Source organism: Plectropomus leopardus, chromosome 12 (genome assembly GCF_026936395.1).
Source record: "Plectropomus leopardus strain MGB_pleo_1.0 chromosome 12, ASM2693639v1, whole genome shotgun sequence".
In the NCBI taxonomy this organism is placed as follows: domain Eukaryota; kingdom Metazoa; phylum Chordata; class Actinopteri; order Perciformes; family Serranidae; genus Plectropomus; species Plectropomus leopardus.
In genome coordinates, this window is record NC_142187.1 from 15,046,091 (window position 1) to 15,265,895 (window position 219,805).

General features: G+C 39.7%; 14 protein-coding genes and 1 non-coding gene across 35 annotated transcripts; 10 read left to right on the plus strand and 5 right to left on the minus strand.

Annotated features, from left to right (window-relative positions):
* The first annotated feature begins 2,662 nt into the window (after positions 1–2,662).
* On the plus strand, positions 2,663–23,464 carry LOC121951662 (claudin-18). Of its 2 annotated transcripts, none has more exons than XM_088085224.1 (8): positions 2,663–2,800; positions 4,574–4,683; positions 17,731–18,058; positions 18,241–18,473; positions 19,569–19,733; positions 20,829–20,994; positions 21,075–21,188; positions 21,421–23,464. In XM_088085224.1, exons 3-8 carry the CDS (start codon positions 17,979–17,981, stop codon positions 21,509–21,511), a joined length of 849 nt encoding a protein of 282 aa, XP_087941350.1. In that variant the 5' UTR covers positions 2,663–2,800; positions 4,574–4,683; positions 17,731–17,978; the 3' UTR covers positions 21,512–23,464. The 2 variants fall into 2 exon arrangements, with proteins under 2 accessions (XP_087941350.1, XP_087941351.1); XM_088085225.1 differs by having other exon boundaries at positions 17,935–18,058.
* Positions 3,268–3,339, plus strand: trnap-ugg (transfer RNA proline (anticodon UGG)). Its single transcript has one exon. It is a non-coding gene; the product is annotated as a tRNA-Pro (tRNA).
* LOC121951663 (transcription factor Sox-14) lies at positions 12,359–15,754 on the plus strand. Its single transcript, XM_088085223.1, has one exon. It carries the CDS (start codon positions 14,050–14,052, stop codon positions 14,779–14,781), a length of 732 nt encoding a protein of 243 aa, XP_087941349.1. The 5' UTR covers positions 12,359–14,049; the 3' UTR covers positions 14,782–15,754.
* selenof (selenoprotein F) lies at positions 22,877–30,757 on the minus strand. The gene is made up of 5 exons (XM_042498226.2): positions 30,598–30,757; positions 28,994–29,161; positions 26,178–26,241; positions 25,028–25,077; positions 22,877–24,817 (listed from the first exon to the last, which is right to left on the minus strand). Exons 1-5 carry the CDS (start codon positions 30,643–30,645, stop codon positions 24,686–24,688), a joined length of 462 nt encoding a protein of 153 aa, XP_042354160.1. The 5' UTR covers positions 30,646–30,757; the 3' UTR covers positions 22,877–24,685.
* A 280-nt stretch (positions 30,758–31,037) lies between these two features.
* On the plus strand, positions 31,038–63,749 carry hs2st1a (heparan sulfate 2-O-sulfotransferase 1a). The gene is made up of 8 exons (XM_042498082.2): positions 31,038–31,258; positions 31,380–31,553; positions 55,811–56,064; positions 56,209–56,294; positions 56,594–56,732; positions 57,083–57,180; positions 59,360–59,517; positions 61,419–63,749. Exons 2-8 carry the CDS (start codon positions 31,430–31,432, stop codon positions 61,640–61,642), a joined length of 1,083 nt encoding a protein of 360 aa, XP_042354016.1. The 5' UTR covers positions 31,038–31,258; positions 31,380–31,429; the 3' UTR covers positions 61,643–63,749.
* Positions 63,750–68,520: 4,771 nt separating this feature from the next.
* On the plus strand, positions 68,521–102,444 carry pkn2a (protein kinase N2a). 2 transcript variants are annotated; one of them, XM_042497407.2, is made up of 23 exons: positions 68,521–68,901; positions 77,118–77,282; positions 77,810–77,945; positions 84,896–85,050; positions 89,291–89,420; positions 89,532–89,677; positions 90,735–90,948; positions 91,348–91,533; positions 91,707–91,816; positions 92,072–92,215; positions 92,872–92,947; positions 93,220–93,376; positions 93,481–93,607; positions 95,046–95,182; positions 95,663–95,738; positions 96,557–96,648; positions 96,768–96,944; positions 98,006–98,068; positions 98,156–98,232; positions 98,428–98,570; positions 98,688–98,795; positions 99,608–99,688; positions 99,776–102,444. In XM_042497407.2, exons 1-23 carry the CDS (start codon positions 68,881–68,883, stop codon positions 99,977–99,979), a joined length of 2,925 nt encoding a protein of 974 aa, XP_042353341.1. In that variant the 5' UTR covers positions 68,521–68,880; the 3' UTR covers positions 99,980–102,444. The 2 variants fall into 2 exon arrangements, with proteins under 2 accessions (XP_042353341.1, XP_087941354.1); XM_088085228.1 differs by lacking the exon at positions 68,521–68,901 and adding an exon at positions 74,556–74,777.
* A 1,827-nt stretch (positions 102,445–104,271) lies between these two features.
* On the minus strand, positions 104,272–112,397 carry gtf2b (general transcription factor IIB). Its single transcript, XM_042498372.2, has 7 exons — positions 112,270–112,397; positions 110,413–110,525; positions 108,128–108,261; positions 107,409–107,555; positions 106,653–106,782; positions 106,023–106,304; positions 104,272–104,811 (listed from the first exon to the last, which is right to left on the minus strand). The coding sequence occupies exons 1-7, from the start codon at positions 112,284–112,286 to the stop codon at positions 104,678–104,680; spliced, it is 957 nt and encodes a 318-aa protein (XP_042354306.1). The 5' UTR covers positions 112,287–112,397; the 3' UTR covers positions 104,272–104,677.
* Positions 112,398–121,763: 9,366 nt separating this feature from the next.
* On the plus strand, positions 121,764–132,781 carry lrrc8da (leucine rich repeat containing 8 VRAC subunit Da). The gene is made up of 2 exons (XM_042497684.2): positions 121,764–122,138; positions 128,027–132,781. Coding segments are annotated over exons 1-2 (2,553 nt in total). The 5' UTR covers positions 121,764–122,137; the 3' UTR covers positions 130,579–132,781.
* A 3,561-nt stretch (positions 132,782–136,342) lies between these two features.
* On the plus strand, positions 136,343–146,648 carry LOC121951050 (uncharacterized). Of its 3 annotated transcripts, none has more exons than XM_088085242.1 (12): positions 136,343–136,482; positions 137,702–137,815; positions 138,660–138,775; positions 140,037–140,127; positions 141,225–141,660; positions 141,842–141,911; positions 142,330–142,396; positions 143,354–143,501; positions 143,689–143,749; positions 144,281–144,411; positions 144,540–144,629; positions 146,003–146,648. In XM_088085242.1, exons 2-12 carry the CDS (start codon positions 137,709–137,711, stop codon positions 146,021–146,023), a joined length of 1,338 nt encoding a protein of 445 aa, XP_087941368.1. In that variant the 5' UTR covers positions 136,343–136,482; positions 137,702–137,708; the 3' UTR covers positions 146,024–146,648. The 3 variants fall into 3 exon arrangements, with proteins under 3 accessions (XP_087941368.1, XP_087941367.1, XP_042353170.2); XM_088085241.1 differs by having other exon boundaries at positions 136,356–136,482; positions 137,597–137,815; XM_042497236.2 differs by lacking the exon at positions 136,343–136,482 and having other exon boundaries at positions 137,354–137,815.
* On the plus strand, positions 136,349–179,725 carry hfm1 (helicase for meiosis 1). 10 transcript variants are annotated; one of them, XM_088085234.1, is made up of 40 exons: positions 136,349–136,482; positions 160,193–160,316; positions 160,407–160,522; positions 160,870–161,182; positions 161,760–162,097; positions 162,559–162,600; positions 162,721–162,791; positions 162,929–163,061; positions 163,991–164,142; positions 164,279–164,356; positions 165,175–165,330; positions 165,921–166,121; positions 166,277–166,365; positions 166,487–166,530; positions 166,662–166,763; positions 167,751–167,896; positions 168,173–168,267; positions 168,376–168,509; positions 168,623–168,670; positions 169,869–169,949; positions 170,075–170,166; positions 171,274–171,380; positions 171,502–171,549; positions 172,272–172,369; positions 172,457–172,591; positions 172,787–172,872; positions 173,618–173,701; positions 173,872–174,029; positions 174,224–174,327; positions 174,820–175,005; positions 175,141–175,206; positions 175,302–175,426; positions 175,743–175,834; positions 176,013–176,125; positions 176,223–176,306; positions 177,535–177,834; positions 178,347–178,428; positions 178,584–178,695; positions 179,158–179,309; positions 179,449–179,725. In XM_088085234.1, the coding sequence occupies exons 2-40, from the start codon at positions 160,246–160,248 to the stop codon at positions 179,501–179,503; spliced, it is 4,689 nt and encodes a 1,562-aa protein (XP_087941360.1). In that variant the 5' UTR covers positions 136,349–136,482; positions 160,193–160,245; the 3' UTR covers positions 179,504–179,725. The 10 variants fall into 10 exon arrangements, with proteins under 10 accessions (XP_087941360.1, XP_087941362.1, XP_087941365.1 ...); XM_088085236.1 differs by having other exon boundaries at positions 178,584–178,683; XM_088085239.1 differs by having other exon boundaries at positions 175,743–175,825; positions 178,584–178,683.
* On the minus strand, positions 146,390–158,478 carry znf644a (zinc finger protein 644a). Of its 3 annotated transcripts, none has more exons than XM_088085240.1 (6): positions 158,250–158,478; positions 153,227–155,696; positions 151,348–151,935; positions 150,029–150,154; positions 148,503–148,608; positions 146,390–147,417 (listed from the first exon to the last, which is right to left on the minus strand). In XM_088085240.1, exons 2-6 carry the CDS (start codon positions 155,691–155,693, stop codon positions 147,222–147,224), a joined length of 3,483 nt encoding a protein of 1,160 aa, XP_087941366.1. In that variant the 5' UTR covers positions 155,694–155,696; positions 158,250–158,478; the 3' UTR covers positions 146,390–147,221. The 3 variants fall into 3 exon arrangements, with proteins under 3 accessions (XP_087941366.1, XP_042353168.2, XP_042353167.2); XM_042497234.2 differs by having other exon boundaries at positions 158,189–158,478; XM_042497233.2 differs by having other exon boundaries at positions 158,184–158,478.
* A 684-nt stretch (positions 179,726–180,409) lies between the features above and the next one.
* On the plus strand, positions 180,410–189,275 carry cdc7 (cell division cycle 7 homolog (S. cerevisiae)). 3 transcript variants are annotated; one of them, XM_042497878.2, is made up of 12 exons: positions 180,410–180,630; positions 180,943–181,039; positions 182,005–182,091; positions 182,296–182,431; positions 183,235–183,328; positions 183,512–183,654; positions 183,829–184,168; positions 184,404–184,511; positions 185,153–185,328; positions 185,515–185,597; positions 185,749–185,898; positions 187,000–189,275. In XM_042497878.2, exons 2-12 carry the CDS (start codon positions 180,943–180,945, stop codon positions 187,449–187,451), a joined length of 1,866 nt encoding a protein of 621 aa, XP_042353812.2. In that variant the 5' UTR covers positions 180,410–180,630; the 3' UTR covers positions 187,452–189,275. The 3 variants fall into 3 exon arrangements, with proteins under 3 accessions (XP_042353812.2, XP_087941777.1, XP_042353813.2); XM_088085651.1 differs by having other exon boundaries at positions 183,829–183,895; positions 187,000–189,274; XM_042497879.2 differs by having other exon boundaries at positions 183,829–183,892; positions 187,000–189,258.
* Positions 189,276–189,959: 684 nt separating this feature from the next.
* glmna (glomulin, FKBP associated protein a) lies at positions 189,960–197,720 on the minus strand. The gene is made up of 19 exons (XM_042497909.2): positions 197,608–197,720; positions 197,028–197,108; positions 196,194–196,319; positions 195,981–196,094; positions 195,718–195,826; positions 195,346–195,634; positions 195,152–195,251; positions 194,233–194,414; positions 194,004–194,057; positions 193,426–193,456; positions 193,138–193,227; positions 192,989–193,030; positions 192,526–192,599; positions 192,361–192,445; positions 192,094–192,203; positions 191,216–191,279; positions 190,990–191,125; positions 190,755–190,825; positions 189,960–190,665 (listed from the first exon to the last, which is right to left on the minus strand). The coding sequence occupies exons 2-19, from the start codon at positions 197,064–197,066 to the stop codon at positions 190,576–190,578; spliced, it is 1,806 nt and encodes a 601-aa protein (XP_042353843.2). The 5' UTR covers positions 197,067–197,108; positions 197,608–197,720; the 3' UTR covers positions 189,960–190,575.
* On the plus strand, positions 197,686–210,801 carry rpap2 (RNA polymerase II associated protein 2). Of its 3 annotated transcripts, none has more exons than XM_042497908.2 (12): positions 197,686–197,814; positions 199,041–199,086; positions 199,288–199,402; positions 200,478–200,576; positions 200,685–200,750; positions 200,843–200,931; positions 201,034–201,069; positions 202,023–203,163; positions 203,317–203,423; positions 204,432–204,512; positions 206,754–206,822; positions 210,535–210,801. In XM_042497908.2, exons 1-12 carry the CDS (start codon positions 197,760–197,762, stop codon positions 210,695–210,697), a joined length of 2,067 nt encoding a protein of 688 aa, XP_042353842.2. In that variant the 5' UTR covers positions 197,686–197,759; the 3' UTR covers positions 210,698–210,801. The 3 variants fall into 3 exon arrangements, with proteins under 3 accessions (XP_042353842.2, XP_087941370.1, XP_042353840.2); XM_088085244.1 differs by lacking the exon at positions 210,535–210,801 and adding an exon at positions 209,233–209,351 and having other exon boundaries at positions 203,314–203,423; XM_042497906.2 differs by having other exon boundaries at positions 197,687–197,814; positions 203,314–203,423.
* A 1,891-nt stretch (positions 210,802–212,692) lies between these two features.
* On the minus strand, positions 212,693–216,566 carry gfi1aa (growth factor independent 1A transcription repressor a). Of its 2 annotated transcripts, XM_088085245.1 has the most exons (7): positions 216,450–216,566; positions 215,156–215,349; positions 214,823–215,014; positions 213,851–214,254; positions 213,448–213,585; positions 213,150–213,315; positions 212,693–213,024 (listed from the first exon to the last, which is right to left on the minus strand). In XM_088085245.1, exons 2-7 carry the CDS (start codon positions 215,265–215,267, stop codon positions 212,846–212,848), a joined length of 1,191 nt encoding a protein of 396 aa, XP_087941371.1. In that variant the 5' UTR covers positions 215,268–215,349; positions 216,450–216,566; the 3' UTR covers positions 212,693–212,845. The 2 variants fall into 2 exon arrangements, with proteins under 2 accessions (XP_087941371.1, XP_042354159.2); XM_042498225.2 differs by lacking the exon at positions 216,450–216,566 and having other exon boundaries at positions 215,156–215,419.
* Positions 216,567–219,805: the final 3,239 nt, after the last annotated feature.

The following is a 219,805-nucleotide window of genomic DNA, read 5'->3' on the forward strand; positions in this document are numbered from 1 at the left end:
TACTGGAATTTGTAATTATTGTCAAGTTCAATAAAGTTGGGGGAAAAAAAACCAAAAAAAACATCTCCATACACTGACACTCAGCATGCTTACACTCCGTATTTACAACAAACTGCAGCGATTATAAGCTCTTTATATATATATTTTATATATTTATTATTAGTATATATATAATCCTTAATATCATCATCAAGCACTGTGTCTGTGTCTGGGTGATAAAAATAAGAAACATTAGGGTGCGACTGATAGTGGGTTTTTTTTTTTTGGAATTTGAAGTTTTATTGATTTTGTCAGAAATAATCATTATACAAACAGGAGAAACAAAAACAACCTAAAATAAATAAAAACAGGCAGGTAGCCAAACAGACATTGACACAGTAGTGCTCATTATTTCATTATAACTTGGTGGGCATTAGCACATGACAATAATGGCATAATATTGTATTACACCCTCATGTTCTTGCCAAGGTCAAGTCCCATATATATCGACTAAGGCTGTCCCATTGTTCCTTCACCATGTCATTTTTGCAGCTCAGTCTTCCCAGCATCTTTTCACATGCAACTATTTCCATCATTTGTTCCTTCCACATTTTCAGTGTGGGAGTTTGAGGTTCTTTCCAGCATCTAAGAATCATCCGGGTACAGGTAGTTAAGCCAGTTATTAATACTCTAAATGCAGATTTACTTAACTGTGACACCACTGTTCTGTCCCCAAGAAGACACAACCTTGGTGATGTGGGCAGATCAAATTTTAACCAGTTACTCATAAATTCCAGAACATTTCTCCATAAGGGAAACACCATGGGGCATTCCCAAAATGCATGTATGTATGTACCATGTTCTGCTTTACATTTCCAACATAAACTGTCTTTAATTAGACCCATTTTATTGAGTCTTGTTGGGGTGTAATAATATCTATGAAGTATTTTGTATTGGATAAATTTGCCTCTGGCTTCTCTGATGTTTTCTCCGCTGCTGGAAAGAATTCCATCCCATGTTTCTGATAGTGGTTTTTAGGGCCAAAACCTATACTGATTAAATGTTGTTAATGAGACCGATAATCGATATTTGGATATGCATTTACACACAAAAACATTTTCTGTCAATGTTTAGAACCAAATTCAACACAAAACTTTGTTTAAATGCAAATGTTTAATCGAAGCTGAAACTTTCATCATCAAATACAGAAAGTTCCCAGCAATCTTTTTTAGAGTCAAGTGAAAATTTAAATAAATAATGAGAAAATAAGCATAGCTCCCTGAGGGTTTACAAAGTAAAAGTTCCTCCCATGCTGACACTTGCTTTGCACTTTTTGAATTTGGAATTTTTTATTAATGCATTTTATCTGCAATCATTAAAATAATATGCCGATACAGATCATCAGCAAAATGCCCAATATTGGCCCCAATAATCAGTCAGGCCAATATTCTGTCAAACCCTAGAATACATGTAATGGTATCAAACTGTAGATGGTGAGAATTGCCAGAGCCCAGAAAATATTATTATGGGTATCCTGAAATATTCATGTAGCCAACATTATCTATACAGCCCTATAAATGTGAGAAATGCCAGAAATCTAGGCATCTCTTTATCTTTTTTTTTTGTTATTAATGTTTAATTGTTGTTTTTTACTTTGGTTTATATTGTATTGTTATTATTACTGTTTTGTCATACTTGTATATTTTTTGTGCTCATTGTCTCAGACTGTGAACGGCAAGATGGGAGTTAAATGCAGAGCTAGTGAATGCCTCGTGAGAAATGGGAGCATCTTGAAGGATTGTTATCCTTTTGAAAAAAAACAACAACAACAGTCTCTGAAACTAGATCGCCAGCTTTAGCAACTGAACTACTGGGCACCCCTGATTAACTTTTTAGTATTGCAGACATGTTAACTAATTTCCGAGTTTTGGGACTGGGGCGCACTATTCTCATGATTGTTGTTGATGCTTAGTCCACATTTGTTTGCTTGTGTGTTTGAAAAATTGAGTTACCTGGAATAGAAAGGTAAATAAGACTGTGTCCTCCTAAATTTCTATCACAAAGTCATTAACACTATTCACAAGTTTCAGTACAGGTCCTGTGCATGGTTGGCAAGATACCAAAAACATATTGTGTCACTTTAAGAAAAGCACAGGTGATAATGATTAAATTAACCATGGCAGAATTCCATTTAACTGTTTCAATTTCAGGCCCCTCAAATTGTGAATGCTGTCTGTTTTACTGTCAGGGACACAGCAGAGCCATCATTAATATTATTTATGGCACCTGTGCTTTTTCTACTATGAGAAGTTAAAATGACCTTTAATTGCCTGATGACAATTATGCAGTTAACACTGTAGTCTTTAATTAAACAAAAAAACATAGCCCATATTTCACTAATAACCCAGAGGGTTTAGTTTGGTACATACAGTCCTGAAGTTGTTAGCATGTTCATATGTTGCTGTCTTAAAATGGGTGATGATGATGATGATGATGATGATGATGATAAAAAATAAAAAAATAAAATAAATTAATCAATTGACAATAATAATAATATTGACGAATATTGCAGTCCCATCCATTTATTTATTCATTTATTTTTTTAAATCAATTGTTACCTCAGTAGGTTACGAATTTGCAGTGGAAATAGTTGGCCAAAGGAGGGCGCCACCGCTCCCTTCTGAATCGGGATAGTAACTAGCAAGTGTAATGTCTTTCACCACTGCTTTTAATATAATAACTATTTTAAAAATTATCATTGTGGGGCTGAACAAAGATAGAATAACCTGCTGACAGCCGAAAGAGTTTGTGTTAACTTCAAGTAAGTACAACTCCTTTGTGTTTTTATCATTAATTCTAAACATGTTAAATTGTGTTAGCTACTGATTTGAACGTGCTATGGTATTCAACGTACGATACGATAAAATAGCTGCCGTATATGTACAAAAACAACAGGTATGCTTGTTTACTTAAGTTGATATAGCAAGCTGTTATTTAAAAAAATGTATGTTTGCCAGTTTAAGCTCATTTGAAAGCTGTCAGTAACTTTTTTTTTCCTGTGCAGAGTAACCGTTAGCTAGCTAACATCTCACTATGCTCACTTGTTACCAGGCAGGATAGCTTGCTATGTAGCTACTGTTGATGCCTAGCTAGCAGTAATGCCTTTCCTTGCGGGTAATGGCGGCAAATGCCGTACAGTTTTAAAGAAAACTTTTAGAAGCAGCGGCAATGTTTCGAGCACTTAGATGTGCAAATTATATAAATTGTGCTTTTCCCGCTTAGTAGCGTGGCTCGTTGGTCTAGGGGTATGATTCTCGCTTTGGGTGCGAGAGGTCCCGGGTTCAAATCCCGGACGAGCCCATTGTTTTCCCCCTTACTTCTGACATAGTTTTTTCCCACATTTTTTGCGTACGTTTACACGTGTTTTGTTGGACAAATAGAGTTACTTAGAGTGACCGCTAAACTGAGCATAGTTATACTGGTTTCTTATGGACCTTGGCAGTACAATTTATTGATGGATGGACTTAATTGTCCCAGTAGGACATTTACCTTGGACACACCGGGACAAGCACCATCTCTTCTATTTCTTCCTTTTTGTGTGTTGAGGATAAGATGGTGTTTGTCGCACCACTGTACAAAGTTATGAAAGGCAGACTTATATCTCACCAGTACTACACTTAATGTTTTTTGTGCACAATTTGCATTTTTTTGTTTTTTTTTTCTAGTTAGATCTCCCACCTTTTCATACAAAACATATTTTACTGGGTGGATTTCTTTTTAAAACATATGGAAATGGGACGACAATCAACTTGACAAGAGATGGCCCAGTGATTATCAAGAAATTAGTAAAAAGTTGCAAGACATTTACCTGAAAATAAGCAGGTAAATGTAAAGTAAAAAAAAAACAAAAAAAAACCAAGAAAAACGTCTACAAGAAAATGACCTCAAAAAGTTAAAAAAAAAAAAAAAAATTTCCTGTAACATATTTTTTTTTACTATAAAATGAAGAGAATTATAGACATAGTTTTCTGGGCATTTTCCCTTGTTTTTGATCATATCAACCCCCCACCCCCTCACCCCTCCCACACACACACACACACACACACACATTTACTAATTTCATTTACCTTTTGCAGTTTTCAAGACATTTCTTCTTCGTGTTTTGTCCTGTTTTTTGGAAATAATCAACCCAATTTTCCCAAGTTTCAGAGGTACAAATGCCAGTTCAGCAAAAGAAAACTAATGTTGAACCAGGTTAATTATAGATTACTGCATAGACTGTGCATATACAGTAGTCCTATGTGGTTTATCCAAATACATAATGTTAGCAGTTAAGATACAGGATGGATAAAGAAAAGTAGCGTATGCAACAAAGTTTTGTGGCATCTTTCAGTTCCTCTCAAACCCCCCCCCCCCCAAAAAAAAAAAAAACATGCTTACAAATGAACACAGTCATATGATATGGGTCGACATCACCTGATATGGGTCGACATCACCTGCCTTTACTTATTCTGTGCACAGTCTTACTCCAGTGGTGCAGGAGGAGCATCAGACTGCAGATATGCTCACTTAATGCCTTTCTGTCTTCACCCAGTTGGGGCTTATCTGAGCTTGCTGTTGTGACAGCATCTCTGCTCCCCTCCCTCCAGTCGGGCTCAGGACAGCAGCTGCTCTGCGCTTAACACGAGTCCAGGAGATATCTCGGTAAATACCAGTCTCTTTCCCTTTCTGTTACAGCAAGCATATCATCGCCACAGGGGCTACACTATTTCCATTATTTCCATAAGCCTCTTAGTGGCGCCATGCTCTGTCATTTGCAGAGAGGCCTCGTACTATGAAGTGTGTGAGTTTATATATAAGTGCCTCTTTCCTGTACCCGCCCTGTTATATGGCAAAGGGTTTCTGTTCTGCTCTGAATGAGAATGGGAGTTGCTGATAATTCAGTTTTTAAATGGATACTGTAATCCCATTCCTTAGGGAAAAAAGCAATAGATAAAGGTAAAGGACCATACCAGTGTTTAGCATGTTTTTTCACATGTTGTGTTATTTCCACTTTTTCTGCAGCCACATGTTTCATTTCCTAAGCTTCATTATAAAATCAAATGCAAAATGCAAACAAAATACTCTTCTTTGATTTTTATTATTTTTTGTATATTTTATTTTTGTTCGATTTACGTTATCATTTTGGGCTTATGCAGTCCACCACAGTTCTGCACAGCAAATATGTAAACCCCCGTGCGTATAAATGGACTGTAGCTAATAGTTTAATAAAAAGGAAAAAAAGGAAAGAAAAAGAAAAATGGCAGAAAATGAATTCATTCGAAAATCTTTTACGTGAAAATACGCTGCTTTGATGTGCTCCACCTCGACCAAATACAACAGTAAAGAGTTGCACATTTTTAGTTACAAGAAAATGATGTAAAATTTATGAAAAAAGGGACAAGAATGAAAGGTAATTAAAAACAAACAAGGCAAAAAAAAAGTTTTAAAAAAGTGAATATAGAATAGTTAACAATAATTACAATAATAATATGTGGATTTCTGGTCATTTTATTATTGTGATTTAATTATTACCAACATAATTATCTTTCTTTCTCTCCCTCTCGGGCTCTCCCTTTAGCTCTTAAAACTTATTTTCAGATCATTTTTCTGTCATCTTTTCCTAATTTCTTGAAATTTGTGGAACATCTTTTGCCAAGTTGCTCATTGCCTTTTTAGCCGTGTTTTCAAAAGAAATCAAACCAATTTGCTTAGATTTCCAAGGTTTAGGTGTATGTGAAAGGTATCTGAATGCAGCACAAGGAAACTGATGTTGCTCCAGGTTTCAAAGGGTTAAAGAACATTGTCTTGACACTTGCATACTTTTACTGGACTACCTTTTTCAATGCACTTTAACATGTAATGTGTAATGTAATGTATTTTTTACAGTGTGGTATTTGTACTTTTACCTAAAGTAAAGTATTGGAACATTTCTTCCCTAAGTGATCAGTGATGAGAGTAATACTACTTTTCATATTGTTAACTCATGTTTAAATAAGACTTGCTTAAGAAGATTTGGGCTGAAAAAATCATTAAAACTAAAATATATAACAAGCCAGTGAGATATCGTTCCAATAATTTATTATTATACGGTTGCATTGTTTAAAAGGCAAAACAGAGGATTTACACCAAACAAATTGATTCCCCACTTTAATTACTCTAATGTTAAAATTGTCCTCTTTATACCTGAAGGTATTATTGGATTTTTTTTACCCAGTATCTCACTGAATCACATCAAATCACTTCCCCACAGTGATCAGACAAAGAGCTGAGTATCCCTGCCTCCTAATTATTAGCTTCAGGTTGCGTCCTTTAATTAGATAATTAATCTGAATCTTTAACTACAACCTTTGTGGTGGTTTTGTGTATCTATGTAGTCATTTTGTGTCTTTTTGAGATCATTTTGTGTTATATTGAGGTAACGTTGTGTCTCTTTGAGGTAAGTTTGTGTCTTTTTTTAGTCGTTCTGTCTCCCTTAGTAGTCATTCTATGTCTCCTTGCAGTTGGTTTCTGTCTCTTTGTAGTAATTTTGTATTCATTTTTAGTTGCTTTGTGTCTCCTTGGAATTGTTTTGTGTCTTCTTGTGGTTGTTGTGTTTCTCTTTGTGGTTGTTTGCCCATTTTTGTGTCTCTTTGAGTTCATTTTGAGTCTCTTCCAAGTCAATATGTGTTCATTTGATTGACATTTTGCAGTTGAAGGCAGTCTCTCAAATACCTACTTACAAGTGTATTGTCTCCTGAGGTCGGTACAGTAATATGCTCATGTGTATAGATCACTTTCAGTCCAAATGTTAGTCATGACTCCAAAGACATTTCAGTCTCTTCGCACAAACATTTTTACATTTTTTAAAATACGTTATAGCCATAATCAGAAAAAAACCCTCTAGCTCCTGGTTGAGGTCCCCCCCCTTCCTCCATCACCACACCATCATCACCCCCGTAACCAGTCTGTCATTTAAAGTAAGCAGCCGCCTGCTTAGCCGGCACCTTTCACTTTCCTAGCAGGACTTAATTTACTGCAGGACATTTTAAATCTCCTCCCTCTGTGGCTCTGAGTCGCTGACAAATGCCTGGTTGCAAATGTATCTCATTGACTGCTGACTCGGTTGTATTACAAGCCGGCTGATAGGGGCTGCCACAGTAATGTGGCCCTCAGGTTTATCCTCAGATGTTGGAGGAAGTGTATTAATTTAGTTTAGATGGGGCCTTATGAAAAGTGTACTGGCAGGCAGAGACGCGTAGATCTCTCTCCCTCTCTCAACCTCTTGGGATTGAAGCTATCTACCACAGAGCCAAAGCATATTCCACCATCAATGTGTCAGGGGGAAAGCTATTAAAACCGCTTTACTTTTCCTAAGTGTCATGAGAATAAGCACAAGATTTAGTGAAATCCCCCCCAGAGCACTGAAAATCTGGGGGATTTTCCCCCTGAAATATTTCCTAATGGGCTGCTCAGAAGTGTCAAAAACTCTTGTTAGACTTCAATGTAGTTTTTGGATTTCAGTGTATTTATTTGAAGCTGAAATGACAAAATTCAAAGTACATATGAGTGTGTCTGAACTTTCTCTAATAAAAGGAAAACCCATTCACCAGTTCACTAGTATATAATAATAATAGTACAAAATGATAATTCCAATTTACACTCCATTTAGGTTTTTATCTAGGTTTTTTTTAAAAGAATCATTTCCTTCAAATGACACCTTTTTATAAAATAAGTGTGTATTTAAAAAATCATGCTGGGGTAAAGCTTAACGAACTGATAAGGTGAACCAAACAGGATTTAGACCTGGGCAGTGAAAAAACACAAAACAAACAAATACTTACAATGATATAGCACTGAAACTTACAATCATTTCAAAGTACATTAATCTGTCGGTTATTTTTTCAATTAATCTATTAATTGTTTGGTAAATAAAATGTCAGAAAACAGTAAAATCCTGTGGTGGAAAATACTTTCAGGTATAAAATACAAAATGTAATAGGTTAATTTTCACTTGATGGACTAATGACCAGGACAGAGTAAAAAATGTCCAGCCGACACAGTTGCCAGAATAATATTTGCATTATACTTTTCTGCAAACCACGGATATGTAACATTTATACAGTATTATGTAATGTATATGTTGAAATGTTATGTTTATTGATGTTTCAGCAGCATTGTGGTCTCTGTGGTTATGTTTAGGTGCAAAACCACTTGGCTATGGTAAGGAAAAGATCGTGTTTTGTCTTAAAATACTTGGTGACACAATCTTAAAAACAACAGTTTTTGTTGTTTGTTTTATCTTCAACAGTGGTCTGCAGCTTGGCAGCCATGCCGTCTGTCACGCTACTCATAGCCCCCTCCACTTCCTAATGACAAAGTCAGCTCTTATACATGAAATCAGAGCTATGTTACCTTATAAACACTGATTTAATGTGTAGGACAAATGCAACATATCTGTGGTTTGCTGAAATGTACAATGCCAACATTTTAACCTGGCGACTGAGCTGGTTCTTTTTTTATACTTTTGGAGGCCAATGTGAAGCAGAGCCTTTTATTCAGGTCTTTTTTAACAACAAAAGATGTTATGCATATATTATATATCAAGAATGTAATCTACTCTAAAAGTATGGACTCTTATGAGGAGCTGCCATTAAACCCAGTATTCCCTGAGTCAGATAATGCAGCAGCATCAGGGCACGACTCACGCGCACTTCAGCTATTCAAACAAAGAAAGGAAATAAATTTCACAAGATAAAAGACATGCAAACAGCTCGGCCAGTATTTATTCAGTTAATCAATACAGTAAATTATTAAGAAACCTCAGCACTTTTTCTCTCCAGCGTGGCGTCGACTCGATAGAATCTTTTCTTGTCAGACGCTGGCACACTCCCCTGGCCAGAGCGCCCGGCCTGCCTCTCTGTGTCCTCTTTCATTTCCTTTTCACCCTCAGGTCTTTCTGTACCTGTCAATTTCTTTCTACAGTGTGACTCTTTAATCCACCTGAGTGCATGGAGGACAGTTTTGACATAAGAAGAAAAGATAGACTCCTAAGGAGAGGACCAGTATCTTTAGAGCCCGGGGGATAACCGGATTACGACAGCCATTTTGTGCTGCTGGCAGTTTTACTTATTACCCTTTTTTTTTCTCCCTCTCATCTCTCCAGAGTTGAAATGCTGCCCTTTCTTAGAAGTCACACCAAACACTGACTAGTACACAAAAACACATACTCTCTGTGGTTTTTTTTTCCCCAAACTGAAGCGACTGAAAGCTTTGAGCTGAATAAAAGTGAATCTTTACAGATGATAGTAACAGTTCTACACAAACATATTTATCCATACTGCCCTTCAGGTGCTCTCATTTGCTGTTCTCGGACTTTTTCTCTCACTGGTAAAAACTCTCTACAGCGTGGACTCTCTACACTGTGGAAGTAATCATTGTCTCTGTGTGGCGGTGGGTGCCTCCTGTGTGTAAAGGCCTGAACCTACAGCACAGTAGATAACAGCACAGCCATGAGGAGACAGATCAGCTGTCTGACCCCTGCTGCCAATCACTTTATCCCTCCAGCCCGGCTGCTCCGAGGAAACCCGGAGAAAAACCCTCTCTGAAAACGTCTTATCATCTCCACCACTGATGCGGTGTGCACCACTGGATCTTTTATGTCCATTTATTTTGCCTTTGAAGAGGCCCGCGGAGCCTTTGATTGTGGGAGGTAAATGAAATAAAGGCCTCCTCCTCGCTGGTACCCTGATATCTAAGTTTATCGTCACTACCAAGACCTAAACCCAGAGCTTCAACTAACTGCCGCAGGTCTGTCTACGGAAAAACACATCATGCTTCTGTCATGGTAATAATCCTTTTTGCAGAAGCCATTTTGGGTGCCTTTGAGACGGCCTGGAAGCTTCCACTTAGACACCCAGAAAGACGTATTGAATTCATCCTTGTAAAATGAGCTTCCTGGGTATGTTCTCCATACAGTAATCCCCCTGTTGTTACCTATAAGCTCCTGCATCTATTTCTGAACAGCAGTGTACACATACTGTACAGAATTCACAGTTCAAGTGATAGCTCACCCCAAAATCAAAAATACCCATTTTTCCTTTTACCTGTAGCGTTATTTATCAGTCTCGTTCGTTTCGGTGTTACTTCCCGAGTGTTGAGATATCGGCTGTAGAGATGTCTGCCTTCTCTCAAGTATAATGAAACTAGATAGCACTCACCCACAAAATGCGTTTAAATTTAACGTCTCTTTCCAGGAATCATGACCCGGTTACTCGAGATAATCCACAGACCTTGTTGTGAGCAGATTCACGGCAACTATTTTCTCTCTAGCAAACTACATCCTTTGTGGTGGTTTTGTGTCTCTTTGTTCTCACTGTGTGTCTTTTTGAAGCCATTTTGTGTCATATTGAGATAACTTTGTGTCTCTTTGAGGTGAGTTTGAGTCTTTTTGTCATTCTGTTTCCCTTAGTGGTCCTTTTGTTTTGCCCATTTTTGTTTTTATTTTGTCTTTTGCAATTCCTTTGCAACTTTTTGTGGTGTTTTTTTGTCTCCTTGTGCTTATTTTGAGTCTCTTCCAGGTCCGTATGTGCTGATTTGAGTGACATTTAGCAGGTGAAGGCCAGTGGGCCCCTGATAATTTAGGCCCCTTGGCCTGTGCCCGGTAGGCCTGTTCAGTATTATATCGATGGAAATAGACATTGCTGTTGATATTTTCGAATAAATATATTTGGCACTTTGAGCACCAAAGTGCCATCTAGTTCTCCATTATATTGGAGAAAAGGCAGACATCTCTACAGCCGACATCTCCCACACTCTGCACCACGCACCAAAACAATCTAGACTGATAAATAACACAACAGGCAAAAGGAAAAATATGGATTTTAAAATTGGAGGTGAACTGTCTCTGTAAGTTAAAGCTCAGACTTTTCTCTATCAATGTCATTTCAATAACAGAGGAGATGGCTGTGTATATTTGGTCAGATAAGGTATAGTAATTATGAGAACTGTAACAACCAGTGAAGTCACTCAGGGCCAGTGAATCATGGTTGTGATTAATATTGATTTTGTAGCGTATGGAGGAGGAGAGGTGAGCCACTTGTACACATATTGATATATAAAAAACCTGCATGGCATCATTGGAAAGAATTTAAATGAGTGGTTGTGTAATTTTTGTGGCCAGTTTTAAGGAAAAATAAGAGTATGAATAGGGAGTGATTTTCAACAAAGATCGAGGCAAATTTGGAGTAAAGGTTACATTAACTAATTTCATTTAATTTTGTATATTGTAGGGCCATATGTGGGGTTGTCACGCTTGAGACTGAGGACCCAAAAACAGACAGACAAATGGATGCTAGGGAAAAAAGTTATCTATTACAATAGTAAAAATATACAGGAGAATGATGGACAGGATGACTGGCTGAGGGGTGGGGTGATCGATGTTTTTGTAAATTTTCTTCAGCTGGAGGTGTGGACAGGCTGGGTGGCAGGGAATCCTGGCAGAGATCACAAAATAGGTCTTAGCAAAAAAAAAAGGAAGCGGCAAAAAATGTAAAAGGATCTGAAACAGAGTGACTGTGGAGCTGGCTCTCTTGTAGGTTGCAGGCTTGATTGCAGTCAGGTGTGCAGATTGATGAGTGCCACCAGGTCAGTCAAGTGAAGGAGTGCAGACAAGTGGTGAGGGGAGAACACACACCAAACACACACAAAGTGACGGGAAAAATTCAACAAAAATCACACTCGCACAGACACACAGGAGTCACATATAGGGCTGGTTGTGTGCTCATATTTTGAGTGGAATCTGGCAAGTCTGGTGGGGTTACATTGTGTCATTAACAGAAAAGTTCTTAGTCTGATTTTGCAACTGTTGTACCAATTTTTGACCAGGAATGAGCTTTTTCAGGTAGCTTGCAGTCGTAGAGTGCCTTGAAGCAACTTTTAGCTTTGACTTTACTGTTTGAATATGAATCAGTTACACTAAAAATTTCCTTGGAAGTGTCCCGCAAAGAACTACCTGCTAATAATTGTGAAATAGTTATTTTATTTTAGTGTTGTTTTCAGAACTTTCGTCTTGAAATAACTGCTCCATCCCAATGACAAAATTCAACATGAAAAATCAAAGTAATAAAGTTTATAGACTTTCTTTTAGCTAGTGTTAGAGGTGTTTGGGGAACGATGACTTATGACCTTCAGCCCAGTTAACAGAAAGAAAATGTTGGCATTATATGTTTCTGCAAACCAAGAATATGTTACATTCGCACGTTTCATGCATTTCATATAAATGTTTCTAAAGTGATGTAATACATGAGCTGACTTTGTCATCAGGAGGTGGAGGGGATGGTGGATGGAGTGTCATCTGCAAAGCTGCAGACCGCTGTTCGAAACCAACAAACAACAAAACCAGTAGGGTTTGGAACATTCTCATTATCTTTTCAGCAGCTTGTTTTGCAGAAATATGCAATGCCACAATTTTCCTGGTAATTAAGTTGTTTGACACCACAATCTCGGCAGGAAAAGCAGCGATGTGTTGGTGAAAAAACAACCACTTTTTTGTGGCAATGCAAACTGCAACAGGTTGCTACAAAACACCCATGTTTTAAAAAAACTGCTGGAAACACTTCAATGTCTCACTAAACCACATCTGGTTTTGTTGTTTTGTCTTGAACAGTAGTGGTCTAAAAAGTCAGCTTATATGTTATGTCACCTTAGAAACTTTGATATGATTCGTGAAAATCTAACATGTTAGTGGTTTTCAGAAACCATACAATGCCAACATTTTCCTCTGGCAACCGGGCTGCCCTGTTTGTATTTAAGCCAAAACATGACATATTCTTAACCATGACCAAGCATTTCTTACGCCTAAACCTAACCACAGGGTAATCACAGCGCTGTTGAAATGTAACAGCTTTGTAATAACATGCAAATGTGTCGTATCCATGGTTTGGAGAAAGGTGCAATGCCAACATTTTTCCTGGTGATTGTGTTGACTTTAGTCATTATAAAATTCTGGCTGAACCCCTGAACACCTTTTAAAACCTGGATCGACATCTGCTGTCTTGTGCTGCGGTTAGACGACTTTCGAAAGCATTTAAATCTAACCTTAAACCTTAAAAGAGAGAGAGAGAATTATTAGAAAATGATCAAGTAACTAGTGAAAAATATCAAGAAAATAAAATTCCCAATTATCATAATTTTATATTTCAAATTAGGTTACAGGAAAAAAACTATTTAGAATTTCCTGTTTTTGTTCTTTTATCTTTTTTGATCATTTCAGTTAATTTTCTTATAACTTTTTACTAATTTCTTGAAAATTCTTGGGTCCTTTCTTTTCAAGTTGCTCGTTGACTTTTTTAGTGTTTTTGAAAGACATTAAGCCAATTTGCTCAAGTTTTTAAGGGGTTAATGAGATGGTTTGAAACAATTTTGTAAAGTATACAACATTTTCATCTGAGATCTTCTGGAAAAGATATTCGACACAGCAAATGAGCCACCGGCAAAATAACGTCAGTATTTATATACACAGCTTTTACAAAAGCATATTATGTGTAGTTTTCTGCATGTGTTACTGTATGCAGCAGACTGGTCTCCTGCCTGCTTTGCCACTTGGCTCTGTAGACATTTGGAGAGACTTCAGTGTTGGAGAGGGAGGATGAGGGAGTCCCTCAGAAATGTTGTACAGTCACTTTTTGTGAAGGGATTACAGTGCTCTCTCTCATTCCCATTGGCTTGGTCCGCCGTGACAGTAGTGTGGTGATGAGCGGTTGACATGCCCAGCATCATCCATAACAAGCGTCCAACTTGGTCCTGTGTGACTCCCATTCATGCGCCCAGGCTTTGCGCTTTATGTACTTTTCCGTTCCACTTTGTGCAAATGCTTCAGTCAATTTGGAGTTACAGTTTCTAGTGTTTTTTTTTCTTTTTATCAAAGAGACAGATTTTGTTTTCTTAGCTAACCACTTTTCCTTTTACGCACGAGATGCGCTTCATGGAGAGGTGACTTCATTTAAAGTAGGATCGGCGTGTTTTTGATTAATTAATGTGCCAGTTTCTGAGATGGCAAAACCTTTAGATCACATCAAAAGACCCATGAATGCGTTCATGGTGTGGTCCAGAGGCCAGAGGAGAAAAATGGCCCAGGAAAACCCAAAGATGCACAACTCTGAAATCAGCAAGAGACTCGGCGCGGAGTGGAAGCTGCTCTCCGACGCCGAGAAACGTCCGTACATCGACGAGGCCAAGAGGCTGCGGGCTCAGCACATGAAGGAGCACCCGGACTACAAGTACAGACCCCGGCGCAAGCCCAAGAGTCTCCTGAAGAGGGACCGGTTCGTTTTCCCGCTGCCGTCTTTACTCGGGGAGGCAGCGGAGCATTTGAAGGGATTTTCCATGGACTCCTTTCTGGTCCCTGGCGATAAAGCCAGAGCTCTCCTTGCTCCCGTCTCCTCCTCCTCCTCCTCGTCCTTTTCGCTGCTGGAGCCGGTGGCGCAGTTCAGCACCGGAGCTGTCCAGCGCATGGCTGAGATCCCGCACGGTCTGGCCGCCGGCGCTCTGCCCTACAGCGCGCACACGTTTGGGTACCAGACTGGAGGGATGGGGGGTCTGGCTTGCCACGGACAGCACACCCACACCCACCCGTCACCCTCCGGCCCGGGGTACGTGGTGCCGTGTAACTGTAGCGCCTGGTCTGCTGCCAGTTTACAGCCTCAGGTAGCCTATATCCTGTTCCCGGGAGGGATGACAAAGAGCAGCGTGGACTCGTACTCTTCAGCCAGCTCCAGTGTGTGACACACCGGAGACACATCGCGCGGTCATAACGGGAAAAAGTTTGCGCACAGGACCTCCCCGTGAAATATGATACAAGAAAAGAAAAAACTGGGCAACAATTCATGTTTTCATCCTATAAATACCACAACACAACGGCACAGTATAGGATATATTTCCGCAGGTTTTAAATACATTTAAAAATGCAATACATTTGTGTTTATCTGCCACTGAGCATCAAAAACACAAGTCCATTTATCTCTCGTTACTCCATGTATGCAGTGTGAATAAGGGTGTAATCTGAAGATGCTACCTGGCTACTCTTTTGACTAAAACGTAAGCTTGAAATAAAATGCACGAGGCTCCCACGTGACTTCTCCAAATAATTGATCAAAATCAACAGACTTGACTTCTGTGTTCACATTACTGCCCTTTTAAAAATCTGACAAGTTGATTTTACTTCAAAAAAGTGAGTATAATGTTAAGTAAGTGAATATAACTATTTGTCTTAATATGTTTACTTTATATCTAATTGTTAAATGTACTTGTTTTTTGTTGTATTTACTTAATTTTGTGAAGTTGTGCAACTTAAAAATGACAAGTTTAATCTTTCTAAGTTTTATCAACTTTAGTAAACCAGGTATATTGTGCTATATAGCTGTATTCAGCTGGTTGCAAATTAGTGAATCATATTTGTATTTTCTTAAACATGTTTACAAAACAGAACTTGCAGATTTCCTAACTTCATTATTGGCAAAATCCTCAGCTTAAATCAGACTAATTTGGTTTACCGAAGTTGCTAAAACTTACAAATAACAAGGTAATTTCACTTGTATTTTTTTAAGTTGCAACAGCTTCACAAAATTAAGTTAATACAGATACATTTTGAGTAAACTGAACTATTAGATATAAAGTAAACATAAATTGAGATCAATAGTTATATTTACTTTCCTGTTTCAAGGAAATTGGTTTCCAAGATCTGTTTTAAGTAAGATTAGCTTGTGCAGTGCAGTCAGGTAATCATAAAGCTCCTGTGGATAAAGGAAGGCACAGAAACTCTACAAGAGTGTGTGTTTTGGGGTTTGTTTTTTTCACATGTTTATTTACAAAGGACCAAAATGCTTTTAGTCAAATTTCTAACTTTTAATTCATAATTCTTACATGTGGACATTTTGTCCCCTAGTGTATCTGTCTAATTATGTAGGCATGTTTTTGTTTTTTTTTTTCATTTTTAAGTGAAAATAATAAATGTTTCTATTAAGTATTTTCTAATAATTGGATTTTTATTTTTATTCTTTTCATTATTTTGGAGTCTGTTGTTTTCAGAGAAAAAAGTGTACAGAATGTATTAACTATTCTCTAAACAGCTACATCAGATCTGAATAATAAGTCAGTTGCTACCCAGTGAACAAAGCTGGTATGAAGCTGAATCATTTTATTGATATTGTAGTTCGGTGTGATCCACATCACTACCATATGTCCTGCAATTTTTTAAACATCTACTGAAAGTTGGTTTTAGATGTTCTTTTATGCCACACTTAATAATAATAACCAGGGTAAGTATGTTTCATGTTCCTGACCACCTGAGCACTCTTATTTAAACAAGGCGACTGATAAGGTGTACAGCAAATGCTGAGAGAAAAACCCGACTGATATTAATAGAATGGAAAACCAGAAGTCCATCAAACTGACACGCATAACAAAATCAAAAAGTCCCACCATGCTCGGTGACTACTGCATGAGTTTCGTTGTGTGTCGTGTGTTTGTGAGAGCTAGGCTCGCGATAAGAGAAGAATAGAAACTTCTCTCCTCCCCAGTTGTTATCAAAGTGATAAGGTGATAAGTTGAATCATGGAAATCGTATGAGGTACTGTTTGTTTCAAAGTAAGAGGGAATGAGTCCTCACACTGAAACCACTGAATGTCCAGTATGACGACTCATTATAATGGTCCTGTATCTGTGATGTAGAATTATTAAGTAGGAAAGAACCTCAGAGGTATATTTGGGTTATGGTCAGAGGGTACTTTGGTTATTTTGCCTTATTAAATAATGGAAATTCAACAAATGTCATTGGCTGGATATGAATCCATGATCTGGTTACGTGGTCGGCATCTTAAAATCTTGGTCACCAGGATGCCCCAGTCAGAGGGTTTTCACTGAGCTGCCCAGGAAAGGTAAAGGTTATGAAGATGAAATGCCACATCGAAAGTTTTCATCGTGCTGAAGCATTTTCGAACATGGTTTCTCTTGTCATTTTAAAGGAACATTTTTCCCACAAAATGACCATTTCTAGATAAACTACACACTGCGTGTTACATTTTGTTTATAATTTGTTTAGAAAACTTTATTTTTCTTGGCATGCCTCTGCTGAACAGGATCCTAAAAAGCAAACATTCTTCATGAATTGAAGTAATCAGGGTCCACATTTAACAAACAGTGAAACAACAGTAAAACATTTGTTCACAAATTCTCACTCAGTCTGTCCAGTCGAATGCTCAGTGCTTCCCAAAAACATGCATTTTTGCTAAAAACCTGGGTATTAAAAACACTGCATGTGAGTGGTGCACCCTCAGTGTGCTCCAGGCGCGCTGCTTGTCTGTGGATGAAACTGTTTGTACTGATATGTTTTGAATGGTCACTCAACATTTTAGTGAAGATAGATGTGTCTGGGAAGTACTGAGTATATGACTGGACAAATGAGACTTGGATTGTACTGCACGTTTTGTAAATGGATGTTTTGATATGGTTTTAGTGTTGTTAAAAACAGACAGGGTTTACTCCAATTCATGATGAAGGTCAATGTCATGTTGGGTGAGTAAGAGGCAAACAAGTGTTCATTTTGCGGGTGAAGTATTCCTTTGAAGACACACCTGAGCCCTGATGTCACCTTAAAATCTGTGGATATCAGAATTGAGATTTCGTACGTGTTAAGTGTGTTATTTTCTTCTGTGTGTCTTAATTCCTCTCTAACAGTCCATTGTGGTGATTCTGACTGAGTGGCGCTCTCAGCTCTGCCTCATCTCTGTGTATTCAAATGTTTGTCTTTCTGCAAGGCTGCATCATGATTTAGAGTGTGAGGCTGTTGGCATGGCAAATTACTGCATAATTTACTCACTGTCTGCGGAGTCACTGATTCATTTTCCCGTATTTACATTGAAACAATTCGTTCTTATTTAGGTGCCAGGTGCGCCTATCACCTCTGTGTCCACACCTCTCTGCACATGGCAGCCCAACCCATGCTGCTGTATCACCTACTGGGCGAAACCCAACCGCCTCCGCCCAACGCTACTATCACTACAAGGTGCCACTTTGCCCATTTTCATTCTCTGCCAGCGCACCACAAACACAGCTGCTCACCTTTGGCACCTTTACTTAAATATTTCACATATGCAGCTTAACTTCAAGTATTAGGCTCTTTACCAATTTATGCTGGGCACAAACCATCCCGCGCAAACCTCCCAGTATATTTCCTAACTTCTGAAGGAGAAAAAAAACGATGGCGCCTTCAGTTCTGCAGAATGGTGGATTCATTTTGGGGGTGATCGGTGCAGCAGCCCTCATCGCAGCGACTGCCATGAACAAATGGAGTGTCAAGGACAGGCAGGGGGACGTGGTGACATCTGTTTACACCTACAAGGGTCTGTGGCAGGACTGTGAGACCACTTCATCAGGATTCACAGAGTGTCGTCCGCTCTATGGCCTCCTCGGCTTCTCAGGTTGGACAAAACTTTCCATTGATGTTTTAATAATTAAACAAAAACTGTGTGTAGAGTCCGTCGTTTTCACTAGCGAAGTCACAGGTTTATGAGTTTTTCTTTTAAGCAGTAATTAGAACAGTATGGGCCTCTCCCATTTCTGCTCTCAAAGGTAACAAAACAGTCCAGTACCGGGTTGAGGAGGAAGTTCACTCACTACCTGTCAGGATCCAAGAGGCCTGCTTAGTTCTTCTCAAATGACAAGGCAGGAGGTTTTTATAGGATGATTCGGTTGCATGGGGTGAATGATGAAGTAGTGTGTAGGGAACATAGAAAGCCAACTATTCTCTCTCTGTGTCTATTTTGCACCTCATAAATAATAATGTTAAACAAAAAAGGATGATGAGAAAAGCAGCCAGTGCCTGTTTTTCACATCTGACAGAATTGTAAATTCTCAAATTAAGATACAAGAATATTTTAAAAGTAAAGAAACAGTAGATAAGATTATGGGTTCCTGCACATAGAAATATATAGTTTATTAAATTATTATTGTTACTTTAAAGCCACTTTAAGGCTATCTGAAGTTAAAATAATTCTAAAGGGAAAACAAAAGAGATTGAAAAACTGATTAGATGCACAAGAAAGAAATCTATTATATTTGGTGAAATATTTATTATTTAGTGTGAAATATTTCCCTCAGTTTTTGCTGTGCTCATATTAACTCATGTTCCAGTGGCGAGTCCACTCTTATCAGTATTTGTATTAGCACCAGTGCATTCTGGTCACCATAATGGACAGCCAGGCAGAGAGTCAACACCGTTATCAGAAGCAGAACAAACAGCATGCAAAGGGCAAGTTCCTGCAGCACACCTACTGTAGGGGAATACAGGTGGCATTATCCGACTAAATACATTTGTTAACATCATTTTCTCTGGAGGATTATGACGATTTAGGTCCCGGAGCATCAGGTCTAAAGGCAAAAGATAATAACAAATACATGATTTAAGTCATTTGTGATGCAGATTGTTATGTACTGTAGAGCATCTTGGTAGAATAAGACACATAAAACATGACACTCAAAGGAATATATCTGAGCGTGTCTTTTCTGTCCACTAGGCACCTTCCAAGCAGTGCGAGCCCTGATGATAGTGGGTGTGGTGCTGGCTGTTCTTGGGGCGTTCATATCAATTTTCTCCCTGACCTGCCTCACCATGAACAGTATGGCAGAAACCACCAAGGCCAAGATGAGCCTCGCTGCTGGCATCATGTTCATCATCTCTGGTATGGTAAAAGACAACAGAAACATGAGTTTTTTGGTTGTTTATTTCTAACTTTCAAATCTTGACTGGATTTGGACTTAGACTGAGGTGCTGGGGCTGAGTTGGGGAAAAAAAAGCACATCCGCACACTCAAATCCATGCGAAAATCATGTTTACTTTGCAAGCTTTCGGTCAGAGGCCTTCTTCAAGGCATAACAGGTAACAAGAGCAGCAGTAAAAGGAGCTGAGGAAACATCACTTGATAAGTCTTAATGCAGAACAGCTGTGCCAATCACTGAGTCTCGAGTAGTAAGACATCAAGGGGATTGTAGTCTTTGGAAAAGTGACTACAAAATGAACACTGTCAATACAGAGACAGTCAAACGCCAAGTGCAGCATATATACAAAATGTAATGCAAATAGATGCCATGTAGACAACAGGCATTAGCCATTATATAACATGAAACACGTAAAATCAATTAGACTTTATCTTTTACTTTGACATCACTGATTCTTAAAACGACAGTTCACCCGAAATAAAAATACATTTTTTTCTCTTACCTGTTGTGCTATTTCAATCTAAATTGTTTTGGTGTGAGTTATTTAGTGTTGGAGATATCAGCCATCGAGATGTCTGCCTTCTCTACAGTATAATGGAACTACATGGCTCTTTGATTGTGGAGCTCAAAGCATCAAAAAAATACATTTGAAATCTCAGCAGCGATGTGTCTTTCCAGAAATCATGACCCGGTTACTCAAGATAATCCACAGGCCTTGTTGCAAATAGTTTTATGTAGGAACTATTTTCTTTCTACTGAACCCTAACCGGCATTCGTATCACCACGCAGAGCACGCATCCTTCTTCCACCCAGGTGGCAGTTGTAGTTCCGTAGAAAGAAAGTAGTCCCTATATGAAACTGCTCACACAAGGTCTGTGGATTATCTTGAGTAACCGCGTCATGATTTCTGGAAAGAGACATTGCTGTTGAGTTTTTCAAATGTGTTTTTTTTAATTCAAGATTTTGGGGTGACCTGTCCCTTTAAGGAGTGGCATAAATTAATAGATTCTCTATGAAGTAAATAAATCACGGAGATCCTGTCTATATCTTTCTCTCAGGTGTGTGCGGCATTGCAGGAGCTTCTATCTACGCCAACCAGATTGTGGCCAGTTTCAGGATGTCCATCTACCCAAACTATGGAGGAGGATTTGGAGACAACATGCAGGGAGGGATGGGTGGAGGGATGGGTGGAGGGATGGGAGGAGGGATGGGAGGAATTCCTAGGTAAGACATAAAGATGATATTTTTGTGTTTTTATATTATTTGTGTGCTGGACCTACTTTATGTGTTGTTTGTCTCCACAGATACACATTTGGCCCTGCACTGTTTGTGGCCTGGATAGGAGGGGGCGTCCTGCTCATCGGTGGCATCCTGAAGTCACTGGCTTTCAAAGAAATGGTGAAAGATGAAAAACCACAGTGAGTCCCCTTACAGTTTTATAGTGATAGCAAATGATCTATCAGTCTGAATAACTGACATTTTAACTGACATTCAGCTCATCCACTGATGTGTGAATTTGTTTTGGACTTAAATATTGTGCTATTTTTTACCACCAACAATTTACAACAAAACTTTTTCACATGATTTGACAGAACATACACCATCACAGTAGAAATACCTTTAAGCCTTATGTCTCTTCTTGCTTTTCAGATACCCGGGGGTTGCCTACAAACCTCAGGGCCGCACTAAATCCGACCTAAGTGAGCACCATTCAGATGGTGGCAAAAGAGGTTATGTGTAACTTCATCACACAGCACACACTGACAAGTCCTGTGCTTTTAGCTATTCACATGCAGCATGCTTTTTGGGTTGTTTTTTTCTTTATTATTCAGTTGCATCGTATACGCATCAAATACTACGTCTTCACTATCTGATAATGGGAGTCAATAGTTGTGGTTTTTAGTTTTCATACACACATCTCCGTGGCTACAAGATATTTGTAAATGCTGTATTTCATTGAAGCCTTTTTTACTTGAGTTTTGTTGAATCATTTTGTTTTTATGTTAATAAAACACTGATTTGTGAAATATTTGGATTAAAGGATTTGGATTATGATTATTAATCCTCTTAAAGTACAAAGTCTGTATTAGATTATATGCATAGCTGATTATTGACATCTACTGTACATACCCTTTATGTAACCAGGTTAATCCCCATTGAGAACTTGTTTTCAAGAGAAACCGACGTATATAAATCAATTTAGCATCATTTAAAATGTACAGTATCCATCATGGTATATACAATAATATGATTAAAAAGAGATGAATGAAATGCAGCCTCAGTCTCTCCCAAGTGGCTTTGAAGCCATCATGTAAAGCGATGTCAATTAAATATGAGGTGACACACGGCTGCATCATCAGCTGTAAGGTCTCGTCACCAAAGACGTCTGCAGAGGATACACTGGTACATCCGCTCGTAGTCCCTCTGAAAAACCTCTTCTCAAGATGCATTTTAGGAAAGAAGACATCCTTGAAGATGGTGCACTGAGACTGATTTCTAAGGGTGCATTTCATCATGCTGCTCTGTCGTCTTGATTCCTTCACACATTTCCTTTCCTCATGTCTTCGTCCAAAGTGTTTGGGTTCCCAAAGTCTTAGACTAAGTGAGAAATCCAAAGTTCAAAAGTGTCTGTTTAAAATGAAGTCAGCTACTCATGACACAGCTGTGTCACCTGTCGAACTGAATGGTACAAATGTCCACCGAGCCCCTAATTTAAGAAAAACTTTTAAGTAGTCAGATGCTTTTTTTCCATTGACATTTTTTTATGTGTTGCATCTCACTATGTAACTGTGCTGTGTTATATTATCTGTGGATCCATAGTAAGCACTGTGAGAAGAAACTATGTATATGAAGAATATCATGATGAAAAGCTCACAGGCAGGAGAAAGGAGGACACAAGGAGGAATAAAATAGAGAAATAAGAGGAGCACAGGGTGTCCACCTGTTGCAGCACTGAGCTGCAATGCTGTTTCAGACCAGTAGATGTCAACGTACTGATGCATGTAGTTTTAAATCCATCTGAGATCATATACTACAGTGACAAAGATGATTGTGTCATTAGACACTTCTATTTTACATTAGACAAAAAAAATGCTATTGACAGAAATACCATCAGAGAATTTGTTTATTGTTGCATATTTAAACCATCATCTCAGTCGCTCAAAAACAAGCATCCAACATAAATCCAGTTTCTCTTCAAAACAGAAGAAGCCAAAGAACACAAATTTACATCAGACGTCACATCCTAGCACTGGTTTACTGTGAAGTCTTCACTAGTGTGTCCTCCCGCAAAGACATCTGCATCTGGAGAGAAACTGGGATTCACTCTTACTACAAATCCCCGTCAGTCACAATGTTGAGTGTTATAAAAAAATAATCATACAAGAATATCAGACAGACAAAAGGGGAATGTAAACTCCCACAGGTAGACAACAAAACAGTTCATGATGTGCATTATTGTTTTTCAAACTTAATGGATCCACTTTGAGCCACGATTAATCTGTAATGTTGATCATTATCATTATGTCTTTTCATACTCTCAGATACATTATTTGGTAAAATCCAGAAGAAATTGGTTTTCAGATACAAAAACAGTCATATAGTGATTTAACAACCATGTATCAAGGCCAAGTTGGGTACAAATTAGTAAATAACTAAAAGAATCTATTCACCCAAATGATTAAAAAAAAGAAAATCCTTAGTAGCTGCTAGTAGTCTGTAGCCATGCAGACAGTTCTTGTTTAATTTGCTCATGTTTAAAAGATCTTCAAGCTGTATCTTTAGATTTCTGCAGCAGCCTAAATACAAAGGAGGTATTTTTGCTTGAGGTGCTGAAAACACTGTTTTTTTTATTTACTGCTTCAAATATTCCCACAAAAAGCATCAAAATTTTCATTGGGACTATTTCTTCAGTAGAAGGTATTAGCAATGAAAACTATTGACACTGACTAGGTTTACATGCATACTGATATTCCACTATTATTCTGAATATGGCAATAATCACAGACGCTGTTTGGATTTTTTAAATAAGGCCTTAAGACAAGTGGGACATGCCGGTATTATTCGAATTTAAGAGCATTCTTTGGACATGTATTCAGTGCATTCAGAATATACATCTAAACTGGGGTTTTTAATCCCATTTTGTGACACATTGCCTCTTGCATGTTTGCACTCAGCTCTGTGCATTGTACACAAACAAACAGTGTGCAGGGTTGTGGGATACAGACGCATAGCTTAAAGGAAAGCTTAAATTTCTGGTCGGAAGCAGAAAAATACCTACTTTTAAACATAAATATTTGGCTTTCAACAGTTTTTGGATATGCACAAATATCACAACCCTGACTTTTTCAAGTAGGTGGTTGAAGGAATAAAAGAGGGAGGTTGTTTTCACATTGAAGGAAAACTTTGAAACGTTTGCATCATGATAATGTACTGATCTTTGCATCAAAAAAGCTGAATTGTGCAAGCAGCACAGCCGTTCCACTTTTCTTTATTTTTGATGTGATAAACATCAAGTTGGCTAACGTAAACTGTAGTATGCAGGGCAGCATGTAAACGATATCAGTGGAATATTCATTTTCATTAGTCAAATAAACAGCTTAGTGGGAATACTGTCTTTTTTTGGAATAAGGGCAAAAAAAATGAATATTTTGTGCAATTTATGTAAACATAATCATTGTGTTAATCTATAGTGGCCTGGCCATTTCTAGAAAGCAAAGTTTCTGTTGAATGTTTTAAATTTAGTAATGTAAGTGCTGTGAGTGCCACAAACAAAACTCCATTTACCTGAAGGTGGACGCAGAAATCTCAGGCGCATAAAACAGAAAATATCTGCAAGCCTGCAAACGACCAGAGGTATCGGAATTTGGGTGAACAAACCCTTCAACTAAGGACTAAGACAAAAACATACACGAGTCTATATCCGATCTAATTTCTCGCTCAGGAACTCCTCCACGCTGTCTGTGTTCCACTTGAGGATGCTGAGTTCTTCAGCAATGTTCCCGTTATCGTCCAAAAGCTTTAGTACAGGATCTGAGCCTCTCACGTACTGCAGTGTGGGAGGGGGTGAGTGGGAACGAGAGAAAAAGAGGAGGGGTGTTAGAGAGACAGGTTTGCCCTCAAAGATATTCAGAGAAATGTTTTTGAGTCATCTGATTGACATAATCTGATTTCTCTTTGAAATTCTTTTTGAAGCTTATTGCGTCTAATTATGCGATTACACCAGTCACCGTGATGGCGCTCAGTTCATCATCCTTACCTTGATCTGAAGACCCTTGAACATCTTCGGCTTTTCGCTCCTGACAAAAGCTGAGGAGATAAAACACCAGTGAGACAAATGTCGGGTAATGAATCAGTCAATTAGCCTTTCTATTTTAGTACCGAGGTCTGTAATTAGTGACAACTGCAAAGCCTCCCGGGAATGCAGCGTTAACAGCAGCGGAGACAGTTGCAAACACAGGATGACTACAGCTGAAGTAAACAGACGACAGCCATATGGTGCAGACAGGGCTCCAGACGTCTACCCCCACGCTGAGGCGAGCCGCGGTACCTCCATCAGCGTAACCTGACACTGAATTAACCAAATGTTACTGTGAGCGGAGATGGGAGGTCGACTCCCAAAACACATAGGATAAAAAAAAAACTTCAAACGTTTGTTTGAAAATCTGCCCTAAGGCATTTCAGACCACCTACTGCAAAAAGTGATTTCAAGAGGATACATTTCACACATTGATTGGGACACAAAGTCACACAAAGCACAAGCTCAGCTGCGGGAAGGAGCCGTTACTGTCAAAAAACAAGGTAATAATAAATATCTGAGTATGGCTGGGCGATATGGCCTATAAATAATATCACGACAATTTAGGCTAGACCACAATACACATCTTAATGTTTTGAAATCTCCTCAAAAATACTGCAGTAGTTCACTACTAAATACACCGATGTTACAATTAAGAATTGTTACAATCAAATGAAAATAAGTATAATAATTAAATTAAAGCATTATTACAATAAAGTTTAAGAACTGCTATAAAAAAACGTAACTAACGTACTATTTCGATAAAGTCAAAGTAAAGTTATGATAAAGTTAAATAAGGTATTGTTATAATGAAATAAATCAAAGAAGAACCACTAGTGCTTTTATTTTGAAGCCCCTGGCTTGTCTCAGATGTTTTTTGGGGGGAATTTGACACTTACAGTCAACAGTTGGCGGTTAGCAATTAACAAAAAGTTACAGCTGCTCTGTTACACAGGAGGAGTTATTCGCTGTGAGTTCATATATGAATAATAATTGCAAGTCTCACTTGTGCTTCATGATCAACTAAACGGTCCTGCAGATACAAAAACGCACACCTACATCTGGTTTCATCGATATATCGCCGACCACTACATCAGTGTATAAAACTCACCTTGGACTTGAGGGAACCGCCCCAGTTTTCATCCACACACCTCGAGGATGGCCCCGGCATAGAGCTGTGTGCAGAGAGACACGATGTCAGGCAGTTCATCCATGACGAGTTTCTCCCCCCACACATCAATGCCCGCACACAGAGACAGAGCGAGCCGCGGCCCTGCTGGTGGTGCGACGCCTGGCCTGGAGGAGTAATTTGATTCAGGCAGACCGATTCATAAACGTGTCCAGGCGACTCCTTGGGGGTCATTAAACTGTGAGGCTGTGCATATGGAGCAGGGCTGATGGATGACGGTTTGTGCAGGGCTCACTTGTAATCAAACCTCCAGCACCAATATACAATAAGTTAGAGAAAATTGGAGTGTCACAGCAGTATTTCAGGACCGTGCTCTGTTCGCCGTCTCAGGAAGGAGAGTGGTAAATGGCCTGGTTGGCTGGTTCACGCAGCAAATTCGATTACGCATGCAAAGCTAAGATGCGCTCCTCATCCTCCCTTCGCCTTTCTTTCTGTAAACAATCCAGCACTGCTGAAATTAAATTTCTGTGCTTTTCATTTTACCACACATGGCAGATCACAGACAAGTCACGACTCTGTTGAGAGCAGGGAAGCAGGAGACAAATGATAAGCAGCTCTAACCGGACTCATTAGGGCATTTTTGGATGCTGCCACCCTCTATCAGTGACTTCATAACCAAAAGCAAACATGAAATGTGTTATTTCTAAAATTCTCCATCCACATATTCTCTTCATCTTACCTCTACTTACTCAAACAACCTTGAAGGCAGAGTGAAACTATATTCACTACAGCCTGAAAAAATTAAAACATGGTGATATTTATAAAAGAATTGGATATGACTTAAGATTGAGAAAAGAAAAAAAACAGATCCTGGTCAAAATCAATCATGTTTGGCCCTCTCTGTGGGTTCCTGTTATCATCGAAAAGCTTGTGATATCCTACAAAGGATATTTAAAACCAAAGTGAAGACGTTCAGTGCCAAAACATGATGATTTTCTCTCTTTCTTAATTGGGGATTATTCTGGATCATTCAACCCAAATTCTTCAAAAAGACCACATAATTATTCTGTAAGCCTCCTAACTCATAAAAAACAATTTTGCTGTGAGTCAAGATTAAAGGATAAAGCTGGTGATGTTATTTATTTTCTTATTGACAACATGAAAACACCCAAACTAACAATGTGTTAGGCTGTCCCTTAATACTTTCTGAATTTGGCATGTTGACAGCCCTTAGCTGCAGTCACACTGGTTCCTTCTAAAAACACAAACCTTTAGATCACAGATGGAGAGCTCCATTTCTTAAGCAGGGCTGAATAAGCCCGGCACTGTGGCCTTCAGCAAACGTTGCTCAAACAGAAAGAAACAGCACTTTTGTTGGGGACTATTTTCATCCACGGAGTTGTTGTGCTAGGCTCCACAGGCAAAACTTGTAAGTACGACCAGTTCACAGCTTGTTCCGTTCACAGGATTTACTCACTATTATAAATATAGAGAATTGCCAAATTTATCACGCAAGGCCTAAAAGGGCCTGAAATTAGGTCTCTTCACGTTTTTGTCATCTGTGCTGGCCTGACAGACTCTCAGGGAGGTTTTCCTGCTCTACAGAGACATACTGTATGGCACCCGGGGGAGCTGAGGTGTGCGATGCAGGAGGTGCTCTGCAGAGAAGCACACATTTGAAAATGAGTAACTGAAATGCCCTCCGTGCGCAGTGAATCTTACTAATCGACAAGGCAGCGCTATAAGCCATTTCTCAGAGGGTTTAATGACACAGCACTGATGTCAATTGCGAGACTGAAAGAATTCTTAAGGCAGATAATTGTTGCCGTCTGAGGAGAAAATGTGCTTAGTGACACTGTCGTTTCTACTGGTACCCTCGCTGCGGCTGGAGACAGCCGATTGCTCTTCTAAGTGACATTTTCACTCAAATCGTGAGGAAGCAGAGGACTAATCTTTCCTTTAAGTGTCTGTCTGAGAGAGAGTTATCATCAAGAGGTGTAATGAGGTGTGCACTACACTTTCCCAAGGTGCTGTTGCTAGGATACCACGCACGCTCTGGGGCTTTGCTTAATCAAAGAAGAATTACATTGTTTTTCCACCATCACTTGACTCAGTGTTTATCCGTCAGAGCCCAGCAGGGACTCCTTTTGAATTTGCTGTAATCGCCAGAGCAATGAGCGCACAGTAACACCTCCTCGCTGTTACTGCGAAACTTGATATATCGACCCCGTGGGGAGTGTCAGGCTGAGGTTAAGGAGCCTCGTCTCCAAACATCAGAGCGAAGGACCGAGACAGACAGCCACTGACAGGGTTTGTGTGTGGCAGCTCAGATCTGATGCACAGCTGCAAACAGTGTCAACAGAGCCAGTGACAGGGAGGCTAAAACTAGGTTGTTCAAATGCTGGAGGTTGTGATCCTGCCAATAAACGTGACACGTGCTGACACAGACGTCCTCTGAGTGCTACTACTATACACTCTGAGGTCTGTCGTCTGTGAAGCTCAATAAACGACTAGAGACTGCAAACAGATCAGCTCAAGACCCCATAATCAATACGCTATCACGCGTCATCACATTTGTCAAGTCTCAGTCATGCTGCACAAAATAACAACAAGCGCTTTTCATTTGATCATTTTACTGCATGCACATTTGTTAACCTGGTTTCTGGTTTACACTCTCTCCATCCTCTATGAAACTGCTTGTATAGGGTCTTTGTAACGCCCTCCTCTCTGTGACTGAATCTAGACAGGCAATTACTTTCTGTTTGACCGCTCCCTGGAGCTCTGTTGTTCCCCTTTACCTTGCGCCCTTCCATCTGGGCCTCCTGCTGGCAGCACTGCCGGCAATCGGGCTGGAGCTTGGTGAGGCTGAACTCCCCGAGCAGGTCACAGGAGCTGCACAGCAGGTTGCTGGAGAAGCCCAGCTCCCTGCACGCCTCAGACGACAGATCGGCACCGTATGCCGACAGCTGGAGAGAGGAAGGAGGAGATGAGAGTCACACCGAGAGGAAAAAATAAAAGGCAAAGTTTTAATAAAGCGCTTGCTTCTCATATGCAGATGTGTCAGAATTTAAGAAAAACATTGTGTTACTGATAAGAAAGCCTGAAATTATGGATATTTGTGATCAAAAATTGCAATCAAATCCTGAAACAAACACAGATGACATCTAAGTGTCTTGCATGTGGTGGCGTGAATAATTATCTTAAGAGGTGCCAGCTCATGTTGCGTCCTGGACACTACCGAGGTGCCCTTGAGGATGGCACTGTCAAATAATAACAGAAAAAAAGTGAATTTCCTTTTTGAGAGGCTAATAATGTGATGTTTGGTTCTTTCATGAATAAACTCAGCAAGTCTTTGACCTTTTCCCTTAATGATAACTGAAGCGATTCATCAAATACGGACATAGGACTCAATTAACTTTCGTTAATTTATTTGTTCTCTGTTCATTTCAGCACAGTTCCTGGTTACAGGAGATTTAATAATCTGGTAGGAATGTGGGTAAACAAGCAGGCTTATTAACAGGATATTTCAGTCAAAAAGGTGTGTTCATCTTTGCTGCTTGGGAAGTAAAAGTGCAGTTAAAATGTACAGGTGACACAGTCAATAACAGAGCTGATGTTGCTCTGTACTATGTTTCATGATTTTCTCCCTGACAGCCAATTATGGTGACTCAAAATGTGGATTTTTAATGTGAAATGTTGCGTTTTCATAAATGTTTTTATCATACACGTTTTCCAAAATGCTGTTTTGTTTTTGTGTCTCCAAAGATGTTGTTTGTGAAATGTTGTGTTTTGTGAGGTGGTGTTGTGTTTTAACCCTCGGTGCCACCGCAGGTCAAAGACTGTCAGGTGGATTTTACTGAATCTGCTTCGGCTTTCGGGAATCAGGAAATCAGCGTCGTTTCATTACCTCATACATCCTCATATTTAGCTGTGACTGCGCAGGAATCATTTTAGCACCCTGAGGTATAAACCCTTTCCTTACAAATACGGTTTTCCAGTAACTTGAGCTCCAAATAAACCAGCTTCAGGCGTTTAGGACCCAATTTTCTGAGCAGGGAACAGATTCTCAGGGGGACAAATGCGTTCACAACACCGGATATCCTGGTTTACCGTAACCTTTCTCTTCTAAAAACGCCATCGGCCTTTTCTTCTAAGACACACGCTGTGCTTTCTGAACATTTAAATCAGTCGGCTATTAAACAGACTTAGAGGATAATTCACTTCCCATCAGGGCTCACGGGATTTGGGGATAAGCCACGTCATTTTGAGGCTCCGGGTTTAGCAGGATGCGGCTCACAAAACCGATCGTGACACCTCACAGCTTCGCCGACCGTTTATTTTCACCGTAAAGCACTACTGCAACCTGCGACATCAACATATTTTCAGTGTTAATAAAACTCACCGTCTGTAAAAGCGAAAGAAGCCACAGGAGATACACCTCTCCCGACATTTTGGAGGCTGCTTTGTTAGCGAGAACTACTCTCAGGACCCCTTTAGTAACGGAGGGGGTGTCCTGTCGCGCCTGACCGTTAAAGCGAATAACTGATCATTTCTCTTTTTAAAATCTTTCGACGGACACTGATACAACGTGCATTTTGTAAGTTATCTAAAAACGTTAACGAATATTTAAACAATTCATCGTGATTTTAATGTATGTTTAGTTTCTTGAGTTGTGGCATATTACAAAGTCGACTCAAAATGTCTTCTTCGCCTCCGCTGCTCTAACGGTTGAAAAATAACTGCGCCATCTTCCGTCCAAGTTTAGAGACGTTTGTGAAAATGGTCCAATCCGGTGTGAACAGACAGTGATTTTCGACGAATAGAAAGCCGCAGACGGCTGGTGGACTGTTCATACATCCAATGACCTGAGTGGTAGTAACAGTGTGTCCGTGGTGCGACGGTGGACACACAGTGGATGGGACAGGACAGCGCTACATGGGGGACAGCGGCTGGTACCACCGCTCCTACACCCCGGAGAGACCTATAGGGCTTTACGACGCTCAGCCGCTGGAGACTGACTTAATGAAATAAACCGAGCCGAGCATGAACACACCGCATTTGAGGTAACCAGAGGATTTGAACAGTGGGACACACACACACACACACACAGACAGACAGAGGGAGAGAGGGCCACGCTGAGACACTCTTTGTAATCACCGTCGTCGCTGTGTGTTGTGTTTTCAGCGTCTCCTCCTCTGAGCATGGACTGACCAAATCCCTCTCTGGATGATTTGATGGGGCTGCTCAGAGTCATGATGCCGCCCAAGTTGCAGCTTCTGGCGCTGCTGGCGTTCGCAGTGGCCATGTTCTTCCTGGAGAACCAGATCCAGAAGCTGGAGGAGTCCCGGGGGAAGCTCGGTAAGTTTAACGGGCTGCAGCCCGATCACATCCGGTCACAACACTCCAGGGGCTGGGTGTGAGGTCTCTTTCTCTCTGTCTTGGGTCACTGTAGATCTGTGCATTGTGCATTTGGGCCAGTGTGCTGAGAGAGCAGCCCTTCATCGCGTTCAGATGATGGCACACAGTCATGAAATCCTAAATGATCTGCTGATCTTTGCATGCACATTTCGAGTATTTTTCTGAATTTACTGCCTACAGATAGTGTCTACCTCTGATCCTTATCTGTGCAATGCAGTGTGATTTTGAGGAGGTGCTGCTAATTTCAGCCTGTTGCCCTGTGGCAGTGAGTGAGAGTGTGTTTGGATACTCTAGACAGTTATTTTTTTGGATGCAATGCAATGTCAGAAAACACTTGTAATCGGCCATCAGGGTTTCATAATGCCCAAGATGATATCTTTGTCTTGGTTTTGTGTAACCAGCAGCAGATTCTTACATTTGAGAAGCTGGAACTGAAGCATTTTTGTCATTTCTGCTTGAAAATAATGCAGTCGATTAACTGATTTGCAGAATAGTTGACTACGTGGTCCTTTTTTGACATTAGAACTTCACATGCATTCAAGGGTTTGTGTGAATTATTTGTGAGTGTTTGTATGAATCTATTGCCCACAGATAGTGTCTAACTCTGATATTCATCTGTGGAGTGCAGTGTGAGATTGAGGAGGTGCTGTTAATTTCAGCCTGTTGCCCCGTGACAGTGAGGGAGAGCGTGTTTCGATACTTCAGAGCCGGAGCTAAATTGATTTCATGATTAGTTAATCTGAAAATTATTTTTCTGGATGCAATGAAATGTAAGAAAACACTTGTAATTGCCCATCACGGTTTCCTAAAGCCAAAAATGATGTTTGTTTTGTGCACAGTCGTATGTTTGAGAAGCTGGATCTGAAGCATTTTTGTCATTTCTGACCCGTAAAGGAATGAAAACAGAAAAGTTAGTTTTGGTTGAACAAGTTTTTATTCTATTATTAAAGACTTTAAGTCATTTTGAAATTAAAATATATATAATGAGTAACCCCTTTTGAAAACAACTAAAATAAGGGTGAAATTCTCCATTCAGTTACTTTTTTTTTCAATATCTTAGATAAGCAAATGTACACAGTATGATAATAGTCAACTTTCATATCACAGTATACCTTAAAACTGGTATATCGCTGCAACCCTATAAGTAACCAACAGCTCATTTGGAAATACAGGATGTGTAACATTGGAGCTGTGGGTTGTGGAGTCATACTGAAATCTGAGGTGGTCAGTGATGAATACACAGCACATTGCAGGGCTCTCAGAACTAACAGGAATCCTCTTTTAGCTCAGAGCAAGTTTAAGTGATATTCTGCATGCATGGGGACGCCGCCACCCTGCTGCAAATCCTCTCCTGCCCCTTTCCCAAACTCTTTCCTCTGATTGAAACGTGGCCGGCGCTGCGTTCAAAATCTCATTGCGAGCTCCCATCAGGGGCTCACTCCCAATAAAGATCTGGGACATTGCAGGATTATCTCTCTGGTGCCTCCACTGTGGGGATTTTTTTTAAGGAACAGCAGAGCGGTGCAGACAATCTTAGGGTGCAGCCTGCGTACCTCAGGGGTTCAAACACCACCCTCTTGTATTTATTTGGTGAGAGTAGGAGCCTGGCACCAAAGAGAGGCAGTTTTCACGGCAGACATTTTAACACAGGAAAAGCACAGGTGTGATCAATAATGTTAAAAATGGCTGCAGTGAATTCCTTTTAGGTGAGGCACTTCCAGAGTCCTTGTGTTGTGCGTGCTGGCTCATTCAAACGGCTTACAGGGACGCTTAATGGAACAGAGACATAGTCAGTTTTATTAGTACCACCTGTGCTATGACAAGTGCCTGCTGTGAAAGGCTTATTACATTTTAACTATAGCTTATTTTCAATGCCCCCCTCAGACACACACACACACACACACACACACACACACACACACACACACACACACACACAGGTGTTAATCTGGATGACGAGACCTCTGCTCAGGGTGACGTTGGGTTATTCTACGCTGGGAGATACAAAGTCAGCAAAGTTTATGTATTTATAAAAGTGATAAAGGTGCAACAAAGCTAACAGGAGAGTCGGGGAGCTGTCAGCCAAGCACAGTCTGTACAGACTCACACTTTTATAAGAAGAGGTCTAATTAGCCAAAATAAGTGAAAACGCCTGTCGTGTGAATCATGACTGTAGAGGCTTCAGGGCTGCCTGCAACTGATGATTGTTGTCATTATTGATTAATACGGTCGGCTTTTTTTAAGTCAGAGCTGTCGTGGGCGAAGCTAATCATTTAGAGTTGTTGCAATCATTAGTTGATTAATTGAAAAAGCAATCGACCGAGAATTAACCCGCAATTATTTTGATCATTGATAAAATTGTTTAACTTTATTTTCAAGCAATTTGTCCACTGTTTCATTTTTTTTACCATAGCAAATGTGATTAAAAAACAAAATACAGGTAACTGTTGAACAGGAAGCTGGATGACTTCACCATGGCCTCTTGGAAATGACACCTATCGTTTGACTATTTCCTGATGTTTTGTTGACCCGATGATTCATCGAGAAAATAATCGGCAGTTTATTCATGGCATGGCATGAATCATCTCTTCTCTTTTGAGATTGTTTATTATGCATGGCGCTTGTTTAAATAAAGACATGAAAAAAAGATAGATGATGCTGCTGATGATCAGAATTGTTAAGTAAATTTTCTGTCAGTCGAATGGACTGATATTTTCAGCCCTAAATACTTTTACTGGATAAAAGATTTAACAGAGTGATCTGCTATCAGGTTAGTTGGTGATTCATTGTATGCTGATTGACTACTAGTGTTTTAACTATTACTTTTATTTTTTATTTTCTAAATTGATCGTTAAGTCAGTAAAATGTCAGAAAATGGTGAAAAATGCCATGTGTAATTTACCAGAGCCCTCTTTTAATGGTATATTTTATTCAACCAGCAGTCCAAAAAAACAGTTATTCAGTCAACTAATCGTTGCAGCTCTAGACTAATCGAGTAATAACTAACAACATTTTCAGGCCTGAGATAAGTGATGTCCTGTTACTTTTACTGGGATTACATCTGACATCATTATTCAGTTCATTAGTGAGTCAGCTGGGAGAAAATTAATCTGCAACAATTTTGATAATCAAATAATGGTTTTAGTCATTTTTCAAGCAAAAATGTAAACAAGTCACACGTCTAGCTTTCAAATGTGAATATTTGCTGCTTTTCTTTGTTTGGCATGTTTGTCCCGCAGGTTAGTGTGTAAACAGACTCGGTCAGATGACTCAAAGATGAGGCTGTGTTGGGAAGTTTTCCTTTCCAAGTTATGTATAAAATAGTCAAAGGAATATTTAACCTCTAAATGATCATTTGTATATCAGTACCTCACCCCATGTTATGTTAATTCAGGAAGACAACTTTTGTTTTTCTTGCACACCTCCATGGTGAATAAAGAATCCAAAAATGGTGTACTATATAAAAATAAAGTGTTTTCAGTATTAATGAGTGTTTTCGCAGAAATGCATGTGTTTAGGAAGCTCTGAGCATACATCTGGATAAAGGAGACTTGGATTTTATGGCACAAGTTATGTGAGTTTGTAAACTAATACTGTGTTCTAGTTTTTCTGTTGTCACATTCAATCCCCAATCACTGAAAGTCTTCAAGAATTTTCTTTGTTTTTGGACTCTTCGTGAGAGAAAAACCCACATTTAAATTCAGTATAATACAGGGTGAGTAATTGATATGCAAATAGCCATTTAGGGGTGTGAGGTATTCCTCAAACAGTCTTCTTAATCGAGTAAAGTATCCCTCTGAGTTTTCACATGTTAGCGCAATCAGGTGTCCTGGTGGTATAGATGGCTATATTGGCCTGTGACATGGCTTACTGCTGCTGTTAAGGGCTATATGTTACACCCAGCAAAAACGCAAACTCTCCTGGGCTGCACAGACACACACACACACACACAGAGAACTACACGCACTCCCCCGATGCTGAAACAGAACCTGAGAGGCCTTTCCCCCGACTGGCCACCGCCACGAGAATCTGTTGACTCGGCAAAAAGCGCTGTGATGGATGACTGGACTGAGCAGACGTCTGTATACTGGAGCTCTGAATTATGTGCTGCATAGCCAAATAGTTGTGACTGAGACTTTCACAGGCACGATGCTGACAGACAGCCACAGGGCCAGTCACATTACCAGGTACGCCTGCTGCAGGTCCATCTGTGTAACAATAAGGACAGGTGGTGTCCAAAACCAAATCACATCTCACTGAATGACTCTTGTGTTCTAAAAACAGAAGAGGCTTGATGTGTCACCTTCTTGCATTGCGTTTTTACATGTTCGCAGTTAACTTTATGCGGGTTGAAATGACCGGCGCCCTCTCTTCACAGCGTGGGATCCTATTGCCTGACATGCAGGTTGAATCATTTCCCCCATTAGACACTCCCCGCAGGGTAGACAAGCTGTGATTTGCTTCCAAGCTAATCGTCGTCCCAAGGTTTCCCCGAGAAGTCTCCTGCATTACAATCATGCCGCGATGCAGCTGTGTGTCCTGCTGTGGGCCCAATCCATTATCCTGCCGGTGTTTCTCTCCGGCTGCTCACCAGCACTGCTGCTGGCTGGGTCGACAGAAACGCACACTAACTGTGCTGGGACGGATGGATGGGAATAATAAAGTTTCTTTAATAGAGAGCCACGAGCAGGGATTCAGGGCCACTTTGCCTGTCAGGGTTGCCATTCAGCGCCGCACAGTTCAGGCGGTTTCAGACGCTCACTCCAAAGAATTTCATGTTATTATTCTGAAGCCTGAGACTGACATTCCTCTATAATGTTTCATTGACGTCAAACAGGAGACAAATGCCAGAGTTTGGTTCTACTGTGATTAGATCTTATCAGTCGGTGGAAAATTAGATTAATCAGTCCGTACTTTTTTTACCGCAACTACAAGGTCAGAGGGATGTTGTGGCTTTTTTAAAATAACAGAAAAGTATTATCACGTCAAGGTAAAAGTAAAAATGTCTTGTTGAATAATTACTACCTGCCAAAAAGTTGAGTGCTTTTATGCAGGGGATCATGTGACAGGTCGGTTGCCTCAATAAAATGTTGGCTGTGTTCATTTCTGCAAACCACGGATAGCTACATCATATTTCTATGTTTCATACGCATCATATCAACATTTATAAAGTGACGCCGATCACATGTATATGAGCTGAGTGTTTTGTCTCGACGATGAGGGGATGGTGAATGGTGTGAGACCAGGGCAAGATGGCTGCCAAGCAGTATATCAATGTTCAAGACCAGCCTCGTCATTGTGGCAAAACTGGGCATCTTTAAAGAGATGTTTGGATATTTCCACGTGTTCTTGGCACCCAAACGGGGTGTTTTTAATAAGATGCCTGGACATATCCAGCTGTGTTTTTGGCACGAAAAGCAGGTAATATTAGTGAGAAATCGGGGCATTTCCAGCCAGGATTTTTGTTGCCCAAACAGGCTACTTTTTTAACAAAAGTTTTGGGACATTTCCAACCATGTTTTCTTTGACAAAACAGGTATTTTTAATGATGCGTTGGGACATTTCCATTCATGTTTGTGGTGACAAAAGCAGGATTTTTTAACATGAGTTTGGAACATTTGAAGACATGTTTGATGCGACAAACCAGGTATTTTTAACGAAACTTTGGGGCATTTTTAGTTGTGTTTGTGATGTCACAACCGTATATTTTAAGCCAAAGCATGATGTTTTCATAAGCCTTACCAAGTGTTTTTTGTGCCTAAACCTAACCACGTGTTAACCAGTGTTATCGTAACATAAAATTGAAAAGTGGAACATGAACTTTCAACATATCCAAGAGCGACATATTAATCATACAAACTTAATAAACAGTATTTGTGGTTTCGCAGAAACATCCAATGCCAACTTTTATTCTGGCGGTTGTGTTGCATGTGGACATCTGCATGACTGTTCTTGTGAATGTAGTCAAATAATGTGATATCCTCTCTCAGTTGTTTGTATTTTCAGATTAATTTAGCTGTGTTGTTTCTTAAGTACAAAGCTGGCACGTCTTATCAATTAAAATTCAAGACTTGAGGACACAATAAGCTCAGTAAAACCAAGAACAGAAAACCAGTGGGGTGTATTGTGGGTAATATTTTGATAACAGCGCCATCAATTTCAGTAGGGGTCCCGAAACAACATTTTGTTTTTTTATTATTCCCGCATTTTCTGGCTGAAAGCATGTTCATCATGCAGTTGAGTGCATCATTATTTGTGTAACATCTGTCTCTGCTACCTGCTTTTATAGATTCAAGCCATGCTCAACTTATTTCCTCAGGGAGATTATTCATAAACACAGAGAAAACCTTAGTTTTCATTCTAGGAATCCCAGCTTTTGAGCAGGTTTTCTGCTCTTTTTTGATGCTTCAAAAATCAGTTGAGAACAAAGCTTGTAGCCATAGGTGGCAGGTTAATTGTAGAGGGCATGTATGGTATGTTAGGAGCTGCGTAAATAGAAATGTTGCTTATAAAACCGTCACCTCATGGCCTGTGTAACAGTAGCAAACAACCTCTTCACCTCTGTGCCCTGCGTGCCGTGTGAGGGCCGTGTGTCAGCCAGCGGGAGAGATATTCAGAGACTTTCCCCCCCTTAGCATCATCGCCTTTTATCTGCTGGCCGTTACTCAGCCTGATTAAAGGAATTCAATTTCCATCTGTTGCGTGGTGATATTTAGTTCCAGACACAAGCGGCTCTGTGATGAGCTCTGAGAGAGAAGAGAGATGCTGTTGAATGCAGAAGAAGGAAGGAGATGCATGCCTTCATTGTCAAAGTGTTTGCAAAGCTGACGCAAGACTTTTAAGCATTCATTTGTCGCCGCAGCCCGTTGCTCCCGGGCTCGGGTTTGAATTTGACTTTGATTGTCATGCCAGGCACTCGTAGCCTCGAGCCCACCCTCGTGCTCTGCCGCCGAGGGACCCGGGGATCTGGTAAGGAATTTGTTCTTGAAAGGACATTGGTCAGGCATTGCTGATTTGTCCTCATGGGCATGGACTTTGATTGGACAACTTTTTACCTCCGAGCTGCTCTGCTGCTGCCCGGACGCACATCAGTCATCCTGTCGCCGATAAGACTTCGAGCTGCTGTTTGAAATCTGACTTTATTGATGATCCAAGCATCTACCTGCCTCCTTTCACTCCCACACATTTGTCAAGTGTGTGTCAACTGACTCTCTCAAAGATCTGCGACACCAAACGGTGGCTTCCTTTTTGAAGCTAATTGGTGTCACGTTAGTAGCACTCAGCTAGAGCCTCATGTCTTCTCTGCAGCTGCAAACCTCCTAAATGTGTAACCTTCTTCATTTCTTCCTCTAGTTGTTCCGTTATTCTTCCCGTGGACATGGCACTCAGATTCGCTTTGAACTCTCCCTGACACCCCACATCTCTGTTTTTAGCTTCCCTGAGGGTTATAAAGGGTGTATGAGTCATTTGCGTTCACTCTGCACGTTGGCATCTGCTACCATAAGCAGCCGGTAGCGTCTATCACCTGGACCTGCCTGCTCAGTCACTCTCTGAAACATGCCATTTGAGCGGCTAATGGAGGGGAGCCCACAGCGGAGATGGGCGTAGGTGTCGGGGATGGATCTGTTGTGGGAGTAAGGGAGGCTGAGTGCTAATGGTCATACTGGGCTCTCGCTGTATTGTTAGAAGCAGGCTTTGATTGGGGCAGAAAATTTATGGCCCCTGGCACGCACATTGTCTGACAGGGGATGTGTTCCCCTGCAAAGTGGCGCGCACAGCAGCAACCGGAGCCAGCACGGCGATCGCTAGCAGGATGACAGACAGGCTAAACGGGGCGTTATGGACGGTTTCACACCCTGGATGTAATTGGAGGCCGGTCTAGAAGAACACCCCGCTCCAACACCCACCCATCACTCCCCTCAGCTGGCCTCTCACCAATACCCCCCCCCCACACACACACACACACACACACTTCTTCGCACAGACACACTTTCTCCCCCTCGCTGTCCTGTCTGTCTTCATTTCTTCCTGTGTCACTGTGGGGCTGAGGTGTCAGCTCACTCAACTCGAAGAAATGACCTTCAAATATCATGCAGCACCAAAACCCTTCGTGCCAGAGTAGATCGACTGAACTCGAGGGAGCAAGTGGAGCTCTGACCGATGGCTGATGAGCAGTGGTGGACGAAGTACACAACTCTATTACTTGTGTCAACGATACTCTTACATATATGTGATACAAATACAAGGGAACGTTGCTGAGTCAAATTATTACAAGAGTTAAAGTACTTGCTTTTAAAAATACTATAGTCAAAGTACTTTTTCTTTTAATTTTTGTATATTGTCACAGTACAGTTACAAAACATAATGGCTTTAAAACAACCCTCTGAATGCACCAACTTGCTTGTGGAACCAAGTGAACAAATCATAATATGTAGCCTATAGGTTAATTCAACTTCTTTTTTCGCTCATCATTTTGTTGTATTTAATCTCAATAGATTTGAAATTTCAAGTTGAAACAATCATTAACAACAACAGGACTCACTGCAGAATCTAAACAACTATCTGCTCTAATTGAACCAAAACATGTTGACTGTTTTCTCGACAGTACATTCATCATTTCAGCTTCTCCACAGTATTGCCAGAAATGTGAAACAGCTTGACCTCTGCTATTCACCGGTTTTACCAATAAGCTGCCTAATCAGAGTAGCACATGCACAAGGTAGAGGTACAGGACTGCCACTTTGACATTCAGACCACACACAGAACTGCATGGTCATAATTTATGGACTTTTGCATTTTAGAAAAAAAAATTATCCACTGACTTCAAAGCAAACAAGTCAAAGTAATGTTGTCAAAAAAGAAATTTGAATTAAGTACAGATACGCAAAAACCGTACCCAAGCTTAGTACTTAAATAAATGTACTTCATTACTGTCCACCACCGCTGATGAGTTATTATTTAGTTGATGTTATAAATCAGACACAGGTCAGCAAACAGTCCTGCAGAGATGCTCAGAGTGAACATTGATCCTAAGTGTTGTGCTGGTGTTCCTTCAGAAATAATCTGTTTTTCATTCACCGCACTCTATTTTAATGATGATAAAAGCTACAAGATCAAATTTAGACCCAATGTGGCTCACGCCTGCCATACCTAGTAAAACCTCGTCGGTTTAGGATGGATAATGGACCCTGTGGTTGTGAACACGTGACGGCAGGTGTCAGTTTCCTCTCACTGCAGACTGTTTCTTTTTCTCTCTTCAGCTCCTCTCCTGACAGGAGAAACGGCGAGCGGCTAATAAACCTCTCTCGTGATAATAACTTATAATGACAGTACTCTCATCCAGCTCCTTTTGGATCAATGCTTGTAAACAACTTCTTTATTTGCGTGCTGAGTCGCCTTTGTGATATTCAAATCCCCACTGTGTTTTACTAACCCCATTGGATGAACGCCTGAAAGGAGAATATCCGCTGCTGGCCTCGGAAATAAGGTGCTATCAAAGGAGGAGGAAGCGAGGAGGGTGGAGAGAGGAGGGGGGAGAAATGAAAGAGATGATTTAATTTTCATTGCAACACAGAAATATTTAAAGCCTTGGCTTGTGAAAATCATAAGCCCCGTACAAAAAAAAAAGAAAAAAAAGAGGAACGAAGAAAGCACGCCTGCAGCATTTTTACAACCAATTTCGTCAGAGCACGGAGGGATAAGGAGGAAGGAAGGTGGTCGAGCAGTGCTGCCCTTCTTCTTCCTCAGCCCCTGGTTCAACTTTGCACCTATTAGTTTTACAGTTGGTTTTAAGCTGCCTTTATCTTGTTTTCCTGATTCACCAGGAGTCCTGAGGGACCATTGTAGTGCTACTACACCGTTTCCCCGCCTCGCCAGACTTCTCCTGCTCTCCTCTACCTGTTTGTTCCTCCTGTTCTGTCTTTCTTTCTGTGTCTTTTCTCTCGTCTCTTTGCATGTGTCTCTCCTCACTGTGTCTGAATAGTGTGAGCAGCGTTGCCAAACAGCCTGAAATCCAACTTGAAGTTCATTAGACAGAATACAAATAAGAACACAGCAAACATCTCTGTTATGTGTGTGTGAGCAAGACCTTATTAATGAAATATCTGGGTCGCTGAATATTCAGCTCGTTCACTCCGTCCGTCCCCTGCTGAGCGAGGATCAGTAGATTTATGTGCGTCTACATCTCTGTCTCGTTCTCTGTGGTGTTCATATTTTTTCTTTCAGTAACGCTGCAGACAAGGTTTGATTGATTAACTGTTTTTTTATTAGACTGGTGTCTGTATCTATCCTGCCCTGCCTCTCACTAATATAAACGGAGCACCAATCCAATACACTGGATTAGTATTGCTGCTGATTCTGACCTTATTAAACAGATTGGGTATCAGTCAGACATGATTTATTGAACTATAAATACTGCCTCTTTGTCACTGTTGTTCTAAAATGTAAATAGAGTTTTATAAACCTTCCAGAACAACATAATTAAAATTTGCGCATGCATCAAAATAATGTTCCTGTTCTAATGTCTTTTCTCATTAAGGTTGCAACTAACAATTATTTTCATCATTGATTATTCCCCCAATTACTTTGGGGATGAATCCATTCATCTTTTAGCCCATTAGGTGTTAGAAAATAGTGAAAATACCTTCCACAGCTTTCAAGAGCTCACGGTAATGTCTTCTCATTGATTGTTTATTCAATTTACAGGGACTGAGTGATTTATATTTACATACATTCATATTAACCTAATGAGACTGTTCTCTATGTGGCTAAGACTACAACATATTTTAATAAAGTTTAATATAATTCAAATTGACCCCACATCCCCACCCCCTCACTAGCATTTCCAATTTATATTACTTACAACCAGATTGCTTTCCATTTTCCTCAGAGCCTAGCAACTACCAACAACACAGGACGTATGTTACTTCAGTTGTTTCATCATAACTGCAAAGAACTTGCACTGTTACTCTTAGGTAACTGGGGATAGCTACTGATAGCTTCAAAAGCACTTCCCGCTCCCTGGTTACGCAATGGCTGACATATTTCCTTTGTGCCATAGATCGAATCTTTGTTTTCCCATGGGATCATTCCCACTGGCAGACATGATTGCATAGTGGAAGTGGGGCTTATAGGGAACCAATCAAAATGCTGGTGGTGTCATTATCCTGTAGCCATTACTTTATCCAATCAACATTTGCTTCATAATGATAAGTTGAAAGCAAAAAAAATGTCTAACTCCAGTTTAATAGTGATGCAATCACTTTGCTTTGATTAATGTTGTAGCATTTTATTAGAACAATAAAGGTGGGCATTCTCACCTGTAAATCAGATTTATTTTTTACTAAAGACAAAAAAATTTTTAAAAAAACCTTCACCATTCACAGGTAAGTCATCCTCCAGGTGGCCTTTATTACCAAAACCTGCCACCTACATTATCCAGAATGCAACTAGACAAGTAACAGTTATTTTTTGTGTTACGCTAGTAGTGGCTAAAAATGTGGGCTTGAACTCTTTGCCACAAGCAGAGATGAGGAGTGGGCTACAGAGTTATGATAGCTTGCTTCTTTCTTATTCCATAGCCCCAGATTTGATTCATTTTCAGACTTGTAGGGCCCTCTTTAAACGATCTATAGGGCATGGTCTAAAGTGCAAGGTGCAAGTGCATTTAAGGTGTGTCCAACTTCACTTTTGCTAATTAAATGGTGCAAGGGGCAGAGGGGTTGTATTTAAGTTCATTAATTGCAGCAAAACTAAAAACTGTTATTATAAATTTGACAGAGGAAACAGAATTTTAGGTTCTGGGAAAAAAAACATGTATTTAAGCACCTCTTTGTAAAAGCTCACAGTGTCTCGCTTAGTGGGGACTGGAATCGGACAGCAACTCTGCAGCTCTGCTCTGCTCTCTGCTATGTTCACTTTTTACAGATTTTCCTTTATATTTTCCTCATTAATGAAGTATTATGTCACCCATCTGCACTTCCCTGTGTGTTTAACAGAGTGTATGTTCCTTTTGAACCTGTGCATGTAGGAGCGTCTTTCTATCTGAATAATACGCCCTTTGAAAAGCAGGAAAATACTGCTCCATTCTGACATTAGACCAGGTTTTTGTTGGGTTATGGTGCAGTCGCTTTTGCTGTCTCAAAATACAAAGATGCCATCAATGCCCCTGACCACACCTCATTTTAAGATCTCCACACCCATCGGTGCACAGATGGGCTCAAGTACATTTTTTCTACACACACAACGTGGGCGCTGGCCGTGAAAATGACAACTGTGTCATTCTGAAACTGGCAGTGACAGTTGCGCTGTTCTGCGTGCACCGCTTTGAGCCGGGTGTAAGATAGGACCTTTAGTCTTCAGCCCCAACTGACACTGACTCAAGTTTCTTCCCCCAGGAGCTGCAAGGATTTATACAACTGTTTATATATGCAGTAGTACTCCGTAAGTCCTTCAAACAGACTTTAATATGAGAAAATTTGTGGAGTCCCCTTTTAAAATTGCTTTGAGTATGACCTCAGTAAATTTTACAGTATCAAAGGTTTTTTTTTTTTTTTTTTAGAGCTTGTCTCATCATCATAGTGGTTGGACGTTAAATGGATTGTAGTGCGTACATCGAACTAAAACTTAAAGACAGAAATACGATTATTTTGGGTTAGGGGGATCATTTAAGCACCACCTTTCAGAAGTGACATGTATTTACAGCCTCATAGTCACATCAGAATCGTATCAGTGTCTAAAGAGTAAGAGCGGTGCCTGCTCATCCTGCCAGAGAGATCCTCTGATGGCGAACATGGTCCAACATCCTCACTGGTTGGATGTCCTGCAGACGCTAAATATAATGAGATAAAATAAGAGAAGCAGCAAACTAAGAGATGAAAGGCGCAAAGATAAGCCTGCAGAGATGCAGTGATAACAAGTTGAACTGGTGTTGTCGCAGAGATGTTCTGTGTAACGCTGTAGCACGTTTCTGTGTGGGACGGATTCTCTGCGGTGTTCACCTGTCCCTCCCACTCATCATTAAAACTATGAATAGCTGTCGTCTGCTCTGTCTTAATAGAGTGTGGAGTTCTCCCCGGACTCCCATACATGCATTATTAATTATCTGTTGCAGGGCCGAAAGAGGGAGAGGGAAAGGGAACATCAGATATCTGGGTTGTAGCTTGCAACCAGATCTGCGCTGTTATGCAAACATTGTTTGTTGTTATATTAGGATATAAGGGCTTACAGCAAAACTGTGTTTCACTGTGGATCTATATGCATTCAGCTGCTAATTTGTGCAAGTTTCTCGCACTTAACGCTCTCACGGATTTGATGTGGTGTTTGTGAGGCTGTGAACATTTAGTGGTGACAGAGACATTCCTGCGGTGGTTTCTTTACCTCTAACAAATGCGTTTGATGGCTCTTCTCTTGACAAGAGTTGCCCAGATATTTTCTCCTTCCTTTGAAGCGCAAATGTCTCTGAAAATGTTGGCTAATTCCCACTGCTTAGTCATTGACAATCTGTGCCAAGATGAGATCTGTTCCAATCAATCGCCCCCCCCCCTCTTCCCTTCACAACCTGTCAGACCCGCCTTTACTTAACAAGGCAGGGGAATGATGGGATCTGCCATCTGTGTAAATTGCTCCATAATCTCATCTGACTGGCTGTTTCTGATGAAGCAGACAGAACGCGGCCCCCTTTACTCTTTCTGTTTTCCCAGACATTATTGGCTCACCTGTCAGACAGCACTACCGGCTTCGATCGCACAAAAGACATATTAGGGTGAAAAAGTGGCAGGTTGAACCATGACGATTATGATCTCCATTTATTCTGAATTGTTATCATTAGTGTAGGGACATGGCTTGCATTTAGAATAGAAATTGTAAGAGAGCCACATCTGGCTGGATCTTATTTAGTGTACCCTTGAGTTTAGTCAGAGCAGCTTGTTTGTCATCTGTAGTTCATGAACTCAACAGAGCAAAAAACACCCTATGCTCAGCTGCTACACTTTAAGCAGTGTTGTAGTTAAGACCACCAAAACTGAGACCAAGTCATGACTAAGACCAGAGTGTGTCAAAACCAAGTCTAGCAGGCTGCTCTCATGCTCTGCTCATACGTATACCAACAAAAAGTAATGTACCGCAATTTGTAAATAGCGTACGTAGTCAAGAGCCAGTAATTCATCAATACCCTACATAATCAGGACAGAAGTAAAGAGGGAAGTAATATAAAGACTGAAAGTTTGTAAGGAGGAGAGCTGAGTGTGGTTGAGGGGTCAAACAAGCGCAGGACTTTCCCCAGGTAATCCGATGATCATTTTCGCTACGAAGCCAGGTGAGCTTTGAGTTATTTAAAGGTACGTTGTCACTCTGTTTCTTACTAAACCTAACCTACCTAACTTTACATACGTTTTTAAGCATGTAACATAATGACACCCAACAGTGTTTCTTTTCCTGAACCTAAATTATGTAACTGTACTTGCTTAAGCCTAACCGACATAACTTAACTTGCCTAAACCTAAATAAGGTAACTTTGCTTGCCTAAACCTAACCTAGGCTCAGTATGTAACTTAACATCAAGCACATGACGTGATGACCCCCAACCATGTTTCTTCTCCTGAACCTTACCTATATAACGTCACTTGCCCACATAACTTTACATTAAGTATGCAATGTGATGACGTCTTCTCCTAAACATAACTTTACTTGCCTAAACCTAACCTACAGAGCTTTACTTGCTGAGAAATACATTACTTAACTTCACACTAAGAATGTAACTTAACATCAAGTATGTGATGTGATGACACTATATGTTGGGCGCTTATTCATTGCATATTATGCGAACCAATATATGAAGATATGTCAAGTCAAAACCAAAACCAGACCAGTGCGATTGTCACACACACTTACACACATCCACATTCCCAATAATCGCCCTGAGAAAACAAATAAAGTTTCATCTTTATTTAGTTCTTTTATTGTGACTTTACAGTAAATTTGTTTATGTAATTGTACTTATATTGTACCATGAGAAATTTCTTGATAAAATAATCAAAAAGGCATTAAAGAGGTGCTTACTGTTAGGAAACAAATACAAACCAAAAGGAGCTGAAATCACCTTAACTATACGGGGTTCCCACAGTCATGGAAAACCTGGAAAAGTCATGAAATTTTACAGTCACATGTTCCAGGCCTGGAAAAGTCGTGGAATTGGTGAAAATCACTGAAACTTTTGGAAAAGTCATGAAATTTATGATGAAATTGTTACAGTAGTTTTTAGTTTTTTTATTCTTTTTGTCTGTGAAAATTAGTGGGAACCCCGACCATCTTTAATCAACGCTTATTTCTTGCACAGGCAATTTAGTGATATCCTCACAATTGTGGTCATGACTGGTCTTGAATCAAAATCCCGATTTCCTGAAACTGAGACAAGACAGAGTAAAAATGAAACTTTTGGAGTCTGTAGAGTCCAAAAAAGGTCATATATGAACATCTTCCCCTTCAATGACACTCAATGGAGTGATTATGGTCTCAAGACCCATACCCCAAACCACTTAACCACTTTAAACTGTCTGAACAGTGTTGTCAGTGAGAGCCGACAAGGCCGAGGTTTGTCTCTTCGCTCTGCATGAGGAATGCCTTGTCGACTTTCTCGAACAAAAACGCTCTTGTTTTCAACATACTACTTAATCAGTTCGGAAAAAAGCCATTTCCAGGCTTTATGAGGAGTGTTTGCACTAAGTCGAACTCCAGGGCCCGGCAGCAGCACTTCTCTGGAGGATGGAGAGGCGCCATCGTGCACCTGCTGTTGTTGGTGGAAATCCGGCTCACGACCTTAACAGCACGCTGCCCGCCCACACCTCCCACTGTATTTTCCTCACCTCTCCTGCTCTCCTCTGTGCCCTCTAGTAAAGGCACAACTACCGTGAAAGTCATAACAATGAAAAACTCCTCAGCCTGTATTTATGGAGCCTCACAAGGCATCCGTGCCAAGTCCAGGGCAGGAAATATCACGTCACTGTGAAACTTGTTATTTACGAGAATCTGCAATGTAGCCAGACATTTTATTTCACTACTTCACCTCAGCGGGTGCATCTGTTGATTTGAATTTCAAAAGTGGAACCTTTCTGTCACTTATATTGCAGTCTGACTTTAATACATTGTTCAGCGCCGTTTCTAGCATTCACAATGAGACTTTCCTCCGTTTATGATAAACTGAGAGGACAGCAATTCCCCAGATCCTCCCATTGACAAACTGGTTTTATATGTTTCTGTGATTTGCTGTTTGTCTTGGAGTGCCTTCATTTAGTGACTTCAGGGGCCAGAGACGTCCCAGTTTTGCTGGGACGTCTCTTTGATCAATTGAAAATTTTGTCAGAAAATTTTCTGAAGCTGCAACTAATGAGTATTTTCATTACTGATGAATATATTACTTTTTTTAAAAGATGAATTAATACATACATTTAAAAAACAGAAAAGAAAATAGGTATTACTATTCTGGGAAACCTAAGGTGACATCTACAAACATCTTGTTTTGTGCAACCATCAGTCCAAAACTCAAACTTTGTTTTAGTTTAACATAGCGCCAGACAATCAAGTGATGAAAATCATTACCTTGATATAATTTTCCTTGATAGAAATGTAACAAATGTTCAATATAATTACATTATCTTTACCATTCAGTCATGGGAGGACAATTACTGCCACAAGAAGTTGATGTTGCAGTCTTAAATTTTGAGGAAAATACATTTCTGAATAGGAATCTATATCAGTAGATACTTCAAGTTAAGTATTTGAATCTGTTTCAAGAGAGAAAAATTAGAATTGGTGCAACTTTTGTTTATGTAGGTCTTTCATGATGCATTTTAAAGAATAAAGTTTACATAAAGAGATCAGAAGGTGCTATTCCATCATCAGGGCGCTGACTCTAATAAAGATTGACGACATATTTAGCGCTCCGCTAACTTGAATGGGGACAAAATTATTTATTCTTGAAGCTCTTCTCGACTTTCCCAATTTTATCGGACTGAATGGATCAAATCCAGATTGTGAAACACTTCATTGGAGTTGTGACACTCAAAAAATATATTCCCTGACTCATAGAGGGCTCTTTCTCAATGTAAGTTTTTGTGGAAAAGTATTTCTGGGCTTGTGACGGACTCATAAGTTGTAGTTACATGGTTTGGCCACTCTGTAAAATTGTCTTGATTATGACTATTTGATGCTTCAAAAAGCGGGTTTGACATCATGAGTGCCGTGTGTCCCAGTACGTTTGCTTGTAATCAGTGGGGCTGTTTATGATTGGTCCAAAAGCAGGAATTTGACATCGCAGAAATCGCTACAGTGCAGATTGATGAAGATGACAGCGGCTGCCTCCCGGATATTTTTACCCCATTTTTGTTGAGCATTCTCCATTTTTATATACAGGCATCAGTTTCTATGTTCAAATAATGACCTGCTGTGCACAGTCTGCCGTGTGCATGCTATTTAAAGTAAACTTGGAGGTGACAGGATAAATACATGATGCACAGAGGTGTCAATGGGGTCCAAACAGCGAACTTTTACCCTGGGCCTTCTAAAGAGTTAATCCTGCTCTGCCACTGTGTTACAGAGATCAAATTGTTTAAGCACATTTTTGTCAGTCTCCATGTTACTCAGACCTGGTCCTTGTTTCCCTTGTGTCTGCGTCTTCTTTCTTCTCCCTCCTACCCCCCCACATCTCCCCTCTTCCCCAGCTGTATTTCAGAGGACAGAGCAGACTCAATGAGACCTTTCATGGAGTGTCAATGTCATACTTGTATGTCAAAGCCAGTGGGGAAAAAATGCCTCAGCTTAGCAATTTACTTGTTTTTTGTTTTTTTTTTAAGCCGCAACTAAACAATTGCATTCAAATGTGTCTCAGTCTCATTTATCTCTAAAGAAATCCGTGAAATACTGCATGTAGCATATAAGCATTGGTGTTTAGTTTAAAGGAAGTTTATGCTTCCTCATGCGTGGTTGTGTCTCTGTTCCTGCTCTCATACTGAGCTTGTTTTAAATATCCGAAGGCGTTTTGAACGTACCGAACACCTTCACAATCACTTAATGAAAGCACTCGTTTATCCGTCTCCTTTTTCCCCATCCTCTGTAGCTGCCAGCAGCGCTGAAAAAGCTGCACAACAGATTCCTCTCACAGCATGTTTCATATTCCTTGTCATCACTTAACAATGGTTATGCAGGTTCTGCTCTGTTAAGTCAGGCCTGAATCTCTTCATCAGTCTGATTTTTATTTCCTCTGATAATCCACTCTCTGCTAAATGGATCCCAAGACTGAATTAGAATAATTAGAAAATTCCTAAGTGCACGGTTTAGACAAATGTTCCCGAGTGCTGCAGTGGTGACATAACAGTCCCCCCTAAACCTGGCACCGCAAAAACAGCAGCGTGCATCCAAGTCTATATAGAGAGAAGAGGGAGAAACAGCAGCAGCAGACTAACTCGATTTTTATACAGCAGCAACCTAGATCTCCTCCCTGTCATCCTTCATTGATTTTGCAATCCAGCGGCATCCGAGCAGAACCATACAAGCCGTACACCTCAGTCTGCTGCTGATAGCCAATCTCTATTACCCACCTAGCCCAAGGCTTCGGTTCGAAGGGCTAACCCTCTCAGGGGAAGCAGACGGAAGGAGAGAGCTCCGACTGGCGGATCGGAGCGATGATAGATTTATGTGGCGCTTGGAGAAAGGATCATCTTCTCTCCCCCACTTTTATTATCCCATCAGATCTGACGTGATAGCAATAATACATGAAGAGCTGTCACATTTTGCAGATCTGGTGGCGAGTATGAATGATGATTTCAAATGCTTGCGTCTAATCAGCCGCGAAATTGCTTCAGTAAATATGTTCGACTAGCAGCGCTCTGTCTTCCTCCTGTCTCTTACTTTGAATGAAACTCAGAGTAATAGGCTTGTAGTTGTCACAATGTTTAAGACCCGTGTTGGCTTCACGGTTCATAATTAGCTTTTAATGCACAGAGAGGGCTTGAGGGGAGGAAACTGACGGAAATGTGGAATGAAAGGAGGCCTGCTGTGTGGCCATAGTAATTCAAGCTTTTGTTCTCTAATTAAATGACCTCAGAAGGGAGTGCTAAGCTTAAGTTTGTGTGTGTGTGGCGCCCTCTGATATGGAGGTCTGTGCCAAGTGTATTCAGCCTCGCAATGAATAGGGCGTCGACTACAAAGCCCAAGAAGCCCTCTCTGTGCCCGCTTTGCCTCCTTGTTGGTTGTTGGAAATTTGCCACAAAACACCATGTCTTTAACAAGTGGTTTCTGGGCCCCTTTGCATAGTTCAGGACGTTGTAGTTGGGGGACACAGTAGCCCTCGGCTTTTCTCATTCCCCCCTACCTCATCTGAAAAACTCTGAGACGCTGCCAGCCTTCCTTGCTAGCTTGAGCTAAATTTGTGTGTTTACGCCACAGTAAAGCACAAAAAAAAAAAAAAGCTTTGGCCCTGAAGAAATCGACAGTTCAAAATATGGACAGAAACAGAAACGTTTCTTTTTCATTTATGTACCCTGCACAGTTTGTCACTAGAGATTCAAAAGTACAGCAGGAAAGCTAGATTAACTATGTCACTAATACAGAAGCCAATCATTGTCTTAGTTTTTGCGGTGTGTCCCGCACTGCCTGCGCTTGTCGCACTTGTCGGCCCTCATCAGCGTTTTTTTGGGTTTTTTTTTGCCAATTCAGCATATTGAATCAATGTCTGAGACAAGAAGCACATGTGAGGGAAGCAAACAAATGTCTAAAGTAAAGAGAGTGTGAGATCAAAACAAACTTGTTTTTTTAAGATAGAATATGTTTATAGCCATTGAGCTCTTTGGCAGAGACGCTTCATAATTGTGTTTTTTTTGTTTGCTTGTGCACTGTAGAAATCATTTGTCAGTTCAACATCAGGTTGTGTTGCTATTGTGCAAACTGGCTAACAGCATCTTGAATCTGGCCTGTTCGACCTCTGTTTTCCCCTTTTTGAATGGTGATTACAGACGACTGCTGCTTTTTTTTTTTTTTTTGATAGTTCAGTGTGGAAACAAACCTTAACACATCTCCAGCAAAGAAGCCTAAAACCTCCAGTGCAAAGTTTTTGGATGTAAACTGCCTGATGCCAAGACACTATCACATTGTACCAGATATTGTTGTATGTTTCACAACCACTAACGTGTCAGTCACTGCATTTTACAAGCTAACAAACAACACAGAAAATAGAAGATGCTAACTCTTTTACATAATTTCACATAATTGCTTCTAAAGCTAAAGAGTTTAAAGTGTCAAGTAACTTAATTTAAACATTTTCTCTGTCTTGTAATGGAACTTTAGCCATGTACTTAGCTTTTGTCTCATATGTTTATCTTCCTGTGAGATATCTTGCTCTGAGTTTACAGCCGGCACAATGTAGATGGATAGAATCAGATTTGTGGTGCTCACAGCTTTAAAACAACACATTTCAAAATACTCAACTGCAAGATCTCTTTTAGACACAATGTCCCTCTTAGTTCTGATAATCCACAGACCTCACTGTCAACAGATTTCACTGAGTATTTCTACAATAGAAAGTAGTTCCAGTGAAAACTGTTGACAGTGAGGTCTGTGGATTATCCAGAGTAACAGGGACAATGTCTCTAAAGAAACACACTGCTGTTGGTTTATTTTTTTTATGTTTTATGTGTTGCTCAGAGCAGTGGAAAAATGTCAAATCAAAGTCTTCTCAACTCCCATATCTCAAAACCTGAGCAAACCATTAGAGCCAAGTAAGAAAGTACCGTATCATGTTTGTTTTTTACCATTTAAAGCCCCTGAAATTTCTGTTTCAAATCTAGAGTCTTAGAAAACATAACCCATGAATAATAGTAAATAAGCACCAATAAAAAATATTAAACCTGCATTAACAGATTTTAACAGGGCACCACTTAGCGCTCTACATCAAAACTCTAACACATTTAAAGTTGATAAGGCTCAGGTATTAGCAAATAGATTCCTGTTTACTCATTCAGCCGATACAGAGACATATTAACTTTAATTCTGAAGTTTTTTTTTCCGACCACCTGCTGAGTGTGAGTCCACAGTCACTTTCTTTTAGCTCTGTTTTTGGTCTCTACCAAATAGGGCTCAAATGTAACTGTGTTCTCGGTGTGTTTTTGCTTTTAGACTTGTCAACTAGTCTAACATTACAGGAAAATTAGGTCGTTAGGTACATCCCTAATAGGTATCACGTGGGAGTGGTTTGATAAAATTTTATTGACAGTGGTCTGGCAACACAAGCAACCCTACAACTGGTCATCACATGTAGATTTAAATGTTGCTCAGCCTGACTGGTGCATGGAGGTAAATCACATCAACCTTTTCCAACTGTAACCAGTGAGAACAGCACGCTTAAAAACGTACACATAACGTGAACTTATCACAGCTGTTCAAATTTTGGTTCAGTAAGACCTTATCACTCATAAGAAGAAGCTATTTGAGAAAATATGTTTTCAGGGCCTTTAAGACTGTGAAGCAGACACCTGGTGCTCCACGTCAGACCAAAGGAACCCAATATTTATGACTTGCATTGTCACAGGTTGCGCTCCATTTCTATTTTTTGTCAGTGCCTCCCTTTACTGTACACCACCACAAAAATAATCCTAAAAAGACATTTGAGCCCAAGCGATAAAGTTCCAACATAGCAACTGTTATTGCTGTTGTTGTTGGCTAATGCATGCTTTGGAAGGACGCGTGAATGAATGTCTCTATTACAGTTGTCCTGCATACTGACAGCTTTCGGCCATTACGGCCACCTGGCACGTCTCCACACCATCGGCCCCAGAGCAGCAGTTGTGAGCGTGCGGAAGCAGCGCGGCTCCGTGCGTAACCAGATCCAGCTTTGATGAGTGGAACATTAACAGCTGCTCAGGAGGAGGGTGTAAGAGAGGGGGCAGTGAGAGTATTTCTGTGTGTGTGTGTGTGTGTGTGTGTGTGTGTGTGTGTGTGTGTGTGTGTGTGTGTGTGTGTGTGTGTGTGTGTGTGTGTGTGTGTGTTATTGTGTGCATGCCCACGTGTGTTTGCACAGATGAAGGAGAGGGCGGTGAAATCACAGTTGACATCTTAATTGGCCACCGGTGCCAGATGCCAGCCTCTTAAGATGGCCAGGCGGGTCCAGGCTGTAACAGTGTCTCAGCAGCCAGGCAGGGCTTTAGGCAGGGCTTTAGGATCCCGCTGGCTCCACTCAGTGCTCCCACGGGTATTAGGTGCTTCAGTGTTGTGTTGCCTCCCCTCCTCACACACACTCACATAAACACCCTTCTTCTTCTCGTTCCACCCGTCCTGCGGAGCACTCTGAGGCATTGTCAACGCCAGTCAATCTGAGGCGAATTCAGACGAAGAAAAGCCCAAGAGCAACAAAAGCCTTGGGCTTCTTTGTGTTGAACCCATTCACACCGAGGCACTGAGGTCTGGCTTTTCTGCCGCTTCATGCAGTGTTCGGATTGAGATCCCTCCGCCCTCCTCATTTATAGTGTATTGATGTCCTGTAAACGTCCAGTTAGCTATCAAATAACTGTAGCCTTAGCATCTAATGAGTGACATCTAACCCCTCAGCCTGGCACCTCTGGCTCTTTACCCTTTCACCCTTTCACGATGCTTTCCCCAGAAGAAGAGAAAAGTAGGTTGGAGAAATCAATTCACTCCAACTTGAGTCTGTCTGAAGCACATAGAGATGTACTTGGCCCTAAGACGGTACATTTATTTTATCTAAAACAGGAGCACACAGACACTTCACTCTGCGGTTAAATCAGGAGAGTGAAAGTAAAGGTAGGGGACTGATATTAAAGCGGAATCTGATTAGCGAACAAGAGAGGTGGTAGTGCAGCGTGAAATAGGCCGCTCACAGAATGATTAACTAATATTCCTGTTTGACATTAGTCTTGATCCTCGGTGTGAAGCAGAAGGAGTTTTTAGTTATCTGCTCTTCAAAAGATGTTCGAATGAAATCCATTTTTAATGAAGTTACAGTTCCTCTGACAAGCACGGTGTAATATTTTTAAGGTGTAGCTCATGTTAAGCAGGTTTACATTTAATTCTGGATTTGTAGCAGAGATGCCAAATATGGATCAGCTGGGTGCTATCGAGCATAGTTATGAGAGATGTCAAACATTGACCCATGTATAAACAAAGATCCAGAGGTGTGTGGGAGTTAGAGATGGTGGTGGTTTTGTGTGTGACACCCACGAGTTGAAGTCCTTGTATTTTCCTTCTTGCTGCCTGTCTGCACTGTGCTGTATTTACAAGTATGTGATATTTTCTGGCGCTTGTTAAAGAGAGGTTTTTTATTAATTTATTCTGCTCCACAAAGAGGTCAGAGGTTAGGTTCAGCTTTGGAGCAGAATTACAGGATGTGGTTGGAGTTTGTGCAACCCAATTGCCAGAATAAATGTTGGCATTGTATCTTTCTGCAAATCACAGATATGTTGCATTTGTACATTAATATATAGGAAAAACAGCAACAGTTCTTTAAAAACACCTATGTTTGGTTCCAGCTGGAAACACAGCAACAGTGCACCAAAACCTAACAGTGTTTGGCGGCACTAACACCTAACTGGAAAATGCAGCGACCACTAGACTAGCTGAAAAACGCCTATGTTTAGTTTCACCATCGTAGCAGAAACACAGCAACATGCAGCTGGAAATGTAATGATGACTCACTAAAACAGCACCCTGTTCATTGGTACACAAACTGCTGGAAACGCAGCAACGACTTGCTTAATAACACCCATGTTCAGTTTCACAAACACAGCTTGAAACACAGCAACAGCACGCTAAAAAACACCAATGTTCGGCTGCACAATCGTAGCTGGAAATGTAACAATGACTCCCTAATAAACACCCTGTCCAGTGACACAAACACAGCTGGATGAGTCGCTTAAAAACAAAAAGTGTTGACACATGTTGGTCTCAAACAATAGTCTGCAGCCTGGCAGACGTTTCGTATAGGTGTCATGCCATCCGGCGTCCACTCCGCCTCAAGATGACTAAGACAGCTCATATACATGTAATCAGAACTACATTACCTCAGAAACAGAAAAGAACAATCCCGACAGTATCTTTTGGCGAATAGGCTGTGTTTGTGACAATTTATGCACATTTTTCCTATTCTGCAGTATTAAAGTCGAACTCACCTTTATCCACTTCCTGTCGTCCCTCTAAAGAACGAGCCATCGCCAGACACGAGGTACGAGAAATCGAGCAGCGGCACACCCAAGACGGCCTGCGGGAGCGGGACTCATCGTCATTATCGCCATCTGAGAGCGAAGACGACATTGTCATCATCTACAACCGCGTGCCCAAGACAGCCAGCACTTCCTTCACCAATATCGCCTACGACCTGTGTGGGAAGAACCACTACCACGTCCTGCACATCAACACCACCAAGAACAACCCGGTCATGTCCATACAGGACCAGGTCAGCGCTGCGCAGGCTGCTTTAAATTTCCCTTTCATTTGTAACGTGGAGGCCTGTTTTATTGATAATCTCACATTAATGTGATAAAGTGTGTGTTAAAAAGAGCACTTCATCCACTGTAATAATAATCACGATTTGGTTCAGGTGCGGTTTGTAAAGAATGTGACTGAGTGGAGGGAAATGAAGCCAGCTTTCTACCACGGACACGTCTCCTTCCTGGATTTCACCAAGTAAATGCATTTTCTTGCAATACAATGATAACACTACATAAAAACAGTTAATTCCCCTTGCTGTGGCTTTGTGCAGGTGACTCCACCTTGTGGTCATTCACAGCTTTTCACTCACACAGTGTAGTCTAAAGATCTGAATGGAGCACAAAGTAACATTACTGATCCCCTGCATGTTTCAACAAAAAAAGCACATTATTGAAGTTTTAAATCAGCAAACTGTCTCTGTTTTAAAAAAATATTGTACATAGTTAAAGGGCCCCATTGAGAGCCTCAACCCAACTCACTGTCTTGTCTCTCAGGTTTGGGGTGAAGAGGAAGCCCATCTACATAAACGTGATCCGGGACCCCATCGAAAGGCTGGTGTCCTATTATTACTTTCTGCGTTTCGGTGATGACTACCGGCCCGGCTTGAGACGCAGGAAACAAGGAGACAAGAAGGTTAAAATCCATTAACACTCTCATTTTTTGTTTAAAGGATAGGTTCCATTTCTTTCAGGCCTGTCTTCAAAGAACAGTCAGGTACCAATATGAACACTGAAACAGGTTTTACTTGCTATAATCATTCAATAATAATCAAGTGATGGAGAGAAAAGTCTACAGTTCCAGTTTTGTGCATGTGTTTAAAAGTTAATCTGAAGTTAATATGAGACTTTTACAGTTTCAGTTTGTGAAACTGCAGTGGGAATCTTCCCAGCATTATATATATTTAGACAGACAGTCTAAAATCCAAGGTTATTTGACCAATTTGATGCGTGCTTTCTTTTCTTCATGTGTTGTTTGTGTTTCAGACGTTTGATGAATGTGTATCAGCTGGCGGCTCAGACTGTGCCCCTGAGAAGCTCTGGCTCCAGATTCCCTTTTTCTGTGGTCACTACTCTGAATGCTGGTAAGTGTTGAAACAATGAGTCAGAATTTAAATCTTAAGGTATGCTTGTATTTTTTGATGCTATTTTGAAATGACTGGAAGAAATCTTTATAGAGCTCATTTTTAGCTTTGTTTTCACTCTCCTGTTTGTTATTAAGGCTGGTTATGATCTCTATTTTTTTACGATCAACAAAGAGAGCAAAGACCAAATCCCACATTGAATTGATCCCTAACAAGTATTGCCTGTGTAGCCACAGCTTGGTTAACATTTTCCTCTTTGCCACAGAGCTACATTGTGATCCAAAAACTGAAAATACATCAGGGAACCACATGGGCGCTGGAGTTTACTGTAGTCAGTCCTGCATACAGCATTCTGGTGCTTTTTTACTCACAAGAGCACCAAATGTGTTTTAATCCACAGCTGAAAACATTCCCCATCAAATGTACTGTTTACCTCTGTTTTAGTTATGTCTTAAAAGACCACAGTGTCCAGGTGTTTACGGAAAATATTTAGCCTTTTTTAAATTGAAACATATGATATTTTTGTAAGTTCAACATCTTAAAGGGATATTTTAACTCAAGATCAAAAGGAAAACACACTGTCCCTCTTACCTGTAGTGCTATTTATCAGTTTGAATTGTTTTGGTGTGAGTTGCAGAGTGTTGCAGATATCGGCTGTAGAGACGTTATATTCTCTTAGATATGATGTAACTAGGTGGCACTAGCGCCAAAATAATCGTTTGAAAAACTCAGCAGCAACGTCTATTTCCAGAAATCATGACCCCATTACTCAAGATAATTCAAGACATTGTTGTGAGCAGTTTCATGTGGGAACTATTTTCTTCCTACCATGCTACACCTGTCAACACTGCACAGACTGGAGCGTGCATCTACTGCTAGCTCACCTAGCACCACTGAGCTAGCTGACGTTACCGCTCAGCTCATGCACAATTAACGTTTACATCTCACGCTGTCACAAGCACCAACATCTCATCCATGATCAGATGAACTTTACCTTCTGTGCAGTGATGCAGATTTCAGACGTAGTTTGGTAGAAAAAAAACGTTCCTACAAGAATCTAAATTATCTTGAGTAACCAGGTCATGATTTCTGAAAAGAGACATTGCTATTGTATTTTTTTAGCGCTTTGAGCACAAAAAGCCGAGTGCCATCTAGTTCCATTATACTGGAGAGAAAGCAGACATCTCTACGACTAGTATCTCCAACACTCGACTTCTCACACCAAAACAATCTCGACTAAAAGTAGCACTACAGGTAAGAGGAAAAATATGCATTTTTAATTTAGGGGTGAAGTGTCCCTTCAAGAATGAGTGCTAAAACGGTTTAGTATAACAGAGAGAATGTGGAGAGAAAGACTAACAGGTTGTTAGTTTTGGTCTCTCCAAATGGAGTTATTAAAAATAACAGATGCATTGAACATCCCCATCCTCATCCTTGTGTCACCTGAGGCAGCTCAGAGAGTTCAGGGAGGACACTGTCCTTCAGAACATCAGTTTTGTTTCATAATGCACCACATTAAACCTCATAGTCCTTTTCTATCTCTTCTGCTCCACTCAGCTTCTCAAGGTCTCTGATAGCTCTCTCAGCCTTGATCTGTTCTCTCTACATGATGATCTGTATCAATCTCTCTCTCTGCCCTCACTTATCCCTCTTACCCTCCTTAATCTCTCCTTTACTCTGCCCTCCATCTTTTAACCACCTATCCTCCTGAAGCAGGGCACCGACTGAAGGTCTAAGATTGAGCTCGCTATGGTGCACTAGCAGCATGTTAAAGTAGTGGAAAGCACCTTGGAAACATTTAATAAATACTGAAGACAAAAAGGTGAATTGCTGCCAGTCCTCTAATGTTCTGTTTAAAGAGGCTTTGCCAAAAGATATTTTATAGGTTTAAACAATCTACTTCCTCCTTTATTATTTAATTTCCTGAACATGACAACGCCTGCCACTGGCTTTCTTTTTTTTATCCTTCCCTTCCTGCCTTTCTCACCCTCTCTGGACTCTGTTCACGGCTCACTCAATCTATTTTCCCGTCTCTTGTCTTTGTACCTTTCGGCTCATTCTCCTCCTCCCACGCATTTCTGTCCTTTGCAGATGTTGTGATCGTTTTGCATCCAGCAGAACCGCCACTATTTCATCAGAATACAAAGAAATGTAACCGCTTACAATGATCTCTGTGCAGGAACGTGGGCAGCCAGTGGGCTCTGGAGCAGGCCAAATACAACCTGGTGAATGAATACATGCTGGTCGGAGTAACAGAGGAGCTGGAGGACTTTGTCATGATGCTGGAGGCGGCGTTGCCACGTTTCTTCAAAGGAGCCACTGAGCTGTACAAAACAGGTGCCTTGTCTGCTAAATAGTCAGAAACCATTTGCTTTTCATTTGCATATTTTCATTTCGCTCACCAGTATGGCAATATACTAAAAAACGGCTTAATGGCTCGCAGACATTGCAATGCTAAAGTGTGCTGCGGCTGCATATTAGCAGACTGAATTGCTCCTCTGAGGATTGAATTGTGATCAATATACAGTCCTGCCTCTCACTGATGTAGTTACAGATTAGTTACAACGAGTGCAGCCAGAATGAATAATGGAGAGAGTGGAAGAATTAAATCTGACAGTGATATAGATCTGCTATGACTCAAGTATGACGTTCATCAGTTTTAGCAGCAGATACGCCCAAGTACTCAAGTTAATCAGGTATCTGTTTAATGAATTAAAATTCAGAGTCTCTGTGCCAGAAGACACGCAGTCTCTTTCCCAAACAAAACCTACACAAAAAATAGACTTTTACATTCTGTCCCATGTTTTCCTGAAGCGTGGCTAACTTGAATTTTGCTAAATTAATTATAGATATATAATACATCAGACATGACTGAAAGCTGTGCCATCTTTCCACAATAATCATTCAGGCATGTTGGGAAATACACTTCCTCGCTTTCTTGTGGAGAGTTAGATAAAAAGGTTGATACCAATCTGAGGTCATTATGCTTCATACAAAGCTACAGCAAATTAGCTTAGCTTAGCACAAGACTGGAAATGGGGGATGTTTTTACTCTTACTGTAAGGATCGAACAAATGTTTAAGTTATACTATGTAGTATTGTCAATTACTGTTTGTAAACACACTCACCGGCAGATGTGAAATTAAAAGCCACCTCAGATTTATTCTTGTATTTTGTATATTTTTATATTTTTATATATTTTTTTTTTTGTCGGTGCTGTGTCTCTTGGATGCCTGCTGCTAATGGTCTCGCTCCTGGTCACTACCTTTTTATAAACCTGAGCGCTGTGCCCACAAAAATCTCCAACACACGATACTTTGCTGATTGTTGGGAAGACGGGGTGAAGAATATGAAAGTGGGTCAGGAGGAGTGGGTTAGGCGGGTATTAGTGCAGGTGGTTACATGGTTGCCGTGTGGTCCTGCTCCTGAAATTCTGAAACCTTCAGTTAGTATCAGATAAACATCATTATTAGAATGATTTAATGTTCAGGGCTCCAGTCAGGAGAGGTGCACAAGTGTGCATGCATGGACCATGCATGCCACCTGTTGCAGCTGTGCCTCCTGTTTTCTTTACTGTCATAAATGTACATTAATATGTGTAGTAATTCAAATGCTGCAATACTAATTATCAGACTTTCCGCGGATCCTTAAAAAGTCTTAAAAAGCATTGAATTAATTAACCTTAAAGTAAGGCGTGGTATTAAAATGTCTTGTATCTATCTTTCACTGGACCAAAAATGAATGTTTTATTATACATTAAACATTTGGGCAAAATTGTTCTTACTTTATGTAAACAATGTCGGTTCTTTTATTTTCCTTCTTTTTTCAGTTTAAGTTACTGTAAAATTGGACTTAAAAATCATCCTGAGTGGCATTAAAAACAATTTTTAAAGCGTATTAAATTTAATTTGCCTTAAGCTGTAGGAACCCGAATTATATAATCATTACTAATACTAGTCATGCTTATATATATAACACATGTAGTATGATGCACATGTTTGTACATATTTCTTATCCATCCATCCATCTTGTACTGATAATTGTGCTAATGAAGTTTCGAAATCCAGTAACAAAGACAAAAACATACTTTAACCCCTTCACCAAATAATCCCACTATAAAATAAAATAGTAGTATTTCCTACATTAACATTGAACATCATAGATCATGTGTATATTTATGTTGAATCACTTAGCTCATGTACCCGCACCTCTTTAATCCTCCACTCCTTTTATCACAGGGAAGAAATCCCACCTGAGGAAGACCAGCGAGAAGAAGCCGCCCACAAAGGAGTCGATCGCCAAGCTGCAGCAGTCAGCCATCTGGAAGATGGAGAACGAGTTCTACGAGTTTGCACTGGAGCAGTTCCAGTTTGTCAGGGCACATGCTGTCAGAGAAAAGGACGGAGAGCTCTACCTGCTGGCACAGAACTTCTTCTATGAGAAAATCTACCCCAAAAACTAAAGAGGCTCATGTCTGTGGAAGAGGACACTCGGCACAGGCTCAGACGTGCAGTGTGAGATGAGGAGGAGGAGGAGGAGGGGGAGGAGGAGGAGGAGGAGGGGGAGGAGGAGGGGGAGAGTGAGACTAACAGACCACAGGTGACTGTGCGGCTGCTTTGTACGTGTGATTGAGAACATAACATTGAGCTGCAGAACAATCTGGTGACAGCTCTGTACAACACGTCTGTGCTGGCCAACTGGACAAGAAGCTCATGTTTCGTCAGTAGCTTGTGTTCCCAGCGGCCTCCGCTCCCCTTCACTTCCATGTCAAAGGTCGTCTGTGCACAGGACCTCTGCAGAAACGTGTCCTTGAGACAGCTTGTCCAACAAGCAGTAACAACATGACTCCTGATTGGCTTCGCTGATCTCCGATCCAGGAAAAAAAACAAAAACATTTTCATCGGCTCTGTACTGTTTGGTTGTGTTTGATTGTATTTTAAACTCTTTACTATGGTTTTTCTTTTGTATGTAAAGACAGTGGCATTCTCCATGGTGACATGACATCCCCATGCCTCACCACTATTACTAACTTAAAGACATTTTAAGTGTAAGAAACTGACTACTGTGCTGTATTATTGGACTCAAAGGAGAGCTTTTGAGGTTTTTATGAAATAAAAATCCTGTGACCATGGACTATTAACTGGGACAAGTGCGTACATTTTATACTGTACTTGATGTGTTTTGTTGGATGTAAATGTGCAGCTTTGCCCAGAGGCTTTTCCTCTGTGATGAAGGAGCACATATTACTAAAGTGTGTAAAAGCACCTAGGTGGGGATGCTGCTGCTGCTGCTGTAAATATTTACTACTTTTTCAGTGCAACTCATTCACAGATAGATTTGCTAAAGTATACAATTAACCCATTTATACTGTTAACCTTTCAAAGTCACAGTCTGTGCATTTTATCCGTTTGTACATTTCTTCCAGCTCTTTCATTTCACTTTTTAGTCTGCATTTTATTTTTTGTCTTTTTTCATGTAAGTTAAACATAACTGATCACTAATATTTTAGTCTGGAATATGCTGACATTTTTGGGAATTGTGTTCACTTGCTCGTTCCCCAGGAGTTAAATCAGGAGATCAATAATTCTCTAATATCATTCTCTTAGAAATAAGGCTGCAGCCAGCCGCAGGTTAGCTTAGTTTAGCATAAAGATTGTCACTGTCCCATACCCCCCCCCACACCTTAAAGGACTGTTCATCACCAAATCAAAAATGCATATTTCCCGTCTTACCTGTAGTGTTTTTATCAATCTAGATTGTTTTGGTGTTAGTTGCAGAGTGTTGGAGATATCCGACTTCTCTCCAGTATAATGGAACCAAATGGCACTCAGATGGCTTCTTCTAGATGGCAAACCCCCTCCAGAAATCATGACCCAGTTACTCAATTAATCCACAGACCTTGTTATGAGCAGTTAGATGTAGGAACTATTTTGTTTCTCCCAAATTGCACCCACCAGCTGTATTACAGTGCAGAAGGAAACATGCATCTATGGAGGAAGGCACTAATGTTTACATCTCGTGCTGTCACAATATGAGCCCTCTCGTCCATGAGTAGATGCACGCTTCCTACTGCGAGGTGTGGGTGGGTGTAGTTCGGTAGAAAGAAAATAGTTCCTTCATGAAACTGCTCATAACAGGGTCTGTGGATTATCTTCAGTAACTGGGTCATGATCTCTGTAAAGAGACATTACTGTTGAGTTTTTTGAATGTATTTTTTTGGCGCTTTGAGCACCACAAGCCAAGCGAAGTTCCATTATATTGGAGAGAAGGAAGACATCTCAACGGCCGATATCTCCAACCCTCTGCAACTCACACCAAAACATGCCTTTATTTTGTGGTGAACTGTCCCTTTAATACCACATATTTGTTTTTTTCACATTAGTTTTTGTACAGATTACAAGGTATTTAACCTATTAATTAGAGACTATTGTCTTAACCTGCAGCATTATGTGTAATAAACTGATGACGGAGTGGCAAGAAAAATTCCCCAAAATGTTGAACTATTCCCTTAACTCTCTGCTGTTTTCTTTTCAGTTCTCCACATAAAAGCTGGTAATAACTTTGCTAAACTGCTTGTGTAGTTGTCATCTCTTGTTTCATTGAAGGTTGCATTTATTGCGGTCTTAATGGCTTTTTATTGGCCGATTAAAGTTCTTGTTTCCCCTTCATAAATTGCTAACTAACAGTTGGAAAAGTTTAAAGCGACATAATGTCACTCCCCCTCAAACTAATTCATCTGGATGAGCTGCACAGACTTTTTGTACTGGTTGTACTGCCACATCACAGTTCTTGAGGTACTCTGATACACAGATAAATAGGTACTCATTCTGTTCTGAGGACGTGCTGTAGTTTGCCACTCAGTTTTTGTGTGCCTTCTCTGCACCCGGCTCTCCTTGTATCGCAGCTTTTGTCAGATGGAACATAAAGACAACATGGCTGTTTTCATCTTTTGATTGCCAAAAGAAATACACAGAACATTTTTTTAAAAACTGCCAGAGATGCATGCGTGTTCCTTTCTATAATATAAATGTTTGTTCGTTCATCATCGTCAGGTACAACAGAGCAGGGAGTGGTAAAGACAGATAAAGCTGCTGCTGTGAGAATTAAAGCGGGATTATTTCAGAGCTGGAATCCTGCAGAGGGAGATAAAGAGCTGCCAGGTCTGCTGCTGCCTCCACTGAGTGAGTGCTTATCCATTTTAACATCCTTTCCATCTCCTCTAAGAGTTTTTTTTTTTTTCAACATTTGATATGGTGATTGCAGTGAGTTAAAAATATGTTGGCTCTTTTACAATTTATTATAAAAGCACAGAAGGTTGTCATGCCAATCTGAATGTATATATTCAACATTTTCTCTCGCTGTGGAGGTCATTATCTCGCTGCTGAAATCAGTAAATCGAGAGCATTGAAGTAGGAGCATGATTATGTGAGGTGAGAGGAGTCACCAGGAGCCAGAGAAAGTTTATATGACCCAGTGCTGCCACTCAGTGTTACTCATCCCTGCTCTCAGATAATCCCTGGACAGTCATCAACTATTGGACTCATCCCCATTAATCTCAGATCATTTTCCAGTTACAGCTTCCTGGTTTTGGCCCTCTGACCCAGATAAACATGAAGGGTGTTTCCCCCTTTTACTTTGGCGCCTCAGCTAACACTGACAAGAAACATTTAACATTAAGACTATGCATTAAAGGGATAGTTCACCCCAAAATTGAAAATGTATATTTTTCCTCTTACTTGTATTGCTGTTCATTAATCTGGATTGTTTTGGTGTGAGTTGCTGAGTGCTGGAGATATCAGCCGAAGAGATGTCTGCCTTCTCTTCAATATAACTGAGCTAGGTGGCACACGGCTTGTGACGCTAAAAGCACCAAAAATACATTTGAAAAACTCAGCAGCATTTCTGCTTTTCAGAAATCATGACACGATCGCTCAAGATAATCCATAGACCTTGTTGTGAGCAGTTTCATGTAGGAACTATTTTCTTTGTACCAAACCGTATCACTGCACGGAAGGAAGTGTGCATCTACTCATGGTCGAGAGGCTCATGCTCATGGCAAGGTGAGATGTAAACATTAATGGCGTCCTCCTCTGCTGAGCTGTAACATTAAGGCCCAACTAGTGGCGAGGAAGGCTAACAGCACATTAACAACACAACTGGATGTTAAAAAACCAAAATTATATTTACTGCCTGCCAGAAAACAATAACACAAATAGTGACAAACCATTTCTGCTGAAGAGCTCAATGGCTAAAAAATACTCTGATATAAATATAGTTATATTTTATAACACTCTCTTTGGGTAATTTTCTTTTTTTAGGTTAATTTTTCTGTAACTTTTTAATCATTTCTTGTTAGTTTGGGGCTTTTTCTTGTTGAGTTGCTCATTGCCTTCTTCCCAGGTTTTTGAAAGAGATCCATCCAATTTGCTTAGGTTTCAATGGGTTAACTGAAGTAAAATTTTGAATGCAGAACTTTTATTTTTAAGAGTATTTTTTTACACTGTGGTATTGTTTTCTTTACGTGCACAAAAGATCTGAATACTTCTTCCAACTCTCTTGAAATCACATCTTACAAAGTTTGTGACCCTATTTAAAATACTAATAATATTACTTAATTATAAAAAAAATATTTAAATACTGCAGAAGCAGAACCATTTTTTGATAACACCTATCATAATATATTATGTAATAAAGTATGATCAAAACATGTGAGACTTATGGCTGAAATTCCTCAACAGCTCACAGAATTTGTTCAAACATTATATTTTTAAAACAGTTCTTAGGATTTCTCAATTGTTTTACAACCTTGTGCGGCAATGCCTAACATCAGACTGCTCAATAAAACTTAGTCATCATCCCATTAATCAGAGCACAAATCACTGTGTTTATAACGGGTAATAATAACACACCCACAGATCAGTATGTTCATTCAGCTGTGAAAACAGAGCTGGAGTAACAGCTGGAGAAAGATGAAACAACACAGTATGTTTCTGACAAAGGCAGATATTATTTAACTCACAAACAACACATCATCCCCAATCTTCCCTCACACACCAACACTGCAGCCATTAACTTTACATATTGCTGATGCTGATCAATTACAAGAAAGACAAAACCATCAAGTCCCATCCCCAGTCAACCTCTGGAGAGTGTCACCGTGGAGGGACTCTGACCGGAGAACATAATTCATACGTCTACCCGACAAGGCCTCTGCGGCGTTTTTATTATGTGGACAATACTCAGTTTATGAGTGAGGATGCAGCGTTGTTGTCCACACCAATAAATATTTGAGACACCACGCCGTAAGCACAGACAGAGCCCAGTCTCTGAGACATATGGCTTGTGATGACTGTGTCCCTGAAGGTTATGTAATGCAGCAGTACGTCTTCTCACTGAGGTGTGACATGTCATGCACCGGCCCCAGTGGAGAAGAGTTTAGTGTTTGTCCTCCTGTGGTTTCTTCACAGCAGCTCCTCCTCATCTATCTGGCTCGGCAACTCAAAAGTAAACTGTCACTGTGACAGTACTTTGTTTGTACCGCAGCTCTGGTTGTCAGCAGGTTTACACAGCATCTGCATGATCCTTTGATGATCAATGTTAAACAGGTGACTGTCGTCCTGAGGTGCAGCCTTCTACAAAGCAACTATGCGCACTTACAATTACGCACATACAGTATACGATATTGGAGTCAGTACTTCTATTTTATGCTTTTTTCTACTGTTTACCCTATTCCAGTTTCTTGACATTTGGTTAATCGTTATTTTGCAAATTAAGATTGTTGTTATAGAATAAATTTACCAGCAATGTAGTTAAAGTTATATCAACCCTCACCAGCTACATGCTGCCTTTGTGTTAATGCATTAAAAACAGTGATAAAATAATGTAATAATCATTAACATATGGCATTTTGGGAGGAACCGTTCTGAGCATTTTATGCCGGAGAGACCTAAATCAAGTAAATTATGCCAATAATATATACTTATACAAGAGCAGTAGCAGAAAAAAAAGAAAAAAATATGAGTTCTTCCTCCATCACTGCTGGAGCAATTCAACAAATACTTTGATACTGTCTTTGAATTTTGCTGCTATAATATTTAAAATATGTTATATTGAGTCAAAGAAGATTATACAAGCAGTATATTTTGTGTCAATGCTCATTTCCTTCTACATAAAAAAAGTATAATAAGATGATATTCATGTAAATTCACTAATATAAAACAGGTTGTACTTCTAGTGTTGTAGTTTGAGGTTGAAACATTATCAAAAAACAAGAAAATTATATATATCATTTTAGATCAATAATACATTTAAAATTAAGCAGGGATAAAGGACCACATGGACTATAAGAGGCCAATAATGACTGATTTATAATTAAAATATTATATGTTCATTCGGAGCTGAAATGCTTTCTATGTACTCTATGTTCATCTAATTTTTGTTGTTGTCGTTTTTAAACTGTATTTAAATGACCTTTTATACTGAACTGTTTTATGTCCATCCTTTCTATCTTCAGGGGGAGCTTGCAAAATAAAAAAAAACATAAAATAAATCTAAAAATAGGGGCATGACACAGATTAGATAGTCTAAGAACAGTGATTCACCACCTTTAAATCTGCCACATACCTCTGTACCTACCACCTTAGTAAAATTCAGGGGTCAACTGATTTTCGGTCTGTCCGAATATTAGGGCTGAAATTTGGCATTTTGTATGGGCGTTTTATTTTACAATTTCTGATCAAATTAATCAATGCAAAGAAAGTGTCAGCATGGGAGGAACTTTCACTTTGTAAAACCTCAGGGAGCCATTTTTATTTATTCATTTTTATTCAAATTTTCACTTGACTTTATAAAAAAGGTTGCTGGGAACTTGCTGTATATGAAAGTTTTACTTAAACATTTGCTAAAGGAATTTAAACAAAGCTTTGTGTTGGAGTTTATTTATTCAAGTGTTGACAGAAAGATTTTCATTTTTTTGTAAATACATATCGGTTCCAAATATTGGTTATGGGTGTCATGAACTACTAATAATCTGTATCAGCCCTAAAAAAAAACTCAATATCGGTCGACTCCTCGCAAAATTTTAGCAGGACTTTCACTTTTCACAGGTTTTACTACTTTCACTAAAAAAAAGGCTCTCAATACTCCTTCCTCTACTGAAAAAACTTCTCCATCTACAACAAAGGGTTTCCTTCATCTGCACATTAATTTGAACATACTTTAACCTCTATTTGACTTGAGAGTCGTGTTTTTCCGCGTTTGTGTTTACTGGGGGATGATTTTAGGCTATTAGCATGAGGTAAGGGCCAGTCTGTATGAAGTTTTTGGGTCACGTGTGTGCTAACTGTCCGGGCGGAGAGCAGCAGCCCCTGTGCAGCAGCGGCAGCAGTGCAGCAGCTCCTCTGGGCGGACGCTTCCACTCTAACCACCGCCTCTTTCTCCAACTGCACTGGGACAGATTTATGCTCCAGCTTTTTTCATTTATGAGCTCCAGTCCACCCTCCTGGACCCCTCTAGGACACTGTGACCGCGTCAATGAAGCGTAAAGACGGCATGGGAAGCCCCGTGTACCCGAGATGACCGAGGATTTGGTCCCAATAATCGCTTCTTTTCGTCGCCAGAGAGGGAAACTTAAAACAAGGCTTGTTTTTGGAGCTGCCCTCCTCTCTCCCCGTAGGATTTGATTCAAAGGCGAAAACCAAGATGGCCGCCGATTCCGTGCAGGTAGGAAAAGTTGACAACTGTTGCGAAAAGTGCGCAAACTTTCTCTACGCGTTGAATTATGAGTTAGCGAACACTTTTATTTTGTTAAAAACCGAGTCGCTGTGAGTCGGTGGTGTTGTATCTAAAGTTAAAGGCCTTTGTTAGATCCCAAAGGGTTGTCTGGGAATTATCCATGGATTGAGGCCTGGGAAACAATTATCCAAAGTTACTTTTCCTGAAGTTTTAAACTGTTGGTTTCCTGTTGTGCAAATTAATGTTACGGCTGTTTTTTTTTTTTGTAGAAAGTGTTGCTAGTGTTGCTGTAGTTTAAGTCAACTAAAGGTAGTTAAAGTAACAGCTTTGGAGCCTGACGTTAGCCTGCGTTACTTTGGAGAAATAAACAGTGTGCGCCGTGTATTCATATGTTACCGGTAACGCCATATTTTTCAGCTCTAAAATGCTTTTCCATGATATAAATACAGTTAAAAAAGTCCCATCTTTTGCGTTTGTCCACGGTTTGACTTGAAGTTTTTTTCAAACACAAACCGGATGAGCTTAAAACACCAGCCGCGTAAAATAAGTGAGAAAATGTCTATTCTAACACGCAAATGCGCATATTTGTATGTTAAAAAAAGACATGTAAGTATTGCAGTCATGCCTCATTATTGCCTATGAACAGTCATGACTCACTGATTAATGTGGTTTCAGTTGAGTGACGTCAGACCTGAAATAAGTCTTTCTGTCAAAAACATTGTCCAACAACCCGTCCACAGCTTTATCTGATCACCTTTAAAGTGCAGCCAAGTATTTAGCTTTTTAGCAACATCCTCCAAAAACTGTTCATGTCAAAGCTAGGACTAGTCTGATTACTCACACACTGTTATTAATCTTTATCGGGAGTACTGGAGGGACAATGGTTACAACAGATAACAAAGTTGTGTGGGAGAAATATTAGTTTGAATGTCTCGTATTAATTTGATTCGCCAGGGCTGATGCAGACTGAGGCAACAGGTGGTGACCTGCTGTCATATTAGTGATGCCTTTGCTGAACCAGTTTTATCATAAAATGACCTGTTAACATAGGGCTGGGCAATATATTAATATTATTTAGATATCGCGATATGAGACTAGATATCAGGGGTGGGTGAAAAATTGAGACAGCTGAGTATTACAATACTTTTGCTTGTATTGCTACATGGATTGATTTTTTTAAATTATATACATTTTTAATATTACAAATACAAATTAATCTTTTTGTAGCGTAGTCCACTTAATACAGTTTTCCGGAATTAAATTATTGAAGTGAGATGAACAGAATGAAAATTTCATATTAGATAAAACAGATTTTGAGAAATGCTTCTTTGGGGGTACAATTTTCAGTTTAAAAAAGGTAATAAGTCGTAATTTATTGCAATGCATGATAAGATAAGATCATCCTTTATTCGTTCCACAGTCGGGAAATTCACTTTGTTACAGCAGCTATGAGGTACAGTATAAGCAGCAAAAGAACAATACAATAGGAAAAAATAAATTCAAATATTAAAATGTTGGACAATAAAAAAAATGGTCAGCATATCGTAACGTTCACATTAATATTGTATCATGATAATATCGTATTGTTGGGCCCTAAGTGATTCCTTCCCCTGCTTGGTATCATCTTAGATGTTGGATATTGTAACTTTTGTCTTCTCCTAATTTACATTAAATTTAAGTCATTTTCTGATCTTACCAGACAAGGGGTGCAGCAGTATACTGTGGTTTGGAAATTGACTTTTTTGTACCATGTTCATTTGCCTATACAGGGCATTTAAAAAAAAAGACTTTTTACACACACTTACATAAAAAACAGTTTCAACCTTAAGTTGAAATTTATTGAACTTTTTTTAAAAATTCCTTTAAGAGTCATTGTAACTAATGATGATGATAGTAATTGTGTAATACCGCGTACAGTGAACCATGAGATTTTTGGAGACGATTATCATATTTTGGACATATTTTGCAACCCTATAACAAACTGTTCTAGCCTTTCTATTATTTGCCTTTACCTACTTAGGCATTATATCCACATTACTAATGATAATTTATTTAAAAAATCTCATTGTACCAATATTTTGTGAAAGCACCAATAGTAAACTCTACAATACTGTTACAATATTGATATCAAGGTATTTGGTCAATATTAATATTCTATAGTGATACTCTATTTCCTCCATATCCTCCAGCTCTATGTTGATATTTATTTTAATCACTTAGCACAGGTTTTTGCCCAGATGCTCTATCGATGACATGCATGGATGACCCAGTAGAACAGTATTTTCCACCATGAGGTTATAAAATTTAAATTGTCAGACCAGCCAACATTAAATTGAGTCTGAAAACACCAAAATGGTGGCAAAACAGCTGTAGACTAGACCACCGGAGTATGAGGGCATAAATGGATAAAGATGTCTTTTATTTGGACTCTCATTACAGTGTTGGTAAAGTTTATAAGTAAACCAATTATTAAACCAGGCTGGGTGATGTGAAGTTAAACCAATTTACCATCAAAGCAATTAAATAAAAGTTGACATCACACTACGCATTGCAAAGCTCTCGACACATGTAACCTGTAATATATGATTAAAAGTCAATGGATAATGATAAAAATATATTGCTCAGCCCTAATTACAGTAATCCTCCAACAACGTTATACTTTATATATCTTAATATCCAGTAAACCAAAAGGAAATCAAAGTTCCAGGCACACCAGGACACTCAGGCTGACAGTTATTTTATTCCTAGTTTAAATCTAATAAAGGAGCAAAACACACATCTCAAATGTTGCTACATTAGATTCTCTCTGTGCTTGATTGCCATCAAGTGTGTCTTTTAAATAATCACGTGCTGATTAGAAAATAAGTAAACAGGTGCACTACAGTACATCAACAATAAATGTAAACAACAACAACAACTATAATTCTACTGTGCAAAATGTGTTTCAACATAAATTATGTTTCATAAGATGATGAGGTACAGTGTGTTAGATTACAACAAGAGATGAGTAGATGCAGACCACATCTCTGTAAGTTATAAATACAAAATACAGATAGAGATTAGATTAGGTAAATTAAAATATGTCAGTCTTAATAAGGGAAGGGATGGAAAGGTGTCCTTTTTTAATATCCGTTTAGGTGCAAAAAGGCAAATGTATTTTCTAAATCTCTTTTAAAGGACAGATACAAACGGAAAGACAATTCACTGAATAGACTAATATTACACTTAGCATTTATGGTATGAACTAATGTGCAACATTTGTCCTCAGATGGGCTTCTTTAAAGTGAAAAACAAGATATATGTGCCGTTAACGCCCATCCATTTGGACTCGGTGGAAGTGGAAAGTTAAACTGACCGGGCAAAATAATTGAAGACAAACCTGGCTCTGTGGTCGGACTGTTAGGATTAAGTTTGTTGTCAATGACGAATAATAAATAACAATAACACATGCCCAGCCCTATGTTATATACTGTAGTGTATTTTGCACATTATGACTTAAGAAATACCATCTGGAAGTCATGTATTTATATTTAGCTCAGAGCCAGCTAAACTTTAACATATATCTCCATGGTTTATACGAGTGGACCCAGATCAGCTCTGCAGAGCAACAGGTGCTTCAGTGCAGCGTATCGCTCGTTCTCCTGTGTGACATTGCAGCGTCAGTCTTGTGGACACACAATAAATCCGCTGTCTCCCCAGCTTAGAAATGGCCGTTAACATTGACCTGTAGTGCGTGACATTAGCTACATTTTGACTTGACATGGGATATGTGTAAGGCTCGTGCGAAGGCTGCGTTTGTAGGATCTGCATTTATTAGCCTGCGTTGCTATTTCTGGTTGCAGCAGAGCACCAGGCTGTGGCCAACGCTCTGCAGCCAGCTGTGGGGGTAAGACGGCCCGGTGTCAGGTTGTAGGTTGAGATAGGCCTCTTGTACAAATGGCAAGGGCTTGGCTTTTTAAGCATGGGGCTGGATAGTGGCCTCAACTTTTCCATTGTCCTATTGTGTGAATGGAGCGCTTGTTTTTGGACTTGGAGCTTTCAGGCTTTAAGAGCAAGTTAACCTGCTTACACTTGAGGCTCAGACCTAATGTTTGCTTTTACCTCACAGTTTCCTTTCATGTCTTTGGAGCTCATTGGGCTCTTTAACAAGTTCAGCATGTGTATGTAACAGTTACCTTACCTTTATAAAGATAATATCAACAAAAATCCCTATTTAATCTAATACATTTATCAGCTAATAATTTTTGTAGTATTAAACAAAATGTAGCTAAAATGTTTTGGATACAGTCTTTTCATCTGTTGTGAGCCTTAAACATTTCACAGAGCAGCGAGCAGAGCCACACTGACAAGAACAAGTTCCCTCCATCCATCACAGACTGTATGCATTGTGCTATGAGTGGAAACATTTGCTTACAATTCCTGCTTCACTCGTCTTTGAACCTAATAGGTCTCGAGTTCTCGGCGTGGCGTCACTCCCCTGACAAGGCAATACGTTTGAGCAGCAAAGAATGATAAGGGCCATACAGGTAAAAGAGCAACTCGAGGAAGTGTCGCAGAGAAACAAGACGTGAAAGTAATCCTGCAAATGAACTCCTGCCCTCTTTCTTTGGATGTAGCTTCTCCGTTTGATCTCAAATTAAAATGCAGACCTTGTGGGTCTGTGAGCTGATTTATATCCACCTTATCTGATCGGCCTTTCATGGATTTCCTTGCATTGTTGCGCGGTAAATAGGCCCTTTAGGGTGTCCTCACGCTGTCCTCATACCGCATTGGGCAAACACAGCTACAGTGCAAACAAGTTTTGCTGAGCAGTGAGCTGAAGAAGAGTGCTGCTTTTTTCCCCCCGCACACGATTCTTCCACTTCCAGGAGTTGTGACCTCCATTTTACCTATGAGTCATCAAGAAGCCTCTGGACCAGGATATGTGCAAACTATAGTTTCCTCTGGAGTGAGCACCTATAGAGGAGGGTGGGTGGTTTCACAAGAGCCCGGCGAGAGTACATTTGAGCACATGGAAATCCCTTATTGTTCCGAACATGATTCTTTTCCCAACATAAATCTATAAGTCAGAAGCAGAGCAGCATTTAGCCCAGGTAACTCTTTAGCTGAGGCTGCCAGATCTGACATAGCTTGTCTTGCAATGATCAATTATTTTAGTCTAGGGCCCGACCGATTTCGTAAGCCTGCTGACAAACAAACAAAGAAACTGAATCGAAAGCATAACCTCCTCGGTGAAAGTAAAGGTAATACAGCCTCTGTGGTGTTTTACTGGCTCGTGTCTTTCAGTGATCACCTCTCAGTATTAACTGATGAGTTTTTGTGATTTAAATAAAACTTTGTTTTCCTCATAGATAAAATCAGACTTGGACACCACTCTTGTTCTGAACCCTCTCCAGTTGTCGGGGTGTCCTTTCACAACTTTCTCCTCCACCAAACAAGTTGCTTTCCAGAGGGGAGGCCACAATGGACAGCCAGTGTTGTGTTTTTAACTTGGGTTAATTTTAGACACAGTCCTCTCCGTGGAGTGAGATTAGGTCCCATTCTGGGCTGCTCTGACCTCACAGAGTTAGAAGCTAAGAGGGATTTGGCTGTCGCTGCTCAGACGGTTTATCTTCCCTGTTGATGTCAATGGTCTGTGTGAGAAAGAGAGAGCTGCAGAAAATCGGATACGAGTGGAGTGAATGAGTTGGCTTTGGACGGAGCATCTGCCGGCTATTGTGAAGCCTAACCTCTGTGGCGGAGGATATCGTCTCTGCTGACAGAACTTCAGTGGAATGATAGTTAGTGCGTGTCGGCAGAACATGCGAGGACGGGTTGGTTCAACTGATCTAGAGATGGAGCTGGCTGAAAGCGATGAAGTTCAGGTGAAGCTGTTTTGTTGACTTGATGCAACTTTTTTTGCAACCACATCTCAGGCAGTTGTGATTTTAACAGCAGCCCACTAAACTGAAGCTAATCGCATTACGCCTAAATGTGATTGTTTGGTTTGGCTGCTTTATTTTTATAATGAAGTTGTTATGAGTGCAACAGGACGCAGATTTCGTGGTATTTACAGATTATTGCTGAATGGTATAAGTTAATATCCACACACTTAAATTCTGGCATGGTTTCAGACGGCAGCAGCTCACCTTTACATTTCACATCTTGAGTTGTTATTTTGAGTTGCACACAAAGATTGATGTGAGTGAGTGCACTTTTACACCGATGATTCTTCCAAAGCTTCAAATGTCACAGATATTGAGTAGCAGTGATCGTGTTTAACTAATTGAGCAATTATTAGTGCCAAAGTGATGAAAGGTTTTATATTTCAGTATGTAGTTTGGCCTGTTTGAGCTACGAGAGGCTGAATTGTCGTGGTTTCATAGTTGTAGTCACGTAACACAGTTAAAAGTTTATATTGTGCAACAGCAAATTTAAAATTAGAAGACATTTTTGAACCATAGAATTGTTGAGCTGCGTAATTAAATAGAAAACAATCCGATAAGAGCAGCAACTGGTGATTATTTTCACTGATGAATAATCTGTCTATTATTTTCGCTGAATTGATTAGTTGTTTGGTTTATAAAATGGTTAATAAATGTCAGTTGGTGTTTCCCAAAGTTCAAGATGATGTCCTCAAATGTCTTGTTCCAGAAAATATTCACATTTACAACAAAACCTCACATCAATTAATCGCTTATCAAATTAGTCGGTGATTATTTTGATAGTTGACAATAATTCAGTTAATCACAGCAGCTGTAAAACTGATTATACTCAGTCCCTAGATAATCACAGATGTATTCTGTGATCAACTAGTGTAACGTAACCAGTGCACCACTGTGTTCATGATGAACTTAAAAGCTGAAGCCATTCAGGAAGTGACCGCTAATCCCTCTTTAGTTAAGGTAACAGCTTTAAGGATGCAGATAAATGGTGCCTGACGGCAGCGGTGAAAACACCACGTACAGACAGACTGCAGCTCAAGTTCAAAACACACCAGGACACTGGGATGACTTCAGAGTTCTCAGGTTAGGCTTCCTGTGTTGAAGCTCATGTTTGTCCAAAGATATTGACAGTGCGTTTAAATCAATATTACGTCATTCATTTGAAATATGTTCACTGTAGAACTTGTAAATAGGAAATTACTATTGACCATGATCTGATATTCTTGATCGGATAACAGTTTCATTTAAATTTTGGTGGTAATTATGAAAAACTAAGTGACTGCTGGGATGAAACTATATCTGAAGCTCCTCCTCCTCTTTTCTGCTGAGGCCTCCCAATATGATATTATCATGATGCTTAGGTCGTGATATAAAATTATTGCAATTTTAAATGTTTTGCAAAATATTGTGAGTATTCTGAAAACTTTAGCAACATCCATTTGTATTTAATAAGATAAAGTTTTCAGTCTGTTCATAGTTTGATCATTTTATTGCAGCAAAATGTATGTAGTGGACTGAAAATTTATTGGGTCACCCAAAATGTAAGTGTTATTTGCAGTATTATTGATGTTTATAATTAAAGAAAATACTTGGCTGTTTTTATTTGATTGCCTCCATTGAATGAAAATGAAACTGTAATAATCGGGCCTGTTTTCTATAGATTTACATTCCTTAATAATACTATTTTTAGTGAGTTGTTGTCATGTTTTATAGAATAGTGCATAATGTTCTTAATGCATGGTGCTAAGTGCCACACATTTCAGGGACATTTATAAAAGGATCGGTTATTTGAAAATGTCATTAATGATTCAAATGACTCACAATATATGCAATATTTTTTCAGACAATACTGAATTTTGTAGATTAAATTGTACTCAATTTTGACTATTTGTAAAGGTATCGTTACTTTTAGAGAGTCAGACTAGTCTAATTTTAAACTTCATGTAAGCATTAGGGAAATTAGCGCTATTCATGACAGTGATAAATAATATATGTACATATAATGTTTTATGGCGCAGTAACTTCAGCTGTTTTAAACCAAGGCAAGTCAGTGCTGCTTTCTGTGTATATGGACAAGTTCACTTGGTTAAAAGCTGCTCAGATAAGGCCGATCTACTTGTTGACTGAGTCACTGACCTCTGTATCCTTTCCTCCTCTTTCTCTGTTATTCTGTTTTCCTCCTCCTCCTTCTCCTCCCTTGCTGACCTCCTCTAAATTACATTCCACATCATGCTCTTTTCTCCTCTTTCCTCCTCCTCCTCCTCTGCTGTCCTCCTTCAGGGGGATGCCAGGAGCCAGCAGGTGGCGGAACGACTGGGTCTGGGACACAACCTGGACCTGTCCGACACCATGGTTCAACAGAAGCTGGACGAGATCAAGGAGCAGATACGCCGCGAGATCCGCAAGGAGCTGAAAATCAAAGCCGGTGCCGAGAACCTGCGAAAGGTAAAATCACAGAATATGTTGTTGCCTCTCTCTCAAGGGCTTACTCTGCCGATTTAAAAGGGGCAGTTTATTCATCCCAAAATCAAAAATAAATATTTTGTTCATGAGCAGATGTGAACATTAATGGTGTCCTTCTCAGCTGACCAGTAACGTTAGCAAGCTCAGTGGTGCGAGGTGGGTCAGCAGTCATTGCGCGCTTCCTTCGGTGTGGTGATATGGTTGGCAGGTTTCGTTTACAAAGAAAATAGTTGTTTTATGAAACTGTTCCCAACAAGGGCAGTGGATTGTCTCAAGTGACCACGTAATGATTCACAAGCATAACAGATAAGAGGAAAAATATGTATTTTTGATTTGGGGTGAACGGTCCCTTTAAATGTATGTCCATAAAAGGACAACTGAAGGCATTTTACAATTGTTTTTGATGTGTTCCCCATAATTGGTAAACTGACATTCATGATTAAAATTGAATAAGTTTTCCCTGTTTTGCTATTAGATAAATTAAGTCCCCTCCACTCTCCTCTCCTCAGGTCACCACTGACAAGAAGAGCCTGGCTTTTGTTGACAACATGCTTAAAAAATCTAATAAGAAGGTTGAGGAGCTTCACCAGGAGCTACAGGAGCTCAACGCCCACATCGTGGTCAAAGACCCCGAGGAACTGCTAGGTAACAACAGACACACTGCAGACGCACCACAGACACACCACAGACACAGACACACCACAGACACACCACAGACACACCACAGACACACCACAGACACACCACAGACACACCACAGATACACCACAGACACACCACAGACACACCACAGATACACCACAGACACACCACAGACACACCACAGACACACCACAGACACAGACACACCACAGACACACCACAGACACAGACACACCACAGACACAGACACACTACAGACACGCCACAGACACAGACACACCACAGACACAGACACACCACAGACACACCACAGACACAGACACACCACAGACACAGACACACCACAGACACAGACACACCACAGACACAGACACACCACAGACACACCACAGACACACCACAGACACACCACAGACACAGACACACCACAGACACACCACAGACACAGACACACCACAGACACAGACACACCACAGACACACCACAGACACACCACAGACACACTACAGACACAGACACACCACAGACACACCACAGATACAGACACACCACAGACACACCACAGACACACCACAGACACAGACACACCACAGACACACCACAGACACACCACAGACACACCACAGACACAGACGCACCACAGACGCACCACAGACACACCACAGACACACCACAGACACACCACAGACACACCACAGACACAGACGCACCACAGACGCACCACAGACGCACCACAGACGCACCACAGACACACCACAGACACACCACAGACACACCACAGACACACCACAGACACACACCACAGACACACCACAGTCAAAGTAGCGCCACAGGATTAAGTAAACATTAACCAAGTAGTAAAGACTGTTGGCAAAAGCTAACGCTCTGTACTAATATATCATCATTGTTGTTGTTGTTGTTGTTGTTGTGTTCTTTTACATCAACTCCAGATTCTTTTTACATAACCATTAAATCATGGTATTAGTTTCATATTGCTCAATTAAAGCTTAAATACAGATTTCTTTCTTTTCTAACTCTTAATAGTTATATACCTATACCATAAATGCAAACACTATTCACAAATTCACATATACACATTCATTAAATCATTAAGTTGAAATCAATAATTGTCTTTCTAACTCAGCAGCCGGTCATTTCACTATTATCTGTTTAGGATTGGCTGAGGTCGTTAGCAACTGCCTTTTTTAAGATGCATAAAAGCTTCAAAGTTAACATGTGGGGTATTTACTGAAAAATTTTATGTTGTAGACCAAAACATGAAAGTATTCTAAGCATGTGTATACCACAGACCTTATTTCAGGCCCCTAACCAATAGCTCATTCAAATAAGCCGCCACCTTGGAGACGAGGGAACCAGGAGTGCTGAAGTGCTCACTAATTTCCTGGTTTTAGGACTCGGTCCTCGAACACTCTGTTGGCGCTGGGGTGAGGGACGATGCTTTTGTTGAGGTCTGGTTAGAGTTAGGCATAAAAAGCACTTGGTTTGGGGTAGATAATTATTTGGGTTGAAATAAAGAACATGAGTTTGTGGGAGTTTTCATTATTCTGAATTCCCCATCTAGACATGGCCGTTACTGTGTCACAGCTGTCTTCTTTTTGTAAGGAGAGATTCCCTCTGAGCTTTAAGTTTATCTGGGATTTCGCTCAGGTATAAAGTCACAAAGCAGCAACTTCTCTCCCAAATATTATCATTATCTTTTTATCATCCTGTCCAAGATACTGGTTTACTGCAAATGCAACGTACCGCTGAGCTGTGTCAGAGTTGTGTCAGAACAACAGCTATATGAACACACAGAGCACATTGAGTGTTTGGAGGTGACTCACTCTCCAGAGGCTGACATTGTTACATTCCACATTCCACCGACAGTTACAATGAGCCGTCGATTGTTCCCCTCCGAGGCTGTTGAAAGCCCGCTCCTGTGCATTTGTCGACAACAATGGAATTTGGAGAGTTATCCACAGCAGCAGTGTTCAGTATAGTTTTTTTTTTTTTTTTTTACAGTTGTTGCCTAATACAGCAATCGTTGGTGGCAAGGGTCAATTCAGGAAGAGAAGAAATCGTATTTGTCTGAATGTTAACATCACCTCCCCCTCGGTTCAGTTGACATTAGGGTGTAGATGAGGAGGGGGAGGGAGGAGAGGTTGTCTTGGTAAATCATTATCTTAAATGGGAGCAAATTTTAGCCTAACTCGGTGACTCTCAGTCTGATGAACGAGGGCTTTCTTTTTAAGTGACGCGATGCAAGGGGAATGTAGCTGGCTATCGCAAAATGATGGAGAGGGACGGAGGTCAGCTCAGCTGCACGGTTGTGAGACAACTTGTTGAAATACATTTAGCACTCAAATCCGCAAGAGACAGCACTTGTTGCCTGAATTCGCAGGAAGGAGTTGCTCTGCCTCTGCGAGCAGCCAGAATGTGTTTTTGTTCCAGGAGAAAGTTTAGGGGGCTCTGGTTATTCTCCGCCACTCAGCTGAGGCCAGAAATGGGCCGACTCGCTCTCAGGCGGTGTCTGCGAGCAGCAGCACTGACGCTGGGTCACCAGTCAGGTCCCCGTGTCACATATGATCTCATTCATAAAGAGACTTGCCCCACGATCAGCACTTTGCTCCCTGAATACAAGACCAGAATGTTTCCCTTCCAGTCATCATATCACGTCTCAAGTGACAAACGAGCCACGCCAGCTCTATGTCCAGCCCTCCAAGTCATGACGCAATTGTTTACAGAGCATTGTTAGCGTGTCCCTCGTTGCCTCCTCATTAGATACAGATGGGGTTAATCTGAGGGAGGGTTCCCCTTGTCAGCTGTCCAGCAGTGACTTCAGCCCTGCAGCTATTCAGTAGCTCGGTATCTTGTCTTCCGGCCCAGCGTGGGCTGAACCGCACCGAGGAGGGGGTGGGGGGGTCGTTGAATTCTTGGCTCGATGTGACCTTGACCAAACCACATCCCCCCACGCAGAGGAAAGCCCCAAACGGAGACTGGATGACACACGAACGCAGTAGTTTTGCACGTGTGTTTCTCAGCGTGTCTTTGTCATTTTCAACTTCTTGTGACTACGACACAACACGCTCTTATTATGCAATGAGGATTTTATGAATGCTAAAGTCAGTTTTGCCCCAAGCCCCTGTTAATTTCTCACCCTGCTTCACAGGCTTTTCCAGGATCAGGTCTGTGGATCTGATGAGAATCTACTCATCAGATCCACAGACCTGATCCTCCACAGATCCTCTCACGCTGACGTTTACTAGGCCTGTCACGATGATCATTTTTTTGTGCTATATTATCTCCGAATTAATTGCAATAAACTATATTATTGTCATTTTAAAACCATTTTCTGCCAGTTATCTAATGCTAATATATCTTAGTTTTGCAAATACATAATAGACTTGACGTTTCATGCATAAAATATTCAGTTTTTCTGCCCTTGTTCTGAAAAAGAAATATTCCTACTCAGCTGTTTACTTGGTTAATGAAAATGACTATTTCACTAATATTCCAGTTTACATGCAGCCATACACACTCTGATTAACATGCCCCAGCATGTTGTTTATTACCTCAAAACGATAAGTGCGATAAGTGGAACAGCTGGAGCAGCTTGTGCCATTTTCCTTCTTTGCGCCAAAATAGAATTGCAAGCTGCAAGTTTTCCACTGGTGGACTTGTTAGACCATGCAAACACAGCCCCCCTCTTTCATTTCTTCAGCCCCTCATGAGAAGGTCAGCATTGCCATATGCATCTCTACCCCTGCCTCTCAAACTGTTGGTTTGTGCACAGTGCATCCATGACATCACGCAGAGCTGAAAGTGAACGTGAAAGAGGCTGTGTGTCTCAGACTACGGTAGAATCACCAACTGAGACGCATAATCTGAATGCACTGTATACATGTCTGAAGAATGCTCCTAAACAGAAGATGCTACATTTGGAATAGGGCCTAAATCAGGAATATTTACATTACCCGTATCAAATTCAGAATATTGTGATATTCAGAAAAATACTGGATATCAGTGTGCATTTAGAAGTAGTCTGTGTCTGTGTCTGTGTCTGTGTCTGTGTGTGTGTGTGTGTGTGTGCATGTGTGTGTGCGCGCATGCGTGCCTGTCTGTATAAAGAGGGCTGCCCTGTATAGACTAACATCCTCCCCTCCTGCACAGAAACCTCTGCAGTGATGCTCTCTCAGCTCATTAAGGGTCATTAGATGAATCATTTAGACTTTCAGCTCAAAGAGTCACATGCTTCCTTTTTCGCCCATGTCCTGCAGGTGTTCAAAAGAATCTTTAGACAGTGTTTTTATGAAACATTCAGAGTGAATGAATCACGGACCCGCCTGCTGGTTATTGTTATCTGTCTTTGGCAACGTCTTCCAGAATAACTGATTTTCCTCACCGCTGTTATTTCAGGTAACACCAGCCAGGCTCACTCAGATGAACTCAAGAGACCTTTAGGAAAATCAGTTTTTTGGATGTTTGTCTTTGAGTATTTATGTCATGGGAATTTCAAAATCTAAAAGACAAGATTTAGCTAAAAAGTTAATCAATTAAGTTAGTTGTTTTGGGGACAACAAATCACGACAAAATCAAGTGCCCAAAAGCAACAAGTAAACATACCAGCCAGAGGACAAGTTAGCAAGTACACAAGCATAAACACACAGGATAGATAACATTAACAGGTATAAACTTAACAAATTAAATAATTAATTTGAAGAAAAAGAAGGAGAACAAGAAGTAGTTGAAGGGGGGAAGAAGGGAAGGGTAGAAAAAAAACATTGTGGTTCAAGTCCACTTCCACTAGATTTCCAGTCAAGACAGCCATCTCTATTATGTGAAGGGCATCCTGAATCAAAGTCAGATTCCCACTCTGATCAGTTAGGTGTCAACCAAAGAGAGAATAAATCAGTTAAACACAATAACAAAGAAAAAATGAACACAAACACATAGATTAAAAAAAGAAATTAAAGAGATGCACATTAACTTGTGATGCAATTTGCTTGCACAGAAAGACATTAAGATTTCATTGTAGTGCTTCACAGGCACCAACTGCTGGGTACCAAACAAAACTATATACAGTACATGAAAAAACAACTGGGAGGAATGTCAATATTTACATTCTGCACAGGTTTGTGGCTCCTCGTTTCTTAGTGTACTCTTTGGGTCCTTTCTAAGAGGAGTTTCTTTATGACACCACAGACACTGAAACTGAACTTGCATTTCAAGTCAGGAGAAGTCAGGCAGGTTTTTTGCCCACCTCACCTGTGTGTGAGAATGTCTGTCTCTGTGCTGCAGCGATCAGCCTGAGGAGGGGTTTTCTCAACGCCTTTCAAGTTCAGACATGACCAAAAAAACACCGCAAAACGGTGAGCTCATCGGCCAGAACTGTGGTCCTAATCTGGGGGAAGAGAAGACGCTTGTTTTCACTTTGTGTGTTTGCGGGATGTAAGTGTGAGAAACTCAAAAGATTAAATGGACATCGGCTCAGTAGCTCTGTGTTTTCGAGCTGCTTTGAAGGTCTGGACACAAAAATATCTATGTTTAACAAAAGAAAGGTTTGGTGTGTACATTGTTGGGGGTATATCATTGTTATAACTGTTACACCAAATTTGCATATGCAGCAATGTCACTATAGTATTGGTAGCTGTCTGCAAGTTCACACTTGTTTTTGTTTTTCTCTGTGTCTGTGTGCGTGTGTGTGAGTGTGTGCACGCGCCTTTCAGTTTCTCAGAATAGAGACGGCCGCAGGGTTTCCCTCTGCTTTTAAACTTTGAACAGGCTTTAGCAGAGAGCCAATGAGATAACAGCAAATCCATTTGAATTAGTTGTAATTATCTCTGTGTTGTAGTTCCTGAATACTAAAATTATGATAAGGTTGTCAGTGTGGCCAAAACTGTCATTCAGTTGTTCCTTCTAAAAAAGAAAAAACACAGAGGTTTGAACCTTTTCAGTATTAATTTTTGCGCATTATATCCATGAGAGGGCAAGGCTTTGTATAGGTATTTTTATTTTAACATCAACATGTATTTGGAAAGGCCTACATTCCAACACATTACAAAATAAACTATAATATCTTACACCCTAAAACTTTGGTTGGCACTGGAGTGAGAGCTGAGAACATGTGGTCTCTCAGAGTGAGAACAATGACTGAGTTGTAAATGATATGGTATTTAATACTCCCATTTTTATACAGTTAGCTCAACATTCATGCTGGTTTACATTTATAATTTACATTCAGTGCAGTAGCCCAGGCCCACACAGCAACTGGTGAGGAAGCAACGGTCTGGTTATTGTTTGATACTGGTACCAATTGTGCACCTGCAACATACTAAAACAAATCTTCAAAACTTTGGTGAACTGTGGTGAATTGGAGCTTTTAAATGCACCAAAAAAAATGGTCGAAACATAATCTGGAATCAAAAATGCCAGTATAAAACAAGACAACTGCATAAAATAAGGTCAAAATGGGGTCCACTGCCACGTTGCTGATGCATGTCATAGTACACATATGTGCAACATAGAACTGAATATAATAGATGGCTCCATTTTTCTTGATAATCCGACCCAGCTATTTGAGTCAGTGTTAAATCTGTGCGTCCCCTAATTCTAATGTTGTTGTCTTGTGTTGTTCTTTGTGAGTCAGTTTGAGTCTTACATACCTCATCATATGATAAACAGCAGACCTTTCTGGATACATTATATGACATCTGAAGTTTCTACCTGATGAGTTTTTGTAAGCAAAGTTAAAGGTCATTCTACTGTGCTTCAGGACTGTTGAGCTAACTTCAAAATGGCTGGCAGCCAAACATAGCACATGCACGCTGAGTTACTATTTACAGCCAGTGTATATTTATGACAAACTTAAGTAATGCATGCAGAGTCATATATCTGCAGTTGTTTCCAAGCTGCGATGAGGTGCTAACATGTACTTTTTTTTTGTCTTTACCCAGAATACCCTATGACCCCAGACACCCCCAACAGTGAGGCAAGGACCTGCACCAGCAGCAGCCGCCTGGCCGCCCTGAAAAGACAGAATGACATTGAGCTCAAGGTCAAACAGGGCGCCGAGAACATGATCCTGATGTACTCCAACGGGCCCTCCAAGGTGAGAATCAGCAGGAGAAGGGGAGGGTTCACCAGACATTCAGGTTCGAGCTGGTTCTTGTCTGGCTGTCAAATCTGTTAAAGCAGACACTTAAAATGTGCTTTATGTTAAAAGATCTATATGCGACATTCAGTGTGTTAATATAGCAGCAGATTTGTCTGTAAAGATGAAGGGGTGTAATGGCGTCCTGAGCACAGACTGAAGTCGTGCTCACTCTGTGTGCTGTATGTTTCTCTGTTTGCTGCTGTGGTAAACATTTCAGTGGCATGTGCATGTTAGTCAGAGTCCCTGCTCGTGTGTCCCACTGGCTAGCTAATGCTTGCCATTGTGCACTGCCCTCATATGATGGTTACCGCTGTGTTTCCCAAACTGGGGGTCCAGACCTCCAGGTTGGAAACCAGAGTTTTGGATTATCTGGTTGGAGTGTTGTCTGGTTTGCAAACTGTCTCAGGCCCTGTTTAAACCTGGTATTAACGTGCGTCTTGGTCGTGGACAGCGTTAATATAAGAGTAAACAGCCACCAAGACGCATTGTGATACAGTTACTCAAACTGCTTGTTGAGGTGGTCTGAGATGGATTTGACCCTGTTTTTCTGGTAATGTAAACCCCAATGCATCCAGATGTGTCCCAGACAAGGACTACTTCATCAGTGTAGGACAATGTTTGGAGACAGCATGCTAACTTATATCATATAGCTATATAATATATATAATTTACCCATTTTACATCGAGTAGGAAACATAACACAACACACACAACCGTTAACATGACTTGCAAGTGTCCTTACAGAGCAGCTAGCAAAAGTGTGGACATGATGAGTGTGCGTAGGGCAATTACGAAATCTGAACACAAGTGGTCAGCTGGAGAGGCATGGTGGACACAGGTGTGAACGGCGATATGTCTCAGCTGTCCACTTGTGTGCGGATCACTGAAACACATGTCAGGTCTAAATAGGATCTAAGTGTCTCTGTTTTGTGTTCCTGGATCTGAGCTATTACTTACAATGTAATCCTTACTGATTGTGGCCCAAATTAGTACTGGGCAATATGTAGAAAATCAAACATTTGAATATTTTTGACCACATACCTCCATTGATATTGTGACAATACTGTAGGGTTGACGATTTGGCGCTTTTACTAAAAGATTTGCTACTCCTTAAATCTTTGATAAATAATTACCTGTAAGGTGGATATACTGACTAAGGGCTCGTTAAGGCCCGACGTTATATACGGAGACAGACAGAGCCTTCTTTCTGCTCTTCATTTTGTCTTGAAACGTGCATGTTGTCTGAAAGCTTACACATAAGGATGAAACAGGGCAGTACCACAGCTGTCCACATCATTGCCTCCATTGAGAGGCCCATTATTATGACTTCCTTCACTGTCACCTTGTTTGTTGTTGTGTGTAATGTTTGGCTCTACCCTCACATGCCATCTGTTGGCTTTATTTATTGCATCATTATGGACACAAACAGTTATGAGAGCAGTGACTTTACATCGGACATATCTATTTTCATACGTAAAGGGAATCTAAATGAGCCACAAGTGAGTAAAGGCAAATGATGGAACTGTTTGGTAAGTTAAAAAAAAATTACATCACTTTATTGTATTGCAGCATTTAAAACTAAGAAAAGTCGCTTATCTATTGTCATTTCACTGTGTCAATCTATATTGCCCAGCCCAAGCCAAAACTACAAAAATAGGATTCAAGTGCTATGATACCATTATGATATTTCAAATGGTCTTTTAGGAGTTCAAGAGGAGTAACAGAATCAGCCGCACACTCATCGTTTTTAGTTGCCATCATCAAGTTGTAAAAGGTTTTCAGACTCATTATCACCATTTATTTTTGAAAGGTAACACAAGAGTCTTTTTACAAAAACACCATGTTCATAATCACATGGAAACTGGAGTTAACAGGTTCATTCCCAGTTTTGAAACCAGTCTGCAGGTGGTAGAATGACGAGACCTGTTGGGTTTGCTTTTACAGCTTCACAGTAGGGGAGGAGGAAACATGAGAAGGCGCTGACACACACTGTGTATCATCTGCACCGCTGTTTGTTCACAAAGCTCTTTGTGGCTCAGAGTGAGGAAAACTATAATTTAGATGGGAGGTGTGTGCAAGTTAGCACACCTGATAACAGAAGGAGCACTGAGACCCACTCGTGCTCACCTCGGCTCTTGTGTCCCTTAGTAGTAATTGAAGCCACTTTGTAGTAGACGGTTTAATGTAGTGTAGGGTTTCGGTTGTGAGGCTCTACTTTGTTAGTGATGTAATTCTGCTCCTCATCATAATAGTCGTCTGTGGGTATATCAGGTGTTATTTAACGTGGCATGGATTGATTACATTTCTCATGCTTGAGAATCCTTTTACAAAAATAGTTTCATATTTTTGGAGATACACTTGTTTGATTTCTTTGTGAGATGAGAAGCTTGATATGTTTGTGCAGTAAATATGAGGCTAAAGATTGCAGCTGGTTTGTTGAGCTCAGCATAAATATTGTTAACAGAGGGTAACAGCTAGCCCGGCCTTGTCCAAATTTAACAAAATCTGAATCATGCTTTGAAAAACTGGGCAAGGGATTTTCTGTTAAGTTTATTTGCACATGCATTTGTATAAAAAAAAAAGGGATTTAATATTTAGAATATTTATATTAATAATTTATTTTTATATATTTAATTTAAAGATTTATAAAATTTTGAACGTTGTGCAGGAGAGATTTGGAAGCCAAATGTGACTTATTAGGATACTGCCTCTATCAAATAACAATATTAATACAGTTTTTTTAAAGATTGAAAAATTCATCCTAGTTTAAAACTAAGCAGCAATGCAAAATTAATAGAAATTGTAGAATTAAAAAAAAACAACTTTGTAATGTTACAATGAATTCTACAAAGTATTATAAATCTTTGCAAGTCAGTAATTTCTTTGAATTTGTGTTGATATGAGACAGGTTTAGAAAGATTGCAAGACAATATCAATATTACATTTTGAGAAATTTTATGTCTAACTTTGTTTAAAGTGGTAACCTTCTAATTCCAGTCATTTCCAGGTGGTATTATTGTTAGCTCCACTGTTGCAAAAACAGCTGGATCGCTTTCCATTTTCCTCAGAGGAGAAAGTAACTGCAATGAACTTACACTGAATCTATTTGGTAACTGGGAATAGCTACAGAAAGCTACTGGGAAAACATAAGCGCTATCCTCTTCCTGTTTTGTTTGCAAAATAGTTGATGCAGTTCCTCTGTGCTTTAAATCGAGCCCTCACTTTCCCGCGGAGATAGTACCTGGTGGCAGACAGAATTTCATAATGAAAGTGATGCCACGAGGGAACAAATCTAAACACTGATGCCATTATTTAACAGCCATTACGTTGTGCAGTCAACATTTCCTTTATAATCATAAGCTGAAACAAAAACTTGTCCACCTGAATATCATTTCAAATTTTTGCACAATATGTGTCCTTGAGTTTTACTCAATGACATGAAAGTTCATTGAATTTTGAGTTTGGTTTGAAAAAGAGAGACATCGGCAGAGTGTTGGTGTGTAACTGTAGTACAGTAAAGGACTGAAAACTGCCACATGCTCCGTCCTGTCTGACCACGGGAAGTTGCTTACAAAACACAGTGACCTGCCTCGGTCAGACAGACGGACAGACAGACGGAGGCACCTTCCAGTTGGAAATAGTCCTGTCCTGATGTAAGAGAGGAAATGCCTGCTGGACAGAGGTCTTTCCTGCGTGCGGCGCCATCAACAACCAGGATTTAAACTTCTGAGGAATTCCGGGTGGAGTCTGCTTACTCCACTCTGTGTGTGTGTGTGTGTGTGTGTGTGTGTGTGTGTGAGTGTGAGTGTGTGTGTGTGTGTGTGTGTGTGTGTGTGTGTGTGTGTGTGTGTGTGTGTGTGTGTGTGTGTGAGTGAGGAGGTCAGCAACTACAACACACAATGAGATTCCACTTCTTTTTTGATGAATAAGATTTTCCATGTGGTCACTCGTTCTTTGGCTCCAATTAAGGGCATGAACTGAAGTGTTTGTGTTACACGCTCACAACAACCAAACACAATGAGTGACGAAGGGATGTTGTGCCATTAGGGTCATCTGTGAAGTCCAGTTATTTTACAAAGAACACAAAACATTATTCAAAGCTTTGGATTTAAACAGGAGTGTCTATCAAAGTGTGTTAATGAATGGCGATATTTCCCATCAACAGGGATTGTTTCATTTCTAATTTTGTTCACAGGATCGTAAGTTGCTAGCGACTGCCCAACAGATGCTTCAGGACAGCAAGACGAAGATAGAGTTCATCAGGATGCAGATCCTCAAGGCCAGCCAGGCCAGCGAGCTGAGCTTCGAGAGCAACGATGTGATGGGTGAGCCTTCGCTGTGAGAATTAGCCTTGGATAATGCCTCTATGAGTGCACACAAGGTCTTATGGACAATTACTGCTAAATTAAAGAAATGTGTCCTTCCTCTTCCTCTAGACAAGCCCATCATCAGTCCGTTGGACCTTCGGGTTGAGGAGCTGTGTCACCACGCCAAGATCGAGTCCGCTGTGGCAGAGGGAGCCAAGAATGTCATGAAACTGCTGGGCTCGGGAAAAGTCACAGAAAAGAGAGCACATTCAGAGGTAGGTGTTTGTGTTTGCCTGTGTGTTTCAGTTAATGTCCATGTAAAATTCACATCCTCTGCCCAGGGTTCCCACGGTCATGGAAAACCTGGAAAAGTCATGGAATGTGCAAAAATCATTGAACATTTCGGAAAAGTCATGGGATTTCACAATCTCATTCTCCAAGCCTGAAAATGTCATTGAATTACTTAAGATCATCGAAAGTTTTGTAAAAAGTTATGGAATTTCAGGGCGTCCACATGCTCACCTGGTAGAGCGGGCTCCCCATGTACAGTGGCTACGTCCTCACTGCAGCGGCCACAGGTTCAACTCCAACCTGCGGCCCTTTGCTGCATGTCATCCCCCCTCTCTCCCCTTTTTAATGCTCAACCTGTCTTATAATTAGGGTAAAAAAAGACAAGAAAAAAAGTTATGAATTTTCACAATCACATTTTCCAAACCTGGAGTAGTCATGGAATTAGTAAAAAAACACTAAAAGTTTTGGAAAATCCATGACATTTCACAATCACATTTTCCAGGCCTGAAAAAGTCATGTAACTTTGTTGTATGTAATGAAATTGTTACAGTTATCTTCCATGGATAACCTTCAATGTAACATAACTGCAGATTTATTTTCTGAAGCTGTTGACATAACGCAGCTCTAAGATGCATCCACGTGTGACGTTTTGTTCACTGTCACGTATGTTTCTTTATTTTCTTCCTGCCTTTCGACTCCCCCTTCATTTATGCCAGCTAGCTGAAATTATGTTTAAATTGAGTTTAAAGCAGATAGGTTGGAAAAGGGCTTGGTAAGTAGGATAAGACAGGGTGTTGAAAAGTCATGGAAAAGTTTTGAAGTTTTGTCCACAATGTACCCAATGGTGATTTTAAACCAGCAGGAAAAGGACTGTCGTCACGAGAAACAGTATCGCAGGCTTTTAAAGTAAAACAGATCATGTAAATCTCTTTTCCATCCTTCTCATTTCCACCTCCGCTTTTTTCCTTTCCTTCCTTCCTTTCCTTTCTTCCCAACCTCCTTTGCTTCTCCTGTACTTCCTTCCCTCCTTCCTCTCTCCAGGCCCAAGCACGTTTTAACGAGTCCAGTCAAAAGCTTGACCTCCTGCGATATTCCTTGGAGCAACGCCTCAGTGAGTTGCCCAAAAACCACCCCCGCAGCAGCAGCATCGTGGAAGAGCTGTCCCTGCTGTCCTCACCGGTCCTCAGTCCCAGATCCAGCATCATCTCCACACAGACCCAGTACAGCACCGTGACTAAGCCCGCTGCACTCACAGGTAACAAAAAACACACCGACTACATCTACATGCACAATAATATTCCACGATGACAGTATTCTGAATTTGATTTGGGTCATGTAAACAGCATTGTGTTTGGGTGTTCTGGATTAGGCCTTTTTCCAAATGTAGCATTTTCTGATTAAGCTGTGGAATATGCTTATATTATTCAGGTTTTGGAGCATTCTTTGGGTTTTTACTGCAGTTTTCGAGACTTTGCCTCTTGCCTGTTTACAGTTGGCTGTACACAAACCAGCTGGTCAATAGTTTGTAAGGCAGAGGTAGACATGCATGCCCAAAAGAAAAGCTCACACGCCTACTCCTAAACACTTTGGAAAATTTGAATATAAAGACGGATTGTGTGATAAATGGATGTGTATAATCCCGCCTCACTTCCAGGCACGTTAGACGTCAGGCTCATGGGCTGTCAGGACCTTCTGGAAAATGTCCCGGGTCGTTCCAAAGCTGCATCTGTCCCACTGCCCGGCTGGAGCCCCAGCGAGACGCGCTCATCCTTCATCAGCCGAGCGAACCGAAACCGCAGTGTGAGCTCGCGGAACCTGACGAAGAGCGATGAGCTTTCCAGTGAGTAGATCTGACTTAGTACACTGTCTGCGAATCAGTAAATACTAAACAGTAGTGCATGATAAATGAATCACAACTGGACCAAAGGAAAGACCTCGTCTGTAATTGCAGTCACAGTTGTTGCGTCAGTAAAAAATCAGACGCTAATAAAAAAAACTTGCGTGTTTCCTCAGATGAAATCAGTGCGGTGTTGAAGCTGGACAACACAGTAGTTGGCCAAACAAGCTGGAAGCCGGTCAGCAACCAGGCCTGGGACCAGAAGTTTACATTGGAGCTCGACAGGGTAACACACACACACACACACACACACACACACACACACACACACACACACACACACACACACACACACACACGAAAAACATGTCTGCCCTTGACCTACATCTGTGCTGTTGACTCAGTGTTGTGTTTGGGCAACACAGTCAGTGTATTTCACATCTGTTTGGTGTGTGTGTGTGTGTGTGTGTGTGTGTGTGTGTGTTTGTGTGTGTGTGTGTGTGTGTGTGTGTGTGTGTGTGTGTTTGGTTCTGTCATGTAGTCCCGTGAGCTGGAGATCTCGGTGTACTGGCGTGACTGGCGATCGCTCTGTGCTGTCAAGTTCTTGCGGCTGGAGGACTTCCTGGACAACCAGCGTCATGGGATGTGTCTTTACCTCGAGCCACAGGGGATGCTGTTTGCTGAGGTGCACACACGCATGCACACAAACAGACACACACACACACATACACCCAGTGTTACTGACCTCCAGTGGTGACAGTTGAGCGGTAACATTGAAGCAGCTCCTGGTAACGGCAATGGACAGAAAAAATACAAAAGCGAGTTTGAATACCAACAGAAATGTCTTTTGATAGTTTTGTTTGAACACATCTGTCGAGAGAATTTCTAAGCAGAGGGCTACAATGCAATTATAACACAACTAATAATGTATCTTGATGCATCAAAATTCTTGACTTCTATACATGAGTTATTTTTGCTCACTACCAGTGTTTACATGCACCAGCTTTTAAGCCCGGGAGTGCCGGTCAGATTTTATTCATCTGCGGTTGCTCGTGCTTAGCCATTCTCACCAAAACTAAAGAAGTAGCCTTTTTTGTGTCCATAATGTGTCACCAGTCTTCCAAAATTGTGACAGCCGATCATAACGTCAAGAATTGGGTTTAAATTATGGACTACTGACTTTTCTGCATCAAGACATGACGTTTTGAGACGATAATGATGAATCTAAGACAGATTTGTATTCAAACCCTTACTTTTAATGTTTTGGACGCGTCTTCTGCCTTGCATACAGTTTTATCAGCTGTTTTCTTTGTTGTCTAAATGTTCATTTCTCTTGTTCAGGTAACATTTTTCAATCCTGTCATTGAGAGACGACCAAAGCTTCAAAGACAAAAGAAGATTTTCTCAAAGCAGCAAGGTGAGTCAGCATTCAGACTGGCATCATAGAATTGTACATTTGCTGAAACAGGCTTGTATCAAATTATGTTAATTTTCTGGTTCTTGGATTCATTAAATACATCAATAATCTTTCCTGAAGGTGGAAGAAAAAAGAGAGGGATTATCTCATAAAATTCACGTGTTCCTTGTTTTTGTCCTCTTTCTGTTCCTCATTTTCCTCTCCAAACGTCGTTACCTCTTTGCCCTTCTTCTTCTCCTCTTCTTGTGTCTCGCTCTCCTCTTTGTTATCAGGTAAAACCTTCCTGCGAGCCCCTCAGATGAACATCAACATCGCCACCTGGGGCCGCTTGGTGAGAAGAGCCATACCGACCGTCAGCACCAACTCCTTCAGCCCGCAGGCGGCTGAGACGGGGCCCAGCAGCCTGCCTGGTTCACCCACACCCTGCAGGTACTCACACACTCATACAGAGATGGACTGAGGATATTCAAGAGTAAACTAAATCTAAAACTTCATTGGACGTGGTGTTAAAAACAGCCTCTGCTCATACACAGTGACCCACTGGTGACCAAGCTTGACTTTGACAAAGAGCCCACTCCAGGACCCAAACACTACCCAGTACCTGACGACAGCCGGGAGCCGCTGGTGCAGGATAAGATGCCTGACAAGGAGGAAGTACAGGTACAGTGATCTGATCTATGAATTACTGGTATTGTTGACTTATATGAGAGTCATTCAGAAAGTCAGTTCAATGTGAGCGGAAGCTAAACAACACAAACATTTTCTGTCCCCCACATGGCTCAAAAACTTCGAATAAGTCACATCAGTTTATTTGTATAGCACAGTTTTAAAAACAACCAGTGGCTTACCAAAATGCTTTACACGGTAAAAGAAACTGACAAGTGGGCTTTTAGCATGATTTTCAAAACATTTGATGATGGCGGCTGATCGAACATGTAGAGATGCAGTTCCAAGAGTTGGGCCTGGTCACAGAAAAAGCACGGCCGCCTTCACACCTTGAACGACTATCATGGGTGGAAATCAGCAGCTTATCAGATGTCCTTTTCTAGGAGGACAGCAAGGATGTAAAAAGTCACTGAGATACACTGCAGCTAGCTAATCACAGCTTTAAAAACAGATGTGGCCACATTTTGCACCAGCTGAAGAAGTTCTCTGATGCCACAATAAAGTGGATTAAATTATATAAGGCGAGAAGAAATAAAAACAGTATTGTCTCAGTAACTTGTAGATGTCAAGACTAAATGTCAGCATTCATTTATTCCTGAAATTTAAAAATCAGGGTCATGTGTAGCGCAGGGTTAAATAAGACCTTTCCCATGTATTGACATATGTTCACCTCAATGTGTTTGTCAGCGGTGATTATCTGTAGGGTTAACAGTAACCAAAGATGGACTGGGACACACTGCATGCATGAGCAGCACATGACGGCTTCCTCACTGAGCTGCTCACTCTGTGTTTACACTGACGTTGTTGCAGCGCTGCTGCAGAGCTGCCTGCTGTTACCACTACTATTTTTTCACAAATAAAAGTCAATCCTTTATTTATTTATGGAGCCTTGTAGACACTATATTGCCAGCAACAGTAAAATAAAAGTTGTAAGTAAGGTTAAATACTATAGATATTTATGTATTTCTTCAGGTCTGTGGTAGTTATAGAGATTGAAACTATAGTGAAAGGAGGCTTAATGTAAATATGGATATCAAAAGACCATTTTTGCTTTTTGCTAAAAACGTGGGCGTCACGCAATAAAAATCGGTGAGCCTTCTATTCTCTGGATGTGCTGCGGCAGCGCTGTGCTGCTCATGCGGGCAGTGTGGCCCTGGTGTTAATCCAGTGGTAGTCACAGAAGCTAGAAAACTGAATTGATTAAAAACAGTCTCTCCGTTATTGTGTCCTGCAGATCAGTCAAGCAGATCTTAACAAAGCACGTTTGTGAAATTTATGAAGACACAACAAATAAACTGTAATTATCCAGAAACAAATAATTGCCGAAAGCTCAATCCTGATCATTTCTAGTTGGATAAATATCAACAATTTCCCTATTTTACTTATGGTCTTCACTTTTCTTATCCTCCTCCTCTTTGTTGCCTCTCTGCAGGACGCTCTCGCCTCCTTTGACTTCCTGAACAAGAGGAACAGCATGGTGGTGAAGCCCGACCTGGACCGAGTGGTGGAGCAGGAGATGCAGCATCCAGACCTGGAGCTCATTGCCCTCCAGAAAGACACAGAGATAAGGTAACAGAGCCAGGCGCCTGTTCTTTTTTTCCCTTGTTTTTTTTTGTTACTTAGTTACTGGCTGCTGTTATGCTGCTCCAAGTAGAGTCCTTATTTGAGGAGAGAAGAAAGCATTTATTTCTGTTCAGTGTTGTTCTGTTAATTATTCCCAAACTGTGAGGATGAGCAACCTACAACAATACAGCAAAGAAAGATTTTAAAAACCCGTATTTGGCTGGCAGCTGGCCAAAGTTATTGTTGTTAAATATCTTGACATCTTTTCAAGGTCTGTTCAGTCTTATTTTTTCTGACATGTGAGTGTTCAGTGGAGCTGAAGTATATCTTGGGTGTAAACACTGCCCCCTGGCTTTGAATCTTTAGTTCTGCAACATTAGAGTTACGACCCGCAAGCATTTGTGATGCATACGAACCACCAGCTTTATGCCGGTCTCTCAGTATTTCACTCAGTGGATACTCATGGAGACACAATTATTTTTCTAGGGAAGAAGAGCAGTTCCACTTCAGCCTCCAAGACTTCAAATGTGTGGCAGTCCTCGGACGTGGTCACTTTGGAAAGGTATGTTTAATTTGATCATCCAGCTTATGATTATTTAAAATTTTCAGTGAATCAGTATGTTTATTTCCTTGATTTTTTTGTTTTTTTAGGTCAGAAAGTAATAAAAAAAATGCTCATTATATTTTTCCCAGTAATTTTCCCACAAAAAGTTTGACCCTCACATGTGATGAATGGCATCAGGTCCTCACATTTCAGAATTTGGATTTGATAAATGTTTGTCTTTTTCACCTTAAATATTACATATTCATTCTTTGTAAGTTGATTTATTGATTAATCGACTAAACGTTTCAGGTTAATTTCAACAGACCAAATCAGGCAGAAAGCTGAGTTTTAGTTCCTTTAAAGGCCAGATGACACAGTTTTTCAAGAATCTAGCTTCAATTTTTGTTATGCATAAAACAGGATAGTCAGGGGGAAATAATCAGGGTGTCTGCTTGTCCTCAAAAGTCTCAAAATGTCTTGGATTTAATTTTTTTATTTGAATTTTTGAGGTCTTAATTGTCACATTTTTTTTTCTCTTTGCATCTATATTTCAGTTTTTCTCGTTGTCAAAATGAGTTCAGCTCTTCTGTGTTAAAGTCCACATTTATAATGTTACAAATGTTAAAACACTGAAACTAATACTCTGTTTAACTTTAGACTTGCACAAACCTGTTGGCAAAACTTAGATTAACTTAACTCACTCTAATTAGCGTACTACTACATTGTTAAGTAGGTGCACAATATGAGCGTGTATGTGATAAAAAGGGGTAAAAAGCCATTTTTTTTCATTTGATCTCAACTTGTAAGTGTCCCTCTCCTCTGCTTCCCCTCTTCAGGTGTTGTTAGCAGAATATAAAAGCACGGGGGAAATGTTTGCTATCAAAGCACTGAAGAAGGGAGACATTGTGGCTCGTGACGAGGTGGACAGGTAAACACCCAAAGTTTATGCTCAGACTGGTGACTCTGCCAAAAAATACCGCAAGACTGCTGATGGAAATGGATCGAACATTTAGTTTGTTATAAAAGTGGTCCTCCTCTCTTTGACAGTCTGATGTGTGAGAAGAGGATTTTCGAAACGGTGAACAGCGTCCGCCACCCGTTCCTGGTCAACCTGTTTGCGTGTTTCCAGACGCAGGAGCATGTTTGTTTTGTCATGGAGTACGCAGCAGGAGGCGACCTGATGATGCACATCCACGCCGACGTTTTCTCCGAGCCCCGGGCCGTGTGAGTGTCTAAATGTCAAAACCTGACCATACGTTCTCAGCCAGTGAACTGTAGTCGATCAGGGTCATGTGTCTTGTTTGATTCACGCCTTCATCATCGGTGGGCTGTGGCGTTCATTTATGCTGTAAACTCCATCAAAGGAAAACGTCACCTGCAGAATGATCATTTGTATGTCACTCACCACTGAGCAGACTGAATTCAGAAAGAAAATGTTTTTTAAAACATGCCTCCTCGGTGAACAAAGAATACAACAAATAAAACTTGTCATAGGGTACCCCTCTATCGAAACATCCATTTACAAACTCTCACAGCTCATGCAGTATAAACCAAGTCCCATTTATCCAAACTTATGCTCAGTACTTCCCAAACAGTCTTTTTTGACCGGGAACTGAACTAAAGTGAAACTCATCTGTGATCTCATCAAAGCCAGACCCCGCTGACAAAAACTGTGATCTGTACCTCGCTGAACACAGGAGCTGCTGCTCTAACGCTGCCTCAATCAGTTAGTTCATTTGTGTTATTGTGTGACTTTGGTAAATCCAAACTAAGCCTTTAAAACACCAAAGTCACACAATAAAACTAACTAACTGATCGAGGTAGCGTTAGAGCAGCAGCTCCTGTGTTCAGCGAGGTAAAAATCAGGTTTTTTTTAAGGTAGTCTGGCTCTGAAGAGAGCAGTGGGTTCTCCTCCCTGTCAGAAAAGGCCTATTTGGGAAGTACTGAGCGTACGACTGAATTAATGACACTTGGATTATACTGCATGAGTTGTGTGAGAGTTTTGAACGGATGTTTTGATATAGTATTGCTGTTTTTAAATGTTTTAAATTCATCAGGAATTTTCTGCAGATTTGGATTTTTATTTCATCGTGGACAAGGAAAAACAACTTCTTCACAGATAATATAACGGGGTCAGATAGGTATTCTTTGAAAGCTTTATTTTCTGCTTGCATTTAGCAGCACAGAGATAATTTCCATGTCAGAATAAATTACTTTCAATCCTCTCTACCCCCTTCAGTGAGACTCAAGTTGTGTAATAAAATGGGTGTTTTGTTCCCTTGCAGATTTTATGCAGCCTGTGTCGTGTTGGGTTTGCAGTTCTTACATGACCATAAGATTGTGTACAGGTAAGCATTTTGATTCATATGAAGTCATTTGACTCCAACCTTCATCTCTCAGGAACACGGCGTCTTATAAACTCTTTTAATTCACAGAGATTTGAAGCTGGATAACCTGCTCCTGGACACAGAGGGCTATGTGAAGATTGCCGACTTTGGGCTTTGCAAAGAAGGTAAATTTGAGAACCACACGATTCTAAAGGCTTTACACATCGAGATTAAACAAAAAAACTGCAAGAGATCAATATAATGCAGCTTGAAAATTAAAATGGAATATTTTCAACATTATCAGTGATGGATTAAAAGGGACATAATAATAGTTTTCGGAGGATTGGTCCTTTATTAAACATTATCTGCTTTGCCTTCAGGAATGGGTTTCAGGGATCGCACCAGCACGTTTTGCGGCACGCCAGAGTTTCTAGCCCCTGAGGTTTTGACTGAAACGTCGTACACTCGTGCTGTGGACTGGTGGGGGCTCGGCGTCCTCATCTTTGAGATGCTGGTTGGGGAGGTGAGTGCGTGTTGTTCAGTAAAGATTCAGTAGCGTTGGGTACATTTTGTCAGTGATTCACATTCAGATGCCGCTGTCACGTCTCCAACTTTTTCATCTTGGCACGTCTCTTTTCAGTCACCCTTCCCCGGCGACGATGAGGAGGAGGTGTTTGACAGCATCGTCAACGACGAAGTCCGCTACCCACGGTTCCTCTCGACAGAGGCCATCTCCATCATGAGGAGGGTGCGTAAAGATAGACTGAGAAGGAAGGGATCAGTCTTAATGTGAACAGATTTAGAACAGCTGAATAATCACCACAGTGCAAAGTGTGCTTGTGTTTCTCTCCCGACAAATCCTCACTTTGACGAGGATGAGACGATTTCATTCAGTAAATGACCAGAGTGTGTCCTCATGGTGCATCAGCTTCATATTTCAGGGTTTCTCGTGTGCAGAGAATTATGAGACGGCAACGTCCAGCCCTCAACAAAACCCACGTCCTCATGAAAACCTCACGTTTTCTGCCATCTGTAACAACAACTCCAGCATTACGCAGACGTGTTGGTGCTGTGCTGTGTGACGCTCACTAAACTGCCTAAGAGAAAGAAATGTTTTGGGGGTTTTTTTAGTAAAAATGAATGTGTTTGGAAAGTACTGAGCATTCATCTTGAGAAACGCGACTTGGATTATACTGTACAAGTTGTGTAAGAGTTTTTTAACTGTTTTGTACAGTTTTGTTGTTGTGAAACGTGGACCCCAATCAATACATCAATAAATTCGCCTTTTTCCATGGAGACATGCGAGAAATTTCCAATGACATATGCCATGTAACACGGATTTTGTTGATGAAGTACTTCTTTAACCTAGTCATGTAATATTTAGTACTTAAGAGTACTTAAAGAACAAATATTACCGGGACAGATGAACATTTAATATCCATTATTTTAATCATATCTTTGTTTTCTTGTAAAAAGTGTTACCATGAGCCAGTTGAGGGCATGAAACATGCCAGTAAAAACCCTGTAATTTCTATATTTTCTGCTTCTCTTTGTGTTTAGCTTTTGAGGAGGAGTCCAGAACGGCGACTGGGAGCGGGAGAAAGGGACGCAGAGGAGGTCAAGAAACATCTATTCTTCAGGGTGAGAAACAAAAACAGAATTTGCACAACTGTTTTGTAATGAATAACTAAAAACCCCACTAATGCGACCCTCTCTGTTTGTCGGCAGAACATGGATTGGAACGGACTGTTGGCTAAGAAGGTGAAGCCGCCGTTCGTGCCGACGATTCAGGGTGCCAACGACGTCAGCAATTTCGACGATGAATTTACCTCAGAGGCTCCGATCTTAACCCCGCCCAGGGAACCCCGAGCGCTGAACTCCGACGAGCAGAACATGTTCTCTGACTTTGATTACATCGCTGACTGGTGTTAGCTTCACCTGACGCCCCGTCTACACACACACACACACACACACACACACACACACACACACACAGACACACACACACACACACACACTGTGAACCAACACAGCAATGACTGTAGCTCACATCATTTTAAAACTTTCCTCTTCCTTGCCCAAAACATTGAGGAGCAACGAATGCGGCTCCCTGAGCCTTCGGGCAAAACTCTGTGCCATTGAGAAGAAAAAAGTCCGAAAGCCTCCTGAGGATCCCCAGTTATTTTTTAATCCACATGAAGAACTTTTTTTTTTTTTTTAAGATAAAGAAAACAAACAAAACTCTGTTGTTGGAGAGTGAAGAGGAGGGATGCTTCATCCTCCCGCTCACGTTGTCGTCGTGTCCATTGTCTGACCACTGAGAATGTTTTCATATGAACTCTGAGAAGAGGGCAACATCACAATCATGTTATCCAGTGTCACTGTCTTCAGTTTATTGATCTGTACAGATTATATTCAGTCGTATATTTTATTGTTGTGCTTTTTCTTTCTTTATTTGCGAAGCCCCTGCCACAGCCTAAGGACATTTTATCTCACTGTTAACGTTGACATTTCTGCCGGCTGTCCAGTGAGTTTGAAGTGCTCAAAGTGTCCTCACTGAGCTGTCCACTACAACAAACATCTTGACTACTAACTGCTGCTTCTTGACTTGAAGTCAAAGTCTTCACACTACAGTTCTGTTTGTCTTAGGGGTCTGGTCTTTGTCCGCAACCTGTTTTCATGGGATAATTTATCCTAAAGTCAGAAACATATTTTTCCTCATTCCACCATGTTTTGGTGCAGAGTGTTGAGGATATCAGCCGTAGAGATGTTCGCCTTCTCTCCAAAATAATGGAACTAGATGTCACTCGGCTTGTGGCGCTCAAAGCACAAAAAAATACATTTGAAAAACTCAACAGGAATGTCTCTTTCCAGAATTCGTGACTAGCTCATTTAGCACCACTGAGCTAGCTGACGTTTCTGCTCAGCTGCAAAAGACACAATAAATGTTTACATCTCACGCCGTCAGGAGCAGTCATGAGTAGAAGCTGCTTCTTTCTGCGCATTGTTACGGTTGGCGGGTGTAGGGTCAGTAGAAAGAAAATAGTTCCTACATGAAACTGCTCACAACAAGGTCTGTGGATTATCTCAAGTTACCAGGTCCTGATTTCTGGAAAAGAGACATTGTATTTTTTTGGCGCTTTGAGCAGCACAAGCTGAGTGCCATCTAGTGTCTCCAGATGATATCTTCAGCTCTCTGCACCTCACACCAAAACAATCGAAATTGATAAATTGCCCTTCAGGTAAGAGGAAAAATGTGTATTTTTGATTTTGGTGTGAATTGTCACCTCAAGTTTTTTCGGTCTTTGCTTCCATGTCTGCAAACAAAAACCCTCATAATAATAATAATAATAGCAATACTCTTTAGTATAAAACAGCAGTCCATCCAGTGTTAAATTAACCACCATAACTAGTTTTATATGAACATGAGCTGATGATTAAAAATACATTTTGGCCACAAGAAGTAATTTTTTTTTTTTTTCTGATGCCTTCTAGTGGCTCTGTAGCTTGAGGTTGACATTCAGCTGAACTCAGTCCTAAAAATCAAAGTGCTGCTTGGTATTGCAGTATCTTTTGGAGCAATAAAATCTGATTTTTTTTAATGAAAAATTGCTGAGTTCAATTGGATTCCAGTTGTTTGTTTTTTTCCTCATTGAGTGGCTACTTGAGAACCTGATAGCATTTCCTTGTTACCTCAGTCAAAGTGAAAACACTAAAGTGAGTCGCACAGTCAAAAGCTACTAAAACCAAATTCATCCTGTCCCTCTTGAAGCAGCAGAGAAACAAATTCCTCAATGGTTAAAAAAAAAAAAAAAAAAAAGATATAATAAAAGATAATCTGATTGATGGGCTGACAGCTAAAGTGAAGATGTGTTGTGCAGCGATCCTTCAAAAGTGCTGAGCGTTTTTTTGGGGTGGGTGGGTGGAGAACATGCGAAACTCAGTAACTCTAGATTGTTGTCAAAATGTTTCCCACGCTGCTCTGCGATCAGTCCGGCACAGTGGAACCAGCTGATGACTTTCTGTCAGTTTGCATGTCACACACGGACTCAAATGTTGGAGACTTGTTGATATGAATCACTACAGGGGAGGGCAGGGTATATTATATATACATACTGTATGTACACAATTAAGCTGAAAGCACTAATTTTATCAATAGTTTTTAATTATCTACATTTCTTAATGATGGAAATAGATTGTACAAAGTTTTTTTTTGTTGGTTTTTTTTATTCTTTGCTTGTGCATGTTGTCGCCAGAACAGATGGAAACTTTATGGATGGTACACCAATGCTCAAGTCTCACAGCTGTTAACTGTTCACCCCGGTGTAAAAAGAAAAGGCATTTCTGCAGCTGTTTGTCGCCCATCATGATGCACAAATTAAACATTTGTAATAGTGGCTGTGCTTTTATTTGTACCTTTTCTTCACTGTGGAATCTTTTAAGGAGGTCTTGTATTCAAAGGTCCAGTGTGGAGGATTTGAGGGCATCTTTTGACAGAAATGTTATATAATATTCATAACTAACTTGCTGAAAAAACAACTTAACATAGTCAAGCTGGTGTGGAATTAGTGAAAATCATGGAAAGTTCTGGAAAGGTCATGGAGTTTTGTGTGTAATATTATTTTTACAGTAATCTTCTGTGGCTAACCTTCCCCAAAATGTAACAAAACTGCAAATTTAATTTCTGTAGCCATGGACATGAGGTAATATGCGTCAGTGTGTAGTTTTTTTTTTTTACCATCACATATGAAGGAGACATTTTTGTTTATCAAAACAAAAGATAACTGAGCCCAACACGTTTTGAACTATGCCTTAGTTTCTGTACATGGTTAGGTGAGAAGTATATATTTTTTATCTTTGTGCTCTTATTTTGAAGCCCTCCGGACGGGGGATAATTAGGACAGTGTCCCAGGTGTCTTCAGTCAGTCCACTCGGGAAAACGCCAGCACACGGGTTTTAAACCGCTTTTGTTTGTTTAAAGTATTTTTTGTTGTTACTCGTAATATTTTTGGACCGCCATCACAAGTATCATCGGACTGGACCGTGAAAATCAACCTGCAACGATCAACGTTTAAACGCGGTAAATGACGCAGCGACACTCACCTGTTCACTGTTTCACGTGGGAGCACGAGGGAATCCCTGTATATTAGGGCTCCCACACATTTTCATGGACACCATTTCAAAACTTTTCCATGACTTTTCAATGACCTTTTTTTTCTTGCGGCACTTGCGTAAGATTCAAACTCACCGTCGGAAGTTAGAAAATCCAACGATAATTTCTGGTTATAATAAATTGCGTCATTTTGTGCTTTCCAAAATAAATAGTAATAATAATAATACCACCCCCACGTTCTTAGTCTTCTATAAAATTCGCCTAAAAATAAAGAAAAATAAATCACCAAAAATAAAGAAGAAAAAAATACTTAAAAAAAAACAAAACAAAAAAAAAAACATGCCATTCCAATTAGTTTTCTTTATGGAAAAAAAAGTTGGGTTTTTTTTTTTAAAGTTTTGTAAAGAAATATTAATCACCCGCGGGTTTAGAAGTCATGTTTTCTTCAAAAAACGGTGGCAAAATAACTACAAAATACAGACATTTAAAGCTGTATGCTCCTCCCATGAAGTCAAAAGTGCTTAAAAAATGATTTGACATGACTAGTGCGCAGACAAGGTACAAGGTACATTTATTGACATTTTTCTTAAACGTGGTTTAAGAAGAAATGAAATTAAAGTTGACCCTAAATCGTGCTGCATCTTTTGCAGTCGGAGTTGAGTCTCACAGCCTGGACAGGAAAGCTGCTCTGTAGTTTGGTGCTTCTGCAGCAGATACTTCTGCATCTTTTTTTTTATCCTTTTTGCTCTGTGCAGACGCCTCACTTCACCAAGGTCACTGATGCTCTGCAGATGGGAACCAGTGATGTTATGGGCAGTTTTAATCACCCGCTGTAGGGCCTTCCTGTCCGGGCCGTGCACGGACCATGCCAGTTTGTGATGTTTCCAGTCAGTATGTGTTTCCAAATGATGTAGCAGGATCAAAGGACAAATCTTAATTTAATTTTGAAACTATGTTTTAAAAAATGACTCATGAATCTACCTTGTACCTTAAGTGCTCACAAAGAGGCTGTGGAGTTTCCGTTCTTTTAAAGTACACGAGCAGAATAGTAAAACAGCTTTTATATCAACAAACGTTTACTGTTATTCAGACCATGAGCCGATTACCATGCTTTAGTGAAAATCTTTTATTTTCTTGTTTAAATTACTTAGAACAGTTCAAACAAACTAACAAAATAGAACCAGGTCATTTTTCTACAAAAACAAAGTTTTATGTATACAGTATGAAACCGGCCTAAAATTGCAAGCATCAATTACATTTTCCCACTTGGACATATATACATGATACAGTATATACAAGCAAATGAAATACTGTAAGTACAGTCTGCAAGCCGTTTATTTAAGCACTGGAATGTGTCCGTTATATTCCTGTGAGGGCGCCTCGACGACGGCTCCGAGTCTTAGGAGGGACAAGAGAAATCTTCCAAATCCAACACAAATATGATTTTTTTTAAAAAAAGGAGAACACAGTCCTGTAAGTACAGCAGAAAACATCGTCACTGTGTTGGGATTGCGTCCTCACAGTTGGGGCAGTTTGTCGACCGGTGTGTCGAATTTGAAGTCTGGAGGGAAGAGTTCTGCAGCACGTGGGTAGATGAGTCGGTACGACTGTCTGATCGTAACGTCTGCGACGCCGGCGATATCCCCGATTTCTGTGGAGGCATCGGTGACATGTTTCAACTCATGAATCTGAAAGCTACTGCATCCTCAAAACTTCTCTGTCGTTTAAAAGTGCAAACAAAGTGTGAAATAAAATGACAGATTTTTTAAATCAATTTAGAGAAAGTTTGAGCTGAAAATCATTATATCTGAAGCTAGAGGGACACAACCATCCTGGTCATTAGTATTGCCGTCTGTCAGCTTTAAGCATTTCTCTTAAATAGTGGCGTAAAAAAGTCCACAGTTCGGTTCAGACCTCCATTTTTTCTGTTTTTTTAATCTATTTATTTATTTATTTTTTAATTAGTTGAATGAGAAAAAATGAGGATAAAGTTTTCTGGGTTTTAACAAATCAGCTACAATAACACTAAAGAACACTGAGGGAGATGAAGTTTATAATTAAATGAACTAAATCAAGAGGTCTGAACGTTGGTAAACACTGTTAGAAATCAACAATCTCAAACATTTCATAAACTTACTACACAGGCTAACTTCGTACCCCTCTTTTGCTTTATCCTGGACCTGCGCGCTGCTCTACTCTGCTGTCTGTACGTTGTGCCTCTCAGCCCTGACCATCAGACCCCCCCCCGCACACACACAGAGAGAGAGACACACACACACACACACACAATAAAACTGACAAATTAAAGCTTCAATAGCTTAACATTGGTTTAACCGTCTATATACTGGACATGTTCTCAGTGAATACACGGCGAGTTTGTTGTTCAGTCAAGTTTAACTGTCCACGGTCTGCGTTCCAATCTGGTTTTGTGTAGATTTTTTAACAGGTCAGAAAGTCCAGAATGACGACCTCTGAAGTACATGAGGATCTATACTGTGGTCTGAGTAAAAGCAGGATTCTGTAGACTGTGCCCCTTTATAGACTGAGACCTTTACAGCGGCCCAGGTTCAAGTCCGACCTGCAGCCCTTTGCTGTTTGTCACCCCCCCTCCCCCCTTTTCTGTCTCTCTTAAACTATACTATCCGTAAGGAGATAATTCGGACTCCTATCTTTGCAAAAGGGTTCTGTGAGCTCGGCCGACAACAAATATCTCCCATTGCTAAGTCGTTACTAAGGTTCGTCCTATTTCCTGGAGTAGTGAAGGTGTCCATTGCATGAGAACTTTTTTGGTTCTCAAGAAATGCACTGTGATCTTATAACTGTGGAAAATAACTGTCATTGAGATACAGCCTCATCACTCACCTTTTTGGGTCTTCTTCTCGGCCGAGGCCTGGGAGGCCATGTAGATGGCTGCAGCAGCCACTGAGATGGGGCTCCTGCCGGGCACCAGGTCGAGCTCCACGGCCTTCCTGGCGATGAAGGTGGCCGCCATCTGCACCTGTTTGGGTAAACCGAGGTTTGAGCAGAAGCGGGACATGAAGTCTCCGGTGGTGATGAGGTCCACGCTGGTCTCCAGCGCCTTCAGGATCAGCTTGAAGCACCTGCCGATCTCCTTCTTGGAGATCCGCGAGACAGCGCAAATCTCTGTGGAGGGAGGGAGAGGGCGAAACTCGTTTAGACGTCGAAGAAATTCTCCGCTTTTTTTCTTTCTTTGGTGAATCTCTTTTGTGACTTTGAGGACTCGGTCTATATGTTGAGCCAGAGGTCGCCCTGTCGTGAAATGTTTTTACCGGCCAGACAAAACAGCATCGGGGAGGCAAGAGGATAAATAATCCGCAAACTATAACTTCCTCTCCTAACACGAGATGGTGAAAACATTTTAGCCACCGTAGGTGATTTTGTACCAACAATTATTCCTAAAGAGCAGTCGCAACTTCAATAATACGGCAGATAGCTCAAAATTTTACAATAAAATAAACCGTTTCCTCTGACCTTTAAATGTTCGTGGCACGCCTTCCTGTCTGCAGGCGATGTAGAGACAGGCCGAAGCGATGGCATCGTTGGCTCGCCCCTTCAGGCTCTTCTGTTCATAAACCTGCTTGAATAAATTGTTTGTTCTGTCCTGCAGAGCAAAAACATTAATTTACAGAAAACAATTAATTTGCATCCTCTCAATAAAGGTCTTAACATCAATCTTCCCAAGACGTAAGACCTAAGATATAAGACACTTTATTACTGCAGATGTACAACGAAACTGTTCCGAAATTCAACCAAGTTTCAGGGTTTTGTTCCGAGAGTAGGGATTAAATGGTTTTTGTCTTTATAAATCCAAAATAAACGTTTTTTGTAAAAGTTTGACATCTATAAAAAATAGATTAAATAAATAGTAAGAGAACAAAACTGCAGTTTTTAGACGCCTTTTACACAAAAACACGCGTATGAAGGCGTCCTCAGCCCACACGTGTGTAAACTTCAGCAGAACTGCAGCCTGCACTTTAGTTTCCTCCTCAATGATAAACCACAGAATTACATCAAGTTCACTTCCAGTTTCTTTTGCTCCCTTTCTAACTGTGTTTTTGCCTTCAAATGCATGATTTTCTTTTCTCTCTGTGTGTGAGAGCGTTTAGTATGATGCAGGTATTACAGCTTGTTTTGGCTTTTTTTGTTTCACTGCTTGTTTCACACCTAATAGGATAATATTTCGAAAAAGTACATTACACAATCATATTTAAAAAAAAACAAACTTACTATGATGTTCCTTGGCAGGTTGATGCGATCTGCCATGGTGCTGATTTCTTTAAAGGCGTTGAGCATGGCCCGGTCAGAGCTGCTCATGGTTCGCCGGTTCTGATACTTCGAGTTACCAAACTCATCAAAACTAGCAGCGCCAGTTCCCTGTGGAGGAAACGGTGGGCGTTAACCAGGAAATCTCACTGTAGTCTTAGTCCAAGACATACCATAGTCATTTTTCAGGACTTGGTTTACTGTGATTGCGGCAGACGTTCACAGACAGCGTCACTGATGTCTCTTACATCGCCACTTTGGTGACTAGAGAAAGCTACAAGGGCACTTCCATTTGCCGTAAATGGAGCCTTCGTTTTCCAGGGAGATTGCAACCATCGGCCTTAACAACTGCACAGTAAAAGCCAAATTTATGGGGAACCAGTCTGAACGCCAAATGTGTCATTATTCCATAGTTTTTACACTGTGCAATCAACGTTTATTTCATAATGATTAGTTAAAGCAAAAACTTCTATTTCGTCTATCTCCACTTTAATCTCAATGATTAAAATGCTGAAATAATTATCAAAACTGTAAATGCCATTAATGTTTCAGCATACCATCCGAACATGAAATAATCAAAAAATATTCAAACTTTCCAACAATTATCATTAACATTTGAAAACAACTGTGATTTTAACAGAACGCAGGAAACAAGGTTCATTTTTAACACGACCGTCTCTCACCTTGCCGATCATGGTGGTTAGGTCGCCGCCGTTCAGCAGCGGGTTCTGGGCGTCTCCCACTCTGGAAGGATCTTTGAGGGCTTTCTCGTTGGAAAACGTTCTCCACTCTGAGCCCACATCAATTACACGGTCACCTGAGGAGAGGAAAATGCATGAGATGCGTACGAAATTAAACCTAGAAATAGCTCAAGATCTTTTTCTTTGACGTCATTCCAAAAAGCCCGACTTGGTATATTTGCTGTAGGAATTTAAAATATATCGTACTTCAGTGTAGAGTTAAAGTGTTTCTGATGGAGCGCCGCCTGTTTTAATCTTTGACATTGATGAGATGGTTTTTAGCCGCGGCAGCAACAAAAGAAATCATGTTTCAAATGCAAAATGCATCCAGATTTAGGCCTAGCCCACATATATCCGCATGTTCCCGGAAAAAAACAAAAATAAATAAGTGTCCACATGGGGCACCCCGTGTACAGAGGCCACATCCTCGCCACCGCGGGTTTGAGTCCGGCCTCAGCCCTTTGCTGCATGTCGTCCCCTCTCCCTCCCTGTTTCACACTTAAGCTGTCCTGTCATAAAATCATCTTTAAAAAAAAAAACAAAGAAAAACGTCCACACAAGAAATTTAAAAAACATCTGAGTCCAAATAAAAACACAAAAACACAACTGAAGCGCTATCATAGCACGCCAAACCAACAGATGACTATGTAACCCAATCACACAAAGAGGAATAAGAGGAAGGGTCGACCAATCAGAGGCCTAACAATAACCCCTCATTATTACATTATGTACATTTTAAAAAATACCCATATATGTGGGGACTACTCATTAATACAATCTTGCGCATCGACGGCTGCACCTTTTTTTCAGAAACAGGTTTTTTTCTTCCCTCCCTGACAGAAACAAGATTGGTGAACTGTAGTGAGTCAAACAGTGAGTCAGTCTCAGAAATGGGACACAGCACTTTGATACATGTGACAGATTTTATTCAGCATTGTGTGAGTCACCTAAAAATACAAACAACTTGTGCACACAAATTATGTGTCTCCACTTTGTTCTCCTCCCTCTGGAATAATTAACCTGAAGATGGTTCCATATCAGCACAACTCCCTCATGCAAACATGTCTTCCGGCGTCTAAAACTCAAATATTGTAAATAATATCGTCTCATTATCTCCGCGCGCTTTCTTCAGCTCGTCCACAGCCCACTTTAAGTTTTACTACGATAATATAATCTGAATCTTGCACAAACGTCTTTCCTTCCCTCTCTTGTTTTTCATTACTTATCATTGTGTGCTGTGAGTCAGAAACAAGACATGATCTGAACAAATGTTCAGTCATTCACGTACATCAAATCTGAGATGTACAAAAGATAAACGGTGTGACAAAGGAAGGGTATATAGTTAGTTATCATGACTGTCTGTTCTTGGAGCTGCACAGCGGGGTGGAGGATTAGATTTCTGATATTTTAATCCTGTTAGACTTTTTTATACCATCCATTCATTCATCTCCTCAGAGGGCAGCCACAGCTATGGGAGCAGGAACAGAGGGCACTTTAGCTCGCAGCAGACAGCGGCTGGCGTCTCTCGTCTCTCACCTGACCTGGTCTCCGCTCAGCGGGCTCGTTAGAGGAGAACTGTGTGTTCCCTGCGGCTTTGTCCTACAGTCTGCATCACATGTTGAAAGATTTTTTTTCCTCGTACGCTTTGCCTGTGCTTTTCATGACTGTATGCACCTTGGTGATAAATGAAAACACCAGACCAGGCTGAGATATAACTGTTAAACATTTATTCTAATACTTCACTGATGTTATTCTTTTCCAGAATTTTAACCACATCACCACTGAGATGTGAAATCTAATCAAAAAAAGCAAAGTGCACTTTTTTTTGACCTGGCAGAGTACAACATAAACTAAGGAGGCGTGGCAATGCTGCTAGATCCTGAAGATGAATATCTGTTGGCAGGTTAGATGGCATTACTGATAAATTAAATAATTGCAGGTAGCTTTCCCACATTGGAGACTGTGTCCTTGTGTAGCCTGTCAACTCAGCTGATGTTCACATGAAAATTTTAAACGCGCTGCCCTCAAACCAAAGCAAACAGGTTCAGGAAGACACGTGCTGAGAGAGTTTAGCATCTGCTGAATATCTGACTGTGACAGAGGTCTACTGAGTGGAGTAAATAAAAAGAAAAAAAAACAGGAAAGTAAAATGCAACAGAAGCATGTGTTGTTACACTAAAAGCTCTATTATTCACAAGTGCACATGATGTTGTAGTGCGTATACTGACCTACTACAAGGCCGCATTCAGGGCAAATCATGTCCCCTGCTCTGTAGTCCTCCACCAGGATGGCATCAGGGTGGTTGGGACACTGAACTCTGGGAAGGGTCAGACCATCTCCACTAAAAAAGCAGAATAGCAGTTAAGAGATCAAACAGCTCTAAAGGCAAGAAAAAGGCAGTAAAGGGAGGAAATGGAAGACAGACGCAAACAAAGGGTGGGGTAGAGAGAGAGAGAGGTCACGACACAAAACACACTTTACAGTCTCATCTACAAGAGCTGGAAAACAAATTGAATATTCAAACTGCAAGTGTGTGGCTTGTTAAAGATCACTCACGAGAGGAAACAGCAAATGAAAACCAAAAGAGCTCAGATCATTTCAATACCTAATACAGCAGTTATATATAAATATTTCACTTTCACTTTTACTTTCCCCCTTTTGTTGCTGAGAAGAAATAATTTGTCCGAGAAGGCTGAAGGCACAAAAATGGCTGCTGCTGGATCGGGGAAATTTAAAAATGTGCATCAAGTGATTAAGAAAAACAAAATCAGAGGCCAGTAGGGGTCATCATATCAATCCATGATTAACTGCCAACAGCTAATAGACAACATCAAACAACCTGAAGGCAAAGCACAAAAAGTAGATGAAAAGATAACTGCCATAGTTAGGACTGCAACTAACAATCATAATCACTATTGATCAAACCAAAATACAAGAAAATACGTTTAAAAAGGGATAGAAAGAGAGAAAGAAAGGTTTAAACTTTACTTGTGACAGCGTCTGAAAGCAGCATAAGGAAAGTTATGTATTTCCAGATTTCAAAGGGTTAATCTTTCCATTATCTTCTCCATCTATTGTTTAGCATTTTAAAAGTAAAAAACCGTGGGGAAAAGGGTTCTCCGATATTAAAGTCACATGTTCACAATACCCAAGATATTAAATTGTATAGATCAACATCACATGAAACTCAGAGACTATTTGAGGGTTTTTTTTTTCACACACAAAAGAAAAAAAGTGATCAAAAATAGTTGATGATTAATGATCTGCCGATGGATCTACGGATGGACTAACTGATCGTTTCAGATATATATATATAATATGATAATAACAACATGTACACGTTGACTCCTGAATTACATCCAACAACCGAAACGTCACGATGATGTGGCGAAAGCAAAACAGATGATCTAATGTACATTAAATCAGGGTCACGCGATCATTAATATGCATTTCCACTTTTCCCTTTCTTCAAATTTACACACTGAAAAAACGGAGCACTTCCCCTGATTGTGGTTGTGAGAGAAAAAAACACCGAAGAGGAACGAGAAGCAATGTTTTTGGCGCAGATCATCATTTCGTCCTGACACAGTATACAAAGCTTGTCTCGGGTTTGCTCGCTGAGGCTGTCCACGATGGCTTTATTTGGGCGCAATAACGGACCGTAATGTGTTTACAAACGACACGAACCCAACGCTGCTCACTCCGCGGAGACTCTACGTTTCTAGCACAAGTTTCAGCTTCAAACTACGCTAGCCCTGGATAATTTCGTTAACCACAGAAGACCCCAAGGGGCGACAAAACAAGTCTGCAACGCGAATAACACGATAACCGACCGAGGCTATTGAGTACGAGCACAATGTAACGGTGAACAGTGACTTCTGGCAACATCTAACCAGCAAGCTAGCTAAGTAGCAGTTACCGAGCACAATACATCCGTACAAAGGTACGAGGCAGGGCGTGATGTTATTTTGAGGATCACAGGCGTCTCTCATCATGTCCAACTCGACATGTTTTACAGAGGGACAATCTGAGAGCCACATATGAAGAAGAAAGAGGTGCTATATTTAGTTAAAGTTGCTACGCACCGGCTCGTCGACGCCATGTCGCTCCTCACTCCGCCCGTTTGTCAAAGAAATAATTGCCCGCAGTACCTCTATTTATAACTTTTTGCGATCACGTGCTCCGTGGTGTACGGTGAGCCACAAGGCTCAAACCAACCGGAATATTTTACCGCTTTTACAACATTTTGTTAATAAAGTAACACTGACAAATTAATGCAGACGTCTGTGGATATACCATCAAGTGTACAATCTGGTCATGTTCGAAATTAGACTCTTTCAACCTTGACAACAGGATCTGTTGTTGGAATGTTTTTGTTTTTTTTCATTAGCTGAATTTTTTGTTGATGCAATAATTAATTTTTTTTGCTAATGCTGTAGCTGATTTTTTTTTAAATTTTTTTTTGTAAATGCAATAGCAGATTATTTGTTGATGCTGGAGTTGAAGTTCCATCAGTGCTGTGGCTGATTTTTTGTTAATGCTAAAAATGAATTCCTGTTAATGTCGTAGCTGATTTCTTGTTTATGTTGCAGCTGAATTTGTGTTAATGCTGTAGCTGACTTATGCAGTAGCCTCCTTTTATAGTTTCCTTGGTAACCGATAGGAAGTAAACAGGGACCAAGGGAACAGAACAGCAATGAAAGGCTCTAAAATTAATAGATTATTTTAAAATCCTTTCTATGCAATGTGCCTACAAATCACCAAAATCAGGCTACATCCCAAAACTGCAAAAGACAAACAATCAAAGCAACAGCAGGCTACAATACAAATTTACATACAGTACCAATGAGATGACATAAAATACCTCACAAGCTGATCTGACTGAAACTCTCTGGGTTGCTAACGATTAATTAGGACTGATTAATAGGAGGTGAATTAACAGGACATTGTTTATTCTTTCCCTATATTTAGCACTAAATCACACTGTTATTTACGGGAGAGTTCCTTGAAAATGATTCAAGGAATTAATCAGCAATCAAACAGGTACAAACTTTATATTTCCCCTGAATGTAAGATTAACTGTTGGTGTGGCTGCCCCACATGGAAACAAGGAAACCCGTAATTAACATAACAATAAAACTGAGATAAATAATATCAGTTTTTATGACAAAGTTATATAAATGACTAGTTAAAACTTCAGTACAGCAATGATGAATCTCTTAACTGTACTGATTTATCCTAAGATGCCCAGTGAAAAAAAGGTCTGTCTTCTTGTTATTTAACAGTGCCAGCCTGTGTCTCTGACTCTGTACCAATCTGTGACCGCTCCTCTGCATCATACTTCGCAGGCCTCTGAGGGAAACAACACAGTGCCACAAAGACTCACTTGATTTGGTGAGATTTTCTTTTAACAGAATAAGAAATCTACATCTGTCTACAAATGAAATATCTGTTGTATAAATGCAAAATACTTACTAGTTGTTTGAAGTAGTCAACATAGATTTATTTATAGCACTTAAGTTATCACAAAACTTATTTCGAGTTGACTATAAATTATTGTAATGTAAATGTAACGCATTGTAATCACCTCAGCAGTATCTGGGAAGAACGGCAGTGTGCATCAAGACAACAGCAGGTGGAGCTAAATCGAAAGAGTGTGTCAGATGGATCAGCAGCTACACTCATCAAAGCCTTACATCTATCTGTATTATTATTAGTTAAAAATGTGGAGCTCCAGGCAACATTTTAGACCCATCTCTGTTTTTAAAAAAGGGCAATTTTCCTATAGCACTATTTACTTGCACAACTCTAATCCCAATACACCAGAACACATACTTCCTTGTCACAAAGCTAAAGGCACACTCTTTCACTGCTTGTGGGGATGTAATGTGGCCAAAGGTTTTTGAAGGCAGGTTCTTGGCATAGTTAGTCAGATAACAAAACAAAAAAAAAATCAAACTTGCTGGCCAAGGCTATGCATCTTATCCAAGAGGAGTGACTGTGTGCTAATAGATTTGTTTCTCTCACATGCTAAAAGACCAACAGCTATAGGATGGAGAGATGTGAACAAAGTTTAAAGCAATATGTACAATACTGACATTTTAGGAAGGGAAAGATGGCAGCTTTTTTAAAATATCAGGGAGAGCTTCATGGACTTTTTGAAACAAAATGTTGATGAAGACCAATAAAACCAAAGATGGGAGTGGGGTTGAGGCAACTGGAAATAAGAATATAAAGTTTCGCAGCCCTTGTAATCTTCAGGATTTCTGTACGTTGTAATTACTGTAACATCTGTTTTTCACCTCTATTTAATTAAGGCCTGAGCACCAACAGTGCGAGGACCCTATTGAAACTGAAGAAATTCTTCTTTTTTTTAAAATTTTGAACAAGTAAGACCCATTTTTTAGGGCCTTAACATACTTAAAAAGTCATTAAATTTTGCACAGACATCAGGACTGGCGAAAAATTTGATATTTTACCATCAAAAAATGGCACAGGAGCGCCACCCAACAGACTTCAACGAAGGAGCCCCTCCGGCCCTTTTCATGTACACATACAAAAATTTGGTGGTGTATGGAGCATCACAAAACAAAGAAAAAAGTCAGTGGCAGCCAATACTCCTCATATTTTATATGAATATTTTTATGGAAAAAAATGCATTTTTGATCAGTAGCTTCCAGGATTTGACTAAATGACTCAAAATCAGTGCTGGATCATATTACTACACTGGTTGGTTAAGAAACAGCTCTTTTTATTGCATTTGGATACTGTGAATTAGGTTTTTGCACATTATTGGCAGACATTTCTAGTTTTCTTCTCTGGCTTTTTCAAATGCTTTACTGTCCATTGTCACACACTGGACATGGAACCACCTTTCACAGTTAAATATGAGGAGTATTAAAAATGCAATAAAAAGAGGTGTGTTGCGACCAGCCAGGGTAGTAATGTGACCCAGCACTGATTTTGATTCTCTTGGTCACATGACCTGGAAACTGTCAAAATATTGAAAATAAGGATGACCTTGTGTCAAAGTAATTTGTTGATGGTCCCTGAGTGAAAACCCTGCGTTGCAGAGGAGAGCTCGCGTCCTGTACTGCCAACAGCCGTTTAAAGCAACGCTGCTGGATCGGGAGCGAATGTCTGTCGAAAATCCAACCTACAACTAACTTCACTGCTGTAATTATTTTTAAACATATTTCATGCAAAGTAGCTTTTTGTTGTTGTTGTTTTTTATATCACAGCCTGGAATATGTCAGTGATTTGCAGAAACATTTATTGTGACAGTACACCTCATGGAAACAGCATGTATTTTCTCCATGTGCAAAAAAAGGCGTCATTAAGTGGAAAATAGTAAAACAGACAAATTTCAAATTTGTTTGCTGAGAAAAAATACTCGAAACACACAATATTTATACATTTATATTTTTTATATCTTAATACATTGTATTGTCGGGTAAGGAACAGTTTTATATTGTACACACTTTATTTATACACTTTATACACACTGCACACATATATTGTAATTAAAATATTCATATATTTGCGCTAATTGTCTATTACTGTATTTCTTTTTTTTTACACCTAACATACTCAGCATATTATGCATACTTTATTTTGTAAATATTTACATATTGTACCAACTGGATACTACTGTATTTTTATTTTTACATTTATATTTTTACATTTTTACATTCTTGTGCTTGTACATATTTCTTCTTGCTATTGTTCTCTATGCTGGTATCAGAGTGACTGTAACAAACCATAATTTCCCCCCTGGGGATCAGTAAAGTATTTCTGATTCAGAATATGTGATGGAGGTAGGATTTTTTTTTTTTTCATTTAACAATTTAAAACACCTGTTATTGTCAAATGACATCAAGTTACTGAAACAGCAAATATCTTCAGGACTTTTTTGATATTTCTAAAAGTTATCAAAAGTCTGCGCAAAACTACCATTTTTCTGTGGATTTGCATTGAGTGCCAATGTTTTGGTGTAGATCGGAAAAATATTATAGCCTTACTGTACATGCTCAAAAGTTTAAAGATAAAAGCTATTTCCACAGCCTGTTGACCATCACTTTGATATCAAACATTCTTCACAATATGAACACAATACTGGTAAAAAACAAAGAAAGTCTAATGTGTGAATACAAGAGTCGTGGATGTTGATAAAGCATGATGTGTCCTATTAACTGAGCAGGAGAAATTGTTGAACAATTTACAGTTTCTGCAGTTTCTTGGGAGTTGATGACAAATTTAGTGATATTTTTCTGAAAGAAAATTGACTGACAAACAAAAAGCATAAAATTCATGTTAGAATTACAAGACTACCTTTAAATCAAACTTATGACCGAGCTCCAAATTCTTCATGTAAAACTCCTTGAGCGCACTGCCCTCTTTTGTTTACGTAAACACATGGCCACCAGTTGTTTAGATACTTGTTTACTGAAGTTATAATAAAATTTTATTAACAGTAAAAGTTCAGGGTGTCAGTCGCTGTTCTCTGGTAGTTGTAGCACCTTACCTTCTCAACAAGTGAGTTCTCAGAGCCGGGGAGGCTGAGCGGGAGGTTTTCCAGAAGCGTATCAGCATCAATTCCCAGTACGAGCAGGAGGGGAAAGGAAGGTGTGAGATAGAGTCTCTTACCTCACACACACACACACACACACACACACACACACACACACACACACACATTCAAACAGAGAGAGAAAGAGAGAGAGTCATAGAGAGACAATGGGAGTGCGCTCTTACTCCATTGTTAAACTACTGAAGGACATTGTGACAGAGAGCGTTGCAGAGTAGAGGACGGTTGTGCAATCAGAGCTTTTTCATGGTAAGCAACATTGAAATACATACTGTTATCTTAAAAAACAATGGCCTCATCTTCCTGCAAATGAACAAGATGACCTAAGGTTCCAGGCTACAGGAGGAGAGGACTACGAACATGCCGACTTTATTGTATTTAGCAATTTTTCAGAACCTCTCAGTTGCATTATATTTAGGCAGCAACAAGAAACACATTTAGGGACTTATTGTGATCATCAGGGAAAAAGGAGAAATATACTGTCATTTTTTCCTGTGCATGTTGCTGTGAGTAAGCCTGCAGCAGCGCTGTAAGTGGCAGATCACATCACACACACACACACACACACACACACACACACACACACACACACACACACACACACACACAAATACACACACACACCTGCTAAAGGGACTTAGCTCATCTCCAGCCTTAGCTCTACATGGAGGAAACACTAATTCACTGCTGTGCAGTGTTGCCCTTTCTCAGAGAGATGCGGCTGCATCAGTCGGTGTCCAGAAAGTACCCCCGACGTGCATGAAGTTGCGAGGGCCCGTTCATCGCTGCTTGTGGCTTTAATTATGTTTGTTTTGTTTTGGTTCAGTTTGGTTTTTGGCCTGCCTTTTCATTTTATTGTATACCATTTACTGCCAACACTATTTTATCTATATGTCATATCTGTTAATGAATAATTGAAAAATAAAAATAAAAATATTGTTGAAAAATAAATAAACAAATTATTAAATAAATTGCAAACAAAAACATAGTCTTCATTCCAGGCTTTTCGAGCATCCCTCTACCCATTGGGTCCCTATAGGCGATCAGCCCCCTTCTCACCCAGTGATACGCCCCTGATCACAGGTACACCAAACAAAATGAGAGCATGTCTGCTGGTATCAGAGCAGTATAAAAGGTGACGTGTTCTGAGCCTCTTTCTTTGTCTCAACACATACAGATACACACTGTACTAACTACCTCAGTGCCTCGGCAGCAGTTTATTAATTTTCCAACATCATATCACACCACATCATCACCCTTTATTACTCTTACTGTATGTCAAGTAATAACAAAGGATCCACGCAAACGCAAACAGCCATGTGAGCACGTCTGGAGGAGTGTGTGTAATTTGACACAGGCACACACACTCTTTCTTGTCTAACCTTTGTTGACTACATTCATAACCCTCAATGCTTAACAATGACTTTTTGTACCGCACTGTGTGTGTGAGGGTGAGAAAACTCTTATCTGGCATACAGGAAATTAATTATCAGGTTTGAAACATGTTTGTTTGGGTTTGTTGTTGGTTTGTGGTTTTGGTCTAAAATGAAATGACTATGTTATTATTTTTTTTGCTACTTCCACACACAGACCTCACATGTGTATATTTGGTGTGCGTCTAGGTAATGTTTGTGAGTGTGATACTGTGTATTCTTTACAAATCAGAGAGGGAGGTTCACGCTGAATTATTTATATCTCATTGAGCCGATTCTCAACTCACTGAACTGGTTGCCAGGGGTATCTGGAGTCCCCAGCTGTTGTCCCCGTCACCCCCACAGACAGGAAACCTCACAGTGTCCAACCACACTGCTACCAAGTGAGACAGCAACCTATTACAGCATCTTTATACCTTTGTCCTTCCCCTCACAGCACTAACCACCACAGTCAGAGAAACACCTTAAGGTTAGGAATCAAAATCAGTGCCATTAGCAGTATAATGTTCAAATTAATATCAGATAGATACTTTGTTGATCCTTACAGGAAATTTGTTTATATGGGAGATACATTCACAATCAAACACAATGACAGGAGACATCTAAATAACTCAGCACAAAAGCTAAAATAAACTACTGAAAAAAAATCAGACTTGTAAGGTATTAAAAACTATATAGCCTATATAGATAGATAGATAAATAGATGGTAATTTTATTAATCCCAAAGAGAAATTAAGGTTTCCGGCAGCTCAGTACCTTGTTGTACAAACATAAAAACAGTAGAGAAAAAAATGCTGAAAAAGGTGTAAAACATAAAAAGGATATAAAAGATTATACATGAAAAAACAAGAATAAATGAGCCACTGTATGGGTATTTAAGTGCAAAATAAAAACCATGTGGTGTTTGTGATAAAATAAATTAATGATAAATACAGTACTGTTTAAAATGCACAGTACGTGCAACCTAAATTAACAGATTAAAGTACAAACAGAGCCCCTGTACTAGTTAAATAAATAAATAAGTCTGTTTTGTGCATCATGTGCATGAAGACTGTAATATATATTTGTGTGTGTGTGTGTGTGTGTGTGTGTGTGTAAACATATGTAATCTAAAATACAGATAAAAAATACATAGTATGTAATGCGCAATGTGGCTTATCTAAAAACAGTATTTAAAATATATACATATATAAAGTATATACAAAAGCATTTCTAAAAATATAAAATAAAAAAATGTAATATGCACCTGTATATACGGTATATATATATATATATATATATATATATATATATATATATATGTACTCACATCTACACAATATACAGAATTATGCTGTAGATATATGGGTATCACTACAGTTCAACTGCATCTGCATTTATCTCATAGAAAAACTTTATTTCAATAATGTCTTGGCCATAAATTATGGAGGGAATCCCTGAATTCACGTGATCCAAGTCCAAGTTTAGTGAGTTTACATCCAGTAATCCACCACTTCTCTCATTCACTGTGCCAACTCTGTCTTTGTTTGGGCTTCATAAAGGGAGCCACTTTAAACTCAGCTATCATAAGACTGCGTCACTCAACTCTGAGCAAACACACGCTCCTATTGCACAAAAAAACATTTCTGAACAGTAAAGAACACAACCAAAAATGATCACTGTAATCACCCTGCACATGTTCATGTATGCTCATACACCACCTCCACTTCTGATCTTGTAACCGGCAGACTATTGCACTACACGCCCCGGTGGCTGCTTTTCTTTCTTTCTTTTTTTTCTTCCTCTCAAAGTACAAGGGTAGCGTGAGTGAGAACAGAGTGCCAGCAGCCAGCAGCCCAGGACCGGTTGAAACCTGTATGGGTTGCAACTGAGGAGACACTTCCTCCACCCAGTGCATCATCAACCAAATCCAGAAAGAGCTGGAAATTATGCACGACTTCAGCACCCAGGGTCCTATTGACTGTTGAGTTTGTCAATACAATTAGACATCTAGATATCTAGATAGATATATTGGTAGATAGATAATAAACAGTGTTAATTTAAGTTTATTTGAACTCTGAAAAACCCCAGGCAGCTTGTCAAACATGTGGCGTTCGCATGAAAAGCACACGTGAGAGGTCTCAATTAGTCAGCTAAAGTCATTTCAACACCATGAAGCACTTTGTGGTGTCTGGTACTGAAACAAAGAGGGGGAAGCTGGTGCTGCATTCAAGGCACGCTGGGAAAACTGCACACAAGAGAGCTCAGTTTTTAGTTTGTAGGCCTTTGGTCCTCAAGTTAATACACACTTAGTGAATTTATTATAGGCCAGGCATTATAATTCTGAAACTGAGTGCTTGTTTTTTCATGAGGGAACCAGGGCGATGCATTGACCTACAAAAAATGTCATCCCTGTAGCACTCTGCTGCAATAAGAAAAGGACAACCAACCCCATGGTGTGTGACCACCAACCTAAAAATGAGGATGGTTGGAACAACAGCACAAGATGTATCTAACAAATATCTTGCCAACAACAGAAGCTTAAGGAAAGTTAGGTCTCCCATTGCTGCTTGACATGCTAAGCGTCTTTTACACATTAAAGGGAATCTATTAAGGATACAGTTTTTGAGGGATTCAAGTGAAAGTAAAAGTGTGACAACTGACCCCATTCTCCCCTACTATCATCACGTAACTTTGTTCTCAATGCAAAACTTTGAGGAAATCCGAGCATCTTAACAACTACTTTAGTGGTCTCAAATGTCTGGTAATGATGATATTTCCCTATTATTAAAGTCTATGATATTTGCCCACGTAAAAAACAATGTTGTAGCTACTGTTCCCCTCCAAGCAAGATTTTATCTTCTGGGCAGACACCTCACAGTCCAGCTGTAAAGCAACGCATGTTTATTTATAAAGCACATTTCAGCCACAAGGTAATTTTAAAGTGAATAACACAAAACATCAAAAGACACCAACACATTATGTAAAAGAAACACATTTGTAATGGATATTTAAATGCAATAAAAAAAAACGTAATGAAAATGCTCAAAATAAAAAAAATACTAAAACAGGTATAAAATTCAAAAATAAAACTTACAGTGCAGCACAAGAAATTAATAAATAATTATTTAGTAAAAGTCAGTGGCCAAGAAAGCCCTTGATTTAAAAGAACTGGGAGTTGAGGCACATTGAAGAAACACATTGGTAAAGAATATTTAAGTGAAATTAAAAACTTAGAAAAAAAGGTAGAGAATCAAAAATAAAAACAAGCTAAAAAATACTAAAATAGGTATAAAATTCACAAATAAAAAGTTTCAGTGCAGCATAATACATTCATAAATATTTAATAGAATAACAGGCAGTGGCAAACAGAAAGTCCTTGATTTAATAAATCAAAATAAAAAAAAACAAAACTGGGAGTTGCAGCAGACCTGCAGTTTTCCAAACAAGATGTGCATAAAAACTAAACGCTGCTTCCCCGTGTTAAGTCCTGATTCAAGGGACACAAGGCAGACGTGTCCCGTAATGCCACTTTTTCCCCACATGACTTGAAGGCAGCATGTGATAAACTAGCAGGCGGTGTCCTCGGGAGGTTGCCGTCATGTCATCCTCCAATGAGAAGCGCGCATAACACCCACAGCAGCGGTCTGTGCGGCTCCATATTGGATCTGCCTGGTCTTAGAAATACATTGAACTGGTGGAGGTCTGTCTGCGCATATTGTCCAACACACGGCCAGGCTGCCGGCTCCACTCCCCGGCGCTCAGGTATGAGGGGTGTAGCCGAGCAAACCAGCCAACACATGTTCCCCCGAGCTTTGTTTCACTCACCGGCGTCAATCCCGCAGCTTTTAACGGGGCTGAGAAATTAGGTTAGAGGCGCACCTGAGGACCGGAGCGAAAAGTGGCATGCAGGCTGAGGAAGAAATAATTGGATTGAGATAACGCCGCGCAGGCAGTAAGTATATTTCCCTTTACTTTGTTTTAAATGTGTACTTTACTAACTTTTGTATATATAATCAATAACCTGACTGATATTGTTCCCGCGCGGTCGAGCAGATAATGGTTATCCAGATAAGAAACTGGTTACCTGGTGTGAATGTTTAACACATGCTCAATTTCACATGTTGAGAAAAGTCACCTGACCCCGCACACACAAACAGATAACTTACTGCGCAAGAAATCCTCACGTGAGGAAAAGAGTCCAAACGTTTCATCATCCAGCCAACCACAGACATGTATTATTTCCTCTTGAGATGGAAATAAGACATGTCCATGAAAAATGTTTTCCACATGCCCAGTCTGCGACCTATTTTCCTTTTTTCCGGAGCTCATGTTTAGCCTCAGACCTAACTTAGTTTATACTAAATTATCTGGCAGCCATCTTTGAACTTATGATTTATTAAAATACACTCGGAATGCAGCACAGTGGCTACTATCACTCACTGAGGTTAGTTTTTATAGTCTGTGTGTGTTCAGGGCTGCAGCAGCAAGGGAGGGGGACTGTTCACCAACGTGCCCCTGCTGCCAGGGCCCCCCTGTGGCACAGGGTCCAACCCTTTACTTGGGGCCCCAGGCACTTGGCTTAAATTTTCTCCCATAGCCTGTTTGGATGTTTTTCCTCCTCTAGGTTTAAAGAGACTGTGTGTTGGGGGGTCATTATAAGCCCCTATTGTGGTCACTGTTGTGGTACATAAACATAACTTGCACTGCTGCATTCTCCAGATAGGTCACCCATCATTAATTTAATTATTTACACCCACAACATGTCACAATGTCTCCTGTAGGGAAAAAAAAGAATCCTACAGCACTGTGAGAATAAAACATCATGACACCAGGGGTGGTTTTTTTTTCAGCTGATAATTATGTCCCAGGTAAGACTTTCCCAACATGTGTTTTATCGAATAAGTTTTCAGTCTACTCATGTCGCTTAGCCATTTTTACTGTAGTATCTAGTGGACTGCAAAAGTGATTGATTTTATTATTCTAGTAGGCTACCAAAAGTTTTGTTTGTATTTGTAATATTCAGAATTTATATATATTATGACAAAAATAGATAGTTTAGCCATATGATATTGTTACACGAGCATATCGCGATACTATGCTGAATGATTTTTTCCTCCACCTCTAGCCAAAACCAGTAATACCCCTTTTCCACCATAAATAGTGCATTTATGCAGGTTTTTAAAGGTTTTTCTCTTATCATTGCCCTTCATTGCATATTGTTGTCAAAAGGGCTGAAATTAGAGCATCCACTCGGGTGGCATGTTTCCATCACTGCTGATGGAAGCTGATAAATACACATGACTGCTGCAGAGTCATTTGACCTGAATCTGAGTGCTGATTGGAACCTTTCCTATTAAATAAAAAAAGGCAGATGTTAGCAGGAGTTGGGTTTTTTTATGCAGTGGGAAAGGTTTGTTTTTTTTAAACCACTGTGGAGCCCCTATCAATTTTGGCACGGTTGCGGTAAACAAACATCACTGTCACTGCTGCATAACATGCCACTGAATTTCTCCTGAGAAAAAAAAACATTAATTAAATTCTAAAGCACCATGAAAAATCACCAACATGACACCAGCTGGTGTCACGCCAGGTTGCTCGCACATGGAGAGAAGACAGGACTTTCAAGTTCCTTAAAACAAGAACTTAACATGGTATAACCGCGGTAGCCCCACCCTAAAGTGGGACGTCTTGTTCTAACTGTGCAGACTATAGCGCAGAGACTATACAGAGGCTGTATTATTTAGATCTGTGCTGATATTTGAGGAAAAAAAATCAACGATCTGTTTTTTTTTTCTTCAAGCACAACATTTTTTTAAAAAAGGATCTGGTTATTTGATCAAAAATATGACTGGGTGTAACTAGAGATGAAACAATATGAAATTTTGACATCATGATTATAGTGACTAAATATATCACAGTTATCAGTGCTGTTGCAGTGAAATGTGTTGAAAATGTTAAAAAAGTAGGGATACACACATTGAAATAATTTCAGCAAGTTTTATTTAATATTGGTGCGTCTTCAGGACCCTGTCCCTGAAATGTTTGCTCGAGTTGTCTGTGTCACTGTCGATGAGTACGAGGCTGAAAAATCTCTAGAGCAATGTCACTGCCCTCTGCTGTTGATGCAAAGTAAACTAATGTTGCAGACATGAGAGTGGTAAACAAAAATGGTTTCAGTGGTTATTAAAATTAAGACAGTAATACTCTCTTTTGGGAATTTTATTATGAAACTTGCAAGTGTTTCGTCCCTGGGGAGTGACTGAGTGTGTGATGAAGATACAGTTTCTAAATCATCTCAGACATATATTTGGTATTTTTGTACTGCAACTCTGTACACGTGCTGATTCCAGAGAATTGTTATAAACTTACATCAGTGATAATATCAGTCCGATGATTTATCAGTCAGGCTCAAGTCTAGTAAAGACTCACTGAAACATTTGCACCACAACTTTAAAATTCAACTCATCTGAACTGTCAAGCAAAGTTGCTTTGACTTTGTTGTCAAATGGGAAATCTGTAAATGCATTTGCAGTAAAGCAATCGCGTTGCTAGACCTTTGTGACATGGTCATTCATGCCAGAGATTTGCATGATTATTGTGCAGGAGCAATATGCTCATGCATGTTTTTTACTTGTTTGGAGGCTGACAGATCTCAGTGATGAAACTTAAAGGTTCAGTGTGTAGGATTTAGGTAATATATTGGCACAAATGGAATGTAATATAATAACTGTTTTCTTTACCGTATAATCACCCCAAAATAAGAATTGTTGTGTTTTTAGAATAAGCCATTTACATCTACATAGGGAGTAGGTCCTTGTTTATGTAAATCACCATGTTGCACCGCCATGTTTCTACAGAAGCCCAAAACGGACAAACAAAACACTGACTCTAGATAGGGCCATTTGCCTTTTTTGTGTCGGCCACTGTAGTTTGCACCCAAACTACAACAAGCCAAACAGCATTGGAGTTACACTGATGTGTAAGGTGAAACTGCGTTATTTAGTGTTTTTAAGTAATTTTGTCTGTATGTTTTGGAGAGAAAGAGACTTTTGCGGATAATCCGACTCCTGGTAAAACCTCTTGAACAATGAACACTGAAGTATTTTTAACAGGGAGAGGATTTAGCCGGTTGCTTTCTGCAGTTCATTGTTAGATGCCACCGAATCCCCCCAAATCTTCACCATTATCTTTAAATAAATAAAGTTCTTTGTAGCTCTGAGAAAAGATCACGTTGTCAAAATATATTACAGCTGCGACACAGACAACCTATAAGCCATATCCAATCTGTTGCTGCTGGCTTTTGAAGATAACAGCAACTGTAAGTGCCTCCTATAACATGTACGGGTGACACCCTCAAACTAGAGACCAATATCTGCATATTATATTTTGACAAATGTTATCAAAACTGAATTTTAATTCATGCTCTAAATTGTATCATAATGTGGAGAAAAGTTGAAGCCTCTAAAAAAAGCTATTTAAAATAAACATAAATAAATATAAACATGGGTTATTGTTTTTTCATATTATTACATGTGAGCCAAACACACAAATAATCTGATACATAAACAATAATAGTAACATTCTTACTTCACGTATAATGTCAAATATATATTTTCCTCCGTGAAATGCTCCAGTTCTTTCTCACTAGCAAAATATTTTTCCTTCCTGGAGTGCAGTTCAGCAGGATTTAAGATATCTATAACCAGTGCGTAGTGCAGTATGAAATATTAAAACTGTGTCACAGAACTATTGCTCTTCAGCGCCGGTCCCAGGGCTGAAAGAAACAACACATTATCAAGATGGACAGATAATCGTTTATTTATTTCTAGATTCTACATTCATCTTTTTAGAATGTCTTTCAGTTGTGTTTGTTTGAATTAGAAGCAGGAAACAGGATGAAAGATGATACAAACAAATGCCAAATGCCGACTAAATAAGAAAACAGTGATTCATTAAATGGAGCACGTGTGCAAAACGTCATAGTGAGTCATAACAGTTGGTAATGCCGACTTCAAAGCGCTCTGCACTGTTCCAGTAACTGCATGTCATAATAAGTCTTGATTTAGCACAACCCCGGCTCTGAGTTTAAACATCATGAAAATGTTACTGAATGAAACGAGACTGCAAAGTGACAGGAAGTGAGAGTTCAGCACACTGAGATACAATGAAGGAACTCTGAGCAGCACCGTCACAGTTACACATTCACACCTTCTACAGCTGCAGGGTTCAATGTGTTACTGTAATGCTCCACTTTTGGCAACCTGCTGGATATGACCCGAGAGACTCAAAAAGTAACTTCAGTATTTTTCAGCTTGGACCCTATTTTCCCATGTTTCTCAGTTTGAGTGGATAATGAACGCAACTGTTTTTATGATCGGTCTGGTATTGAGAGAGACTGCTGTACTGAAGCAACGATTTTTTGCCACTGATAGGGTGTGATTGTTATTAAAGGTTTCTGACAGACTTTTACACCCTTTTGTTAAAGAGTAATATCCTTTTTGTTTAACTGGAAACGGCCCAAAAGTAGCAATGGCCAAACCCACCAGACTCCGTTAAAAGATATAACACTCACAAAAACCATCTTAGTTCATCTTTCCACTGTTTTTAACAGTCACCTATGGTTCAGCTCTGGTTTGGTTGATATAAACCCTTAATTCACCCATTTAGATGTGAAAATACGCTGGCTCTATACACACTTAAATTACTGTTTATTCACGTGGGGTCTGGTGGGTTTGGGGATGTTTCTTGTTAAGCAAAAATGATCTTTCTGTTTAATAAAAAGGTCTATTTCTGTTGGGATCCTTTCTATGATGATGTCAGACACTTACTATAACAATCTGAATATGTCAATGGCAAGAACATAACTTTTAGTGGATATAAAGTGACAATGCAAACATGTGCCACCAATTATAAAAAATGTTTTCATTAGTCACTTAGTCGCACACAAAAGCAATGGAAAATAGGGTCAAGCTATAAAAATACCAAAGTTGTCCTGCAAACTTCCAGGTGTAGGTTTGTGCTCTAGAAATGCTATTTTTGAATTCTCATTTGTTTGCTTCCTGAAATTACATAAGGTGAAAGGGTACCGTGCTAAAAGCAGTTATAAAAAATCTAAACTGAGAATGTAGGGCAAAATTTATCAATATTATTACTCTCTGTTTGAGAGAACGTTAACTGAAAAACATGAAGAAACAGTGGGCTGAAGTGGGGCATAAAGATGATTAAAAAAAAAACAAAAAAACGATAACTGTCCATCACATTTTTGTAGGTTATGTGTTTTATCTGAGCCACAGAAAACATTCAAAATCTGATTCTTTACAAGGACAGAAAACAGCGAAAAACAGCTGTGGATCACATGAAAATGTTTCAGATCTTTGCTCAAAAATGATTTGTTTATCCAGTGCAATTTGCATATTTGCATATATATTTATATTTTTTAAATTTCACTGCGGGCCCTTAGGTGTTAGTTTGGCCACCTTTGGTCTGAAGTCTTGAAATGTTGGGCAAATACCGAACACTGCAACATTAAACATACTTGTAGCGTCTGAGATAGTAATTTTCATTCATTCATTCATTCATTCATACTACATTAAGGGCATATTTTGGGCACATGGAAGTACTTTTTAATTACTTTTTAACTAAAATATAATGAAATGTAGAGAAAAAAACAGTAGTCCAATGTGCCCAAAGAGTAAATATTGAATTAGACGGTTTGACTGATTTTGAACATTTTTGTAGGTGTGTGCTTAGGCAATCCCAGAGAGCACATCCACCAAAGGAAATGAAAATTCTCCGTTGCGGGCATAAATGGGTTAACTGTCTCTCCTCTGTTTGTTTCAGTGATGTTCACACTCACAGAGGTTGCATCCTTGAATGACATCCAGCCAACGTACCGCATCCTAAAGCCATGGTGGGACGTCTTCATGGACTACCTGGGGCTGGTCATGCTCATGCTGGCCATATTCGCCATGACCATGCAGATCACAAAAGACCAGGTGGCTTGCCTTCCGTGTCTGGAGGAGGCGGAGGAGGCCGCAGGAGCTAAGCCTAACTCGTTCACGCAGCAGAGTGGACAGAAACCGGCAGCCACCGGAGCTCCCGTGGCAAACACCATCCCCCTTATCACAAAGGACTTACCGGACGAAGCTGTACGTGAGATTCACGTCACACACCAACACACGGCTGTGGTGGAGGAGAAATATGTCAATCAACCTCAACCAACCGGCGTCAGGACCAACCTGGACTATCAACAATATATCTTCATCAACCAAATATGTTACCACGTTGCCTTGCCCTGGTATTCCAAGTATTTTCCTTACCTCACCCTCATCCACACCCTCGTTCTCATGGTCAGTAGCAACTTCTGGTTCAAATACCCCAAAACAAGCTCAAAGATCGAGCATTTTGTCTCCATTCTTGGTAGATGTTTTGAGTCTCCCTGGACTACAAAGGCTTTGTCTGAAACAGCTTGTGAGGACTCTGAGGAGAACAAGCAGCGGCTGACCGGCACCTCCTCGGCACCAAAGCAGGTGTCTTTAGAGGGGAAGGATGATGGCACAAACGTCAACTCATCCACACCCATGCTGGGGGTGAAGTTCTCAGCAGATAAGCCCATCGCAGAGGTCCCAAGCAGTATGACGATCCTGGACAAAAAAGACGGGGAGCAGGCCAAAGCCTTGTTTGAGAAAGTTAGAAAATTCAGAGCTCATGTGGAGGACAGTGATTTCATCTACAAGCTTTATGTAGCACAGACCGTTGTCAAAACTTTCAAGTTTATTTTGATTTTATCCTACACCTCAACCTTTTTGGCTAAAATAAATTTTACGCATGATTGTGAACCTGATATTAAACAGCTGACAGGGTACAAGAAGTTCTTCTGCACGCACAACATGGCTTTCATGCTCAATAAGCTGCTCATCAGCTACATGGCTCTGATTTTGATCTACGGGATGGCCTGCTTGTACTCTCTCTTCTGGGTGTTTCGACGACCTTTGAAAGAGTACTCGTTCGAGAAGGTCCGGGAAGAGAGCAGCTTCAGTGACATTCCTGATGTCAAGAATGACTTTGCATTCCTCTTACACATGGTTGACCAGTATGACCAACTCTATTCCAAACGCTTCGGTGTCTTCTTGTCCGAGGTCAGTGAAAACAAGCTTAGGGAGATCAGCCTCAATCACGAGTGGACCTTTGAAAAACTGAGGCAGCTTGTGACCCGTAACGCACAGGACCAGCAGGAGCTGCACCTTTTCATGCTCTCTGGTCTCCCGAATGCAGTGTTTGACCTCACGGACTTGGAAGTGCTGAAACTGGAGCTGATTCCCGAGGTGAGGTTCTCGGCAAAGGTCTCCCAAATGACCAGCCTGCTGGAGCTGCATCTCTGCCACTGTCCCGCCAAAGTAGAGCAGACGGGGTTCGCTTTCCTCCGCGACCACCTGCGCTGCCTTCATGTCAAATTCACTGATGTCGCTGAGATCCCAGCGTGGGTCTATCTGCTGAGGAGCTTGAGGGAGCTTAACCTCATCGGCAACTTGAGCTCAGAGAACAACAAAATGATCGGCCTAGAGTCCATGCGAGATCTGAGGCATTTAAAGACGTTATGCTTGAAGAGCAACCTCACAAAAATGCCCACAAACATCACAGAGCTGTCACCGCATCTGATTAAACTAGTGGTGCACAACGATGGTACAAAACTGCTGGTACTAAACAGTCTGAAAAAAATGACTAATCTGATTGAGCTGGAGCTGCACACCTGCGAGCTGGAGAGGATCCCCCACGCTATTTTCAGCTTGACCAACTTACAGGAACTTGACCTGAAGTCTAACAACATCCGCACCATTGAGGAGATCATCAGCTTCCAGCACCTCAAGAGGCTAACATGCCTGAAACTGTGGCACAACAAAATTATCACCATCCCATCCTCCATTGGCCAGGTCAAGTCTCTGGAGGCTCTCCACCTCTCTCACAACAAACTGGAGTCCCTGCCTCCCGCCTTGTTCACACTACCTAAACTGCGGCACCTGGACGTGGGCCACAACAACATCACGGTGCTCCCTCCAGATGTCGGTCTCCTCCACAATCTCCAGCACTTGGCCATCAACTCTAACAAGCTAGAGGTGCTGCCCAAGCCCCTGTTTAGATGCACCAAGCTCAAGGTACTGTGTCTGGGGAACAACGCGCTCACCGTGCTGCCGGAGACTGTGGGTCAGCTGGTCCAGCTCACGCAGTTGGAACTGAGAGGAAACTGTCTGGACAGACTGCCCGTCCAGCTGGGAAACTGCCGCCTGCTGCGCAAAAGTGGCCTGGTTGTGGAGGACCATCTCTTTGATGCACTGCCTGTGGAAGTGAAGGAGAACATCAGCCGAGAGACGGTGTCCTTTACGAGTGGCTTATAGCACAAAAACCACTGTGCATGGTTCATGACAAGCCTGCATAACGGATGTAAGAGTAGACTGTTTATTATTGTATTACTCCTAAAAATGAATGAATGCATTTTCTTGATTATTTTAATGAGTTGTCTTTAGTTGCTTATGTATTAAAACTGGTACAGATTTCTTGTTGCTGATTATCTAACGAATTCAGCCACTTTTTAGCATTTTCATAGCTTTGAGTAATAATAACACATTAGAAATTTAGCCTCTCTATGTAATACCCGATAGACCAAAACTGTTTGTTCCAATGACACAGTGTGTAGATTTATCATTATTGTTTAGGTACTCAGGTATAACTGTAACCATGGGGAACAATCTTTTTGCCTTAACTGCTGCTATTTTTTTACAGTGAGGGCTTTCACAAACAAAAGGCCAAAAATGAATATTTCATGTTTTCTTGTCAGTGTTTCATACAGACACTATTCACAGAGCAATTTCTAAATGTTATGAGGACACGATGCAACCACTTTTTTCTTAGTAGTTTTTTAACCTTTATTTTCCTTGATGTCTTGTAGCCAACAGAATGAGTTTAGAGTTGTAAAACTCAGGTGGAGACGAAGCACCAGAAATGAACTTTTATCTTTCTGTTGTAGAGATTGTATACTGAGGCCTATAGAAATTCCTTTGCACATTGAAAACTTAAATGAGCTGTATGCGATATTCAGAATATTAAAGGTATAGTTCAGATTTTTAAAGTGGGGTTGTATAGAAGTACACATCGAAAGTCTATTAGATATTAAATACAGTAGGTGTTAGTTGGTGTGCCCCTAGTTTGGATTAGCAGGCAGGAGTGCCTCATGGAAACAGAGGCAGCAGCAAAAGGTATCTTAGTCACATATAAACCCGCAAAAAAAAAAAAAGTTTAAGTATACCCTATATTTTCACTGCTTTACCTTTCCATCAGACAGGCGGTTCCAGACAATTTGACTCTCATCAAAGCCACAAGACTCTGGTTTACGCTGCTTTGATCCATTTTTGTTCTAGTGTGTGATTTTGGTGACTCTGAACTAAGCCCTTTAAAGCAAAGTCACACAACAACACAAACAAACTGCTTGAGGCAGTGCTAGACCAGCAGACTGTGCTCAGCGATGTTAAATCACTGTTTTTCTCAGCAGAGTCTGGCTTTGAAGAGAGTGATTAAATGGCTTTATTTTCCCATCAGAAATCATTGTCTTATGTCAACTATAGTGTACTGTTAAACTGATGTTGTTGGGGTTTTTTTTAAGGTAGAGATTTTTTTTGGTGGCTAAAATATGTGTTGCTGCTGCCCCCTAAGCAATGTACAGCAGTACATTGCTTAGCTTCAGTGTCGGCACTCCTGAACACTTCTCCAAATTGGGGATGTGCTGACCGCCATCTACTGTATGTTTCACACTGACTGTTAATAAATAAGTCATGCAACAGAACTATCGCTTTAGTATAGCAACATACTACTATTTGCTGAGGTAAGGTGGAGTAATAGTGTCCTGAGCAGAGAATGAAACCACGCCCCTCGTTTGTGTTGTGATCTAAGCTTTTCTGTTTATTGTTGTGGTATACGTTTCGGTGGTGCATGCATGTGACTCGCTGTAAGTGTGTCCCACTGGCTAGCTAATTATTGCCGCTTTGCATTGCACTTGTACGAAGATTACAGCTGATAACTGCTACAGCGTTGGTTTCCACCGAGGTTAACAGCGTTTGCTCTATCTAAACTGTTGCTGTTGTTAGCACTGTTTATTGTGTTAACATTGTTAGCTGTTAGCCGTCGCCTCAGCCACATCTATGATGAGAACCATGTGCAGACAGTCTCGCCCCAGAGTCTGGATCACAGATATACTCTGAATGTCGCACACAGCTCCTTTAATGATTTAAAGATCGGTGAATGTCCTTTGTGATAACATGTTCCAAGACCAACGTGAGCTGATAAAAGGGAACTCTGTTGACTATCTTTTTTTAATCATGCTTTGAAATTTGAAATGTGTAATAAAACCGGTCACACGTAGGACTGATTATTTAACATGTCAGAATCATGTAATGACGACAAACATGTCTGCCTTCGTTCTTCTCAATGTATTTCTGTGTAGGCCTACATGTATAGTGTGTGTTCTTCAGAGCTGCTGTACCACCTTTGTGATCCTATGCTCAAAGTTCACAGATTTATGGCACAATAAACAAGATTTTAGATGAATGTCTAATCATTATTCATCTGCTTCAGGCATTATTCACTGAACACTTTACTGCAGGCAGAAAAGAAAGTGAATGAATCGGGTTCATTCTTTTATTTTGACTCGTCATAGCAGGAACTATGTAGTGGAACTAATAACATTAATGAAGCTTTTGTCTCGGCAATTAAAAAGCAGAAAATAAACATCTCATTAGTTAAAGATGTTTTTGATAGGTCAAATGTAATAGCCACAGTTTTACTCCAAACAGATAAGTTCATTTGTTTCCTGTCTACAAATTAAGAGTTTTTGCTTATGTCTCCTTACGCAGTTTGTACATCTTTGATTCCTTTCCTTGCCTCCTCTCCTTACGTCTCAGGAGAGAGGAGTCGAGGCAACAGGTGTTTTTTGGAAGGAGACATTTGTAACATCGGAAGTCATGAACACGAAGTTGTGAACTCGGAGCTCTCTGAAAATTTCCACTTGCAAAGTCACGAATACCACATCAGGGGGGCGTCCATATGGTCACTTCTAGTGAACAGATTAAGCACGACCCCATCTGAACACAGCATATGAGAAAAAACCCATATTTTGTCCCTTGGATAAAACAAAAATAAGTTTCTTTGTTTCCTGGCTACAAAATAAGAGTTTTTTCATTCAAATTTTTATTAATTTTAACAATATCTAAATATGCTGACCTTTAGACTTTATAGGAAAATGCAAATTATAAAGATCTAAAGTGATCCACAGTCAGAAAGGGAAACAATACAAATAAAATCAAACCAAATTAGACAAACTTAACCAGAAAACAACATCATAAAAAAAGTTTTTGTTCATGTCCCCCCAGGGCAGTGGTATTCAATTTATGGCCCACAGGCAAGGTGCCAGGTGGCCCCTGACCATTTTTCAATTTACAATAAAAATAAATGGAGTTTAAATGTAAATAGTGTTGCACATTGCATAAAAAAGAGCTTGTTTATTTTATTTTTTTAAAGTGTTAGGGATGGATCCCCTGAATCCTCTGACAGAGGTCCAGGCTAAACCCCGAAAATCCTCAAACTCCCTTATGTACACCTGACCTGTGTGGGGCCTCTGCAACTAGATCTGCCTCTTGGCAAAAATGAGTGAGGACACCTATTGTCAAAATGTCTAAAACAGGGAATTCATTCATTCTATATGCTGATAAATATTATTTAAGAGGTTTAAATGGACCCTGGTTTCCTGTCCTTTTCCAAAATTGGCTCTCAGATAAAGCAAATTGAGTGTCCTTGCATTAGGGGCTCCATACAAAGGCCCTTGGGCAAAGGATAACTTGTCCAGTAAATCAAGAGACAGACAGTAGACAAAGTTACATTGACCTCAATGATTCACCATGAATAAGATTAATCCGACCTGCCAGTTTTACAGCGATGCATTCAAAAGTTGCAGAAACTCAAATCAGTCGACGTGATGTGTTTCCAGTTCACTGATAGTTTGAACTGTAGTCTTGTCTCATGTCTTCTGTTTCATGAGGCTTAACTTACATAATCTATAATCTTTTTCACCTGGTGTTTAATGTTAATATGGCAAAGATGTGTTCATTCATCCATATGATCCTACAGAAGATTTGTCTGCAGAAATTATATAATTTCCATCAGAGCAGCCAGCTCTCCAGTACGTCTACTTGGAACCTGATAATTGTCTGCAAACCAGTAACATTGCTTGCGTGAGCCAGTGAGGAGCAAACAAAAGGTCCACTGTTCCTGTGTCCATGTTGTGGAGGTCATAGAGGTCATGTGTGTTGTGTATGTATGTAGCCATCTGTTCAGCAGTCTAACGAATGGCCTTGCGGTAATTCTCTGAATAAGGGCACTTATCTGTGAATTCACATCATAATGTACCTCTCTTTGAGATATCCTGCTCTGCTTTTAAAGGCATCAGCAAGTTCTGCTGCTCGTTCTGTGAGGCTCATTTACTTTGTTTAGATGCAGTCCTCTGCAGATCATCTTTGTATTCAATTTTAGTTTAAAAGGGTTTTTTTTGTACAAAATTCAACATACAAATTAATTCTTTCCAAATTGTGAAGTCACTATAAACACCACTTTAACTGGCATGTACATTTATATTATGTGTCAGCAAAACTGGGATTTTTAAAAAAAAAAACTTTTATGTTATCCAAGGCCAGATTAATCCACATGGAGGGGAGTCAAGACAGAGCTGCTAGCCCCTACTGACCCCTGATTGTGTTAATTTCGTCAACCACAAATGTCACAGGTAGACGAAGCAAGTAATGATGCAGGTACACTTCAGGCCCTGATCATTCATATGATATTCTACTTTAGTGGTACATACTTCATTAGCATTTGCAATAAAAAAGTTTAACAAACCAACAGACAGACAGAACCTGGGGCCTTTAGGGCTTCCTTCAGGAACCTGGGATACCTCAGACTTGTATGTGTCAACTGGTATTAATTAGTAAATTAGTTTATAAGAATACAAACCACTAAGAGTCATCATGCCTTATCACCTAAAGTTGAGGCACCATGTCTTTAGAGGGAACCTGTGTCAAAAACATAGTTTCAAGAACTTCTTTTTTTTAGTTTTTTGCATACATGTATTGTTACAGAAGCCCAATATAGTCATTCAAGGCAAAAATCTGCTCTGTTTTTCAGTTTTTTCAGTTTTTATCTTCAGTTAGTTGTGATGTTCAGTATAGAAAAACTATACATAATGCACAAAGAGAGAGAAATAGGGACTGAAGGGGCCCAGCAGCTTTTTTTTGCTCTGCTGGCAGGTTAATCTGACCCTCCCTGTAGTATGTAGTTACTTATTTTGCTCTTACACTTCAATTACTAATGACAAAGACAGAAAGAACTTGAACAAATCAATTTGGTGATGCACCTGACACTGTTAGTTGAAAAGAACAGAAGTGGATCCATCATGTGTCGCTGTGTGCTGCCATCTGTCGGCACGTGTAAGTATCTGTTAAACAGCCGGTTGCAGGCATTGACTGTATTCAGTGTATGGTTGTGGGTGAGCTGGCTTCACTGTGGAGTCAGCAGTGTCTGAAGAGAATTAAAGAAGTGAAAGTAACTTAAATTCAGAGCAGAACAGAAACTGCTCTGCGAATGGAGAGAAACAACAAAATGGTGGCAGTATAAGAAGAAGCAGAGCTGATCAGAATATCTACACGGAAAGGAAAGGAGTTTTGGCATAGTTATAGTTTGGCTGTTAAAAAGGGTTAATTTGGTGCTAGATGCTGCTGGGAGGTTCTTGAAAACTGTGGACAGATCTGGAGATGCTCTAGATTACACAGTAAGGGAGGGATTTGCGCCAACTCAGACAACTAGGTCTCTGTTATAAAGTAGATATGGTAAACATACTGAACAAAACTTCAAATGCAACACTTTGTTTTTGCTCCCATTTTTCATAGATTTAAGTGAAAGATCTAAGACTTTTTCATGAGCTCATTAGGTATATTTATTTCAAATTTTGTTGGCAAATTTTGTTAAAATTTATGTTAGCACTTCTTTTCCAAGAGAATCAATCCAACTGACAGGTGTGCCATATCAAGATGCTGATTAAACAGCATCACACAGGTGTGCCTTGAGATAGTCACAATCAAAGGCCAATCCAAAAACGTGCAGTTTGCATTATTGTGCACCATTTTGACTATGTAATGATAATGCTTTTTAATCAGCATCTTGATGTGCCACACCTGTCAGCTGGATGGATCATCTTGGTAAAGGTAAAGTGCTCATTCTCATGGATTTGAACAATTTTACAACCAAAATTTGAAAGAAATGTATTTTAAAAAAGGTATTAGATTTTGTATCTTAACCCTTTGACACCTAGAGCAACATCACTTTTCTTGTGGTGCTTTCAGATGCCTTTCACAAGTATGCGGCCCTTTGAACCCTCAACAAGTTGGTGTGATTTCTTTCTTAAACATGGGGAAAAAAAGGCAATGATCAACTTGTGTAGAAACGTTCCGCATATTGCATTAAATTGGTACATTTAGAAAACATTTTTTTGAAGCGAAGGAAAAATTGTCATAGGAAAGAGCTAAAAAAAAATGATATAATAGGCATATTTACATTTTTTAAATTATATTCCAAAATCATTAGATTTTTTTCTTAAAAAAAACCAAAACAATTTTCAGGTAATTTTCTTGTATGTTTTACTAATGTCTTTATATTTTTTGGTTTCTTTCTTTGTTGCTCATTGCCTTCTCACGGTTTGGAAATGAATCAAGCCAATTTGCTAAGGTTTGAAGGGTTAATCAGCACCTTGACAGGAAAAGGAAAGGGAGGAAAGCAGGAAAGAAAGCAAGAAAGAGGGTTAATTAGTGTTTATGTGTAGGCATGAGCAGAAAGAATTAATAACATTAAATCAGACTCATCCTGCAAACTCTACATAAAATGTTACTAAACCCCAGGAATCCAAACATTATTTGTTTTCATTTCCTTATATTTGTTTTTCCTCTAATTATTTATTTATTTTATGTTTATTATTGTTGTTCCTTTTTTTTTCACTTTCAGCCAATATTCAATCCAATGTCATTGCTTTGTTGCATTTGTATGTGGTTATATGTATGCGCTAAAAGGTGAATAACGGGTTTTTAAAAAAAGCATCTTGATATGCCGCCTGTCAGGTGTATCTTGGAAAAGGAAAAGTGCTCACTAGCACGGACTTGAACAATTGTGCACCCCAAACTTTGAGAGAAATCCATCTATTCAGTGCATGAAAAGTCTTAGAGTTTGAATTTAAACCTGTAAAAAAACGGGAGCAAAAGCAAAAGTGTTGCATTTAAATATTTGTTTTTAGTATAGTGTGCACTGTGAAACTGTACAAACACATAGGTGGCAGTAATGAAACGCACATGGATGCCAACTGCAATGAAACTCAACAGAAGAAAAAGGATTAGCTTCATCTCTCACACATGCTAACAACTTTCCTCTGCAAAGCAACAAAATGAAGCGTCAGCATCATGCTTCGTTCAACGCCACTTTTACAACACCAAGAGCAGCTGCTCCACTTTACCAACAACAACAACAACAACAACAACAACAGACAGGAAGGTAAGTGTGCTTCAGACTTGTATAATTTAAGTGTGACAGATTCAGGTTAACAGCGTCGAGCAAAGTGCTTTTGTGGTTAGTTTAAGGCATTGTGTTTTTGTTGACTTGATACTGAGGGTGCATGTCGTTACACCAGCAGCTACCTCAAACATTATTAGCACTGAGCTGTCCTGTGTGTAGCTAGCTATGCAGCTAAAGCTAAAAGCACAACATGCCATGTTTGTTTGTCCAGCTGTTTTCTTCATACGAGCGTTGATAAAACACTATATTCCCACGTTCACGTTAAATAGCCTTTATCGTTGTCTTGTATGCATGTGTGTTTAGGTCGACTGACATTGTATTTTCAGGTCCGATACCGATTATTAGTAGTAAATGAGCTCATATATTTGGAACCGATTTGCATTTACAATAAGAATGAAAATATTTCTATCAATATTTAGAATTTGGAAAATATCAAACGCCAACACAAACCTTTGTTTAAATGCCTTAAGCAAATGTTTAACCAAATTGAAATTTTCAACATCATATACAGCAAGTTTTTCAGGCAACTTTTCTATAAAGTCAAGCGAAAGAAACAATAAATAAAAATAGCTCCCTGAGGCTTTACAGAGGTCAAATTCCTCACATGCTGACACTTTCTGTGCACTTTTTAATAAATTTATTTCCGATCATTAGAATAAATTGTGCCAAATATCAGCCTAGATAATTGGCCAGGCCAATAATCTGTAAACCCCCAATGTATATTGTATTGTATGTGTGTTGTATTATATGTATGTTGTATTTATTGACTTTGTAACAATGCACAAATGTGTAATTGGTTCTTTCTGTCTCCTGTGATAAACAGAATCCCCCAGGACTTCAGAGAAACTATGATACACCTCCCAGTAAAGCCAGCAGTCAAGCCCATTATCAGGACACCAGATGTGGCTCCTGAGACACAAAAAAAACAGAAACCTAAAGGTAACTAATGTGGACACTGATGCACACTTACATATAGGCACATCACATTAACATCACATAAGGCCATATCTGTAGATTTTCATGTGTAAGCCTAAAATTACTTAAAGCAACAGTGTGTATGATTTAGTGGCGTCTAGTGGTGAGGATTACTGCAACCAGCTTAAACTTCCTGTTAGGATTTGTTCATTGTTAATGCTGCATGTTCATTGTTCAGGAGGTTTTTCCCAGTAGCAGTGGTGGGTGAAGTACCTGAAATCCATACTTAAGTAAAAGAACAGATTTCTTACCAGAAAACGAATTTGGTTGGAGTTAAAGTCTCCTACCAGAATATTATTTTAGTAAAAGTCTTAAAGAATCTAATGTTTACTGTACTTTAGTAAGTAATCAAAAGTAAAGCACAATACGGTGGCTGAAGTGAAAGCTCTGGAGTAAGCATTTGATTTTTTCCGTTCTGTGCTATTGAGAAACATGGTGATGCAACAAAGCGGACTTTGTCGACAAGGACCTGCTCCGTATGTAGATATAAATGTCTTATTCAGAGGTGACATAAACACAACAGTTCCTTTTTTTCAGGTGGTTATACACTGCCAATATATCCCCCTAAATCCTACACACTGGACCTTTAACATCACAACTAACTATTCCAAAACTGTTACAGGATATTTGATTCATTTCTGTATGATATGAGCATCTTTTTGCACACAATTTATCACAACAATCTTTTGTTTTCACATTTTGGGGCATTGTGTAAGAGTTAGCCTACTAGTAGATAGATGATGATAAATGAGGGGAGCGATGAGGAGTAAAATACAACAAAGGTCCCCAGCTGTCCTCAGCTGCTGCACCTTAACCCCGAGGCCACTGCGTTACCCCAGTCCGTATTATCTTTTGTCAAAGTGACATTGTTGTTAAAAGATAAAACCGTGCAGCTTATGAAATCAGTCTGCACTAAAACTGCATCAGCATTTAACAACGATTTAACGATGTAAGTGGGGAAAGTTTCATGACTCTGCTGATCAATTTTGATCCCACACAGAAATCAGCGGAAACCTGTCTCTTCTTGACACTGGGTGGTTTTTTTTCAAGTCATAATTATGAATGTGTTCATTCTTGTCCTGGTACTAAAAATCCACAGAAATGAACCAAACCAAACTTGCTTCAGTTCATTGTTAGTTAGCTGTAGGTACAGATTACATATCTGAATTCCATTCACTCTGTTAAAATCTGTGTCCTTATTGTTTGTACCCTTTGTATTACACAGCAAAATCCTCAGCTGGTAAATGGAAGTCTTCGTTCAAACCATTAGGAGACGAAGATGACTCTCCGGAAACAAGCGCTGGCAGTTCAGAAAGGTAAGCCAGTCAGTGTGTTGACAAAGGGTGAGATCTCCTGTAGTCACAATCCAAAGTCCCACATTTTATCCTTGACCTTTGTCTTGTGTTGACTTTAAATGTTGAAATGTGGGCTGTCTTAAGGTGATCTTGTCAAGTATTATTTAAGGTGGCCCCATCTAGGTGAAAGTACAGATAGTAGATGCAGTGCCTGATGTGCACAGCCTCATTACAGAAATTGTTTTTTTCCTTTTCCCAACAGTTCATGTGGGTTGTTTGCATATTTGTCTATACTGTGTGTGTGTGTGTGTGTGTGTGTGTGTGTGTGTGTGTGTGTGTGTGTGAGAGAGAGAGAGAGAGAGAGAGAGAGAGAGAGAGAGAGAGAGAGAGAGAGAGAGAGAGAGAGAGAGAGAGAGAGAGAGAGAGAGAGAGAGAGAGAACAGTCAGTACTTAAAGGGATAGTTTGGATCTTTTGAGGAGGGGTTATATGATGCTCTCTTCAAAGCCAGACTCCATTGACAAAACAGTAATTTTCTCTTGCTGAATACAGGAGCTTCTGGTCTACTGCTGCCTTGATCAGTTTGTGTGTTTGTGGCATTGTGTGGTGTTGGAGTTCAAAGGGTTAGTTCGGACTCACCAAAGTCATCCATTAATGCAAGGAAATTAACTGATGGAGGAAAGAGTTCATCAGCAGCTCCTGTGTTCTGTGAAGTAAAATTAACATTTATATTTCTATATATATATCTTAATGGAGTCTGGTGGCTTAAAAGAGAGCATAGATACATTTCAGCTCCCTTCCCCATCGGAGAGGGTTTTCTGACAGCATGTAAAGCAGTGAAACTATTCAAAATCTTTTTAAGGGAGAGTTTTTTTAAGTAGCTAAAATATTGCTGCTGCCTTCGTCCACAACAGCACATTGCGTCACATCTGTGGCGATACTCTTGCTTGCTTCTTCAAACTGGGGGTGTATTGACTGACATCCACTGTAGATGAAATACTGTGAGTTATTACCTCATTTAACACCACGTCAAAGAATCCAAACTATCCCTTTAATGATATTTTGTCCCAACAGATTATCTATTTAATATTAAAAACATATCCCTCCTTTTTTCCCTCAGGCCTGAGATTTATGATCCTTACGATCCCATCTCGTCAGACTCTGAGGAGGAGGTGCTACGGTCCAGAGACCACATCCAGTCCCCGGCCAAATACAATAAGAGCCCGGGACGTGAGGCTTTGTCTCCAGGTAGAGGCTCAAATAAAAAACGATGCTGGGGCCAAAGCTACTCTGAGTCACTGACCCAACCCCTCGACAGGCGTGACTTGTCTGAAACCAGACCTGCCGAGAGTCGAGGTCTCAGTCCAGGTCATAGACTGCCCGAACGACAGGCTTATAGCCCCAACACTGAATCACTTGACCGATCAGTTCTGGACCACAGGGTCCGTAGCCCTGACAGGCACGTTCAAGGCTCCTCCACCAAACTGTTTCCTGCATCTTACGGGGGACAGAGAACCAACGGGGAGGAGAGGATCGTCCCTGAACACTGGAGAGAGGTTTGACTGAAAAATTTGATTTCTAAATTAAATATTCATGCTTTTTGTTCTGTGGTTATTTTCAGTCATGAGTTGTAAACTTAAACAGGATTCATGGTCTGTTTGTTGTTCTTTGTTATTCATTTGCAGTAATGACATTGTGATACTCGATACCAATAAGAGCCCATTCTCTCCTCTGCAGATGGCCACCACTGTTAGGTTATCCCCCCCAAGGCGGGATTATCAACGTCACTCTGAATATGTGGGAACAGGTGAACTGGTGTTATGTCCCACCATTACAAATTAAATGTAGGAGAAATAAATCTAGGAGAAACATGATTGCATGAATTAAGTTAATTTTAGTATTTTGTTGAAACCCAAGAATTTTATATTTTTATTGTTTTTTCTATTGTTTTTTGGGACAGTTTGTTTTTAGGGTTGTTTTTGCTGACAGTGAGGATGTTTTAGTGTTTATTATCACTTAAAAAAATAATTAATTTGCATCTAAGTAATGCTCTTTTATTCTGCTCTGCATGAAAATATATAGCAAAATTTCAATAAAGCTGAATTGAATCATGTTTGAGTAAACAAAGCAGAGGACTTTTGCCATGTCTAAATGTATTTCTTATGTGAACATAATGACAATAATATAATAATAATAATAATAAAACTGTGTAAAACACTCTACAGAACGGGACCAGATCCCAGCTTCCACAGAGGGTTCAAAAAACAAGAGCATGGATAGAGTAACGAACAGGTAAGAGCCAACTCATATGTGCAGTTTTCACATCATACTCATAGGCCATAGCAAAAGTTTGGCTAAAAATGTGTCAGATTAATTTATGCCACACATGTAGAGCTTCAACCAAGCTAGAAAGATGGCGCACTTTACTGCTTGTTTGGACTGAACAAAAGCCGGAGCAAAGAAACTGTCAGTCCCACAGAGTCTAGCCTGGTGTGCAGCATCAGCTGTTGTTGTAGTTGAAGATACTAAGTCCTGAGATAATCAGGTTCAATTGCTAGTGTATTGTCAAGAAGAAGAAACCCACATAACAGTTGTGGTCATTGTTATGCAATTCGCAAGTACGTCTCAAGTGCCAAAAAAAAGTCATAATGTGCTCTTCACCAACGGTAAAGCCACGTAAACAACAGAGTAATAATATATGAAATTTTTAAAAATCATTAATGCTTTTGTTTTTTTTTTTAATTTTATTTAGTGTGTTGGAAGCCACTGCATCTATGTCTGTAATTTTCAACCCACACATGGTGCACACTCTTACTAATTTTTTGTTGACCCCCACACAGTTTTTGTACATGAACAAAATTGTCTTTGGTGTCATTTTCTCCAACTGGTGCTCAGTAAACTAATATTAGGATTTAACAGTTCTGTCTTGCAAAATGAATGGATGCTGTCGGATTGGTTTAAACAAAGTGGATGATCTGGGGAATGAAGTGTCGACTTGCTGTGAATTGAAAGTGTTAATGATAGCTGATACAGGAAATGAAGGGAAATTAACTCATGTGGCACACTGACTCTGTTATTAGCTGTCACCTGCTAATATACTAATCTGATTGCCCAAAATAAAATAAACTCCACAGGTAAAATGGTTGAATAAAATAATACAAAAAATGTCTAAAGGATTCTTAAACGAAAGCCTGACTGAGTAAGAAGGTTTTGCATTTAAAAATGAACATCTTGATATTTCTCTCTTAGGGACCCCATCATCTGTGACCTTTGTGACGTAGAGTTAGCCAACGGTCGGGAGCTGGAGGATCACTTGGAGAGCAAGAGTCACTGGGACACCCTGGAGCACATTCAGCAGCACAGGGATTATGATGATGTGGCTATAGCCTTCCTACAGGTCGGATAATACGCAGCATCAGTAAAAATTGCACATCCCATTGACAATTTCTGATCTGTGCAGCAGCGTTCTACGTGTAACCAACGGATTCTTGTTTGAAGCATAAATGACAGAAACAGAAACAAATGTTGGTGCATTAGTGTGTCTGAATGGTGATAGTTTTTAATTTATTTTTTTATGTCAATAGGAGGTCATGCTGCATAAAAGCCATCAGTGCAGCAGAGCTATAGAGGACAGTGCAATTGAAGGTAAATAACTTAGGGTGCATCCCAAGTCTCTTAAAATAACAGTGTGTAAGATTAGGCATCTTGTGATGAAGATTGAAGATTTGATTTGATTTTTCGAATTAGAATTTCTTCAGTGTTAGGAGGTTTGTACCAGGAGCTGAATCATCCACAAAGGTCTCGTCCTTTCCAAAACAAACTGGATACGTGAAAACACATCGAATAAATCTGTTTTAAAAATCAGTGTTTCTTCTACACCGCTGGTCATGGAGGAGCTGCAAACTATGGTGGCAACTGCAAAAAATGCAAATAACCCTATTTAAGGTAGGGTTATTCTTTCACTTTTTCTTCCCTCACTTCTCAGAGCAGAAATAAGAGCTTTGAGATGGCCTTTATGTTGGTGCACCAGAACGACACCATGTTCAAGCGATGAAATGCCAATTAAGATACTTGGGAAGCACCTTTTGTCAAAAACAACGAAAGTCATGCATTGTAACTGTATCTTTTAATCCAGACAAACAAGTCCTAAATACAGTTTGATCTTTGTTTCGTCAGCTCTGCAGGAAAATGACCACATGACAAAGATCGAAATGTTCCACTGTGCGGCTTGCAGTGTTTTTGTGCCCACGTCTGCATCTTCAGTGCAGACACACATTACTTCTCAGGAACACCTCTCCAACACAAAGGTAACAAAAAACTGCATACCATGAATCTGTTCCCTTTTTTTCAGATCCGTTATTTATCATTTGTAAATTCACCATTTGCCTCAGAAGGGATGAGTTGCAAGGGATGATGAATATGTGATTTCCTGCAGGAGTTTCAGGTACGGCAGAGACGTTCTTGCCTTGACAAAGCAGAAACCATAATGAAGGTGCTGAAACCTCAGTTTGAACACTTCCTGAAGGTATTTTGCAAGAGTGAACATTTCAAATGTATTCATACACAACTGAAGAACAGTGCCCAGAAAATATAGGGAGGAACCTTTTTTTTTTTTTGATAAATATCCACTTAAATTAAGAATTTGCACATTCATACTTATCTGGCAGCCTCAGTTTAGTAGTTAATTCTCTTTCATAATAGTTCATGAATGACATAATTTTTGCCCTGAAGTTAACAGAATTTATTACAATTCCATATTTTTTCATGGCACCTGAACTTGTTACTTTTGAATATAATATAGTTTTATTTTGTTTCTGGACAAGGATACACTTTGTTCAACATGCCTCAGCTAATATTTATGACATCATCTGAGATCTAAATTTGGTATAATGTCAGCACAGATTATTAATTTGAAAGAACAAAATCAGAAGTATGACATTCAGTTGACACAACTTAAAGAAACTAAGTAAAATAATTATCAGTTGGCTGTTTACTAATGCAAACAAGAAGCTAGTCAAAATGTTGGAGAAGGGTTTGTAACCTGTGGCCAGTCACATGCAGCATTAACAGATCAGATGCAGAATACTTCTTTTATTTCACCCAAGTAAAAGATGTATTGCAGTGTGCACAAATGTGATATAAAAGTTGTGGAAAATTATACAATAATGAAATGCTATAAGTAATTGGCTTTAAAAAGATCAAATCTATAATGATGCTCCTTCAGTCATCGTTTCAGCACAAATAGTTGTATGTGGGTGGGAGTCTAATAGTTAAAGATGCATATTTTCCCTTTGACCTGTTGTGCTATATATCAATCTAGACTGTTTTGATGAAAGTTGCCTAGTGCCAAACACATCACTGTGCAGAAGGAAGCTTACATCTACTCATGGATATGAGAGGGTGGTGCTCGTGACAGTGCGAGGTGTAAACGTTATTGGCATCCTCATTGGCTCAGCTGTAACATTACCTTGGTCAGTGGTGCTTGGTGAGCTAGGAGTAGATGCACGCTTCCTGCAGTGAGGTGATACTGTTGGCTGATGTGGTTTGGTAGAAATAAATTAGTTCCTTCATATTTTGGCACTTACCAGCTGCCATTCTAGTTACATTGCACTCGAGAGAAGACAGGCATCTCTACTGCCAATATCTCAAGCACTCAGCACCAAAACAATTGAGACAAATAGAGCTACAGGTAAGAGGAAAAAATATGTAATTTAGATTTTGGGTTGAACTGTCCCTTTAAGTAAGGCATTTGTTTTCAGTGGTACACTATAATCAGCAAACTAGTGTACTTATAGTACCCTAAAAGGCTACTAGTAATTAAAATTGAATGCACTTGTACATCATCAAGCTCTGCAAATTCAGCTATCAGATGTTTGACAGCTGTTTCTTTTCTTTCAGGGTGGCACTCCGTTTGAATGAAGGCGTGAAATTCTCAAATACTGTTTACACCCGGAGGCTGTTTGCCTATGTGAGGAACTATGGACTTAAGCTTAACTCACACATAAATGCTGTGGCACCACTAATGTACAGTATAGTGCCAAGACAGCACTCTGTTTGTGTCGCTCAGGATTTGTTTGCGTAAACAGAAACATCTTGAATCAAGGTTTGTTCGCACGCTATGGATCTCCTTGTGTAGTTGTTCACACATGGTTTGTCATTTCACATTTTGGTAATGTTAATGTTGGCTTAAGTAGCACCTTAAGATAAAGTTTGTAATTTTATACATGAGCAGATTCTGTATTTTTATAATTTGTGTGGGGGGAAAAAAGATTGAAAAAGTCAACGTGTTTCTTGTTTTTTTTATTTAGAACAACACAAATGTTTTAAGCATTGTATCTGTGTGATATAGTACATTTAAAATTAAATTATTTCAAAACAGTATATTTAAACATTAAATATAGGTGACATGTATGAAAGGCATTGTCAGCACTGGCTGTGCCTGTTCGGTCTTTTTTTTCTTAACCACCTTCAGTTTAAATTTTGTATTTGTATTAGAAACAATGCAGTTACTGAAATACTATAAAACACTTTCTATGCATAACAAGTCTGCAGACATTTTTCATTTGTTCTTGTATCGTCGCTCACTTTACCACACGATCCCTGGAACTGTTTATCGTGAGTTTGTAGGTGCCGACATTTTCAGTAGAAATTTTCATCTCACTCTGTGGCCTGAAAACAGACTGTGGGCTTGGATTTTAACATGTTGCAATACAAAAGAAACATAATTCTATGCATCTTTTAAGTGTGAATATCGATACAGAAGAGAGGTGCTCCCAAACTGTTGACAAAAACGGACTCAAACCATGAGAAATCTGAGGTAAAAGTTGTCTTCATTAGAAATGGATTCCACACTACATTACTGCATAAAACAAGAAAACAGTCTGTCCATTTGGAATTTTATTTCCAAAAAATGGACCATGTAAAAACAGAAAAAAGGTAACAATATCCAAAATAATTCATTTTTCCATCTTACCACTGTCTAAGCATGTAAAATATCTCCATCATTGAGCATCATTGTACTTTTGGCCAGTATTTAATCGACAAAAGAAAAAGTGAAAGAACATCAAATGTACATACACATACAGTCTAGTGAAATCTAAAAAGGTCCCCATTGGCTTCATGAGGCAGCATGTGTGGCTGTCAGAGAGCTGTCTTGGTCAGTCTTGAGGGTCAGGCGGTCTGTGGGCAGCGAGGTGACCTCTACCATGCCTAGCCCAGTGTGAGGGACACTAGTGTTCATAATGTGTCTCTGTAAATGTTTAATCCAGTCCTCCTGGACCGACAAGGGACCCTGGAAGACGAGGTCACAGAACCTGTAAAAAAAAAAAATACAATAAAATATAAGATTGACGATCTCCCAGGAAAAAAAAAAAAAGACTCAATTTACAGCACAAAGGAAGTGTGTCAACCACTGTGCCAACAAAATAGGGTTTGTACCAAACAAAGATTTTGTATTACACAGTAAGTAGGCTGGGACATCTCTGCAGCACTGCAATACTTAATGTAGAAATACATTTTTACACATTTTGCCTGTAACAAATACTTTGTCTCCTGCATCTTGGATATTGCACTAGTGCACTATATGATTTTAATGAAATCCCAATTGGATTGTTCAGCCCTAAAACAAAACAGGAGGAGGATGGTGCTTTGGTTATCCCTGGTAGATCTTTGTAGCTATCCCCAGTTACCAAAGAATATCAATTTCTTTGCTGTTACTAAACTCTTCACTGCAAAAGAAAAAGAGCCCAGTTGCTAGGCTCTGAGGGAAACTGAAAGCGATAGTTATTTTTGCCACAAAAGTGCCTTAATATGTGAAACTCTGGGTTTCAATAAAATGTAAATGGGTGAGTTATTAAAAAATTGACCCCCTGTATAGTTGTCATGAATGCTGAAATTAGCTATGGAGATCAAACTGCTGTAATGTTGGACATTTTAACACAGGGTCTATGAGGACTGACTTCCTCAAGAGGCTGCTTGATTAACTGCAGTTTGTTTTTATTGTCCACTTGCTATAACGGTCTTTGCAACCAATTTTTTTAGATGACCTCTGCTGTGTTGCTCCCTTTTTTGAGGTTTAGTTTTCCCTGTATTGGTTCAGCTGTTATGTCACAATGCAAGATCATCACATTGCTTGTTTGTGACATCTAATTCCACCCTCAGTTTCACCATCTCTGGAGTACATCCATGACAATAGGTCTCTCAGTCAGAGAGGCAGTTTTTGTTTCATAAATAAAAGAAAATGGTTGGCAACAGAAACAAATAGACCACATCAAACATTTGACAGTGGTCCAAATCTGGTTGCCCTGGGCAACAATCACTGTTGAAGTCTTTTGGTCTGCTGGTGCATTATTATCCACCATTTAAAAAGAGTTAAGTATAAGCGAAATGAGAGCATTACCTGCAGGTGAGTCTATACATTTCCTCTGGAGTTTGTGGTAAGGGCAGTGTCTTCTTCTTTGGGCCAGGCCTTGAGCGTTGCCTCCTTCCTACTTTACAGTCAAATGCTGAAAGACAGAATTTACATTATTAACTTACATTATTACAGCACAGCCTTATTGATGTAATATTTCAAAATGGATGCAACATCTATGATAACCATTGAAATGTTAGGATGTTCTTGAATGACATTTAGACAGTTGTAAATTGTTAAGTAAATGTGTCGTTTTGAATATCCGGATATTATTAGCTCTCACTTATTCATACTCATGTTTTGGCCTGATGCTCTGATCTCCTCGTGTAGCTAAGACACAAGGCCCAAGATATAAATGTGATGATCTGTGCCTGCAGGAAAAGTAGGCCCCGCAGGCTCGGATGCACCCACCGAGCTCCAAAATTAAAATCTTTGCAATATCTCAATTGCTGACGCCCTTCTAGATCCTTGGACCTTAGGGAAGACACAAATAACCACTGGTGCACTAATTATAACTACGATTCAGGCGTCACAACCTCTTCTGGTGTCTAGCCCCACAGACAGTTTTGAATTTTTCTGCTGAAGTTTTGAGGTATCAGTCTGAGATTTCTACTCCCAAAACTTTACAGTGATAAGGCTATTTGGGTACAATTGAGAAGCCAGAATAACCTTCGGTATATGTGATAAAAGCAGCAGTTTTTGTTCAGGAAACAGGTGAGTTATATAAAACTTCACCCCCATACAGTTGTCATGAATGTTAAAAGTAGCTTTAGAGACTGAACCCGTTTTTGTACCAGGCTGGAAACATGTTTATTTCTGCTGTCAAGGTGGGCATTTTAACACGGACATCTGTGAAGATTTACTCTGTTTTGGAGCCAGCCTCTAGTGGCCATTCAATGAAATGTGGTTTCTGGCACTCCCAGGTTTGCTTTATTTCTCAGCCTTGTAGTCTGGTGGTTGTATTTTACACAAAGGCATGCTGAGATCAAAGAATCAGATTAATCAACTGTTGAGGTAATTTGCATTCAATAACATGTTCAACTGCCCTCGTACAGTGTGGCCACCACCGAGTGTCACTTGGCATAGAGGTTGATTGCTCACGGTGGTAGAAGTCTGGCTGGTTTTTGTAGATAAGAGTCATTGTCAGTTTTGTGTCCTCCTTGTATGGTGAGTTTTAAGATGGGAGTGGAGATTTGATTTCTAATCTTCAGTCCCGACTTGTTTATTGAACTCCTAACAAATGACTTGGTTAATGTTCTCAGTTGGTCGCACCAGCACATGATTTGGTCACACCATATTTGTTGTTAATATCACTTTTAATATATATATATTTTTTTATATGTGATGATAGAAAAAAATAACTGCTGCCTCTTTCTGTCTGCAGTCAGTCAGCAATCTATGGCCGGCCTCAATGTCCCACCCACATTGATTATGATGAAGAATTGGTCATCAACACTCACATGGATATTTCATTTCTGCCTTCAACTTTAAATGTTTCTAGTAATGACACTTACTGGTTCCCTCGAGTAAGGCAGTCCTTTTTCGTTTTGCATATGCCCGTAGGTGATTGGACAAGCTAACTCCACTGTGGAACGTTGCATTGCAATGGACACACACCTTCCTGTTGAATTCACCTTTCTCTGTAAAAAGACAAAAAATACGAATACAATGAAAACATAAATATAGTTCCGCTTTATTGTGAATGGTATTGAACTGTGGGACTAATAAGTCCTTTATTCCCATGTGACAAGTTTATAATTTATAAAGGTCTCGCAGTGTAGGAATAAGAAATGTATTAAAACATGTTTTCTCTTTGTTCTGTCTTACAAACTCTGTATTGATCATTTCTGATATTCTGCTATTAAGGTTATGAAAAAATGACAGAAATAATGACAGTGTTCTGCATTATTATGTGCAACATGCTCATCAGTTTGGCAACATAATCAGAAGTTGCCTTGGCAATGTCATTCTGCCTTTATGCTGATGACACCTCACTTTAACAACACAAAATCTGGTGATCAGTATCCAGATTTCTGCTTCAAAACCGCTGCTATAAATGCTAATGTAAACAGGAGAGTTTTAGAATATATATGCATTTTGTTTAGCACTCACTAAAGGCAAGCACTGAGGCAAGGCATTTTTAGAGGATGACCGTCTTGTTAAATGTATAGGGGACGTCATACATACACTTGCCTTTTCTTTGTTTTTACTTTGAAGAAATTAATAACCCAGTCTCCTATGTGTCAGTCTGACAAAACCATAATAATAGAGCCAGAACAAGGTATTGGTGAGCAGGCATTGGCTCACAGATAAATTTAATGAGCACTAATGTTGGAATATAGAAAACAGAAAATTGAAGTATACAAAAGTTGAGAAGTACTGCACATTTTTTGTATACTATTGATTTTTGAGATTCTATAAAAATAACTCATTTGTAGTAAGCTGCTAATACATTTATTATAGCAGAGATATGTTTTTTACAAAAAAAAAACTATCAATTTGATGGTACATATTGATTTTAAATGTTTGAAGCCATTTCGATAAAACAGTACCAGCTGCGCTTTCTCCCTCTCTTTTTTATTGTTAATGTTAACTACAGTCATTGTGCTGTACTCTGCTGCTAACCAAGAAAAGAAAAGTTGTGGTCATGTAATAGTCTTTATATTATCTTTTACAATAAAAATAAATTGAATGCCCTAAATGTTAGTTTCCCTGTCGTATTGAAAATGGTATTGAATATCTATATTTTTCAGAGTACTGCATTAAAGTTAGAAAGTCAAGTATCACGACAATCCTCTAACTTACCGATTACAACAATGAAGAAGTCACTTACCGCACTTTGGCAGTGAAGATGCAACTCTTGATCCCGAACTGTGCTCAATGTTTGAAGAAACTGCTAACATGTTTCTCGACATCTGAGAGGAACCCTTTAGTCTGCCATCTTCCTGACACTTCCTCTTCTTCAGAATTCCTATCAAGGCAGTCGAGCCCGAGAGTGAACTTTTAACATCCAACTTAGTCTCTAGTTGCCTTTTTTCAGAATCCATTTCCACCAAAGAAAAGGTGGACATCAATGGTCTGGCAGCAGTGCAAACGCTTTGAATTGAATTATTCTTAGCAATTCCAATGGGCGACGGAGTGAAGCGATCAGCACTGGACAGCTTTGGTGAAGCACCATATTGGAAATGGTTCCTTCTCTTTCCCAGAATTTGAAGTGCCCGCTGGAACTCCTTTTTGTCGCGCATCAGCTCACGAAGTAAAAACAGTGGGGATTTGTTCTTTGTTGAAAAGCTTTTGCCCAGCTTTTTGAGGTGGCCTCGTATGTGGTTGGACTGCCCAGTCCTGTTATCAAATGAGTCCCCACATAATGGACAGGAGTGAATGCTCTTCACAGTCTCAGTTTCTGACTCCATCTGCAACGCTGGAAAAAAAAAGAAAGCAAAATCAGAAACAAAAACGTTGTACACCAAAAGTACAATTGATACATTTTAACCTTGTAACATCTAAGTACGTTTATAGGAAAATCACTATTTGAAACAGGTGTATTACCACTGGCCTTAGTCGTAGGAATACTGAATTCATCAAAATAATTGCTGAAATCTGTGACGTTGTTAGATGTCTAAAATGAGGTCCAATGGGGCAATATAAGCCTCTTTCACCCATAATCTGCAAACCCGTAATTATCTAGATGTTACCATTAGAAGATGCATCTGAGAACTGAAATGTCTGAATCAGTTGGATTGGACATTAAACAGACCTAACCCTGGCAGCTCCCTGGTACAAAGTCTGTGTAATGTCCATTTAGGCCTACGTGTGAATAGAGTTGGTAATTGTCCGCAGAATTCAAAGCAAGCAAGTGGGCGTGTTAATGTACGTTTCTATCGCGCAGATCGCACAAAACCAAAAGAAAATCAACATCACAGGGTGAAAAAGAAGGGTCATTTACACAAAGATGGCAACTTAAATGTCCAACTGGAGAGATGACAAGATTTGAAAACTTCTATCAGTAAGGGTAAAGCCAAAAGTGTCAAACAAGTTCAAGGAATGGCAGGAGATCCTGTTGTTTATGACCAAATTACAAACTGATGCCATGACCATTGTGAAATCTGTATTATGTGCCCCCTCCTGCACCTTCTACCCAAGCGCCACCCCTCATCTAAACCAAACAAAATATTTCCAGTAGGCAAAAATGCTTCTGACACGGACCATCTCCTGTTATATGGTACATGTGTAAAAAGACAGCTCCAGACATTATCCAGAGTTCACATGTGAGAACAGCTATATAAATGTACAAGTTGTAAACAAGCTGAGCTTTCCCAGAATAAGTATTATTTTATTTGAAGGTAGAACTGAAAATGAGTGCATCAATAATGTTTCTAATAATCCTTTTATTTCATGGAAAAGCCAAAGTGTGCACAAAAGTTGACGTAATACCTTACTGTTAGCTTTTGTCCTTTTATCTACAAACAAAATAAAACCCCACAGATCTGGAGATAGTGTACAACCTGTATGATTGTCTAACTCCCCTTTATTTGTTTCACCAGTGAAACTAATTTTAGAGATGATTCCACATTAAATGTCTTAGCAATTGTTATTAAGCTTAATGCTCAATAATAAGCTGCCACTTGTGGCTAGAATAAAAAAAATAAGCTAGGCTGTAATAAAGGAGAGATTTTATTCAAAAGAAGAGCATGCAATAAGGATGCATTTACCTTTTTTCAATCTCCGGAGTGCTGACATCTTCCTTCGAATTCGTGGCCTCCTGTCTTGAGAAGCCACCTGTTCAGGAGAAACTACATGGCGTGCATTGTAGCTCAGTCCAACCCTATGAAGATGCCCTCGGACATGATTGGACAATCCAACACCAGACTCAAAGACTGCAGGACAGTATGGACAGTTCTTGTGCTCCGAGTCCAACTCTGACAAATCCTCTGTGAAGTCTTCCCTCAATGGTATTTGGTGGGAGTCAAAGGTTTCTTGAGAGACTTCTGTTTCTATGCATTCTTCTTTGATTTCAAGGCTGGTCTGCTCTTCCTCTTCAGTCTTTATTTTCTCAAACAGCCTTTTAGACGCCTGCAGAGCACCCCTCATAGACATTCGTCTGCTATAGGTATAAATGATGTTTTGTTTTTCTTTCTTGATACCATTGTCAAAGGGGTTGGTGTTGTCATCTGTGTCCTTAAATTGGAAAATGTCTTTTTCGTCATTGTCTGACACCTTTTCTTCTTCTTGGTTTATTTTCTTGGGACTTGGCAGAGGTTTTGCTAAGATGAAGCATGAGTCCTGGTCTGAGGTGTTGCGATATGGGGTGGACATCTTCCTTTTAGATGGTGACTTTTTCACTGTTGACTGCTCTCCTTCGGCTGCAGTGGATGGTACCCTATGGCCATTTGGGGAAAAAGCTGAATCCTCAACCTTGACAGTCAGTGTGCCTGGCAACTGATCTGAGCTATCGTTGTCCCCTTCGGAATCCTGAAGGGATGTGCCATAATTATTGCTTTCCTTCCTCTGTTCTGAAGTTTTCTTTCCATGTCTTTGTCGGGACAGGAGAACATTAATGGACTTGTCGAGCTTTGATTCCGTTAGTTGAGACTTGAGACCTCTCTTAATCTTGCTATTTTTGAATAAGTCTGTAATGTCATTGGACTCATTTGGTGAACAAGCTCCCTTAGGAGAGATCTGATTTTTTATAGATATTTTTGACGTAAACTCTGCATCTTCTACAGGACTTTTACTAGTTGGCATGTGCTGCTCCTTAGATGGTTGTGCATTTTTCTCACTACGCTGTGCAGCCTCGTATTCCTCATAAGTTTGTTGATGGCGTCGCATCAGGTGATTCTTGAAAACGTTTTTGCTAAAAACTCTATAAGAACAAATGCTACAGGAGTAGCTTTCAATGTCATCATTCTGGATTTGCTTTCTGACCGTAATAACAGTATGCTGCATAATGTCGTGTCTCCTAAGATCATTCTCGCTCAGAGACCTGAAGCTACATTTGTCACATCTGAACTTTCTCTTGTCCTTCTCGTGTGTTTTCGCATGTTGAACAAACGTGTTTGGGCAGTGTGTTACAAATGGGCACTGAGGGCAGAAAAGCTTCTTTCTAACCTCTTTCTTCTCGTCTTTCATGCCTTTGATCTCTTCAGTGAGTCTTGCTGTCTTCTCCTGATGGATGGACATGTGTTCAATAAGAGAACCACTTTGCCTGAAGGACTGTCCGCATTCTCGACATATAAAGGGCTTTGGTGAAATATTCGAAGATTCAAGATGAGATTTCATATGACGATGCAAGTGATGCTCTTTCTTGAAAATAAGCTTACATTTCGAGCAAGGGTAGCATGATGGCTTCTCCTCTGAATGAGAATTTATGGTGAGCCTCCCCTTCAATGGTGAAAGCCCATGACCCAGACTGTTCTCATGAGAATTCCTTGCAGGTGCATTGTAAAGAATTTCCTTGATGGTCTTTACAGTTCCATTGGGATACATGGAAACTTTGCCTGTTGGTGACGACTGTAACTGGGAGAATTTCGTTGACCTTCTGACTTTTCTGACAGGAATGGAGTCTACTTGGTCCTCAGCATCAGACAGTTCCTCAGATGACTTGTGGCTCAGATCAGGGTAAAGGTCTTCTGAGGGATCAACCATGACAACCATATCCATTTTCCGTTTCCTTCGCCTTTGGCTGTTGGCAGGAGCGACTTCATCCTTAGGCTCCTCACCTGGGGAATCACTGTGGTTGTCCCACAGAAACTGCATAAACTCTTTGTGAGGGTCCCAATGAAGGTCACTGGCACTACTAAAATTATCTAATGAGTTCTCAGGTGAGTCTTCATCAAAACCCCAAATTCCTGCAGTGTCAATTTCCTGTACAGTTTTAAGTGGGGTGATGCTCTTTGCCTCCTCTTTCTCTGCAGAGATACTGTTGAGTTCATGGGCTTGTGTAGCCTGATTCGAAGAGGGTCCATTTCCAAGGCCATCTGGAGACAACATATCTGTGTTTGAGAGAACATCAAGGACACTGTTTTCTTTCAGAGAAGGCTTGCCGAAAGACTCGGTGCCAGAGGCTGATTCTTGTGCCATTCTCACTGGCTCTTGCAGGAGCGTGAGGGCATTGATCTCAGGATCTGCATCTTTGTCATCTTCATCAACACCTGTGAGACATGACATTTTGGCTGCCATCACCTGAAAAAAGAAAAGTAAAGCCTTCTTAAATATACCTCAACCATTACTACAAAATCTACAGTAACCACTGTAGCATCCCAAAGGCAATCACTTTAGACAAAGGCCTGTCTGTCCCAAATGTATGGTGTAAGTGGGCATTCTGACCAAACATTTCAGGTCACATAAGAAGATCTTAACGTAGCCTTAAAGAATAACATTTCGGACACTCCTCAAGCTTTCCACTGTGACCACCATTAGGCCAAAATGCTGAGCACAGAAGATATCTGAGAATCTAATGGATAGAATTCAGCCTCCTAAGGACACACCCACAGGAAATGTGCTGGGCTTTGAAACCAATTTTCATAGTGGTGAAACAAAGAAATTACATCTATCACGTGATGTCTTGTAGCCCAAATATACCTTTTCGTATAGACTTGCATGGCAAAAGAGACATCTGTAAATCAGTAGATACATTTTCAACACATTTTGAAAACTTGTGGAATGACTCATTTCAACATCAGAAAATGATCTTTTAAGTCTGATAAAATTTGTGAAGCCTAGAAGAGCAGGATGATAGAATCATTTCGTTCCCATTCAAGTTAGCAGAGTACTAAACGGAAAGTAAGCGCTTGGCTGGTAAAAGCCCTTGTGCACCTGCTCCACGGGCCACACAGTGGGGAAGTATGTGTGGATCATGCAGTAAATTTTACATGTGGAAGTTTAAGTTTTTTGGCCTTAAGTGCCACTGAGCGACTTTCATAGGAATGAAAGGCCCTACCTTCGATGCTGTATCCAGTTCTCTTTACTCATTTACATCAACATGGGGGTATGTACCGAGGGTAGTGCTAATAGAAAGTTTAGCATAACCGTTAGGACAAGCTTGAAATTTTAAGCCACACTTTTGGTAAAAAGTACTTCTGATACTTTATGGTAGATGTTACACGGGTGCAAGAACTGATTCAAAGTTCAGCTTAGCACTGAACCGCTTGATTGTCGAAAAACCAACATAACATTAGATGGCTAGGCCATACATTTTGTCAACGTGTTATATATTAATTATACTGTTGCTCATATCTAGAGTTATCATGTTTGCATTTTAGTATAGTGGTACTGAAAGCAGCAGATTTCTGGGCATTTATTCAACTTGCTCCACATTATCTTTCATTATCTTTCGATTTGATCCAATTTAGGGGCCTTATTGATGTGAGAGGACAACAGTAAATATTTTCATTGTCTTTGTCTTGATTACTTACTATTATCTGCCCGGCTAGGTTGCTAGCACTGTTTGAATGTTTAGGGAAGGAGGTGCCCGTGGATAGAAATAATGACAAAGAGGTGCTATGGAAATTTACAAATGAAGGCGTATCTAAAAGATGACGATATGAATAAATGTTTTTTCTTTGCATTGATAATATTGGATCTTTGTTTATTGCATAAATATATCAATGAAGACCGATGTATCATTACACCCTGAGCACTACATTAACACTGAGGAACAAATCTGGATTTCGTCGAATATCATCCAAACTGTTTGATCCATATAATCACATGAAACTGGGTTGTAATGAGCATTGGAACCACTAGAAGCTGCTTGTGTTGCTTAAAAGTGTAGTCACATATAAAAGACCAATACAGGTGACACAATTAAACAGACATTTAATCTGCAACAATGAAACTAATCATTAAATTCAACTCACAATGCAAATGAACTCCTTCTTTGACTCTGAAAGATGTAGCGAGATTTAAGGACACATTTTAATTTAATTTTAAATCTAAAAAGATTAATAGATTAAGATTAATAATGATTAATAGATCTACCTTTTACCTTGCACCTTGTAAATGTTTGCAATTGATAGCGCTTGCTTATTAGAATGTGCTTGTTCTGTGTAAAAAGTTAACAGTTCAATTACTTACAATGCTACCAGAGTTAGCTTTCTGACTCAAACAGCACTTACTGACCTAAAAATAAATATACCTAAACATAATATAGGCTTGACACTTTGCTCAGATGATTAATTGTAGCCATTTATAACCCCACAAGGTCGTGAGAGGTCTTGGATTTGAAGGGCAATAAAAGTGTAATACCAAGTGAATGCCTTTGAGGCAGAGAGAGGTGTCTCTAACATTTACACAACAGCACCGAAACTGCAAAGAGATGGACCTCGTAAATGGCTTTTGATGAGCGGTTGTGGATTTTCTATAGAGCTAAAACTTTCAGCACAGTAGTTCAGTTATATGCCAACACACTGTAGTTCGGATATGTTTCAAAAGGTACCTTGATACAGAGCAAATCGGATTATTTCTGATGTGTTCTGTATGGGTGTCGTTGCATTTCTTTGGCGTTTATATCACGCTGTGTTGTTGGATGCTGCTTGCTGGAGCTGCAGACCATTCCATTAAGGCTGTTCCATACCAAAACCTATTCCTCAGGCTAAACTACAGCTAATGACAATCGTCCCTCGCTACTCACTTCACAGACATCGATAACATGATGAAAAACATACATACGTTACCTCCGAGCAGTGCGGATGGAGACAGGGCACAATTTAAACGCTGCATTGAATAATTTCTTACTTTCGTCTTCCATCTATTTCACAGTCGCCATTTTCCGTGGTGGTCTGGTGTGGGACAGATCATTTCTTTTGTACGGTTAACCGTAACTACAATTCGCTCTAAAGAAACAAAACAAAAACATGCTCCGATGATAACGCCTAATTCTGTGCCTATTTAATAGAGCAGCTATGGTTAAAAAGTTACGCAAGTTCTTGTCTCGTTTAATTTCGTCTTGTAACATTACGAGTCGGCGCCATTTCCCCCCGAAAGATTTGTAATGGTTCAGTCCAGATAGGAGGCATAAAAAACCCGAGTTAATGACCATCTCCTTTGAGTAGCAGATTTTTTTTTTAGGTTGATGGCGGTTAACCGCCGTTTTAATTGATAAAATAAATTGAAAGTTCATTTACTATTTGGTTTATTTTTTAAAAAACACATTTAGTTTTTCTATGCAAACTTGTCATTGACGCACAGACAAGAATTGTATGCCAACACAGGAGAGATGTTACCACTATCCCCCCATGGTTGTCTTCTCACGGGTCTTTGTTGCTGTCGTAGCCGGTGATTAACCGGTTCAGTTACTCACAGCCTCCTGAATTTTAAACAAAAAACACAGTGTTTGAGCACAGACTCAATAGAGAATTAAATTTATTCCTCAATAAATATATGGCCTACTCAAAATTTGATAAGAGCATTTATCTACAAACATTATTTTTAAATTTTACAACATTTTCCGTTGTGGCCAGTGAGTGGCGTAGTCTCGCGCGATCATGCTAATGAGGCGTAAATTAAAATATCAAAGGCTAGTGGGGTCAAGGGTTAAGCTTGTGCTTGATAGCCAGTTTTAATATTCCTGGAGTGAGTGTATTCATTATCACAGGTGAGTACACAGGCATAAATTAGAGAAAGATAACATGGCCCAAATCATTGTTGAAGCTATAATAGGCAACTATGCAGCCATCTGATAGCCGTGAGTTAAAATGTTGAATGTTGCTAGCTAGATGTATACTAGCTAACTCTTTAGTTTAAGCTAGCTAAACCCAGTTTCCTCAACTGTTTCAGCCCAAAAATGTAATCATATATTTTAGCATTTTATTGTGAGATGCTTGCCCACATCACTAATACAGTTTCATACATCTTTGTTTTGCAGGTGGACTACTTATAGAGCATTCAATTCTGTTGTATCTATAAGTGGTTAAAAGCTAAAGCTAACTATACATCAGCATGAATACTGCTAACTGCTATGAAAGCCACATTTACAGTTTTTTTGTGTCCAAAAATGTAATGTAGTTATGATTTTCAGGTGCTTTGAGTACATACACAACTTGACTGAAATGTAACTTTACTAACTGGAGGCTAGATTTGTCACAAGAGAAAAATAAAAACATGGTAAACCATGTTGTCACAGATCAAAACATTTTTTTTCAAAATATAAAACCCCAAACTTGCAGCAACAATAGCATTTTACTCTCATTTAACCTCTAAATCACCGGTCTTCAACAGGGGTCTTGCAGAGTTACTGCACGGGGGGTGTGTGTGTGAGGGGGCACCAAATTATTGTTTAATAATTTTTGAAAGAAAAAAGATAACAATAACGATATGCCCCAAATTAAAATCTGCATAAAAATGTGCATTAACACAAATTCAACATGAAATTGACAAAGATAAATTGGCCTATTTATAAAACAAAAACAAATAATAATTGGCTTACTGTTACTCATGAATCCTTGTCAAATAAAAGAAGTACAAATATATACATCTATCAATAGTTATTATTTTAATAGGGGTCCCTGCTCCATCTGTCTTTCAGCTGAGGGGTCCTTAGCCTGAAAAACCCTAAAGACCCCAGCTTTTAGTATATTTAAGCCACAGATGTTATAATGTAAATACATAGCTTTATATACATTTATTATTTAGTTTTTGCATCCTACATATCTCTGATCTGTTTTTCTTTTTTAAGCCAGATGACCCCAGACAAGATCCATAGTGTTTGATTGAGCACCAAAAATCTGATGAGATGTTGGACTCAGATGACTGCACCTTGTCCCTGGACAATCTCTTTTTTGAGAGACCCATTGTCCAAAAAGTGTGAGTACAAAGACGTGGCCCATATCATTCCTCTCTCTTCTCCCTCTCAAAGCTGAATTTATGGGTTTTTCTCTGGATTGTAATTGACAGAAAGCCACTGCATCAGGAGGTCAGCCCATGGCAACTGGAAGTGCCTCCATCTTTTTCTCAGGTTCCAGCCACTCAGGATATGCAGAAGGAGGCCGAGTCTCTCTCTACACTATACAGTATGTTGTGCTCTGGATTAGGGTGAATTCCTTTTCACTTGACTTGAGTAAACTGCTCAGTATCTGGCCTTTTGAAGCTCTACTAAATTTAACTGTGTGACTCACTGACACGATAGCTTGAATAGGCTTGAAAGCTTTCCCAATTTTCCTTGGCTTGCATAAACAAACGGGGATGTGGGTCTTATGATATATTCTCATAAACACTAACTGGAATGGTAAATTTCTTGCTGTGAATTTTAAATCAACAAGCAAAATGGTCCAGCTTAAGTCATACGGAGTCACACTCAAAATTACAGCTACAAACAACTTTGTTTGATAAAACTTTCCTCTACTCCTCAATAATACAGGTTTTTCTCAGAGACGCAAGACGTTCCTGCCTTCTTTAAAAGGATCAGCTGGCCTTCAGGTTTTACCATCAAAAATCGACAGTCCTTACAATTACAACAATGACAAGATAGAGCTTGAGGAAACTCAGGGTGGCCGCAGCAGCACTAGTGAATGTGATGGCCTTTGGGGAGTTGAAGGGTTCGGGGATTACTTTTATGGTGCTGGCCAGAGTGGCAGAGCTGGAGATGAAACCCTGCAGGCCTCTGGTCATGCGGCCATCAGCAGGAGGTGTTTGTCTCTGGACGACAGCAAAAGCCCACCTCTACGGAGAAGGCAAGTGCTGGCTATTTGTCAGAAAGATGACACTTGCTTGATTGTGAATTAACGAGTGTGTGTGTTCAGACAGTCTGCCTCTGGTACATATTTTGAAAGATGAGAAGAAATCTTCACCGGGGGGCATTAACAGGTTTCTGATTTCAAAGTGTTAAACTGACAGAGATTGATATGTTGGACTGCAGGCCGTAAAAAGCAGGTCAACATGGATTTCTCTCCTTGGAGGCGGATGTAGAATATCATTTTTAAAAAATGCTTAAAATAGCAGGATTAATGTTATTCAGTTCTCTCTCTATATATATATACAGCAATGTTTTTTTTGCTGTCCAAAAATATAATGTAGTTCTGAATCACCCTTTAATCCCTCAAATTGTTGGAATCCATGAAATGCTGCTTAGTTAAGATGAAACTGCAGTATATCTTGAAAAGGACTACTGGGCAGTTCAGAGGAACTTAAAAGATGTCAAACCATCCCCCACAGATTGGGTCTTACAATAGTTTGTTCCCTCTTTTATTCTACTTTCCTCTTCTATCAATTCTTTATTCCCTCTGTATCCTCCCCTCCCTCCCACAACAGCTTGTTCAAGGTTCAGGTGTTGAACAGCGGAGGTGACACGTCAAACACAGATGACCTCAGAAGCAGCGACAGCAGCAGCCAGACAGCATCCAGACCTCAAACTTTTCTCAGTCCGGTTTCCATGGCGACAGTGCCTCCTCCTCTTCAGCCGCCACGGGCGACAGTTAGCCAGGCAGCTCCTCCTTTTTCCCCCAAGCCCCCCCTCCCATCCCCTCCTCTGGGCTCATCTGCAGCAAGTGGCCAATCCCCGCAGCAGGCGGCACATGCTGAGATGCAGGATAAGGGCACAAAGAGAGCCTTCGTTCCGCCCATGACGCCTCAGCCGCTTCGCATACAAGGTGCTGCACTGCACTGACACAATCACAGACAGGCACTGTTCCCATAAGATATGACTGGTTTACCAAATAACACTCCAATAGCCTCTGTAACGTGGTGCAGCTAATGAGCATGCCCATGTCTCGCCATGGCAGCAGCTGCCACTTTGTGTTTGGGTGTGATGAGGTGAAATGAGGTGAGCTCCCCTCATTGACCATTGCATTGTAATGCAACATGCTGGTCACTAGGTGGTGGATTGTAAAACAGTCAAAGCAGCAGACAGTAACGGAAGAGACCTTTGTAACCACATAGAGATTACGGTCATTTCTGTAGTTTGTTTACAGTAACTACAACATAATCCCTTCATTTTATACCTTACAAAATGTGAAACAGTTCATACATAATCATAACATCAAGGTGGAGTGAGTGGAATTAGTGAGACTGAGAATGAGCCTATGTTGTGTTTTCATTGTGCACTTTTTAGGGTCCTCTGGGTCTGGAGTTTTGCGACCAGTTTCTGAGATACGTATCCTTTTTTGTTGTTGTGCAAGTCAGCACAATTTGACAGTATTTGAGCTGTGCTAGAATGCCTGGAATGCAATAACACAAGTAATGCAGTTAGATTTCCTGAACCACGCTAACACAGCAGCAAAGTTCAGATCCGTCTTCAGCGACTTCCCCTTTTTTAACTACGTTCAGTCCAAAGCACTGGATGATGTAAGCACTCTTTGAAAGCCTTTATAAACAGAATGCTGAAGATAATGGATAACATGAGCATTTTTTTTGTTATATCTGTTGGATGTGACATGTGACTGTCTCTCCGAGAGTGCATTTATGTTTGGGATTGTTCACAGGTTCTTTACACAGGTAAAAACTATGTGGCATGTGCTCCCACTGGATCTGGTAAAACAGTGCTGTTTGAGCTGGCCATCATTCGTCTGTTAATGGAAACCTCAGAGCCGTGGAGAGATGTCAAAGCTGTCTACAGTGAGCATAATATTAAATATAAATACACAAATAAAGCTCCAGTTTGTGTAGATTTGCTCTATAGTAATTATTTCACAAAATATATTGCATTTAATCTATAAAGTTGTACTTTCCAGTCTCAATATCAGAGGAGATTATTCCTACCCAGAAGAACTCCCAAAGATGTTATATTTTCTAAACTTTTAAAAAGACAGTTCTTAAAATCAAAACTACATACATTTCCTCATATTTGTAGTGCTATTTATCAATCCAGAGATTTCTGCCTTCCCTCTGACATGATGGAACTAGAACTAGAACTAAAAATAAAGAAAAATGATATTTGGAAAAACTCAACAGCAATGACTCTTTACAGAAATCATGACTCTGTTATTCACAATAATCCACAGACCTTGTTGTAAGCAGTTTATTCCAGGAACTATTTCCTTTCTACTGAACTACACCCACCAACTATCAGTTGCATGTAATCATGCATGAGAGACTCAAACCGTGACAGTGTCAGATGTGTTAATTGAGTCCTCCTCACTTGAGCTATAACATCAGCGGAAAAATATGCATTTTTGATTTTGGGGTGGACTGTCCCTTCAAGACTTAAAAAATGAACATACACTCATTGAAAACATAAAATTCAGATCTGGCATTACTTTAGTAAATACACTTTGTCAATGTGAACAAAGCTTGTGCTGTATCAAAATTCGTGCAGGAGGAAGAAATCCTATAACCAATGAAATACAGCTTAAACAAAGTCAGTGAAGAGCAATAATGGTTCAAAGTAGTACGCCTGACTGGACCGGATCTTTGAACATTTTTCTTCTTACTTGCCTTGTGTACCTTTGCCTTGTGTTTTGATTTTTCATTCAGTTATAGATTTAGGGTGTTTCTCTGGTACAATGAACTGTCTTGTAAAAAGATTCACTGTTTGTTCTTGCCAGTGGCCCCCATCAAAGCTCTCTGCAGTCAGTGCTTTGAGAGCTGGAAGAAAAAGTTTGGTCCTCTGGGGCTGAGCTGTAAGGAGCTGACGGGTGACACAGAGATTGATGACTTCTTTGAGATTCAGGACTCCCACATCATCCTGACCACGCCTGTGTGTGACACAATGCTGCATCTCAATTAAACAAATGCAGCTAAAAATGAAGGGAGACGAAAGATAAGAATCAAAAGTGAATTTGCAGTTTGAAGTTTCACTCGAATACGTAATGTTGTATTTAACTTTTTTACAGGAAAAGTGGGACAGCATGACAAGAAAATGGAAGAACAACTGTCTGTTGCAGCTTGTCAGGCTCTTCCTCATTGATGAGGTCAGATATTTTGTTCACAGGCCCATTTTACAGCATTTGTAGTGTCTCATAATCTCATAAAAAAGATGTATTGTCTACAGTGTATTTTATTTTATCCAGAATGCATGATTGCACATCATTAGCCTCTGCCCTCAGCACTTTATTTCACTTGAGGTCAGCCATTAAAAATTTATAGTACATGTTTTTCTTGGCCTATGTGTTATGAGAGTGCATATAACTGGTTTATCTGGTTCTTCCAGACCGAGATCCACCTTTTCATTAGAGATAAAAGTACGGCTGCCTGTCGTCATATTTAATGACATTATTAAACTAAAAAAAAGGAAAAATCCTTCATTTGCAAATTAATTGGATCAAATAAGTAAGCCATTTTTAAAAAAAAATAAATCAACTTTTTAAAATGAATATAACATGTCAGTTTCATCAGCAAAGATACCGTCCAGTTAATACAGGTGCCTTGCCTCCCTTTGTGTGCGTCAGCTAGCAGGAGAGCAAACTATGTTTTACTGCAGTGAAAATGTTGTTTAAAGGCTAAATGCCAAAAATATGGATTTATACTGAGTATTTCATTAGGTAAAAATGTTGTGAATGTTGAAAATTATTACTTTTTTTCCCAATAATTTTGACTTTGGGACTTCACAACATTCAGGAGTTATTGGAAATGGTAAGCTCAAACAAATCTTAAACAATCCTACCCAGCCACCACTGGCATCTAATTCCATTCTTTTCTATTATTCTCTATTATACTGGTAATATTGGTGTAGCCTAAGATGTTTCTAAAACCAACTGTAAGGTGACAGTTGCACATTTTGTTCCTCCAGGTCCATGTGGTGAAGGATGCGACCCGTGGTGCCACGTTGGAGGTTGTGGTGAGCAGGATGAAGGCCGTACATGCCTACAGAACGGCACAGAATCCTGACACGGGCCTCTCTATGAGGTTTGTGGCTGTCTCAGCCACCATACCCAACATTTCTGACGTAAGTGGCTGAGAGAGAAAGTCAGTGATCTTTCAGAATGATACATTCAGAGATAAATCAGGTAATGGGAGTTATTTTGTAATAAAAATGCTGTGCAGGCATTATTGGTAGCTGTTTAGAAACAGAATTGCCAGTGAAAGTGAAAGCCAACTCTAGACTGGCGTTTTGCCTCGCTGTATTTCCTTTTTTCTGCACTGTGTCAGTGATATTTGTCGCTTCCTCTTGGATGTGTGCTGCAGTCTGGCACCTGGCCGCTACCTTTTTCTGTAAAGTCCTGACCTGAGTGCTGTACCCAGGAATGTTCCTATCACAGCAAAATAAGAAGAAAATAAGAAAATCCAGGCAGCATGCAGAGTCTCTGCAGATAAATACACAGCCACACACTTCTAGTGGCTCATGATTAAGAAGGATTACTTTTGTATGAGTCTAGAATTTTTTTTAAGTAAAATCCTGCATGATTCATTTTTAATTAAGAAAAAAAGTATAAAAATAGCTTATAAATTAAAAAAGGCACTTCACTGACTCACTGCCCTGTAATGTGTCTCTCGTGTTAATGAGTAATAGGATTGTTTTGTCTGCTGTGTTTTTAGATAGCAGACTGGCTGTCTAATGAGAGCGGTCCAGCCACATATCTTGACATGGATGAGAGCCACCGTCCAGTGAAGCTGAGGAAGGTGGTGCTGGGATTCCCTTGCAACCCGAACCAAACACAGTTCAAATTTGACCTGTCGCTCAACTACAAGATGGCCAACATCATACAAACGTACTCTGACCATAAGCCTGCACTAGTGGTGGGTGGGAAAATTGGATCAAACTTTGTTTTTTTTTTCTGACTTTGTGTTTGTGTTCCTCCTTAATTTTATCATGTCAATAAACAAGATGTACAGTAATAGTTTATGAGGATAGTGAGATTTCTTCGTCTAATAATAATAATGAAATTCTGTAGTTTTGCTCTACAAGGAAAGGAGTCCAGCAGTCAGCTGCAGTTTTGGCCAAGGATGCTCGGTTTATCATGAGCATTGAGCACAAGCAAAGGTGCATCTATTACACATTCTCAAATATGCAACAGTTTTTTGAAAAACTGTATGTTCAGTTTAGTTAATTTCATTGAAAGCTTGATTTTTCTTGACTTTTTGTTTCTTTGTAATCTTTTTAGGTTGATGAAATATGCAAACTCTATTCTGGATTCAAAACTAAGAGGTGAGTCCCCTTTTGAAGCCTAAATGTCAAGACCCACCAGATACAGACCCAGTAAGGAGGTATATGCTCATATGATTGCGACTTGAATTGTAAACGGTATAAAATTATTTGGTGTTATTCTTTTGGTCCAGAGCTGGTGATGTTAGGAGTCGGTTACCACCATGCAGGAGTTGACATGTCTGATAGGAAGCTGATAGAAGAGGCCTTCACTGTTGGAGACCTGCCTGTCCTCTGTGAGACTTTTTACTATCAGAGTTTTATCCAGTGCTGTAAATGGAAAAGTGACTACATAATTGTGCAACAGGATCCTGTGTTTTCATTTTCTTTGTAACACCACAGACATAAACAGGAAAAACGAGCAGTGCAGGTTGCAACAACTGAGTCATTTCACCTGTATCATGTTGAATCACCTGTAAATGCCTGAAAGTCAAATGGCAGTCCTTGTGACATTATTTGACCTATATTAATGTGTTTGTATGCAAATAGTTATATACAGTATTTTTCTAATAGTTGTGTCGCGATACAACGGCACTGAGAATAACCGTGATAATTAAAATGAAATATTGATATCATGATATCAATAATATATACTACACGTGCGGTAATATGGTGTAAATAATCCAGTGACTGTTAGGTAACCTCTGGTTCTTCTCAGTCTTGCTTTATCTCATCCTCCAACGCCATTTGATGACCTATTCCACTATGCTCTTTTTATTCTCCTTTGTATGATATGCACCAATTGTATAATTCTTAGTATAAATAAGTAACAAATCCGACTGTGAAACCTTTATCTTTCTGAATAACTACACAATCAAGACCAAAAATGGCATTTTCATATTCACAAATTCAACACATCTTTGTTACATCATTGCTGTTTCCACATCTTCCACATCAGCTTAAAGTTCATAAAAACACCAGGTCATATGCACAACCACCAGAGGAGCACGTGAATGCACAACTGGCCTTAGCTGGTGGAGATCTCAAGTCTGTATTAACCAGTCCTCGCAGGTACATTCAGTTCTGTTTCTGCACTATGTAACCACACATTAGGGATTCTTGAACACTCAGACACTTGACCTGGTACTGGACACTAAGAAGAGTCATTTAAAAAGATTTGCTTGTCCATTTTTGCCCATCACTAGTACAGTTTCAAAATAGGCTTTTACTGTATTTCATGGACAGTAATTGTTTGCCTGTGGTCTGTTTTCTTAATATCATAGTTACCACCAGGACTCTGGCCATGGGGGTGAACCTGCCAGCTCATCTGGTGGTAATCAAATCTACCATGCAGTATGTGTCAGGCTCCTGTGAGGAGTACAGCGAGGCAGACTTGCTGCAGATGATAGGCCGAGCTGGGAGACCACAAGTAATTGCAGAATTGCAGTGAAACACTTTATGATTATTTTTCTTGCTGTACCTCTCTTGGTGCAACATCACAAAGGAAGGAACAGATTTATGCATGTTTTCGCTGGCACTGTATAACATTTCTCTACATTGATGTTTGAAAGTGTACCATTAACTTGGAAGCTGTTATAGCAAAAACATTTGTTTGAATACATGAAATGGAGTAAGAAAGATAGAAAGAGTTAGTTGTAGTATGATGCACAAATTAAATACCAACTTTTGTTTCTTCTTACTCTAGTTTGACACGTCAGCGACTGCAGTGATCATGACCAAGATCCAAACCAAAGACAAGTACATGACGCTCATGAATGGGGTGGAAATTATTGAAAGCAGGTATTACAGCTCGGTTACTGTCTCTCTGTTTTCCTCTGACTCTTGCTCTCTCACAGGAGAGACATTGTACAGTAGTACATAAGGTAACTGTATACTTCCCTTCTCCAGCTTACACAGTCACCTGATGGAGCACCTGAATGCTGAGATTGTTCTCCAAACCATCAGTGATGTCAACATGGCTCTGGACTGGATACGCTCCACCCTGCTCTACATCAGAGCCCTCAAGAACCCCACATACTACGGTTAGAGCTCAAAAACACAAACACACAGAGCATGATCTGTATCAGTGCTCAGACTCTTTGTCATGACTGTGTGTTAAATGACTCAGTGTAGTGTGCCTCAACTCCAATTTCAGGTTTCTCTGCTGACTTAGACAGATATGGAATTGAGGCAAAACTGCAAGGTGGGCCACAACTGTTTTTATACCTTTTGAAGTCACTAAATAAGTGTGTTGCAATTAGGGAAATACTCAATTAAGGGGAAGTGGGGCTGTATGAGGTATTTATCCATAGTCATTGATGTCAGTCCACAAGGGCTGGGGGAAATGGGGTGGAAATTATATTGCAATATTTTTAGTCTATATTTTGATGCGCAATATAAAGTATATCTCCTCAAAAGCATTTAATTAATGCCAGAGCTGGGAGACAGGATCGAACATTACTTTTACTTTTCTTAAAAACTTAAGTAGAACTGTCTGACAAGTTAGGGAAAGTATCTATTTTTTTGTAAAGCAACCTTTAAAATCAGGAAAAAAAATACCATTTATTCCACAATATAATATCTTTATATTACTGAGTCCTACACTCTGCATGCCCCCAGTTTTGAAAACAAGGCAGCAGTACAGACGCAGAAGCTGAGCATTGTACTGTGGACGGGGCAGCAACAAAATGTATTTTAGCCACATAAAAAAGCCCACCTAAAAATCGGCATCAGTTTATGTTGACACTATACTGAGAATATTTTCACCGCTTTTCACCCATTCTGATGGGGAACTGAAGCCTTTATATCCATCTGTGCACTTCTGAAATCTACCAGACATTGCAGAACACGGGAGCTGCTGGTCTACCTCTACCTTGACTGGATTGTTTGCTTGTGTTATTGTGTGACTTTTGTGAATCCAAACTAACTCTTTAAACCACCAAAGTCACACAACATCCTAAAGAAACTAACTGATCAAAGAAGCTGTAGACCAGCAGCTCCCATGTTGTGCAGGTAAAATGACTATTTTTGTCAAAGGAGTTTGACAGCGGTGAAGAGAGTCATGTAACAGCATCAGTTTCCTGCAAGAAAGGGCTGTCTGAGGGCAGACACTTAAACTGATATTGTTTCTTTTATGTGAGCTCTTTTTAAGGGGCTAAAATACATTTTGCTGCTGCACCCAACCATAAAGTATATTGCTTAGCTTCAGAGATGCTGACGACATCTACTGTAGGTAATACACTGACTATTGACAACCCCGCTTAATAAATCTGAACAAACCATCTAGTATATTAAAATAATTAACTGAAGCAATTTGAAATCTAAGCTATGCTGTTAGGTACCCTTTTGCACATTACTTACACTCTTGTAGTTCAAGGTGATTGCTGCTTCCTCTCTCACAGAACTGTGTCTGAAGAACCTCAACTCTCTGTCCTCCATTGGTCTGATCGACATGGATGAGGACATCAACATCAAACCAACAGGTAGAGAGGAAATTAATTTAAATGGCTAGCAAAATGTTCAGTGTGCTTGTTTGATGACATCTGCACCTTTATCCAAAAACTTCTTTTGTCACCTGAGCCTTAAAGTTTGTTTTTGTCACCCGCAGAGGGCGGCAGGTTGATGGCTAGGTACTGTGTTGCCTTTGACACCATGAAACAGTTCAGCAAAGTGGCTGGCACTGAGAACCTGTTTGACCTGGTAGGTTTCCTGATAAAACTGCATGACAAAGTATTTGATTGAAATGCAGATATGGTGACATAAAGGGACCTTTTGAAACAATCTACAGCACATGGTTTAAAGTTCATTATTCAAGTGCATTTAGAGCGTGTCTTTATAGCAACTCCAGTTTTACTAGTTAAATGGCGCATAATCTGGGGCCAAAGTAAGGTGGAAGGGACAAAGGAGTTATTTTAGTCAATGAAATAATAATAGGTGTGTTCTGGGTGTAACATAAACTCAAACAATCAGAGTGTCATCTGCCATTCTCTTTAAAATTACCTGGCATATTGCTAATTACATGGAAAATTCGCCTCATTGCAGAAGCGAGTGGTTGTCTGCTGGGAGTAATGCTGTAAAAGCAGAAATGTCACAGCAGCAAATATTGTGGGTCATTTAACAGCAAAACAAAAAAAATGTAGCTATAAATTTGACGGATGAGACAGAACTAAACTTTTGGCTTCTGAAATATCAGTGATGTTATGCTGCTCCTTGTGTGTAAATGTGCACAGCGTCTGTCATAGTGGAGAGTTGGACAGCAGCTCTGCAGCTCTGCCCTGCTCTGCTCTCTGCCATGTTTACATTTTAGAGAATGTGATTAATATTTTCTTCATTAATGATGTATTATTTCAGCCAACAGCAGCCCTTTCTGCCCACATCTGTGTGTATAAAAAACAACGTGCACACACTGTGAGCCCCTTTATGTAGGCGCATCCTACTATCTGAATAATGTGCTCTTTAAAAAGTAGGAAAATACTGCACCATTCTGACTCTATACCAGGTTTTTGTTGGTCAGCAGCATAATCGCTTCCTGCTGCCTCACAACAGCAATACAGCAACAAAGCTACTGAGGGCACAGATGGGATCAATTCCCTTAAGTACTTTCACAGCACTGGCCATGAAAATGACAGTTACATCAATCCGTAAGTCGTGATTTAAGCTGTATTGTTCGCCACTTTGTGTCAGGTGCAAGATAGGACACTTTGTGTTGTTAGGCTGTTTGCTGCAAAAGAAAGTGTTTTTAATTATCACAGTAAAAAAATATGTCTTCAACTTCAACTGAGATCAAAAGTGACTATATATGTACAGATTGAGTTGGTGTCGAAGAGCAAAGAGTTCAGTGACATTCAGTTGAGGATGAATGAGAAGAGACACCTGAACACCTTCAACAGGGACAAGAACAGGATCACCATCAGGTCAGACACATTTATAGGACTGACAATTGCATATACTGTATCATACTTCCTGCTTTCAAATGCATAATGGTGGATGTAGACACAATCCGATATAAATAAGATGTTTCTGTAATTTTTCCAGGTTTCCCATTGATGGAAAGATCAGAACCAGTGAGATGAAAGTAAACTGGTAGGTTTACTGTTTGTATTTTCTCTGTGGAAAAGCAGAATTGCAAAAAAAGGAACTGTGTATTATGAATTTTATCACAGAATGTGTGTTATGGATTTCTTATCAACTGTCCTCTAAAGAAATGTGTTTACTGTCAGTGGTGGAATATAAAGTATATTTACTCAAGTCCTATACTTAGGTACCAATTTGATTCACGTGTACTTTACTTGGGTCTGCTCTTTGCATGCCCCTTTATATATTTGCTCCAGTACATTACAGAGATTAACATTATACTTTTACTTTATTACATATCTCTAAAAGCTTTAGTTACTAGTTACTTGACTAATTGAGATTTTTGTATAAAAAAGCACACAAAAAGTTGATAGAATATGATGTTTGTTATAAATTCAACTATCTAACCAATAATACCAGTACGGCTAAGAAAAATTAGCTGATGAATCAATTAGATGATTAAAGAAAATTAGCTGCAATTATTTTTGATAAATATTTAAGTTGTTTTCCAATTTATTATTTAAATTTTTGAGTTTTTTTGAGTGTTTTTTTTAATTTTTACTTTTAATACATTTCCCTGGTTAAACTTACTTTTAGTTAAGTAATATTTTCAATGTAGGACTTCCATTTGTAGTGAGCGTAGAAGTGTAGAAGTATTTTTTACAGTGTTGTATAAGTACTTTTACTTGAGTAAACGATCTGAATACTTCTGTTTATTTCCTTGTCTGTAGCTTGATTCAGGCTTATTTGGGTTCCATCTCAATTCAAGACTTTGGACTGTCACAGGACACAGCAAAGATCTTCAGGATCGGGATACGTGTCAGCAAATGTATGTTGAGTAAATCAGGGATAAGAAATACACTAAGTGATCTCTGTTTAATGTATTTTGTAACTTTGATATTTTCCTCCTAATCAGGCCTTTCAGAGTTTCTGAGTCACCAATCCAAGATGGGTTTCTCTGCTCTGCTCAACTCTCTGATCCTGGCGAAGTGCTTCAGAGCCAAGCTTTGGGAAAACTCACCCTATGTTTCCAGACAGCTGGAGAAGATAGGTGTATACACAGAGCTTATTGTAGCATAAAAATGTAGCTCGGAAATTAGGAAAAATCTTAATGTTAGGTACCACATAATAATCAATAAAACAAACATCCTCTCTATGAGATGTACATGCAGTTTCAAACTAAATGTCAACATTTGTTAATAATGTGTGTGTGTTTGTGGGTGGGTGGGTGTGGGTTTCTTTTCAGGCCAGACCCTGTCTACTGCCATGGTGAATGCTGGACTCACCACGTTCAGCAAAATAGAGCAAACCCACGCCAGGGAGGTCGAGCTGGTCAGTCTTCATAATAAATAAAAGGGAAACACAGCATTCGATTTAACTGTGATCACCAAATGTCATTGCTTTTGTTAAAGGGACAGTTCACTCCAAACTCAAAAATTCATATTCTTCCTCTTAATTGTAGTGTTATTTATCAATCTAGTTTCGGTGTGAGTTGCTGAGTCATGGAGATGTTAGCCTTGTTTTGAGCAGTTTTGTGCAGTGTGCATCTACTGCTAGCTCATGTAGCACCATTGAACTAGCTCACATCACAGCTCAGCCCAGGAGGACAACATTGATGTTTACATCCCTTGCTGTCATGAACACTGGCTACTCAGCCATGAGTGGATGCATTCGTCCTTCTGTGCTGTTATACTGTTGGTGGGTGTAGTTAGGTAACAAGAAAAAAGTTCTTACATGAAACTGCTCACAACAAGGTCTGTGGATTATCTTAAGTCAATGTATATTTTGGCACTTGGAGCACCACAAGCCTAGTGCCATTGATCTCCATTATATTGGAGAGAAGGAAGACGTCTCTATGGCCGATATCTCCAACACTCTACAACTTACAGCAAAACAATTTAGATCGATAAACAGCACCACACGTAACAGGAAAATATGTACTTTTGATTTTTGGGTTATACTGACCTTTTTATCACTGTCAAAAAAATCAAGTTAACATCGTTCATTTTTGCAACAACAGAAATCATATTCAAATCATATTTCTAACTTTATTCTAACTTTTTTTCATTTTATTCAGATTCTTAACAGACATCCACCATTCGGAAACCAAATCAGAGAATCTGTCATACATCTTCCGAAGTATGAAGTTACTTTGGAGCAGGTAAAAGATTTTGCTGTTTTATCATCAAAAACACAAACGTGTTAATTTATGTCTTATAATAGAGTTTTCACTTTTTTTTAGAATTTGAAACTATCATTGTGGTTTCGTTTGACAGCTCTCTTACTCTGAGTGAAGTTGTATCTGAGTGAAGTTGTATCTGTATTTTGCAGCTTCCGAGGTATAGCTGCGCTACAGCGGAGATTGTGGTGAAGGTGAACCTTAAAAACCAAGCACAGCTGCTGTTCAGGAGAACAGCTCCGGACCACCACTATGTCTCTCTGATTATTGGGAACTCTGACAACACCGTGGTCTTCCTACAGAAACTGACGTGAGAAAAACCAGAAACAGTCGCCAGTCTCCCAACAATTTTCTGTTGTCTTCACTCTTCCACTTAATCTCCCTTCTTCTATAATTCTGTCACTCAATCTGAACACAGACCTTCACTGTTATATACAATAAGACAGAACCTAAATAATGTATAGTATATTGATTTCAGCAGGCATCCTCTTGTTTATGTTCCAGGGACTCGGTGCTGTTGAAGTGTGGTAGCTGGTCGAAGAAGATTGAAGTGGCAAAGGCCTCAAAAGGCGAGGAAATCGTTGTCAACCTCATCAGCTCACAATACGGTAAACCATGGATATACCTTTGCAGTTAGCACAGAAATATATCCACATCAGAGTTATTATAGTTTTTGTATTTTTCATTTGTTCATATTTTTATTTTTGTTTTTAATTTTGTTATGTTTAGGTTGGTTTCCAGAGTCTGTTTGCTTGTTTCAGATTGTTTTTATAATTTTAAAATGTTTGTATGTAACACCTATATTATACAAATGCACGTCCTAAATATTTAAAGGGATCAATGCAGCACTGTTGTTGAGCTAAGACATCTCTTAGCTCGCAGTTTAATTGTGTCAAGCTAATTGAGGCAATTATTCAATTTATATATATATATATATATATATATATATATATATATATATATATATATATATATATATATATATATATATATATATATATATAATAAAACTGAATATTGTAATAAATCTTACATTTTTTCTGTATGAAAAGCTAGTTCTGACCAAAATGTTTACACATTGGCCTTTTCCTCTCCTGTAGTGGGCCTGGACATCCAACAGAAATTCAGCGTCTACTACTCTGGAGCCAGGAGGTTTGGAACTGATATCCCATACAACATGCCATATGATCCTACTAGGCAGAGACCGCAGCAGTCTGCACTGAGCCCACAGTCTGCAGCTCAAGCTGCAACTCAGAGAGAAAATGTCACGACCACTACAGACCAAGGCACTACACTGTTGCTTTTTATTTTGTTTACAATGAAATATAAAATTGTATATATCGATATCATATTTTTTGAAAGGCAGGTTGATATTTGAAATGTTTTTTTAATCTATTCAAATGTTACAACTTCATAATCAGATTCAGGTAATAAAAGACAGTGCAACCACTTCTGTAAGAATAAGGATCTCTGTGGCCACGACTGCTGTGAGTACAATCACTACAGTACAATCATCTGTCTTTGAGAACCTGTGTATTATTGTGGCTCATAAGATTATCGAGGTCCTCTCTTTGCCCTCAAGGTAAAGTAGGTGTAACTGTGGCACGGAAGAGGTCAGCAAATCAAGAATCCAGTTTCTCTTCCTACTTGAAAGACCTGAGGAGCAGGTGTAACACACTCGCCGAGACTCCTGTCAAACGACTCAAGGTAAGGATGAAAATGCTGATTTTTTGAGTCTCTGCAAGCCTGCATGTATACTCTTAAAGAAATATTTCAGCCCCCACACGACACGTTTTACATTGAATTTGTGAAGAAACATTTATGCTCTCTTCAAAGCCAGATGCCTTTGACAAAAACCAACCACTTTAATTTGGAGGCATGCAAAAAAAGAGCTACTTTACGAATTTAACATAAATTGGATAGTATTTTTTATACTTATATTTTATGAGTGGATTAAAAGAGCATTTTTCTGTGTTACAGATCTTAATAAGTCTGTGTTTGTTGTTGTGCTTTATTTTCTCAGATGAAAATTATTGAGGAGTCTGCGTCTGTCAACATGCAGGAGTTTGCTTACAAAACCAAAGAGAGGCTACCTGCTGGTTCCTGGCATTCAAAGTTATACTGACATTTTACATTTACTTTGATTCATAAGTATAAATATAAAAATATGTTCCTAAACAACTGCTGCAAATGAGATCCTGCAAAAAGTGTGACAATAAAATGGAATTAGAGTCAATGTAAATTTGAAGGTCAATTGCTGAATTATATTCATGTCCTCATTTATTTGATGAAGGTATGGAGGAAGTCACTATGAAGCGTCAATTAGACCTCATGCAGAGACTGTGGATCTGACAGGAGAAGACTGTGTTCACCTGCCAGACATAGTTCATCTGGATGCCGACAATGGTAAACCAGTTAAAGACTCTCAGCTCAACACATTCCCCAACATTGCAGGTTTTAACAATTGCATGATCTGTGACTGTATTTTCTGTGTTGTACTCAGATTATGATGACTTTGTGGAGGACATGCACATGATGATGGAAGAGCCGGTCCAAACACCTGCTGCGTCTCATGCTCACCATCAAAGTATTGTTAAACACCTCAAACTCAGTATGAGACAGGCCATATTGGTGGTTCTGCATGTTTCAGCCCATAAATTACAAATTTAATACACTTTACAGACTGCCAGTTAGTTAGTTAGTTTGTAGGAAAAAAATCTGTAAAGGTATGAATACAGTGAATATATACACAATGAACAGTATTAACGGATTATGAATACTTTAGATATATACAGTACTAAAGTAACAGTGCAGATAAGTATAAGAAATAGTACAACAAGTGTAAGTGCAAATCATGCAATTAAACAACATTAAATAGAATAACAATAGGAGGCAACAATAATCAGGAATGTATAATATACACATTGGTTTATATAAATACTCTATAGGTCATTATGTACAGTGTGTGCAGTACAGATATTTGGGTTGGTTTTTCTCTGGCCACAGACTTTTAATTTGAGGAGCAGAGCATCCGTGAATTTACCAACAAAGAGAGAAACAATGTGATATTGACACAAAACAACAATCTGTGCCTGAAAGAAATACAAAAAACATCAATAATCTGAAGGAATATATCAAAAAAAAATATTCATTACTTAAAGTATCGAAAAAGTTGTAAAAGTATAACCCTGAAAAGGAGGAGTAATAATAATATGACTTCAATTTCATATACTAAATTTAATGGCAATTTGTTTGTAGACATAATTCAAGTTGAGGGACCGTGTGTGTGTGAGACATAAAATATGTCACTGCAGGGCATAAAGGAGGTGTGCTCACTGTATGCTCCACATAAATAGTTAATATCTTTTTTTCCTAATTAAGGCTATGTTTCCATTTACAATCTTGTTGATCAAAACATTGCCTAAATAAAAGAAGAAGAGTATATATATAAAAATATATATACTTCAAGTACACAAAACTTAATACACCCCACTGATTTGAGGGAGTAAGAATTGCAACTTTATATGTAGCAAAAGGCAGATAAAGCAAAATGAATTAAGCTTGTTTAAGAAAGTGAAAAAAAATCATTGAGATAGTTATTGATATTTCAATATTATTTGACCAAGAGTATTGTCCATGTGAGGCATGTTCCCGCTCACGTTTGTAGTTAAATGGATTAAAACATGCAAAGAAACCAGTTATAGTAGTTAAAAATTCTCATGGAGATACTTTTTTTTTGTCAGATTGAAAGCAACAACACCCACATTACATGTGATGGTGTATTCATCCTTTTTATTAAATTCATCTGTGTTTAGGTTCCTCGGTGTGGATTAACCGAGGAATGGGTGTTGCTGTGAGTCAGAACCATAAACCGTTTCTAAATCAGATCAATACAACCAACTCAGCTCAGTCAAAGACGTCTGCTGCGGTGTCAAACCAGGGCGCTTCATCCTCACACATACCAACCGTCAGCTTTGACCTTGGAAATGAATGGGACGACTTTGATGACGAGAACTTGGTGAATGCCAGCGAGACATCGGTGACCTCATGCTCAACTGATGTTAGACCTCAAGTTCAGCAGTCTGTTGACTGCAGCCTGCCAGGTGGAGAAAAGAGTGAGTTACATTAAATTTAGGAGATAAAGGAGGAAGATACTTTTTAATTTTGTCAGCTTTTCATACATCTTGTTAAGACGTCATTCTAAGACACATATGGTCATGCTTTTATCATTTTTGCACACCTCACATTGATACAATTTTATTTTTATTTTATTTATTATTTTTTAATGTTTTTTTTAACCTTATTGAGCAGAAGAACATTATACATACATTATATTTTGTGTCAATTTGAATTTCCATTTATATGAAAGAATAAAATTTAATTTATGCATATTTACAGATTTAAAACAAATTATATATATTTGAGCTTTATCAAAAATAAGCTAATCTAAAAGAAAAAAGAAAATAATGAAATCAAAGAAATTAAAAGAAAAATAAACAGAAAATGACAAAGATCAAATAAATGTTTATACAATAAATAAAAGAGACATACTGTAAATTTAATTATAAGAATAGCGTCATAACTCAGATCATGTTGTAATTTGGATTATGTAATGCTTTGTTTTTAGGCTTCACTGCTACATCTGCACCAATGTTAATCTGTCACTCACAAATCAAACCCTGTATCACCACGGCCAGAACACCACTCAGGTAGGCCAGATTATTATGCTCAAATTATCTCCTATTAAACTGTGATTGTTTGTGTTAAAATATTTAAAGTCTCCTCTCAGAAAATACAGTCTTTCACTGAGGTTTTAAAATGTACTTCACACAGTAAAAACATTTGTAAAATGTTTGTGTTTTAGGTCGATTTCACCAACTCTGAGTCCTGGAATCAGAGCAGCAGGACCGTCAGTGGTCGCAGTCAAACCACAGAACAGAATCACACTCGACTGGAATAAAAAGGTCTTACATGATGTGAGTCTGTATCGTTATATAGGCCTCCTTATTTTAAACTGTTTAAATAAAGTCATGGAAACGGGATAAAATATTATGGAGAGTTAGGAGAAATTTTAGAAATGTATTGGTAATAATATGTGGAAACCCTGGCTTTATTTGCTTCTAAAATGTAGAAAAGTACACGTATAATGTATCATAAAATGGAAATACTCACGTACAAATACCTCAAAATTCTACTCAAGTACTGTACCTGAGTAAATGCACTTAGTTCCTTTCCACCATTGCCATAAGTGTTGCTCTTTTGCTGATGGGATTTTCTTACTGTGGACTGGAATATTCTATTTATTAATACCAAAATGGTTACAGACTCTTGGGTTAACTTTAATCAAAGGTGCCTGTGAACATCTTATTCTGTCGAACATCTTGGTGGTGTATGGTCAGTGGCAGATGTAACACTTGCCTCCCTTCCTCCTGTTGCAGAAACAAAGCATATTCAGAGAGGAGATCGCAGTCAGAACTCCAGAAAATCTCCCAAAGCAGACTGAGACCCATGTGGCCCCTCTTACCAGACGGTTTGATTTCTTCTCATCAATGAGCGTCCCATCCAACATCAGCTCATCTTTCAACAGAAGGTACCGGAAAATACAACTCAATACGATCGGCTTTCCTCAGTACATAATGAAAACAGTCTTATATTAAATGAACTTTGAGAAAGTATACTTTCTTCATGATTCCCCTCTTTTATTATATTTATATTTTCTTTATATTTAGCACCAACTGCAAAGAAGAGGAAGCTTTCCTTGGGATATTTGATGGTATATTTTAGAAATAGTCTATCAATGACATAAATATGTTAATTTCTCAAAGTGTCTTCTTTATGTTTATGTTAATATTTTGTTAACTGGTGAGCTTTACATGCATAGTTGTTGACTGTTTTAAAGTCATGGTGTTACATTTTCATGTTGTAAATGAAACAAATTGATGCTAATGTTACAATTGTTACTAATCTAATTTATTTATCTATTTAATAAAGTATGTGTTTACTGGATGATGCAGTGCAGTCTTTGGGGAGTAAATCAGCTTGTAGTTTAATTAGAGGCTTTGTGATGGTTGTCAGATATGTTAGCGGTGTAAATTAGGGCAATTTAATTAGTAATTAAATTAACTAATTTTTAAAAAAATTTTTTTATTGATGAATCTGCCCATTGTGTTCTCAATTAACTTTTACTAACGTTTTGTTGATAAAATGACAGAAAGTAGTGTAACATCTCTGTAATTTCCCAGAGCCCAAAATTAGATCTTCAGATGATGTTTTATCAGACCAGCAGTCTAAAAACCAAATCTTTTCAGGTTATTGTAAACTTAAACAAATATTCAAATTTCAAAATAGTTGCCAATTGATTTTCTGTTGGTCTACTGATTGATAGATGACTGGTCTTTAAAGCTATAGTGTAAATAGATAAGAGGTGTACCCTTTGTTTGACTGAAAAATCTTCATCCTTTGATGGGGCACTTTAAGATATTTCAGGTAAATCATTGGAGGCCATGCAATCAGCTTTATATATTTAATCTGGTGACTATTTTATTTACATTCTGTCAAACAAATGAGGATCTAAGGAGCACATTTTTATAAAAGTTTGGGTCCACACTGCAGTGTGTGTGTGTGTGAACCACTGAAATCAGTCCTGGCTTTTGTTTCATCTACAGCCGCCTCTTCTATCGCGTGGTTTGCGCTGACGTACCGCGAGATGTCAGTGACGTCACTTTTAGCGCGGAGTTTGTTGTTGGCGGAAAAGCTTCAAAGTCTGAACAGCAAACTCTTTTAATCCGCCGCAGACTGAGTGATATTTATTTATATACGCGTTCACCGATGGTGTGTTAGCTCATTTATTTATGGTATTTTCATGAAATGTACATTTGAAGAACTACTGCACTTAACGACCAACTAAAGCGGTGAGTTTCGTTTTGTTTTACTCAACAAGCTGCGGTTAGCTAGCTTGACAGACTGTAGCTAACAGTAGTATGCTAGTTTTGTTGTAATGAGACAGACAAACAGCGTTTAGACTAAACTCAAATGTACACATTTCCTGCTCCTCTGCCAATAATCTGTCCCTTGTCACGTGAGTACAGCTCACAATTAACTGTCAAACTAATCATTACTTTCCTCTGTTAATATGACAGTGACTAACGATTTGGTAACGTGTAAGGATATAATGAAAATGCTGGAGTTACAGCGTCTGAAGTTAATTTCTGTCTCTGTCCCAGATGGAGGTGTCTGCTGTCTGCACTGAAGGCATCAGCACAGATGGATGTAACGATATAATGAAGTCTGACAGAGGTCACAGGAGAGGCAAAGTCTCAAGTAAGTTGGACACTTTGACTTAACAACAACACAACCGAGTACAGAAGCACCTTCATATTGGGCAAGTTTATTTACATAGCATCATTCAGACACAAAGGGATTCAAAGTGCTTTACAGTGGCATAGAAATACATTAAACACCATATATCAAGAAAACATTACAACTGCATTCAAAATACATTGACGAGATAAAGTTGTTACTGGAAAGCCACAGTGAATAAACGTGTTTTAATTCCTGGTTTAAAGGAGTTAACAGCTTTAGCAGACCTCAGGTAAGAGGTGCGGAGCACAGCAAATGAAAGCTGCCTCACCTTGTTTGGTGTTGATCCTGGGAATGCTGAGTTAACCGGTCTTGATGCTTCATATCATACAATTATATCAGAAACATATGTCGGCCTGGGACAATTTAGTGATTTATAGACAAGTAAAATGATTTTAAATTGTAAGCTTTTAACACAGAGGAGGCTAGAGAAGTGAAGTGATGTGCTCCACTTTCTTGGTGTTAGGAACGACTCTGGCAGCAGCATTGTGGATAAACTGCAGCTGTGTGATTGATTTTTTTAATCAAAGCTGTGAGGACACTGTTGCAATAGTCTAATTTGCTGAAAACAAACACATGAACAAGTTTTTCTGTTTCTTGTTTAGATAGAAATCCTGTCATTTTGGCTATAAGCATGTTGTCAAGGGGTGATGTTAGGTTGAAGAAGCAATTTTTGCAGGTCCCTGGTGTTATACTCACTGTCACAATTTGATTTTGCTTTTTTGATTTAGGTGTATGTTACATTGGGAATATAACAAAATAGACGGTCTAAAATGAAAGCTTGCATGCCTGTACATTTGTCACTCTTGAGCCTTTCATTGCACAACAACCTGTGGTACATATTTCCTGAGTTATGAGAAAGTATGGTATATGATTCAAAAAGCGTGTTGTGCATCTGACAGCCTTTTTTTTCTGTTTTCTTTCAGGGGATGTGGAAATAGACATCGAAATCCTTTACAAAGCTGTCCCTCAGCTGGCCAAGGTTTTCCGCATCATAGACAAAATTGGAGAAGGTACATACTCCACCTTCAGAGTTTACAACAATACACTATTCCCTTAAAAGAAACTCTAGTTCAAAATAAATACAGTGGGCTCTTTGACCTCATTGGATTTATTGGAGCAGAAGAGGTGATGTGTTCATGAAGTGTGTTTTTGTGTGTGTGTGTGTGTGTGTGTGTGTGTGTGTGTGTGTGTGTGTGTGTGTGTGTGTGCACCAGGTACGTTCAGCTCGGTGTATCTGGGCGAGGCTCAGATGCGGGATGGGAGGAGAGAGATGTTTGCCCTGAAGCACCTCATCCCAACCAGCCATCCTACACGCATCGCTGCTGAGCTTCAGTGTCTCACTGTGGCTGGGTGAGTCTAACACTGCTGTGTGTTCATAAAGGGATGATATATATCAGATAATGACATTCAGGTCATTTATGTAGGATATGTGCTGCTTTACATAATTAATGTACTTTAAATTGTTGTCTATCCACATCTCTATAATCTAATTAAGATAAAGTTTTCAGTCCGTTTATCTTACTTCAGTCATTGTTATCGCAGTAAAATGAATCTAGTGGACTGAAAAGGCTATTGATTTTATTCTTAGGCTGTCAAATGTTTAATTTGTACTTTGTACTAAAAAAAAAGGTACATGGGGTCCTTGTATCGACACAGTATTATACCACGCAAAACTATCTTGATATTATGCTTTATCAGTTTCTCCAACACCCCTACGGGGAGGTGCAGTCATTTCAGTGTTTGCCCTACGCAACATTAATAATTACAGCCCTAACTACCTGTGGTTTTACAGAGACACTTGCCTGTTGAAACATTTTTTTAAGTTCCCATATTATGGTCATTTTAAGGTTCATACTTGTATTTTGTGTTTTTACTTGCATGCTTCAATGTTCAAGAAACACTTTATTTTTTCTAATACTGTCTAAATATACCTCACAATAGACAGTTCCCTTTCATTCTCAGTGCATAGCTGCATCCCTAATGTCCATGTATTTAATTTCAATATCAGCCGCGACAACAACATGACGCAAATAATTTGCATCAATGATTTTCAATAATCAAGTTATTCGAGGAGTCGACAGTCATGCAACAAATTGAAACGAGGTCTGTCGTTTCACTGCGCCATTTTTAAAATTTTACTCTTTTTTTTGCAGAGGCAGTGAGAATGTGATGGGGGTGACGTATTGTTTCAGGAAGGAGGACCACGTGGTGATAGTCATGCCCTATAAGGAGCATCAAGCTATTGTGGTATGTGTATTGTCACATAGTTAGTTACTGTTAAGTATGTGGCTACAGCTTGTCAGTGACGTACTGATTTTTGCCGTTTGTAATGTGATAAACATAAATCATTTAGTAGGTTTCTTGGTGGAGCTCTTGTTTTTGCTGTAATGTCGTTTAAAACTTCTAATCCAACCAAAATGTGTTCATCAGGACATTATTGGCTCACTTAGCTTCGAAGAGGTCCGTCTGTACATCTATCACCTGCTGAAGGCCCTGAGACACATCCACCAGTTTGGTATCATTCACAGAGACATCAAACCAAACAATTTCCTCTACAACAGAAACAACAAAACGTGAGTCATCACATTTCTCTGTAATAAGCGCAGCCTCTCAGTTGGCATTTTATGAGTTAACACTTCACTGTGTTATTTGGCTGCAGATGGAGTTTCTGGGATCAGTTTTTCTTTTCAGCGTCAGCGGGAAAAGAAAGTATTGATTAATTTCAGTTGTTTAAAATGTGTGTGTAGGTATGCGCTGGTGGACTTTGGCCTGGCTCAGGGGACAGCGGACACCCAGATTGAGCTGCTGAAGGTGGTGAGGCAGAGGACATCACAAAAAGGTGGTGGGTCCACAGGGAAACAAGACACCACACAGCGGAACAAAGCACCACCTAGACTCCCTTCCAAAACCACCACAGCGTCAACCTCGCTGCCTCCACCTCCGCTGCAGCCCACAACCATGCCACCTTCCTCCTCCTCTTCCTCCACCACCACATCCTCCTCAGCCTCTCGGAAAGCCTTGGTTAAAAAATCACGTTCTGTCACAACCACCGTCACAACCGCCACCTCTCGCACAAAGCACACAAAGGTGTCTGCACTCTTACCTTTACTGGTGTGGTACTGGTGTCTTTTCTTTATCCAGTGAGAGCAGAATTGTAGCCAAGTGTAAAATGGTTTATTTGGGTGTCAGTCACCTTAATTCGGGTTAAGAATGTCCTCTATGGATGTGTTAAAGTGTCTGTGTTTATCTGTGCATCTGTTTGCCATCCTCTCTTTGCCCTCATGTGCTGGTTTTAGCTTAATTGCATTTTTGTTTTCTCTAGGATTTAACAGGACAACGCAAAGTGCCACGGCCGGTGTTTGGAGAGAGAAGCCTGAACAGCTGCACAGCTGCTCCATCCACCACAAAACAAGCTGCCTTCAAGACCGAGGTAAGAAAGGTGGAAGGTAAAGTTTTTAAAGAATAAAAGGCTTCTCGTTTTACTTGAAACCACTGAAAGGACAACAGGGTTCCTACAGATCCTAAAAAGTCATAAAGGGCATTAAATTTATTAATCTAAAAAAAACTTAATTGGTGTTAAAATGTTTTAAATCAATATTTTGAAAATCTTAAAAATGCTAAGATGTGAAATAGGATTTTAACAGATTAAGGCTATCCATAAAAGGCTCGGTGTCAAATTCAGTGTGATTGGCATCAAAGCAGTGAAATTCCACACGAGTGAGAAACAAAAAAAATGGTAAGAAAATTTGCTAACAAACAGCAGATATGTCTGCTAGGGGACAAAAAAGTAATGTTTTTTGTCACAATAAATGTAATGGATGTCAATTCATGTTCTTCTTTCTTTCTTTCTTTCTTTCTTTCTTTCTTTCTTGTCTTCATTTTTGGTTATTGTAAAACTGGTTTTAAATTCCACTCTAGATGGCATTTAAAAAGTCTTAAATCCAGTTTGCCTTAAGCTGTAGGAGTCCACCACAAAGGTTTTTATACCTGTTGGCAAAGTACTTTTTCATTTGCTTTTTGGAATCATTGTATTTTTTCTTCATAAAAAATCTTTTTTCTTTTTTTTTCCAGCTGGTAAAGCCCAGCAAAACAGAGGACCCAGCCAGCCGAAGGTACTCAGCAGCCAGCCAGGGCCCGCTGCCTGTCAGGACCCAGAACAGCAGCCAGAAACCTCAGAGGACTGTACAGCAGGGCCTCACCTGTAACTGCTACATGACTGACCGGGTCTGCAACATCTGCATGTCCAGGTAACTGAAGAGAGAGAAAAAACAGTCATGAAAAGCCAATTTTACACACAATATGTAAAATAACAATTCCTCATCATAAATGTGAACCTAAAGAGATTTGAAAACAACCCATCCATTTAATTTCATTTTTAAAATTCTCTTTTATTCTCACTGATTTGTGTGTTGCTTTTTTTTTTGTCAATAAAGGAAGCAGCAGGTGGCTCCCAGGGCAGGAACCCCGGGTTTCAGAGCACCAGAAGTCCTCACAAAGTGTCCCAACCAAGGAACAGGTTGGTATCTCAAACCATGAATACTGTAAATCGTTAACAGCCACAGTAATATAAGGACAGCTGTGCAGAAGCTTACCAAACCTGAACGCTTGTTACCCGCTCTAATTCTTGCTAATGTCACACCCTGGCGTGTTACTCTCCTGTACCGCAGCCATAGACGTGTGGTCAGCTGGTGTGATCCTGCTCTCACTGCTCAGTGGTCGTTACCCGTTCTTCAAAGCCAGCGATGACCTGATCGCCCTCACTCAGATCATGACCATACGAGGCTCCAGAGAGACCATCCAGGCTGCCAAAGCATTTGGTGCGTACTGATATTTAAAACTGATTTCTCTGGTTTTGTTTAGATACATTTGATGTCTAGTTGTAGTTAGGGAGCGTGCTGAGGGCGGAGTCAGCAAAAGGGAAAACAGCCTGTAAAAGCTGAGAAAGCAGCTTTTAAACTTGCATAAGAGACTATTAAATTTAACAAAAACATGATTGATTAAACTTCCGTAAAATCAATACCCTGCAACTGACAACGCTATGATGTAAAAGACCAGCATGTTTGATTGAATTCCATGCATGTTTTCGAGAGTACAGCAGTTATTACATTATCACGCATGGATTTGCAGTCTCAATAATTACAGGTCTTTGAAGGCTCACGACTTTTAACCAGTGCCTCAACAATCTAACACTGTGTGGATAAAGAGCAAGATCCTTTTTGTTTGACCAGAAACAAACTCGAATTCACCATCGCGAAAACTCACCAGACTCTATTTAAATAAACAGTAATCTTAGGATGGATGAAGTCAGCATATTTTCACATCTAACTGGGTGAACTGAAGACTGATTTGAACCCAACCAGAGTTGGGGATTGTTGGAGCAGTATAGAGACAAATCAAGACAGTTTCTGTGAATTTTTTTGAAGTGTTAAGTGTGTTTCACGATAATAAATTACTTTTTATTTAAATGGATCTTACTCTTTGACAAAAAGTTTTATCTCTGTAGGATCCTTTCCATAATGTCAGACACTTAAAATAACAATTTGAGTCTGTCAGTGGCAAAAATGAGCACTTTCCGTGGACGTAAAATGATGGTGTGAACATTCGCTAAGTCTTGACATTGCAGCCTGTTTCACCGCTGCTCTCGCTCAATACAGGACAAATTTAAAAAAAATGTTTTTCCCATTAGTCATTTAGACCCAAACACTTTGTAACTCTGGATTTTATTTATTTTTATTTGACTTGCAGAAATGCTCATAGCAACTCTTCAGCATTGTAGCCAATGCTTTGTTTTTCCGCTTTGAGTACAAAGATGTGACGTTTTGTGGGCATTCCCATAAATACCGACGGTATCTATTGGTATCAATTCAGCAGCACCACGTACAGATAATGAGCCTGTTTTCGGGTTGAACTTGCTTCAGGTAAGGCAGTGGTGTGCAGCCGGGAGCTGCCTCGGCAGGACCTCAGGACGCTATGTGAGACTCTGAGAGGACGGAGACCACCACCAGACGATGAAGTCACACCGCTTCCCGAAGCTAACAAAGACTCCACCGCCACCAATCATCACAAGATCCAAGATGACACGCCCACACATCGTCCCACTGAAGGATCATTCGAGCAACACAAACATGAAGCAGGTGAAACTCCTTCATCTACTTTCCCAAACCACCAGGAACATTCAGGGAACGCAGGAACCGCTCGCCTCGCCAAACAGAGCTCAGACACAGACTGCAAGGTGGAGGAAGACAAGCGGGGCTGGGACAGAGTTCCCGATGAGGCCTACAAGCTGCTGGACCGCCTGCTGGATCTGAACCCTGCCACCAGGATCACAGCTGCTCAGGCCCTGCAGCACCCGCTGTTCAAAGACCTGTGAAACTGCACAGACAGTGGACCAGCAGTCTCTCAACACACACAATTTCAGCATGATACAGAGTCTAACAGGTGTTATCATTAAAGGTATACTACGCAGAAACTGTTAGTTGCTGTTTGTAAACAGTATTGCCAGTGAAAGTGAAAGACAATGCCAGATTTGCTCTTTCTGGAATGAGTTTTGTCCACTTGGCGTTAATGCTGCATACCATTTACGTCTGAAGTCGGAGCTGGGAGTGACGTCATACCCGAGCTGATCGCAGTCCAACACAACAAGTTGGAAAACCCAGATCTTGTTAGCAATATCAGTTTATAACAGCGCATAAGGTGGTATTTCATGCACACAAACACCACAGCATGTCCACAGATAGGAGTTGGACAGCACTGTGTGTGCGACTGTTTCAGTGAGACACAAATAAGACAGAAGTGCTCATAAACGGTGTATCAATACAACTTTTACTGCTGTTGATGTGCAGTAGCCATGTTGGATTATTAGGTTGAGGTTCCTCAAACTGTCAGTTTTGGAGATCTGCCTTTCCAGTTGAAATTTCTAACTTGGAAACTTGGAAAATTCAAACGTCACAGTAAAAAATGGAAAGCACCACGAGCCACACCATATCAGCGTTTTTTTCGGTGGTGTTTCACTGATTTTTTTTGTGGCTTTCTCTCAGATGCCTGCTGTTTATTGTCTGGCATGAGGTCGCTACCTTTTTAATAAAGTCCTGACCTCACCTGCACACTGTGCCAAGGAACGTCTTGAACATACTAACATAATAAAAGAATAAGAAAATAAAGGAAGAGCGAAGAGTCTTTGCAGATAAACATACTGTAACACACTTACACACACTTGTAGTGTTAGTTTTTTGGTTGTTCTTAGGAAAATCCTGCATAGTATACCTTTGATATTTATCTTACAAATTGTACCCAGCAGCATATTGAGTGTTACCTTATGACAAATAATTGCTGATCTTTAATGCAGAATGGAGAGAATTTTACATCCCTGTGTGGAAAGCAACTATTCTCTCTCAGCTTTCTCTCCCATCGACACCTGCTAAATACTACATAGATCTTAAAATTAGTATCCATTCATGACAGGCTTGACTTGCTGGTTCACAGGTCGTCAGTTAATGGCAGCTATGACTAAGACGCTTTGAGAAGAAGTGTTTTAAAGGGCTCTAGATGTGCACTGTTAGCTATAACCAAGACGGGGTGAGTGTTGACTTGAGGCCGACTGTCGGCTTTTGTGTCAATGTTGGACAGTTTTACAGTTGAAGGTACCTGACCTCCTGTCTGTGAAGACATGGAATCAGCTACATACTGTCAGATTATATTGGTTGACGCTCAGTACTTTTTACTTCAGAGTCCAAAAGAGAAAAATACAAAACGTAAGGAGTCTTACTTTAGGCTTGAGTGGTGCCCTGGGTCAGTTCTTTAAGAAGGGAAAAAGTCAGTCTTCTCAGGAGGGAATGGTCTGTATGATGTTTGCTGTTGTCACCGCTGCCATAAAAGCATATTAGAGCTGTACGAAGGGACTATTTCTAAAGTATAGAAGAGCTCTTAATATTAAGCTGCATATGAATTTGATCTGTATTTTATGAATTTGAGTGCTGTGTGAGAATGTTTCAGTTTCAGTTGTGTTTATTTATAACACTGAAAAATGTCAACTCTGCCTCAGTATTATTTGTATTTTCTAATAAAAGGGGAGAAATAAAGCAAGTGGCTGTCTAACGTCTTGCATATATGGAGCACATAGAGCAGTGATACTCAGCTTACGGCATTAAGTATAAATAAGGTGCCAGAGTGCATAAAACTGCATCAAAATAGAGCTTCTTTATCATTAAAAGTGCCAGTGGAAGAACCCTGCACACCTTAACAGAGGTCCTAACAAAGCCCCTAATGCCCTTTAATCCTGAAAACGTCCTAAATTCCGTAAATCTTATGACTGCCTAAAAATTCTAGAAAACTAAAGTCCCCTAAACTAAAATCCGAAAAATGTGCCAAAGTCTTATAAATGCCCTAAAATCCTAGAAACGTCCAAAAATAGGGATGTTCTTAGGTCATAGGAATGTCCTAAAATCCAAGAAATGTCCATTACTCCTAGAAAAAAAACTAGAAATGTCCTAAAATTCCAAAATGTTCTCAAATTCTATAAATGTCCTGAAATACTAGAAATGTCCCAATGTCATAGAAATGTCCCAATGTCATAGAAATGTCCTAAAATCCTGAATATATCCTAAAATCCAAGAAATTTCCTTAACTCCAAGAAATGTCCTTAAGTTATTTAAATATCCTAAAATCCCCAAAATGTTGCCAAGTCCTATGAATGTCCTAAAATACTTGAAATGTCCTACAAACCCAGAAATGTCCTTAAATCCTAGCAGCCATGTATGGGGCTGCTGGCCTCCTGTTATTCTGCAAAAGTGGCCACCAGACAAAGCAAGTTTAATGTCCCTGTTATCGTGTACTGAGAGTAAAAATAACCGTATTATACATCATTATCATAACCTGGGTGTGAATTTCATACATTTTTTAATAATGCAGTTCAGTTTCCAGCTCTGCCAGTTAAACAGCACAGCAGTAAAATGCATTTGGTCTTAAACATTTTCCAGGCATTTAATGTCATATTTCTGCATTTTGAGCAATGATTTGCAATTTACTTTAGCTTTCAGCATTCACACACATTTTCTGCAGGAAGTATGTTTTGTGGTTAGTTTTAGCATTCTAAGTGTTCACTTCTCTGGAGGCACATTTCAGATGGCGTATATATAATTTACCAAATTACAACTTTATTGTTTAAAATGTCAGACTTTATGTAACAAACAGTACAGCACTTAAACTAGTGCAAGAGTTTGAACTCTTATTCTCTTATGAACATTTATTACAGAAGTGATACAAACTTTCCAGCCATTATTTGGATGTTTTATAATTACTGTATGCAACATTTTGAAGTACCCAGCAGACCTGCTGTAAACAACCTGAAGTAAAAAAAACAAACAAAAAACACAAGTTGTGCATGATTTGTTAAATGTATGAAATAATGTATCCACAACTGATGCTGCTTTCTTTCTTTAACAAACAGTTGAAGGTTTTTTTTGATGACGAGGACCTCTGGTGGTAAAACTCGTTGGCTAACATTTCTCCTTCGCCTCGGTGAGTTCCTCTATTCGCACCAACACACTCTCGATCATGTCAAACGTGTGCAGGGCGGAGTGCAGAGCCTGAGAGGACACATTAAATTCGGTCAGATCATCACCGCTCTTTGTTGACGCTGTGTCAAAATTGCCATATGACCATAAAAGTAACTGACCTGAATCTGTGACTCTGGTGTCATGTTCGGCAGCTTCTCGCTGCCAACGGACACAGAAAGCAAAGACTCCTCTGTGGAAAACACACATTCATGGATTGTTTTATTCTTTTATGGACGTTTCACAGGCTTCTGTAGGAACGCTTTTATTCCGAGAACGTTTTCTATATTTGCAAAAATGTTTGTGAGTAATTTGAGAAAGTTGGAACTGAGATAGACATGCGTGTGTGGGACTGACCTTTGGCTCTGCCCCTCTTGGTCTCCATGGTGTCGTGGAGCTCCCTCTCGTAGTGCGCTCTTGACATGTTCACTCCAACACGTAGCGGCTTCAGGAACGAATCTTCTATTTTGTACAGCTCTGTCCAGATCCCTGTCTGCAACATCAAACAAAAACATGACGGGTGTAAGTGCTGTTCTTTCACCTGAGCTCGTGGCAGGATTCCCTGGTATTGATCAGCACTCACCTGGTTCTCTGTCACTTTGTCTCTGATGACGAGGTAACGCAGCAGGTTGAGAGACTCCATAATTCTGTTAAAAAACACACACAAAAGAGCTTGGAAACAGTACTTCAACAAAACAATCTAGACTCAAGGTTCACTAAATTACTTTTTCTGAATCAGATCATGGAAAACACTAAAAAAGCTAGTAAGTGGACCTTGAGTTAGGATAATTTATTAAAAGACAGAAAAAAGGAATTTATAATCCTTCATGTGATTAACTACTTTTAATACTTTTTTTCAATTATTGTTATACAACAGCATATTAGGGCCATTGTAGGTTAAAACAACAACAAACAAAAGAAAAAAGCTGGGGTAAGGAAATATTTTCAAAAATCCTCAGAATTTTCAAATTAAACTCCTTACGTTTTCAAAAAAAAAAAAAAAAAGTATTTTGTCTGATATAAAGTCATACAATTGCAAGAAAAAGCTCAATGTTTTGCCGGGATTCCCTGTTTACTGGTGGCATCTGTGGTGTGAAAAGGTTGATCCAACCTTGCAGAGTGAAGTGATGTGGTTCCTTTCCAAAAACAAAAAACACAGCTATCAGAATTTACTGTATTTGACTCGTAAATTTGTGACTTTGAACTGAAACAATTTCAGGGTTTTTTATATGCAAATTTGTGAGCTTTTTCTAGTAAATTTACCACTTTAATCTCAGAGAAAATCCTATTTCTTTATAACATTTTTACTTCTTTTGGTTTTGTGACAAATTATTAGCATCCTCCCTTGCTGCTTCTTACCCTAATGCATGCTGGGATTGCTTCCAGACCCCTTAGCTTGATAAGGAGCGTAGTAAATAGATGGATGGGGTGTTATATGTGTGTGTGTATGTGCGTACTGACCTGTCCAGGTACTGCAGGAGGTCGGTCTCTGGGCCGTCTGGCAGACTGAGAACTTTACGCAGTAAAGGCAGCAGGTGAGTTCCCTCAAACCAGGTGTTGCTGTTACCTGGCTATAAACCAACAGACAGACTTTTACTGTATCAGAGATTTGTAATTACAATCTGCGCGATGCACATACACTAAATTATCTCGTAAGTCACAGCAACAAAACTTGTGAAAACTGAAACAGAGCAAACATCCACTAAGATATTTAAGATGCCGTCTCACCCGCAGGGCAACGTCTATCTGATTCTTGATATTTTTGATGATGTAGCCTTCGACTCCTGAGTGATTACTGGTTTTCAGCATGTACCTGAAACAAGACGAGCAGTAAAAGTCAATACGTTGCATTTTGGAGCAGAAAGATATTTTCTGAGGAAAGGTGGAACTTACTGGAAAAAATTGTATTTGGCTTCAGTGTCAAATTTGTCGATACTCAGCTGCAACACTTTCAGCCCTCTGGTTCTCTATAGACAACAAGGCAAATACAGATAATATCTAGTTTTAAAAGCTTTTATCTGGAGAATAACAGATGCAAATGAAATGTAAAGTAATTTCGAAGCTGCAAAAAATGCAAATGTCGAAAAAAAAATTATTCTTTTTCTATGGCATTATAATTACACCTAGATAAATGCACATGTTCAACTTAAAATAAACTTATGAAATAATTATGTTTTTCTATTTATTATTTTTTGTTATATTTGAATAATGCTACTGTGTATTTAATTTGCTCAATTTGCAATCTGTACATTAATTTTGTATGTGTTGCATCCTGTGACTTAAATCTGTAATCTCTCTGGACGTGATAAATAACTTTGAAATAATGAAAAAATGATCTCCTTATGTGAAGACCTACCAGATCATGCCTTGAACATATCGTCATGACTTTCACCAAGTTCTGAAAACAAACGGTAGAATCGATGACTCAGCAGCGTCAGTGAAGCTTCACACTGTGAGAATCACAGCAGAGTAAAAGCTGCCGTTTGTATAAATAACTGTGCTGACCTGAGGGACGGTGAGGAAGGTTCTGATCTCCAGCAGATCTGCAGGCAGACTGCCCTCCTCCAGCCGCACCAGACTCTTCTCATACAACTCCTGTGTGACAGCAAACACAGTAGATTTACAAAAGCTCTAAAATTCACATGTTTATTTTATTAGACAACTGAAAGTCTTGTACTGTAGGTCACAATGAATCTTTATTTGTCTTTTTTCCCTTTGTGAGCACAATATAAAACTCCAGGATGTTGGAAAAAAAACCTTATATCTTTAATTCAGTACTTCAGTTTGACTCACCAGTCCTTTCTGAATCCTGGCCTCCTCGGTTCTGTCAATCAAATATAATTTAAAGGTTAAATTCTGTGTTTTTAACCCTGGACCGTGTCTTCCTATGTTTTCATGTCTAAGTGACAAACTGAAATAACAATTTTGGAAGTTGGTCCAGTATTGAGTGAGAGCAGCGGTGAAACAGGCTCCAATATAAACACTTAGGGAATGTTCACAAAACGTAAATTACATTTGTCATGAATTAAGAATAAATAATTTGTCTGTCATTGATTTTATGTATATTTATCAATTACACAATGTGGTTTCGTGGGCCAATATGCCATGTTAAATGTATCTAAGTAAAATGCTCTTGCTTACTTTTTTTATATCTAAAAGTTTGAATTTTAATAATTTCAACCAAAATCAATGGCATATACTAGATATTTTTAAGTATCAGCGGCTCTATTTGAATGATAAACTACCAAACAAACGCAGTGTTAAACTGCGCCATTATACGTGTTGTTTCTTTATGTTGTTTAATGAAATCCAACTGATGTCAACACTGTCAACAATACGACAGAGAAGATAAAATCGCTTAACGTATTCACCTGGACAGGAGAAGGGAAATGTGCTCCATATTACAGCGAAGACAGAACACAGGACTGTAAACAGAGAGAGAGAGACGGGAGGATTAACATTTAAATTATCATTATTATTTTAATACGTGTCAAAACAGTATAAATCATCCAGCGCTAATATCTAGCCACGTTTAAAGGAACTCACACAATATCTCAGTGTCCCAGAGCCTTTATGACAGTAGACATTTAACTATCTTACCTGAAAACACTGGGGAAAGTACCAGCGGCCAGGTGATGGACGAACACCAGGTGAGCCAGGCTGGCCAAAGACTCTTTAGGATAACGCACCTCCTCCTCCAGAAAGCCTGGGACCTGTTTTTTCTTCAACAGAGGCTGGTGCACCAGACTGGGGATGGACTCTCTGATAGCACAGAGGGTGTTCTGTACAAAACACAGAAACACACTCACCATCAGCAGAATATCCGACCAAATGTGAGTCCAGCCTCTGCTGATGTTCAGTGAAAAACTGAGTTTCACTTATAAATTCCTGTAGAGAGAGTCCAATCTGCAGGACTAATCACAACACAGAAAGACCCACACCTTTCTGTATTCCCCCATGGTGCCATGTTATGGAAGTAATATGTACAGTAGGTGAGTTTTTTTTTGTTTTCTGAGGACGACAAATGCATCACTTCCCAAACATTCATATATTTGTGGCAGCCTGCAACAATCTGCTGCCATATATTGATTTTATATTTCTGGAGCTGAACCATTGGAATGTGTATATAAATATATATATTTGGTTGCACAACACTCCGGAGGTACAGAGCGTACTCTGGGCACAGACGGAGCAGCAGAACACCAGATGCACTGAGAGTGAAACTTAGCCAACATCGCGCTGGGTCTTAAAGTCTACAGCAGCTGCTCCTCTAATCCACCAATCTAATAAAAAAAAAAAAAACAGCATGTGACTTGCACAATTATCTTTTTAATTGACAAACGCGTGTCATTAGTGGCTCTATTCAAACAGGATCAAAAAATGATTTGTCTCTCGCCATAAACTATTGTACAAATCTGTTAAAAAATAAGGAGCCATGGAAGTCCACTGAAAGGGCAGGAATTTTTCTTCACTATTTACACTAAAAGTTACAGAATATTTGATGAATAATTTGAGGTACCAAAATCTCTGTGGCAAAGTTCCTGAGGGGAGACACAGGTAGAGTGTCTGGGTCTTTGAGTTGTAGCTCCAGTAGAGGGTGACTCAGAGTCTTCATACAGCTGCAGAACAGAAAAACACAAAGAGACAATGTTGGCATCACTACTGATGTTCACACAGATATTTTATAGTCTGAGTGGTGAATTTCTCACTCACAACTTTAGCAGTTCTGTCCGCAGCTCGTCCTCTTTCTCCCGGGCCTGCTCACCCGACATCTTGTTCGTGCTCTCATGTTGTGCCACACCGTTCAGGAGGTTTTCTTTGGCCTCGTGGACGAAAGGTCTGACAAAGTCAATTAGATCTGTGCAGCAGCGACAAAGTGAAAAGACGTCATCCTCCTCTTGCTCCTTGGTGAGAGGTAGAGGCAGTTTGGCCACCTGGTCCAGCACAGAGGAGAGGGTCATGCCCAGTGACGACGCCTTTCTGCTGCCCAGACACAGCAGCACTGAGAGGAGGTGAAATGGCACTATTTGAGTTGAAATCTGATGTAAAAATATTAAAGTAAATATTCAAAGAAATGCTCTTTACCTTTCTGTAGAGGGTTCATCAGCAGATGGAGGCTCTCCGCTATCGTGTCGGGGTCGTCCTGCTCCAGCTGCTCCAACAAGCCAATCAGCAGCTCTTTGGGTCTGCAGGTCTGGAAAACAAAAAAAAAGGAGCAACGTCATCCTAATTCTAAAGACACTAAACATCTACACACTGCTAGATTTTTCAGTGGATCATATCAAATTATAATTGAAGTTTTATCTCATATATTTCAATCTTGTGATTTGGTTAACTGTCAAGCAAACCTTTAGCAGGTGGTTGAAAATGGCAAGGCACTGAGAAAGCTTCTCATCTTCTTTCTTCAGCAGAACCTGGATAAGGGGAGGCAGCAGATTCCAACCCATACATCTCACTATGTCCTGCAGAGAGAGGGAAGAGGATGTGTTCATGCAAAAGTACAATGTGCAAAAGGCTTATGAACAAGTCTACTTGCTGAAACAATGGTGAGCTGTGAGTACCTGGTTCTTTTCATCCAGGATGATACTGAGGACCTGTGCGCTGTTTCCCTCCTCGATGCAGGTCCGCCCAGAAATTGTAAATACATCATGATCCTCGGTGGTGTAAGCGTCATCAGGGAGGGCTTGCTGTGACAGAGAGATGAATGACAGAATTTAAAAAAAAGAAAATAGAGACTTTTTATGGCAGCGTTTTGATGGCGAAATCTTTCTAAAGGCAAAAATGCCTGTTTACAGCCTCTCAACTTGATAATTATTATGCTGCTTTAAATAAATACTTTACCAACAAAATGACCATCTGTCTAACGTCATTTCATCCTATGTTACATTAAAATTCATGAAGAAAACTTTGTTTTTCTCACATGACCCATGGAGAATAAAGGACTCAATACTGGAGAAAATCTTACTGGTAAAATTACTTTCACATAAACATTCTTAGGCATGAAAAACAAACGTGTAACTAATATTTTCATATATTTATGGTTCATCAAGAAATATATAGCAAGTCATTATTTAACTGAAGATATTCAAGGTTTCTTAATATGATGTAGCATGAATAGTAGCAACACAGAGCCTTGTAAAAATGTCTCTTTCACTTATGACTGAACTGTTTTTCTCCTAAATGATGGCGAAGACTGAGGGCAGTGCTGTGTGTAAAAGTGCTGCTAAAACAAAGCTGCATGAATCTAGTAAAGAGGCAACACCATTGCTCATGATATAAATACATTCAGATTTCTTGAACAAATTAAATTAATTAATTGCACTGAATAACAATATGTCTGGGAAGAACCAGGAAGACAAGGATGTGTGTAAGAGGGTTGGTGTAAAAGGACTCACACATCTCTGGACCACATCACTGAACTGCTCCAGAGCCATCCCTGCTGTCTATAGGTCAGCGCTTATCTTCACACAGCAGTCCTCCAAAATAATAATAATAATAATAATAATAAACACCATTATTATTTGATTATAAAGTAACTCCTAGCTCAAGTTAAAATACGATCTCCACTAGTTACTGCTGTAACCACAACAGTTTTCCTGGGATAATGTATTTGCAATACTGCAGTGAATAAAACAAAAGCAAAAACACATGACACAAAACATCTGACATCCATACAAAAGAGAAAGAAAAGGGATCCACAGCTGTATACGAATCATAATTTTGGGCATCTTGGTTATTTTGCAGTTAAAGTCAGATGATAAACCCTTTGTCTGTGTGAGCAGTAAAAATGGACAGTTTGCTGATATATAAAGAGAGTAAAGCCAAATGAATGCTAGTGTGAATTAGCTTAACCGTTTGACTGAAAATAAACCTTCTCTTGTGCTATCCTAAAACTCAAAACACAGTCAAAATCGGCACACATTTTTTCCCAAAAATAAAAGATATAAAAGCACAATATTAACAGTAAATACCCACTTCAGTTAACTACATGATGTCCCAAAAAAAGCCCGGTGTGAAAACTACCACGCTAGCGCTGACCGACGAGAGGCGCTGCTGTTTGTCCGTTTGGGCTTGCCGTAGACTGAAATACGTCACAGGTCAGAGTTGAAACTGTACAGAGAGCCAACATGGAGGCCGAAGAGAGGGGAAGGAGCGGAGTCTCCGGTAAAATCTCTAAAAAAGGTTAGTTTTCGTGAAAAACATGGTCTCTTTTGTCAGTATCAGGCTTTCTGAATATTTCAACGGTCTAACAGACGTCAGAAAAGAGTTCAAACATGTTGTACGCGCGTAACGTTACTTTGAGAAGTTGCGTATTAACCGGTTCAGCACAGTGACATTTAATTTTTTTGCAACATTTAACAGTCCTGTTAGCATTTTCTTTTTGGCATTATATTTCAGGGCATAAATTTAAAATATTTATTAAGTTAGTTATTTATTAGTTCATTTTTCAGGGACAATGCAACAAACTTTGTTTACAGATGTATTACATGTACGATTTCCAGCCAAGGCTAATTGCGACACCTGTGTCTGTTTTTTTGTTTGTCGAAAAAGGTCATGTTTTTGTGGATTTAAAAAAATAAAAAATAAAAAACTGAGAGAGATAACGACAAATAAAAAAGAAATAAAAACAAACAAACAGGTAGGTAAATTAAAAGGCACTGACAGACAGTGACACAAAAAGGCAGCTTTTAGTCGCAGTAATGTGACTGACATTAATGCAACATGTCACTCACAAGAGTGCTATACCACATCATCAGTGTCTTTATATGGTCAGAGATTTTTCCAATGAAACTGTCCCTTTGTCCCTTAACCATGTCATTTTCCCCTTTCAGTGATACCAACGTTTTCTCATTTGCAAAAGTTTCCATCATTTGAACTCTCCACATATTCAGTATAGGAGCTTGAGGCTACTTCAAACACATCAGAATCATCCTGGCTCAGGTTATTAGGCCAGTTTTTAATATTCTTAATACAAATTTATTTAAATTTTGTGCTATAGTTTTGTCACCAAAGACATATAGTCTTGGTGAATTGGGCAGTTCATGTTCCCAATGCTGGTCCCTCAAAAGTCTTAAAATGTCTTAAATTCAGTTTTATAAATACTGGGCTTTTAACGTAGTTGAAATTGTCTCAAATTTGGATTTGTGAGGTCTTGATTGCCACAACCATTGTATCTCATTCATCTTTTCATATCTTTTAGTCAAAGTGAGTCATGCTCTACTATATGAAGGTTCACATTTCTAATGTTAAAAATCTTTAAACCTACCACTGACCGCCAGTGTCAATGAGGGCTGGCAGGTTAGGGGTGTGGAAAACAATTATTTCAGACTAAGTATTGGTAGTATTGGTTAGTTGTATACCCCGAGTTAATCTTTTTTTGCATTTTAATCACGTTGTTTGTGTGGCAGGTGGGAAACGCGTCAAAGCACTGACTGCTGAAGAAGAAGCAAGAAGGTGTGAATGGGCGTCTTTTCACTGGATGCTAGAGTTGTATCGCTGCTAATGTTCCACTAATGTACCGTTTCATACAGTAAAACCCAACAAACAATTGATTTAAGAACATTCCTCATACCCAACTTTAATTATTACAAAAATAACGCTTATCATCGGGTAAGAACACCATCTTCTAATATGTGTCTGTTTATCTTTTGTCAGGCGGGAGGTGGTGAAGGAGAAGTTAAGGGAGAAGTTGGAGCTGGAGAGAAGAGCCCTGAAGATCGTGGAGCGACTCCTGGAGGACAGTGTGGCTGAAGACTTCCTCGTTGACTGCGTATGTATCACTTTTGTAGTAAATCCTCAGCTGAGACCCCACCCCTAAATTGTATAAAAAAACAAGACACCAGCAAGACATGACACAAACTTCATTTTATTTTATTTTTATTTTTTATTTTTATTTTTTCCACTAGCATGATTATGCTATCCATTTTACAAGCATTATCTCATTTGAGATGAATCCTTTGCTCTCACTGTTATTTTGTGTCAGTTGATGTTACGCAGAATTTATATAGTTTGTTGTATTGTGAGCCCCTTTTTCTGATGTCATTGCATTTGTAACTTTCCCCTATTCCTCTGTAACTGGTCTGCTTAGGCTTATACTGGTCTCCTATCCATGTTTCCTGGATTCATGCCATAAGGAACTAACCCATTTGTTTTGGATGGACTGAGACTAATATGGACTTTATTTAATTCTTGTTGGCCTGTTAGTTTTGTCTCTGATGCTCTCCTTCCTGTCTCGGGAGTAATGTAAAAGTGACCCTTTATGTAAGATCTGACTGTTGATATTGAGTTTTACTTTATTACCCTTGGTGACCTGACTGCTCTGTCCTGTTTTAAGTGTATTTGTGTTCTTTAAGAAAAAAAAAAAAACAAAACAAAACCTGAACCTAAAAAATAAAGCATTAAAAAAACAAAGACAAGCTTGGTATTGTTCATGGATTGAAGTCTTGAAGAGTCATGTCCACCTGGTTCTGTGTTACTGCTCCCTGTCATCACCCTGCTCCTATTACTTTTCTATCACTGCCCAGCCGCTCTGATGTTGATCCTGTCACATTCACTTACAATGCATTTCTGTCCCCACTAATTAGCCTTTTCCCGACTGTGACAGTGATTTTGTCCAAAGAACATCAGTCAGCCTACAAGTAATTTCCCCTGTCAATTACAAATATGTAAGGTTTTGGCTCACTCAGAGGCAGGAATGCATTTGGAGACACATATTTATTCCGTTATTCTGAAGGCCATGAAATATCACATTTTCTATGTTTTAGTTCACCAACCTTTTGAATACTATGGAAACAAATTTGCTGAGCATCTTATTTTCTCCTCTTGTTGTCTCCTTTTTTTCACAGGCAAAGTTCATCACTCCTGCTAATTACAAAGACACGGTAGAGGAGAGGTCCATTGCTAAACTGTGTGGTTATCCCATATGTTCAAATAAACTTGTCAAGGTAAGAGCCTTTTATATCAGACTTTACAGGCCCATGCAAGTAATAGATGTCTTTTTGTCTCTTGTTGTATGTTTCTAATCTGACTTGGTGCTACTGTTTATTTTATAGATCCCAACGCAACAGTTTAAAATTTGTACTAAGACCAATAAGGTGTACGACATCACAGAGCGCAAGGTAAGTACTGCTATGTGTGTATTTGAATATTTTAGTTTTAAAGAAACAATCAAAATGAAGATATTTTTTTTATGTCTCTGTCTTGTGAATAGTGTTTTTGTAGTAACTTCTGCTACAAAGCCTCCAAAGAGTTTGAGCTACAAATATCCAAAACACCTCTTTGGCTGCGGCAGCATGAGAGGTATGTTTGCTGTTTATGTTTCAATCACAACATGAACTGATTGTTAAATAGTATAATTTTGACATACTAAGACTGTGTGCTTATTTTCCTTCCCACTGACAGTCCTCAAGAAATTAAACTGATGAAGAAAGGAGATGGGTATGTATTGCTTTGTGCAAATTTTGATGACTTACGCATAAGATAGCTTTTTATAAAGCAGATTCAACTAACCAATGGATACATCTCGCCTATTACTTTATGGCTGGAGATTTTAACAGAATTAGTGACTATATTTGGGACAAAAATGACTTTAAAGTGGGATGAACTCCTTTTTGGGCATCTACAAATGTGAAAACAAAATACTTGTTTGGAATACTAAGTGTAGCTGCTAGAGAAGCAGTTATAAAGAAATGGCTGAGGCCAGACGCTACATCTCTATAAAAACTTTGTAATGGAAAGAATTATCTTCTCAATGAGGCTTCGAGAAATTAAACTTGAGGAAATTTGGAAGAAGAAGAAAATGTGTTTTGCCTAGAAATTATTTAAAAAATAATTATAATAAAACAGATAAATAAATATAAAGTTTAAAATGCCACATTTTATGTTTTTGTGTTTTTTAATTACATTATAAAAAGATGAGAAGATGGATGTACTGAACTATTAGTGGTGTCACAATACTTGAATTTCTAATTTCATTACAATACCTTGAAAAATATCAATATTCAATATTATTTTCGATATCTTGGGGAAAAAAATGACATAGAGGACATGAATTTAAAACGTCAACAAGGCTGTAACATGACAGGGACTCTCTTGGTAAGTAGCAGAGATCAGCAGAATGACTGCAGTAAACGGTACAGCTGCTAACAGAGCATTGATATTGTGGAAAATGAGCATTAAAACTGTTTCAAAGAATCTGTGTGTAGATAAATCCATACTTTTGACTACACTACTTAGTAAAGATGACTGTGAGCTACAGCTGTTAAGAGATACCAAATATACAGGAAAAAAGTGTCAAAAATAGATGCATCTTTTTTAAATGTTAAATGTTTTGAATATTATACAGATTTCATATTTGATAGACTAATTTAATGTAATCTCTGCATGTCCAGTGGGAGTTCTGGTGAGGAGGTGATGCTATCAGAGAGGCGTCTCCAAGAGGAGGACATCGAGAATCCTGCTCAACCCGAGGACCCCCACAGCTCTCAGCAGGGTCCTGCTGCAGCAGACCTCAGCCACAGTGAAGGCAGTGACACCGAACAGGAGCAGGACTTTGTCTCCAGCGTGGTTTCCCAGCGGCAGGGACCCAGGGTGCACTGGGCTGACCAGCCTAAATGTACAGATGAAGACGAGACAGGTGAGCGAGGGAAGACGGAGAGGCAAAAGAAACAGAGAAGAGAGGGAAGTAAAGAGGAGATTAAGGGTCAGAGTCAGGGCGCAGAGAGGGAGGGAGAAGGTGGCAACAGACAGGAGTCACTTTCATTTCAAACAAAAGCTGAAAAACGGCTGCACTCATTAACCACAGACAGAACCAATGGAGAGCAGGTGCTCGAGGAGAGAGGCCTGCCTCACAAACCCTGTGTGGACGAGGCTGCAGCTCAGCTGAATTTGTGCAGTCTATCTGAGACAGTTGGTCAGGCTGCTCCCCCGCCTGTTGACTCAACAGCTGCACAGGCAGAACACACAAATCTACTCACTTCTCCACCATGTCAAGACTTAAACAGCTCAACAGAAAACAAACATCTCCCCTCTACACCCCTGATAAACATGAATCAGGATGACAAGGACACGACATTGACCAGCCAGCCAGGTCTCAACATCACCCATGTGGGTATGAGCAAGAGAGGGGCGTCTGGGCTACGAGATCTACTCAAGAGCCACACAACTGGAGGCAAACCCAACTCCATCCGGCTGAATCTCCTCGAGTGCCTGAGAAGAACGTTGAAGGAGTGGAGCACAGACGAGACTCTGAGGTTTCTGTACGGCGCTCACCACTCACTAGGCTCGCCTTACGCTGAAGAAGAAAAAGAAGTAGAGGAGGAAGAGGAGCTGGATGAAGACGACCTTGAGGATGGGGTGACTGATGAGGATGCAGAGGGGGTCGATGCTGCAGTGCAGAAGAGGCCTTCTGCTGCAGCTCCGCACTACGAGACGCTGCGGCAGGAGACCGAGCAGCTGGAGCTGAGAGTCAAAGAGTTTTATAAGGGGACCTGGATTCTACCTGAGGAGGAAGTGGAGCCGCATGGAAACAAGGTGAGTGAGAAGGAAGGAGGGAGGAAAGAGAGAGGAGAGTTGTGAATAAAGGGCTATGTTGTAAGAGTCAGTGTTTAAACAGGTGTTATTGGGAAAGGAGTAAGTGTGTTTATGCACTGAGGTGTGCCCACACATCGTTTGTTCCCCCAGCAGGTGACAGTCCAGGACCAGAGCACGAAGGACCCAGCTCTGCCACTCGTCGACTCTCATGCTCAGCACCTCATCCAAAAACGGATCACAGTGGAGAAGCTCACCAGCTGGTGTGTGTTTGCTTGTATCTGTGTGTCTAAATGTGTATGTTTGTCTCTTTCAGCTGTGTGCATTTATTAACAAGTGTGGGCAAACTGTTATCAAGCTGCTGGACTTAAATTCACATACTCAGTATTTATTATATCTTTCAGAACCCTTCAAGCTGCCCTTAAACGGAAACGTCTCTATTTCCCAACCTGGACGCTATTTTCCCGGGTTTTGTTTCTAAGTGACGATTGGAGACAGCAGTTTTTTAAATTAGTGCCATTATTGAGAGAGACCGCAGTGGCTTAACCAGCTGCAGTGTAACCACTCGAGGCATTTGTGGGCCGTCAATTTACATACACTAAAAGTGCTTGCTTTTGCCACTAACAGGCTCAGATTTGTCTGACAACATAATGGAAAGGACCCTACAGAGAAATGAAACATTTGTCTGTACCTTTTCCTGATCCTCACCGGTATGTTTGTTGTGACTAAGTCTTGCTGTGAAATCTCAGAAGAGGTGATTTGTTGCAGGAAAAACAACGGTGGAGTAAGAGTTGGAGAAAGGAGTGCCAACAATGTGGAAATGTCCACAAGACTGCACAATGAGACTTCTCCTTGAGCCAGACGTGGTCCCAGTAACAAACAGACCAGCAAAAAACAAATACAAATATTTCATTTCTCTGTGGAGATCCTTTCCATAATGTTGTCAGACACATTAAATAACAATCTGAGCCTCTCAGTGGGAAAAACAAGCACTTGTAGTGGATGTAAATTGATGATGCAAACATGCCCTGAAGGTTTACATTTTGTCCTGTTTCCCCTCTGTGGCTGCAGCCCTCTCTCTCAATACCTGATCAGTTTCAAAAACTGTTGTTCCCGGTTGTCACTGAGACACAAACAGCAACATGAAAAAATGAAAAATAACAACATTTCACTTTTGAATAGCACACATTTATTGAGAGTAAATATTAGTTTTATTTTTTAGTTTAATTTGTCTTTGTCTCTCGTATTTTTGTCTCTGTGTTGTGTTGCAGTCTCAGAAACATTGTCGGCCCTCTGTGTCTCACCATGAGCGACGTCTCCACTGACCTGAACGACCTGGTTCGGACATTCAGGTCAGTGCGTCACACACAAACACACACTCCTCTCTGGAGGTCTGCTTACACAGTTACACACGCTGTCTTTAGTCTAGTTACATTAGCATGCTGAGGAGGCACAAAATGTGTCATAAAATTGGCTTTTGAACTGTAATTTTTTTACATCTTAAGACAAAAAAAACCCCCTGTGTTTTCAGGGCATCAGCACATTTAAAGGTACAGTACCAAGACAATATTCTGCAGTGCAACAGAGTGACTGTATGCTGCTTCACTGCTGCTGCATTTCTGCTGCCGAGACATCTGTTAGGTCAGTTTTGGATGTATTCCAACTTTATAAAAACAATTTGTAAGGTTCATTTCAGCATCAGAACTGTTGTGCTTTCTGGAGTTATTTGGGGATTGTGTCTTGTTCTAATATATTTTAGGCCTTGTTCATAGCTCAAGTGGTAATAATGATGATGTTAGTATCAAAATCTTGCCTCCTGAAACACATACATCATTTAGATGTGAATATTGCTTCAGGAAGAGTATTGTTTTTTCTTGGTGTAGAGCCAGAGAAATCTAATCTGTCGTCCAGCGTGATCTGTAAACGCTCTGCTAGCAGAAACCGAAACATCCATCTCCCCGAGGTCACTGTAATATGCTAAGAGAAGTTAGAGCATTAAACTTATAATTAAGGATTTTATTTAAATTCCACGACATTGTGGAAAGATTTGATAAAGAACTCCGGCGCCTCCTACAGGTAGGAATCAAACATGACAACATGAGTTTTTATAAACCCTCTGCAGACATTTTACAGGCTGTCTTAGCAGTACAAGCACAGGTGAAGATAATGACATTAATTATGTCTATTTTCTGTTTCGGTGCTTTGAATGTGCCATAAAAAAAGCACAGGTGTTAAAATTCACATTCTTGATACCTGTGCTTTTCTATCCATGACAAGTCAAAATGTCTACTGTGAAAGAGACTTATTTTTTCACCACATTCATCACCTTTGTTTTCTGAGATGTTATTGCATGTGTATTTCTTGAATGATGAGTCTTAGCATGATATTTTTGTGATATATCAACACAGACATACTCAACATGTGGCTTTTTGCTGCAGTATTTTCTTGTGTCATCTTGACGTTTTTAACCGTGTCAACGCAATGGCCCAATCTGCTTGAGATAAATTGTCACTGTGTTAAAGGGATAGTTTGTGCTAAGCAAGTTACTGCTGTGGACGGCCACCTAGCCACCTAAAAAACAAAGAACCACCTAAAAAAGTCTGTCATGTTAAAGGTGTTGAATGTAACTCTGGAGAAAGGTAGTTGATTGTTGAGACTCGTTCGCCAGTCATCAAACAGTGACACTTTGGGATGGTAGTCAGATCGAACGACCAACTCAAAGCGTCACACCGAAATGTCTTGAATGAAAAACACATACCTCCAGTAAAGTTGGTGTTTTGGTTGGTGGCAATATGCAACCTGAAGAGCTACGGTTTCAATCTACCATAAAATGGAAAGAAGATGAAGCAACTGTGCACAATAAAAGCAGGAAGTGTTATATATTTATGTAGAAAAGGCACAAATTGGTGCAAAGAATTTCTCAAAAATGCGACAAAGTGTGTATATAACACACTTTGTTGCATTTTTGTAAAAAAAATATATGAATTCTGTATGGGTGGGCCAAGGTCTTTAATTTTGTATGTAATTGCATTTTATTGTGTCAATTGTTACATAATAGAAGTTCAATATGTTTTTTTACTTGCCCAGTAGTAGTCAGTGTAGCGGTTTATTTAAAAATCTTTCAAACTTGTACAAGGATTGCACATTTCCTGCCATAGAGGTACTTTGAGTTCTCATTGGCTGGTTAGGATGTTTTTAACAGCAGTGCTTTAAATCACTGTGCAGTGAGAAACACCTCTGCAGTCCTGCTTCCAGGAATTCTCCTTTCTGCTGTCAGTGGCACCGCTGACAAGAGGCTCAAACCAAAGAATATACACAGCGCTGTCGGAGAAACATACATCACTGCACTATTGCAGGCAGTGTTTGTGGTGGTCGGTCCGGCCTTGTGCACATTTTGTTTTCCTTGTTACTTATCACCAGAATCAGTCGATTTTGACACTTGCCTCTCCTGAAGGTTGCTGCTGGAGTGTTCAGATATTTTCTGTTGTTGACTTGATCTGCAACTCATAGACAAATGCCCTTACATTAGATAAATTTTTTAAAAAAATGATGACTGACCTGTTGCTCACTTCGTTTATTCCTTCACACTACAGGTTTACCAACACAAACATCAACCATAAAACTCCCGAGTGGACCCTCATTGCTGTCGTGCTTCTTCATCTGTAAGTTTATAGTGTGTGTTTGTGTGTGTGAAAGTGTCAATGCACCATGACAGCTGGGAGTGTCTTATTCTGTACTGCAACTACTGTAGAGGACTGGAGTGGGAGAGAATGATAAAATTATGACAAGGAAATCAAAGGTCGTTACCCACGATTTAGAACAGGTCACCAACCTTGAAACCACTGTACTTCACTGCCTCAGTGTGTGCAGCTGTTTGTGTGTGAGACGAGAGCAAAGTGTGTTTTTTTATATCATGTAAGCTAAACTTTAGTAAAGCTGAAATAAACAGCGAAGTTCAATATAATATATATTCGTACAATTTTAAAGAAGTAAGACATGAGTGGCAGAAAGAAAATACACATATATGTGTTGGAACTAAAACTGACATTATATTGGTGTCATGCTTTAATAAAAAAAGGGGGGTTGTATGATGTGTGAGTATCTCACTTTCTCGAGCTGCAAAGCAGAATGCAAAGATTTAATTGGCCGAGCAGCATAATGTGAGATGATCAATGCATGCAATTAGTGCTTGAGTTTCTGCAGCCCTTATCTATGCTCTCTTCAAGTCACCAGACTCCAATGACAGTAACAGTAATTTTACCTCATAGATCAGGTGATCAGGTTGCTGGTCTCCCCCTGCCTAATACACTGACTATCGAAATGTAATTCATGCAACCCCACTTCAGACAATCTGAACTATCCCTTTAAACAGACTGATGCTTAAATCAAAGCAACACAAGAGCTTCTGCTACAGCTAACTTTACTAACTGGATTGTTAGGACTTGGATTGTTTTTCAGCTTTAAAGCTTCATGGTACTTGTGACAAAACTGTAAATGGTGTGTCATTATTTTAAGCGTATGCCATATGTCGTGTGTGTGTGTGTCTGTGTGTGTGTGTGTGTGTGTGTGTGTGTGTTTGGCTGGTAGTTCATGGACAGTTCCGTGCTGCTCCCGCCTAAGTACACACAGACACCTCATGGTCTTATCTCCACCTGATTGCCCCTCTCCAGATCCGTGATGCACACACAGAAAGCACACACAAGCAGCCCTGTACACGCTCAAGTTAAACACACAACACACACAGTTCCTCTGTATACACTCAAGCAAAACGAGCACTTTGAATTGCCCTGACTGGGAAAACTTTCACCTGATGCCCGGCTGAATCTGATTTATGACTCCCTCAGTCTCCCCAGGCCAGTTTGCATCAGTATCATAACTTACATTGTGAGCTCTCTCAAACTTAACAAAAGAATAAAGTAAGTGTCGAGCAGCTTGACAGGCAGAAGGTAACACAAATCTTTTACTCTTGAAGCACGGGAGCCTCATGACTGCAAACTCTTTCCTGGACCCTATTTTTCCTTTTTTTTGTGTAAGTGACTAATGGGAACTACAATTTTTAAAAATTTGTCTGGCTTTGAGCAAGACCTCTGCAGCCAGTAGTCACAACACCAGCTGCAATGTAATCACTCGAGGCAAGTTTGCATTGTCAATTTTTCCATTCTCATTTGTTTTTTTGTCACTGACACGCTCAGATTTTTGTTTTACATTTTGTTTTAGATTTGTGTCTTACAACATTATGAAAATGATCCCCACAGTGATAGACATTTTTGTTTTAGAGCAAGATCCTTTCAATTTAACCAGATATAGCCCCGAAATAGCTATCACCAAAATCACCAGATTCCATTTAAATAAACTGTAATTTTAGCACGTGTATTTTCTCATCCGACTGGGTGAATTAAGTGTTCAACCAAGTCAGAGTTGGTCATTTTTGTAACCGTATAGAGACTTGGCTTTTGCATGTTTTATTTTGTTTCTGTCGACTTTGATTGAAGGTTGTTTTGTGATGATAAAATTACTGTTATTTAATGGATTATGGTGGAAAATAATAATAAATTATGTTGTCAAAGTCTCTGAAAATCTCCCAAAAGTAGAGTAGCCAGAGTAGAATAGATTTTACACAATTATCCTACACGTGTGCTCAGTAACCTCTGGGTCACAATAAAACTTCTTTTTTTAATCTGTGACGGGAAAATTAGACAGAATTGTTATCTCTGCGCTGTGGCTTTGACCTGATTTTAGGTGTCCTGTGATTTTGACAGATGATGTTGACGGATAGATGCTGAAAACACTGATTTTATCTGATGACCCACTTCATAACCTGTATTTATTACATGTTAAGATAATGTGAGTGATTGCATGACAGGCCATGATGGCTTATCATCGTTACAGTTGGCTTTTATTTGATCCATCTTTGATCCCTGGCCCTTGCAGAAACATTTCTTCTCTTTGTCACCTGTCCCGCTGCTACTCTATGATTTCATTAGTTACCATTTAACTTCAAGCTTCTCCATCCTTCCTTTCCTCCACCATGAATAATTTGGTGTGCTGCTTTATCTCTCTGCTGCATGGCAGCTGCGGAGCTTGTCTGGCCTCTTTTGTTCAGGCCAGCTGAATAATGGATGCCCCCTCTGCAACACTAGACCCTGGGGTGAACCGGAGATTAACCAGCAGTGCACCTCCACACAGGTAGACAGGACAGGTAGGGGGGGAGGGGGAGAGGAGGGGAGGGGCTGGGGTTAGAGAGGTGACGGAGATCAGGTGGAAGGTTGCAAACTGTGGATTTAAAGCTGGAGGTAAACACTCTTTACATCAGGGTGTTGGCCTGTGCTCATCTTATAGACCAAGACACAGTTTCTGTACAAATGTGAAATTTAAAGTTACCTCGGCCATAACGGCACTCAGATGTCAGTTTATTAGGTATACCTAGCTAATGCAATCTGATACTACAATCCTGTGTAGCTAGCCTTATGTTGTGTGTGAGGCATTTTAAATGTTAATCTTAGCTCTGGGAGGCTAAAAGTTGCAGACTGATTAATTGATGGGTGGATGTAATGATATTATTGGTTGAAATTGGTTGGCACTAGCTTACGTAAGCAAATGCATTTTTTTAAAATTTCATCTCAACTTTTACATTTCAGCTGTCACAAGCATGAGCCTCTTGTTCATGAGTAGATGCACTCTTCCCGCTCCCATTGTGATTATGTTGGCCAGTGTAGTTTGGTAGAAAGAAAATAGTTCCTTCATGAAACTGCTCATAGCAAATTCTGTGGATTATCTTGTGTAACTCATCATGATTTCTAAAAAAAAAAGAAAAAAAGAAAAAAAAGAGAGACTTTACTATACTGGTGCTTTGAGCACCACAAGTCGAGTGCCATCTAGTTTCAGTATATTGGAGCGAAAGCATTTCTACAGCCGATATCTCCAACACTCGGCAACTCACGCCAAAACCATTTGTAAAAATGTATTTTTGATTTTTGGGTTGAACTGTCCCTTTAAGTCTCACAACCAGGATACTAACATGCATGTAAACACACTCATGTAAGCAGCGAGCAGAGGTTTGTTCTGGACAACTCTGCTGAGCACCTCAAATCTGGTGCATGGCCTGATTTTTAAAAAAGGTGTGATCTGTGTTTGACTCATGAGTTATCTATATATGTATCATGAAACCTGCTTTCTTTTAGAACGACAGCAGCTGCTCAGAACTCCATACCTTATGGCTTGGAGGATCTGAACTTATGGCTTAAACAGGAACATTTCAGGAGCTTGATAATAAATGTACAAACATAAAGTGTGTGGTATTTTATAGGAATCTGTAATAACAGTAGCCTGAGGTCAGTGTGTGTGTATGTGATTGTGTATAATTTTGTGTTTCAGGTTGGCAGAGGTGTCTCTGGTGGTGCGAGAAGCCCTGGAGACACGAGCGTCAGCAGAGTATTTGAACACACTGATGGAGGAGCTCGGTCTACAGGAGCAGGACCTTCTAAACTTAGTGCGGCTGTTTAAAACCCCAACACACAAACACTTAGACAGACCCTGACATAGGAATAGTTAATATACATTCATTAAATCTGTGGGTATCTGGCATTTTCTATATTTGTTTTCCCACAAATAAAGTTGACTATAATATGTTTTGAAGCAAAATCTCATGTCCTTTCTAATGTCTGTGTTTACTCCTCATGCAGGATACAGGAGGGAGTCTGCAGCAGTGATGGAGTGTAAACAAAGTACATTTATCCAAGTACTATACTTAGGTACAAAAGTGAGGTACTTCCTTCTCATGACACTTCCTGCTTCTATTCCACTACAGTTTTGAGGGAAATGTTGTACTTTTTACTTCCCTACAACCATTTACAATTACTTAAAGTTTTAGTTAATTTACAAATTAATATTTTTGCACAGAACATCAAGGACTTAATAAAACAATATGATTTGTCATAAATTAAAGGAAGCATCAGTACAATCAAGATACTCATCAAGCTGACAAGATTAATTGATTTATTAAGAGAGAAAATGAATTGGCAATTATTTTGGGTAACACCTCATTTGGTCAGTTTAATTACAAATAGTTTATAGTGTTTATAACTTATTACGAACTTTAGTCAAAATTCAACAATTGAGTTGTCTTGTTTTGTTTGTGGATGTTTATCTATAGAGTATATGTGACATTTCACGTGTTGCATAGGGTGAGTATATAGTTCAACAAAATTTTTCTGAGAATATGCAATAAATTGTCACATATACTCTAAAAAATATACAGACAAGCAACAAAGTTGAACTGTTGAATCTCAGCTAACTGGCTATTAAAGTGTTAAGTAGTCTATGAACAAAGTTGACCATTGAAAAAAAAAAGTCACCCTATCTTGGTAATATTTTTACTCAGTTAGGGTTAGGGTTAGAGAACATTTAATGGTTCCAGCCTCTCAAATTTGAAGATATTCTTTCCTTTCAGTAATCGTAATTTATCTGTAATAATTTTGAGGTTTGTTATATTGGTTGGACAAAGCAGTCATTTTAAAGGTGTCACTTTGAGCTCTGTCTTTAAGTTTTTCCTTTTTTTTTTGTTTTTTTTTGAGGCATTTCTCACTATTTTCTGAATTTCTACAAACTAAAACAACCAATAGATAAATAGACAAAAAACAGTAAAGTCTGTCTTGTACATGGATGCATGAGTAATAATAATCTAATGATACAATGTATAATTAACACTTACCTTGAGTATTTTTTACTTTTATTGCTTTAAGTACATTTTTCAGATTATATTTTGGTATTTACTTGAGTAAATTGACATTGATATCATCTTCACCGCTGGCCTGCAGGTTGTTTTTGTGTGGCAGCATTGCTGTGCACTTTATTTACACAATCTGTGGTGAGATATGCGCAAATCAGATCCTTGAAATTTTAGAGCCGAGGATGTTTAAATAAATCACACCCAGCTTTTCCCAGTGAAAACGCCATGTGGATACGCTGCTTGTTGCCGAGCTGGAGGAGCTTCAGCTGCAATAAAATTGAAGCTATTTCTACAGACTTCCTTCACATGGAGCTTTATGGCACCATAATGTCATTTGTTATATGGGTAAGTTATCAATGCGTGTGTCTGAAAATGTTTGGTTTTGACCAGGTGGCGCGCGCAACAAAACGTTTTTTCCTTTTTAGTAGTGGAGATATAACTTTAACCCTGTCATGCAGATTGGGGACGTGATTGATAGCCTGCATGGCTGAACACTGCTTCTCGTTTTTCACAACGTACCTGCAATCAGTGAACAAAGGAAACTTTTTATTGTATTAAATGTGGCATCGTGGATATAAACTAAAAATCTAAATTATGTTTTCTTATCATTTCAAAAACTGATATTCAAACTAGAAAGACTGAAATCAAGTTAATGTTTAATCTCTGGCTACAAATTGACCATATGAAAAAGTATTTCTAGAATTTCATTTGAAAATGTTAATTCATTTCAGAAATGTTTTTTTTTTTTTTTTTAAATTCAGCTTTGGAAACCAGCGTTTAAAGTCTAAATAATGTAAAAACACACTCGATAAATAAACTTTTATTTCCATAAAATCAACCAGAATATCTCGGACTAAATAATTAACTGCATTCAACAGAAGTGGGTCAATGCAACAAATACAAACACAGAATAAAATAAAACTCGACCGTATAAATAGAGTAGATTATTAAAAGTGCTCATTTAAGTCCGTGTTGCGTCTCCTTGTGTCTCCTCAGGTCCACTTTCCTCTGGAAACCTTTCCCGCACAGGTCGCAGCCGAAAGGTTTGAAGCCTGTGTGTTTCCTGCTGTGCGTGATGAGGTTGGAGCTCTGACTGAAGGCCTTCCCGCACACCTGACACTTGTGCGGCTTCTCACCTGCAGCAGCAACGAGATCACACCGTTAGGACAAGTCAGCGTGGAGCCATTTTTACGCACGGTGAGACAACAAGACGTGGCTCTGGTGTATTAATCGATGATTATCAGTTTGTGCAGTGTCTCACCTGTGTGGATGAAAGTGTGTTTTTTCATGTCTGACTTTTGGTGGAACCTCTTCCCGCAGTACTGGCACGGATAAGGCCGCGTATCCGAGTGGATGAGCAGGTGCGTGGACAGTGTGGAGGAGCGTTTGAAACTTTTGCCGCAGATTTTACAGCTGAAGCTTCTCTCCTGTAAAACAAATAAAAATTCAGCGTGGAAGGCCTCAAAATATTATGGAACTGCAGAAATATATTAAAATTGGCATAAAAACGTGGCCTTTGCGTTTATAAAGCTATTTATTCAACAATCTATGAGGCCTACCTGCGAGTGAACCGCTCTGTGCTGATCCAGGCTCACTGCGTGCCCGAAGGTTTTCCCACAGATCCCGCACTCAAACGGCCGCGTCCCGCTGTGCGATCGCCGCACATGAACCTCCAACCCGTGAGGCGTGGAGAACACCTTTGGATAAATAGACCAGTTAACATTATTATTTTTTTTTATGTCGACATCAAACCCAAAATTGGGAAATACATACTGACACATTATCAGTCACACATTTTATATCTGTAATGACATTTAATTTAACTTAAACATAAGAGTATGAACGTGTATAACATGTCAAAATAATCTGTAACATTTTAGCAAACTCACACAATTTTTTTTTAAAAAATGAGTTTTTTGCTTTGGTCATGTAACGCCTGCGTAAAAACTTTGGTAAACGCACCTTGCAACATTTAATACACTTATAGGATCCATTTGACTCCATGTTCGAGCAGATGAAGTCATTTTCAGACTTGATTTCTGCACCGCGGGGCTTCTGCTTTACATCCACGAACAGTTCGTCACCATCGCGCATCCTGCACATCTGGTGGGCCGCTGAAGAAAAGTCCTGATAACATCCGGCCACCGGGCCTCTCTGTGCGTAAAGAGGCTCGGCGCCGCTGTCCTCTGCACCGTAAATGCTGACGGGTGAGTGAGGCTCCCCGTGGCCCTGGAGATGACGATGATACGGCCCCTGGACCAAATGCCTCAGCTCAGAGCCGGAGTACGCCGTCCAGGAGTAAGGGAAGAGCGGGATGTTGAAGTGATGGCCTTCCTCTGCTGCTGGAGTGGAGCACTTCTCTGAATCTGGAAGGTAATTTGGATTTAACGTTAGTGGATTTTGTTACAGATGAGAGCGATCTGCAGCTCATGGTGTGGCGTGGCGTGCCTAAAAGTAACTTTATAGAAAACATTTAAGAACAGGAACCCTTAAGTCCCAGCATTAAAATGTTACACCTTATATGAATAGATTTCGTGTGCAAAAAGCACAATCACTGATGACTGACAAGATGTTTATTAAATGAAATCAATGAAAGATTAAAAAGTAGGCCTATCAATGGACATTATAGCTCAACTCTGAATGTTTTGACTCCAGATTAGTGACATGTCTTTGTTCTCCCTAAAAATAATCAACCCTATAACACCAGTATATTAAGTGTTAACAGTGCTATTAATGTTCAAAATACTTTACCCACATATAAAGCTGATTTGTATGGCAACCGCTGAAAACTAAAAAAAATGTGAATGTATAAAGCTCACTGGTCTAATGACAATTGCATCCTAACAGGCCTGACAATAACAAACTTCGCAGTATCTGTTCATACTCCTCTGACACTTCAAAATAGCTGCAGAAATAGTCAGGACGAAAACACACCTGGTGAGGACGAGGGAGACGGTGGGCGCCAGAAATCACAGTCGGAGTTTCGGTCACACACGCTGCCTCCGCAGCTCAGCGGGGAGCTGGAGGACAGCGACCCCGGGGACAGCAGCCTGGACCCGGGGGACAGCCTGTCAGCGCCGGCGCTCACATTCTCCTGCGCCTCAAACTCCGCATGAGATTTGGTTTCTAATGACAGAAGAGGCGAGCATTGAACTGACTGAACTTGTATCTTTATGTAGATATAAGAAAGTTTTTAAAACTTTATGAGTGACTAATCGCTCTTACTGGCAACTATTCTCGTGCGTAATTACGCACAAATGAACTTACCTGCGCACACATGAGCCAGAATAGTGTCCAGTCTACCGCAGTCATCGTCCAGGTACCGGGGCTGGTGGTAGCTGTGGGCCCGTTTACTCTTCACCAGGAAAGACCTCGGCATGTTTTAATCTCCTTCACTCGGTGCTGCTCAGCTCTGAAATCCACTTCAGTCCTCTCCTCTCTACGCCGCTCTGACTTTATCTCTGGACAGATTGGGACACTATTGGTTGACAGGCCAGACAGCGTTGGGATTTTTGGCAGGCTATTACGCATGCGCAGGGAGGAGGTATCGTTTACCAGGTGTCGTGGGGCAGGTGGCCAAAAGCGGGACCACCTTCCCCCTCGAAGGATCCCGGCAGATATGTGATTGGAGAGGACGTATTGTGTGTCCTTAATGGTAGCCTATGGCTGTTAATGTGACGGAGGCGGAATCACATAAGAAGTTTGCTGGGACGTTGTATAATAAGATTTACGCTTAGACGAAATCTTTATTATGGGAATTGATTGTGATATTAGTATTTTTTAAAAAAACCTAAAATTATTTTTGAAATTATATTTGTCAAAAAGATAGCGAGTTTTTTTTTCTTTTTATCAATTTCTTACTGGTGTCCACAACATCGCATGAAATTAAAACCGAGATTGAATTTGTACGTTGCCCACACGATCTCAGTGCCAGACATTCACATTACACGCTTAAACTCTAAATTAGTTACAAACAATGCCATAAAAGTGGTCATTTGGAGTCTCATCAAGCCAAACGATTCAAACTCACATCAGTAACGATATAATTTGTGATGATATAAAGTGTAGATCCATGTGGGCAGAGCAGACAGTGGTGGATAATGACCTATTTGTTTGACTGGTTGTAAAGTGATCCTGTTAATGAGACGCGCACGGCCGCTCTGCACAACAGCCTGCTGGTGGGGAGCCCAAGTATCCCTTTACAGTTACACTGCTTCAGCTTACCCGCACTGACTCCAGCCTTATTGTTTTACATCATTAAAACCCCCTCCCGACCCAAACTACGGACCAATTAGGCTGTCCACTGAAAGAAAAGCAGGGTAGGATGCACAGGTGCCATGTGGAACATTAAAAATAAGGTAAAGTAAAGTGTTCAGTTAAAATCTGCCAAATCATAGCGAAGATTTGGGCTATGTTCAAGGTCGTACCAAAGCAAAGCGCTATCGATTTTCCTCCGATGTGGGAACAGAGTTTGTTTGATGCAGCTGCTGCAAGTTTAAAGACCTGCAAGCAAAGCGCAGATAGCTGAGGCATAAAGCAGAAACACATGGCCCATACTCACACTGCAGGTACTATATCCCAGCTCTCAGGACAGTCCTGAACTCTTGCCACATTCAGTCTGTGTGTCACTTACAAGCTGCAGAGAGACACCACAAAACCTTCTGCTTCTCACACTGAGACACACACACACACTCTCTCTCTCTTTAACCCCTCCTTCTCTGAGAAATTAATTTTCATGTTAGTAAGCCCTGGCAGTCAAACAAAAACACTGATTGACATCAACATAAATTCATCAGCGCTATAATCTTTGGACATTTGCATTTTACAAAAATGATTCCGTCTCTTTTTAGAATTTACTTCCGATATTACAGACCTCACAGCTCACACTTAAAGTCTGATTTTAAAGAAATGACTCTTTCTTTGTGACATTGTAAAAAAAAGTTAAATTCATGCCACTTTAGACCACTTTTTATGCCTGTGATTGGCATTTTTCCTCCTCTACCAGGCCAGATGTTTCATTAAAAAGACACATTTTGTGTGTGTTTTACTTGCTAAAAAGGGGCCAAAATGGGAAATCAGGTTATAAAATTTGATGATGCTGGAAAGTCTAAGATCAAATTCTCACCTCTCTCCCCACTAATGAGCAGCAGTCGTTGACTTTTCACACAGTATGAGCAAAAACAAAATGTCAGGCATCAGTTTTCATGTTCTATTAGGGACTGCTCATTATTTATTAGAGATGAGGGGGTGGTGCAAAACAGGGGAGGCACTTCAAAAAAAATTTTCACACCGAAAAGAGAGTTAAGTTTTTTGATCTGGCTTTGGAGAGGGACATTCGACTTTAAGTAGTCATATTTTTTATTTATTAGAAATTCCCTCAGAGCCCCAAAACCAGCAAGTGGGTTTGAAAGACATATTTTCTTTAAAAAAAATAAGCAGAAGGAGTGACATGCATTTTCCCTCAGTCACTCAGGGAGGTTCAAGGGAAAACATTTGTAGCTTCAGGGAGGGTCATAAAAAAGACAAAGTCACACCTCAGTCACCCCACTACTCTGATAAATAAAGTGCAGTCCCTAACAGGATATCAGACTTGAGCAAAAGAAATCTTAAAGTTGATGTCTGATGATTTCTACAACATGCGGCAAACGGCAGAACGGACAGTGAACAAATGAACATTTTCTCTAGATTGTGGTTCATCTCATGAAACCAGATATGCAAATACATGCTTTCAGTTAAAATATTACAAACAACCCCTGTTTTAAATTAAAGCTGCAGACTGACATTCTGATTATTCTTGTCAGATAAAGTGAGAGAGACACAGTTGAAGTGACAGAGTTAAAAGTCACACACTGACTCAGAACAGGAAACCAAGTGCAGAGTCGAGAAGACGCTATCAGTGTTGCCACAAACTCTTGTCTCTTTCTAACCCTCACCCTACTACCTCTTCCCCTGCGGGCCTTGATTCTTGCTCTTTTAGTCTTACAGCAAGTATGTGATTGAAATAGAAGCCCAATCGCAGTGATCGTAGCCATGGGGAAGGAGGAGGCGGAGGAGGGGTTTCTTGTATTTTTGCTTTGCTTTTCGTAACAGAGCTTGTCTACCTTGTAAAAGGTGCTGATCACAGTCATTGGGTTAAATAAAAACTTGTGCTGGTGAGCCATGAGGTTATTTTCTAAACCTCGGGCCCTTTCGACTATGGCGAGGACAGACAGAGACTGTGGGGACTCCTCGTAGTTTTAAATATACCTGAGGCTGCAGCTCTCATACCACATGTATGTGAATGTTGACAAGAGGAGCAGAGTGCACTGCCGCTTGTTAAAATGTTGTCTTGATTTTGACGCAGTGTGGTCTTACTAAAATGGAAGTAGTCTCCAGCTGTCTGCCTGTCTATCTGTGTGTCCCTAGATTTTCTTGGCAACCATTTATCCAATTGACTTGGCAGATTTATTGCGGAGGATCCAAGGAAGTGCAGTTTCAAGTGCGAGCTCCTGTGATTTATCGGCATATTTAATAATTGTGCATTAGTTTAGTCCAATGAGAGGGGAACCTGCCCCGTGACCTCTTACACCCCTGAGCGGCATGCTCAGTACAGCTCGCTCTCCGTTGCTTGCTACAGAACATTCAAGAACAGATGAGGAAAGAAAGATCGGAGATGTTACATTGTAGCAAACTCAAACATGTTACACGCATCAGTGATGTAACTTTCGTAGAGAATGTTTTTGTTCCCAAAATAGCTTTGATTTCACTGAAGCAATGAAATGTTCATGTGAGCTTTTATACTCGAGCCATGCGTGTGCCTTGGCATTGTTAGTGAATTCTACTAAATAATGGCAGGTTTATTGCTCGGGACCCAGTGTCAGGTTGTTTGGACAAACAGATCTCGAGAAAGGTCCAAGTAGCAAAACCAGCCCCGCCGTCAGAAAAAGATGTTAGCATTGTATGTTTCTGCAAGCCAGGGATACGTTAAACTTAAAAATCTCAAATTTTCCATATCAGGGTTTCTATATTTACACAGTATATGAGCTGACTGGGATGGTGGATGGAGTGGCAGCTGTTCAAGCTGCAAACTACTGTTCAAGACCAACAAACTACACAGCAATTTTAGCAATTCATTGCTTTCTTTCTAGCTAGGATAGTGTCAAAAAAAAGCACTATCCTAGGCACTGTGTCTCTGTAAAAAAAAAAAAAACAACTGTTTTGTACCAAAACCGCGTACCAGCGAGCGAAACAACCAACTAAACCATGATTTTTTCCTAAGCGGTTGTGCCTAAACACAACCGCAAATTAACCACGGCGTTAAAACAGAAACAGAAACGTTATGTTTTATCATACCATTACATGATAACATACAAATGTAACCTATTCTTGCTTTACAGTTGCATATAACATTGCGGACAACATTCTCTCTGAGATTGGATAGCAACAAGTACTGGAGGCCAAGCAATCAGCCCATTTCAAACAGGCATGTTTGAAACATCAAACATCACATCAAACAGGCATGTTTGAAATGGGCACTGCCGTTGTTCACTTTAATTAAAGACAATGTAAAATCCGCCAAACAGTGACCGCTGTGGCTGTGTGTGACAGTTAGGGGACGCTGATGCAAACTACAGCTGGGGAATGTATGGATATTATATCAATATGGTGATATGACACTAGATATCGTCTTAGAATATGGATTTTATTAAGTGTTGTCTTCCTGGTTTTAAAGGCTGCATCACAGTTAAGTGAGGTCATTTTCTGAAAATCATCAAGTCAGTTAACTGGCTCATTACGTCTGTTACATAGCAATATCAAGCTAAAGTTTACTGACGTAAGCTAACAGCGGTCTCCATAAGCTAACTGGTCATACCAGACTAAATAAGGCTGAGTGTACTCAATTTAGCAAAGGCGCACTTCAGTTGTCATGTCATTTAA

What these genes read in the sequence shown, in the direction of transcription:
- LOC121951663 (XM_088085223.1), top strand. Translation starts at nt 14,050, where the DNA reads ATGGCAAAACCTTTAGATCACATCAAAAGACCCATGAATGCGTTCATG.
- LOC121951662 (XM_088085224.1), top strand. Translation starts at nt 17,979, where the DNA reads ATGGCAGCCCAACCCATGCTGCTGTATCACCTACTGGGCGAAACCCAA. An exon ending in AACGCTACTATCACTACAAG is followed by an intron (nt 18,059 to 18,240) that starts GTGCCACTTTGC and finishes TAACTTCTGAAG; the next exon opens with GAGAAAAAAAACGATGGCGC. An exon ending in GGGATGGGAGGAATTCCTAG is followed by an intron (nt 20,995 to 21,074) that starts GTAAGACATAAA and finishes TTGTCTCCACAG; the next exon opens with ATACACATTTGGCCCTGCAC.
- hs2st1a (XM_042498082.2), top strand. Translation starts at nt 31,430, where the DNA reads ATGGGGCTGCTCAGAGTCATGATGCCGCCCAAGTTGCAGCTTCTGGCG. An exon ending in GGAAACAAGGAGACAAGAAG is followed by an intron (nt 56,733 to 57,082) that starts GTTAAAATCCAT and finishes TTTGTGTTTCAG; the next exon opens with ACGTTTGATGAATGTGTATC. An exon ending in GGTCACTACTCTGAATGCTG is followed by an intron (nt 57,181 to 59,359) that starts GTAAGTGTTGAA and finishes ATCTCTGTGCAG; the next exon opens with GAACGTGGGCAGCCAGTGGG.
- pkn2a (XM_088085228.1), top strand. Translation starts at nt 74,688, where the DNA reads ATGATAGTTAGTGCGTGTCGGCAGAACATGCGAGGACGGGTTGGTTCA. An exon ending in CGAGAGCAACGATGTGATGG is followed by an intron (nt 89,421 to 89,531) that starts GTGAGCCTTCGC and finishes CTCTTCCTCTAG; the next exon opens with ACAAGCCCATCATCAGTCCG. An exon ending in TTCTCCGAGCCCCGGGCCGT is followed by an intron (nt 96,945 to 98,005) that starts GTGAGTGTCTAA and finishes GTTCCCTTGCAG; the next exon opens with ATTTTATGCAGCCTGTGTCG.
- gtf2b (XM_042498372.2), bottom strand. An exon ending in TAACCACCATGATCGGCAAG is followed by an intron (nt 107,556 to 108,127) that starts GTGAGAGACGGT and finishes TTTCCTCCACAG; the next exon opens with GGAACTGGCGCTGCTAGTTT. An exon ending in ACCTGCCAAGGAACATCATA is followed by an intron (nt 106,783 to 107,408) that starts GTAAGTTTGTTT and finishes TTTGCTCTGCAG; the next exon opens with GACAGAACAAACAATTTATT.
- LOC121951050 (XM_088085242.1), top strand. Translation starts at nt 137,709, where the DNA reads ATGAAGCGTCAGCATCATGCTTCGTTCAACGCCACTTTTACAACACCA. An exon ending in AAAAAAACAGAAACCTAAAG is followed by an intron (nt 138,776 to 140,036) that starts GTAACTAATGTG and finishes TGTATTACACAG; the next exon opens with CAAAATCCTCAGCTGGTAAA. An exon ending in TCCCTGAACACTGGAGAGAG is followed by an intron (nt 141,661 to 141,841) that starts GTTTGACTGAAA and finishes TCTCCTCTGCAG; the next exon opens with ATGGCCACCACTGTTAGGTT.
- znf644a (XM_042497233.2), bottom strand. Translation starts at nt 158,234, where the DNA reads ATGCAGCGTTTAAATTGTGCCCTGTCTCCATCCGCACTGCTCGGAGGT. An exon ending in ACTCCGGAGATTGAAAAAAG is followed by an intron (nt 151,936 to 153,226) that starts GTAAATGCATCC and finishes TTTTTTTTCCAG; the next exon opens with CGTTGCAGATGGAGTCAGAA. An exon ending in ATGTATAGACTCACCTGCAG is followed by an intron (nt 147,418 to 148,502) that starts GTAATGCTCTCA and finishes TTTTTTTTACAG; the next exon opens with GTTCTGTGACCTCGTCTTCC.
- hfm1 (XM_088085230.1), top strand. Translation starts at nt 160,246, where the DNA reads ATGTTGGACTCAGATGACTGCACCTTGTCCCTGGACAATCTCTTTTTT. An exon ending in TCAGCCGCTTCGCATACAAG is followed by an intron (nt 162,098 to 162,558) that starts GTGCTGCACTGC and finishes TGCACTTTTTAG; the next exon opens with GGTCCTCTGGGTCTGGAGTT. An exon ending in TGGAGACCTGCCTGTCCTCT is followed by an intron (nt 166,764 to 167,750) that starts GTGAGACTTTTT and finishes TTAATATCATAG; the next exon opens with TTACCACCAGGACTCTGGCC.
- cdc7 (XM_042497878.2), top strand. Translation starts at nt 180,943, where the DNA reads ATGGAGGTGTCTGCTGTCTGCACTGAAGGCATCAGCACAGATGGATGT. An exon ending in CAGGAGAGGCAAAGTCTCAA is followed by an intron (nt 181,040 to 182,004) that starts GTAAGTTGGACA and finishes GTTTTCTTTCAG; the next exon opens with GGGATGTGGAAATAGACATC. An exon ending in CATAGACAAAATTGGAGAAG is followed by an intron (nt 182,092 to 182,295) that starts GTACATACTCCA and finishes TGTGTGCACCAG; the next exon opens with GTACGTTCAGCTCGGTGTAT.
- glmna (XM_042497909.2), bottom strand. Translation starts at nt 197,066, where the DNA reads ATGGCTCTGGAGCAGTTCAGTGATGTGGTCCAGAGATGT. An exon ending in GTGATGTGGTCCAGAGATGT is followed by an intron (nt 196,320 to 197,027) that starts GTGAGTCCTTTT and finishes TCTCTGTCACAG; the next exon opens with CAAGCCCTCCCTGATGACGC. An exon ending in CCAGGATTCAGAAAGGACTG is followed by an intron (nt 193,228 to 193,425) that starts GTGAGTCAAACT and finishes GCTGTCACACAG; the next exon opens with GAGTTGTATGAGAAGAGTCT.
- rpap2 (XM_042497906.2), top strand. Translation starts at nt 197,760, where the DNA reads ATGGAGGCCGAAGAGAGGGGAAGGAGCGGAGTCTCCGGTAAAATCTCT. An exon ending in ACGACATCACAGAGCGCAAG is followed by an intron (nt 200,751 to 200,842) that starts GTAAGTACTGCT and finishes TCTTGTGAATAG; the next exon opens with TGTTTTTGTAGTAACTTCTG. An exon ending in TGGAGCCGCATGGAAACAAG is followed by an intron (nt 203,164 to 203,313) that starts GTGAGTGAGAAG and finishes TTGTTCCCCCAG; the next exon opens with CAGGTGACAGTCCAGGACCA.
- gfi1aa (XM_088085245.1), bottom strand. Translation starts at nt 215,267, where the DNA reads ATGCCGAGGTCTTTCCTGGTGAAGAGTAAACGGGCCCACAGCTACCAC. An exon ending in GTCTCCCTCGTCCTCACCAG is followed by an intron (nt 214,255 to 214,822) that starts GTGTGTTTTCGT and finishes ATTACCTTCCAG; the next exon opens with ATTCAGAGAAGTGCTCCACT. An exon ending in ACACACTTTCATCCACACAG is followed by an intron (nt 213,025 to 213,149) that starts GTGAGACACTGC and finishes TTGCTGCTGCAG; the next exon opens with GTGAGAAGCCGCACAAGTGT.